This window comes from Dermacentor variabilis, chromosome 5, assembly GCF_050947875.1.
Source record: "Dermacentor variabilis isolate Ectoservices chromosome 5, ASM5094787v1, whole genome shotgun sequence".
Taxonomy (NCBI): domain Eukaryota; kingdom Metazoa; phylum Arthropoda; class Arachnida; order Ixodida; family Ixodidae; genus Dermacentor; species Dermacentor variabilis.
The window spans coordinates 14,925,380-15,168,323 of record NC_134572.1 but is presented as its reverse complement, the minus strand read 5'-3'; the positions used below and the strand labels follow the sequence as shown (position 1 = coordinate 15,168,323).

The following is a 242,944-nucleotide window of genomic DNA, read 5'->3' as shown; positions in this document are numbered from 1 at the left end:
AGCGGTGGCGAGCGACTTCGCTCGGCCTTCGTGAGTGGGCGAACACGCGCGCTTTTATCACATCTCCGACATACAAAGCGGGCCATTGCACAGCTCTTATAACAATACGGTTTCGCAGTACCATGTCAATAATCCAAAACGCTGCGCAATGCCGAACAAAGTTCTACAAGGTACCTCAGATTAGCACGTGACTGCGGTGAGGTAAAGCATAATGGCGACAATGTATAAACGTAACAACGGTGCTAATTACTGATGAATCAATGTATACAGAGCCTCGCCTTATGTAATTCGTCAGACGCCAACTTATTTAGCGCGTAAGGTAAACGCGTAAGTTCCCTACCGCTAAACCACACACGATAAGACAAGCTGCTGTTTTCCTTTCACAGTCCTCGCTAGTGGCGTAGCCAGAAATTTCGTAGGGGGGGAGGAGGGGCTCGCCCTTCAGCTCCGCTTCCTCTTTATAGAATTTGTCGAGGGCTCCAATACATGAATAATAACTGCATTGCCATTGCCAAAGAAGCTGCAAACGAATTCTTGAACGCTACGCACTGTCAAGACAAGTAAAATACCTATTTTTTTCATAAAAGAATATACTCGTATGTGTCAAAAATTGTGCCCAATATAACTGATATCAATGCTTCCATGTTTTCTCTATATTTAATAAGAAAATATCACGCGAACTTTAGAACAATATCAGTTTGAAACCAGCAAAGCAGTGCATGCCGCTGATACAAAAAATGTGAAGGTCATGCAATGAACAAGCTGAGGACAAATATTTTAATGGAACTTTTTAATTCAAGAACTTTGTTTCCATATTTATAGATATGCAACGGCCAGGTAAAATCTCAATGAAGCTGTCCCTTGTTACAATGTATTGCGCAGGAGCAGCTGTCACCGGTCGTGTATTGTGAGTAATTGCACAGAAATTATACTCGCAGCAGAGAGCACATATAGAAAGCATGAGTTCTGCAAAATATGCGAGGGAGAGTTAAATGAAAGTTAGCCGATGCGAATATACGACAAACGGGGTGCTTTATTTAAATGTAGTCTCCGTGAGCATTTAGGCATTTGTACCACTGACTAATGAGTCGCATGATTCCCGTTTCGTGAAACTTGGGTTGCTGCTTCAAAACTTCTGTAACTGACTTGAACGTCATCGTCCGACACGAATCTGGTTCCATTGAGTTGTTCTTTCAATCACCCGAAAATGTGGAAGTCTCAAGGCGACAGGTCTGGGCTGTATGGCAGATGTTGTAGCGTTTCCCACTTGAACTTTGCCAGTGTTGTATTAAACAGATCAGCGACGTGGGGACTCGCATTGTCATGGAGCAAGATTACCTCATTCCTGAATATTGTACGTTGTTTTCTATTGCGACACGCAGCCTATCCGGCGTTTCACAATAATGAAAACAATTGATAGTCTCTCAAGATTTAATAAATTCTATCAGTAATGGTCTCTGGCGATAAAAAAAATGTCGGCAACACCTTCCCGGCAGAAATGATGGCGTTTGCTTTCTTTGGGGGTCGTGAATTCGAATGTTTTCACCGTAAGCTTTGCGGTCATGTTTCAGGCTCACAGTAGTGGCAACATGATTTGTCCCCGGTCACAACTGTAGACAAGATGTCGTCACCCTCATTGTGATACCGGATGAGTCAAGGCAGCGCCGAACCTCTCAGTCTTCTGGTGGCGGTTCAAAATGTTGGGCATCAATTGCACACACAAGAGCCGATAACCGAGATGTTCATGAATGATGGTGTGACATGAACCGTTACGTGAAGTTCACAAACCATCCCAATTCATCGACGCTTATCCTCCAATCTCGTCTGATCAGCCCATCAACCTTTGCTGTTGTGTTGGGAGTGATTGCACGGTGGCTTTGGCCAGGTCTTAGATCGTCTTTGCAACATTCACGTTCTTCTTTGAACCGTTTGCTCCAACGCTTCACAGTGGCCAATGAAATGCAATGTTCAACGTACACGGCAGCCATACGGCGAATAATTTCTTTTTGGGAAACACCTTCAGCTGTCAAATACCTCACTACACCATGCTGTTACACTGTAGGAGTGTCCATTATGTCACACAAGCATGTTCAACCCAATGTATGCGAGCATTAAAGAACCTTGATCCTCGCACCTGCGTGTCACTTTTGTAAATAAGAGATGCCTCTGTGCCACGTGCATGCCTCGCAGATAATGAACCGAACCATTATTGCGCATCGTGGGTTGGCTCATTTTCATTTGATTTCCCTTCGTACAATACAAATGCGAAGCTACAATGGAATATGCAAATGCGAAGATACAGCTTGATAAAGGGCAAGAAAGTGTCACTGGAAACAAAGTTCACTGCACATATACACAAAACCTCGCAACAAGATATATAAATGTGCGTATAAGTCTCCAATAAATCTACGTATCCAAAAAAAGTCGCTGTATGTAATGCGTCAAACAAGGCAAATAAACATTTTGCGCAACCACAGATTCACAGATCACAGCACCCCTCCCTCCACTCGCCCTGATGTATCGCGCGCGACGGGAGGAGGCGCGCTTCGTCCCCGCTTTTCTCCCTTACGCACACAAGACCGAGCCACCATCGTCGGCTCACCCATGCCACCCCCCCCCCCCGCTTTCACTCGCACATACAGCATGCGGCGCGCGGTCACGGTGTTATCGCCCTTGCACTTTATATGGAGCATGAGGGCGACGGCGATGGCAGGAATGCGACTGGAATGTCCATATAATTGCTATCGCAATAAAATAACAAGAGTATCCGGCAACTGAAGCGTCTCGTGGCCAATTACTTCTCGCAAAAGTAGAAGTAACAAAATCGAATTTTGCCATGCGATAATTTGCGGCACCCCAACGATGCGTTTTTTTTCTTTTGTTGGGGGGAGGGGGGGCACGGAAACAAAACGCAAAGCAAAACATATTGGCAATAATCGAATGCATACTTTGGGCACCTAATATGGCTACCGAAGGAATATCGAAGAAAACGTGAGACGCTTGGTCCACAGAGAACCGTACGCATACTGCTCGGTATCCTACACCGACGAGAGAAAATTTTCCGGAGAGGTTGCTTTCAATCGAACGCGGTGCAACGCGTCGAGTGATGGCGGCGAGCAACCATTGTTTCTTTTTCTGGTCTGCTAGCCAGAAAGCGTCCAGGGGCCCTATAACGTAAAACTATTCCAATATATTTTTATTCCATTCTGCTGATGTCAAATTTGCGTAACCGCCGACGCAAGCATCGGGCGGTCACCGGCAGGGTTGTCTGAACAGACCAATCAAACGCTCTCCTCGTTCATAGGAGGTCACTTTTGTTTGCTTGAAAAACGAATAACATTGCCTACCCTGAGCGGCTTGTCTTATCCAATTGGCTGACAAGTGGCGAGGAGCACGCTCAAGTGCACAGGGATTCAATGGGGCTGAGCCACTGCACTGAAAGTCGATAACCGGATGAAGGTGGTGGTGGCTGGTCGAAAATCACGGCGGCATGCAACGGAAGCTTACGAATGACGCTAAAACGGATTCTCAGCAAAGAAGAGTTGGCAAAACGAGGTCGTAAACGTGCCGAAAGTGCTCGAAAACGTTACACGGCCTCGCAAGAAGATATATTATACGCAAATAAACCCATGGTCTCCGGCAGGTGCGAGCAGCCAGTGCCTGAGCGATCGCCGGCAGCCATCTTTTATTCCTTTCGGAACGAGGCAGCCTGCGGCTATTCAGAAGAAAATTCAGTTTTGTTCGGCATATCTTATAATCCATCTTTAACGCGTACACGTCACTTTGACGCGGGGAGTTCTTGCGGTTTTGTGACGTCACGTGACAAGCAAGTGAAGTGGGTGCAGCCCTAACTTTTGACGAATAGCCGAGGTCTAACGGCGAAAAGGCGTCGAATCCTCAAGCTATTTTTCTTTCGTTCGGTCCAATCATGCATAATCAGTTTGTACACGTCATATCAGATGGGGAACTATCGCGGTTTTGGTGACGTCGCGTGGCAGACAGGCGAAGTGGGGGTGTTTCAAAAAGGTTTTTTTGATAAATTGTGGAGGTCTGATTGCAGAATTGGAATAGAAAAGCTTGGAAAAGTTTTACATTATAGCGCCCCAAAACTCTTCCAGGCGAAAATCCACTCGGCCAGAGAAAAGCGAACGCACATAGAATTGCGCCGCGCGTTGGTCGAAGCAACACGAGAAAAGCGCATGCACTCTGGCTGGCTGCGACAGCCTGAGGTTAACGAGAACAAAAAAAAAAGGGAGGGGGGGGGGGGGGGGACTGAAGAGGCTCAATGTGTCCTCGCGAGGATATAAGTCAAAGTAGAAAAATGAATAAGAACGTAGTTACCTTTGCTGGCTTTAGTGTCTTGACATGGATGCTTTGGCGCAGGTGAAAAAAAAAAAATGTTGATATTCTTTTCTGTGACACGACGGCAAAAATGAACCACCACAACGTTTCGTCACATCGGGTCTCGCTGTGTGCTTTGTCAACTTGTCCGATAGTGTGTTGGTTCGGCTGTCTAGTTGTATGCTCCTATCTATGACTTTAAACCGTCAATGCACCTTTGGCGTCAAATGTTTATAACAACGTTAGGCCCACAAAATTCTGGAATTGAAAATATAAAGCACGACTTTGCAAATGTCAATGTACCTTTCGCATAAAAAGTTAAAGAGAACTTTATACCCATGAAGTTTCGGAATTGAATTTCACGCACCCCGTAGATTCCGCCGCCTCCGCGAGTTGCCTCGAAGAGCCCACTTGCCATCAAAACGCCCTTGAAACTTTTTGCTCGGATGGGGCTGCTTGCATTATGCGACTCCCGGCGTTGCAGCGACATTCAGCCTGATTTCGCAATGTTCGCGCTGAAATGTCTTTTCGAGCGTGAAAAAGACATTCTACACAAAATATAGCGGGATTTCCGGCGCCGGGGGTTGTTTTGGTCGGCGGTGCATGACAGCACGAACAATTTTCGAGGTGGGGGGGGGGAGGGGCTAAGGCACCATAAGCCACCTCCCCCCCCCCCCCCATGGGTACGCCCCTGGTCCTCGCGCATGACCAATCCTTGAATATAATAAAAATCAAGTTCGGAATGAAACGGCAGCCAACAAGTACTGTATTCTCTGTGTGAAACACCGCACACTTATTTAGCCTATGCCTACGCTCAACGAAGTAAAGTAAAACGGTGTCGCTCACCTCGTTCTACTCTTTCGCAGTGTCCCACTTGGTTGCAGCTAATACAGCAATCGATGGAAACGCATCTCGGTAGCCATGACCTCATTCGTCTCGCAGTGTTACAAGCAAAAGTAAAGAAAACGCGGCTCCTAGAATCGACCATCTTGCATGCGTTGAACGACACAGATTGGCTGCGGAGCCACCGCATATGTATCTGCGGCTTAAAAAATTGGAGTATTTGCGTTTATTTCGAAATGCATTCGAACCACTATTGCATAGAAAGGTTACAAAACGTTTCTGTCAAAAATAAGGTTGCTGTGTGGCCAAGCTAAGAAACTAAGGTCCTGCAGAAACCATTGATGATTATTATCTGGGTACCCTAATAGATTTCTTATCGCACTGATTTGTCCGTGGATGTCCGTGGACCACTGAAATGCAAGAGGTGTACCAGAAAGACTGAAGAAATCTTGCTTCAGTCTTTGATGAGACATGCACGAATTTGCTGCGCAGTGTTTTTGAGGAGTAAAGACAAAGATTTTGGTGGAGCAACAAAAGATGTCAGTTTATTTATTTCTGCGTTATTGACGGTAATTTTCCGACAGTAACCATTGCCGATCCCACACGTCAATGAGGAAGTATGTGTGCTTCACGAGGTACTTTTTAGTAGTAGCAGTCGAAAAATGATTTCTGGCGCTTCGCGCCGCTGAGCACTGAACATCTGGTCCTGTCGTTGCTGCTGTTGTGCACTCCTCTTGGCCGCACAACGTTGTCGAGCCCTTTCGTCGCGTAGACGACGTCGCACTGCCAACTCTCTTTCGCCGAGGACCCTTTTTTGGCAGCATATTTCAGCGCCCTGTTGCACACTGCTGCGATTGACGAGGAGCCACCGCCGGTTGAACAAAGGAAAGAGGGTCATTTGGAGACGCCGATGCAACCATGCACCCGCCGGTGACATACTTTCATTCCGCTCTCCCGCCTCGCTGGAATCCTTTCCACCTCTGCGCGTGCCTGGCCTCTCGTCTCTCGGTTAGATAACAAAAACCTGTCATGGTGGGCAGTGCCATTTGCTTTAAAAACAAACAAAATGGGCCATTTTTAAACGAGGGGAGTGTTTGCTTGGGCTGTTCAAAAACGTTGAGGGTACCCGCAAACGCTCCCGTCGACGATCACATAAATTTGACATTTGAAGAATGGAATAATCTCGCAATGGAACAGTTTCACGTCATCGCAACCATGCTGAGTTCAATGAAGCTTGAGATGTTAGCCTGGCTGATCGCCTGGCATGCTGCTCCCGGTGATTTGTGATAAATATGATACACACAGTGACAACACTAAGTCAAGTGAAAATAAGTACCTAGAATTGTTCCTTCTTTGCTCTTGTGTTCGGTCATCTGTGCTAACATGCTACTGCTGCCGCTGATGCCATCATACTCAGCAAGCTTCAAGTTGTTTGCCAACGTTAACCATGGCCTTGGTTCTGCGCATTTTCCTACCGGTGAAATATGCAACTCTGTCTTTCAGATTTTCTTTGAAAGATTACCATCCTATTCGACAGGAGAGCAGAGAATATGCCTATGAAATTTTCTGAACAATAAGGCCCGTGCCTAAATGATCTTATTTCACAGTTCAATTTCTGTTCATAAGCATATAAAATCTGGAAATGCCTTGCTTGGGCAACCGTTAAGCCGATTTCTTTAAACACAAACCAAGTATGCACTGGCTCGCTTGAGACACCATTAATGGCCTCGAAGCATGGTAAACATCGTCCGATAGCCTGTCCTTACCAGCGCGCTATTTTAACGAGTAATATGCAGATGCCAGAAGAAAACACATAGGCAGAAATAAAGGGGCATCGGTATGGAGGGCTGTACAGATGATCCATTACACTGACGTCGCTCTCATCTAATGTCTCTTTCGTTGCTCCTAGAAGAGCACGCCACCTAGAGGGCGCACTTAGTCGGCAGGGCTGCAGTGACTAGGGCATTGCGGACTAGCGGCGTCCCCCGTTGCTTGGACAGCGAGAAGAGGCAACTCGCGCTCGCTCCCGCCAGGCGTGAAAGAACCGCGCGTGCTCACAGTTTCTCCAGATTTGGCGGAATAATGCTCGCCAAGAGTGCGTGCGGCCATGTTTTTCTTGCGAGTCTGAACCTGAGTAGAAAGAACCCGAGTATGCGAATGGCAGCCTCCATCGCAACGAGAATGAGCCAGAACTCGTGGATTGTCCTGTCTCCCGTCCCGGTGATCTGGAGCAGCTCGGCGGGGTCGTCGTATACGCATATGAAGTCGTCGCACGGAAGCTTGGCACGACCATAGCCGTAGGCCGAGACCAGGAGACCGTTGTACGCGTGGTTGACAAATGACACCTCTGTGAGCCAGCTCACGTATGGCTTCAGCATCTGGCGAGGCGCGAAAGCGCCACAGAACATAAACGCCGGAGACACGATGGGAAACGCCACTGCTGCCGCTGACTGTGGGTGAAAATACAGAAAAACAACGTAAGTACGCCTTATTTCCAAATACTGTGTGTGCATTTGGTAGCGTGACGTAAACTTTATCCAATAGTCGAGACCAATTCTGAGGCCTTACGAAATTTCTCTTAGAATTGTGAGTTTCTAAATAACAACTGGGCATTCTGATGGCTTTTGAGAGCGTTCAGTCAACCTTACCACGTTGGGCCAATTAATTATGCTTCTGAAGTTGACATTCGTTTTTGTCGCATACACAATTGTGGGTGTAAACGTTTTTTTTTTTTTTTTGTAAACATAATGTCGTCAGAAATGTGAAAGAAATTCATTCTTGTGCGATGATAAAGCCCTCTTGCACCTCCAATAATATATTGATGGCGAGACTACAGTTCCTTATTCGTACGAATACCGTAATGTTTCGGACGCAAATAAAAAGACGCGCATCGCTCAAAGGTACAAGCATTCTCACAAAATTTTGTATATGTACTTTTGTTTGTAGTTTAGGCTGCGAAAAAGCAATGGTCATGCCCTTATTCTTATCATAATACAAGCCCATTGTCGTCAAACTATGTTCAGTCACGCCATCTTTTTTTTTTTTTTTACGTTTCTACACACACCCTTGCGGTTATGTGGAGAGTATACAGCTTCAGTGATTAGCGCCTGGCACAACAAGTTTTTCTTGTAACATTTTTTATTTATATGACTTATAAAAATTCAGAATGGGGGTTAAATTATGTAGTAGAAAGGGCCGAACTGGTGCATTCTCGTGAATATAAATTCCTGGCCTTTCTTCTTTATTATTGCGTTTTACTTGTTCTGCCCATAATACTAGTTGTTTGAGCGAAGCCACAGTGCACTAGTACTAAAATGATTCAAATTCTTTCGCGCTTATCCCGTTGCCTACATTCATGACGAGCATTTTTTTTTTTTTTTTGCAACAGCGCTTCTTGCATGCTTTGTCCTACTTCCTTTGCAAGAATTACGATGTTGTGTCAGGGCGCTCTAAGCATGACGATTTGCAGCACCTATTTATTTATTTATTTATTCAACGTAAGGATAAGCGTTGTTTATTAACTTTGTGTGCGAAGTTCGACTACTGATGAGCCCACTGTCCCAAAATCATTGCTAACACACACATATTAAAAAATACGCGAGGGAACAATATAAACAGAAAAAAAATATATAGTCAGAAGCCTTCACAATCACACAGAGTAAAACTTCTACCCTCACTTTTTAAATATGCAAAGGTTTTGATATAAACTGTAAATCTATGCATGCATTATACAGAGTCAGCGTGTGACCTGTGACAAGCACAATAACTCAGCTCATAATTAAATGCATCAGTTAAAATGAAAGCGTAAAAGAAGTCTGTGGCACGACAAAAGCACACCAAAGCACACAAAATGTCAACTCGTATGACAAGGCTAGTCATTATGGCATTTCGAGGCATAATTCGTGTCACTTAATTGCACTATTCCCAAATAATAATCAGATTACTCTTCACAAGAAAATCACGTAAGGCATTTACAGCTTCTCTTTATTTATAAGGACATGCAGAACCAAGCACCGAGCAATTTATTTTTTTCAGAAGATGGCGGTCTATCTAAGGCGTCCAGAATATCCCGAAGTGTCTCCCGATGTTGGTCGAATTGTGGACATTCGTTGAGGGAATGTTCTACTCCAAAGGCTTCCGGATGTCGAAGCGTACACAGTCTGGAGAGGGTCCTTTCCGTATGCGACATAAAAAACGGGACGTGTACGCCACATCGAGACGTAAACAGTGCAAGAGTGCATCTAAAGCTCGTTCCATCATGATATTTAATGAAAGGCTTAACAAAGGGTCAATAGTGTGCTACAAAGACGATTTCGTTCGCTCATCGAACCACGTGGTCTTTGATAATTTGCGTCTCAGTTCCTGAAGTGCTGTTTGGGCGACAGATAGAGTGAACGGTACAGGAGCGCTATAACGTAAAACTATTCCAAACTTTTCTATTCCAATTATGCAATGAGCCCTCCACTGTTGGTCAAAAGCATTTTTGGACCATCCCCACTTAAACTGTCTGTCACGCGACGTCACGAAAACCGTGATAGCTCCCCATCTGATATGACGTGTACACACCGATTATGCATAATTTGATCGAACAAAAGAAAAATAGTTATTTCTGATTCGACCCCTTTTCACCATTAGCCCTCGGCTAATGTGAAAAGGGGTCGTTTTCGGGCTGCGCCCAATTCACCTGCCTGTCACGCGACATCACAAAACCGCAAAAACACACGTGTCAAAGTAACGTGTACGCGATAAAAATGCATTAATATGCTGAACAAAACTGAATTTTTTTCTGAATAGCCGCAGGCTGCCCTGTTCCGATAGGAATAAAAGATGACTGCCGCCGATCGCTCAGGCACTGGCGAATCGCACCTGCCGGAGAGCAAGGGTTTAATTGCGTATAATAAAACTTTTTTGCGTAGCAGTGTAACGTACTCGAGCACTTTCGGCACGTTTACGACCTCGTTCTGCCACATCTTCTTTGCTGAGGATCCGTTTCAGCGTCATTCTTTAGCTTCCATTGCATGCCACCGCGATTTTCGACGAGCCACCGCAAGCTAAGTAAGGGAAAACGGACCAACCGCAGACGCCGGTACCACCCTCTTCATCCGGTTATCGATTTTCAGTGCAGTGGCTCAGCCCCATTGAATCCCTGTGCACTTGAGCGTGCTCCTCGCCTCTTGTCAGCCAATTGGATAAGACAAGCCGCTCAGGGTAGGCAATTTTATTCGTTTTTCAAGCAAACAAAAGTGACCTATTATGAACGAGATGAAAGTTTGATTGGTCCGTTCAAACAACTCTGCTGGTGACCGCCCGATCCTTGCGTCTTAGGTTACAAAAATTTGACGTGAGGAGATTGGAATAAAAACATATTCGCATAGTTTTACGTTATAGGGCCCCAGGTGTGAGTTCATTCACATTATGCGCCGCAGCAGCCATTTTGTCCCCGACTTCATTTCCTGTTATTGCAATGTGGCTTGGGATTTATTCTAAACGGATCTGATAGCTAGAATAAGATGGGAGCGTCAATACTCTCTTAATTTCGTAGCAAACCGAGGGGTTGTAACTACGAAAATAGCGTTGCAATAGTGTCTCTAGGGCGGCTTTGGAGACCGGGTAGATTACCTCATTTTGACTGCGTGTACGTTTGGACACAAATGCTGCAGCTTGTAAAATGCCAAATAGTTCTGTTGATTTGGATGATGTTTTGTGAGCGAGACGGTAACTTTTTTTTACTTCACACGCTGGGACGTAAAACGCAGCAGTTGGACTGGCGTCTCTCCTCGATGCATCTGTGAAGACAAACGTGTTGTTTTCCTGCTTTCGACTTATATGTAGTAGAGACAGAAATTTTGTCTCCATTGGATGATTCGAAAATTTCTTTTCTACACTAGTTCCTGGTTCAGCAACACTGAAGGCGTCGTCAGCCTTCAGCCATCTAGGATTAATGCCCGGCCGTTTGGTATGGTATTCCTGGGGAAGTTAACTCTACAGTGCTCGCACCGTATCACAGATAAGGCCACTGTTCTGCATAAGTTTGCTTCCTGACGGATTATTTTCGTGCCGCGGTGACAGACGGAGAAAGTGGCGACACGTCTCTTAGACGCGAAGAACTTGGATAGGTGGTTCCCTCGTTTCTGCTATGACAAGATTGTCCAACGTCGAGCGAGGCACACCCAGGCACTTCTGGCTATTATGTTTGTTAGTCGGCGTTCATTACACTGAGACAGATTATGCATGACAGGCAAGGGATAGGCAAGGAGGAGAAGTGGGTCTACTGAGAGATGTAACATTTACCTGCACGGTGCAGAGTGCTGACACGGAGAGCGCAATGGCTTGTGAAACGCCACACAGCTGAATGGAGAACAGTAGCATGGCGGCGAAGCGCCACAATTCCTGTGGTTGCGCTGTCGGGTAATAGATTGCGCCCATGTACAACGATACGGGAACAACCTGCAGGCAGTGAACAGCATATATATATATATATATATATATATATATATATATATATATATATATATATATATATATATATATATATATATATATATATATATATATATATATACGAAAATAACAAGTCATCCTAGGACAATAACAAAGAAAGAAACAGTCTTCCAGCGCGCGGCTGCGAAAACAGGGCGTGGCCAAAAGTGGGCGATTTGGCGTAGTTTTACAGCTGATATTTTGGTATCGCGACTATTCGAGGACAAAGAAAGAAGGGCAACACATGCAGTGGAGTCCTGTCGTTCCGTCTTTTTTGTCCTAGTGTCATTTATCAAAGAGAGAGAGAGAGAGCAAAGCATATATGAAAGGCAGGGAGGTTAACTAGGACTGAGCCCGGTTGGCTACCCTACACTGGGGAAAGGGAAAAGGGGACGGAGAGGTTAGAAGAACAAGTGAAAGTCCACTGGGGATATAATTTGGTAACTCAGTCTGGATCACAGACGGTGACTCAATCCGGTAGCTTTCAAATATCGCAGCAGCGCTTCTGTGGTCTTTTGTAGCTGCGATATGCGAGGCCATGGTCCCAAAATCTTCTTCAAGTCAACGGTTTATACATAACTAATTAAGAGCTGTGCAGAGGTCATGTCCTTCATTTACAAAAGATTGACAGTAGCACAGTACATGCTCTATAATACCAACTGTAACTAACACAGGATTATTAATGGGCTAACAACTATTTTGTGACCATCGCAGTTATTCGCGCTGAAGTGAATTGTTACGCCCCTTGAATGACTGCGCACTTTAACATTGCGCAATTCTATTTTGTTTGAGTTCGCAGTGTCCCCCACAGTCAGAAGCGGTGAGAGCGACAGGTTGCTCAACTCTGGACTTTGATGTCGATGCTGGTTCCTCCACACATGGACACTCTGTTCCTGTTAAACTTCCTCTTCATTAGTGTACACAGCAAGTGGTAACGCTCTAGAAGCCTTGACACAGGGCCCAGAGGTTGATGACCACCAAAGGTACCAGAACAGATTAGTTTGCAGAATCATCAACCGGCAAGCCATACGAGCCATGAGCTGTCGCCACCATTAAAACTACGGCACCACGTTAGTGCAAGTGGAACGAAACTGAAACCTTCTCTGAAATGCTCCAGTCACATACACCTTAAGTTGTCGAATATCTTCCCCATGCTGTGCACTCCCAGATGGTGGCAATATCGGTTATTGCGTGGACGCAGCGTTGCGGAGAAAATTTGAGTGCAGTTTTTACAAAACATGGCCTGCAACAGAACATATGAAGCGGGCTAAACTTATTACAGAGCAGTAAAAGCGAAGAAGCAGAGAGATTATGCGCCAAAATATACGATACATGTCGTGGCTTTACATAAAAAAGTAACTGCAATAAAACAAACTGCGTATCGGAGTAGATATTGCTAATAGAATGGATCAGCTTTTGTAATTTTGTGAAAAAAGGCCCAGTGGTGGTGTGCGATTGAAGAGAGTCCCATTTTAGAATCGTGCGCTGTGTAAATGGCTTTGCGAGATGCGAGAGGTCTGAAAAGGTGATCGCAGCGTGAAAACGTTGCTGTGGGTTTCTGCAACAAGACGTCCTGAATAAATGGGAGGTGTAACAATTTGTAGAATAGCAAAATACGCTTCTGAGTTGCAACGTTAGTGTAATGCGGGTGCTCCGCTCAAATGCAACGTATGTTGCTTGCCGCACGTTAACAGCACCAGCAATGCAAGTGTCGTCTAATCCTAGATGGAAGAGACATACTCAAATTCCCGGAAAACTAACGCAACGGATGCGAGATTGTGTATGTGGACACGAACGTTTCGGAGGCTATACAAAATGGAGTAGTCCCGTGAACCGGTAGGCCGAAACAAAAGTGAGATTGATGCGACGGTTAAACAAAATGTGGGATTGTAACGGTAGCCCGAGTATACCGTCCACGTCTTCGAAAGTATGGCTGCTTGACTTTTCATAGAATGGGCAGTGAAATGTCGCTGACTGCTTCGTAGAGGAATACTAGAAAAAAAAAAAGAAAATGGAGTGCGTTTGTGCAGAGCACTTCTGACTCACGAGAAACGGCAGTTCTGCGAAGTAGTATGCCAGGTAGTATATCTTGAGACCGTACCAACAATTTCGCTGCTCCCTGACTAAAACGGACACCTCCACCGGAACTGTAAAGAAAATAAGAAGAAAATACACGATGCATCAATAGGTAGATCTATATTAATCAACGTTTAACAGCAAAGTTAAAGTACACCTTCTTCAGATATTTAGACACAAGAATGACATTTTGACGACAGTGTAATGCATTTGTTCACAAAAGTAGCAAGCCCTCAGTGTGAGCCTTGTTAATTTTGCGTATATACCATAAGAAAGAAAGAAAAGAAGGAAGAAAAAAAGCGAAGGAAGGCACGGAGGGCACGTGAATGTTCTGAGAGAATACAATGGCCATTGTTGTCTTCTTTAGCAAGGAATACCTTAAGTGAGCCAACAAATAGAAGAAAACCGATCTCGCACTTCGGCGGTTTTTTTTTTTGTTTATGTTGATAAAGGAATACAACATACCAAGCGCTTGTAACAAATGTATCATTGGCATGTGAGCAGCCACTGCGTTGACCGACAAACGAATTGTGAGGGGTATTGACGATAACGCTAAGCCAGTGAAATAGAACTGCCCGCCGAAGAGCATCTGCTTGGCAAGTAAACGGATTGCTGTAGCGACCTATACATGATTCAAAATTTGAACTGGATATTCACGTATATTCACACGCCGCTGGGGAGTTTTTTTTTCCAGCTATCTTTCTCGGCAGAGCGTCATAGACGGTGTATTCGCCAACAAGAGCCACTTTTTCCGTGCCTTTCTTTCATATTGCATCTCCTGCGCACTTAGCGCACGTGGACCCAGCTACCACCTGAAGAGCTTTCACTCGCAAGGAGGACAACACTCAACTATCAAGTCGTTGAAATTCCACGCGGGTTATCTTGTTCACATACAGCGCTCGCACATACAGGCGAGGGCGCGCAACAGCAATTTTATCGCCCTTGAACTTTATAAAGAACCTCACGGCGACAGCGACGGCCGATATGCGCCTCGAGCGTCCAAATAATCGATATCGCCATAAGAGAAAATGAGGGGACGCGCGCAAGCACGTACGCAATCCAGCGGCACACAGTAAGCAACTTTCTCAGACTATTACATAGGCCGTCAGACCTTAGGAACCCTGAGATCAGGCATTAGGCAACACGCTAGTTGAATTACGCTCCGGCAAGGAGTGAAAGTGATCGATCGAGAGTTCAGCCGCATGATGGGCGTCTCTCTGCTGATGTACGCACACACAACTGTCGAAGGGAATACAGTCTGGACGACGCAGATGCAGACCACGACGAAGTAGAGCTTCACGCTGTGCACCACCGTGGTGGCGCGGCTGCCGATGTCGTAGAAAAGGACGATGGACATCACCGCAAACGCCGCGTACGCCAGCACACGCAACATGGTCGCCACCTGCGCCAATACAGTTGGGACATTCATCAACAGAGCAATATTCTTACAGACCTGCTCCAGGTCATGATGCAATAGATTGCTTATCGCGAACCTGCTAGTTCTTGCGTGCACGCGTGATTGTCCTGGAAAGTTCGGAAGGGCTCGAAATGAAGGTCTTAAAATGTGATCTTGCCCCTGACTTCAGCCTGCACTCGCTTCGCCAGGTTTCGATAGCCAAATCATGCGTTAATATAGCGGACCTAGCCTCAGTTCGTGTACATATATACTACTGCTTAAATTGATGCTAGTTAGAGAATTCAGCGCAAGTCATAAAAAATCGTTAAAATGTAAAAAAAATTTTTGCTCTCCGCCCCTGCGTTATTTTATTTTTCCTTGTGTCAGATTGAGGAGCACTGTTTTTTGTTTGTACCACACAACCTACAAAATATACCTTGCCTGTAATATTCAGTTATGTTTATGAACGTTATTATGTGCCACACCCATGTACGATGAGCATAATCCACACTGAAATGCTATAGCACATGTAGACAGAAAAACGCGACCTGAAGTGTGGCGTAGATATGCACGCGGCCGCTGGATCCAGATCGTGAAGCTTACAAATACGCACCTTATTTCGTATAATCGATAACCAGCACCTCCTGAGCAACGTCCGGAACTGCTGGAACTGGTTGACTTTGAACGAGTACATCCGGTACTGCTCTGCTCTTTCCTGGGTTAAAAGCGCAGTAAAAATAGCTTAAAACTTATAAGGAACTGCATATCGCATGTAAACATACTTTCACAATGCACCATTGTTTCGTCCGCATAACACCACTCAATTACAAATATTTAATACTTTTGCGTTACGCACACGTTTCCCTCGACTGAAACGCAAAACGGAAACGCGCTCTTCAGCCTTCTAATACGCGATACTTAATATATTTATATATGCAAGTAACTGTAACCCCTTCAGTGAGGATATATCAGAGATGAATACAAGATTGCCGGGGATACAATATGCTACAATAACATTAGAAATAAAGATGAAAAATCCAGTTATTACAGGTTATGCATAGCAAAATATTTGAGACCAGCAAACACAGCAAATTATCACAGCTGGCACATTAAAGAACATCAGTCTAACACACTATAACAAAGATAAAGCATCTTACACCGACTTCCAGAGCAAACACAAAGATTAAATTATTGATAATAAAAAAATTATTTCGAGATCGATGTAATGATTCTAGCTCAAATAAACAACAAATAAAACGTGCACTTGATGGTTTTGAAGCTGCTATAAATTTTACAATTCAATGAAGGAAAAACACATCACCAACACGGCTAAATGCAAAGACATGCTAAGAGGCAGGGAATACACGGGAACCAGGCAGACTAACGGAGCTTCTTGTTTCTGCTTCTGATTTCACTCAAATACCGCCTAATTTTTAGCAGGCTCGAAGTCAAACATAGCATACTAAGAGTGTTTTGTCTTACATGCCTCTAATGCCGTTATAACTTTTTTTAATTACAAAGGAGATACAAGGAATACAAGTTCCATTACCATTACCAATTACAAAGGAGATACAAAGAATACAAGTTCCAATACCATCACGTAAATGAACGAACGTTCACAACATTCAGGGGTTCTTTCTCCGAGTTCCTGCTTTCATTTGCGCCCTCATAATGCTTCCCGCATTTTGACAGCAGTAGCAAAGGTGTTAAAATATTACACGGAGTCAGGCTCGTAGCTTTATGTGCATTATAAATTGCAGCAAACATGCGCTTTTAGCTAAAGAAGTTTGGTGTCGCGTACCCAAAAACACACGTGAACTTAGTTCATCAGTGATGGCGAGCACTTGCCCAACGCCGGCGCAATGAGGAGCAGGGCGCGTGCGTGCTTGAATTGACCCAAAACGAAAGTTCTGTGCTGCCCATGGAGGCAGGAAAAAATTGAGGAGAGACCCTACCCCTCCGCGCGCTAGGAGAGAAGTGTGGAGGGAATGAGGTGGTGGCTTTTTCTCTTTGTTTTTTTTTTCTTTATTTTGCAGTATCGGCCATGTTCTCGGGCCGCAATGGCGGCTTTGTTATGGCTGTGCGCGCTCACACATGTTGCTCCGTAGGTTTCGTACCGTGGCAAAGGCGTCGTGTGTGCAGGCTTGCGTTAGTCTCTGTGTTTTGTTGCGCTGTGATATATGGACCGTGTTCTCCCGGATGTTGCTGTGGCCATGCAGGAACTAAACCTCGTGAAATGAACGCGCATGCAACGCTGTACGCAATGTACCGCGTCAGGGCAATGGCAGCGGATGAATGAATATCCGCGGGTAATTCTGCCCTCCAGCGGAATCATGCTAATGTGCCATCGCAGGCCGAAGCCAATGCGTTTCAGAACCTGTACAATGAACGCCTTGCAGGTCACTGATTCCTGCTTTTGACAGCGCGTGGTGCAAACGCGGCACGTAGAACGTACGTTATTCAACAATGCATAATCCTGGTTTTAGAACTTTTTGTTCAGTAATAACTTGCTTTTGTACATATTAAAAAACATGTTGCTCAACTGTCTTGTTTCTCGCAATACTCGCGACAGTGCAAACTATTTTAAGAAGAGCGCGTTCGAAGATCATACACACCTTCACAGGTGTACAACACGCATGCTAATAGAGCTTTACGCACAATATGTCCATTTTGCTGCGGCACCTTGCGCCGGCCAGTAGACGCTTCGTCCGGGTAGATGGGAAAGAAGCAGCTGCTTTGACGTATTAAAGGGCCCCTCATCAGGCCTTACAGAAAATTTTGGTTATAAGCTGGAAGTTGTTACGGGTCCTCTAAGGAGCGTTCTGCCACAAGAATTTTTCAAATCGGCTCATTAATAGGCGAGATAGAAATATTTCAGTGCGGCGAACCCATGATTTCAGCAGGCGGGCTCCACTGCCAAGCAAGACGCTCTCTCCACTCGTCCCGTCTAAAGCCCCTCCATCCAGGCGCCACCGCCGCCTGGCTTTAGCCCCGTCTACCCTTCGCAAGCGAAATTCCTTCCCTGCGTTCTCCCATGCCAGACCTCGAAGATCGCGTCACGCATACGTCACAGGCCGCGCCTTCATTTCTTTTTTCCTACGCTTTGCTTTTCCGCTGACCGCGCCGCGCGAGCTGGTGTCTCGTTCGCGCAGGGCGCTGTGCACAAGGAAACATGACTAGCGGTATAATTCAGTGCTACACGAATACTGAGGTAGAACAAGGGGATCGCAGAGTGTGATCACGCGCTGGAACACGGTAGAAAATTGCATAGTTTCGGTACCTGCGGACGTGACCGCACGACCGTGGGAACAAGCAGACGAAGCGGAAGTACATCTCTGTTGCTTCGGTGCGAAGTAAAACAAAAAACACGCAGACATTCCGTTTGTGTGTCTTATTATTTTTCTAAACTTCAATTCGTCGATTCAAGCAACAGATCGCACAGATAATAGATGTCTTGAATAATTCTCGAAGTCACGCGTCACCACGGACGACGACACACTGCGGACAGGATTACGTAGGCGCAGGAGCCCGACTACGTCACCGTCCCCTTCCGGGAGGATTCGCCGCGAGTGAAGAAGGAAACGGCGATCGGATTGAAATTTCAGGCTTTTCCGCGGCGCGTAGAAATGTAACTCTTTGGAAACACAATTGTTGGCGCGCATTGTATGCTCTGCGCTTGTCAGCTCAACATGGCCAGACCTGGTGAGGGGCCCTTTAAGGAACGAATCTTCCCTGCCGCAGGTATATCTAGATTATATGTGCGAGCGAGAAGGGCAGGGAAGTGAAGGTTAGCGGATGCACTGCAAGAGTGAGCAAGGCTCCACCGAACGTACGCCTGCGAACACATCAAACGGCTGTTCCATGGTCGCACGTGGGCCGCGTCTACGCGCGTCGTGCTCTGCACCGTGCGCCGGCCATCACGAAACTTCGGTTCCGTGAAGCTTCACTTTCCGTGGGAAGAAGGCAACTCAGGCCGCAGTCAATGCATCTAAACGCGGAGTCAAAAATGACGTTGTGCTTCCCCGCCGGCGCGCTGTGGTAGGGATGCGTGGCCACCCAAAATTTGTTCAATAAAGCAGAACAGTTCCTCAGTCCAGAGCGAGAATATGTGTTTGTGCGCATAAACTCCAGATGGATCGCAAATGGGTCGGTGTGCCGTACCTGTGTCCAGTGCACTCTTGCAGTGCTGTGAGAATGCGTACATTTCTTTCTTGCCGCCGGACGTGTAGCTCGCAAGTCCGTCTCAGAGCCCCAGGAAGTCGAATCAAAGAAAAGCAAGTAGAAGGTGATCTTTGAAAAAACACACGCAAAAACTGAGCAGCGGCGGGTACCTGCGGTTGATGAGAACAGTTCAGTTGGCTGGGCTGATAACGCATGTTCATCTTCATAAAAGCCGGTAAAGGCAGCGGATTCGACCTCACGGCGCAATTTGCGAAGTTCATTATGAACTTTTTTTCAACAAGACTTCGGCAACCGTAATGTGATCAGACAACATTTTAGAATTGCCGCGGATCGCGCGCGTCCGCGAAGCCCGGTTGCGCGCAGGGCGGCGTGGTTTCGCGAGAAACGTAAACAAGAGAGGAGAACTGGCCCGACATGACGCGGGAGCAACGCCAACTTCCGGCTTCACTTAGCTTCACAAAGAGTGACGTCAGGGCCCGTCCTCAGTGTCTCTTCCTTCTTACATGGTGCTGACGCTTTCTTTTTTTTTTTTTGTTACCATTTCGCTTCGTCGTGCCTCCGTGTACTCAGCAGATCACGTGACCTGCAACCGCGCCTGCAACCTAGCGCTCCCGAAACGCACGCGTTGCCGCACAAGGAAGAGCACGGCGGTGGTGGCGCCCGCGACGTCGCGAATGATCCTCGAGTATCCGTGTGCAACGAAGTGACGCTTTAAATTTACGCCGTTCAAATTGACCCGCGCTCTTGGCATTCACAATAATTCGCGGCATGCAATCACAACTCGGTTTACATGTTTGAGTAGCGATTATTCTCTATATCAACCCCACCATCGCCAAGAAGCCGTCAATTTCCGGCAACATGACCTCGATCACAACTCCAGCCGCACGTGAATAAAGTAAAAGCTACCAGAAATTATTTGGATGCTAGCAACATTTTGCACTCAGTATTAAAAATAGCCGCGTTGCTTCCAGCCACTACGAATGATTACCAAGCCGCAGCGAAGTGAGGTGTTAAATGAGATTAAGTTCTACGTTCCTTGAAATTTGCATTGCATGTGTGGCGCTAACAGCACTCGGTGAAAGTGTCGGACGTATAGCAATTATTATCCATATTAGTAAATGGCTCACCTGTTCCGTCATGACTTTTCCGCCGTAAATAGTCGTGCTGCTGTAATCGACGCCTTGTTCGGCGCTACTAAGTGGAATCCGAAACTCGGCGCTTAGTCTTTCGCAGTGGTCGCTGTGCTCTTCCGAAGCTATCTCACAAACTGCGAAAAGAAAAAAAGAAGAAACCTTGCATTTGTTTGCTGCATTTACGCAAAACATATGACGGAGATGGTCAAATAAAATGGCCACGGGGTCAGAGACCAAGCCCCGCTTTCTGACAACGTGGGAGGAGCGGAAACCGAACACTGAACCACGATCTCAGTCATCGCACACAACGTCATCGGCCGTCTTATGCATTGTGACGGCAATACTAGGAGGCCCCAGGCGAACGTGTAATCTTTACTTAACGTTTTGAAACAACCGTGATGGGTAATGAAGCTACTGCTTATATCAGTGGCCGGAAAGAATAGGCACTCCAGGGCTGACGAAAATGAGTAGGAAAGCCCTTATCAATATCTACGGTCTAGGGAAACTCAAAGTTTCACAAGTGGGCCAGCAGGCGGCCAGGCTGCGGTACCGCACGGGCAGCAGCTTCGAGATTTTATACGAAGTCTGTGCGCGAACAACCGATGACAGGTGGATAAAGAACGTAAGCCATCATTCCGTAGTTTACTCTATCGAACTGAGCCACGATGCTGTGTGCCACCCTTGCAAAGAACATGCAGACGTTGACCAAAGCTTGCCGTATGTTCGCTGAGATCTCGAATATTGCGATTTTTATTTTTGGCTGCTTTCATTACGAAGCTTCACAGTTCATGGCACCATGACCACGGCCTTTGAGTTTGCCTTGTTTGCAACTCACTGTAATCGGCGGGATTGTGATACTCGGGGCAGTGCAAGCCACGTTGTGCTAGGAACGGAATGAGCTGGTCGACCTTGCCGTTGTAGATGCAGCGGCCGCTGGACACCATGTAGAGCTGCACAGAAAGGCACGCGGAGTAATTTGTGGCAACTTTGGAGAGAGAATGAGAAAGTTCAGTTATGCTTGGAGAGGTCGCCTAGCGACATTCCGTGCACGCAAAATCGGGTTAAATGGTCAGGGGCGAAAGAAAGGAAGTGAGATAATAACAATATAAAAAAACGTAGACATTATTACATACACATGCCCAAAATGCATTAACACGAAAGTTACTTACAGAATCTCACTAAGGAATCTCACTTACACAACCTTTGAGGTTGGTAAAGCGAGCACAATTACAAATTGCGTTAACAATGTCAACACCACACGAGGGACACAACGGCGCGCTTTCTTTAAATAAATATTGTCCTGTGCATGCGGCCTTCAGGCGAATGGTTTGAAGGAACGTTCGACTACGCCTTCCGCGTGGCGCAGGAAAGACACGCACCTGGGGCGATATCGCAGCCCGCACGCGGCGATATCGCAGCCCGCCAGCGGCTATCCTTCCTGTAAAGTGGTTAGCGAGGGATATCCCTCTCTGTGTATGAGCGATTTGAGCAATACACAAGAAAATTGAAAGAGAGAGAAAGAGAGAGAGAGAGGAATACGAAGAAAGGAATTAGGGAGGTTTACCAGGATTTAGCGCCACGGAACATATCTGTTTGCTCGAGATTTTCATTTTGCTTTCTCCGGACGCAACTCTGCAGTGGCTTATCTGGCGCGCCATAGTGGAGGGCTCTGGTTCAATACCGACCACCCGCGACTCTTTGCCGCGCCCCCAAAGAGAATAGAAAGATTAGAAAAGAGAGCCAATGTTGGCAGAGAATGCGAGTGCAAATAGCCCTTGCATGTGAAATGCTATAGAGCAACTAGAAAAGCGCAGTTACAGTGAGCATTCATAAAGGTTGCGGGCTTTTTGGCCAGCAATTTACATGAACAGGTTGCGGGATAGGTTGCGCAGAGGTCGACTTCGCCGTCCAGCCCTCAGTCACGAAGAGAGATAAGAGCAAAAAGAGACATAAAGGCGCCAGGACCTCTTGCCAATATCCAAAACACCTCAGCGGTAAAAAAAAAAAAAAGCGTATTCGGGGTAGCGGTGCGTGCAAGGTATCGCGACCGTGTCGTCAACGCCGCCGTGCGAGAGTTTTCAACTTGCACCCTGCTTCAAACACGCCCGCCGTCCTTGTTTTCCGGCAGGTGTCGCAATTACCAATTTACGGCATCTTTGTTAGTGGCGGTGTAAACAGCGCCCTGAGGACTGCTGGCTCGGTAGGGATAGTACGCGACGCCGAGCTCACCGCTGCATTGTGGATTTGTTGATTGTCAAAATGGCTTCTTGCTGCCTCAATTATGTATTTCTTCTGTATTGTTCTTCTATTTAAAAAATTGAGCTGACCATTCCGATATTTCTACCAGCGGCAATCATTAGAGCTCCTCGAGAGGATGTGCAAACCAGACAGGAAAAACACACACTTGGCACAATACCACGTAAACAGAGGGCGGGAAAATTGCGCAACAACATTATTACACCGTACAATGGAGGTAAAGAATAGCAGCCTGCTATCTAAGCACGCCAATGACTGAATTCTTTATACACGTACAAACTTTGGTGAAACACTCGCTTTTATGCTCATAACGAGACACAAGACGCACATAATTGGCGGTATAATTTTGGAGTTACGGGCAAACTTGTGCTTATTTTTTATTGCTGCATTCATTGCCAACCTTTGGGCGAAACAAACCGGTTCTCTGGCTTCTCCGTTTTCACCACGCAGCCACCCAACGCCAGAGCGACGTGCGAGTTTGGCGAACGGTGAAACGCCGCAACTGCGGCGTGTGGCAGCTCACAGGTTGCAGCCACGTGCATTGAACTTTTCTGCCAGCGTGCAGTGTTATCACCCTGCTGGTCCGGTTTAAGATCTTTGTAGGCGAATGTACGTTCGATGCAGCAATATAGCAGCGGGCAGTTGGAGGAGGAAGTCGTGGCGATGGCTTACCCGCCGCTTTGGCGGCGTTCTCCCCTGAGGGCTGAATGCGAAGGTGCTTGTCTGCTTGTATCTATAGCCACGGGTCAGACAGACCCAGGTGATCAAAATTCACTCTAATCTCTCCGCAAAGTCGCCTCTCATTGTCTATGCCTTGCCTAGGGAAGTGAAATAGACCAATTATTAACCAATCAGCCAGCAAGATATAGAATCGCCATGACCACTACCTGTCTATTTTTTTACATGCGATAGCACCACGTGAATAAGGTGGCGTTAGCAGCAGCACAAGTTAGAACGAAAACAGACCCTCCCCTTCATCTGGATTGAGATTAAGTGTTTCAGAGTACTCTTACCCTGTCAAAGTAGGAGAATATCTTGGCGCTAGGAGCGTGTATAGAACAGATGACAGTGTGCCCAGCGAAGGCCATCTTCTTAAGGGCTTGGACACACATGAGGCTTGACACGTTGTCCAACCCACTGCAAAGTTAAATCAGTCACACACGGAGATACCCTTATCCGCCGCAGGCCACAACAAAGTGCTGGAAATTAAAACCTTTGCTTAACGGAATTGCCACTGTCTAATAGCTTCATTTGGACTGTTTCACTGTTTCATTTGGACAATGGGTGAAACTACGGTATGCATTTGCAATTTCATTTCATTTAACACACCCTTAATACATTGCAGCAATGCAGAAAGGAGCAGGTGCATATCATCAATAATATTAAATAAGTAAGATCTGTGCTAACAGAGTCCTCAAACAAATATAAAACAAACTTTTTATGTCCTTCGTCGTGTGTTTACGAGTACGGTACGGTGGCAAGGAGTAAAGACGCTCGAACTTTCCGCAGCAGTTGACACCTTCGTGTACAGCCACTTCATGTACACACGCACACACGCCCGTACAAGACACGTACAGCTAATGAAAAGAACGAAAGCAAAGCGCCCGTTCGCAATTTCACTCTTGCTGCTTCGGAAATTCCTCTACATGCCACCCATGCTGGAACAGAAAGCACCTCAGGGGAAAACATTATGCACAATAACGTCCACCATACGGAGCACCTAACTCCCCTACCGCCTCTCCTCCATCCCTCGAATTGTGTCCTACGGAGGAGGTCAGTCGCGCTCCATAAAACATGGATGCAAGGAAGTACGTCCCCGAAGACGGGGCCCCTCAGGCAAGGTCAACTTTATCGCGTTAGACTGCATAAATTCGTACCCAACTGATAAGAGTCATCACAGCACTCTTCCGTCGCCTTCCAAGGTCGATACGATGTCACTAACCACAGCAAGAATACAAAACAATGATGGAGCCATCACCCTCACCATCTCCACACTGTTCCTAATCCCAATTACGGTCCAGTGACACATAGAACATTCGAATCACAAAGGCTATCGGTACACACCAAAACTCCCCTTCAGAATGGAGTGTCAGCCTGGCTTTCGCGACGTTGCCAGGCGGATTCGCTGCCATCGGCTTTTTCCGCAGAACGAGCGTGCTCACGCTCTTGACCGGGAAGGTGACCTTCAAGGCCCTTTGAAACGGTTCAACCGAGAATCGGGTGTATATTAGTTGCAAAGAGAATCCTGGTGCACCACTCTTTTCGCGCCCGTTTTTGTCAGGAGAGCAGTCACCAGAATCTTACGCCTGGTGCGCACATTTAATGGAGTACGGCCAATTTCAGGCAATCTTTTTGCAACAGATAAAGAAAGTAAAAAAAAAAGAACAAACGTGCCGGCAGAGAGAGCAACCGAAGGGCGGTGTCTTACGCGCAAGCTTACACCAGCTATGCCGCAGAAGTACTAACACCGACACGGACTTGGCATACGCTCACCTGGTGGGCTCATCGAGGAACAACACAGGAGGGTTGTTGACCAACTCTTGGGCAATAGCCAACCGCTTCCGTTGGCCGCCCGATAGATTTTCTGTTCGAGTGTCGCGGCACTCACCTAATCCCCACTCCGCGATTGACAGTTCCACCTGTACGTGCAGCAACAAGAAAGCGCAGCAACAAGGAACACAATGAAGCAACACATTTATCAATAAATCTCTAGATGTGTCACAAACATTTTCTTAGGATGCAACTGTGCCTCAATAATGACCGCAGGCAATTCCTGCGATGTAGAGTTGATTGAGTAGTGCCAGTTAACTCAAGTGCTTTTTGATTAAGTGGAGAAAGCGCTTGAATACAAAATTGTCGCCGAGAAAACACTGAGGAACATTATTGAGGCACAGCGGTTACTCAAGCTGATGGCTGGCTCTGTCGACCTCACGGTTGCGCCAAAAAGAATCGTCGAATAAAGGTGCGTTTTCAGATGACTCCGAAAGAACTCATACAGAGTGCTGAGAGTCATTACTTTTTTTTTTCACTTACGGAGGCACTTTTAAGAGCCACCTGTGGCAGATTACTTGTAAGCCGAGCGGCAATGTCCGAGCAACAACCAACAATACGCACAAATTGCAACAGCATAATTAGTTCGCACCCTTCGAGTGCACACTTGAAGCCGGCCAGTATTAAAGTGGCGTCCATTTACTATCTAACCTGTTTCCAGATATCCAACCCTAAATGCGCAACACAATGCGTTCGCATACGAAGTTGTTCTGTCGAAAAGTGTGTCACAAATTCTTTACGGAAAAGCAAAACCCGAAGCAACATAGCGTATTGCCGTACATATTACGCAAGGACATCTAAAGAAATGGTATTTTTTCTCGGAACCTGTGACAAGTGTACTTGGCTTTAGCACACTCTAATTGTACATGTAAGTGATTTAACTTCGGTAATCAAGAAGTTAATTTAACGATTGTGTTTGTCATGTAATCATTCACTTCTGTTAGTTCTGTAAATAGTTTCCAGCTCTGTAGCTCATCAAGCTCAAGGGGCAGATTAGTGTTATCTGACACAGGTGAGATTGAAGACCGCATGTGCAGTTAAAAGAAAAATGATGGAAGAGTTGGTTAGAATGTTTGCTTGTGCTGTCTACAGGTATGCGACGTCTAGCCTAGCTGCACTCATAATAAACTTTGCATTTCGGACGGTGTCTTACCACCTTTCCAGAGCTGCTCTGCATGAAAGGCAGAACGAAAAAAGGAAAGGTGTGTTGTAAGCGTTATTATTGTTAACAAAGAAACATTGTTAGCAAGATAATTACCACGGCCAGAAACTCAAGAGGCATCAGCGCACTCAATGACACAAACTTCGCCGAACATAAGGGGCCGTAATCAGCAACATGTCGGTGACCTAGCAGCGCAGTTTTTTTATGAACACTAGGTGACCAGTAGTTACCATCTCCTCTTTGGCAGTTTTCGACAACGTAGGCATGCGCAGTTCGACACTCATAGAGATGGCCTCATAAACAGTCAGAGCAGGTAGAAGGCGATCCTCCTGCATCACATAGCAGCTCTGCTTGTTGAACAGTGCCTGGTCGCGCACGTTGCCGTTGATTTGGACTTCACCTTTGTAGTTCTTATCACTGCATATAAAGAAACGACTTACTTCACTTGAGAAACACAGCATAGTTTAGGGTGCCACTGGTATAGGACATTATGCTTACAGAGACAGTAGCAAATAGCAGGACAATGAGATAAAGAAATTCTATTTTTTTTTCGTAAATTGTACAGATCCCATTTGCACTTACTAACAGAATGGGATATTAGAAATATCAGCTACCTTGGTCTCACAAAATATCTGTATTTACTGAAGCAACAAACGCCGTGCAGTTACAACGTATTGAGCAAGGTATTCCTTCCTACACTTGTTAACTTTCCAACCCGATTTTTGCGGCCACGTTCCGTATTTCTATTATGAGGCCATCACTCAACGAACAAAATTAAAGACACTATGAATCACCTAATAGCCACAGGAATACAGAGACAGCACTTCAGTTCATATGCAGCATGCAGACAATGATGACCGGAAAATCTTAGTTTTTTTTTCATTCCTATTGCTATAACACGTCATCAATGACGCCCACCCCACTCCAACGCTAAATCGTTTCTCTAGCAGAATTGTGCTTATTGGACATCAGCATACCTGAAAGGCCTATAACTTACTATATTTAAACCGGCCACTATTTCTTCGCCAAACAGGCTACGTGCTTCCTTTGCGCCTTATTTATAGCACGTAAGTCCGTACAGCAATAGTACAGAGCCGGCAAATATAATTCACTGTCCGTCGACTGATACAACCGCTATCGTTGAGTCCGTGATCACGCGTTCTCGGCGATGTATAGGCAACAAAATTAGCGCTATGTCGGCAGGTGCGGATACGGTACCCCTTAACTGCTCTGGGATTTTGAAAGCCGGCAGCAATCTCCGGTATCTCGATGCCCAACACCTCGCAAGGTTACTGCTGAATGGTTTAGCAACACTTGTCTTATCCTGCATTCAGCAGCGAAAGGCGATTTTAACATGTGTTTGGCTTGCGCAGTCGCAAAGATCGCGTTACTCTACGGTAATGTTACGACAAGGTTTTCGTTCAAAGGTAATGCTGGCCGCCGTGATTGATTCAACTTCCTGAGACCTATATTGAAAACAGTACTCGTAAATATGTCGAAATATCGTGTCGCAATGCATACTCAACCACTATGCTTACGTGTTCACAACATTGTACGCTACACGCATGCTGTTTTAATATAATTAACTTTTGCTTATGAAAAACGCAGGTCTATAAGGACACTAAGTGTACCCGCGCGAATTCGTATAGCTTAGGCGAAAATAAATACTGCTTCTATGAAAGGAACGTATCGTGTTACGTGAATTAAAGGGGATGCGAAGTTAATCGGCGAAGTTCTTCAAGGAACAAAATGTATTTAGGCTGATTATTGCGTGCAAGTTTCCACAGTGCTCGAAGATATAGATGAAAAGCAACCTATAATGTTACTTTATATACTATTGGAAAGCCTCCAAGTGCGTTATTAATTTGTAATCCATGATGTCGGCTGCTGCGTCTAAAAAAAATAGACTGCCTTGGGCAAAATTGCTGTGTTACACATCTAAAGGAGTTTTAATAATTGCACTCTGGAGATTAAGGTTCAGAAGAGCCGATCAATACTTACTAAAACCCAGTGAGAAGGTTTAGCAGCGTTGTCTTGCCAGCACCGGAAGGACCCATGATGGCCGTAAGCGTCCCCGGAAGGGCCTCGCCACTTAAGTCGTCCACCAGCGGTTTTAACTCTGGAAAGACCGACGCCGCGTATAAAATAAGAAAACAGATCTCCTTTACCTGTGAGGTTGACAACTTAGCGTCTCTAACCAAAGTCGATACAATATCACTTCAGAGAACACTTCTGAGACAGTGACAAAGCAGCTTCAGTTGCTTCAGTTCACGTTGTTGACCACCACGACACCATCCAGTATCAGAGTTCTAATTCTGCGCCATCCTACGTTCTCGACATCAATTATTCTTGACATCGGGATAATAGCTTGAGAGCTTACTGCACATCGCCGCTGTTTATTATTACTCATTCCCGATTAAGAAACTTGTAGATGGTACATTGCCTTCTCTCGTCGCCTAACAATATAATAATGTCGTGCACTGGCTGACTTTCGTCACCAAATGTTGAACATTATTAGGAGAAAGGCAACGAAGGTCAAAGGAATTTGAAGGAATTAAGGAAGATGTTCTCCCTTGCTTATAAATGCGCATGTTCATTCACTACATTGCGAATCAGCGCATACGCACCTGGTACTCATTCCCATTTTGTTGCGCTAACACTTTTGCACTTGTTCTCATTGCACGCTGAAATGCACGCGCTTAGAACACGACAGCCAAAGGTCTGCGCTGTAACAAATATTAAGCGCATAGATGCAGCCGTGACAACCGGGGCAAGGAAAATTAGTTCAACTCAATTTTGTTGCAATAAAATCTGTTTTTCAAGTATCCTGAAACACCCTTCGTCCACTTTCCTGAATTCGTAATTTTTTTTTTTTTTGCTGTTCCGGGCACCAAGGTGTATTCAGCAGTGTCACAGGAAGAAACTTCATCATTGAGATTTATGAAAATGTCCGTACGAGGTAAGGCGACACCTGTGCGTGGCAGGCGAATGGTTACGTATTGCTGGTCGATCACAGTCTATGTACGATCAAAGGCTCTTTGCGAAAGTGACAGACAATTAAATTCGGTTATCTCTTTCAGAGTCTCTTGGATGCACTGAGCATCAACATTAAACTTTTATCCAGTCCGCTGCCAAAATGAGTCCGCATGTTGATACGTCCACAGTTACACTCGTGTAGATACCCGTGGACCGAGAGTCCTCTTGTTGAGAGAATCGCAAGTCATAGCAAAACGCGAGCGCTTCCAGCAGCCGACGCTCGTCTCGGGAATGGGAGAACAGGCTAATGCGACTGCTAAGCATGGCGCGTCGCTTAAGAGCAAGCTTTAGCTTGGGCCCAACTACAAAGTGGCCTATTCAAATACATGTAAAACGCAAAAACGTTTTCCGAGATAACCTCGGGACTAATTTTAATGAAATTTGTTGCATTTGAGAGAGAAAGGTAAGTTCTAGTGACTGTTGGAAGCGGAATTTCGATTCAGATCCTGATTTTTGTTAAAAAGGTATTCAAATATTCGACCGTTTGAAAAAAATAGAAGCACGAAGTTTACAAGTTCATAGCTCTGCATCAAGAGGAGATATCGCGGTTCTGTAAAATTAAATTATTGTGTTTTACGTGCCAAAACCACTTTCTGATTATGAGGCACGCCGTAGTGGAGGACTCCGGAAATTTCGACCACCTGGGGATCTTTAACGTGCACCTAAATCTAAGTACACGGGTGTTTTCGCATTTCGCCCCCATCGAAATGCGGCCGCCGTGGCCGGGATTCGATCCCGCGACCTCGTGCTCAGCAGCCAAACACCATAGCCACTGAGCAACCACGGCGGGTATCGCGGTTCTGTAAACGGCATCCATTAGATCATTCAAAGCGGACAAATTCGTTGTGTCATTTTACATCTTACGTGAATTTTTTGCATTGGTTACAAGGGTTCTGCAAAAGCTGTATTTCCCTATTACTAAATTTCTTTATATTCATCTGTGACATATCAATTTTGTCCGCTTTAGATGTGCTATTAGATGCAATTCACAGAATTGTGACATCATCTCTCGTTGTTGAGTTACAGAGTCGTAAACGTGATAGTTTCGTTTTCTGAAAATTTTTGGTTTTCGCCAATTTTTAATAAACAATTGACGTCCTAACTCGAAAATTCGAAACGAACATTCACTAGATTTTAAGTTGTTCTTTTAAATGCAGCAAATCTCGTCAAATTTGGTGCACTGGTTGCCGATAAAAACGAATTCTCCTTTTCCATGTATTTGGATAGGAGCACCTGAGCTAAAACTTCCTTTTAAGGTAGGCTGCACGTTGCGGTCTCGCCGCTACTTCACCGCTGACGGAAGCTCTTCACCACATCGCTCGACGGTTGTTCGACATGTTTACTGGAGAGGAAGCGAACGGGCTTCGATGCGCTTTCGTCTCGTTCGGGCGTCACGACAATATGTTGTCGTGTCAGTATGTCATGACAATATGTCACGACAGCCTGTCAGAATTTCTAGCCGGTGATGATGTTTCATTGAGTTTTGCTTCTTTTCCTTGAACATGCTATCGCGGACAAAAAAAAAGAAAACTCGAACAAGTCAGGGATGACTACCGTGCATTATTTCATTTTCACTTTCAGCATTTCGTGTGATTTCGGCGCGATTTCGGCTTGCACGTTTGGCTTGGTGCCTTGACTAACTTTCGCGACCAAGTGCGTTTCTGTGCAAAAACGCAGTTCCGAGTAGTTGTTCGAAAAGGTATTAAGCGTTATTGTATCCCGTTAACGTTTTACTTCTGCACTGTAGTAATTTGAAAATGGATACCTCAGCGTCTTCGATTTTCGTTCAGTTATATCAAGCGGCGCGGCACTTTTCGTCTTCCTCGCCAATTTGCACTTGAACATAAGCTGTACCCTATCCAAAGGAAATCAGCCAATGATGCCATTCACCTCAAGTGACCTAGTTGTGGAGTGACCGTTGTGGAGTTGACGTAGTTTTGAAGTGACCGTTGTGGAGCAGATAAGTCGATTAGCGATCGCAAAGTGCCTAAACGCAGCAATCAGTAAGCAGGGGTGCGACGTATCATATTACGTAGAATACTGAGAGTTTTTAATGCCGAGGAGTTTTCGAACCAAATTTGTAAGGTATTGAGTAGGATGTTATGCTTTTGTCCATGTTGACCTTGTCTGTGTTTTCTTAACTTGCATTGTTCAGGGAGTTCCAATGAAAAAAAAATACGTACATTTGGACGCCAGTATTTTTAATAATGTTATCGCGAAGCAAGGTTTCCAAGTATGCTTTTCGCGTCAGAGGCAGACTAAGCCAAGACTCAATTTTACATTTGCAACATTAGGTTACAGTGCGGTGCGCATTCTGTGCTCTGCTATCGTATTTCCTAAGCTTTTCGATACCAATTTCATATATTCACTCGTGTGTAAGCCCGTAATTATGACGACACGTGGAAAGCCTGGCAGTTACTCGATAAAGTTAGGTTGTAAAAAATTAGTGGACGAAATTAAAGACACACCTGCTTTTTACTTGCCGCCAGTGTACAAGTACGACCAAAATGCATCAACACGAAGAGAAAGGCTAAACTTACGCTTTCCAGAATTCACCGTATAGCTGAGGTTTTTCCAGTTTATGCGGATGCTTTCGAAATTGCGCAGTCCATTCTCTCGATCGCTGCATGTTTGCGCTACTGCTCCGCAGCTGTTTGTTGAACCTGTAGACCAAAAGAAATAATAAAAGAAGGTTAGGTGCTGGTAGTATACATGATCTTCTCCTGCATTAAATAAGGCTGCTTTGTTTACATCAACAACAACAAAAGCGGGGGAGGGGGGTGAGGACTGCCAAGGTTACTGTTATTGCTTATCTTCAAATACTGTAAGCCTTCTACAGGTTTATGGAGCATACGTTTACCATCGAACGCCTTTATAACGAAGTGCTCGGGACGTCCGAAACTCTTCGTTATACAGGTCGCTTCGTTGTAAAGGTTGCGCACCATAACACTCATAATAGAGCTGACTAATCACGTTAGACAAAAGAGAACCTTTGTTTAACATGAATTCAAGAGAAACTTTGTGAAGTAAGTCGCTAATGTTTTGCATGCGCACTTTGTCTCGAAGAATGTGTGTTGCACCGAGGTTCACAGCATGCCAGGTCCTCAAGCCTTTGTCGCCTCCTTTTCCGTCAAAACTCTTGGTTCGTTTACAGGATCTTCATCACAGTTGCCTTCGTTGACTTTTGCGTCTCTTCCGCCGTAAATGTCTTTCAAGACGCCACCGGTCGTCACTTACTATTACATCACCACGTCGTTATCAGCTGCGGCGTATTCATCGCCGTCACGCCCGCTGATGCTTTCCAAGAAGCAACGTACTACGATTTGTTTCCGAAGCAAGGCAACATGACTTCTGATATAGGCACGCTGGTCAAGTGCATCGCTAATACCGCCGTTAGCGCTCGCGCAGAGCTCATTTTGGTGGCGCCTGCGGAGGGCAGTGGTGGCACCGTTTCGTGCATTTCGTTGTAAAGCAACAAATCAGCCATTGGGGACGCCTAATTACTTCACTGTAGAGGCGAATTTGTTGCAGTGACCTTCGTTATAGAAACGTTCACAATACATATAAAAGATAGGAATTCAGCCTGGACATAATCAATCATGCGTTATATCATTTCGCTGTAGAGGCGTTCGACTGTTCCACACATAAGTCCGCATTTCTAGCTACAATATTACACCGTAAAAAAAGAAAACTAGGAAGCAGGAGAGAAAAGAAAAGAACAGGAAGCAAGATGCAAAATGAAAGGACCGCAGATGAGTTTTGTGTCTTTTCTTTTTTTTCGCCTCAGTGCTCCCTTCAGGTGATAGTCGACGTTCGTGTTGCCCACTTCTCTTCTCTTGTGTCCTGTCTGCACGCCTCACCTTTTTTGCATAATGAAAGGAGCGACTTCGCTGCCGCTGCAGGGGCGTTTGTCACTACCATTATTTGGGCCACTAAAGGCAGCACCGAACCATCTGAATGTTCTCTTAAGCTTGAAATGCTTTAAGTTTTCTCAGCAGATGCGCTTCTTCGGTGAACGGTCTCAAATAAATTTATAAACGTTTTTCCATAAGAACCAGCCGGCAAGCAGAGGAAACTGTAGAAAAGGAATTTGCCTGCAAACTTTTTATTCAATCCGCTCGCTTTCAGCACACATACAGGCCATGATGCTGCATCCCGTTTGGTAGACGACTTCTCGATTCGCGAGTGAAAGAAGCCCACCGGAAATCCGGGGCCGCATTCACGATCATTTTCGTTAATTCGTAAGTGGCGTTTACCATTGTCTGGCCACCGGCACTATGCCCGACCTCACGGTTGGCTCACATCTGCCCTTACGAACTATTTTAATGCTGAGTAAACGTGTGGCCGAAAGCGTGCGTCAATGAGCAGGTGATGGCGCCGCCCGATGAATAGGAGGTGGCGTCTTGTGATGAGTGTATAAAAGGATCGTATAAGATAAAAAAGTTACCAACCATTCCCCTACCGGAAAATGGGGGTAAGCGAAGCTTGTCCTTCGTGCACCTGACCTTCGTCATGGTTAGGTAACTCACAGGTAACGGCACCGGTTTGTTTCAGCCTCCTGCTCCCTCATTTCCGTCGTATCGCCTGGGCTCGGGTGGCTCTAATGGCTGGATCGAGGCACCGAAGGCGAGCCCTTTCACGGGCGAGTTCTCGCCGCCTCTCGTCGAACGCTGCCAGTTCCTCGGGGGACCGCACAACGCGTGGCCGTCCCATCTGTTTTCCGAAACTGAATTGAACGGAAACGAAGCAGGCGCAGCACGCGCGACACCCTTTCCTGCCCTTTCCCTCCCCGGCGGTAGCGAAACGGCTCTGATTGGCTGCACACATGGCTTGAGCGCGCGCCTGTGAAGCTCGAATCCTTGCTAATGGCTCACGCTCCAGCGCTGGCGCAGCTGTCAACTCATGAAACCGCCCTTTCCCTCAGCTGCTCTGCTCTGGAAGCAACTGCATTTTTGCGGGACCAGACCACCACCGAAAGTTGTGGACCAATACAAGCTTCGCTTGAAAAGCTGTCCAATTGAATGCCGTGGAGCGCTCCTTCGTGTTATGAATTCCTCGCGGTCAAGCAACCGCGTTGAGATGCTTGGCGCGTTTTCATTTCGCCTTACCAAGACGCACTTAATACGCAGCGGAGAGCTTGCGTGAACAAGGAACGCGCAAGAAAAAAAAAGTTTCACCAAAGCCATTATAATGCTTTCGCATTCCCACGCGTAAGCAGTGTTAATTATCTCTGCCGAATTTTCAGCTTAAGATCATTTTGTGAAGACGGATTGCGGTTGCTTTATCATGAATTTTACCAGTAAATGAACACTCGCCAAGCGTTCTGTTCTATTCTAAAGCGGTGGCTACGTAGGGAGATATTGAGGTACTGGCAGCGAGGACTTACGGAGTCGCCATCTGTAGGAGGCGCCCCGCTTGCGTATTATGAGGGATTTCGCGGCGCGCTCCTCATAGATTTGGCTTACGGCGCTCAATATGAACACCGAGCGGCACCTTTCCTAGACATCCCTGTCAGTACTCTCGAAACGACAGGGTTTTTTTTATTGCCAAAATAGTAATCTTTTGCAAACAGAAAGCACAGAATGGTTTACAGGCGCTATATCATTACCGAATGCGTACAGTTTACCGAAAACGTACAGAATACGTTTCGACCAACACCCAGCTCAGTGAATTCACTCATGATATCATCCAGGCCCTCGATGAAGGAGATCAAATTGACGCATTATTTATTGATTTTTTAAAAGCTTTTGACACTGTGTCACACTCCAGATTGTTGAAAAAGCTCATTGTTATTTTTAACAACCAAGCATTAGTTTTCTTCCTTTTTTTATCCAATAGGTCTCAGTACGTACTCTTTATGTATTCCCAATCCTTCACTTGCAGTGTAAATTCTGGCACGCTTCATGATTCAATATTAAGTCCGCGTCTGCTTTTTATTTTAATAAGTCATCTACCAAGTAATACTCCTGTTAAAATCCGTATGCACGCAGATTGTCTTCTGTATCATACGAATAAAACCCCTCATGATCTCGTTGTCCTTAATGATTCATTTGTATCGCTTCAATAATGGTGTGAAACTTGCCAGATGCAAATCAACTTCCGAAAAACTGCATCTATGTCATTTACCAAACGTTCTTTCCCTTATCCGTTCACCTGTTCGTATAATTGCTGCACTCTAGGAGATGTTTCACAGTATCAATATCTTGGTCTTCTATTCACTCAGGATTTTTCTTGGTCGCATCACATCGAACTCTACTTGCAATGCACATTACGTTCAGCCCCACTTAGAACACGACTCCTCACATATAAAACACTGGTTCATCCAATACTAAAGTATGACTCTGTGGTATGGAACGCACACAAAATATCTGACAACAAAATTGAACCTGTCCAGAAGAAAGCTATACGCTTCATTTATCGTCGCTTTGTCAGGTATTTTCGACCCCGTTCCCATCTTCTTAGTCTTCAAATTACCAGTCTCTCTTCTCGTCGTCACATTGAATCTCTGAAGTTTCTTTACACTCAAATTAACCTCCCACGATGTTCCCTACTCAGCGAATACATCGCACCCGCTAGAAGCACAACCATAAATCACCATGAGTTGAATATGTCAGTTTTTCACCATCACACTGATCCGTTTAAATACAGTTGTTTTTGTCCGTCCTATAGAAGTGTGGAATGATCTGGCTGGTTACGCAAGAACTTTACCACTCCATGGATATTTATTGTATATTACTAATCATTGATGTTTAGTGTTCTTTTTATGATTTTCCGTGCATTGTATTTCCCCCCTTCTGCAATAGCCCTTCAGGGCTGCAGTATATTGAAACAAATAAATAAGTACAAGACAAACGAATGTAGGTTATGTGGCTCAAGAGCCACTCGAGCATATGCTCTGGGAATGCAATAGGCTGACGAGTATAGCAACGGGGAGGCAGCGTCTAGCGAAGGCCGGTTTGATGTGCTGTGTTGCTCAGCTCAGCCCCTGAAGATCAACTGTGGGCGGTCCAGCGGGCCAACGACGCCGCCGGAGCCCAAGGGATCGTGACAACCGCCTAGACAGGATGTAGCCTATACTATTAACTTGCGGGACAAAAATAAAGTTTTTTAGCACCACCATCAACACAAACATGAGCATATGCCATGCCGTTTCTTAATGTGCTTCTTACCGTTCTCTCTCTATTTCTGCAAACTTGCCAGTACCAGCAGCCGTGCCAGCACCTAGCATCAACAAGTTCCTAGATCAGAGCATCATGAGATTAGCAGGGCAGCGCGCGTGGGCGGGCGTCTCACTGCGCGCTTTCTGCTACTCTCTGAACATCACAGACCCGACGCTGCAGCATAAATCTTCCTCGCGAAAGTGCTTGCTGCAAGCCCGAATTGTAGCCGATGGCCGCTCGCCGGTTCTAAGTTTCGCCCTCCAAGCTGCACGCAGCTTCTTTTCCTGTGGGTACATGTGAGGGATGACACCGAACTCCGTTCCGTACGTCCGGCACTGCCACCCCGAGCCGTATATAGCCTACCACGGTGGACGCCTTCAATGGTAGCCACTATCTATCAGTCCTTTGAGGACGTGGCCGCTGTGTCCACGTGATCCCTCATACCATGTCACGCCGAAGGCGGCGCCAGCTTTTCCAGTGGTGGAGCTCGCCCCCAATAGACTAAATAAATAAATAAATAATGATTACAAAATTACTTATAATAAATATAACTATGTACCGTGGACGTTCATGACACCGAATAGTCATTTACTTCAACACTAAAATACGCCCCACATCGTGCGCTCTGGAGTAGATGCTGGTGATGTCATCATCATCATCATCATCATCATCATCATCATCATCATCATCATCATCATCAGCCTGGTTACGCTAACTGCAGCGCAAAGGCCTCTCCCATACTTCTCCAACTACCCGGTCATGTACTAATTGTGGCCATGTTACTCCTGCAAACTTCCTAATATCATCCGCCCACCTAACTTTCTGCCGCCCTCTGCTACGCTTCCCTTCCCTTGCAATCCATTCCGTAACTCTTTGTTCCCTCACCCAATCTGCTCTTTTCTTATCCCTAAACGTTACACCTATCATTCTTATTTCCATAGCTTGTTGCGACGTCCTCAATTTAAGTAGAACCCTTTTCTGGTGATGTATCTGAAGGCTATTGTGCAATAAGCGCAAGGGCAGGCGAAACCATGTCCGGCAAGGCCTGCGTACGTGACACCGATATCGTGGGCCGCACGCCAAGCTTCCGCCTTACGTGTCAGTCGCCGCTCTTCAGCACTTCATACTCTTGCGAGATGCGCTCTAAACAAGCAGTGTGCCCTTTTTTTTTTCACGGAGCGCACAATTCGAAAGCGGCAGGTGCGATGGCATGTTGCATGCCCTGGTTGGTGCGCGCAGCACGGTAGTACTTCTGTCTGGTGCAACTGCGCGGTTGGTTCGAGCGCATTCATAGGCGTTTTCTGCGAGCTAGGCGGTGCTTGACGAACGTAATAAAAACATACGTAATAAAATAAAAGCACTCCTTACGTGGCCGCTATTGTTAAAGAAGCTGCTTTCTTGGATTCGCCAGTGTGCAGCCGATGATGCAGGTTGTGACTTTTGACAGTGAAAAGGAGGAGGGGCAGTGCCCCCTTAACCCCTCCCCCCTGGTAAGTACGCCTATGCCAAGTTGACTATGTCCCCTAACCATCGAAAAGTAATTGCATAACTCATAGAATATAAAAGTGATTGTATATTACACCGTACTTGGTTACGTAGCCTTGATGTAAAACGAATTTCTTTTTCTCTTGAAATGGTGAAAATATGAATGAACTTTTTTAAAGTTTGTGAGAACCTTTCCTATTTTTCCTTTCTTTTTCCTCGTCTCTTTCACTACCTCAGTGTATGCATTTCTGGAGTCTTTCAAATTGTGACATGTTGACGGGCACGCTATCGTATTTACGAAGTTGCGTAACAGCAAACACTCCAAAACGCTTAGGTAACGTGCGAATAAAGATACGGCGAGTGTCTATACTATGTCTATACTATGTCAAGTGGCCACAGCTGCTATTGACCAGTGGATGCAGGAACTTCACACGTAGGCTAGAGGAAAAAGGCAGTCAGTAAGGATTCAAGACGGCAAGGCCACGTGAAACAAAAAAAACGTTAAAATGACGTTTCATTTCGTGAACGTGGGTGACGCGAAAGCGTATGTGTACTACAGCGCACACGACGCTATCGGCTATCGGTGCGCCTAAGCCCCTGCGCTGTCCGCATCGCAAGTCGTATTCAAGGCAGGGCTCGCGCCAAGCAGCCGCCGGAGTGGAACACCCCCTTGTAAACATTCGTTGGAAGCGGACAATCGCTGTGGAAACGCTGGCGTGAGGAATCGCTGCAGCAGCACCGTGCGAAGTGACGCTTCAACGCAAACTGCATTGTCTGTTTTGGTTTCATTCTTCGCATTCAATTCGCTTTGTTTATCTCTCCTTCTTTCTGTGTACTCCTGGTTGTCTATTAACGCTTTCAAATTATCCTGTTCTTAGTTGCCAACTTTTTGACCTCTTCCTCCATTCTGTGTCCGCGCTTTTCCGGCACAGATACTTTGCACTTTAGCCGCCCAGTTATTTTGATCCATGTTCCTCAGACTTTTTTAAAGAAAGAAAACATTTGCTCTTCGCCTCTCTGGCTTCAAAAGAAGCACAATCCATAACCGTGTCGAGGCCAGGATGCCTCGACACTGCGCCGCTGTAGAGGGCGGCCACGTGCTGCACTGTAGCGTGCACCAAAAGAGAATCATCGCTGTGCACTTAAGGAGGGCGAACCATCGGACTAGTCTTGCATTACTGTTGCAGGGTTTAGCGCTCAAAACAGACGCAGTCAAAGCAGGATTCCACAAAGAAAGGCGCTTGTGTTCATCCACTCTTCCTCACTGCGCTTTCTTTTTCTTTTTTGCTAAACTTTTCAAAGTTTATCTGAGACTTCTGTTAAACCAGTAAAGAAACTGCTTAATTGCGTCAAGTCTAATTAACTTCAAGATTAGCCATCTCATGAAAGTAAATTATGTAAGAAGCGATTTAGTCCTCCACATTTTTGGGGAAGTTTTGCGCGATGTGGGAAGTGATGAAGTCATGAACAATGAACTGGAGAATCGCGGCAGTGGCACGTGCCTGCCATTGTAGCTGCGTGGAAAACACTATCACGTGATCATATCCCTAACTTGTCAGAAGCAGTAGAGCATCTGCGTCTTCCTGCCTGCGTGAACCGAAATAGTCAAATGAAATTCAAAATTCAAATTAAAATTAAAATTAAAATTCAAAGTGACCACAGACAGCAAGAAATAATAATAATAATAATAATAATAATAATAATAATAATAATAATAATAATAATAATAATAATAATAATAATAATAATAGATAAACAAACAAACAAACGAAACAGGTTGACTGATTTCGCGACTGCTTCGAGCTAAGCTTTCAGTGTAACAAAAACAGAAAAAGTGCCAAGGGATTCGGCGTCGAAGACCGCAGTGAAACCTGTTTGGTGATAAACAGCGAAAATAAATTAATGTCTGAAAAAGAAGAGCAGAATTTCACTTCGACGAAGCATGTATATATACAGAAACACTCAACGATCCTAGGCAGTATATAATAGTCACCCTGTATCAAACAAGTGTCTAGACTCTGAGCTTCAACTTTATTTGGTGCGTGAGAGAATATTCCAAGGTGATAAAATACGTGAAGGAACGTCAACTCATTAGAATGCGAACCACCCTTCGGACGACACCCGACTGTCCTGCACGGCCACATGACCAAGCTAAGCAAAGCTTTCCTGAAGTGGGGTCACCTTCAGGAGGAATGACTATTGGGCTCGCTGGTCGTCGTAGCCGACTTTGTTCTTTGTGTACGCTGTTAATTTGGGATAATCTATACCATAGTTATAGGATCACCTATTTTTCACAACGCATGGCATATTGGAGAAAGCGAAAAGAGCGAACGAAAACTAGAGAGAGAAAAATATAGTACTTCCGAAAAACTCTGCCGTCATGAAAAAAAAAAAAAAAGCATGCACGCATCTCCTTGATGCGATAGTCATTTAAGTAGCACACTTTTCTCATTCTTTATTAATAACTTGTAACGGTCAGGGAAGCGTTGCTCTTCAAAAAGGAGTACGTCTAAAAGCTAATGCAGCTTGGCTTATCTTCTTTTTCCTGGCATTCATTTTCAAGCTGCAGTTCTATTAGCAATCTCGGCTGCCCGTGCTCGGAGAAAATTAAATAAATTACATTATGGGGTTTTACTTGCCAAAACCACGATCTAATTATGAGGCACGGCGTAGTGGGGGACTCTGGATCAATTTTGACCACCTTGTTCTTTAACTGGCACCTACATCTAAGTGCACTGGTGTCTTTTTTTTCTGCATTTCGCCCTCATCTAAATGCGGCCGCCGTGGCCAGGATTCGATCCCGCGACCTCGTGTTTAGCAGCGTAGCGCCGAAGCCACTAAACAACCATGGCGGGTCAGAGAAAATGGCACTCTTGCTTGTAGTTTCGCACACATTTGCAAATCCCCGCGAAAAAATTACAAATGCTCCATTACAAATGCGCGCATGCACACGCGATCACTTCAGAAAAAAGGAAAGATGCGAATATGGTAGCACGGCTACTCAGCCAACAGCGCGATCGAGAAAGTCTCAGTTATCTCGAACAAAACCTCTGCAGGAAAACAGAACCCATTTGAGGTATACTGACAAAGTCGACAAAGTTATATTTAGCTAGGGAATCGGATGCAGATGTTGGAAGCACGTGCTTTTGTTTCTCCATTTCACTTGTGCACTGAGGTGCTATGAGTGATGACAATTACTGGAAAAAATAATGCATATCAACGTGGCAAAAGTGAAAAATAACTAAATTTTGAATTACGTGCATGATGTCATACATATGAGCGAGATTGAAAAAGAAAGTAAGAAAAAGTTGGTACTTTTCAGTCAACGGAGGACCAAACGGGCGCAGGCACCTCTTCGTCGAGGTGCAGAATGAAAGCAAGTTGCGTGAGCGTTTGCCCAGAATTGGTAACATCTCACTAAACACAAGTTTCGAAATAGACAAGGCAGCTGTATACGAACCATTTGTGTAGCTGGTTCTTTCAATGCCACGGAAAATGCCACACAAGGAACCGTCGGTCGTGCAGGAGTCGGAGAGTCGGTAGGACGCAGTCGCAGCAAGCAAATCACCGGACACCATCGCGATCACGCACGAGGAGGAGCGGCAAAGGTGGCTGATCCCGTCATATAAGCGGAGCCGCGCGCCCGGTCCCGCGTGCCGCAGTCTTCACGGCGGACGGCGAAGTTCGACGGCGCTTCGTAGAACGGCTGCTCGCCGCCCGCTCGACGACCCGGACCGCCGTTCGCGATGTGGCCACGCGACAACCACAAGCGAAAGCGAAAACAATCGAACAAAAATAATGAAAACTAGCGTGCACGCGACTTCGAGGGAAAGGGGTGGCGGAATCGTTTCAACACTTTTTTGGCTTCATCCCAGCGCCGATAATACGTGCGCCTGAAACGAAACGAGTATAGACAAAAGACGTACATACAACCGGCGCCAATGAGAAAGTACGCAATGTATTCGAGGCAAAGCCGGGAGGCTTGGCCTTCGTGCTGACGTCACGCGTTCGGCACGAAGGTGAGCGGAGCGCTGGTCTCCGCCGCTGGGCAGGAGAGGAGTACCTTTGGGCGACGGCGGGAACTTACATGCACGCACGGTTGACGTACCGGTGGAAAGTGTGGTTGGGGTCAGCGGGCTGGACGTTTATTCCCCGCACTGACCGCCGAGGTGTGGCTCGCCCGAAACGTCGGCAGCTAGCTCCTCCTCTCTTGTTTGTCTTTGAGTTTCATTAGGCGCATTCTCGCACACCACGCTAAACGCGAGCTCTGCACGCGGCGTACTTGAACTCGTGTGGAAGCCCGCGGGTTTGTCGAGTTATCCTCGACTGTTTTACCGCTTCGGCGGCAGGGCAAACATGGACGAGTAGCCGACACAGCTGGCCTTGGGGCATCTGTACTTCCCGTGACCTGAACCACGCCGCAGTGCGGAATTTACAGGTTAGGTCGGTCAATCAGGTTTCGTATTTTCAAATATGCTCGACCTTTGCAAATGTTCAAAGTCGTACGGCGCACGGGCACCGGCCAATCGCCATACGATCGATGGGTCAACAGCCAATCGTTTGCCGCCATTGCGCGTGGAAAGGTTGGTGATTTTGGCCTTCAATTAGTGTCCGCCGTATAGCTTCCACGACGCTGCACGCTTCTAGTGAAACTGAAGCGTACGGTGTAAGCTATAATATATTGTGCCCCTAGATCAAGGTTTCTCGGTCACACGAAGCAGGCGTCCAGTGAATAAGTAGTGACGGCTTTATTTTTATGCGCCTCGCACGAAATTGCATATCGCGCAAGCTGTGTTTCAAGGACCCTCGCCAGCGCTGCGCGTAAGTTACTAACGCTTTGCCTCGCATAATTGCGCCAGCTACAGTGGAGCCTTGCACTTTTGCAGACAGGTACACGAGGTCGCCGGCAGTAGCAGCGGTATCGATAATGTGCGGAAATATCTAGACATTTTATATACGCAGCACATAGGCTACAGAAACAGCGCGTCAATGTTTGTCTTTATTATTATTTGTATGAGCACTCAAAGAGATATTGACACCGAAATATGATACCAGCTACTACTTTTCGCTTGGGTGACATGCATCACATATCACAAATGTCACATAATATTAAATAAACAAAGGTATTGAAAAATGTACATTGCAAAATGACACGTTATAAACTGACTCATGTTGAGCATCAGGAACACCACGGACACAGTACAAGTACACAGATGACATTAGAGATAAATTGAACAGTAATAGTATCCTCTATAAATGTTACAAACGCTACAACTGCAGTACCGGTAGTCAAAATGTGACATCAGTGAAAAATGCATACAATATACATAAGTACAATACGCGTACGTGCAGTGAGTGTTTTCACCCGGTGAAACTCAGTATTTCTGCGCAGTATCAGTGACCTCTAAAAACTCTTTAAGAGCTGTGAGCGCATGATTTGATGCCTATTTCTTGGCTACCGTCCAAGCAGCTTCTTTCGGATCATTGGCCTTCGGTCTAGTCTTACAAGTTTTGTCGCCAATGGGCTTATCTGGTCATAGTATTTGTTGCATTTTAAAAGCAGACGTCGTACATATTCATCTGACCTTCCAGATTCGCAGTGAGGGCTTTCAGCTTGGCCCACACGATGTAAAAAGCTTTTTATGTACGGGGTACTCAGTCTCGGGAGGTGAGTAACTGTTCAGAGATGCCTGTCGAGCTCTATCGGTATATGAAATGCAACAAGGGGATCAATATTATCAATATCTTTAAATGTTATCAGTTTAATGGAACCATGCTCTTTTGATAGTTCCTGTAGATACGTATTTTAAAATACAACATATTTCAGCGTTAGTTACGGGGATTGGGGGGCTGTCGTGTTTTCTTGATGTGCCTGTCACGCTGCTGCTGCACTATATCCGGGTGTGTTACAAGGTCCAGGTATCCACTGAAAGACAACTGTGTCGTGCACATCATTAGCTTTAGTGAGTTCTTTTAAGGTTTGATCCTTTGGCGGTGCGTTCACAGGTGGTGCGTTTAAGTTGCTAATAGACGCTATAGTGCTGTCTGCGAGTCACTGCAAATAACCCATTTTTGTGGCTCTTGTGTACGTGTTATGAACTCAACTGCAGACAGGATAGCAAGCAATTCAGCTCTAGTCGAAGACGTTGTTCGGGATATTTGTATACCTAAGTGAGGGCCAGTGGCGTAGCCAGAAATTTCGTTCGGGGTGGCGGGGGCTCACGTTACAGCTCGGCCTCCTCCTTATATAATTTGTCTAGGGATCAAATACATGAATAATAACCGCATTGCCATTGCCAAAGATTCTGCAAACAAATTCTTGAACACTGCGCACTGTCAAGACAAGTAAAATATGTATTTTTGATTAAAAAATACACTCGTATGTCCCAAAAATTTTGCCCAAGATAACTGATATCAATGCTTCCATGTTTTTTGTCGATTTAATAAGTAAAGAAAATATCACACGAACTTTAGAACTATATCTGTTCGAAACCAGCAAAGCAGTGCATGTCACTTATATGAAAAATGTAAAGGCCGTGAAATGAACAAGTTGAGGACAAATATTTGAATAAACTTTGTCCTTCAAGAACATTGTTTACATTTTTGTACATACGCAAGGGCCAGGGAAGAATCTCAATAACGCTGTCCTTCGTTCCAATGTGATGTGCAGGAGCAGCTGCCACGGGTCGTGTATCGTCAGTAATTCCACCGAAATTATAGTCGTAACAAAGCGCACATAAAGAAAGCAGGAGTTCTGCAAAATAACCACTAGAAATTTGAAGATACAATGGAATATACAATTGCGAAGATACAGCCTGATAAAGGGCAAAAAAGCGTCACTAGAAACAAAGTTCACTGCACGTGTACGCAAAACCTCGCAACAAGATATTGAAATACACGTATGAGTCTGCAATAAATCTACGTATCTAAAAGTCAGTGTATATGATGCGTCAAACAAGGCAAATAAACAGATTGCGCAGTCACAGATTCCCACATCATGGAATCCCAAGACCCCGCCCCACTCCCTCCCTCAATTCCCGCTCGATGCATTGCGCGTGACGGAAGGAGACCTGCATCCTCCCCGCTTTTCTCCCTTGCGCGCACAAGACTGACCCACCGCCGTCGGCTCACCCACGCCACCCCCGGCCCCCCCCCCTACGCTTTCCCATTTCTACGCCCCGATAGCCCCCCACGCAGATGCAGATGAATCAGGCAAAGTGGAGCCATCTGTGTGTACATGAGCGCATCCAGGGTCCCACGTACATGTCTAAAATAGCACTATTTCTTGAGCAGTGACCATGAACATCTCTTCTTTTTTTAATGATTCCTTCAACAAATAATTTGATAAATGGAACGGTTGGAAAACGGATACGTGGTATCCATCTTCCAATATTCATGAGTCAGCAATATATTAATATATTATTGCACGATTTCGTAAATAGTATATTCGTCCCTCTTCAATAATTTTGATGCAGCAGGATGTTTGTCATGTTGAGTAGTTAGGCGTAACACATACCTGCACTACCCAGCAGTTCGCATAACGGGGAAGGAAGGCCGCGGTGTCTCTAAAATGACAATAACACTGGAGGTTACTCAAACCCATTCGAAGACTCCTTGCTGGCAGCCTCTAGAGTCGTTCCTCTGAGACACGGGAAAGGCCATGTGAAATGGGGCCGGAATAGGATATATTTTGTCTTACGAAAGCTTTATGAACTTGCAGCATTGATGACGCTGACACACCCCATGTAGTACCGGCAAGTCTGCGTAGTATATTATTAATAAGTCATCTTTCCTAATCAGAATGACCGCGACTAAGCGAAACCTATATCTTATCAATTCAAGCCATAGCGCTTGATTGATAGGGACAAGAAAGACGTGCGCTCGGCCTGTCGTCTTTCTTGTCCGCGTCAATCCAGCGCTATGACTTCATTGATGCGACGAAACAACTAGCCCAAAAATCTGAACTCCTATATGTCGTACGGATAGCATTACGTTCTCACGATATTTGCTCGACCACTAAGGTTTTACGCCCCGTTTTCGGTGCTTGAGGAAGGTAATGGAATCATCGATGGTCCCGTTATGTGCGGTATGTGAACGCCCTCATTGGGGTACACGCGACGGCAATGCATCGCCATAAAACACCTCCATCATCAAGTGCCGGGTGTACGATTACCGACCCTCTCCGGTTATTTCGCAGCACGTCGGGAACACCCACTTACTCGAAAATACTGTAATACATTGGTGGAGCTGTGTCACTTGGCAATAGAAACGAAAGTTGTCGCCCACTGAACACGACATGTCGCCCACTGAACACGACATGTGTGCAACGCTCTGCTTAGGACACGAATGTGAAAAGTGAACGTGAAAAGTACGCAGACAAGAGCATCCTTCGGGGACGCGAAGCAATCGGGCAAAGTCAGGTAACAGGCCCTTATCCAGGCGCTCGCCTCCTTTCACATAAGGAGACAGGCCACCAACAGGGAATGGTGGGCACAGCGACGGGACACTGCTGTCAACCGTTATTGAAAGAGAGACAGAAAGAACCTCTTTATGCAATTGGCAGGGATATCAGCCGGTGCACGCTCTGCCGCTGACATGCTGCACGTCATAGGCAGGGGTAAGGAGATCAAATTATTCCGAAGCGGGGTGGGAAAATATGCAAAACAGCAAGACTTTAGAAGTTCAGGAGCAAAGCTGATTGTATGGCAAATGCTGCGTACATTGGGGTCGTTTTTTTTCCTTTAGTGAATGTCTAAACACGGTGACGCTCAGAGCACGCATGCTATTTTTAGTTCAGGTGTGCGCTTTCTATTACATACTTTTTTTTAAAGAGAAGTGGTGTCCTTTGAAGTGTCCTTTGAATCTCTAAATGACTGCGTGGGCTTTGGGCCAAAAAAAAGAGCATATCAGTGATTAAGGGGGATTGCTGGCAATACGCACAACAGGGGCACCTCCGCAGTGTTCAGTTACTGGATTTCTCTTGTTCATAATATACGCTAACAATTTTCCTTCGTATGCAGGAGCTCTGAATGTATGCAGACAACTCAATATTAGTATTTGTTGGCGACAACATTACAGAGCTAAAACCCTTTGTCAATGACAAATCGAAGAGCGTACTTTCATGGTTTAGAAAGAATAAGATAACAAATATGTTAATCGACATGTGTTGTTTTTTACTCTTAAAAAGAAAACTATGGCAATTTGTGTTCCAATCTACTGCATAAACAACTGCATCGTGTAGCATCGATTAAATATGTTAGGATCATATTCTACTCGCACATGCACTGATAACCACACGCCAGTAGGATATCCTCCAAATCGGTGCATGGATGTCACATTTTACTGAAGGTGCGTGGATGTTTTGGTACAGCTGTTTTACGCACTCTAGTTCGACAAAGAGAGAGAGGAAGCTCGTTAATGGAATGATAATTTTACCGGTATGTATGTAATGTTGAATTCCAATGGTGGAGTTGGAGCAGCCGACGGACTCCACGAGCGAGCACTCGACTCTGGCGCAGAGCAACACCTCCAGATCCCCTAGTGGAACACAACCTGCGCCGCCGAAGCAAGGCGGAAGCGGAAGTTCTACCACCGAGTTACCCAGGATACCTTGCGTGTTGTCATTTCCTTCCGCTGTTTGCTCCCAGCACCGCCGCACCGGTCACTTGCCTCTTCAGCGCCGTTCACCTGTTGTTTTTTTAAAAGTGCGGAATGGATATCTCGCCAAGCGTGCAGCAGCTTTTGCTTCCTCGCGAGTCGTGACTGGTGGCGCCTCCCAGCAGACAAACGTGGTAAAGGAAATACGTCACGCAGAGTTCCGGTCCACTCCGCCGATTTTGGCGGAGCATCTTTTTCTGCTCCACGGAGTGACTCCCGCTCTGGATCCCCTCCGACTCTCTCATTGGAACACCGTACTCCCGCCCTCACTCTGCCATTGGAACAAACTTGCCCCGAAACGAGCAGAAAAACTTGCTCCGACTCCGCCATCGGAATTCAACATAAGTGCCTACACGCTACTCTGCATAGGGAAGGGGATCGGCGACAAAAATGCCCTAGGAGGAGGAGGGCGGGAATAAAGAAGAAAAAAAGGGGGGGGGGGCAAGGAAATATGGGATCATGGTACGTACAGGTGAGACAAAGGTCGAGTTTATACAGTGTCATTCGAATTAAGCACTGAGCAAAATCTTTGTGCAACGCACATATAAGCTATCTCCTTCAGTCACTGCGTACACATTCGTGTACGCGACTTATTTTTGCCATTTCTGTGAGACGATGACACGAAAAAAGAAACCACTAAAAAAAAACATCTGAGCGGGTGTAATCCTCCAGTTGTGCCCCTAGTGTGCAGGTAATTAGTACAACATCTTTCCTGAGACGTTATCTACAGGGAAAACCGTGTGAGCGTGAACAAACAGAAAAGTGATCATTTATTTCACTAAAGAAATAAGTTTCCTGACACATTCAAATGTGCAGCAATACCAAACTGTGCTCATACTTTTTCTTTCGGTGCTTTCTCGGCTTTAGGCCGATCGCATAATATCGCCTTGCTGCTTGATGAGGCCATTTAGACCTTCTTTGTCAACTACAGACACGTGACAAACTTAGAATATGCATCTGCAATCCATGAAGTCCAGTAAGTTGGAATTAACACTTGGCAATTGTCTAGGTTTTCAGGACCCGAAGGCGAACCGTAGCGTTAAAAACAGTATCACATGCTAGAGTGTATAAGCGCGACTGGACGAGGACGAAGAAAGAAACAGATACACAGACACAGCGCTGTGTCTGTGTATCTGTTTCTTTCTTCTGTCCTCGTCCAGTCGCGCTTATACACTCTACCATGGATTCTAACCAACTAGCCCGCCAGCGTGTTTTAACCAAGTATCACATGCACTCAGCCAGCGATATCGGAAAGACGGCTTCGGGCAAATCGAACATTCTACTCACAGAAAGTGTTTCCATTTTAGTTCTGAGTGTAATGCATCGCCACAGAGGACCGCTTTGGAAGAGGGAGCTGCCATTCTGCATCATCTTTGCCGTAGGGCGGCTTGGTAGCAAGTGTGATTTTTTTTTTCAGTTTTAGTAACGCTTGCATCCAATAATTGACTTGTGCGTGATTTTCGTGCGGCTGATTCAATTCTATTTCGGAATAAACGTTGCATGACTGAGTTTACAATAATTAAATATTTAATTACTCTTTTAATTTTTTTTGGCCGCAGCGGTAGCGACCCTGGCACATTGGCTTACATTCCCCTGTTCTACGCAGATTCTTCGACGGACCTTGTGTCTCCGGCGGTAGTCTTTGTGGCGCTACCTACCCTTTTCGTCTTTGGTGCTGCATCGTTCCCGTGTTACCTACACGTGCGGATTCCTCAGCCTGGCTGCTATCTACAGCTGATAGCGTCGACGATTTCTGCCACCGGGTGCCACTGCCGTCCCGATTCCTTGCTATAAAAGCCGCCGACGTGGAAGACAACGACACTTTGGCAGCAGCGGTAGCGACCCTGGCACATTGGCTTACATTCCCCTGTTCTACGCAGGTTAGTCCACGCCTTGTAACATTCGCTCTTTAGTTCATTTCATGTTGTCTACTCTACCGCTGCTGCCACTCGAGTCTGCTTCCCTGTCTTTCCGTATCCTGTTCCCATGGCAACTGTAGGCACCTGTTGCTCATGCAATGAAGCTGTTAGCTCAGATGAAATGTCTGTGTCATGTGGCGAATGTAAGGGGCTCTTCCACATTGGGACATGTGCTGGCTTATCGGATAAACAATATAAGAAAAAAATCTGAATCGGCTAAACAAAAGTGGACTTGCTCTGCATGCAGAGTCGCAGGAAAGGATAGTGAAGGCTCAAGCGGGAAGTTGTCAGCTGATGAACTAACTGATAGAAGGTCGCTTTTAGCGAACATAAGTCAAAAGTTGGATGAGTTGTTGCCGCTCAAAGGGACTGTGCCAGGCATTGAGCGATCGGTACAACTAATGTCTGATAAGTATGACAAGATGTTGGCACGATTGGCCGCGCAAGAAAAGGACACGAAAGAAATCCGGAAACGGCTTGAACACCTTGAACAAAGCTCTCACGCTAGTGGCGATGCGACAAAAAAAGTTAGAGGCGGATCTTATTGAGCTGGAATGGAGAAACTGCAGGTTCAACCTAGAAATTCATGGTGTTAGTACAGCTCACAATGAAAATTTGCTTGAGAAAGTGAATTCTCTTGCCACATTGATTGAGGTCCCTGTACTTAGTGAAACCGATGTCGCTGCCATTCACCGCCTTCCATGCAAAGCCGGCCGCATTCCTGGTATAATTGTGAGGTATCTCAGGCAATCTGTTCGAGACCAGTGGCTGGACAGCCGCTCGAAGCTGAGGGAAAAGAAATCCAAGGTGTTCTTTCAGGAAAACATGACCAGTTACAACCGGCAACTGCTTCGAGAGGCTAAAGACTAGGCGAAATTGAATGGTTACAAATTCGCGTGGCACAGGAATGGAAAGATCTTGCTGCGAAAGACCGAGGGCGACTCTGTGATCGTAGTGCGTCACAGATCAGACTTTCCTTCCTGAGCCTGCTCTCTTGTGAGCATATTGAAGTTGATCATTCCCGCTTAAAGATGGCTACTGATAGTCCCTTCTTTCCGCATGAGGTAGATAATCTTGTCTCAAATCAACATGCTGGTTCATTGAAGTGTCTTCACCTTAATGTTCGTTCGCTCTATAACAAAGAAACAGATATCGATGACTTTATCAATGGTTTTAATTTTTTGTTTGATGCTGTAATGCTCAGTGAAACTTGGTGCAGAGATGGTCGCGACGTGCCTAAGTTTAGACATTATCAATCATTTTGTGTGAACCGAACGAACCGCCGTGGCGGCGGTGTTTTGCTGTTGTTGAAAGAACGTGTAAGTTGTGAATTGCTTCCCGACTTTTGTGTTTGTTGCGAAGATTTTGAAATGGTAACAGTTCGTGCGAATGGGTACATACTTTCGGTTTGTTACAGGCCTCCAAATGGAAATGTTCTTCAGTTCCTGTCTTTTTATGAACAGCTGCTGTCTTTTACTGAAGAAAATAGAAATTACTTGGTGTCCGCTGGTGATTTCAATATCCACATGCTGACCTCTTCTGTACCACAAAAAACTATGTTAAATATTTTAGCTTCAAATGGTTATGAAAATTTAATCCGTACGCCAACAAGGATTACATCCGAAAGTGAAACATTGTTGGACTTGCTCATTACAAATGCTGACACTGAAAATGCTACTGCCGGGGTGATGTCACACGATCTTAGTGATCACCTTCCAGTATTTCTTTTTCTAAGAAAACACAACTTTAAGAAGAACAGAAAGCATGAGTATACCCTATGTCAAACTATTACTCAAACATGTCTAGATAGCTTCAGAGACGAACTTCTACGGTGCGACCTTAAACAAATTTTAGAAATAGATAACGTCGAAATCGCGTATGGCAAGCTTATTGATGAAGTCTCTCGAATATATAAGAACCATTTTCCAGAAAAAAAGCTCAGGCTCGGTAAAAAATTACGGAAGCCGTGGATAAGCCCCGAATTGCTAAAACGTATTAATTATAAAAACGCGCTCTACCACAAGTTCGTCAAGACTAAGGATCCAAGTATATTAAAGGAATACAAGTCGTACAGAAACAAGCTAAATAAGGAACTGAAATCCCATAGGAAGTCCTATTTTCATGCAGAATTCGAGGGTTGTTTGAACAAACCTGATACCTTATGGAAAAAGTTAAATGATGTCTTAAATCGTCGAAAATCAGCTCCGCGAATACAAATCCTAATACTTGGTGGAAACGAGGTATCGGGAAGTGCTCTTGCAAATGTTTTTAATGATTACCTTGTAAACTTTTCTGGTGGTAGTGCGTCGTCTGATATTAGTGAATTTATACCGAACAGAAATTCATCTTCACTCTTTCTTCATCCCTTTACTGAGCATGAGGTGACATCAGTTTTCCTTTCACTAAAAATAGCTCAAGTTGCGATGCAGAAGGCATGCAGGTTCGCCTTATCAAGTATGTGCTTAATATCATTTCCCCGTACATTACCTATATTTTTAATTTGGCTTTGTCAAGCGCTATCTTTCCTAAACCGATGCAAATAGCCAGAGTGTCTGTATTGTTCAGGAAAGGTGACGTTAATGATACTAAAAATTATAGACCCATTTATATATTACCTGTTTTCTCGAAGGGTCTAGAAAAACTAATACTAATGCAGGTTTCGAAGTTTTTTGACAGGCACAGCCTAATTTCTCCAGCCCAGTTTGGATTTAGAAAACGACGGACTACAGAATTAGCACTACTCCATCAAAAAGAATTTATTTTATCGCAATTTCAAATTCAAAACATTGTCCTTGGTATTTATATTGATTTTACTAAAGCATTTGATTGCATCCTTCACTCGGTTCTACTTGATAAGCTTGAAACCTACGTTATTCGAGGGCAATGTGGAAGCCTTATAAAATCTTATCTTGATAATCGCTATCAATATGTTGAAATAAACAACAGCCGCTCAAATTTGAAGCATGTCACCAGAGGCGTTCCTCAGGGTAGTATTCTTGGCCCGTTCCTGTTTATCATATATATAAATGACTTAGCAAATATCTATAAAGATGCGAAATACGTAATGTACGCAGACGATGCCAGTATATTTTTTTCGTCACCTGACTCTAGTAGCCTTGAGAATAAAGCTAACACTGCTCTGAAAACTCTTCATGTATGGTCAAAACAAAACTGTCTACAAATCAATATAAACAAAACAAAAGCAATAATATTTAGGCCCAAATCTAAGCAAATAATCAGTTCCATCAACCTTGCTTATGACGATGTAAACCTAGAAATTGTAGATAGTTTTAAAATACTTGGCGTTATTTTCACAAAAAATATGCTTTGGGACATGCACATAGAATCGGTATTGGGCAAATTATCTCGTGTAGTTGGCATGATGGTGCGGCTGAGACCTCTTTTACCTTACAGAATCAAGGTTCTTATTTATAACACGCTATTTTTTTCTACACTTTATTATTGTCTGCTCGTGTGGGGTACCACATCACATACGAATCTAGAAAAGATACATATACTTCAGAAAAATTTTTTTCGAGTACTATTTAACCTGCCTTACAATGCCCACACATCAGACTTATTTCAGATAGCAGATGTAATGCCCGTTTTTAACCTTTCTAATTACAAGCTAAGTCAAGCTTTCAAACGGGAGGTAAAAGAGAACTTAAAGTTTCTTCATGAGTTATCTAATCTCACCAGGAACAAACATTCTTACATCACAAGGTGTACGGAACACTGGAAGGTGGTCACTCCGCGTGCCAATTATTCTACACAAAAGATATCATACACACTACCAGCACATTTAAATTTGTTTCTGAAATCAGGTCTTCATATTTATGTAACTGGTGTACGAGCTTTACGTGAACATTTTGTCACTCAATATTTCTTAAATAATTGAAGAGCTTTTTTCAGATAAGTTGTGTTTTTGCGTTTATATTTGTGCATATTTCACATATAGTCAATTGCTATGTATATATATATGTCTCCTGTTCAATCGCTGTTTGCCTTGTAAAGGAGGCTGCGGGCTCTAGTCAAGTCGCTTGCCCAAAGCGACTTTTACCCGCAGTCTCCTCCATCACTGACGGAACTAAAGAAGTTATTATTATTATTAATTACGATGCCTTATAATATAGAACGCAGAAAGAGCCATTCTACCCTCTTGACTAGCTTTCGATGGAGTCTCCAGAACTTTGGCATAATATCATGTAAATTGCACACATTTATCGACCGTCGAACATAATTCATGACTGAAGGAGACATTTGTCAACAATATCTTGTTTACAGAAGAAAGCGCTGAGAATTCTCACTTAGAAAAGCGCGCTAATAGCAGCTAACCTATATTTGTGTATATTTGTGTGCTTCCGTTGGACCTAAACACTATTTTGAATACAGTTGAACTGATGCATTAAATAACAATGTACCAGTTGAGCGAATAATGAGCTCAGAATGACTCTGACTAAATTGCCGTACTGATTATTGGAATCTGCCATGTAAGATATCGAAGTCAAATGCTTTGTGACTGAAGAGCACATAATTCAATTCAGTCGCAACTTCTTTGTGAATATTGGCTGAAGCAGAGAACGTTGAATATGCTGAGACGTCACGCTTGAAGCCCTTATATAAATGTATAATTCGGCCGGAGTCCGGCCGAAACGTCGATAAAGTTCTGTTATTTTTCCTACGTGCTTCTATTCTTCAAACTATTTCTGCGCCGGATCCTATGAATCTAGGCTATATATATATGTGTGACATGTCAGATGAAGAGTGTAAATGAGAAAATCATAGAGCAAACATGAGAAACTCCCGATAATGTTTTCTGTTGCTACATACGGGCTACGTAAAAGTGTTTTCCGAGCGTGAAAGAAGCTCCGAATACACGGCTAAATTGCCGTGTGACTGGCCCGTCGAGGCACTTTGCGTGCATTCGCGGGCTTCTCTCACGCTCGCAGAAACACTTTTACGTAGCATGCATTGAGCAACAGAAAGTTGTATCGGCAGTTTCTCATGTTTCTCTACAATTTTCTCATTTACACTTTTCATCTAATTACAATATTTGAGAAGCTGCGATTCATTAATTAACACTGATTATGTAATTAGACGGTATGCAAAAATAATCGGAGTATCTCCGTTCAACGGCAAACAACCTTACCTCGGTTCTGTCTGCCTACGTGGCATTTGCATATTTTTTAAAATCTTGATGCATGATAGTTGGGATACACTGTAAACACTCAGGTACGTAAAAAACAAATTCGTTTGCGTGTACGTTTTTATTTATAGTAAACTGTAAATACTTATTTGTGCAGTTTTTGTGTTGCTGCTGACCCAAGTAATTTCTTGCAGAAGTTCCCGATATAAATAAATTGCGATATTAATTACCTAATTCATTATTTATATTCACGAATCCATTTATTATGCAGCACTAAAGATATCACAGTTTTGTGGATTGCGCTTGACATGCCTTGAAGGGGACAAAGTGCTGTACTTCGTTCGCTTTTATGCCACGTTAGGCCACGTTAGTATTTTGTGAATTAATGGACAGAGAGAGAAAATAAAACACAAGGCAGATAGGTTAGCCGGGTTAACTCTCCGGTTGTCTATTCTGTCTATTCTGACAATTATGCAGAGGGAAAGGGCAAAAATATTTGTAAAGGAAAGATACAAGGAGAATCTCTCCGAACAAGCACGAAGGTTACTGCGATGACAATGGTTTTTCATTCAGTGCCGATGCTTTTAAAAACGCCCTAGCAGACAAACACGACATCATCGCCTTAACAGATGCAGCATACACTGCAATATCTGCTTGTCTTTTGGAGTTACGGAGTTGTGAACTTATTGTCTTACTCTTCTTTCTTCTTTTTCTCAACTGTCACAAGATTCTTTTTTACTCGCAATACTTTTCTCCCGTGAGTACCTCTAACTTCGGTTCTTCCTTTAACGCAGCAAATGGGAATTTGTTTAGTGATTGCCTAAGGAAATAATGTCCGCCTTTTCTTTTTCAAAAGACGTGGGAAAACCTGATCAAGGTCCAGCTTAAGCTTGATCGGTGCGAACGATCATATATATATATATATATATATATATATATATATATATATATATATATATATATATATATATACCATGAATTCGGAGGTACGAGATAAAATAGAAGACAGCGCTGGTCATTCGTACCGATCAAGCTTAAGCTGGACCTTGATCAGGTTTTCCCACGTCTTTTGAAAAAGAAAAGGCGGACATTGTTTCCTTAGGCAATCACTGAAGAAATGATATATATATATATATATATATATATATATATATATATATATATATATATATATATATATATATATATTCGCCTACGAAAGCGCCGTCCATCGAGCGGCGCTGAACTCGCTCATTGGTCGTGGTAAAATCACTTATCAATAGGTGGCGCTACTGCACAGCCACTACTAAGGTGCCCCACGGAGGAAGTTCCTCCGTGAGGTGCCCCGACGCGTTCCTCTTCCTCGATGCGTTCCCTCTCCCCGGTGAAGGGAGAATGCATCGAGGCATCCAAGTACCTACAGGCGCGCCTATGCGTGGGAGCCTTCAAATTGTGATGAAGATGAAGAAAACTCCGTGGTTGATGCCGTTAGGTTTTCTCGCGTTTGTGGTTGCTTGTACCTCTTGCTCGGTGGACTTGCAATGCACTTCCCAGCTTTTCGCAAGGGTGATAAATAAGAGCGAAGCCATCAAATTTCACATTAATAAAGCATTTGCTTAACTAAGCAGAAAAGCAACAAGCTCGCCACAGCGCCAACAATTTTCACCTTCCTTGTTTCGTTTTTTCTGTGGTGTGCTTTCTCTGCGTTTTGCAGCAGAAAACACTACCGTACGAATACAACGGCAATTATCTAGAAGATCAAAACGGGTTGAAACATATTGTTTCGGGGATGTTGGGAGTGTAGAAGATTATATTTACAATATATGTACAAAATGAGTCTGAGTAGTTAAAATGGCTCACCAACAACAATCCGCAGCAGCCAGCGTATCGCGATCTTCTCCTTCCTCTCTGCGCTCATCCTTCCGTAACAGGACCCCCCGGGTGGTGAAGCGCCGTCTCGGCGCAAGAACTGCGAGCAAAGTATGGCTTCAGCCGCGAAACGTGGACGACGTCAACAGGCGGCGGACTTGAAGATGGATCAAACTGTAACGGCCCGATCTCGTAATTGACGTCGTTAACTTAACGTAGGACTTTATAAGGCCCTGTGCAGCTAGAGAGAAGCTCATGGGAGAGGCCGACCCGACGACATGGTGACCAAAGCAACACCCAAGCACCTGGGGCGAACTGAACATCGTGATGGCACCAGTCGTAACGCTCTTTTTGCAGATGCTGCGAGGCTAATAAGCGAGACCGGGCGACTTGACTCACCATGTGAGCGCGATCGATGACTTCGCGAGCGTACTTAGTAGCAACGCGGTGCACAGAAGGGACGATGGTGTCAAACGGCAGTGTGGGGTCGCGACCATACAAAAGATAAAAGGGTGAATATCCTGCGGTGTCATGCTGAGACGAGTTATACCCGAATCTCACGTAGGCCAGCGTGGCGTCCCAGTCACGGTGATCGTTGTAAACGTACAACGACAGCATCTCTGTGAGTGTTCGGTTGAGACGTTCCGTAAGACCGTTCGTTTGTGGGCCGTAGGCGGTGGACAGCTTGTGCTCAGTGGCACAAGAAAGGAGAAGGTCATCCATAATTCGAGACAAAAACGAGCGGCCGCGGTCTGTAACTAACTGTCGGGGTACACCGTGCTGGAGAATGACGTCGGACTAGTCGGCAATGCCTTTGCGCGTAAACAGTAGGGACGGCGATCCACTTACTCGCTCTAGTCGTCGTCGGAAAAGGGCCAAGCAGGTCAAGGCCTACACGAAATAATGGTTCAGAGGGAACTTCAATTGGATGGAGTCGGCTGACAGGTGCCAGGAGAGGTTTCTTCCGAAAGTTGCGACATAACGATGCACAGAGCGGTATAGACCCGGCCAGAAGAACCGGCGTCGTACGCGGTCGTATGTACGTAAAACTCCAAGGTGTCCCGCCGTCGGTGTATCGTGAAGTTGTTCGAGAACGAAGAATCGCAGATGACGAGGAAGGACAAGGAGCAACTCGGGGCCGTCAGGGTTGATATTGCGGCGGTAGAGGATGCCGTCGTGCAGCACGAACATGCGGCGCGTGCCGCCGGTGCTGCCAGGTTGCACTCCGGCGATGATGAACTGTAAGGATGCGTCGCGTTGTTGTTCAGCGCGCATGTCGATCATGTCAGTCGTCACCATCACGCAGGTCACCGGATCATGTGCAATAGGATCAGGGGGATCCATGGGGTGACGCGAGAGGCTGTCAGCGTCCTTGTGAAAACGTCCAAACTTATAATTAACAACAAATAAAAATTACTGGAGTCGCAATGCTCAGCGATCAAGCCGTCCTGTGGGGTCCCGGAGGGAAGATAGCCAGCAGAGGGCGTGGCAGTCTGTAATAACCGAAAACATGCGGCCGTACAAATATGGCCGGTACTTGGCGACAGCCCAAACTAAAGCCAAGCACTCCAGCTCGGTTATGGAGTAATTTCTCTCGGCAGGTGACAGCAGGCGGCTGGCGTAAGCTATAACGCACTCGGTACCATTCTGCTGTTGGGCGAGAACAGCGCCGATGCCGTGGCCGCTTGCGTCAGTGTGGACTTCGGTCGGTGCAGAAGGATCAAAGTGGGAAAGTATGGGAGGGGTGGTCGGAAAACCGATGAGAGCGGCGAACGCGTGGGCCTGTTCCGGGCCCCATGAGAATGGTGTGTTCTTCTTTAGAAGATCTGTGAAAGGCCGAGCAACGTCGGCGAAGTTTTTGACGAAACGAGGAAAGTAAGAACACTGGCCGACGAAGCAGCGTACGTCTGAAGCAGAACGTGGCACAGGGAAACTGCGTACGGCGCGAACTTCCGGATCTGGTTGGACACCGGATGCGCCAACGAGGTGTGCCAAGACGGTAATCTGACGGCGCCCTAATTGACACTTCGCGGAGTTCAGTTGAAGGCCGGCTTTTCGGAAGACCGCAAGAATTGCAGCGAGTCGGGTAAGGTGGCTGCCGAACGTGGGAGAAAAAACAATAACGTCCTCCAGGTAACAAAAACAGGTGGTCCATTTGTAGCCTCGCAGAAGAGAGTCCATCATACGTTCAAACGTCGCAGGAAGATTGCATAGGCCAAAGGGCACGACTTTGAACTGATATAAGCCATCCGGCGTGATTAAAGCTGTCTTCTAGCGGCCCATTTCATCAACTGAAATCTGCCAGTAGCCGGATCGAAGATCGATGCACGAGTATTTAGCTCCGTGCAAGCAGTCCAAGGCGTCATCGATGCGTGGTAGTGGGTAGATGTCTTTTCGCGTGATCTTGTTTTAGTGGCGATAAAGGACACATAAACGCCAGGTACCATCTTTATTTTTCACGAGAACGAGAGGTGAAGCCCAAGGGCTGGCTGATGGCTCGATGATCCCTTTGCGGAGCATTTTGTCCACTTCTGATTGGATCACTCGACGTTCAGCATGCGATACCCGATAGGGACGCCAACGAATAGGATTCGTGTCTCCAGTGTTTATACGGTGGTGAACGAAAGATGTTTAGCCTAAGGCTTGGCGCTGAAATCAGATGTCACTGTACGACTCCAGCAGGTGACGCATGTCCGTGGCCTGTGCAGAGGTGAGGTCAGGTGCAATCATTTTCGCGAAGTCATCCGTTAAGGAACCAGAGCTGTGAGCTGCGATTGGCGCTAATAAGCCACTCTCGGCATTCAGACTCTCAATGTCGGATTCCGAACCACTAGAAACGCTGGCCAAGAACATGCCGGCCGGAATCACTTGAGGGCACAGGCTGAAATTCAGAAGCGGTAGAACGACGTCGTTGTTAGTAACCATGGCCAACGTAAGCGGAACAGCAACGTTCCGGTTCAAAAGCACGTCGATGATGGGGCGAAGCACATATTCACCGTCCGGAACCTGTGGCTAGGCGGTCAAAGTGACGTAAGTAACTGCCTCGGGTGACAGACGCACATCGTGAAGCGAGCACAAGTGCGGTGAAGCGGTGCTCGGAGCATCGGCGAGTTGATGCAGTTCCAACTGAAGAACGCCGGTCGCGCAGTCGATGAGAGCAGAATCAGTTGATAAAAAGTCCAATCCAAGGATAACGTCGTGAGGGCAGTTGTCGATCACATCAAAGAGAACAGAAGTAGGGCGGCCGGCTATAATTAGGCGCAGTACACATTCCAATAACAACCAGCATGCCGCCGTCGGCCACACGAAGCACTCGGGCAGCTGCTGGAGTGAGGACCTTTTTTAAACGTCTACGTAGGCGAGCACTCATCACAGATACGTGGGCTTCAGTGTCGACGATTGCTTGATCAGGTACACCGTCTATTTTAACGTCTATTACACTTCTCCTTGTGGGCACAGACCGAGGATTTGCTGCGGTAGTAGGCAATGCAGCAGCACCTCCGAGGGCTGCATTTCTTAGTTTTCCAGAAGGGTGCGGCCAAAATCCACAGGGGACGAAAGGTGACGTGGCTGCGGTGAACGGGAAGATGGGCGACGTGTTTGCGGTGAACGAGACTGGTGTCCGCTTGGCGATGGTGAGCGGCTGTGCCACGTGTTCATAGCAGAGTTGTCGGCGTTGTTAGACTCGACGGTGGGCGAAACATTGCGGCCATTTCCATCAAATGGCTCTGGTTGGTGGGCGTCGAGGTGCTGAGGGCCACGAGTTTCGGCAGTATCGGGCGACATGACCAATACCGCGACAGGTGAAACATATCGGCTGGTCGGGCGCAGTTCTCCACTCAGTAGGGTTGCGATAACGCGGAGAGGAGCGTCGGGGTGGAGTGAAAATAGGAGAAGGGCGTTCGTTAGCTCTGGGATAGGTGACAGCACGCACAGAATGTAAACCAATGTTTTCAAGTTCCTGGCGAACGATGGCTCGTACGAGAGCAACTGAAAATGTGGTAGCATCAGGGCTACGCGAACAGAAAGCTGCGGGTGCCATAGCATCAGTTCACGTCTAACGATTCATACCACGTCCTCTGATGGCGACGCATGCTGCTGGGCGGGTTGATCTTCACACGTCGACGTTGCGACAGTATTGGGAAGTCTGGCGAATGGTTGCAAGACGCGTCGGCTTTTGGCCTGCTCGAATTGTCGGCACTCTTTAATGATTGCATCAACTATAGAGCAGCTTTTGCACATGAGCAGATTAAACGCGTCGTCAGCGATGCCCTTAAGCACGTGCCCGACCCTCTTAGCTTCTGTCATGTCGTGATCGGCCTTACGACAAAGTGCAGCCCGTCCTGGATGTACGAGACATAGGACTCCATGGGGGATTGGCCACGAGAAGCCAGTTCCTGCTTTGCGGCAAATTTACGGCCGGCTGGTTTACCAAACAACTCTGTCAATTTCTCTTTGCATTGGTCCCAGCTGGTAAAGTCCTCTTCGTGATTTTCGTACCACACCTTTGCCGTGCCTCTTAGGTAGAACAACAGGTTAGCTGGCATAAGCGTAGGGCCCCATCTTTTGATTTCACTCACGCGTTCGTACATGGCCACCATCTTCAACGTCGGCGCCATCGGTCCCGTATAGAAAGCTCCAGAATCCTTGGTTGCACAACCACAACCGAAGGTGACAGAGACGTAGCATGCGATGGTGACGTAGGAGGCGGCAACGACGTTGATCCCGAGTGCTCACCGTCATTCATGGTGCGGACGGTGATGCGACGTCCACTGCGGAGCTCCGTTTCCACCCGTGGCACCCCGCACCTCTCACCAATATATTAAGAGGATGTTGGGAGTGTAGAAGATTATATTTATTATACATATACAAAATGAGTCTGAGTAGTTAAAATGGCTTACCAACAACAACCCGCAGCAGCCAGTGCTTCGCCATCTTCTTCCTCTCTTCGTTCATCCTTCCATAACAATATATAAAAGAGATCCGACCGTTTCCTAATGCTTGTTGGCGTCAGACTTCAGCTACAAACGATAGTTGGTCATACAAATGATGATTAAAATGTTTTTATTGAGGGATGGCTCGAAGGCCTAATTATTTAAGTAAAATGGCAACGAGAGAAGTCGGCCTGTAACAGCCAGTTGTGCTCTGCTACGCAGTAGCCAAGAAGCCGAAGGGATTATGGGAGTGTGCTGGCTCCCCAGGGGCCAAGGAAAACATTGACAGTAGAGAAGCCTGGGAGGCGTTGCTCCAGAGCGAGGCTGAAGACAACCAGCGTCGAGCAATCCGCTTGGTTGTTGACGCCGTGAAGACTCACCGTCCTCAACGCGCGGGGACTGCTTCGTCCTCCCCCCCCTTACCTACGTGTAGGATAAGAGGTGGGCACCCCAGCTCGGTGGAACAATAATGTTTTCAATCAATCAATCAATCAATCAATCAATCAATAAAATAGAAAAATGGTATGCGGACGAATGGAAAGATGACAACAATTGCCATCTGTATGCTCCCGCGCGAGATCCCGTGACATCATGGATTTTTGACGGTGTATGCTCGGATCTAGCTGATTTGTTATCAGCAAAGCTACACCACATTGTATTCTAAAATAGTCAGCGACTCAACTTTAGAAGTGTCAAGAACATTTAGTCAGTTACAATGGCACAAATACGAAAAAAATATAATTTGAATTGATGACGTAACATTGACATATACCGGCGCTGGCATTCCGGCGCCAGACTTGGGTAGCAAAACTTTGACCGCCATTTTCCTTGCCAATAATCAACATATTACCGCAAAATTAGCGGAGCTTTTGTGACAGAAATTTGACAGAATACTTTACCTTACTAGACTAAGTGTTTGTCTTTTGGAGTGCCTATAACGGAAGCGCTGCGAAGCCACAGCGAAGCACGGACACTGTCTCCTCGTCAAAGAAAGTTCTATACATTAATCTCTTGCCGGAAGACTGTCAGGAACTCTGTGATTGGATGTCGGCCCGAGCCCGCTTTGCACCAGCCGTTCTTCAAGCTTTGAAAACACGGCACACCATCAAGGCTCTAGCTCTAGGCGCGACTTGTTTCGAACCGGAAATTGAAACTGCAGAGCACTTTCCTCTCAGCTCTGCCACGTGTATCGCCTCCGATGTTGTCCGTGCGAGGCTAGAAAGGCATTTTGATCATGCGCGCAGCGTCTTAGCTTTCCGTTTCATTCTATTGGCGCCAATTACACCACCACGAGTCAGCTTTCCTAAAAGTGTCGATGAGAAGGCATTGGTTAAAGAAGCGCTGCTCAAAGCTCTGGTGGCGCGTTTCGACGACAACAGCCTTTCCAACTGCAGCAACGTAAAGGGTCTTGCTAGGTTAGTAAATCTTGATTCTGACGTGGCTAAATGTCCCTGCTATAATTGCACGCACAGCGCGAGAGTAGAAGACGGACGAGAAAGTACGCACACGCTGATCGTAGTTAGAACAAATTTATTAGACAAAAGGAAAGCACAAAAATTACGGGATCAATGAAAGCAAGCGAATTTTGTGGAGCCTTTGATTGATTGGGGAGGGGGGTATAAGATTGAAAGCAAAGCCAAGCTATGGGTTTTGTAAGAAACAGCTACTGGCGGAATTATTTATTGTTTATCACGCTTGATTTTACACCACCGGGGTAAAAACTACATTTAGGGCTGCGCGAATGCTTGCATGTCTGGACTTTTAAGTACAGCGAGATCACTGAAGAATCCTGCCCATATCTGCCCAACTTTCAGCTCGCGCGCACTTCTGCACGCGGTGATACAAGGGCTAATTCTGTTCAGCGTATCAACCCAACTATCTACGTAGACTATATAGGGTGATCCAACTCTCATGCACCAAGATTTAAAAATATGCAAATACCATGTAGCTGGACACAGCCAAGGCAATGTCGTTTGCGGTCGCTTGGAGATAGATTATTTTTTTTTGCATTCCGCCTAATTACGTAATTAGTCTTAATTATTCAACTTCACAAATATTATAACTATAGATGAAAAGTGTAAATGAGAAAATTGTAGAGCAACACGAAAAACTCCCGGTACAGCTTTCTGCTGCTCAATACGTGCCGCATAAAGGTGTTTTTCCGAGCGTGAAAGAAGCCCGCGAACACATGCAAAAATGCCTCGCGGGTGGCCGCTCGAGGCAATTTGCGTGTATTCGCGGGTTTCTGTCTACACTTGGACAGGCTCCTAAAGCTTCAAACTCCCCATCTCAAGTTGAGTTAGTCCTCAAAATGAACTACTTCTAAATATGTGACAGACCAAAACAATTTGTTTTTCTTTCTTTACTTTCTTTCCCACGCACGAATCATGCGAAGGATGCGAGTTTATGCCGATTACGCATCCACGCTTTTCCTGCTGTGACAATCCCCGCCCAACACGTTCTGTTTATGCACGAATCTCTCATAAGTATGCCTGCTCTATTAAGTCATAATTATTCTCCGTAACTAATTCAACGGCGAGGTAGTAATGCGCGACTCTCAATTTGTTACTGCGCAAGGTCTTCGCCCTTCTGTGAACACACCACGTGCCTCGGTCATCGCTTCCAATGCTGACCTCGGCTGACAAAACTCGTGAGCGTCCTTGGCGCCATAACGATTTTCAAATAGCCGCAACAGCTCTTAATGGCAAGCACAGCCCCGTATCGTGTCCGAGGATTCTTCGTGACACCTACGTACCGCCAATGTTGCCGGCGGATGCCGCGCTATCCACGCCTTCATGAACAATACGCTGCATTATATACGGCTTCTGAAGCAGCGGCAAAGTGGGCTTACTGCACAACGAACGACCAGCCCAGAGGGGACATTCTTCCGTCGATTAGCAGAGGTGGGGTGACAACAGAAGGGAGAGCAGGGCTTAGGCAGTGAGTGTGACTTAGAGAGAGCCTCCCTGCCTGATTACAGTGTGGAAGAGAGAGACAGTGAGGGGAAATGAAAAAAGTAACAGCTCGTTTCCTTGGATTTAAGCAGGTACAGACTTTCAAACATTTTGCCACGTTGGACACAAGCGGCGCTGTTACAAAGCTGATCTGAACGCTCACGCATTAGCCATGCAAATTCTTGTGGCTGCCTCAACCGATCGACTTCGTACCTTGCAAACCTTGAGATCCACCATTGTTTGGACGGCAGCGGATTGAATGTCTTACAATGAGTGTTAGCCTAGGCATGAAACTGCAAGCAATGACATATTTTAAGAGAATGGATGTCGTTTATTCATGGGTTCTTCCCTGCGCTCGGGACGTTCGAACGCGATCGACAACAAAAGTGCTCGTCGTGTTTCTTTTTATTATTATTATTGTCACTTGGATCTCCACGTTACAGAAAACTTCGCAAAACTTGTTTGGTCCCACAGCCTGGCTGGCTAGTAATGGGAGCAATTGTTCGACATACCTATACGTAAAGAAGTTCGTGAATTATGCCTCTGAGACCATAGTCATGAAGCTTAGTTCACAATATGCTGTGGTTAACAGAATCAAAAGCTTTTCTTATGCCTAGAAAACTACGACGGCAATCCTATTGTTGTTCAGGGTTTTGTTAACTTGTTGGGTTATTGCCAGAATTGCAGTAGATATGAATCTGTGCGACCGGAAACCATGCCGGTTTGGGCAAATTATACTATGTTTGGATGTAAATGACGTAACTTGTGCTGAGAGCACGTTTTCGAATGTAGTGTTAATCACACTTAACACGGATATTGGTCTGTGACTTGAGGCACTTGAACGCTCTCCGTCTTTGTATAAAGGGACGACCTTGCTCTACTTAAGTTCCTTTGGGTGCATACCACACTCCTGCCAGTGATGGAACGTGTGCAACAGGTGTACTACCAGAATATCGATATTATTTTTTATTACGTTACTGGAATAGTATCAAGCACGGCCGCTTCACTAACGTCTAGATTTTTTTACTATTGATATGATATGTGTCATTTCTATTTCAAACATGGCGAGTGAGTGAGTGAGTGAGTGAGTGAGTAAAGACTTTATTTGAAAACAAGGTATTGACGGATGACCTTGTTTTTAGGCAGCCACGAGCCCCTGGGCCCGGGCGGTTTCTTCAGCTCTCTCTATGACCTTGGCCTGCAGGTCAGGGTCGGAGCTGAGCAACACGGCCTCCCACTGCTCAGTATTATTTATTTCGTGATTTGTGTGATTTTAGGCTGGGCACGACCACATAATATGGAATAGATCTGCTTTTTGCTTACAATGCTTACATGTATTAGGGCGAAAAATCCTCCAGAATCTCGGCATCAACTACGAGTCGATGCAAAGCATTAAAGTATATAGACATTCCTCACGATCAGAGGCGCCATCTCAAAATTAATCCACTCCCTAAAAACATGCACCCCGAATTTCACAAGGAAAGGAGGGCCGAGCGGTCCAAAGCCTTACATCAGAAATTCCACGCCTTCAAAGACGTAGTCTATGTCGACGCAGCAGAATACATAGAACTCAACTGTATGTCCCTTGCAGTGGTGGACTTCTCAGGTTAAATACGCGCTGGTCGTTCAATTCGCACCAGAAGCTCTGAAACAGCGGAAGAGGCGGCTATCGCTCTGGCAATGGCCTCCACACATTGCCATCACATTATTAGCGATTCCAGAGCAGCTGTACGCAATTTTGCGAAAGGTCGGGTCTCGGCTCCCGTAAAACACATAGTAGACACGAACCAACACCCACGACCAATACAGATCATTTGGGAACAAGCACACTCCTCCCTACCTGGCAACGATGCCGCCCACACCGCCGCTCGAGGACTCGCCAACCGAGCCCCCGGACGGCTCAGGCTAGGATCAGAGAGGGATCGCATGGCCAGCTACCAGGAAATAACTCAGCACTACAGGTTAGCCAGGGCAGTGTACCCACCAGCACAAATCGCTTAACAAACGAGTAGTAGTTTGGAGACGACTTCAGACGAACTCAAACATGGCAAACATATCATAGTCGACGTTGCAAAGAGCATGATCAATAAAAGTACTTAACGTGTTGTAGATACGTGTAGGCTCAGGTATTGCGTTATGCAAGTTCAACGATTTCAATAGAAGCGTGTATTCATTTCAGGTATCGCAGGACAAGTCAATATTGAAGTCCCCGACAACTTCAATATCATTACAGTGCACGCAGGAAACTCTCATAAGCACAGACTCAAATTCCTTCAGAAACGTTTTGATCGAACTAGGCGGGCGGTAGACAGCACCAATGGCTGACCCTCTTTCAATCTTGATAAATAGTGACTCTATAGGTTCATTAATAACAGGTGCATCAAACATGAAATTGTACACAATATTCTCTCGTACAAACAAGGCAACTCCATCACTTCGCGCACACGAGTTTTGTGGTTGCGATAACAGCCTGAAACTCTGCATACTGACTGTTTCATCAGCCTTCAACCATGATTTACTGACAGAAATAATTTCGAAAACAGCATTTTGTCGCGCTATATAGGTGACCAGGGTGTTTAAGTTTCTACGCAGACTTCGCACATTGCAATGAAAAACGGAAAAGGCTTTACATTTCTGTTTTTCAAGATCTGAAAGAGTAAGCATATCGATAAATAGAGCTGAGCTCAACACGAACAACTACACAATTTCAGCAAGGTCACCTTCAGACCTAATATGTAGAACCGCCGAGATTTCAGCTTTCCGCGTCAGAATCCGGCCCTGAAATACCCATGCAAACTTCAATTTTTTCTCTGTTTTCGCCTCGCGAGCATTCCTCAACAATCTTATTTTCTAAGCAGAGGTGTTCATTAATGTAGATTGAATCAGTATGCTCCAAAAACAGGTGACTCGTGTTTATTAGTCTTGTTTTGTTTGTACAGACAAAAATTTGTCGCGGGATGCCCTGTTTGCGAATCTTACCACAACATTTGGTTTATCCTTATCCCTAGGTGGGACACGATGGGCCACATTAATGTCTCCATCAGACAACTCAATTCCCAGGCAAGTGACCATTGTACCCACTGTCGCCTTTAGATTCTCGTCTGCAGTACGTAAAAGCCCAGGAATTTCCACGTTCATGTTCCTTCCGTGCTGCTTAAGTTCAATTATCTCCCTTTTTGCGTCAGCCAATTGTGTGGTCATCTCTTGGTTTTGTTTCGCAATATCTTTGTTTTTAGTCTTCACTTCTGTTAGCTCCCGTCGAAAGCTCTCGACATCTTTCTTAAACTCTTCAAATCTCACATTCATGAATTCGACAGACTCACGCATTTTACCAACCTCGACTTTAGTTTCCGAGTTGGAAACCGCAACCTTGCCAACCTGAACTTTAATGTCAGCTGCAAAGGCGTCAAGCTTAGTGGCTAATTCATTTATGACCTTGACAACTTTTTTCATACTAGTAGGAGCCTTCTCAGCAAACACCTTCACTACTTCATTAATACGACCGATATTGCGTTCAATATCTTTATATCGAATCAAGCATGTACGGTATTTGTTAAATTTCTGCCTTTTGCTAGAGCATACAAGAATTCATTTGCGGAATTCATGAAAAAAATCCTGACCAGTCATTGACCTTCGCTAAGAAATGAGGAGGAAAGGAAGAGGAATGTTGAGGAGGGTGTCCCTAAGTATTTTCCACCCTCACCGTGTTGTGTCCGCGACAGCTTCTACAAACTTCCCTCTGTTGTATAGAGGGAGCACTATTTGGGAGAAAATGCATGAAGCCTTTCGGAACAGCTGTGCACCACGTGTGCAAGGCGCTGAGCCGTGCTCCCAAAAAGGTTGCAGAAAAATACAATATTCCTCTCCACAATCTCTCTCTCTCGCTTTCTCTCTCCGCAGAAGGAGCCCGCGGGGCGCTTCACATTCGAGACAGAGCCACAGGCAACCCTGAGGCGATCACTGATTGGAGCAAGCTCCGTGTTACGTCGTGAATAACGAAGCACCGGACAGTAGCCGTTCTTCCTGGTGGTCGCTGGCTGTGCGCGTGTAAGACGTGCCACGACAGCCGCGTTGCTTCCTCAAGGAGACCTCGCTTCGCCCCTGTGGTTTACTTGCGTCCGTACCCAGTAACAAGCTGCTGGTTGCGTCAGACGTCTCCGTGTCCTCAGTGTGGAATGTGGTTCACTCAAACGCACCGTGTTGCGTGGTCATAAACCACGTCCGTTGCACTCGCTCTTCCGTGCAAGCTGGAACACTTCAGTTAAGTGTATCTTGAGAGTAAATGAAGAAACGAGACTCCAGTGTAAATCCAATAAAACTGAAACATTGTCTTTCCTGGTAACAGAAAGGTGCACATATTTCATGCACTTCGGGCTGTTTCACATGTTATAGGACCCAGGTTAAGACCGTAATCAAGAGACAGACACGGGTGCACGAAAAAGACATAAAAAGTCCTATTAACGAAACGGACAACACCGTAGACAGCGGTGCAAGACGGAAACCGACCATCTGGAGATGAAATAACATTTGTAAAAAGAATAACGAAAAAAGAGGAACTAATTAATGGTTTATATGGACTTAATATGAAAGAAATATTTCCAAGCATGTTGTCACCGGCATTTCTCCATTCACGCCCCCTGCACTATGGCGATTTCGTCGCCTTTGATGTTTGTCATTGCGAACGTCATACGGATCTGAGAACCAGAGTTATACTTGGCAGCTGCAGCAGCTTATCTGACGCATATCGAGTATATACTGACGAATACTGGCGTATATTCCCCACCACACGCGAGCGCCAGCGATTGCGCTGTAATGTACAACGATTGAAGCCGGATTAACGGAAGTCCTCATCCGTAGATCAGATTCCAATGACGGACGACTTTGCGTGCAGCTATCGTTGTGCTTTGAGCGCTACTTCTTACAACGCACGAGCTCACCTAATAATGAGTCAAATTCGTCCTCGAACTTTTGGGAGAGCCTTGTTCTTCGCCATCACTATGACGCGGCAGTATAGGCGTGCTAAAGTTTCATTGAGGGAATAATGGGGAAATTTACAAGGACATTTGTTGCCTGTGCGTTACTCCTTTAACGAAATAATTTATTATTCACAACTGACCTAATGTCTAAGAGGCTGTGAAGGAAATGAACGCAGACAATAAGAGAAAATATTAAATAATTACTTTTCAACTGATGGCGGGGAAGGGGAATTCTACAAAAATATACTTAGCAAATTTAAAAGCCAAGCTGCCTCAAAACGATTCATCTGAGTTCAGCCTTTGCCCTTCCCGTGCCGTGCCACTGAGATGCTTCGTATATAATGTAGCAGTCTCTATTGTAAAGGCAGAAGTGCACGGTTGGGCAAATGCGCTTAAGTTCATGAACATGATTTGCGTCAAGAAAATTTCCAAGCGATCGCACCTGCTTTATGAGAATCCACGGCGGTATTCTTAACTGCAACAAGCTTTTAAAAGTTTTTTGCAGCGAGTGTCCTGTGCCTAATTAACAAAGCTAGGTCAACTGACGTTATAGTAACTGATATTAGGTGGCTAAATCAAATGAACACACGGGGACGGCCGGAGATGGAAATTCAAGACGCTGAGCAAGACGAGTTTTGCGAAACGAGCTTACACTTTGTTCTCGTTTTTCAGCATATGAGTTGTTTAGAGCCCGCTCTAAATTATCTAGCTGTGCGAAAATTTTTATTGAACAAGTTCATATAAAAGCTACACGAGCAAATGTTCCGTATTTTAACGCTATCTGAAAGCGTATAACTGATGAGGAAAAAGGTCATCTGTAATGTCAATCTCACCGCGCTCACCCTTTTGTGATATTGCCATTCTCATCAATGGCATCGCTGAGAAGGTTTCCTGTGGCCAGCCCGCTTTCATTTTTTATTCAATTGTTTTTTCGAAGGCAAGCACTTTAATGTTTGATATCGATACATCAGCAAACGTGTGCCGCCGAAAGCTTGCTGGGCCGCAGAAGCGATACGATGCAATGATGGTGTAGATTTAGCGTGTCACAGGCATCAAGACGTTGCGTTGCCACCGAAGGAAAACAACGAAGGTGAACCGCAAGACAGCTCCTCGCGGGGCTGTGCCAATGGTGATGTTGCCATCCTGATAAAATGCAGGGCGACGAAAACTGTGTATGGGTCTAACTGTATATCCCATTTGTATACGAGGGTAGGTTAAGCAAGAAAATGCTCTCTCTCTCTCTCTCTCTCTCTCTCTCTCTCTCTCTCTCTCTCACACACACACATACACAATACGTATTCTCAAACATGAGCACACACGTTAGCACACATATGCATTCACACGTGCCCATGCATGCACGCACACATAGGCAAGCACATATACACACAGGCACAAGGATACGCATACACAAATGCATGCATACAAGCACTCGCACGCAAGCAAAGTACGAGGACACACACACGCGCACACAAGCACACACACGCATGTACGCTCAAGACGTACACACACATAAAGACTCTCTCCCTCAGTGCTGCTCCTCAAAAAAAAAAAATCACCGAACGTTACGATACACCCTGATGCAAAATTTAAGCGCAGCTCTATACGTGTTTTCATTTCGCGATATATTGGCTTGAGCGGATAATGTGTCTCGTGCGGCACATTGCAAACGGAGCGGAGTGTGGCGCGACTGCTTCGCTAATTGGGAGATCGCGAGAGGCAGCACGTAGGTGACCCGTGGGCGCGGTTCACAGCAGCGGCCGCAGACAAACCTCCGCTCACACAGTGCTTTTGTTTCTGTATATGGTATCGGTGAACGCGCTCGCCACATGCCATCGGTGAACAGAAGACAATGCGCTACTCTGGCGCCATCTCGAGAGGTCGCCACCGCAGAGCCCGTCTTGCGCTGCACTACGCTTCTCACGCTTTCGCCATACCCTCCTCCTTCTCTTCGCGCCTCATGGTTGCACTGCACCATCCTCCTCCGCATTCCTCCTCGCGTTTTCTTAGCTATCGCTGTATTTCATCCCCCGCTGCGCTCCGCGTTCGCTCTTTCATTCTCCGCTGTGCTTGTCTGCTTGGCAACATGTAGCACGGGACACTCGTCTCGCTACGAGCACACGTAAGCGTACGCGTCTGCGAGTGCGTACGCGGGTGATGAAGGGAAGGGCGGCCAGCCACACGATACGCGCATACGCTTCACTGCGCGTAGCATAGGGCTGACAGACCTGCGACGGCGGAAACGTTTGTCTTTGGGTTCGAAAAAAATTTATCCTTAACTTCATTATGGCTAGCTTTTCCTATGTAATTTACCGATGTTAGAGCTAGTACATTGTTTTTAAGTTGAGAGACGCACGCCGTTTGTATCTGCACATCCTTATGACAAGCAAAGCTACATCAGAGATCAACAACATGCGCGACAGCGTCTGCTTGCCGCGACTGCAGTTGACAGCTGCGCGCGACCACGCACGACGTCGCTGTCGAGCTTTTGCTTATCGGCTTGCTTCGCCGGCGTCAGCGTTCTCTGCCCGCAATGTTTCACATGAAAATGAAGCTTTGGTTTCTTGCACAGAAGCTTTTGCTGCTACTGCTCTTGAAAAGGCGGAGGGAGCGCAGAAAGCCTTTGCAGCGACGTTGGTGGGTTCGGCCCGTCTTTCAATGGCGTAAAGAAGAAGGACTTTACTATACGGCTGTGAGTAACCTCTTTCGATTATGTACAGTGGTAGAACAAGGAGCCAATGTTTGGACATGGGGACTTATCTTCGTCAGGACAGCAATTGCTTTCCTTATCGACATCTTTAAGTGCGCGTTTATAGGAGACATGAGTGAAAGGGTTAAAATAGTAATGCAGGGATCGTACTCACAGCGCGCGAACGCCACAATTCGCAGAACGGCACCGCATTGTCGGTACAAGGTTCGTCGAGGTTTACAGCACCGATCCGAACGATAACGTGACGTACGCGAACAGAGGGAACGACAAGTGTAGGGCGTATCTCGGAAAGCGCGAAAGCATGCATGGGCGAAGATTGGCCTGATTACACGCCTGAGGCACGCAGGCACACAACCAGAATAAAATTTTTTGCAAGCATTGAAGTGTCGCCTTTGTATTATTCTTATTCTTCTCGTTTATGATGCATTAATCACTTTTTATGAGCTCTGCGTGCCTAACGTCTAGTGACACCTAGTAGTCGAAACAGCGCATGATATCTGGAATGTTTCAGTTTCGAAATAATTATTAGCATCAAGCATTCCACTACCTTAATCAGTGCAACCACTTATTAAATTTCACGTTGAAAGACCTACGCTTGTACTTTCTAAACAGAGTAATAGTATTGCTATGTCTTGTTTTAACATAAGGCTTTTTCTTGTTTTTACAGTTCTTTTAGTTCAAATGTTCTTAACATGTAACCTTGTTTTCCTTTCATTTGTTTTTAATCTTCATGTCATACTAAACTATTTTTCTTATTTGAATGTATGTCTAAACACAGTGCGAAACTGTGTACGTAGCAGTCAGTGAAATTGTTGTTTCTATTTAGGAAGTTATGTATAGTCATGTTTGTCATACTGCCATCTGCCTTTTGAAGGGTGTTTTGGGCCAATGAAGCTCATTTTAGTGAGCGAACCCATTCAGAAGGTTTCTTAAAGTGAAGCTTTCTTTGCCTCTTCTTTGGACCTTGCCACCGCTGCTGTTGCTGCCTTGCCAAATAGCTCTTACTGAACGTCTCATACTGATAATAATGTAGTCGTTGAACCGCTGTCATCCTCGCTGACTGCTGGCTACAGTCTTGCACGAGTGACCAGTACCGGACATTGTGCAAATACCAGATATAATAATGTAATCAGACCTTGTTTTTGGCACGTAAAATTACAGTAACCATACTTTTTCCCACAGTGAAAATGCGTCAAACTGGATTGTGTAGTCTTTACCTGAAAATTTTTGCTAAGCGGGAACAGATTTCTTCACAAACATCGTGAAAGCTTCACTTAAACCGATAACCACAGTGTTTGGGATCCACAGAATAACCGCAGACTGATAATTAGGTAAGGACACTGCTGAGCAGACACAAATGCCAGCATTATCAATGACACAGCTGACAATGCCGTCAATACTATAGTGCATTTAGTCCTACAGCATAAGGGCACTGAATGAATTCATGAGCGAACTAGGTAAAATTTGAGGGTTTCTGATGTAGCACTGATTTGCACAGTGCCGGCAAGCAACAAAACGCAAAATTAAAGCTGTTCATTGCAGTGCCCAAGAAAGACGTCAGTACAGCAACATTCAATACTTGGCTAAATAGTGCCGATTGACTTGGACCCTGCCTTCTAGGATCAGTGCACACAATCAAAGAAAACCACTTGCATCTAATATTACACATGCGTCTTGCGGTATGTGACGACTATTGCCAAGGTTTTCTTTTTGTTAATGCGTCAGACAAGTCATTTTCTTTTTGTTCGTCCTGATATCGATATGTGATATTGTCTGCACATCTGGCTTGTGCTTTATAATGTTAGGTTTTTATGTGCTGCTTTAGTTATATTGTGCCTGAATTTCTGCTTTCTCTGCTCCCCATTGCAAAGCCCAACTGGATTTGTGGGTACCTAAATAACTTAATAAATATACAAATGTTATCCTTGTACTGCATATATGTTCCCTGACCAGATCACATTTAACGAAATGTGCGATAATCGGAGCAGCGATGCCGCACAAATCTTTTATCGCCAATTAGACAAAACTGAATATAATGCATACTGCGCGTCGATTGACTCATTAAGCGAGATTTTGAGTCCCAACATATGCGGCGCATTGCCAGCTACAATATAAACATACGACATCGCCGTATGCACGCCGGGCGACGTGGTAAAGGGAAAGCACTTCGATTCCGTGTTTCATTTTTAACACGCCGGCTAAGATGGAAACTTCCAAATTACTTACGATACTCCGTTAATTGAGTATGTTCCTGTGCGAGACAATTGTGTCGCGAAGGAACATCATCATGTCGAAAAAAAAACTGACAGATGACGTCTTCCTGAATGTCGTCTGCAACAGCACAGCTCTTCTTTTCTTCCTCAAGAGTTTTCAAAAGGCGCCGAAATTTATCCCGCAAGGACTTCCATCACTTCTGCAGCGCTGTGATAATGTGATCTGCACAGATAAAATGCGCTTTCGACATCGGATAGTCGGCTGATAAGAGGGGCAGCCTATATCGGTGCCGCACAGGCTTTCGATCGCGATAGGCTCTACGCAAATTGCGCAGTACAGGCGATCGTGATACAATATTCGATGCCGATCGGGCTCAATCGCGACTGAAACTGCTCCGGTATGACGCCCGTGTAAAATTCCGAGCACTCACTTGTTACGGCAGCGTCGGGCATGACGACCCACAAGCACATGTGCTTGTTCTTGTGGCACTTTTGTTTCGCCAGCCAATGTGCAGGTGGAGCCTCAACACAAGCAATCAGCGCTTCGTTGTTGATCGCCTCCATAGCCTCTGTGCTCTAGCGACACGAAACCTGCAGTGACTCCCGGCTTCTCCGTACGATTCTGAAAGTTCAACAACCTGTTTCCGAACCGCCGGTAGGTTACATGCGGGCCACGTGACGTCGGTGCACAAGCTGTCATTTCGGTCGCGTACGCTCAAAATGACGCTCAAGATCAAGAACACCTTGACGCACGCGCTGAGTGCGCGTCTCCCCTCTCTGGACACGTAGGACAGGCGCGCCCGGCCCCGCAGACGCGTGACGCGTAGCCAGGCGAATACGATTAGCTGCGTGTCGTTGGTCCTTAAGAGCTGCACTCTAAAACCTGCGTGTGCAAACAGACTAAATTACATTGCTTGTCCATTACCGTTCCAACGCCAGCTGTAATAATACGCTTTAGGGTTTAAATTTGGCGCCTCTTTTTCAAGTCGATGTGCCCTCTGTCGGAAGGCTGCAAAGAAATTTTCTCCCGTCATGTAACTTCACCGCTCACTCCTGACCAAAACACTGCTTTAACGCAGCACGAATGTTACGACTAAGTGCCGTAAATGCGTATGTTCTTAGAAGGGAGTACTTACTCTGTCGACGCTTTCAGTTGAACCTTTAAACCTTTGTGATACTCGGCCGACCATTTCGAAACATAATTTCCGAAAAATTACACCCATTCAGTTACGCTGGTGCATTGCCGCGAAGTTACATAGAATGCCGAAAGGGCGATGCCCAAAATTTCTGTACATGTTGTATGATGCGTTCCGGTACCTATTGTTCGCTCAATTTTCCAGCTGAGGCACCTGACCCCATTCGTCTCGTGTAGGCACTTCGCATAGCTTTTCAATTCTTTTAACGCGATAGCGTTAAGGAGCTCGTGTCGCAGAAAAGCCGGTGTCGACGGCGTCGGTGTCGGCGTCCGCGGCGTTGGCCGTGAGCGATAAATCACGGCAGGCACTTCATAAATAAAAAGCAACTTCCAAGATGGGCTGGGTGGGAATCGAACCAGGGTCTCCGGAGTGTGAGACGGAGACATTACCACTGAGCCACGAGTTTTTTTTTTTCTTTATTTACCGCTTTGAAGCATCGAACTCGTGGCTCAGTTTATTAAATAAATAAACTGAGCCACGAGTTCGATGCTTCAAAGCGGTACAAAAGCGCCTCTAGTGAACGCTGTGTTGCCTTAGAAACGAGCTGTTTCTAAGGCTCAGGCGTGCGTCGCTTGCTCAGGCGCACATTTCGTTGTCGCGCCGAACGCTGCGTTGCTCGACGCTCACCGCGTCCGATGCGGGGCGCGTAGTCGCTGCGCCGTAGCCCATTGTCTTCCACCCCTTGGCGGGTCGACGGGAACGCTGTCGCGTTCCACTCTTGAAGGCGAAGCTTAAGCGTCCTCCAATTTTTTCAATATTCTGTCATGTGCAACGTCGCTACATGCAATCGGGCCGAGACAGAGCGTGGTAGATTTGGCGGTGGCATAGTACCGCACGGTACCATATATAGTGGCTGGTACATTTCTTGAATATTAGGACAAAGCATAACCAAACTACGAAAAGATGGAACAATCCAAAACGGGACATAGAACACAGCACCGATAAACGAAATATTGCTTTTTCGGAGATCCCTCATAAAGCAAGGAAATAATAATAACAGTCATTTAAAAAACAAGCGTCTTCCTTATAACGTTTTAGGTGATCAAGTACAACATATAATTCCGGGTTGGTTTCTGCTAATGGGGTTGGTTCCAGCAAAATAACATGATTTAGAGTTGGCATAAAAAGTTAGTTGTCGGAAATGCCACTTAACTGCTTACGCGGCCTTTAGTAAGGCCGCTGTGTTATGTATTAACGCATCCCTTCTTTCGCACTTCATCACTGTCCATTCATTTAGCACCTTTAACCTCCCTCAGTGCAGAGCGGTAGAACAATATTAGCACACCTGCTTGGGGCCGACTTCTCTGCCCTTATATTTTAAATGCATACTCTCTTTCAATTTTCAGGCTCGTCTTCCCATTGTAAACGTAGGCATACCTAACGAATGCATTGAATCTTATGGACTTGCCCATTGGAACGTCTTTTTTATCACAACGCAGACAGTTCTGATTACAAAACACGAACATTTCCGATTACTTATTGTATTTTACTGCTAAAAATGAAAACCTGGGGTCGGCCGAATTCACAAAACTGCTCGGCCCGAATTCACATAGCTCTTGGTTCTTGCAAAACATCCCTCCCTTTGTGATGTTTGGCATTGGTTGGCCGCGCCTGTCCTAATAATATTTTCGCGGCGAAACAACCTTGCTGTGCCGCTTGTCGCTGGGAGTGGCATTCACGAACGCATACTCCTATCGGTTGGGCATGGCGGAGAGCCTGATGTGCGACTCCTGTGCGTGCGAGGAAATCATCGAGCACCAGTGGCGTAGCCAGAAATTTCGTTCGGGGTGGGGGCTCACGGTCCGGCTGCACCTCCTCCTCATGCAATTTGTCGAGGGATCAAATACATTAATAATAACTGCATTGCCATTGCGAAAGATGCGGCAAACGAATAGTTGAACGCTACGGACTGTTCAGATAGAGGAGTAAAATATGTATTTTTTCAGAAAATAGTATACTCGTATGTCTCAAAAATTGTTCCCGAAATAACTGATATCAATGCTTCCATGCTTTCTGTCTAGTTATTACATAAAGAAAATATCACACAATCTTTAGAACTATATTAGTTTGAAACCAGCAAAGCAGTGCATGCCGCTGATATGAAACATGTAAAGGCCATGAAATGAACAAGTTGCGGACGAATATTTTAATGACACTTTGTTGACCTCCGTGCTTTTCTCTCATTTGCATCTCTCTCTCTCTTTCGTTCAAGAACTTTGTTTATATTTTCGTACATATGCAGAGACCAGGGAAAAACCTCAATGACACTGTCCATTGTTAGAATGCATTGCGCAGGAGCAGCTGTCATCGGTCGTGTATTGTGAGTAATTTCACAGAAATTATACTCGCAACAGAGAGTGCATGCCTTACAAAAAGCGGAACTTCAAAGGCTACGAAGAAGTATGGAAAGGCTGAAATTCTTTTATTTAGTTTTTCATGACAAAATTGGAATTGATAAGGCATCGTATATAAAACCATCGCCAAATGTACAATGCGCCTTTGTCCCTCTAAGAAAGTTGCAGATTTTATAAATTCCACTGATACGTTCAAAAATTTATTTTTCGGAGAACAATTCAGAGAATTTCGGAGGATCAACTATGGGCCGTCCAGCGGGCCGAGGATGCCGCCAGGACCCATGAACTCCTGGCCGTCACCTAGCCGGGGCCTCTGGCCCTCCCGACCAACTCGCAGGACACGAAATAAAGTTATTTCCTCGTCCTCGGAGAACAACCCGTGAATGGAATTGTCTACCAGCTGATATTGTAAAACGTGAAACAGTTGAAGTATATATAAATGGGCTCCGGCACCAAACCTGATTTTTTTTATTGTGTTGGTTGTATAATGATGCAATTCATTATAGATAACGCCATGTTTATTTCAGCTTTCTTTCTTTGTTCAGTTATTTTCTATTTTTTTAACCACGTCTTTGCGATGTTATATGTTGCAACTATTTGGCCAAAAAATTATGTATGCTCACTCCTGCTTAAGGCCTGGCACCCAGGCTATCAGTATGGAATAAATGAAATAAATATAAAAATAAGGAGTTCTGCCAAATGTACGAGGGCGAGTCAAATGAAAGTCAGCCAATGCGAATATAAGACTAACGGCGTGCTTTGTTTAATAGTAGTCTCGATAAGCATTTAGACATTTGACCCACTGACTAACCAGTCGCGTGATTCCCGTCTCATAAGATTCCTTGGATTGCTGCTTCAAAAAGTCTGTAACTTACTCCTTCACGTCATCGTCCGACACAATTCTGGTTCCTTCGAGCTGTTTTTTTTTTTAAATGCTCCAAAATGTGGAAGTCACAAGGCGACAGGTCTAGGCTGTATGGCAAATATTGCAGCGTTTCCCACCTCAACTTTGCCAGTTTTATGTTAACGACATCAGCGACGTGGAGACGGGAATTGTGGAGCAAGATGACCCTATTCCCCAATTTCCACGTCATTTGTTTTTGATTGCGACACGCAGCCTACCCGACGCTTTACAATATCCGAAACGATTGAGTGTCTCTAGGTTTAGCAAATTCGATCAGTTATGGCCCCTGACTACCGAAAAAAAGTGAAGACCTTTTCGGCAGAAATGGCGGCCTTCGCTTTTCTTGGGAGTTATGAATTTAAATGTTTCCTCTGTAAGCTTTGCCGTCATCTTTCAGGCTCGTAGTAGTGGCACCATGATTCGTTCCCGGTCACAACTGCCAACAAATGTCGTCACCCTCATTGTGATAAAGGATTATATGAGTCAAGGCAGCGCCGAACCTCTCTGTCTTCTGGCCGTGGTTCAAAATCTTGGGCACCCATTGCGCACACAAGAGCCGATAACCGAGATGTTCATGAATTATGCTGTGACCCGAACCATGACGGATGTTCACACGCCCTGCCAATTCACCGATGCTTATCCTCCGTTCTTTTCTAATTAGCTTTTGCAATTGTGTTGGGCTGATTGCACGGTGGCTTTGGCACGGTCTTGGATCGTCTTCGCAACTTTCACGTCCTCCTTGGAACCGTTTGCTCTGACGCTTCACAGTGGCCAATGAAATGCAATGTTCAACGTACACGGCAGCCACACGGCGACTAATTTCTTTTTCCGAAACATCTTCAGCTGTCAAAAACCTCACGACAACATGCTGTGAAACTTTTTGGAGTGTCTATTATACCACGAAACCAAGTTCAACCCAAAGTATAAGAGCATTAAAGAACTTTTATCCTCACATCTGTGTGTCACTATGGTAAACGAGAGATGCCTCTGTGCTATGTGCATGCCTCGCAGATAATGAACCGAACCATTATTGCGCGGGATGGGTTGGCTCGTTTTCATTTTACTCGCCCTCGTGCATTAGAAATGCGAAGATACAATGGAATATGCAAATGCGAAGATACAGCTTGATAGGAGGCAATAAAGTGTCACTGGAAACAAAGTTCACTGCACGTATACACAAAACCTCGCAACAAGATATTTCAATATACCTATAAGTCTCCAATAAATCCATGTATCTAAGAAAAAGTAACTATATAAAATGCGTCAAACAAGGCAAATAAACATGCTGCGCAACCACACTCACAGATCACAGACACCCCCCCCCCCCCCTCCGTCGACTCCCTCTGATGCATCGCGCGCGACAGGAGGCGGCTAACTTCATCCCCGCTTTTCTCCCTTGCGCACCCAAGATTGAGCCACCATCGTCGGCAAACCCATGCCATCCCCCCCCCCCCCCAACGCTTTCACTCGCACGTGCAGCATGCGGCGCGCGGTCACGATGTTATCGCCCTTGGACTTTATACGGAACATGAGGGCGACGGCGACGGCAGGAATGCGCCTGGAGGGTCCACATAATTGCTAGCGCAATAATATAATGAGTATCCGCCAACTGAAGCGTCCCGTGGCCCGTTACTTTGCACAAAAGAAGAAGTAACAAAATCAAACTTTCACCATGCGAGAATTTGTTGCGCCGCAGGAATGTATATTTTCTTTTGTAGGGCGAGGGCATGGAATTGAAAAAAATGCAAGGAAGGCATGTTGACCATAATCGAATGCCTACTTTGGGCGCCTAATGCCGCTACCGAAGGAATATCGAAGAAAACGTGAGACGATTGGTCCACAGTTAACCACAGGCATGCTGCGCGGTATCGTATCCTATGTTCCGGAGAAATTCCGCTCTAGCGAACGCGTTGCCATCCGTCGAGTCCGCGCAGTGATAGCGGCGAGCGGCCACGCATTTGTTTCTTTTTCTCATCTGCTAGCCAGAAAGCGTCCAAAACTATGCCAGACGAAAATCCACTCGGTCAGAGAAAAACGAACGCGCATCGAAGTGCGCTGCGCGGGTATCGGGGCAACACGAGAAAAACGCCTGCGCTGTGGCTGGTTCCAGCAGCCCGCGGATAGTAAGAACCAAAAAAAAGAAAAAAAAAGAAGAAAAGATGAAGAGGCTCAATGTAAGCATATTTAGCGCGAGCAAACAAGGACGGAAGGGAGACGACACCACAATGCCACATCACAATCCACTCGTGCCTGAGTGCGCACCGCGACACAACTGTTCGCTACGTTGCACGAGCCCTGTGGACCTGATCGAAAACTATTTACAGAAAACGTGCTGTCAACGTAACAGTCATATTCGCATGTTTGGACATTGTACCGAGAATAGTCACTTGTATATGCTATATTCCTACCATATACTATTGGTGGGAAAGTCCAGGTCTGCAGGGACGCTGTATATTGCGAAAAATGCATGAAATTCAGTATTTCGCGCGCGTACGCTCTTATAATAGTGCTTCATTTGCACTGCAAATTTATATTGACACCTTTTTGCTACGTAGACAAAAAAGAAAGAAAAAGAAAGGAAGAAAACATAAAAGGAGAAGCCATGCGGCTGTTTTCAACGCCAGTGCGCGTTGCAGCAAGCTTTGCATTTCCCACTTTTAAGAAATGATTACAGGAATCAGTTTTATCCACCGCAAAGAAATTCAAAGTTGAGGAGATATATACACTGCATGATTGCACCTTTGTGACTGCTAAACACGATTGCGAAAACAGGAGAATCGGGCGCAGTAAATCTGTTTCCAGAGTGCTATAGGGTTGGCAGGGACTGTGTGTGTCTGAATACGTGAGCTTGTCCAGCCGCCCATCAGCAACAGAAAGTTGACTAAACACGATGCGTATACACGCCGTTGCCATCGATCAACGTCACCGCGACTCGGCGTGGTTGCTCTCTCGGGGCACTGCAGTTTAAAAGTGAGCACAGCATAAACTTGGTAACTCCGGAAACCATGCTTTGATGAACGAGGGTCTGTATTCTATTCAATGCGGGGGGGAAACATGGCTGTGTAGAACGTCACAGCGCGCGAAAGCTAAAGTCTGAAACTGCTATATTACAGCATAGCACATGTGGGGTCTAATTAGAATGGTTACAGCTTCCTTTTTTAACCTAACACATAGACATCTGACTCTGAACAACCTAAACGCATTGCATGGCAGTCTTAATTTCCAGACATCGCGCTTTGAGAACGCTTTGCGGTTGACTAAGAGAAGCACGAGTGTAACAATACCGCTCGCGCTAGGCCTCGCACATATGCCTCGATGGCGCTACCCGGAATCAAACGAGGCCTCACGGAAGTGTTTCTTTCCACCGGTTAAAGATGTTCTGACTGGCTTACACGGGTGGATGTCAATTAGACAAACACACGCTCACACACACAGGCACACACACACACAAAAAAAAAAGAAAAGTGAGAAAAGAACCTAGCTCCTTAAATATTCCTTAAAAATTGTCACGTTGTACTGACGGTGAAGAACGACGTAGTGTTAGAACTGTGAGTTACAACTTTAACTCTTTATTGCTTGTAAATACACGTGTCAATATAAGTAAGAGTCAAAAATATGCTGCTTTCTCATAACATGCAGCATATCAACATGAAAGAATTAATGAAAAAACGACACTTCCAGATGTTGCACAATTAACTTTTCAAAGAATAGTGTGACAGCCGTGGAGAACAAAAGAACAATGGCCGTGTTTTACATTAAACAAATCATGAAGTTGTACACCGCAAAAGAGAGAAAGAATAATTACGATTATATATTTTAAAAATTGTTAATTATGCGGTTTTACGCGCCGAAACCCCGATCCGAACATGAGGCCCGTCGTACTGGGATGGTCCGGATTAATTTTTCCAACTGTGGTTCTTTAACGCGCACCTAAACCTAAGTACACGGGTGTTTTCGTACCCAACGAAATGCGGCCTACGTATCCAGGATATTATTCGGCGACCTCGTGCTTTGCATCGAGAAGCCAAAGCCACTAAGTAACCACGGCGAGTATGGGGATATCTCTATCATTGGTAATATAGGGTGTCTTTTTTTAGCGGCACCAGTTTTTTTTTTAATTTCCTTTAACAGACAGCACAATTCTAACCATTGACTAAATTACTCGATGAGGCGTGGTCATTACTTCTACGGGAAACCAAAATGCCTAATTGAATAATTAACATAATCACGATAATTAACATTCTAAATAATTACTTTACGGCACATATCTCAATCTACAAATTGTAGCTAGCGAGTTTGCAAAGTAGGTCGTCTTGGAACGAATTCTGAGGATGGCACCAGTTTCGATATATGCGCCGTCAAACTTGTGGCAAAATGCACTGTTGTTCCACTAACCTTTCTTTCTTCTTTCTTTCTTTTTTAAAAGATGCTGTTTTATACATTGAAGCATACCCGTCGTGGTAGCTCAGTGGCTGTGGTGTTGGGATGCTGAGCACGAGGTCGCCGAATCAAATCCCGGCCACGGCGGCCGCATTTCGATGGGGGCGAAATGCGAAAATACCCGTGTACTTTAATTTCGGTGCACGTTAAAGAATACCAGGTAGTCCAAATTTCCGCAGTCCCCCACTAGGGCGTGTCTCATAATCAGATCTTGGTTTTGGCAGGTACAACCCCATGATTTTTTTTCATTGAAACACAAAAGTAACTGGAACACCAATCCTCTTCGATGGACCCTCTGAAAATTATCTCGAAACTGGTATAGCTGTGAGAAGTTAAGCACATGAATTCATATTATTTTTATGGCACCTTGGCATGAATTACATATGAAATAGCCAGTGTTCTGTCCTCTGAAATACGATAATAGGCGGATGATTGTCTTCTGTATTAAAATGTGCGCGATGAATCAGACTGTACGCGAATGGGTGTGGACTTGAAAGGAATATAGCAGAATGCTGTATCACCAGTCAATTCTCTTTAAACACAAAAATGCCTGCGCACGTGTCATATACAAAGAAAATAACTAAATAAAGAGTAAGACCTTTTCGACAGCCGGGAACTAAGGAATATGCAAAATGTTAAATACTAAGGGGTCTGGTTCTTCCAAGGAGGCTAGTGGTCAGAAAACATTAATACTTTGGTTCGAAGGGCCGGGTGCTCCCTCTGTTTGTTGAAACGCATTCTAAAATATCGGCGTAAAGAGGTAAAGGAAGTCGCGTATAAAACGCAGTGTGTTGCCTGCCTTGGAACTCGCGTATCCAGTTCGGGATCCTTTTCACAGTGTGCAACGTAAACAATCTGTCGCTGCAAGGTTTGTCCTCGGGAAATACGACCGGTATTCAAGCATTACGATAATGAAGGACGATCTCGGCTGGATTTCTCAAGCGCATGCAGCGGCGTAAGAATCAGCGCCTTAAGCTTCTTTTTTTATTCAATATGCCACGTTAATTTCAGAATTTCTCCAAGAACGTATGGCTTTAGTGCCCGCATTATGTGTCATCCCGCGAAAGTTATGCATGTAAGGTTAGGCCGTATTACTCTAGGACAGACCTGTTTAAGTATGCATATTTTCGTTGGGTCATCGAAGAGTGAAGTAATTAGTCATCGGAGTTGGTGGACTGCAAGAATGTTGACTCGTTGAACGCAAACAGTTGCTCTCGGCAATTATGCCTTGGCGGCGCTACGGGACTCTCTGAATAAAAGAATATCAGCGGATGTCGAGCGCCGCCTGTGTTCGCACAGCTTGCGTTGCAATGGAACCTTTCTCCTCTCATTGTTATTTTTTAAATAATATCTTGCACATACATTGCGGTGCTCCCGCTTTCGGAGTCCCCCCCTTTTTTTTACATTCGCGGCGCAACTACGCGGCGTGCCCGTCTTGTGGCCACTGTAACGCTGTACAGCGAGAGCACGGCGAGAAGCAGTCCCTGAGGAGCTCTTCTCTGTGTACACACGGAGTCCTCGGCCCTATATGTATGGCCAATAACCCTTCTTTTGCCTGTGGCACATAGCACAATTCTAACCATTGAGCTTGATTACTCTGTGAGCCGGCCACTACCTGTACGGGAAATCAAAATGCTTAATTGAATAATTAACATAACTACGCTAATTAACGTTTTATTTAGTTAATTTACCGCCCATATTTGAACCTAAGAATTATACCTTACAAAAATGACTTTAGACTGTCTGTGGAAAGTTTATAGAGTTTTTATAGACGACCTTGCCTTTCTATAGATTTGGACTTTTGTTTATACAAAGTCTATAGACTGTCTATAGACGAAAGCTGATAAAGTTTTCATTCCTTTTTGTCTATTTGCAGTCTATAGACGGTCAATAGAAAGAAGTCGATAAGGTATTTGTTTCTTTTTTGTCTACTTCCACTCTATATACTACATATAGACAAAAGTCGATACAGTCTCTATTTATTGTTGTTCATTCTTGGTCTTTAGTCTGTCTATAGATGAGAATTGATAAAGTGTATATTTCTTCTTGTCTATTCCCAGTCTACGTAGTTCTTCACAAACACGCACATGCAAACATTCACGTACACCCACCCATATATATATATATATATATATATATATATATATATATATATATATACATATATATATATATATATATATACATATATATATATATATATATATATATACATATATATATATATATATATATATATATATATATATATATATATATATATATATATAGCTGCGCGACCGGCCTCTCGAGGTACATTGCGTGTAATCGCGGGCTTCTTCACGCTAGCAAAAACACTTCTATGGAGCCCGTGTTGAGCAACAGAAAGCTATATCGGGAATTTCTCATGTTGCTGTAGAATTTTATCATTCAGAATTTTCATTTAAGTATAATAATAGAGAAATTAATTAACACTAATTATATAATCACGGGGAATGTAGAAGACTCATCTGAGTATCTCCAAGCGACGGCAAGCAGCATTACCTTGGTTCTCTCCAGCTACGTAGCGTTTGCATATTTTAATGTCTGGCTCAAATTAAGTGGAACAGCTCGTATACTTCTTTGCGATTGGAATTATTTTCTACGGTTTCCTATATCACCGCCAGTGAAGGCCATAAGGTGGGACGTCACCAAAGGTCATGTTAACATCTGCGAACGGCCCGTATACCGATTGTGGTAACGTGTGAGATGAAGTAGAAAACAGCAGATACTGTAAAATTCTCATTTCTTCAGGTTTACATGCCGTCTATAGATTGACAATAGACAAAAGCCGTTAATCTCGGCCCAACCCATGTACGCTGTAACCAAGCGCGGGTACCGGTGGATAATACGGAGCTGCGTTGGATATAAGCCACTGAAGTTGTATACTGTAAGATTGCTGTAGAGTCTATTTGTAGACTTTAGTATACGCATAGTGCATACCTCCGCATTTGTTGACCCCATGATGTGATCTACGTAGTCGCTCTCGGCAATCCCAAAACAGCATTCACAGTTGTCATAGCATGACTTTTGCGGCACTAGAATAAAGAAAGCAAAACGCCGATCCAATTGTGATAGTGTGTGTTACGAACGCCAACTTTAGCTACAAGTGTATTCCAAACAGGCATCAAGCTAGCAGCACAGAGAGACTCGTATGTTTGTCGCTGACAACGCGGACTTTCTGAGTGTGCGATGAACCGATTATGCGCGTTGTGTGTCGTCCGATTATCAGATAGCTTTCATATTGTCTTCATATCTAGGCTGCATCACTAACATCGGGGGGTTTTTCGTTGGCTGATATACTGCACTGTAAACTCATCAAAGTTTCTCATTCACTTAAAGTATGTTCCAAATTCTCTGAGCCCACCCAGTATTTCGCAGAAGGTATACCCGCGCGGCCACGCATATGAGTACCTCATTGTTATACTGATTGCTTTGACCCATCATCGGAACGGGAAATTTGCACTAACATACGTGCCGGTATCATATTTGGCGGTACGCTGGAAGATATGCTACAAATGCACTGTATTACTCATCGTCGCTGGCGATAATGCAAGCGCCTGAAGGGCCCTGTAACGGCTTTTACAAACAGCGCATTCATCCATATGTGCGTTCGAGTTTCATACGATAGCCCACAGCGTTTGTAATACAAATTACCACCGCATTTCCTTCATCCATGAAAAAAAAAAGAAAAATGGAAAAGAAAAGCAACCCGTTCCGCACTCATGGCGCGCAGAGAGAGAGAAATAGACAAAAAAATATGAAGAAGGAAAAGGCGCTCAAAAAATCGCGCACGCCCACGGCGCTCACAGCTCCTGCGCGTGCCCAATGGCGGTGAGCCATCTGTCCGCGTGAATTTGAATTTTCAACAAGTGCGCCAGGCACGTAAGCGCTTGTAGCGGTGTGCGGTGGCTGCCTGAACCTTGGTGTCTGTGTATGCGTATCTTCTTTGTGGCATGACACGTCAACTACGCTGAACGGTAAGCTTTAACAAAGGTGTTTTGCGTCAATAGCTCACGATTAGGTAAGCGCATTTCGTAGCGCGAACCGGCTGCATGTAGGGCAGGCGACTCGGGCATGGTATCGGTTTGTCGCTTCACTTCGTTCCTCCCATTATCATCCCCCATTGTGACCCTTTTTCTTCCCCTCTTCCCCTTCCCTTACGTAGAGTAGCAGGCCAGATGCTCCAATATCCGGCCGACCTCTCTACATTTTCCAATCATTAAAATACTCCCTCCTCCTTGATAACGCGCTCTTGTTCTCGCTTCTACTATATGGAATGTTTTATGGCAAGCGATCGCTCACTCTTGTCGATTTTAGCGCCATATAGCTGATGTGCGTAAAAAAGAAAGTGCACCATGTTTTACCTTGATACTGAGCTGCCACTAAACGGATTGTGTTTGTTGAGCAGCCAGTGTGGTGGATCTCATTTTGTGGCGCTCGATCCGGCCGCAATAAATGCTGCGCCGCATGTGTAATGAAATTCTCGTGACAAGCTTTACGTATATATCTCAAAATTGTTTCAGAATTAAGAATTTTCAAGTAGAGATGTATAGTTGAATAAATGCTTGCCTACTCGGATGAAAGGCCATGTTTCCGGGCATGCATCAGCAGTGTGTGCGCTGCCGTTTTCATATAGTTTAAAAGTAGCAGTATTTTTAAGGTTCCTGGCAACCAACCTAATAATTTTGGGAAGTTTACCGCAAGCAAAACACGAGACTTAAAGAAATACCTAGATTCACCCAATGTAGATATATGCAACCACAAAAGTTTTTGGAGCATGAAACCAGCAATAAGCTCAGTCACTCGCAGCTTCGCAACTTAGCCGAAAAAATTAGAGAACAATAAATAAGACGCTCGGGGAAGCACCTTTACACGCTTCAAACTGAAGGCCTTGCGTTTGACGATAGTTGGAATATTTCTTTTTTTTCTTATGCTCTCTTTTATAAACAGTTTAGCTGCAGAAGTTATCTATCGCGCTATTTGAAAAGCGTTATGCGCCTTTCAATGCTTAGGCGTTATGCAGTTTACGTGCTGTTAATCACTAGGCAGCGGCTGGCGCAGATGCGCCCTGTGCCAGTCGTGCATGGTATGAAGCCCTTGTCGTGCGTAATAAGTGTTTCGGTTTTCATTACTGTTGCATTTAGTGCCGTCGCCTTAGACAAACTGTATATACATGCGCTGTACAAAAGAAAAAAAAAGCCAAATTATCCATTTGGTGGTATTTTCCTGGCAGATAAAGCATAGATTACTCAAATAATTTAGGGGACATTGCACTTGTTCTACCCTTATCCACACACCTAAGAGATCGTAATATGTTTTAGCTCATAACTAACCTTATCAATATGCACCCATTCATGTGCATTCTACTGAAAGTGTGGCAAATGTATACATCTCGAAGTATCAGAAAAGCGACATTGCAGACTGTTCTAAGCGGAAATAAATTGCCATTCTTAACGTGATTTTTCAAAGCTGCAGTCAATATGCTGAGCATGTTCGTTCGGCACGGGCATATTGCATTAACACCCGAAAAATGTGCACAGTCCAACCGGGTGTCTTTGTTTCAGCAATTATTATTATAGGAATCATTTGGGATTCTCGCATTTCTTTTATTTTTATAAGTACACTGTTTGTCACATGAACCTGTCTTGAAACGAAACCTACCGTTGCTGGCACCGGCGACCATTGCGGTTGTCTAACTGCTCATCATACTGTAACATAACGAAACATCATATTTGTACTGATTCATATTGCCATGCAGTCTTTAGTCAGAGATGAACCAAGTTAACTAGAGACGTAAGCGATGAGAGCAAATTATATATAAAACTACTATTGAACCGTAAAAATAACTCATTGAATAGTTTTCCCTCACATTGTTGCATTTGCTTTACGTGTGTGTCTCTGTGTCCTTGTCTTCCGTGCTGTGCTCGTGTGGCCATCAATTACGAACTTGCCCAAGCCCCTGTCAGCTTTATTAAACAAGGGATTCAATTCAGTTGAATCTAATACTGCATGTCAAGTGACTGACGTGTTATTCGTTTTATCTAAATATTATGGAATGGCAGTAATTGGCAAGCATTAAACCACAATATTTTTTTATTGCACTTAAGCTGCGGGCGTCATAGATTGCAAGGAAATTTTCATGAAAACAGCCAGGGATGACTTGGAAAAAGATCGAATAATTTTAAAATGGCCACATAGGTATGCTGTCTTGTTATATGTCATACAAGGTTTGCAGAGAATCTCTCTGTTAAATATATTTTTAAACGTTTCACCTCATAAATAGTTGAGGCAAATTGGTCTCATTTATGAAAAAAATATGAAAGTCAAGCATACTGACAGGGCATTTTTTACTCAATCTGTCCTTTTTTTGCGTTAGAAGTCCTGAACCTGGAAACCCAAGAAAAATTTTCATCTTTGAGACCACCTTAAATAATTTAGTGTGATAGCATTCATTCGAACTATAGTTTCAGTTTGGTTTCCTAGGAGGTGCATATCTGTCGTGCCATGACACAAAGTGCTCGCGTGGTATTTTGGTATGTGGTATACCCAACTTGCAAGCGTGTTAGCATACCCAAGAGGCCTCAATACCTGTAAGAAACTAAGTGACCATATCAATACAATCAATCCATCTGCCTTCTGTTGAAGCTATGGCCAATGACCCATTCTTTTAAGAGCATGAGAAATACATTAATGTGTATTAAGCAAAATAAATTACAATCTTTGGCATGATACTGTGAATACTCCAGTCACTCTTCTGAGCATATCCCTCTGCGCAGGCATATTTAATTACCAGCCAAAAATGCACAGACAGTCCAACTCGGTAACCTTGTTTCAGCGATTGATATAGAGATCGTTCAGGATAATTTACAATCTTTGGCATGATACTGTGAATACTCCAGTTACTCTTCTGAGCATATCATTCTGCGCGGGCATATTTAATTACCAGCCAAAAATGCACAGACAGTCCAACTCGGCAACCTTGTTCCAGCGATTTTATAGAGATCATTTAGGATAATTACAATGATGTGTCATATATGAACTTGTCTTACAAGTAACATACTGTTGCTGTAGCACCAGCAGCAGTTGGGACTGTTTAATTATTCATCATGCCATAAAATGAAACATTGCATAACAGTACTGATTTTTATTCACAAGCAGCCATTAGTCATACTTAAACCGCACTGAGTATTGAGCTAATGGTTTGAGCAAATATATGAAGCTGCTTAAGGAACATACAAAGAATACATAATTGTTATTTTTGCCTCACATTGTTGCATCTACTTATTTGCAGCATACACTTGCAGCATCTTTGGAACATATGACACGGAAGTCAAGGCCGACCTGGCGGCCTTGCCTGCCAAGGGGAAGTAGTCTGTAAATCTGTAAACAGTCTCTTTCGATCATAGCGTAAGACCTGCATTTTAAGAAAATTAACATATCGCGCAATAAAATGAGTTAATTCAATGCCGGTGCACTTATTTTCTTTTTTTCATTGCATGATTCAGCCCTAGAGGAACTGCTTCAATTTTTTTTGTTTATGCAACATATGAGGGTGCAGCTGGTTCTGGAGCATTATTAAGCTATCGACATTAATGAATGAGTGCAGATGAGAAGCAACACGTGAACATACAGAAGATACATTCAAATAATTTTTGCCGCCGTATGTAAACTAACTTGTATATAGCAGATAGCTAACAGATTTCGTTCAACCGGATGCATTGCATGCAAGTGTAATATTTCTTAAATGTGCTCGTGCACAAATACTCATGCAGTCTTGCATAAAGATTCACGGATACAAGGATTTCAGATTTTTTTACTGCTTCCATCCGCATGCATGATTTTCTATGTACAGTTTCCCGGGTATGTTCCCATATGCATGCTGGATGCAGTACACATTTACAGACATTTCCAATAGACTGCTCATTAACAACCCCAGCAGCGGGTGCTTATATATAATCGAAACGTATTTGGCAAAATGTATGGTCTATATAGCTAGTATAAAGGGTGTCGATCCCGGCTATTTTAGCCAATCTGGGCAATGAAAATACAAGATTTAAAAGGAACACGGTGCAAGATATACTATTACAAAAAGACCTGCAGGTCAGATCTCTGACGGCTGAACCCCAAAAGTCTTAAATTGGGATCTTACTGCACTGTCTTTTTTTTACATTATTCTTCGTTGAACAGCTTCACTGAATTAATGTTAGCTCGGATGCCCTGTACTGACAATAATGGACAAATAGTGTATGGCTAAAGTGTATGAATTAGCTATAGACTGATCTGCAGAAATTGTCTACAGACAGTAGATGGACTTATTACCTTACACTTTTTGTAGACTAGCCTAAAAAATGTGTGAGTCTATAGACACTCTGTAAACTGTCTATGAATTAATGAAAATTCATGTTTGTAGACAAAAGTCTGCAGAATGTCTGTAGAGAAAAATATATAAGAATATATAGGTCTGCCTTTCTAGACTGAAGTCTATAGAATGTCTATAGATAGTCTTTAGACATTTGCTTAAAGAAATTTTTTTGACTTCAGTCTGCCAAAGTAAAACATTATATAGCTCTATTTTTGTAGACTGAAGTCTATGAGATTATCTGTAGACATTTGCTTATGGACATATTATAGGTTTCAGTCTAAAAAGTAGAACTGCTGTGTAGAGTTCTATTTTTGTAGACTGAAGTCTATAACATGTCTATAAGCAAATTTCTTTAGACTATCTATAGACATTTGTCCATAGACATTCCACAGACTTCAGTCTACAAAAGTAGAACTGTATGAAGCTATACAGTTTTGTCTATAGACATTCTGCAGACATTTGTCTACAAACTTAAATTTTCATTAGTCTATAGACAATCTATAGCGTATCTGTAGACTCAGAGATTTTACAGACAAGCCTATAAAAGGTATATGGCCAGAAGTCTATAGACTGTCTGCAGACTAGTCTAAAGAAATGTCTATAGACAGTATATAGACAGTTCTCCATAGACAGTCTATAGATATTTATCTATAGAGATTCTATAGACTTCAGTCTACAAAAGTAGAACTGTATACGCCTATACACTTTTGTCTATAGACATTCTGCAGACATTTATCTGCAAACATGTTTTCATTAATCTATAGAATGTCTATAGAGAGTCTATAGACCAGGACTTTTTATATACTAGTCTATAAAAAGTGTATGACCGTAAGTCTATATACTGTCTATAGACTTTCCATAAAAATGTTTGTAAGGGATAGCCGGTGAGTTCGCAAGGCGTATCCACTTGGAACAAATTCTCAAGACTGCACCAGTTTCGAGATATTAAATTTCTAAGTGTCCGACGAAATGCATTGGCGTTAAAATTCATTTTCAAAAAGAACGCTGTTTTATGCATTTAAGCACAACAGTAATTATATAACGAAGTACCTTCGTTATTTCCTATAGGGCAACGTTTCTTCGGTTCCATATTACCTGTTTCCTGCTTGGATAAGCCCTTTATGAGATATACAGTGTATGTACCACATTTCATTGTTGTGTCAATGTTCTACCGCAATTCCAGATAGAGACGTAACATATTAAGTTGCAGGCCCTTATCTGTGAGTCTATGTTGCTATAAATGTCAAAACAAATAATAAGAACAATATTTACTTCTTGAAACCATTATGCCTTAAATATACGGACTCTCCCAAGAAAATCGCAAAGTGCACACACGTATGTATGCGTTCCCAGATGTGGCTCTTATTATAAACAGATTGCATAGCTGTATTATTTAGCCGATGTTAAAAGGTTTCTTCATAGCATATTTTGCTCCAAATATACCTTTTCGCCTGCGGCGGGAGTTCATGCTCTGCATCAACGACAAATTTATGAAGATTTTCATTCGTGAGTGCTCTTTTTACCTGGCTGGCTGCTTTCGCCAGCGATATTGTCAGCATTAGGACTGACTGAAATTCGCTCTTACGAACAATTCTAGCCTATATAAGAGCTTTCTGTGAATACGGGCTCAAAGCCGTTCGCCTAACGGCTGTCGTGAAAAACTGGGGCTTTATTAACTGCTAGAGTGACAGTTTTTTTCTAGCCTGGAGAGTTTCGTATGGGAATAAAGCGTTTTTAAAACATCAATTTGCAAAATATATGCCGTGAAACCTTTCTCTCACATAATAATACCTCGCACGAATGTATAGAATGAGAGTAATAAAATGTTTTGTCATGCACCGTTGGTACGGTCATGTTTATGTACAATGAAACGCGAAGCAAATCAGTAAGATCTTTCTCCACGAGAACAAAGTTCTAGTGGGGTTCGCAGATACTAGAATACTTTTGTTGCGGATACTATAATGCTCTTCATTAGATTTTCGTGCTTTGACATTATAAAGGTGCCACTGTGAGCTGCAAGTTAAATGTTCAAGCTGACAAGACAGGCCATTGTAAAGCTTGTTGACTGCAGGAAAAACAAATTGAATCATAGTGTTCTTCCTTCATACTCATAAACCCTTCGGTCAGTCCTATTCACGAACCTAAAAAATGTCCTAGAAAGGCTTCCGCGACTCTCTGCGTTTCCATTTGCCCCTGTCTCGTACCATATTGAGTACCATTTGATTTCCTGATTTCGTCCCTGCATCTGCCACCAAGCAAACCACATGCCCCGGCCTTCTTTCGTCTTGTTTTCCGCTGTGTAGTTTTGACAAACTTGCTTGTTCTATGCGTGACGTGACTCGCCGCTACACCTATAATACCACTTATTTCAGCCAAAATACTATTAATTCGCACTTGTTCTTTAACCCACGTTGTTCTTCGTGTCATCGAGCATCATTCAACATTAATAAATTTTTCTAAGGCCGTACGTGCATTTATGCGATGGCAAGATGCGCACTTCTTGTGCCTTTTCCGACTCGGCCACTCATTCGCTCACTCGTCGTATACGACTGATATGATTTGACTGTGCTGAGTTAGAAGGACGTTTGCTACAAGAAATGCTCGCGGTAAAGCGCTTCCCTTCAGTCATCTGCCACGCCCGATTTAGACGCAGCTCGTCGCATATTACGCACCAGTGGAGACGTCCTGCGACATTCCTGGCTACGAGCCACCTTTGCTCCGACATAAGGACCGCCCCTGTTTAGAGATGGAAAAGGTTTCCGTAGGACAAAATCGCAAAGAAGAAAAAAGCGTGGCATCCGAAGAGGCGAAATCGCATAAGAGCGTGTGAACCACTCTGCATGCGGCAGCGATGCAGTTTGTCTCGCCCCCCCCCCCCCCCCAGCGTGCCCTGCACCTCGATAAAATGCGTCGTGCATTCAAGAGCTTGCACTTCCGGTCGTCTGCAGGTAAGCTACGCACATTGAATGCACGCGACGCTAAGCGGCGTGTTCAACTCTGGGTAACTTGCGCCTCTTTCCGCAATGCGCATATGCGCGCTGCGCGCGTCCTTATATACGCACAGACGAGTGCGTTGTCTGTCCGTCTTTTTTTCTCTCTCTCGCTCTACGTGCGTGCGTGCGTTGTTCTACCAGTGCGTCTGGTTATACGTGAAAATTCGTCAACCAGCCTATTTCACTTCGTATGGAACGAAACAAGCACGCTACCTGGCCATAGTGGATGACGCGCTTCCCAAGTCAAGCTCTTTTCTATCCGAAAACTAGCCAATGGTTACCTAGCTGTATCAGTGATGCTGCGGCACGCTGAATCGCGTGAAAGAAAGCTGACACTGCATGCAGTGGACTAGGACAGCGCTCGTGTAGTGGGCAGCTCTCACTGTGTGAGCTCAGTGCACGCTCCCCCCTTATCTCCCTCTTTTCCTCTTTCTAGTTGCCCTTTCCCTTGGCCCCATTGCAGGGTAGCAAACCGAACGTTCATTTCATTGATCTCCCGGCCTTTTCTCTCCTTGCATCCTCTCTCTCTCTCTCTCTCTCTCTCTCTCTCTCTCTCTCTTAGAAAGTCGATCACCCAAAGCGTGAGAATGAACCAGGGCCTCAGTAATGTAACGATTCTATTCCAATTCCTTTTCGCACTTCGTCAGTGTCTCAGGCCGTGCTCCAGCTACGCTGTCGGCCGGCCCGTGGGCGGCTGTTCATAAGTACGAGATCAAGCAAAGGAATTCTTGCATTATACTGGCACAGATCGGAGACTGGAACTGTGATTGTCGTGACAGTTATTATCCGCAATGCGCATCCGTCTAGGAGCGGCAAAGTTGATCTCGGGAATTTCGAATACAGTGAACGCAAAACGAGCATGATCGCAATAACTAGGTGCTCTGAGGAGCTGAATACCGACGACAGGCAAGGCGATACCGAGTATTAATGAAGGCGTTAGTCACTATATGCGCCCCACATACAGCCATTCTATTAGTTAGAGAAGAAAGCATGTTTCCGTTCGTGTAGTGAGACAATTGAAGACAATCAATAAAGTGTGGATAAGTGGAAGTAACTGACACGATGTCATATAGAAAGAACACGTCAAAGTAATAAGAAATACAACAATTGTGCCTGGAGCAGCTGGACGACAGAATGAAGTTGAAGCTGATGAGCTTCTGAGGCAGTTAAGTTTGTTTCCTCATTGCTGCATGCGGAATGCGACGCCATAGTAACCTAAGCTTAGCACGAGGAATTCCCCCCTTTTTTTTTCGTAGAAGGTCACTGCGTACTCGTAAGATTAAATGGGGAATATCTCACGACCACAATAGGACAAAAGGAGCATCCCAAGATACTACTTGCCCAGCTCGCCGCACGAGGCTTTCACAAGATCCACTGGTCGAGCTTCTGCACTTACGACAACCAGCAAAATCTACAAATGCTCGATGGCTGCTTTCGGGCAGAGCTCCGACGTAGCTGTTGGCTCTTCCTTCCAGTCGGCTTCTTTTTGCTCGCATGTATCGCTGATTTATCATGTCGACAAATAAAATATTACCAGCAAACTTTCGGTGCCCTATGTGTGTGTATACCGCAGAGTTATCAACGGTACTCTCCTTGGTTGTCTCAATATTATACTTTCTATATTTAACACAAAGCTATAAAGACATGTGAATTGAACACACGCGGAATGATGCCCCAGTGCTCTTGTTCTTGGATTGGAAGGAGGACCGGCTTACGTCTCCGCCTCCACCTCGTGCGGACTCGTTGTGAGCCGGCGGGAACGTTCTCGACTCCGGCTTGGCGAGGCTGCCTGTTACCAGCACAAACATTCAATAATGCGGCTAGTCATTCAGCCTTTAAAGGCCGCGCAGACCGCAGACACCGGTGTGAAAAAGGGCGTCTGTGCGCGAGCTATTTACGGAGCCGCCCGGACATTCGGCGGCCGTATACTGGCCGACCGAGCGGTCCATACTTTCCTAAACATTCCTCCTCGAGCCTGACTCATAGGCGGGTCTAAATAGGAGCCCGGGCACTACGCAGACGGTGGTCTGTGCGCCGCACGCACATTATATGCGCCTGTATCTTGAGCTGTTAAAGGAACTATTTCAAGTTTCTGAACAGTGACATTAGATTAACAGGATCATAAAACATGGAACGAGCCTGAACAACCATTCGCATGCATACTATTCGGCTGTACTGCTTTGAATTTAATTTCTACAGACAGAAAATGGCAGTGTTGACAGCCCAAGGTGGCAGCTAGCGCTCAAGTAGTAGGCGGGTCAACTCCTATGTATACGGGGCATAAGAATTTAATACTTTGATATAATCGCGTAACTGCGACAGTCGTTACGTTACAGTTTCTGAGTGGGTCTTGCCTTCACATAGACCAATGCGAACGCATTGTCCATCAGGACGCAGCCCATTACATAACAAAGAATGACTATACGGGTTTGAGAATCTGAGATCTGCAGCCGAATGCAATATAAATACTCCAAAAAATATGGAGTCGCAATATTCACATGGACAGCATGTACTTTTCTTCTGTTGCAAAAATATAAAACAAAGGAGGGAAATTCAGGACGGAGGAAATCAAGGAAAGAATATGATGTTCTTAAATGTGCGAATTGAAGTTTGTAAGGCCAGGCAACCGGGCAGCCTATGAATCAGCTCAGCCATGCGCTGCCTCAGTTGACAATTACGGTAATCAAACAAACCACCTTGACGCAGCTGGATGCAAACAGAACGATTACGTGTCTGAAGGCTATTAATGAGTTTAATGGTCACCGCTTGCATCATCCATAAAATCAACTAGAAATTACTGCAACTCGCTAGTAGCAAGGATACGTCGAGTACCATAAAGAGTGCGAAGCTTCGCGCATATTAAAACAATAAACATGCAAGCAGTCCAAGGTTGAAGGAGAGTTGTGTAGATTACTCCGTTTTGTTATACAGGAAATTACGCTATTCATGTCTTTCGGCGCCCGACTCCTCTGCGAGACTGCGACCGACGCTATCCGCAGGAGATTGAGGACATGAAGGAAATGCCGCGTTACAAAAACAGTGAGGCGCATCTATAACGAGCTCGAATTTCATCTCGCACCACCCCACTGAATCCCTATGAAAGTTATCTCTACGATCACATTGCTTGCGTCGGAATCGGCCATCGTATATATCAAAAACGTGCTTAATATTTTTTTATAAACTGTCCCTTAATATAGCGCTGTTTTTATTACATGTGTCACCGCAGGGAAAGCTAATGCAGTCCACATCATTCCTCGCGAGTTAATGTATTGGGCGAGACTTTTCTAACGATGGGAGTGAATGTGACCCGCTTCCGCCTGTGCGCAGCAATCTTGCTCTGAAGTAGTCGCTTTGTCTTCATGACACATGCCTTAGCGCTTGGCAATGTAGGAAGCAACCACAGACGAGTGCGTGGGGGACGCTGCTTCATTATTATTTTTTTCACGCTGCTTTTCGGTTTACTGGCTGGCTTAAGCAGTGTCGGCTCTGTGTGTACTACCGATTCTGACCCACCGCCAACACCTTTGTCGTTTGTTTTGCGGGGTAGAACACCAGAGCGGAGCACCTCCCCGTGCCCTCTCGAGACTGAAAATAATCACTCCGCCAGACCACGCGCACTAACAGACAGTCTGCCAAGTTCCGTTTTCGTTAAGCAAGTCTGCACGCCCTGCTCAACAATTTTTTTGTTTGTATTCTTAATCATTCTACAACTCGTCTCAACGAGTCCGTGCAGTGGAGCCGAAGCTACTGGTTATGCTGTCTAATCCAGCCAGGAAAGTGAGCCTGCATGGACAAACTTTCCGGCAACGCTGAGGCTATTTCCGTATAGAGAGACAACGTTCTAAGTGACGAAAGATTAGTGACTCTTCATCGCTCATACGCACACGACGAATCAGTATGAAACACCTGATCTTCATTCCTAACGGCCACATGACCATTTCTCTGACTGAAGCACTGAAACAACAACAACAAAGCAACACGTGTGACTACCATGAACACGAGAGCTATTTAGCATAAATTTAGAATGTTCCAACTAGTACTTCTGTAGCGCTATGTGTCTGAACATCAGTTAGGCGTTCCCTTTCAAGGATGCGCCCCGTCGCGTTCACCATTCCACCCCAGCTAAAAGCTAAAAGGCCGCGATAAAACGCGGCGCTGCTCGCACTCCTGCGATGGAGAGCGTCCATGCCTAATCAGCAGGCCCGATGCAACTGTGCCTTTCGGCCGGAAGCTGGACACTCCAGGCAAGTTTCGCAAGTTTCCAGGCAGAGTCGAACCCATGGCCTTAGGTTTTAATTAAGGCAAAGCTAATAAGGCACTCGAACGCACGACCATTGGTGTGAATTAAGGCACTCGAACCCACAAGCTTTGGTGGCAGAAAACAAGTAATAGGAAGTAACAATGCATTCCAATGATAACGTCAAGTAATTTAATGAGTGTCTCGAGAGCGCGAAGGCTTTCGCCTTCATCCTCTCTAGCGTATGCTAAAGTGACTGTCAGTTTTTGCGCTGTGGTTGGTTCAAAAAACTTCAGCGAGGTTCGCCGAGCACTGAGTAGAAGTCGTCGTGGCCCTAGCACAGCTCACGAGAAGTTCAGCGGATTCGCGGGAGTTCGCACAGACGCTTGAACAGAGCAACACAACCTTAGAATAGCGGTCACTTGTGCGTGTTGGTAAACGTTCACGACCTAAAAAGCGCTACTAAAACGGAGACTTAGCAAGAACACAGGTTCTTGCTAAGTCTCCGTTTCAATAGCGCTTTCTTCCTGATCAACGCAACCATAAACGCTCCTGCCGTGACGATGGGCTGAATAATTGCTGGGGCTGAATAATTCTTCATTTCTTTTTTTTCTTTTTTAGTAGGTTGTTTAAGAAGTGTTTTAATGGCTTATTATGAGAGCCGGAGGTCTGGAATGGACTCAATACGTGTCTTACTAAGAAAACACTGCAAGAAGACGGTATACAGAGGGAAGAACCCAGAGAACTAATATAAGCCCTTCGTTGTGTGATTCTTTCACTCTGTGTCCCATCCTTGCACTACTTGCTATTTTTCATTAAGTCATGCGAGTCTGCCGTAAAAGGAGACAGACAACAAGGCTCGTCACCACGGCACACCACGGGCTGTACTGCGGAGATCCCATCACCTGTGCTGCTCGTGAGCTATCGAGAATGAAAAACAGCTTCTCGCACTCGGGCGTTTCGCGCGACAAGCAGCTTCACAATAACGCCTCATATTCGTACACCTCTTATGACACATGCTGCCGAAACCGCACCGTAGTGATAAAGGCTGCGCATGCAACCGTGCGGAACGATCGACAACGCGCCTGCAAAATACGCGAAGTGAAAACTCGAAATGCCGTCCTTTCGTTGTGTATGCGAGCGGCGCAGCGCGCCCCATAACTTGTACATGCTGCTCAGGCTTGATCGAACAGTTTTCATGTCACAGTGCCGCAAGCCCGGTTCGCTCTCTGCATGCGCTGCGGCGCAGTGCTTCCTGCCCGCCTTTCTACGTGCACTATATACAGCAGCCCTTCTCTCTTGCAGTTTCTTCCTTCCTTTCTTTCTTTCAAACCTATCTTTCTCTGTCTCATTTATTTATTTATTTATTTATTTATTTATTTACTTATTTATTTTTATTCCTGCTTGCTAAAGCACCGTCTCGTCACTACATTTCAAGGACGGCGGGACCGCAGCCGTCGTGTGCGGTGTTGGAAGAAATCCAGTTCGCGGCCCGCGTACGCGTATATACCGGAAGACGCTGTTTTTGCATGACGCATGCAGGGCGCGTCTCTCAGCAGGTGAGTTACAGGGCGTTAATGTGTTATTTAGAAATCCGTAACGCAACAAAATATGACCATTAGGCAAAGTAAGAATGCTCGCGCCGCACCATGCACTACAATAAGAAGAATAAAAGTGAGTGAGTTTTGCAGCTATATAAGAGATAAATTAACGTAGCCTTTTCTTCTTTTTTTTTGTCTGTGTGTATTCATAGCAGGATTAGTATTTCTGCTTGACGCATACAACTTGAGCTAACAAAACATTTAAGAAAGAACATAAAACTAGATAAGATAATGTTAAGCTTCCAATGGTGCAATCCTAATTATTCAAAAATAAGTGAGCAGCGTAATTAATGCATCGACGTTATCATAATATCGTGCCCGAATAACTAGCCATTACTCCAAGCTCTTCATATGAATCATGAAAATTTTTCTTTCTCTCCTTGAGCCACTTTGCAAATTCAATATGTCCTGGATAATACATCTTACGGCTGTACGGAGATATTACACACAAAGTCTCACGTGTTTTTGACGGCGCCGGAGGTCTTGCAACAGGCATTTCAGGCTTACAGTGGCTGTCGCCGAAGCATCTCTTACAAAAAGAGTGCATGAAAACTAGTTGCAAAATATGAAATGCCTAATTTATATTGTCCGGTGCGTTAGGAAAGGAATAAATACACGGGAGCCAGTTATCCTACCAAGCACGGCACTTGGGTGGTCAAAGGAATAATAAAGACACGCTAACCACTAGTTCGCGTTCCAGCTACTGAAGCCAGCTTGCGTTATTCTCTTCGTACCGGAAACGAGGCCGGTAGTTGGCACTTGGCTCCCGCATTACGCGTCTTGTCGGCCTCGCCGCGCGACACAATTTTCGCATCTGCAGAGTGGCTTGCCAGGCCGCACGAGCGCGCGCGCACCCACGCATGTGTATCGCCATAATGCGCCATTTGCAAGTTGTGCCGCGCAGCTCGCATGCGCTGCGGACAAGCGGCCGGTTTTGGAGCCAGCGATGACAAGCGCATTCAAGCTGCATTCAGCTAAAGCAGCTTATCAAACTGGATAACACTCGCGAGGCCGGCAGCACCGGAAAACGTTGCAATGCGCTGCGCGGTGCTTTATTCTTAGCGTCGTCTCCCTCAGTCAAGCAGAGGAGAGCCAAGGCGAGTCTTATCGTATATCTAGCGTGCCTTCGGGAGCAGCACGAACGGGTTTATGGAATGCCCAGAGTCGGTGGCAAGTGCCGCGAAGAAGAGCGTCAAAAGCGGCGAAGTACTCTTTCTAATTGTTCCGGGGCGCAGTACTCGGCGTGCGGTGAGTGCCGTGCCAAAATTGTTGCGGCCAAACAGGAAGTGATGGATGGCTTGAGAGATGGTGCAGCTCACTGTTTTGGTGTACAGTGAAAGGAAATAGAAATGTCAGCGGGCATAAATCATTAAAATTGAAATAAATAAATAAATAAATAAATAAATAAATAAATAAATAAATAAATAAATGAGTGTCTTTAAAGTTTTCCTACGTTGAATATCAACCAATAAAAACAGCAATGCGTCATTTGTGGGACCTACTTACAAATCACATATATAATGCAAAAGTAGACACACGAAGTTGTAAACTACTTAGTGGGTTACCAGCATGAAGAAAAATTGTGACAACCTTAACGAACCGGCAACTATATTTGACTCTTTTTTCTTTTTTGCATTTCACAATGCATAACTGCGCAGTAAAATTATTGTGTTACAGCTGCTTTGCATTTGTCATTTCTGATTTCATTTCCTTACACCACAACCCAGAAAATTCAAGAAATGTAGCCCGCTCCTTCTGGCAAATATAACGTAAGCGTATCTTTTTTTTCGGCGCCTTGCTTCTCCGGCGCTGGGGGTTAATTCAATTTCTTTTGGAAGAGTGCTCGTTATCTTATTTTATTTTCCGTAAAACACCACCCTGTCCTAAGAAGCTCGCGTAATCGTATTAGTCATGGAATGATGGATAACGGAGCTAGAGAGCTTTCGCGTGTTTTGTATCAACGGCCTCCCACGGGGCGCTCCCGACCTCGCGAGTCAGAAGACACTCCAAGGTGGCAAGGAGTGGCGTAAAAGCGCGGGGTTAGCGTTAACGTTTTGCATTTTACACACCACGACAGGAGAAGTTGAGTTTACACCGCGTTTGCGGCAGCAAAAGAAACTTTTGCTCGAACTTTTCACTCGATAATAATGGTCTCTCCACTGCTGTAAGCCGACACGTGTCAGGGCTACTATTTTAATGCTGTCAACAACTTTCAGATTGTAATATCATCAACATATGAATATTTACTATCATCAATCATTTTTTTTATAATAGCTGGAGGTTATGGTGCATGCAATGGCCAAATGCTGGACTGTCTTCATGTCAGAACCGTTGCTGTTGTTCCTCGGCTCAAATTTCGCTAATTCCAAACGGGTGTGAACAACTGGGTCATTTGCCTTCATAGCTATTTCTGATCGTCATCGCTTGCGAAACACGTGACAACGACCGTGTTTCGCGTAACCTCATGAGGTACCGTAATTATTAATCACGTTTGCCCAGTAAGGTTCATGTGCTCTCGAGGCTCACTCTTCTTTTGAATCTCTACTTGGTGTTCTAACATAATGCAGAAAAGGATATAAAAGACAGCGCAGAAATTCGACTGTTTATCTTGTAGCCCGTAAACTACACAATGATACCCAAACTTCGTTTTAGCTGACGCAACCATTCGCTCGCGCCAATACATAGAAAAGTCAAATCACCAGGAGTGCGGCACGAGAAACTAATCTAGCTTGAGCCAACGCGCGAGAGAGCACGCAGGACGACAGTGGAGACGAAGACACGGTGCTGTGTCATCGTCTCTTTCCTCGTCCTGTGTGCCCTTTCGCGCTTTAATTGCCTCGAGTTATGCAATACCAACTAACCCACCATTACGTTCTTTTAAACCAATCTAGTTTACCGAACCTTTTTTATTGAGCTTTGCTAGTTGCCTTTCCTACTTCCTTTACAGGTCACCCATTTCGACGCTCGTTAGCGTGTGTAAGCAATAAGCGATGGGACATTAAGCAAGTAGGTAGTCCCACAAATGAAGTAAATATGCGTATAAGTCTGAATTTCGCGCGGCATGTAAAGTGGATACCGCTCAGAATGCTTAGCATATACCCTTAACAACTATTCCTCCCCGCCCGCTCCTTTTCTCCGCCCGTCTCACTATAGCAGAAAGAATTAAAAGAAACTAAATCACTAAAAATGCGGTTCCCGCAAATTTCATTGTCCCCACATTTTTCCGTAATTTTCTTTTTTATTGTTCAACTGAACGGCGCTGAAGAGTTCTGAATGGTTCCGCGGGGTCTAAGCGCCTTCTTGCAAGTTTACGCAAACTCCATTGTGTAGTCTTACAGTGTCACACTTGAGACATTTCAGAAATCAAAACAATTCATCATCATCATCATCAGCCTGGTTAAGCCCACTGCAGGGCAAAGGCCTCTCCCATACTTCTCCAACAACCCCGGTCATGTAACACAACAATGAACACAACAATCAACAATGTAACACTCCTATGAACACAACAATCAAAACAATTCAGCGACCTTGTAAAACAAAGCACGAAGCATAACTTTCTAAAACCTTTCATTCGTAGCTATTTCATTATTTTCTTTCAGCTAAGAACGAAAACTCCAGAACCAGTGTACTCGTAAAAAACTGCCTTACAATGGCACTCTCGTACAAACGTTCTATTTACCACCGGACACAATCAATACAGGCAGATCCAACATCATAACTTGACTCATGTCGTTGCAGGACGTGCACATGCTGCGTAGAGAACCCACTTACCAGACGTGTGCTACACGCAGGAGTCACCGTTTACATAGGAATACAATAAATTTCAATGTGTGCATTAATCCTATGGGCGTCAGCATGCCTATGAAGGCAGCAATACTTGCAGCTACACGAGCTATATATATATATATATATATATATATATATATATATATATATATATATATATATATATATATATATATATATATATATATGGAGAGCATTGGGGAAGCACCTGTTCTGCCCACGCATAGCACGTACTTAGGCCGTTGTCTTAACGAAGCGATGTTAATGCCGTGCAAAATTAGCCGTAATGTATACTTGTATGTATTAGCTAATGTATTTGTGTTTTTGTCTATTTATGACGGCTTCTTCATTTGTTCATGTGCTACCGTAATACTTTTTTACTTGAAATGGAAAATTGAGTAACAAGGTAAAGTGTAATGCTTTGCACCCTTCACCTAGTACCAAAAACTACTTACCTAGGGCACAGTCGGCTTTATGTGCATAAGATGAAATGTGACAATGTAAAAAAGAAAAAGAATTTGCGCACAGAGAAAGTGACAGAGACATGTTGACTTTAGTGGGAAGCTGGTCGGGTTAGCAATCATTGCTCACGGCCTGTCGTGCTACTCCAGGCGTTGGGCGAAAGACATGATGCAGAGAGTGATCACGGAAAGACATTGACGGCACAAAGACACAAGCTGCACAGGTATTTCTGCGCTATATATATATATATATATATATATATATATATATATATATATGACGTGACCACCGGCGGTTGTGCTCCGCACTTTGAAGAGGCAGGGCACGTGTGCCGAATGAGCTCCTGAACAACACGTTTGCAATGTGGTGAATGCGGTTTAAATGACTAATCCGGGACCTCAAGAAGGTGCGAAGTAATGCTAACGCATCCTCTCGCATTTACAGTTAAATCGCCACTGCACTTTTATTTTTCACTACACGCGAGCGCACACGTTTTCCAAACTCTGGCAACGCGCGGGAAGGCTCGCTGTAGTTGCAGAGGCCAGGAGCGAAGGCTTTCAACCTTCTCGTACCCCCTCTCACTTGGTATTCCTCGTCGCGCAGCGACTGCCGCATGCATCACCTCACCGCGCATCCTCTCCTCCTCCCCCCTCTCTCTCTCTCTCTCCTCTTCCAGGCCGCTCCTAAGCGCCGCTCAGCAGCGCTTTTATCGGCTCGTCGGCTCGGCAGGCAAACAGTCTCTCCTCGAGCAGACGACGCGGTCGCGGCACCGTCTATCACGAGCAAGAAAAAAATATTTTCTTTGTCTGCACGCTCCTTTCATTCTCGGAATTATTATTATTTTAATTATGTCCACGTCTCGTCATTGCGCTTCTAACCTGCGCAAGTGTCTCGATGTGCCTGAATTGTGTCTATCCTGCGTCGGCTTCGACGACTCGCCACTCTCTGTCCTTCTTTAGTGCGAACAAGTATAGCTTGTACAACGTGCTCCTGTTCCACTCCTTCGTCGTATTTGCCTGGGATATTGCAGCTAAGGAAGCACGTCGGTTCTTCGGCATCTGTCGCCGACGTGCCCGACTTTTGCGTGGTTGCCAATTCCTCTCGCCTAGCAAAACGTTTTCCGTCTTCTCTGCACTACTTCACTGTCATGTAAGTGAAACAACTCATTGTTACTTTTCGCTGCACATACGACTTAATTTCAGCGGCCAGTTGCTTTATAACACGAAAGTACGAGCGGATTTATTTGATTAACTTCTACGCAGTGCCGGTAGTGCGTGTTAGAAGGGAAAATTGTCTGAATTTTGAACATTGAGTGTCACAAAGTGCATGCTTTTTAATGCGTAAGCATTCGAGGGCTACTTCCCTCGGAAGCCTGTTCGTTCGTTCGTCTGTCTGTAACGAGTGACACGATGTGCTCCATATATATACATGCGGTCCTATGGGGGCATATATAAGAATGCCTTATGACTACCAATGACTACTGACATTTCTGATTATGACTATATATGTTAATATAAAAGTAAGTTTTATTGTTTGTTTGTACGCGTTACTAAATAAACATCGCTTAGATCATCAATAACCACCACAGTGCAGGTTTTAAGGAGAGACCATAAATTTCTTGCATGTGTTGAAGACGCCTAACAGGAACTAGCTTATACCCACATAGTGCAAAGTGAAACGTACTAGTAAGTAAAAATTAACAAGTCTTTCATTCTATGCAGGTGATATTTGTGGTATTCATACACGGACGCAGATTATGTTTCCGCCTGTTTTCTGACCATTTTCGTCGCATCACCTTCTTTCTATTTCCGGTTTCTGGCAAAAAAAACTTTTAAAATAGCAAGTAGAAGCAAAAATACGTACTAAGTAGTGAGAAAATACGTGTTCTACAACTAATGTTGCGAGAGCGGATTCAGATAGTATCAGAAATTAGGTGTAGAATGAAGATATAGAGAGAAGCAAGAAGTGGCAGTGAGGTCAACCAGACGCATGTATGGTTTGCTACCCTGCACTGGAAAAAGGGGATAAAAAGGCTCAAATATAGAAAGATGTGAAAACAGATAGAGTGACATAGAAAGCAATAGTTGCGCTTAAACGCGCGCAGCGAGTTTATATAAACGGTCGTAGAGACCTGTAGACTTGAGGTGTTGTAGCAATGCACTCACTGCTAACTGCGCCAGCGACGCGCGACCACAGTTCAAGCACCTTCGCTTCTGCATATGTTCAAGCATACGTCGCCTTGAAGAAGAGAAGTTAACTTGTCGAAACGTTGGCTCCTGCTTTCACCTTGTTCTCGTTTTGCTCATCGTCGTGAATTTCCATCTCCTGCCTTCGCCCTGTTTTCCCTCGTTTCTTAAAGTTAGCTTGAGTCTAGCCGGTTTAATGTTGCCCAGAGAAGGGAGCCCGAGACATTTTAGCGGGAACACAGGCAGAGGAAGTGTTCGATATTTTCTTCGGTCCACAAGTGGCACACATATGGGTGTCACCCGTACCATTTCGGTACAGAGTAAGCTTTTGTAGATGCCATCCCAATCCAGACGTGGAATGTCGCATCGCAGCGACAAATTCTTGATGGCAGTTGCAGCTTTAAATATGCATCGATGACGCTTGGAAAGACTAGGAGACGACTAATAAATGTACTTGATAGTTTGAGCCAGGAGGAAAAGCTTCATTCCAGCATCTGTTAGGGCTTTTATTTTGTGAGAATAACCTATAAACAGTTGTTCGCTGTAACCTGCCTGCATCAATTTTCAAATATGTATGGTTACCCAAACAAACCAGGCAGAAAATTAGCATCTCATTAATCCCTGGTAACACAAGCAACTGGTGCAAATTTTAACAACTGCTGGAGTTATCCGCGCCGAAGTCCCGATCTGATTATGAGGCACGCCGCAGTGGGGACTCCTGAATAATTTTCGCCAGCTGGGATTCTTTAACTGATACCTAAATTTAAGTATACAAGCACAGCAAACTCGGAACTACTTATCTGCTGACGTGAAACTTTGTTGATGTTTTTCGCGATAGAAAATACGGCACTTATCTCTTTTAATTCACACAATGAGAAACCGCAGCCGTTATCTAAAGCTTGTGAATCAGCCGCTCTCACGACTATAAGCACTATCACCAAACCGCTTTTGTAGACCCCTGTGGCATCCTTTCTGCAATGCATATGATTGGTTATCGAAGTGCTTAATTAGCGCTGTTGCGCTTAAAGAAGAACAGACTGACATACGCTTTTATTTTGTTGATCTTTGATAAACCGACAATCCCTCTTCTACTTTTCTTTGCAAACAGTCTCCTTCAAAAAAAGTGCGTTGCAGCAAAAAAAGATCGCACATAATTTTTAAGCAACGTGAAAACAACCCGTCAAAGTAAACCTAAAAATGAAATTAATAAACTGCAAATCATGCTAAACTTAGGAAAAGGGCGAACGAAAGAAAGGAAAGCGAGTAGCCCACGGCGGCATTAAAGAAAAGCAAAAAGGCAGCCACCTCGAACGATTTCTAAAGCAAAAAGACAAAAGAAAGAAATCGTGAGGTGGAATTAGAATTGCAAACTAACACGGAAATTTGGGGGACCATTGACGAAACAAATAAAAATAAAAACCGAGAGAACAGTACGCAAGGTGCACACGCTATCTCTGAGTATAGCCTGAATCTTGCGCAAAATGTTAGGTTGAGAAAGAGCAGCACAGCAGAGAGCGCTGCCTTCTGCGTTCGCCCTTTGAGCACCAGTACAAAGTAACGAGTATAGTTGTGAAGTTGACTTCAGACATCCACTGTTACTACCGCTGCTCTTTACGGCGGGTGTTCTCCAGCATGTGTGCTTACATTTGCAAAGACTGTTTCGTTCGGGCTGTTCCCGTTGCTCGTCCTTAACGCTCGCACGCAGACTGTGGTTAGGCGCGCTAGAATACAGCAAGCGTGGTGCTCTGGTCTTTTTCCGCGCTCACTCGATGTATCTGGACGTAACTATTCTCTGGAACAAAGTCAGTTCCAATGGCCCCGTTCTTCTCGGCGGATGCAGCCACGCCTGAGTCGGCGTCGCCACTGCAGCTGCACCGCCTCGCGGCCATGGCAAACATCGTTCGTTTGTGTTCGGCTTCTCGACAGCTTTTGTGCCCCGATTCGTTTCAGTCGCCTGCATACGGCACGTTGTGGTACGTCGTGCTTAGTTTTTTTGGGCACGAAGCTTGTATGCCGCCCTTGCTGTCTTTATAATCTTGCACTCTTGAACAGTGTAAACGCAAACGCGAGATCACGAAACAAATCCCCGATTTATACATACATACATACATACATACATACATACATACATACATACATACATACATACATACATACATACATACATACATACATACATACATACATACATACATACATACATACATACATACATACATACATACATACATACATACATACATACATACATACATACATACATACATACATACATACATACATACATACATACATACATACATACATACATACATGTACTATTATGAGTAATATGAAAGGGAACACAGGAACGCGTAGAAAACACCCTCAGACTCAGCTATATGGGTGATACGCAGAGGCCGTCGTCGGAAACAAAGGGGAAAGGGGGACGCTGTTCTAACAACTGTTCGCACTGCCGCCGTGCGTCTGCAAAGTGCGGAACTTCGCATCGCCAGCAGACGGTGATGACACGCTCGATATTGCGTCACTGGTAACTTTTTCGCGCCAAATCGTTGCAAAAGGTTGCACTGTTCCTGACTTCGATATTGATTTATGGCAAATCTTGTAAATCGGGAAAAAATGGTCTTTAAGGGTGAGTTCAAAATAAGTTTATTGACGCTTGCCGAATATTAAAAAGATTTTGAAGCAAATGAAATAAGGCAATAGCGTCATCGCAGCTTATGCTCGCGACGTCCTTTGGTTTGTTCGTTGGTGGCTTAATAACGCGTCATGCCACCGTCGACTTGAACGACGGCCTCCATTCTTTGGGGCAGAGACGCACAGAGAGCATCGATGAATACGGTATCACGCTGAAGGCGCTTCCACTCATGTTCTATCGCTTCCCATAGTTGGTCGGAGTTCGCCAATTTTAGCGACCTCTTCGAAATGTTGACTTTCATACGGCCCCAAACGTGTTCTATAATGTTCATGTCAGCACCCTTCGCGCACCACTTAAGTTGCATTACCCCTCGCTCTTCCAAAAGGAGCGCCACGTCCTTCGATGTGTGAACGGGAGACAAGTCCTGCTGGAAAAAACACCCATCCGGGTACGACCCGTTCAACACCTAGGGGATCATCTGGTGCTCGAGCAGAGTGCAATGCGCAGCACTGGTGAACCTCCCATCAATTCTCACCAGTGGGCCTAGGTCTTCGTGGGAAATCGACCCCCAGACACGCGTCCGCTGGCGGCCTCCTACTGGGTATTCTGCGGACTACAGCGTGTGTTTGCGGTCCGCCACACTCTCTTTCGTTGGTCCCAGCGGCTCGAGAACGTGAACTCATCAGAGAAAACTACATACTTGCACTCGCTTTCGCCCCAGCTGCGGTGTTCAGTAGCGAACCTCAGGCGAGCTGCTTTGTTGGCTGTGGTAAGCAGAGGTTTCTGTGCGGCGATGAGACTTCGCAGTCCTGCTTCTCTAAGCCTTCGTCGTACCGTGCTGTCGCTCAAGTTGTCCAAGCCAAGAGCATCTCGAACGTCCTTTGCACTTTGAAATGGTTTGTCGCTGACGGCAGCCACGGTGCAAAGGTCTTGGTCGTTCATTGTTGATCGGGGTCGTCTGCGGTGCGGCGCATCGTTTATGCGTCCGTCGTCTCTGTAAGCCTGGATAATCCCGTTGACCGTTTTCAATAGGCGGCCTGTCACGAGAGCAATATTGCGCTGCGTATAACCTCTTTTTGAAATTTCTAATAATAATAATATTTGGGGTTTTACGTGCCAAAACCACTTTCTGATTATGAGGCACGCCGTAGTGGAGGACTCCGGAAATTTTGACCACCTGGGGTTCTTTAACGTGCACCTAAATCTAAGCACACGGGTGTTTTCGCATTTCGCCCCCATCGAAATGCGGCCGCCGTGGCCGGGATTCGATCCCGCGACCTCGTGCTCAGCAGCCCAACACCATAGCCACTGAGCAACCACGGCGGGTTTTGAAATTTCTATTATATCTTCCCGCTGTTTAAGAGGTACTCGAGGCATCTCGAGGCTACAAAATCAGAGTTGACTGCTCTGCGGTGGCCACTGCAGTGTGCTACGTGAATTTTTCTGAACGAACTTCGTGCAACAAAGTCGCACGAGAGACAGTTTATCAACGTTCTTTTTAATTTTTCTTTATTCTATTCCTCTGTCGTCATTGGTTCGAGCGCCGCCGCTGTTCGAGGTGCCACTGACAACCGGGTGTGTCGACTCAAAAAATCGGTTTGAAATACAGGGCAAACTTAGTCTAAGAGTGCTATCAAGTGGTCGCGCGAAGAAAAAAAAGAACGAAAGAAAGAAAAGAAAATGAATCGGTGTAAGTCATTGGCGACGACTACCGTCTTCTCGGCTGTCAGACGATCCATGACGTAAGCTGCTCCTTTGTAGAAATGCCAGCGTGGTGGGAGTGCCAACAGTTAGTGGAAGAGCGCCCTCCTTTCCCCCCTTTGTTTTTCACATCGCCATCCGCGTATCGCTCCGAGTCTGTTTCGAGGCTGTTTGCTACGCGTTCCCGTTTCCATTCATATTGCTCATGATAGTACATGCGTGCATACATGCACACACACTTACGCGCAGAGAAAGACGACTACTTTCGTCATTTCCGAGCTTCTCGACTGCGACAGTTTTTCTTCTTGTTTCTTTCCGGTACTGTCTTACTTTTTCCCCCTGCGACTTTTGATTTTGAGATAAGATTGTCAACCATGCAACTCCGAGTTAAAAGCACAAATTATCAAATACAATGGCTAATGAGGTGCACCTTTATTTGATTAGCCTATCTGTCGTACACCTACTTTCATTATTATCTTTAACGCCACCTTCGCAACATTGCCTTCGTGCAGTTGACCCGTTTCATTCGCGATTCCACTGAGTGGGCTAACAAGACGTCCTCATCGTTGTCAAACATCCGGTCCTCAGCGTAATTCTTCAAACTGGCTGAGGGGATATAAGCTGCGAAGCTCGCTCATAAAGAGTCTAATAACAAAGCAATAAGCTAAGATAAATTCACATTCGTAGCAGTGCGATCTGGCTTTAAATATTTGAGATTACATCGCCGTATAGTCAAGTGTTCGACGAAAACTCGTCTGGCGACGAAACATACTGGTGTCAAAAGAAACGTGCGCTCGCCTAGAATAATAGAAAAATAGAGAACATGACGTTTCGAGCCCCTGTAATGAAGATATAAGCATGGGCGCGCGGCCATTTATGCGTAAGGCGGCGCAGAGTACGGGTGTATATCTCGGGAAGATTACCCCACGTCCTGTTTATCGTGCGTCCAGTTGGTTGAATGTAGTATGATTCTGAAAGCAAACGGGCAGATAAGTGTTTCGCTTTTGCGTGATGGCTGCCGAGTCCCAGATAATGCTGTGTCTGGTTAGTTCGTGATGTTCCGCCAGGGCGTTCGCGGCTGTGTGGTCCTTGGCGACGTCATTCATGTGTTGTTTCAAACGCCGTTTAAAATTTCCGCTCTCACCGATGTACGACACGTCACACTCATTGCATGGTCTCCTGTAGATCACTCCCGAGTAGTCCGTGAGCTTCAAAGCGCGAACCAGCTGTTCGCCAAGGTTTCGGGAAGGCCCGTGTACTTATCCTTAGGTGCACGTTTAAGAACCCCAGGTGGTCCAAATTATTCTATAGCACCCTCCCTCCTCCCTACAACGTGCCTCATAATCAAATCGGGGTTTTGGCACGTACAACCCCATAATTGTCTTACTTTTTAATAACATATCGCCCTGAGCGTCTCCACATGGCAGATAAATCATCCGGCTGAGCACCACCACAAGAACACGCACACATTCGGTTTGTATGTTTCTCTAAACATTATTTCGTTTGCTGAGGCAACAGATTAAACAAATAACTGATGTTTCCTCGAATAATCATCGAATTCACGTGTCGCTATGAGCGACGTCACAGCACTTCGAGGTACGTAGGCACACTTGCGCGATAGACGTCGACTCTGCGGCTGGGAGTGCGGCGCCCGCGAGGAGAAGGGCAAAGTACGTTTGGTTTGAAATTTGAGCTCTTTCCTCGGCGCTTAGGGATGTAAAACTTAGCGGACACGATCTTTAGCACGCATTTTACGCACTGCTCTTGTCAGCTTCAAATAGCCAGACATGGCGATGGGCCCTTTAAGGCAGCTAAAACAACCCTATGAACCCGTTGTGCAATGCCTTATCGGGCTCTCGGGCTACTTCTACAAGAAGAACGTTAGCTCAAGCACAGTGCATGCATGATCAATCCGGACGCACGATTCGAAGCTTCGTCGTTCATCTTCGAGTTGAAGAAAACGGTTTACAGCTTTGGTATATCTGACTTTCACTTTTCATTTTTTGTTTTCCTTCGCTGCAGGCCTTCTGCACTTACCCTCCTAGTAGCGGCCTGGCTACTAGCGATAAGCCATGTGGGTTCGGATGACCCGGTGCCTGACCTCTGCAACCTCATTGACCAGCCCATGTACTGTCGTTGCGACGCCAGCGATGCGGACGAAGTGACCGACGTCACGTGTTACGTAGGACGAAAGCTGCCGGATGACCACGTTGTTTTTCGATCGTTCGAACGGCAACCGAGCGTCACTTCTGTAGCATTCACTGCCTTCGGCAGCGACTATCAGCTCGACTTTGTCCCGAAGTTGGCATTGCTCCACACGCCGCACGTGGAGCGGCTGAAGGTCTCCCAAGCCGAGCTCGGGGACGTCAAGCCTCACTCGTTCCACAACCTCTCGCGTCTCGCCGTGCTCTCACTGGACTCGAACGAGATTACGAGCTTGGACGCCGAGGCCATCGCGGACCTTCCCCGCCTCAAGAAGCTCGAGCTCGGAGACAACAAGCTGAGGAGGCTGCGCGCCGGCTCCCTGAAGAACCTGCCCTCCCTGACCCACCTCTTCCTCGAGCGCAACCAGCTGGAGGTCGTCGACGATGGCGCCTTCGAGGATCTGGGGGCCCTGCGTGAGCTGGAGCTGAGCGATAACGCCATCGAGAAGCTGAGCGAGGAGAGCTTCCGCGGCCTGGGGCGCGTCGCGAGGCTCGACCTGTTCCGCAACAAGCTGACGCGCCTCGAGGCCCGCGTGTTCGGCGGCATGCCCCAGCTGGCCGAGCTGGACCTCAAGTACAACGCGCTGTCCGAGGTCGACCCGCTGGCCTTCGAAGGGCTGCCGCAGCTGACGGTTCTATACATGTCGTACAACCGACTGCGCGTGCTGCCCGCACACATGTTCCGCGGGGCTCCCAACCTGGTGTCCTTGGACCTGTCGCAGAACCAGCTGCTCACGCTTACCTGGAGGACGGTCCAGGACCTGGCGAAAATCGATGCCGAGTCCTTCGACATGAGCCTCACTGGTGAGAGGGGGCACTCTCTTCCAGTTTGTGGAATTTTCTTTCTTCGATGCATTGATTCGCTAAGTGGTTATTCTGACACCATAATGTTAATAATGAGCGCATACATACGGATGTAAGTATAAGCAAATGAATTCCTGAAAATGCCCACATAGGGAAAGTTTTAAGAAAGAGAAAACTGGCAGCCACTCGAAAATAGCACTAAGCTACAAAGGAAACACACACGGGTCTCCCAGAAAGTTTCGCAGTTGAATAAAAATTTGTTCTGGTTTGGGGGATCGAAGCCGAGCCTAACGCCTTTTTGGAGGCTAGCAAATGATAGCTCCATTTCAACTAGCCCAGACCTTCCGGCAGCTTGAACCCGAATTTAACTAGAACCCTTTTACACGCACGCACGCACGCACGCACGCACGCACGCACGCACGCACGCACGCACGCACGCACGCACGCACGCGCGCGCGTATGTTAATATTCGTAGTTAAAACAAGATACCATGGACACGACTCCATAGCTTCCAAAGTACTAAAGCGAGCCTTACTTTCCAATAACTTTACTGGTGGTTCGTGCGCAAGAGCTTTCTGACTCTTTAATCGTTCCAAATAGCGTGTTTGTTCCGGGCAGCACGTATGCCAACGAGAACGCGAGCCGCAACGCGCAGCGGTAGTGCACGAGAAAATTTCGCCCTCGTGCTCTTGACCTTGAGAGCACACGGAGACCCGGCATGCGTGAGACCCGACTCACAGAACAGCGGCCACGGGGAGGTGTATACAAACTCCGTCCGCTACGGCAACCCCATCCCCACGGTGAGCCGGCACGCTTGTGGGCTTGGGCGAGCCTGTACACAATGCACCCGTGCCGACAGATTGGTTCCTGTCGCCGTGCTTTCCAAAGGCAAGCGCTAGCACATGAGATAGGCTAGCCTCCTTTCCGTGGTGGACGGGCTCTCTATAACCGGCGCAATCCTTCCAGGCGCAACAACCAATATAGAAACCCCAGGCGGTGTTCCGTGCCCTTTCTTATTATTCGCGGCGTGTACAGCGAGTTAGCCCGATCAAGTAAGACCAGAATCTGCACGCTGCGAACGCGAGAAGCACGCGAAAGCAGCAAAACGTTTTCTGAGACGCATTGTGCTTCTATTTTCTGCCCCTGCGCCCGGCTGTATATTTTCTATTATATATATATCTATTATCTATTTATCTTCTATTTTCTGCCCCTGCGCCCGGCTGCGCCGCCTCTCCTTTACTGCCACGTCCTGCATATACAGGGTGTGTGGCAGAGCTGCGTGGGGCCTGCCGATATAACACACAGTCGGCTACGCGCGCTGGCGCGTTCGAACACGGGTAGTCGTCATTTTGGTCCAGCCTCCGAGCTATTACGTGTGTTATTGGCCACGACGCAACGAGAGACCGTGACTTCACCCCGCCGAATATGTTTACGCCGCGTGGGTCTAGCAGCGAAGCTCGCCGTATCGTTTTCTCAGGCAGTCTAAACAAAAGAATAATCGGTGCTTCATGACTCAGCTGCTCCTAGCGTCGGCTGTCGCCTCCGATCTCTCTTTAGCTCATCCTTGGTTCGTTTTCTCTTGCTTGCGAGATCCTTTGGTTAAATATTATTCTTTGTTCTTGACGCAGTTATCTTCTTCAAGTTGTTCTATCTGTCTCTTGAATGTCTTGTGCGATCAACTAATAGAATGATAATTGCAGCTTCTTGCGCCTCGCCGGTCAGAAGGCTAGCACAAACAGGGCCCACACTGTTGGCTTCTCCTGCGTGCCTTATTTCTTGACTAAAGAAAATATTTCTCCGAGTCCGCGCTATAACATCTGAGGCGTTTTCTTTTTGTTTTTTGTACTGACAAGCTTCCGCGTGCATCTTGATTTACTTTGCTTGATACTCCTGCCACCTTCTCGACGTCTATCGTGTCCCATGCATGTCTCTGTCGAGGAGAAAACTAGACCTCCAGACTGACAAGTGTGTACACACAATGCGTCCGCTGGCGTTGTTCGTTTCTCGACTTGTTTGCTTGCACGCTGCCTGCACCACGTTGTAATCTGATTATACTGCCTGAAACATACTTTCGCCCCGCTTTGAACAGTTTCAGGTGAAGAATTAACCAATTCAGAGAAAGACGTTTACGAATAGAAAGAATATACAAAAAAAACCCTCAAAGGAAGGTCTGCGAAATACAACAACAGTCCTTACGTACAGCAAAGAAAAAAATTGCAGCTTCGCCCATAATGCAAAGCAGTGACGCTAAAGCAGGTGCAATATTGTGCACGGTAAGTTTCGCCCTGTTTTGTGCGACACTGGCGTGCTGGGCATAGAGTGCGCTTAAGTTAAGTTGCATCGGAGGATATGGCATCGGTGCGCGCACACACATATATCGGAGATTATAAATTGTGCGCTTACATATACCTAGCTGGCGTTGTTCAATAATTGTGAAACCAAAATTACTTGTGTCCGTGAATTATTAATGAGGAGTTCGGGATGATTCTTGAAATTAAAGGAAGAAAAAAAGAAAGACACGCGATAGCCATGAGAGTTGACTTTGCAGTTGGTGACGGACAAGGAAAAGAACAAACTACGGGAATACGAAACTCGCTGGCAAGGTATCTGATGCGCCACCGTCATTATAATTATACGATTAAAACCACGTTCGTGTAGTCATGTCAGTCGCCGAGGTTGCCCCGTGTCATGACATGCAAGACGCGTCATGTTGCAACCTTCAGTGTTTGCCGCGTAACAGTGCTTTAAAGTGCACAGATACTGAAGTCATACCTTTAGTCTACTACGCTTGCATGGATTGTACATGTGCACTTCATATTCTTACTCTTTTTCATTGTAATCTTTTTTTTTTATGTCGTGTGGAAGCATTACTTTAGCTTCGGTAGCTTCGTGACATGAAAGAATAACACTGATTTGCTGGTTAGTTCTGACGTACAATCGGCGGTAACGCTTATGGGGCACACAATTATAGGGCACAGGGGACAATAAGCCAAATTTCCGTGAATTCTGGCCCGTAGGAATCGAATTAATCCAATTTCTAGCAGTCTTTGTGACCAAGCTACTCGGTTATCCATTTAACTAGTCGCGTGACGCATAGACAGCGGAAACTTACGCTTGTCGTGGGACCCGCGTCTCGCATAAACTTTTTTAGCCGCCTGTATACCACAGCTGCAGGAACGCAACGAAGGACGCCGTAATCGAGGGCTTCCAGTTAATTCGGTCACTTATGGCTCCTCGGCGTGTCACAAAATGCCAGTACAGACGCACCTTTGCAATATGTCCTCAATGCAACGCGGCCGCCGATCTCGCGTTCTGCAGTCGCAGGCCACAGCGCCTGATCTACCACTGCCGCTGTCTGACGATATCGTGGGCTACCCTTTCTCTGAGTGTTTTTCTTGTCATTTGGTCTTTTCTGCCTTCTGGCTTTCTTTCCCGTGGTGCAGTTTTCCTATTCTTTTTAACCGTTGAAAATTATTGATACATCAGAACGTCATCTAACTGATACCGATTTCCTCGCCAAGAGCGCGGGTGCACTCAGCATCTGTATAGTAGCAAATGCGGAAGACACTTTCAGAGATGAGAGCCTTGCAAGATGTCGCTCTCGTCTTGCACTTTTCCGAGCGTGAAAAAAGACAAACAATCCGCGCAGCGTCCAGTTTCCAGAGGAAGCTCCGGTGATTTCGATAAGATGGATGAAATGGGCAAACGCAATCCGTCAAAATCGCGCGGGGCCAAGCAGAGCACTCACAATGCGTTTCCCATATACGTTCGTGCAAATGTTTTGTTTGTTTAATCTGCGCCATCTTAGAGAGCCCCGTTTACCCTCAGTTTTTCGCAATTCTTTGATTTCTCTTCCGATTCTAGCTTTCTTCTGCCCAACTTTTGCGCGGTGCCATCGCTTCACTATCGCGTTCCCTGCTCCAACAACGTTCCCAAGTCCCAACTTCTGTGACTGCCGCTATAGCGTTAGGTTTTCAGAGAGCCCAAACGGTGCATCGCTGGGACCCTTATAATTTCGTTCGAGCGAGCATTTGAGATAATACACACCGTATCCACTTGAGTAATGTACAGATCCACGGCTCAGGCAATCACAGGCGGCGTTTGTTCTGAGGGTAACAGAACATGACGGGACACAGACGTCCTTGGTTAACCTCCCTGTCTTTCACTCTTCGTTTCTCTCTCTCTCTCTCTATCTCTCTCTCTCTCTCTCTATCTATCTATCTATCTATCTATCTATCTATCTCTCTCTCTCTCTCTCTCTCTTAATAGCGCTGTATGGCGAAGCAAGCATTGCTCACCCGCCAGCCCTCTCATCTCCCAGCTACTTCTTTCCCTAATAAAATAATTCACAGTCGAAATGCACAACACTGAAGGCCTAAGGCTTTGCGCACAGACACAGTTTGACCGGTACTGGTGAAATTATGATTAGAGTTTAGTTATATTTTACCAAGGAAGAAACAGTAAAAGAACCTGACGATGATTCGGCGCCCCAGCTCAGAGCCAGTACAGTCATAACTAGCAGCAATGTACGAACGTGCAAGAAAAAAAATGCTGTCTGAAGTATGTTGTCCTCTCATTACAATTACACTTCAGGACAACGCAACGGGACGTAATTACCAAACGGTGTCAAAAACGAACCGTGTGCTCTTGAAGAACACGCATAATACACCACTACTTTTTTATACGAAAACATCAAATAGCCCAGTGAGTCAAAAGGCCAGCATCTGTAGCAGCGAAACGGCCCCTAAATTCCCATTGGCTGCGACGCCACGCCACGCGCGCGCCTCGACGTATCAGAGCGGGCGAAAGGGAAACAGCCGCGCCCGGCTGTGGCGTGAGGGCGTCGCCGCGAAGCCACGTACGCCACCCTCGCCCTCGAAAGCCTGCGTTATCCACGCGTTCCTTGTCCGCGCAAGCTCTCGCCTGTGTTCTAACTTCGCCTCCGGTAATCGCTATAAAAAATTAATGTATAAAAAAAACAGGATAAATTCAAAAGGAATAACATTGGCGGTAGTGAGTGTCGAAGCTACGACTCCACGCTCAGAAGCCGAGTGTCCACTGGGCTAAAACGAAGGCGAGTTCACTCTGCTTGATGACATAGTGCTACTTCGACCGAAATTTTCATTGCCAAGCCCGGCGTGAGGAAAGCGTTGACATCCATCACCGCGGCTTGCTCGGGAGCGTCCTCGTTAAATTATAAGGCAGTCGGGCAAGGTAGCATGACGTCACGGACCGAAGTGCACCGGCCTTGCGCTATTTAGGAGGCGTTGGCCGAGCGCCTTAACTCACTCGCTTGCCCGCGAGGAGTTCATAACTGGAAGGACCGCTCACTAACGTTCAAGTGGGCATTAAGGCCTTCGCATTCGCAGTTTATAAGAAGTGCTCACGTGTCATCAGATTTTTGTCCACCAGGTATTAGACATAAAATTTCGAAGTGACATCAAACAGCTTTACCGAGATTAATGAAAACCTAGTTATAACCCCACTTCAATTAGCCGCAATAATTTTATATCCGCCCACGATTCATCACCATTGGCAATAGCAATTTAATTGTGCGCAGCTTGCCTAACACAGTAGAAGCGGACGCAACAAAGTGAAGACGCATTTCCCATCAGCGTTAAACTCGCAACGCGAAGTTATCACATGCATTGGCAGGGTTGGCAGCCGAAAAGACGTGACGTCAACGAACGTCCGCCATTATAGCGAGGCGTCATGCTGAACGTTACGGCCCGCAAAAGCCAAAGCGCCGAGATCGATAGAGATTACTTTCTCAGCAAAGCGTCGAAACTGAACCCGCGTCAGCGTCTCAGCAGGCGGCTTTCTCTTTTCACCTTTGGCCAGCTACTGCGCTCATCGACGTTCGCAGAAGAGTGTCAGCGACACTACGGGATAGTAACTTGTTTCTGTCAGCAGTGAAAAAAAAAACTCGGATTTAAGAAAGGAACGGAGAAAGCGAACACATGAAAGCGACGGGCGCTGATTTTATCTGAATTCATTTTTGACCATACTGCAACCGCAAGTTGCCTGATGTCGTTGGAGCTACAGAACAGGAAAAAACTGCGACCTCCAGAAGTGCGTAAACAAATGTGCATATAACAGAGTACACCTCAATACTCTATCACAAAAATTCTGCAGTACCCATAGCATAATTACGCGCCCGTTGGTACTGTCAAAGGTCGCTGTCAGAGAACGCCCGCCTGACGGGCAACGGCTGCGTCATTTGGCCTCGTAAATGTTGCATTGTGAAGCGCACACTGCCCGTGGAATGACAGTATAACGCTGATCAGAAGCAAACGTTTGTTTCGGTTGGCTTCGTGGTTACGGAAGCAACTTAACATAAACCAAGAAAGCCAATGACGCACCCCACAATTTGTGCTTGTTTGCTTCCGAAAACCGTGCGGCCCCATTCCGTCGTTCAATTTGTATTTATTTAGATCTGGTGTGGCTCTGTCCGCTTGGTTGCCATTTCTTCAACGAGTCCATTGATCCGTAATTACTATTCTGCCGCCAATATGAAGAGGAAAAGAAAAATTTTCAGAAGTTCCGTTTCGCCATCTTCAGTTTCTTTTAAATTAACTGGTCATTCTCTGCTTTGGGATACCCGCCGAGGTTACTAAGTGGCTATGGTGTTGGGCTGCTAAGCACGAGGTCACGTGATCGAATCCCGGCCACGGCGGCCGCATTTCGATGGGCGCGAAATGCCAAAACACTCGTGTACTTAGATTTAGGAGCACGTTAAAGAACCCCAGGTGGTCCAAATTTCCGCAGTCCTCCACTACGGCGTGCCTCATAATCAGAAAGTGGTTTTGGCACGTGAAACCCCATATGGGATATGTTTTCCTGAAGCAATGCGAGTACCATGCTAAATTTTCGAAAACGTCCCCAGCTTTTTTCTTTTTCAGTGCCTGTAACATTTTTTTCTTAAGGTTGTCACTGAAAAACGTTCTTACCCATATTTGATATCGTAAGTTTCTCTTTAATTTATGAAATATTAAATAATTTAAACTCATTTTAGAACAGCCTGCTTCCTGACCAGTTCCGCGCATGGAAACGAGAGCAAGAACCAAGCGGGACGCGGTCCCGCCGTGATGCCTTGTCAAGTTGACGAAGAGCGATGAAGAACTGCCGATGTTTAAGGGTGCTCTACTTACTTGGCGCAAAAGGTTCTTTCTTTGTTCTTGAAACATTTATTATTTATCCTATCATTGCACGTCGGCGACGTAGTGCCACCCACTGGAGTATTCAGAGTGACAGGGAGTACAAGTTATAATCTACTGCCACTGTGCCGGAACTACGAGGAACAGAGCGACATTTAGCCCGATACCGCACACTGAAGTTTCAGTAAGCGTGGTGGGCCCGCAAATTCTGAAAACCACCAAATTAAGAAGAAAATCTCTCTCTCTCTCTCCCGACGAGTACCTCGACTCGTTGGGGCTCTCGGCGAGACTATAGGAAATTTCTACAAAAACGGATGGCCTAACGGTTATCCCACCACCTCGGGCTTCCTGATTCGCCCCTACTTCGCTTCTACTGGGCTTCCTCCTATACGGTCTTACTTCAGCCTACTCCTCCGGTCGAACCCACTGGGCCCTCCCTGCCGGGCTGCTCTGATGCTGCTGGGACGACCTTTTACCTTGCTCCCTCCTCTCTCTCTCTTTTAATCCCATCCCCCCCCCCCCTGCTGGCGCTGAGCCGTGCTCCCGCATGGGTTGCAGAAAATAGTGCTAGCCTTTCCTCCTTCCCCACAAGAACCACTTCTCTCTTTTTCTATTTTCTTTTTCTTTACACATACACTCAATCCCAATGGTGATTATAACAGGAGGGCGAACAGTCATGGAAATAGAAAATATATACAAAGTCAATGACGGCATTGCAAAGAAGTGCAGTTATTAGGTCGGCATGAATAGGACGGTTTCTATTAATGTAGAGAGTAATACAATAGTCAAAGCTGTAACATAACCAAAGACTATAATTGAGCCGGGAAAACATTACAAGACCAAGGGCCTCGAAGAAAGAATATGGCATTTAAGATATTCAGCGAGGCACAAAATTTCTCACGATAACCCCACTGACCCTGAGAGGGCGTGAATGGAGAATTATTTCTTTATTAAACGAAAATTTATGGAAATGAGTTACTACACGTTTCTCAGCAGTAAAGTGCTGATTTCTTAAACATAACATTATATGAAACGAGAAACCGGCATAAGGGGAACGTGGCCATGAATTGAACAATGGAGACATGCCTTTACATCCATCATTCGCGATGGCAGTACAAAATCTACGTTAAACATATGCTGTAGAAGCATATAATGTCTGCATAGAATAATCAATGAGAAATGAAAACTTTCGATGCAATGATAAGCTTTGTTATCAAAATCAATGCGCTAATGGGAAATGGCTTCTGACTACCCCTGCGTTGATAAATATATGCAATAATCAAGTCAGGGTCCGACTTTTTGCGTCCACCAATTGCCTAAGTTACAAATGCGCAATTGGAGCTTCGGTTGCTTTGAACTTTGAAAACTTAGGAAAGCTAACAACAGCTGCTGCAACGGAAGACGCATACGCTTTCGTATAATGTGCCATTAACAGTTTTGATGCAGTGTTAATTCTCTCAGGTTCGGTTCATTAACAAAAGCACTGAAATTGCGCCATATGACACTGCTACTCTTCGTAGTTTCTGCTCATTCGTGCGCACGTGTATCGTTTCTTTTTTTCACCTTAACTTTAATAAAGATTACTGTCATACGACAAAAAGTAGCAAAACAATAATGTTTACGTAATTAAGCTGTTTTCTTTAAAATCAGAACGAAACAAAATGATTTCTGTCCAGCATATCCCACCACGTGTGAGGAAGCGCCAAGAAAGTTTGTTCATTTTATATTTCGTTTATTTTGCTTTTATATTATTTTTATTTTTGCCTTACGCTACGTTTATCTCTCGGCTGCTCAGCGTGGTTTCAGAATGATTCAGCGAACATTTTGGCACACAAAAACCAAAACTACGTAGTTTGCAAATTTAATTTTCGAATATTTGCCCCGTCTTATATTTAATTTTGCAAGTTGATTTCCCTCCTGCCAAATCTAGGTTTCCTTAACAATATTAAGTTACACAGTACGACATTTCACGAAAGTGTACAAGAGTGTAACAATATTAAGTTACACTGTACGAAGCACATGCAACAATACTAAAAGGTTCACTAAAGATGAAACACTGCTCAGCAGCTCACTAGTGGAAGAAGAAAAAATGTTCGCGTGCTTTTTACCGAGTCATGCATGAGCAAAGGAAAGAACCTTTCAAGAAACACCAACAAACATCCGAAATGATTTTGCACCAGCGAAGTGCGTTTTTAAAGGATTGTTTTATTATCCATTCGGCGGGAAAATGTCGACATCATTATGAGAGAAAAAGCAGCCAGAACTCAGTGTGACGTCGCAGATTTAAATGTGCTTTCTCGTATTAGAACCGTCCGTTTAGCCACACGATAAGTTCTCGAAAAGTTCCTAGATTAAGCATTCAGTTCTCTCAGAATCTTCTTTGCCGATATTCGATAAACTATACCTGTGTCGACGTTATCAGAATCTATGACGTCACGCCAAACTGCTGCGGGAACTTCGGCACAGCATCGCCCACTCATCTTTCGTTTCTTTATTTTTAATAAAATTTTTGCGTTGTTTTATGTGGCAAAACAACGATATCATTATGAGGCACGCCGTAGTGGGGGACTCCGTATTAATTTTGTCCCTCTGGGGTCCTTTAACGTGCACCCAATGTACGGTGCACTGGCGTTCTTCGTATTTCGACCTTATCGAAATGCAGCCACAGTGGCCGGAACCCGCGGCTGGGATTCAATCCCGCGCACTAAGGCTTAGCAGTGCAACACCAAAGCCACTATACGCCACCACGGCGTGCTTCCCTCCCCCCTCCTTTTTTTTGCGTTTTGTGCCTCACTAAAGCCTCCTCTCGAGGATAAGTTGGCTTTTTTTGCTATATATAATGAAGATTATCAAAGCTCAACCCACTGTTCTTCCTTAGCGTCCCTTTAGAAAGCCCGAGCAGCGCTTGTCATCACCTATGCTGTTGGGCTGGCTGGGGAAAAAAAATTGAACTGAGCTGGTGCTCGTTCCTCATAAATGTGTAGTAACGGTTGCGTAAATTGATATATAAGATGAGTGCGGTCTCGTGCCAGCCTTGTCGTTACTATCATTCCGCTAACTAATCTCGTTGCAGGTAAACATCCTCCCCCCCCCCCCCCTTTAATACTGTACTATCAAATGTCTTTTCGGTTGCTTGGGAAGAAAATACCGACGTCCACTTCCTGGTGCGGCCGCTGCCAGCTTCTCGAGATTCGTCACACGACGCAATCCCTCTCGCAAGCAAGGCGTGCTCGCGCAGGTCGCTCAACCCCCGCTCGGCATTTCTCCTCGCAGCGAGGTGTTTCCACAGGTGTTCAGCAGGACATAAATAAAGAAGGACAGACTGATCGCGTTGCTTTTTGCTTGACGCAAACTCAAACAGGCGTGTTGCGTCTACCTACACGGCGTCCCATTGTCCATCTAGGTATTCTACGTCCTAGCCTTCTCTCGCTGTACCTCTTGATATTCAACCGCACGATGTGCCTGCCAACGCATTTTCGCCTCCCTTCCTGCGGAAGCTAGGGCACTTTGCTCTCGAGCACGCAGAGCACGTGGCTGAAGGCTGTGCGCGGAGACACGTGGACGTGGACGTCGGGGGAAAACGCAATTTTCCCTCCGGAAAGCATTGTCGCGCGCAGCTCTACTCTGGGATACCGGCTAATGCCCCCGTAATCGCTGGGTTCCCTTTCTTTTTTTTTTCTTTTTAAAATTTTCATGACCTCACGGGTGCTTTGTAATATGCACAGTCGATTCGCGGGTATAGATGATGAAAACGTTCGTGTTTTACTTTACAAACTAAAATGAAATTCTGGGGTTTCACCTGCCAAAAATTACGACGCAGTTACGAGGCACACCGCAGTTACAGATCCCGGTTTAATTTCGACCCCCTGCGATTCTTTAGCGAGCGCCCAGTGCATGGGCATCTTTGCATTTCGCCTCCATCGAAATGCGGCCGCCGCGTCGGGGATCTGCTCCCGCGTCCTCGTGCTTGGCATAGCAACATCAAAGCCGCTACGCCACCACAGCGGGTCGTGTTCTACCCACGATTAAGGGGAACCTTCCCCTCGGGGACAACTCCAATTTTCATATTTCAATTTTCACAAAAGACACGTGGAACGCAGAAGGTGATCTTATAAGACAACCACTGAAGCGACTTGCATAAATAATGAATGTATTTGAGAGAGAAAGTTCAATTCTACCGACTTGTGTGAGCAACCTACTCTTTAGTTAAGGCCTATATTTGTTTATTCATTCATTCATTCATTCATTCATTCATTCATTCATTCATTCATTCATTCATTCATTACATACCTGCGTCGCCCATGCGGGCATTACAGCAGGGGGGAGAACATTTTAAAGGAAGAAACAAGTGACCACATACATAAAGCGCGATAACACGCATCATTGGTTTCGATATTAACAATGTCAGGCGAAAGAGCATTCCATTCTCTTATAGATTGAACAAAAACAGAATACCTAAAGACGTCAAAGAAAGCTCTTGGACTTTCAGCGCATGGTCGCGCCTCAACGACGCATAAGTAGGCGACTTAATATATCTTTCTCTCTCAATCCCTGTTTTTGAATAATAAACAGCGTGAAAAATTTTCAACCTCAGATTTTTTTGCCTGTGTTTTAATGCTTGCCACGATAATTTAATTTTACTTTCTGTCATACTTAATTTTCTACTATAGTTATTAAGAACAAACCTAGCTGCTCTATTCTGCACTCTTTCAAGCAGTTCCGTGAAATCAGCCGTGTACGGATCCCAACAAATACAACCGTAATCAAGTAAACTACGAACATAAGTTAAATACGATTGCTCTTTTAATTTATTCGGTAACTGACTGAAGTTACGGCGGAGGAATCCCAATGAACGTATTGCCTTATTCTTAATATGCGTAATGTGCCTGTTCCATGTTAAGTCAGACGTCATTAATATTCCTAAATATTTGTTTTCGTCAAGCTTCTTTAATACCATATTATTCAAGGTATAAGTGCATAACTGAAATGCGCGCTTCCTTGAAAAGGTGACGTGAACACATTTTTGAACATTTAGTGACATTTCCCACGTATTGCACGATGTTCCTATAAGGTCTAAGTCAGTCTGTAATGATGAAATGTCACTTCTGTGTCATTATAGAGTCATCTCTGACTCTATAAATGACACAGTCATCCGCAAACATTCTAAATGAGGCCGTAAAGTTACATTCAATATCATTAATAAAGAGTAGAAATAAAAAGGAGAATAAAGCAATGGTAAGTTTAAAAAGAATCTAAGCGCAGTGACTCTGACCGTAAACAGAGGCCGCACATTTTAAGCCGCATTTGTTCGATCATCTAAGAGAGGCAAATATAATGTATTAGTTTAAATCTAAGGTGAACTTAGCATATAGTTTACGACAGTTTCGCAGACGTCTCACAGGTGGTAAATCTTTCAGAGCAGTATACATTACATAAATTTCGTCCTGTTTGTACAGCCCCGATAGATACAATGTTATCGTTCTTATTAGCAAGCTACCAAATTGTAAAATCAACGCTTAATTTCACTGGAGTTTTCCAATTTCCGGCTGTTTTTGTGAATAAATGATGGCACAACCATAACGTTTACTGCTAATTTAGGTAGATTTCCTACCGTACTAAATTTTAAAAAGAAAGAACGTCAATAAAGTGTAGACTCCGTCGATATTGAGCAAAGCAATTTCTCCGTTTCCAGATATCCAGATAGAGATATCGAGACAAAAATCTGTCATACTTACAATACACACAATAAGGTGTGACGCACGGCCTCATTGTCTATTCTTGATCTAAGGAGTCTTTGTACTCGTTACCATCACGATGGTTTTATTTGTCGCAATTCCATGCATAGGCACGGTAAAAGCAAATACCCTGCGAGCGTCAAGATATCCCATGACCCCCCCCCCCCCCAAAAAAAAAGAACAACTAAGATTTGACACATCTCTAGCGGTTAAGGGCAAACAGAAGATAGTAAGAGAAGAAAATGCAAAACTCAGTATGTTCTCTATCTTTTTTGCTTAATTAAGCGCTGAAAACGGATCAGACATCAAAATTTCAACTAGACCAGCTTTCTGCCATCCGAACGACACTTCTGTGCATAACATCGCTTAAAGAAAAATACTGCACGAACTCCCTAGTGGGACGTGTCAGATAATGAGTAAGCGTTATTTCCATTCGCTCATCTTGCACTCAAAAAATGAATGATTGAGTGGCCAAGTTCGGCACACCATGTCAAGGATGACGCAATGCCCTGCAAGTATTGCAATGACATGTTGCAACTACCTAATTGGCGAAACTAATTAGTTGGTATTAATATTACTGGGCAAATTAAATCGTGAATAATCTGAATTAGGGTTAGAGAATGTAATATTAATTAATCTTCCCTAACATTATTAATCTTAATTTGGCTTATATAATCGTAATTAATCTCAATCAGGATTAAGCCATTATAATTACCTTTAATTATTCTTTACTAATCAGGATCAAGCCAATGTTAATTAGTCGAAATTAACCGTAATTGCTCTTGAGTAGGGTCAACAATATAACCTAAAAATTTTTTATTAACCTTGTTGTTAATTATTAGTCATTCTTAGTAATTCGTAATTGATTGACCTCTATTCGGTTTTTTTACCCTTAAATAATCTTAAAGAGTCTTGTTTAGGCTTAATTACATTTTTCGTAATTAATCATCTTTTATTAACCCTAATAACTCTTAATACCTCTTCAGGACTCACTGTAGACATGTATAGTACTTATCATAAATCTCAGTAATCATGCATAGCCATAAGGCATTCCCATATACAAGGTGTGTTTTCTTTAGTTGCACCAAATATATAAAATGAGAAAAATATAAATCATGGTAACGTTATGTTTACCATTCGAGTGTACGGAGTGGCAGCCTCTAGATACAGAGCAATTTCCACAATTACGTGCGTTTACAGCAAATGAGTACTTTGAGTAATTGCAGCAAATGAGTACTTTGGAGGCCGTCCTCGACACCACCTTGTCCAACGATCAAATTTTGAACACCGGAGTTCACGTGGGAATTGCGCGAACAATTAGTTCCCCTTGGCAGGCTCCTTGAAACCGAAACTGGCTGGAAAAAGTGCCCTGTCACTTCGCCCCCCCGCCTTGCCCCCCGCCTTTCGTCACGTCTCCGAGGTCACCGCCAGTCCGGCCCCGCGAGCAGCTCGCATTATCTACTTGCTGTCTGCGGCTTTGGCCTAGCGCTTCAATACCGGCGGGCCGCCAAATTTACTTCGTCATTCCGTCCGGCGCCACGTTGCCGCTGTAGCGCCGACTCCGCTCTTTGGACGTTTATATATCAGTCTGTAGCGTCAACCATCTGGTATTCGTTTTTTCTTTCCCTTCACTCGGTGAGTTATGTTCCTATCTGGTTTAGTTTACGCGTTTTTATTTACACAACTCGCACGCGCGCGTTTGGGACAGCTGAAGTGAATTTCGACTAAACGTCGTTCTCATCAAAAAGCCTGAAACGGCATTTCGACGGTGGAAGTGGACACGTGGCGCCCAACAGAATGACGAAGTAAATTTAACAGCCCGCCGACATTGAAGCGCTAGGCCAACGCCGCAGACAGCAAGGAGATAACGCAAGCTGTTCGCAGCGCCGGACCGGCGCTGACCTCTGAGACGTGACGAAAGGCAAGGGGGGAGTGACATCGACGACACGGACACTTTTTCCAGCCAGTTTCGATTTCAAGGAGCCTGCCAAGAGGCACTAATTGTTCGCGGAATTCCCACGTGAACTCCGCTATTCCAAATTTGATTGTTGGGATAGGAAGTGTCGAGGACGGGCCCCAAAGTACTCTTTCGCTGTAATCAGCTATTGTAGATAATTAGAAAGTTAATTACCGTAAATTCGCAAACTACGCACGTAATTGCGGAAATTGCTCTATATCTAGAGGTTGCGAGTCCGTACACTCGGATGGTAAACATAAGGTTACCGTGATGTATACTTTGCTAATTTTAAAATTTTGGTGCTGCTAGAAAAAAACACCCCGCATGTACACCCATAGGACCCCATACATGCCTATGCAACGCACCGTGCCACGCGTCACAGACGGACGGACAGACGGACGAACGGATCCGCAGAATTTCGAAGGCAGCAGCCCTAGAATGCTTACGCATTAGAACCGGTACGTATTCCATTGGTTCCGCTAACTTCAATTCGCGAGTGGTCTTTGAAGTGTCAAACATCTACCGCGCACTTTCCAGAGGTTGCAAATGGCTCAACGAGTTGTCACCCAAAATTTCTGAGCTCGACGCACACCGAAGCTGACTGCTTATGAAAGCACCATTGTACCTGCGCCAGGCCAAACCTAGTCAATTCTTCAGTAACTCGTCACGCAGTTCATTGTCAATACGCAAGAAAATAGTTACGTTACGCAGTGCCTCCGCAATAGGCACTGTTCGTTTACAGTATACTGTCGCGTTGCAGTGTCGCTGAAGAACCAGTAGTGCCAGGACTGTGAGTTAGGAATCTAACTCCTTATTCGGCGAGCTTGTGCCCATAAAGACAAACAACCCTGAAATCGCAATGATAGCGGCGAGCACAGTCACCAAATCTGAAATGACAGTCCAAGTCCACGCGCTATTTATGCATGTATCACGCTACATGGGCTACAAAATCGCTCGTCCTGGTTCACATTCGAGAGTGTACCACAACATTCGCGTCGCGCGCAGATGCGATCTGATTAGACACGACTCCCTTGCTACAGAATCCGCGACAACATTAAAGAATTTTCGTTATATAGGCGCGTCCTAATTGCGCCACGATAGCTCCAAAGCAGGGATAATTTTGTGAAAACTGTCACTGACAAAAATCAAAATAACATGCGCGTGACAAGACGAGCTTGCGTATTTGTACTTTGTACTGTGGCAGTAAAGAACACTTACCTTTTACCGACGACGCATCGCAGGCAACAAGTTCAGCTGCGACTGCCGGCTGGCCTGGATTCTACACCTGGAGCGAGCCACGCGGCACGCCAAGTTCCGGAGAGAACTGCGCCACGTCAAGTGCGATTTCGAAGACGCCACTACTGCCCGGGCCAACGCGACCGGCGGCAGCAAAGTGGTCCGGCTGAGCCTCAAACAGCTGGGATGCGCCGAGGACTACGAGCATCCTGAATTAGGCGATCGACCTCTCACGACTGACACTCCCGAGTCCGTGGTGCCTTCAGCGCACCCTTACGATAACGATTACGAAGACGTCAGCGATGACGAGGCAGACGGCGACGAAAGCGACGAGAACTCGCGCGATTTTTCGCTGTACGACAGGCAGCAATCGCGAAAAGAGATGCCTTCTGTAACAAACGAAGTCGACGTCATCCTGAGTCAGCAGAAAGCTCTTGAGAAAGACACGACCGTGCCGTCGAATGTCCATAAGGGTGCTCACGGCACAGCTTCAGAAACTGTGCCGTGCGAGGCCACGACAGTGCTAATTTTCGTTTTATTGTTCTCTGTGTGTGCGCAAGACAGTTGCAGATGATAAGGTTTAAACTGGTGGTGTCTGTCTCTACAAATTGTTTTTCCGAAAAGATAAAATAGATTGCTTGGTGGAGACAGGGTCAGTATAGTGTCGCGATTCCTTTCCCTCGATTGTGTGCCACATTTATCATCCACCGTTCGATACCAACTAATCCCGTTGATAATGCGAACGGAGCGCCGCTCTGACCACGGATGAAGCGCAGCAAGGAATGGCATTGGAATATAATTGTCACATTATCTCGGCCCAGATTCCACAAGCACCTATATTTCCTTACAATTTCATGAACTTGAGTTACTCATTAATCGTGATCACAGAGCTTTCATGGTACTTTCGAAAACATTGATCAACAGCGTCACAGGCTTCGCGCTCCTCTTTAGGATGGGCATCATAAACGATTCAAGAAGCCTTGTTCGGTCTCGTAGATCTGCTGACTAGCTGTTGTGAACTGCCCACTGCTACATTTCCTGGGGCATGCATTGTTTTTCCGCTTGGGTTGCCACTCGGTATAACGTCAGTATGAAATTAAACATAAGCATGCGGGCCCGTTTCATAGAGATACTGCAATAGTGACTTATAAAATATTTTGTCCGTAATCCAACTTTTGTAGTCTTCAGCTAGATCACTGTTCACTTTAACGCCTTCTAAGTACACTTTCGCACATTGCCTTTGTCCCCCGGCACGTCCATAGTAGATGGTGGGCATCCGCTACAGAGGTAGGAGTGCAGCACTTCAGATTCGTCTTCGTGTGGTTGACCCCAATCACAAGTGATGGCTAGTATAAGAGCCGCCCCGGCCCGAAGTCACCGGAGAGTGTTCCTCCACCTGAGAAAGATTGTGGGGAAGGGAGCAGACACGCGGGGGGATGAGGGCTCGCGGGTCATGCCGGAGGATGGATTTTCCGGCAGTGAAAACGGAGTGGAGGTCAGAGGGCGGGAACAGAGGAGTTACGGTTGTCGAGAAAGAGTGAGCAATGCGGTCCACAAGGTCACCTGTTGTGGCCATGACCATGCGCCTGCACCCAGTGGTCAGTAATGTTCATACGTGTAGAATTGGGAAGTTTGTGTACCTGCTCACAAATACGTAGCGTTTTCGTTACTTCTTTGAGATGCTTAATTGCGCCGAAGCTGTCAGTAAAGACGTGGACTTCGTTGATTTTAGGAAAGTTAACAAAGATTTCTATCGCATCGTGTATAGCCTGCAGCTCAAATAATAAAGGGTCTGAAAAGTTCGTTGCATAGTTGCGAGTGGCTTGGATCTCAGGATGTGTAGGACTTGAGAAGGCTATTAGTCTTCCTTTTCAGTTAACCGCCGCGTCCGTGTAGGTACCGTACAGTGTCCCGTAGGTACAGTCATTTCAATTGTTGCAATTGGTTGATCCCGTTGGCGGAGCTTTGTTGTCTTGTTATTGGTTAGTGATGTATACTGCCATGGTGGAAGATTGTCCAAGTTCGTAGACATGGCACAATCTTCATAGAAATAGGAATGGAGCACCGCGACTGTTGGTATGTGCCATCTTTTAAGCTTTCATGCTGTCACTGCTCAACAAGCTCATAAATTGTGTTGAGCTGTGCGTGCGCTTGTAGCCTTGGTACAGGTCTTAGACGAAGGGAGGGCTGTAATTGCTCTCATGGTACTTCTGTTGATAACCTCAATTTTGTCCCACTATTGAGCAAGTCAGTCGTAGGAACGGCGCTTGATATATAAGGTGAGGCTGCAGGAAGGAGTGCATGAGACAACGAGTCACGTCAGTGCGAGGGGGTCAAGTGAACTGTTTCTGCTGATGTTTTGCATATCTTCTAGATCCACTTCACGCTAAACCTCGACTGGTGAACTTCCAGGCCAAGAACCCAAAGCTCTTCAGTCTCAGGAATGAGCAATGAGCCAATCTTGAGATGCAAGTCGCTATCGCAAACTGACTTGCTGACCGGTTTGTTGGCAACCTGTATGTAGCGAGATTTTTGTGACGATATCTAGTGTCCAGCGGAATGCACGTATTCGTGCAACACATCAGGACCTTTCTGCAGTTGTTTACATTGCATTTCAAGGTCTCTGTGAGTGGACCGCAGTTTGACGTCGTCTGCATAAATGATAAATCTTGTATACATATATATTATCGACGTCCTGTAGTTTATACGCTAGAGGCACGAATGCAATATTAAATAATAACGGCGCCAGAACGGAGCCTTGCGGTACCCCAGGGTTTGATGTAAAAGAACCGAATACCTACCCGTCTACGTGTATATAAAATGTTCAGCGGGTTAAGTATGAGTGCACTAATTTCTTCACCAGAAGCGGCAAGCCAACCTTGTCCATGTTTCGTAGAATGGTCTCGTGATTTACATGATTGTAAGCTTTGGCTATGTCAGTATAACCGCCAGAGTGCGTACCAAATGACTGTAAGTTGAGACGTTCAGGACTTCATCTGCCAGTGTAGCTAGGTCATCTTCCGTACCTAAGCACGGCCTGAATCCGATCTGAGTTGGATGGTATTTATGGTTGTGTTCGCCACGATGAAAGCCGAGTAGCTAGCATTCACTCAAACAATTTGCAGATCGTTGGTGTCAGAAATATTGGCCGGAGAGCTTCAAAACTTGTTGTCGGCCTTTCTGGCTTAAGTATGAGCACCATTACGGGCTGTTCCCATTCAGGTGAGAGAGATCCCTCGATCCATACACTATTCATAATCTGGAGTAAAGCGTCGATGGCCTCACCTTCCAAGTTCTTTAAAAGCTCATACGGGAGACGGTCACGACCAGGCGTTGAATGCTGCTTTGTGCTTTCAATTTCATCGAAATCTCGGCTTTTGTGAAATACATCGTAATGCCCAAAGTATCAACCGCATCAATTGAAGGAGGAGTTAGTTGCTGGTTGTTGCTGGTGTTTAGGAATGTTACGTCTCTACAGCCGTAGTTGGCTGCCGCTTATTTATTAAGTCAATTAAACAAGTACATGGCAGTTCAGGCGTAAGAACAAGCACTGGCTAGGCGTTCGTTCCTCGAGGCGCGCTCGTGCCACAACCGCCAGTGCCTTCGCACGCGCGCTTCATCGATGTCGTCTTCTGGCGACACAGCAAGGAAAAAAGGCTCAATGAAAGCTGCGGGGGGGGGGGGGGGGGGGGTATTCTGAAAGTGACCTCCTAGTGGACATGTCCATTTCGTCTGCTGCTGGAGTTCTGATTGGCTGAGCTGGGGCACGCACCATAAGGAGAGAGGCGCCCCCAGCCAATCAGCACTTTAGCAGCAGACCAAATATACATGTCCACTAGGTGGACACCTACATAATAGCCCCCGTGCATGCTTAGCAAAACCTTCCGGCGTATGGTTCAGAGCCACTCAGATTCCTGATGATGGGTCTGCATGATAACCACCGTGCTCCATGGCCTAAAAAGTGCGTCATAATTTCTTGTTTCTTGAAGCCTAGGTGCTCGCACCAATCACGCCAGCGGTTTCATGACAGTTGCTTTTCGTAGCGCCGAGCACGTGCAGTGATGCGGTTAACCAAAGCGCGGGCTTTAAGTTGCAAAGGGTCGCGGTTAGCCAGATGTTCCGCCTGGTGGTGCTGTGCCCGTAGGCTGAGAAGGTTTAGGTCAGGGGTCAGTTGGTCCTCATTCACTGTGGTAGAAATCGTTTAGTCGTGTGAAATTGCAAACTGGAGAATGCCATTCGTGGCATCAAATTCCTTTGCTCTGTCATCGCCACGGACCTTGCCGGACCTTGCCAGAACGGATTTAATCAGTTGTATTAGTAAATGTTTTCGTAGGTCATACCAGTTTAGTAAAACTTGCGTTCGCCGAGCCACTGCAGCACTCGTGGCTCACGCATGAAAGCTCTGTAGTCTGTAATTCCTCAATCCATAATGAAGCTTACTTCTTGAGCCTAACCGCATAGGACGTACGCGAGCTAATTATTGATGCACTCTCATATTTATAAACAATATTTTTCGGCGTAATTGCCAATGCATTCACCTATATACATCTGCGTTTGGTATGCGAGCCTAATGACGCCGGTTGTCTGGCTGGTAGGAGCCCGCACTTCAAGCGGCTCTATAACAGACATCAATGAACATAAGCACTCATCCAGTGACGTTCTTTTTAGGCCCAGAATTTATAGCAGTATGCTGCGGCGCATTGTTCTGCTCTCCGCTATGAGGCCTCTCAAAGCGCTGACGTTGAATTAAATTGAATGAATTTATTTTCTGGCTCACTGAAGTGAGATGAGGTGCAGACTAAACTCATAAATCCTGTCCCAAACCCCACGACTAAATTCGTTTGGTATGTAAAGCACCATAATCCACCAGCCCATCTCCTAAGAACGAATAAAATAGGAATATACGTCACTCCCCTCAACTGTACACTTACTCGCGTAAGTTATAAAAACATCCGTAAACAATAAACGTTCTGTCGATCCTTCCGGAATCGAGTCTTACTGCGGCAGTTGCACACTCGTATCTCACTGCTGAGTGTATATTTTGATTGCATACATTGACTGGGTTGTAGAAATTCATTTCCTTGACCACTCCAGTGTTTCTAAATTTTCCTCGCTACATTGTATACCGTTCAGCCGCTTGTCGTGCTCTTCCGGCACAATGCAAGACGCGTAATGAGCAGGAACGTGTTTTATGAGTTACCGCTCCTGTCCTCCCTTAAAGCTGAGAAAATGTGTCAGATAGTATAAGAATGTGCATTTCGTGTTTTGCTCAATCGCAGGACCATAACTGACGAAGACGAATTCGTCTTTTGCGCAATAAATGTGTACTCGAAAGGTGTGATCATGGTAACAACAAATGACGTGGTAATTGAGATCATCTAGGCTTCCAATTTAGCACAAGTTGCAAGCTAGCACTTTAAATAATACTAGTGGGAAAAAGAAAATTGCCGGACTCTGCGCTGAAGGAGGAGTTGGTGGTAAGCGAAGCTTTTTTATCTTTACTGAAATGTGTTGACTTCATGGAGGAGGAAATAACTTTATTGCGTGTCCTGCGAGTTGGTGGGGAGGGCCAAAGGTCCTGCCTAGGTGACGGCCAGGAGTTCGTGGGTCCTGGCGGCATCCTCGGCCCACTGGATGGCCCATAGTTGATCCTCGACGGCGGGGCTGAGCAGCGCGGCTTCCCAGCGCGTGCGAAGGCTGTTGCTGCTAGCGGCCGCGTTCTCGTTATCTTTATGTGTCCCTCGGCATTCCCATAATATATGCTCCAGAGTGGCTCTGGATTCACATGTGTTGCATTTGTCCGCTTGACATATATCTGGATATATGATGTGCAAGGGCGCAGGATTCGGATACGTCCTAGTTTGTAACTGCCGCCATGCGACAGACAGCTTTTTTGTCAATTTTGGGTGAGGTTGTGGGAATATGCCCCTCTGTAACCTATAGTGTTTCGTAATGTCATTATATGTTGTCATTCTGTCCTCCCTCTCCCACTCATTTACTGCACCGTCACATCCGGAGGGTGTCGGGGCGTCACTTGCGACTGCGGCTCGGTCCGTAAGCCCTCGAGCCGCGTCGTGTGCCGCCTCGTTGTTGCCGTCCTCCGCGAGGTTGTGAGCAGGTGTCCATGTGATGTACACCTTTCTTTTGCAATTTTGACCTCCTGCAAGAAGAATGCATATAGTGCCTCCGGGGAGATTCGGCCGTTGGAAAGGTTCTTATTGCCGTCTGAGAGTCGCTGACTATCATGGTTGCGTTAGTCTGAGCTACTGCGAGCGCTATGGCTACTTCTTCCGCTGTCTCGTTACTTGTTGTGCGTATCATCGCGCACGTCTTACACTGTTTCTCGCTATCGATTACGGCCGCCGTGAACCCTCGTCGGCGACTGTATCGAGCCGCGTCTACGAAGACTGCGTCCTTGTCGCTGCCGCATTTCTTTTGTATCTGCTTCGCTCTGTTCTCTCGTCTGTCCTTATTGTGTTTAGGGTGCATGTTCTTTGGTATTGGGGGTATTACCATTGTTTGCTTCGTCTCTCTCGGTATGTCCACCTTGACACTGTGCTGTGTGTGGTTGACTTCATTTCGTCTTTACTTTTTTTGTAGATCAACACTCCTCGCTCACTGTATGCTCTGGTCCCACTTTGTTCCCTTTCTCTCCACGCTCGGTTGCTTTTTCCTCGCCTCTTCTTATGCTTGGTAATTTGGGCACCTGCCAAGTGGCATGTACCATTCCGGGGAATTGGCAAAGAATGTTCACCCGCCCAGTTGTACATACCCACTCCGAAAGTTGCTGTATATTCGGCAAGACCGCAGCACCCTGTTGCCAATGTCCCCAAAGTGGGAAATAAAAGGCAAGGAAAGCTTCGTTTTAATACATTAAGGCTTCATACCCCTGGTGTCAAATCACTATCATCATCAGTGTCTTTTATGACCACTACTGTACGAAGGCCTCTCCCTGCGGTCGCCAATTACCGCGATCTGGCGCTAGCTGATTCCAACTTGCGCCTGCAAATTTCCTCATTTCATCACCCCATCTAGTTTTCTGCCGTCCTCGACTGCGCGTCCCTTCCCTGGCACATATTTTGTAACTCTAATGGCCAAATGGTTATCTCCTCTACGCATTACATGGCCTGCCCAGCTCCATTGTTTAAGGCGAAATCCTTAAGTGAGTGTTTGCAATGTCTCATAGCCAAAACACGTGGCGTCTAATCGAGTGAAGCAGAAAATATCTTTGTCAGCAATGGCTCATACCCGCGTAAGCAAGCAAATATGCAATGGCTCATAGCCCCGTAAGCAATAGCTCATACCCCGTTAAGGCAGAGGCTACAAATCCTCGGCAGAGTGAAGCGAACATTCATTGAGATCACTTGAATTCATTGAATTCGACCACGAGTGCTGCTTCCTCCTGCTGAGAGGGTGCGACGTAAAATCGAAGAGAGACGCCGTTGGTGCGAGTCTGACCCCGCTATACGAGCGCACGAAGCCGCAGCTAAGCGTGGAAAACGAGCCGACGAAGCCGAACTGCGAAAGCAGCAACGCGACGATGCAATATGGCAACGTAGAGAGGTGGCCGAAGCTCACAGACAACAGTTCGCCACACGTGTAATTCGCACTGCGGCTTATTATGTCTTGCAAGAAGTCCATCCGATCGTTTAAGTGAATTCACTACCAAGTGTGCAGCAAGCTTTCGCCTTCACGTGGTACAGGAGTATAACATGCTGCCGAACTTTTGCTCTTGATGTCAACTAGAATATCGGCTATCCCCAGTTACTCTATTATCCACACCGCTCTCTCCCTCTCTTTCAACGTGACGCATAACTTTTTTTTCATTCCATCGAGACGTCTATTTTGGGGCATGGGTTGAGAATGGGCACGTACCCAGTTGACCCAAGCTGTCAGCTATGGCCGGACAGCAGCTAAGAGCAAGTTGTCTGTTAGGGCACGTGCCCAGTATAACCCAAGTTGCCTACTCGGCAAGACAGCAGCCAGTACGTACTCAGTGGCCCAAGTTGTCTATAAATATCCACAACTATATCAGGCGAGGAAGCTACGTTGAACTCAGACCATTACGGAAGAGTCAAGCTAAGTTTTTCTTGAAAACATACGTTCCGTACCGTTGAGACAAGATTGCAAATTTTACCAGTAAGGTACTACATCCGCATATGGTGTGCAGCGGCAAATTCCTGAAGGAGCCCGTGTTATTGAAACACAAAGCACTGGTTGTCAAACAGTGTGTTCATTTCGATGTTTCTTCCACTGCAATTGTATTTGGCTTTTTATTGAAGATCATTGCAATTTGTATGTCACGAAGGCAAGCGAAACCAAATACAGCTCTTGACTAACTAATTCAATATGTCTCAGAAACAAGACCATGATACGCTGCAAGCCTGAGTAAAACACACTGCTGACAAACTATTCTCAAGCTTTACCTAACTTTTGTTGAAAGCGGCCTGTGCGAAAGGAACAAAAACTCGTGATGATAAATATAAGTGCATAACAAAGACAGGTGAGATTTCCGCTGTATAACGACTCACTGAAAATGCCGTATAAACTACAGAGGCTCGCGAGTTTACCCGTTTTTGGAACCGAAAATGAAAATGGAAAACCGTAATCATTTCCAAAAGCACAAATGTGTTCTGTGCTCTTACAGCGTTCTAAACGGCGAGTTAATTGACTAGGTTCCTGAAGCCTAGCACTGACCGCACAACTATTGCCGTCGGAATAACGATGTCCTATTGGATAACTTTGTGGGCACCACGTGCAAGGACTGCATGCTTGCGCCTAGCTGGTCCCGTCCGCAGCTTCCCTTCATTGTATATTAAATGTGCTAAGTACAGACCATGTTTCTGTTATGCTAAACAATAAAGAATGCTTCCAAGTCGCCTCGTATTAGTGAAATAGGACAGAAATCGTAAATTAGATCGTAATATGAAAACAGCGTTAACATTTCCGAAAACGTGCGCAGACGCAGCATATAAAGTATAAAGTCTTGTTTTTCTGTTATAGAAGGATCCAGGACTTTACAATACGATTAGTATTTTGTGGAAACACCTGAAGAATTTATTCAGATGTCAGCAATAAAGTATCTAGTTAGTGATGTGGTCATAGCTGAGACATACGTGTCAAACAGCATGCCCTTTGTCATACTGCTGAAGGCTCATGTTTTACTCTAGGGTAACATGCTTAAGAAGCCTGCAGAGGATACATTTGATAGCCCTCGTCCTGGAAAGCTTGCAATAAAACACAATCAGTTTGCATTTATTCTTCAAACCGCAGTTTCAAAATGCAGGAAGTTAACTTTCATCGCACCTATTTGAACATAACGGAGTCTAATCGCTTTTTATGGGAATAAAACGAAGCAATAGGCACGTTTCCCTCAGCGGACGCGATAAACATCCTGTCTGATTTGCCGTACATTTGCGACGGAAGGGCAATGCGCATTGTTCACCCTGCTATCTCAGTCAGAAAGTCGTGGCATTCATTGTTGTTCGGTTAAACTAGTGCAAGTGAAACAATTACCGTCGCGTTGACAAAAAGCAGAATTAATTGCAAGAACGCGTAACAGCCATTACTTTAATAGGGGTTTGGTGGCCGATAGGTAGTTTATGTTTTCCTCGCCACGGGGCTTTACTCTCGAAGAGCTGGCTGCAGTTTGGTGAGGACATTTACTTTATTTTTCCGTTAAAAATTTGGAACACCGTATTTGTTCCAGTGTCTAGTTAGCGTATTAAAAATGATCACAATGTACAGTACTACATATGGCAGATAAAAAAAATGTTTCTTGTTTTCTCACACATCAGGGGTTTGACGGCGTTCGCCCGAGAAATGGCGTGGCAGAAGGAAGCCCTCGTACTTGCGTCGATTCTCGTAGCGTACACCTTGTCATCGCCGGACGTCGTCGTTACCACCTCTCAGGGGAAATTGCGAGGCCGGTCTAATGTCGTATTTGGGAATCCTGTTGAGACGTTTCTCGGCGTCCCCTATGCGCTTCCGCCGGTAGGACACCGAAGGTTTCGCAAGCCAGTGCCTTTGACCACTTGGGAGGGCGTCTACGATGCGACTGTGCCGAAGCAGTCCTGCATGCAGCCACTTCCGTCGGGCAGCTTTGCAGCCAACGTGCCCTTTTCTGAGGACTGCCTGTATCTTAACGTTTGGACACCGAGGACGTCCGACTCGCTGCGCAGACCGGTGTTAATGTGGTTCTACGGCGGCCTGTACTTGGTAGGCTCGGCGTACGTGGACATATACAACGCCACGGTGTTGGCCGCCTTCAACGACCTCGTGGTGGTGTCATGTGACTTCCGCTCTTCCATGTACGGCTTCTTCGACTCGGGAGATGTCGAAGAGGGGCCCGGCAATATGGGGCTTTGGGACCAGCGTCTCGTGCTTATGTGGATCCGTGACAATATCGCGGTGTTTGGCGGAGACCCCGACCGAGTGACCCTCTTCGGAGCCAGTTCCGGGTCCATGCTGGTCCATGCTCACGTGCTCTCACCGCAGAGCAGGGGACTGTTCAGGCGCGTGTACCTGATGAGCGGCACGTTAAACATCAACGTTCATGCTGACTCCACATCAGAGAGCATCCATAAAGGCAACAAAGTTGCGGCAATTCTAGGATGCGCGACCCCGTTTCAAGACCTCACTACGCATACGCGGCGTGTTCTGGACTGTCTTCGAAACGTAACAGCCGATCGCATCGACAAAGCGATGGTTATCGCCATGCTACCGGGGCTAGTGTTCTTCATGCCCACGTTCAGGAGTGAATTCATGCCTATGCTCCCTTCGGCCGCCAGCGACGCCGGTCAATTTTCTCCCGTGGACGCAGTCGTAAGCGTCACGTCGAATGAGGGCAGCTTTGCATTCGTGAACCAATTCGACAAAAGGTTGCTCGATCCCTCTCTAAGCGATATTGACATGGAAACGTTGCAAGCTGAAGTAGAAGAGCTGCTCCGCATGTGGATAAAAGAAAAAGTGTTACCGCTTGCCCAAAGTTATGTCGCCACTGCCGTTCCAGGCAACAAACTAGCGCTGAGAGATAAGGCTGTTGACTTCCTAGGCATGCACAACGCATACTGCCCGAGCAGATTTTTTGCCGAAAAGCACTCCAAGCTTGCAACCAACGTGTACGCGCAAGTTTTCGCACATAGGTCGAAGAAGTCGACGCTGCCGGAGTGGGTCGCAGCGTCTCACATGGATGACGTTCCGTTCACATTCGGAATTCCTTTCTTGGAGCTGGACAAGTACACTGACGAGGACAGGAACTTCAGCGCAGTGCTCATGAAGAGCCTGGCAGCGTTCGCCGAAAACGGGTGAGTACGGGCACGCTGTTGCGCCATGTTCCAGAATTTCGCCATAATGTCGAGGAACCTTTGACTCGTAGCACGTTTAATGAACGTTCTTAACATTTTTGTTTTATTTCATTCAATGAGAGGCAAGTTGAAACCAGCCACCTGCAGAGACATCATATAGTATTATCTTTAAAACAACCAAGCCTTTTCTTAAAGATCACTTCTGAGAAAAATCAATGTTGCGAGTATACCATCTCATAATCTGGCAAATGAGGCAACGCAGTATTAGTTCATTGAATGTCAGTAACTTTTATTCAAGAACACGCGGAGACGAAAATTTACAGAAACAAAATAAGATAGAAGCTCAGGATAAAATTGATTATAATGAACGAAAGGAACGTACCAATACCAGGAGTCTGGTTCACGCATCGCGTGGCACCCTTCCTCGACCATTAACTGCACGTTACCAGGTAACTAAATGACCAATGGGCGTCAAAATATTAACTCCATACAAAAATAATGCAATTGAATTTCACTCATGCTTTTGCTGTTCTTGCTCTTTCCCCATTCCCTGTGGCTAATATTACTTCCCCGCTGTAGATGACAATAGTCCAGCAGCCGGCGACGATCGTTATAGAACGCCGCGATTATTCTGGGGTTTCCAGCAAAGGAGGGAGGATTTGCGAGAAGCGTTCAATGCAGTGCACGTCTGCGAATAGCTGAAATGACTGGGCGGCTAGATGTCGGGAGAACAGAACGACGATCACGAAGCCTTTTTTACATAGCGGAAATTGCTGTGGGCTCATTCCGCAGGTCGCTTTGACGTCCTCTGGTGTCCGCTGCCATCCGTCATTGAAATTCCAAAATCTTTTGCAAGAAAATTGCGGAGAAACAAAATAAAGGAAAATTATGATTGTGTCGCGAGGAGTTACGATCAACAGGATGGAAGACTGGAACTTTGCCTCTCAGCAATTCTGCCGATGCTCTATGCATTGGCGAGTGATCCTGATCCTGGAGAGTGTGATCACGCCAGCAGCTGCCGTGACTGGCTGACGTCCACTCAACATCTGTGTGCTGAACAGAGCTGGCGTTCGTGCCTTCTTCGTCTTGCACGTCGCCTTTCCAGTCGCGGATGGGTTCCTAAATTATGTTTTCTTTTTCTACATGTAATGACAATTTGGTTGAGCGCTTCTCCTTCATCTTAATCGGTCTTCTTCACCTGGCACTTGGCTTCTTCTCATGTTTACTGAATGGCGCTGACGTCATATTGTTTTCTTCGGGGATAGTGCGAGGCCTATTATTATGCCGTCCCAAACAAAAATTTGAGAAAAGGCGCACGAATCCAGCAGTAAGAAGTGAAAGACTTGTTTTGGTAGAGACCAGTGGATAAAGCCGGAAAGGGATGAGCAGTGGTCGAACGAGGAATGTCGCTAAAGCCAACGTTCAGACGAGGGTCTTGTCTTCGTCAGGGCAGCAACTGCTTTCCTTATCAGCGATTTTATGTACGCGTAGCTCAATGTCCTTCAATGGGGGAGGATGAGGAGAATGAGCCAGTACGTGGCGCGTTGTATTATTTCATCTCAAAGTGCTTACGAAAAAAAAAAGGGGGGGGGGGCATGACAAACACTACCAGAAATTAGAGGAGGAGAGACAAAGTAAGGTTTGGAGAAATGGTGACAAGTGGGGGAAGTGGCGTTGGGTTATTTCGGGAAGTGGAGATTTAAAAGAACCGTAACAGAAAAGAACGTACGCGTATAAGCAAGCGCTGTCAATGCAGTGTGCCTTGGCTTTTAAGAAAGCAGGAACTATGGATATAATCCTTCCAGAATTTGAAAAAAGGAAGCAATTGCGGCCGTAACTCCCTTGAGGGGAAGTATCGCGGTGCTTAGCATAATATAGTGGCTCCTTATTTAAATGACCGAACATCATATGGAAGGGTCAAAGGGGCGTCACACACATAACCTTCTTCTTTGGTCGAGTCATGTGTGCAGTCCGAAAGCAGCAGCAGCTCTTGTAAACGGCACCCGTCTAGATGGAGCGCTCTTGCTGCCCTGGCCAATGTTTGCACGAATGAGCGCGTGCTTCCGCGGCAGCAGGGGCGCTCCAGCAGCGCGGTAGCGGAACGTCGAGCGCCTAAAGGCAGCGGGGCTTCGGACTTCGTCGCGGTCGGTGTGGCCTTCGTGCCCAGAGGACCCAGGTCCCCGAAACGATCACATGGCCACGTGACTCACCTTAATTGAACCCTTACTACAAAGATAATACAGATTCGCTATTTTCAAACTCCCAAGTTAGTTTATCACTTCATACTACTAATAAAACTAACATTCCGTCTCGTAAACGACATTTATTTTAAATTTAATGAATTAACTACTCCCTATATGGTTACAACCTTGGATAATATAGAGATTATTAGGTCTAGTTTAAGACTGCATCATTATGTTGCGGGATTTGTAACCGATAAAAATAATCTTTTTAAGGTAGACCGACAAATTAAAAATGGCCTTGCATAACCTTGCTGAGAGCTTACTATACGTAATGCTTCGCACTAGATAAGAAGCAGGAGGGGGGGGGGCATAAGTTAAGTGAGTCAGAGGAGCTGAGTTCTATAAATCTGCGTTCGGCTATAGGAGAATAAATGGAAAGGGAAACAGGTAAGAGGAGGAAGAGAAAAGCCGAGTCTTTCCACCGATAGGCGCAGCTTCCACAGACGTATACGGCCGACACTTTTATTACTTCTGGAAAGAAGATTAAAACTGCGAATGTTCTTCAAAACAAACCCCGCACGAAGCTGTCTGAGTCTTATAGGGCGTTATGTTTCGCCAACTCTCGCGTCACTCTCTGGGATTCCATTCTTCTTCTCGCTAGTTCTCATTGGAAGTATCTTATGGCGTGATCGCACATCTCGGAGGCACCCGCGACATACAAGGGGCTTCAGAACCTAGCGAAAATATGAAGCATAACTTGCTGTTGCAAGTGAGTCCTGACTCTGCAGTCTGGTTTCTGTTCTTTTTTACGCTATACGGAATTTTTATTATTTCTTGCGGCAAACAGCACAATTCCAGTCCTTGAGTTGTATTATTAGAGGTGGACATTACCTGGCATGAGTGATTGAAACGCACACCCGAATAAATAACAAATTTTATTTATAATGTTTCTAAGTAAATATACTTTACGGCAGATATCGCAATTTACGAATTATGGCGTTTGGGTCGGCAAGGCATATTCACTTGGAATAAATTCTCAGGATGAAAGTAGTGTCGAAATACTTTTTCCCCAATGTTTGCGATGTTTTCTTTCTTATATTGCATAAGGCGGCCTTTCGTTAAAAGAACTAAGTACAACGCATACATTTTTACCACAAGCATGACGGCGCGTATATGGAAACCGGCGCCATCCTCAGAAGTTGTTCCAAGTGGATATATGCCTTGCAAATTTACGGGCTTCAATTCGCAAATAACAATATGTGCCACAAAGTAATTAGTTAAAGACCTACTTATGGAAGTTGTGTTCATTATTTAGCTATGCACCTTAATTTATTGTGCAGATAGCATCGACTCTTATTATGAATCCAGTACAAGAAGTGAAATTGGACCATCTTTTAAAGGTAGTTTATTTTTATTCTGTATAGCTTTAGAAAAACAACATGTATGAGCTAGATACGACGGTATTTAAAAGAGGTCTCCGAAATATTATAAGCAGTGCCCATTGAAAAGAACTCGCTACTGTTTGCTTCTCTTCCGGTGCCAGGGTGCCAAACATTCCTGGGCTGCGAGATTGGTCACCATTCTCTGCCACTTCTCCAAACTTTGTGTGGCTTCAGCCTGGAAACTACAGCCTGCTGAAAGATTTTCTCGGCACAACCTGCGACCTGTGGAGAAAATTTCTGTAGGCACAGCAGCGCATATTGAAAGTTGCTCACTGCGACAACGCAAGTCGCTCGTGATCAGCAACACTTCAGCCCAACTTTTCAAGTGAATGAGTGATTACATGCGTTCACACGAGGCTGTTCTTGGCGAAAACTTTAGCGCTGCAATGTTAAGCGAGCTCCAACCAGTATATTCGCATAGATGAGGTGCTGTCGCATTTTGTTTTATTCTATTTCGTTCCGGCTTTATCCTGACATAATAAAGAGAATATTTAAAAAGAAGCATCTTATTGCAGCCCCACATTGATATTTTTTTTTTAATTTTTATGCGCCATGCTTCGGAAGACGAAGTCAGAAAACGAAGGATGGTCACTCCCCGTGTCACCATTTCTGTCTATTCTTCTTTGTATGTTCTTTTTTTCGCCTGTCGGCTTGCTGTTGAAAATCAGAAACATTTACCAGAAACTTGCGGTTGCGCAAGAAGTTAAATTCGGCATCCAGTAATGTGAATGCGAATTTAACTTCTTGCGCAACCGCCTTTGATGTGCATGTACCGGCTCCTCTTCTGCTTGGTAGGCGCATGCGTGACAAGAGGATATATATATATATATATATATATATATATATATATATATATATATATATATATATATATATATAATGCACTATCCTTCCTTCCATTAAACAGTTGTGAGTAGCGCTTGTCCTTGTCTGTCTTCCTTGTGTCCGTGGTTTTATTTGCGCTAAACTACTACTTCAAGTAAGCGCAGTCTCCACCCTGCTGAAGTGGGCGGCCTCGTTATTTCAGGTAACCGCGGGCCATCTCCCGTGCCCGTCCGATCAGGCTGCGCTGTCTATTCGGGTCCAGATCTGATAGCTTGGTCTCCCACTGCTCTTCGGTTAGTGCTTGGGTGTCTACGGTGCAATCTTTTTCGACACATCCCCATACTATATGGCATAGGACGTCTGGGACGTCGCAGTAAATGCAGATGTATAAATGCTAAGTAGGTGAGATTCGGTGCAATATGATACCGTGGACGTAGCTCTTGGTTTCCAATGTCCTGAGGGTTACTGCCTCTTCCTTAGTTGAGGGTTACTGCCTCTTCCCTAGTTAGGCTAGGGTGAAGTGGTGGGCAAGTTCTTCTGTCTAGCCTGTAGTGTTTCACAATATCGTTGTACTTTTTCGAAACCTTATCCGTGCTCCTTTGCGTGTCCTGTGAGAAAGCCCGGTGAACCTGAGCTCGGGTGGAGGCGTCGGCTGCCTCATTTCCTAGAAGGAACTTGTGCCCCGGAGTCCAAAATGTGTATATATCCGGTAGGTGCTTGTTTGCCGTTATGGCTGTGGTGCCATCTGCTAGCTTAAAATCAAACCTCTTTTACACCTGGGCATCGTCTGTATAGGCCTATCACCGTCAAAACAAAGAGATGATCTCAATAACAACGACAAATCATACCTGATGTTCTGCCCTCAGCATGAAATGATGCTGAGCGATGGCTTGTTTCCTCTTTTAGTTCTTGCCATCGGAGTGGAGAGCAAGTAACAAGCGTGAACTTGGAACGAAGAGGGCGTGCGAGGGTGCATGTGAGGCACCATGGCCAGTGCTGTAAAATATAGAACATGTTTAAGGTTGCTAGTTGGGCAGCACGCGCTTTACGTTTCTTCTTATACTGTACCTTATACTTTGAACTAAACAATCGCTTATTCTATATAAGATTTAGTTATGTCAAAACATACGCGGACATGATAGCGTGGGCGGAGAGACTACTTTTATTTAATTAGGGTGGAAGAATAATATGTTATTCCATCCTGCTCTCAATATTCTTTCCTCCATAGCTGTGGGTACGTACCAACATAAAATTTCTCATTATAACACCTAGAGGGAAATCTGGCGCCACCGTCCATGGGAGTTTCCTAAGGGGCGCTGTGCCGTCATGGGAATGACGGCATATGTGTCTGCTAGGCTTGTGTTAGCTGGTGGTGTAAGAGGCTTAGTCTAAAACGTGGATATGGCTACACAAATAACGGGTTCTTAAAGTAAAATCTTCATGAAATGCTTCTATTCATGGATATTACATCTTTACTCACCTACAATGCATTATCAACCGAAGAAAAGAAGAACAGACGACAAACCGTTTCAAAGCGAGTGCGAATCTTGTCGTCTGTGCTCCAACTTTAGCGGCCCGCTGGTACTTTTTACGTATCACGTAATTGTACATGCCATAACAAGTTCTCATAGTTAAACAATACATGTTTTTGCGTAATAATAAAGTTAAACAGCTTTTTGCGCGCTGTTCTAGTAGAAAATGAATCATTGTGACAGATGGAATGGTGCTTGCCAGGCGCGTCTTCAAGGTGTCCTGGCTATTCGAGAACGATGCAAATCCGAAGTCACAATATACCGACATACCCATGCATACCACAGCACACCAGCGCCAGATTTCCCTCTATGCGTATTAAGGAGGTTAAAGAAGACTGCTGGAGTGGAAGTCGCCTATACGTGCCTATAGGCTCGAGTGAAGCCGGCGGCGGCCATCTTACGGAGGGCAAGAAGAGGCTTGCCAAGAACTTCGCAGCGCTGTCGCCGACATTCTCAGCGTTTTTTAAATGCTTAAGCGGTTTCAATATTCTAATGCAACGCAGTGGGCGATGAGGCGAGCCATATTGGAGGTCTCCGCATCGCAGATATCCGAGTACGGTAGCATTTTTTAATCTTATCGGCATGTGTATGCAGCTGCCGCAAAGTGCAAAAAAAAAAAAAGAAAATCGCGGCATAATTAGCGTTTATTCGCCTTCGTTAATGCAGTGTATAAATTGATCAGTCATGAAAGCCGCCAGAAGAAAAAGCAATGAAAAACTGAAAACGTAGCATGAGAAATAGGAGTACATGCAGCAAGCATCAGTATTTATTATTATCTTCATTATCATCAGCTGCTGCCGGTGCTTTATTATCCTCATTGAATAGAGGGTCTCGGAACTTCGGTGGCGGCCGTTTCCTTTCAGCCTGAGATACAAAATTTTCCTTTATCTTAGAGCAAGGCAGTGCTAATCTGCAACCTTATTTAAATGAGAAAGATAACACTAACATGTGAACTGCTTGTACGTCAACTTTCCTAGAAACGCGCGAGATCGCTAGCACATTTTCGGATCCGCAGAGCAGTGCGCACGGCAAGATAAGACGATCCGAAGCACACAAGCTGCGGCGACTGGCGTGCCTTTGCCCCCTCCCCCCCCCCCTCCCGCAACATGGCGACGCGGCGGCTTCACTTGACGGGCGCTCCCTGCACTCCAGCAGTTTTTCTTTAACCTCTTTGGAACGTGCCGTTCTTGAATTGATCATCATTATTAAGGAGGCTTGTGCTGGCTCGAGCCCGCGCCGTCTCGTGCGCGCATTCGGCGTTCGATCGTGCCTTCGAAATAAAAGTCGCGAGACGGGCGTGGAGCTCAGCACAGAGCCATCGAAGCCACCGGCCCGGGCGCCTGTCCATATATCCGCAACCGAGATGGAAGACCTGACTGGAGACGGCGGTGTCATGAAAAAGGTGGGTTCAGTGCGATAAATTAGCTGACTTCTGTTATATCGTGCATATTACTCAGTACGATATCAATGGAGACATTATACTCAGTCCCTCTCCGTTTACTCAAATTCAAATTAGCGGCCGTTCGTCGTGAAGCTATAGCAGAATGAAATTCGGTACCTCTGCTGCCGTGAACTGGTCACTGGCATCCGATCATTCAGCTATGGCGGCTGTAAATCATCCGTCGCAACCTGACACATCAAGCGCAGATAATGCACCCCTGTACCCTGAACCACCTGCTGCAGGGCGCACGCAACAAGCTTCATTCAATTTGCCAGGATGCGAAGCGCGTGTGAGAAGCGCCCGCAGCAAGAAGACACCGAAGCTGCAGGACTACGTTAGGAAGTAATGGACAACCGTTCTTTTTTTTTTTTTTCAGGAGGGGATATGTTATATAAGGCATCGCTGCCTACCGCAACGTCATTAGAAGGCGCGTGCTAGGATCCGCCTAAAAAGAAGAAAAAGAGGATGGAATAAACGGAGAGGGGCTGAGTAATGTATCTATTTATATCGTACTGAGTGATATGCACGACCTAACAACTTCGTTCGTTGATGGCTGTAGCAGGTAGCCGCAGCCACCGTGGTGGTAGCACTGGGGCGCTATAACGTAAAACTATTCCAAACTTTTCTATTCCAATTCTGCTATCAGCCATCCACGATTGGTCAAAAACTTTTTTCGACCACCCCCACTTCACCTGTCTGTCACGCGACGTCACGAAAACCGTGATACCTTCCCATCTGATGTTATGTGTACAGACTGATTATGCATGATTTGACAGAAAAAAGAAAAACAGATGTTTCTGATTCGACCCTTTTCGCCATTAGCCCTCGGCTATTGGTAAAAAGTTTTCGTGCTGCACCCACTTCACCTGCCTGTCACGCGACGTCACAAAACCGCAAAAACTCACCGCGTCAAAGGGACGTGTACGCGATAAAGATGCATTAATATGCCGAACAAAACTGAATTTGCTTCGGAATAGCCGCATGCTGCCCCGTTCCGAAAGGAATAGAAGATGGCTGCCGCCAATCACTCAGACGCTGGCTACTCGCACCTGCCGGAGAGCATGGGTGTATTTGCGTATAATAACGCTTCTTGTGTGGCCGTGTAACGTTTTCGAGCCCTTTCGGCACGTTTACCCCCTCATTCTGCCAACTCTTCTTTGCTGAGGGTCCGTTTTAGCGTCATTCTTGAGCTTCCGTTGCATGCCGCCGCGATTTTCGACCAGCCACCGCAAGCTAAGTAAGGGAAAGCCGACCAATCGTAGCCGCCCGCCCCACCCTCTTCATCCGGTTATCAACTTTGAGTGCAGTGGCTCGGCCCCATCGAATCCCTCTCCACTTGAGCCTTCTGCTCGCCTCTTGTCAGCCAATTAGATACGACAAGCCGCTCAGTGCAGGCAACGTTATTCGTTTTTCAAGCAAACAAAAGTGACCTCCTATGAACGAGGAGAGCGTTTGATTGGTCTGTTTAGACAACCCTGCGGGTGACCGCCGGGTGCTTGCGTTGGTGGTTACGCAAATTTGACGTCAGGAGATTGGAATAGAAACATATTGGAATAGTTTTACGTTATAGGGCCCCTGCTCAGGCCCCGCGTTCTTTCAAATGCGTGCTGCTCATGCGCGCGGGTACAATTAAGGCCGACACACGATTGTGCAGAACCAGGAAAGCTGATCGGCTGGCTTTCAGTCGTAGAAACGGTCGTATTGGGCCGTTGTACCATTGGTGTCATTAGAAAGTTGAGCGCCATGCGCACAGCGTCTGCATGCACAAAACGCCTTTGGTGGCGTTTTGGCGCGGCGCTGTCATTGCGGCTTGAAACGCTTAAACGCGTAAGCGCCTACGCACCATCCAATGCCACTTTTGCTCCATCTCTCAGTCTGGTTGCAGCGCGGTTGAAGCTATAATAATTCTTAGCCAATAGCAAGGCCGAATGCCCCTCGAGATGTGCTCATCCGCGCCGTGCCCTCTGCTCAGCGTCTGCTTGCCATGTGCTGTTACATGTTCCAAGCGCCCGTGGTGTTGTCTTTCTTGTGTGTTGTTTTTTGGCGCAAAATCTTTTCAGTATGCAAGATCACCAACTATCCCAGCTGTTAACCCTTAAATGTATGTTACATGTTCCATGGTTAGTGGATCGGCGCAAAAAAATGTTTTGACACCGTAACGATAAGCTGCGTTTATATGCATGCGACAGCAGGGCTTCGGCTTTACCTGTACGCTTTCCCTGCGGTTACCTTGCAGCCTCCTTAGCAAGCAGCACGCACGAATGCCCTTACAAATGTTCATCCGCACCACAGCGTCTGTTCGCCGTCTATACTTGGCGTTTGCTCGCTACCGTCATCACGTACCATGCTAGAGCGGGGTAGTAATGATGAAAAAGATATGATTATGAGGCACGCCGTATACGGTGAGACTCCGGAAAGTTCGACCACCTAGGGTTCCTTAACGTGCTCCTAAATCTAAGTACACGGGTGTTTTCGCATTTCGCCCCCATCGAAATGTGGCCGCCGTGGCCGGAATTCGATCCCGAGACCTCGCGCTTAGCAGTCTAACACCATAACAACTAAGCAACCATGTCAGGTAATTAATGATGCAGTAAATCATTGAGCTTTTATAGCGTTCCGCATCGTCAATGCATCACCAATGCTAAAGCTGTGGTGCCATCTGATAACTAGAAATCAGACAAGTTTTACGGCTCGGTGCCACGTCTGTAGTCCTAGCAGCGTGAAAAGAAGAGGCCCATCTGAATAATTACGACAAAACATACCGAGTGATTTGACGTCAGCTTGAAATGAGACTTATACTAATGACGAATTTTGGCGCTTGTTTCTCGCTGACAGGGCGGATAGCCAGTAACAAGCGCGAATTGGGATCGAAGCGGGTGGTCGGCGCTGCATGGGCGATGTCGCCACGGTTACAGGGTGGCTGTTACGATTACAGGCGTGACTGCCGAAGTAAATCCGGTATGCGACGTGCACGCGCAAATGACCCGACATGTCACGTACCGCTGTACCATATTATGTAGCGAGTAAAAATGACTCTCTAGTGTAGCCAATAATCAGCCAGCTATCCCCGGAACTATGAGCAGTTTTTTTTTAGCTGCACCAAAATTATTAGATTGCCTATGGTAGATAGCACAAGTCTAAACCTTGATCTAAATTACTCGATGAGGCGGCCATTACTCCTACGAGAAATCAAAATATTCAATTGAATAATTAACGTAATTACGTTAGTTAACCTTTTAAGTAGTCACTTTACGCCACACATTTCAATCTACGAATTACAGCCGCTGAGTTCGCACGGCTGGGCAGCACCAATTCCGAGATATTAAGTTTCCGACGAAGTGCACCAGTGTTCCGGTTAGTTTCTTTAAGAAACGACGGTTTAATGCGTTCAAGCAAAAAAATAACTGGAACCGCATGCATTTCGACAGACACTTTGAAAATAAATATCTCGGAAGTGGTGCGGTCCACAAAATTGTTTCCAAGTAAATACGCCGTGCGAACTCAGCGGCTATAATTCGTAGATTAAGATATGTGGCGTAGAGTAACGAATTAATGTGATAATTAGCGTAATTATATACGATAATTATTCAACTGAAGATTTTTATTTCTCGTAGAGGTAATGGCCGCCTCAGCGAGTAATGATGATCAAGGGTTAGAATTGCGCTATCTGGCATAGACAATCTTTTAAAAAAATTGGTGAAGCTAAACAAAAAAACACACCTTGAATACCGCTGCGCAAGGATACTACCTGTGCACGCCTCGTACCTTCGGCAGTGCTGCAGCCAACTTGTGATGTGGAGCATAGGCGCACCTTTCTGAAGAGCCAGACGTCGCAGCCTGCTGAAATTTGGAGACAATGCGAATGTGTTAGTAGCCTATAGTCTAAAATGTGGATATATCCAATCGTTTTCGAATACTTCCCTTCGTCGACCGTGCATCATCAAACATGAAATTGAAGTAAACACGCGATAACTTTCATTCCATCCACAGTTGACATAATGTACTAGAGCATGCTACATCGCTCTGGAAGCCAGTCTTTTGCGGCTGAACTACGACGACTCGCAATAGAATTTTGTTTAGATCTAATTCTGTAGTGAGTACTGTGCGGTACAACGCATAGATACAGCACCTAGTATGTGCTCTTATCAGATTAAATACGAAGACGTTTCACTGCAACATAGTTAATGCAATGTTGAAATTAGCAGTACGTTGAAAGATGTTCGATAATAACAGTAAGGAAGCTGTGTATTATTCGCCAACTATTCAAAAGGTATTCGATATTCATTTCAACTGCCTTGTGGCATTCGACTCGTATTCCGTTAGATATAAGAAACTGAGGGCCCTATAATGTAAAACTATTCCAATATGTTTTTACTCTAATCTCCTGACGTCAACTTTGCATAACCGCCGACGCTAGCATCGGGCGGTCACTCGCAGGGTTGTCTGAAGAGACCAATCAAACGCTGCCCTCGTTCATAACAGGTCACTCTTGTTGGCTTGGAAAACGAATAACATCACCTACACTGAGCGGCTTGTCTTATCTAATTCGCTGGCAAGAGCCGAGAAGCACGCTCAACTGGAGAGGAATTCGACAGGGCCGAGCCACCGCACTGAAAGTCGATAACTGGATGAAGAAGGTGGTGCCGGCGTCTGCGATTTGTGCGCTTTCGCCCATATAGCTTGCGGTGGCTGGTCGAAAATCACGGCGGCGTGCCAGAGAAGCTGAATAATGACGCTAAAACGGATCCTCAGCAACGAAAGGTTGGCAGAATGAGGTCGTAAACGCGCCGAAAGTGCTCCAAAACGTTACACGGCCACGCAAGCTTTAGTATACTCAGATAAACCCTTGCTCTCCGGCAGGTTCGAGTCTATAGCCAGTGCCTGAGCGATCGGCGATAGCCATTTTTTATTCCTTTCGGAACGGGGCAGCCTGCGGCTATTCATAAGAAAATTCAGTTTGGTTCGGCATATTAATGCATCTTTAACACGTACACGTCACTTTGACGCGGTGCGTTTTCGCGATATTGTGACGTCGTGTGACAGGCAGGTGAAGTGTCTGCAGCCCTAAAACTTTTGACCAATAGCCTAGGGCTAATGGCGAAAAGGCGTCGAATCAGAAATAACTATTTTTCTTTTGTTCGGTCAAATTATGCATAATCAGCGTGTACACGTCATATCAGATGGAGAGCTATTGCAGTTTTCATGACGTCGCGTGACAGACAGGCGAAGGGGGAGGGGGGAGGAGGGGTCGGTAAAAAAGTTTTTGACCGATCGCGGAGTGCTGATTTCAGAATTGGAATAGAGAAGTTTGGCATAGTTTTACGTTATAGCGCCCCGGTATTCGCACGCCCCTAGAAATATTCGTCACGCAGGAAACACAGCTCGTAGCATTGGCAACAAGCATGCAGAGCGTGTGCATGACCTGAAATGCACGCAAAGTTATACTCGCCACACCCGAAGACAATGTGAAAATGCACTTCATTTGCTACTCAGTATGCTAACGAACGCATGGAAATGAGCAAATCAGATCTTAATTTTCTTTTCTTTTCCCCCCTATCGGCATGTCGCGGTGCTGATGTACGTGCGTACCGGATTCTGCAATCCAAGGCTCCACAAGAAGTTGAAGTATTCTGGACTTGTTGAACAACAGACATTTCCCACCATAAACAAACAAACGAAGCAGTTATCCGTCCAATTTCGACAGTTCTCCGCAGCTGTTTTCTCCCCTTCGTGGTGTTGGCGTCCCGAGATCGCACCAATCGCTGCGATCGATGCGACGTTCGACCAACCAACTTAGAGGTAACGCGTTGCAGACCATCTGCGACGAGTGCGATTTCGATTTCCCTCGCACGTGACGGAAACTGCACTTCCGGTGCGACGAAAAGTGCGGCATTTGAAACGGCCTTTGCTACTACATTCCTCAGGCATATCCCCCCGTGGTAGCTGTGCGCGATCTTTCTTCTTCACCATTCGTATAACTCGATGTAAGGGAGCAGCAGACACAAAGGAAACCTTGCAGCAACAGAGCCTGCCAGTAGATGGTAGCACACCATGCAGTCTCAATTCTCAGCCAGTCGATTTTCTCATCAAGAATGTGGCCCTCATCTTGTACATAACTGTGTCGATTGGCGTGCGTTTTACCGCAGATCACGAGGCCAGGATCAGGGCCCGTTGTCACCCGACACGCTATCGTGACGTTCCACTACAACGCCTATGTCAAATGTAGCTGGACCGAGCGGATAGATTCAACGTGGATGCGAAACACTCCCCACCGCTGCAAGTGAGTGTCCCAGACCAGACGGTAACAATGCCTTCCAGTGGGCGCGCAAGAGATCGGCCATGTTCTGTAGAAGTGAACTGGCGCTTGTCTCCACTGCACCATGGAAACTAGCGTCATCCCTCGTGGGGCCACACTGCAGGCCGTTATGGCTGTTCCTATTCGCCCATTGCGAAGACGCACAAGAGAGAATGTTGCCAATGGATCTTACTCCCGGCCACCATGCGCATGCTGTTTCATCGCCAGAGAATGGCAGCCGTTGAACCAGCATATAGTTATCTGGTGCAAAATACACAAATTGCGCATCCCTCAATCCTTGGATTGGTTAAAAATATAATTTGCTTTTACATTTATTTTTATAGAGTAACTGTTGTTGTTCACTTGCATCGGTTTCTCTTGACGATACTAATATTGTGCAGTATGCAGGTGCAATTCCGACTGCTACAAATTTTCTTTCAACGCACAAATTGAGCATTTAGTGTATTCGCCGTGAAATATTTGGTACTTTGTACTGCAACACAATACAGCACTTTCGCTACGCGTAAAGGCACTTATCAAATGATAAAAACAAAATCAAGTAAAATGCTTCAACATACTACCTAAAGAGGAGTGTTTCCTCCGCAACGCAGCCTAGAAGAGTTAGGAGTACGAGGGCTGCAGATCGCCGTACAGAGCATGCGACGGGGCGAAGAATGTCACGTCAAGATCGCGGCGGGGTATGGATTCGGAGCCCAGGGGTGCCTCCCTCGCATCCCGCCGAACGCAACACTCGTTTATGAGATCGCTTTGGTAGACTTCACCGAGACGGAGGACGACGGCGGCGCGGACATCGACTCCCGACTAATGCCTACCGACGCTCTCTTTGGGGTGAGTCGACAGCTTGCTGTCGCGTTGTATGGCGCCGGTTGCTTGGTAGTGCCGTCTTCATGGAGTGTGGAAATGGTGTTGACTAAATCGTGCACGGAACTACGACTAATTTCTGAGTATGAAAGGGACGTACGAATGAATTCGGCATTTCAAATTAATGCTTGGAGTAGCGTCTTAACGTCTCCGCGTTAATTCACGGAGTAGCGAGAAAGTGCGAGCAGTACTGCTAGAGATGTCGACGCGTCAGTTCGAAAAAGCCCTCGTCATGCATCCCTCACAAAAAAGGCCAGTTTGTGATTTCATTGTGCTCCGTCAAATGTGAGCCGTAGTGCGGCGTAGGCCCTCTTCACAATAGTCTGTCTGCAGAGCCACCGCATGTCAGAAACGCGATGCACGCCACAGTCACGTATCCGTGCCTTGGATCGGGTTTCATGTCGAGGTATACGCCCTTAACCTAAGGCGCTAATACGCCTATGGAGTTCCTTCGCTATGCTCGCTGGGGAGCATGTGGCATGCAAAAATAGATTTAGTGCTGCCAGACAACGGCCTCAGAAGAGCACCTGAGATTGTAAAGCGGGTGGTGCAGGACAATCAAGGCAGCACGCAAAGTGCAACGGGGGAATCGAAAATCTGGAACGAGCGTGGCCAAAGGCCAGAGAGGCCAAAGCGTACCGGGGCTTTGTTCGCATGCCGAACAGCTGAACGGTCCAGGTTTCTGCTTTGGTGGCCCCTCGCTTTTTCTTGGTGTCTTGGAGGCGCTACCAGAGTGTCCTAAATAGTGGCGCGTCGCTTACGCATCGTACTTACGCAAATGCGAATGAGCGCGCTTTATGGCGCGTACATGACGTCTTTAGACGAAGACTCTTCCCTAAGGCGCCGGTACGCGGCTGCAGTGGGCTTTCCATCCCTCCCGTGCGGCGGCACTACAGTCGCCGCCTCTACTCAAAACAGGTTGACAATTACGCGCAATCCCGTCCGTACAACGCCACGTAGAATATCTGTATATATGCAATCCCAGCCTAAGATCACTAGTGGGAGCCATTGCTCAAGCGCTACTTGCACAGCCCCAGCATGGCGTCGCCTCCTTCTTTTTTTTTTTTTTAACACCGTGCGCATTGTACTTGAAAATGTGGTGACATAGTCGCATTAGCCCGCATTTCCGATAGGTGCTGCGTCCTTTTGACGGCCTTCAGCGACGGCTGCTTCTGCTCTCCTTCCGACGCAGATCTGTTGTCGGAAACAACGCAACGGCAACCGTATCTATGCGGCCGGCAACGTCCCCGCTGCGGAAAGTTGCTACGCGGCGGCCGCAAAGTTTCTGGAGTCGGCGCCGGTTCCGACCGATGATAAGAACAACAACAAAAGGCGCAGGCTGCTCGTTAAGCTTTATTCAAATCGAGCACAGTGCGCCTTGCGCACGCACAATCCCAAGCTGGTACGTACGGGTTTACATGTGCTTGCCAAGCGGGCCGCGTGATTCATCCAAACGGGCTGATACAGTTAGTGGCAGAGCTGGCACTTTATCTGGGGCGCCCCTCCCGCGACAGCGCGGCGCCTTGGTGTTAAGAGAGCGTCCGCTAACTGGTGGTTGATGCGTCGTGAAAAAAGTACGCGCTCACAAACTCCTGCGGAGCGTGTTTGAGGGCGCTGCTTTTTGATGCGCGCGGACGGTTAGTCGCGGGATATTTTCTTTTTTTCATTTTTCTCTGGCTGCTATCAGTCGGAAAAAATGAACGGACAAAAAGTAAACGGCTGAAGACATAAACAGTTTTAAGTTTCTTTCAATTTTCTACAAATTATTCATTGATATAAATGCAATTTATTGATGAATTGAATTGAATTGAAGGCTACTCAAGAATAGACCATATTCACACTATCAATCAGATGATAGAGAAATGTGCGGAATATAACCAACCCTTACATATAGCTTTCATTGATTACGAGAAAGCGTTTGATTCTGTCAAAACCTCAGCAGTCATGGAGGCATTCCGGAATTCGGGTGTAGACGAGCCGTATGTAAAAATACTGCAAGATATATATAGAGGCTCCCCATGCAGCCACCATAGTCCGCCATAAAGAAAGCAACAAAATCCCAATAAAGAAAGGCGTCAGGCAGGGAGATACGATCTCTCCAATGCTATTCGCAGCGTTTTTACAGGAGGTATTCAGAGACCTGAATTAGGAAGAATTGGGGATAAAAGTTAATGGAGAATACCTTATTAACTTGCGATTCACTGATGATATTGCCTTGCTTAGTAACTCAGGGGACCAATTGCAATGCATGCTCACTGACCTGGAGAGGCAAAGCAGAAGAGTGGGTCTAAAAATTAACCTTCAGAAAACTAAAGTAATGTTTAACAGTCTCGGAAGAGAAGAGCAATTTACAATAGGTAGCGAGGCACTGGAAAGGGAACACATCTACTTAGGGCAGGTAGTGGCGGTTGATCCGGATCCTGAGACGGAAATAATCAGAAGAATAAGAATGGGCTGCGTTCAAGTCATGAACAGCAGGTTGCCATTATCCCTCAAGAGAAAAGTGTATAACAGCTGTGTCTTACCAGTGCTCACCTACGGGGCAGAAACCTGGAAGCTTACGAAAAGGGTTCCACTTAAATTGAGGGCGACGCAACGAGCTATTCAAAGAAGAATGATGGGTGTAACGTTAAGGGACAAGAAAAGAGCAGATTGGGTGAGGGAACAAACGCGAGTTAATGACATCTTAGTTGAAATCAAGAAAAAGAAATGGGGGGGGGGGGGGGGGGCATGGGCAGGACATGTAATGAGGAGGGAAGATAACCGATGGTCATTAAGGGTTACGGACTGGATTCCAAGGGAAGGGAAGCGTAGCAGGGGGCGGCAGAAAGTTAGGTGGGCGGATGAGATTAAGAAGTTTGCAAGGACGGCATGGCCACAATTAGTACATGATCGGGGTTGTTGGAGAAGTATGGGAGAGGCCTTTGCCCTGCAGTGGGCGTAACCAGGCTGATGATGATGATGATGAATGAATTGAATGGCATCGAAAAAAATTTCTTTGCGGCTGCTCTACTCGAATGTGAACAATATGAACTTGGTCAAAAACGCGATGCATAATAGCTTTGACGTCCTGCATACATATGAGAATTTCGTGCTTATCGCGCTGACGCAACTCGGCTCGAGGCGACGCCTTATTGACGAGGCCCGAGCCGGCGTTGCCTATGTTTGCGGGCTGCAAATGCTGCTCAGGTGCATCGGTTCCCGCGTTGGATAAAGAAGGAACGCAGCTTGCGGATCATGCACTGTGCCAACGCGTGGTGATCGGGTTACGCCGTGCTAGTTCGAGGGGAGAAATTTATTTGATCTATACCGTGTGAATCCAGCTCGATGACCCTTTGAATACCTCTAAGGTCCTCCCCAACCTCGTTCAGGCCGTCATGACCTCCCGGCGTGCCCTGCTGCTGGACCCAACAAACGTCAAGGCGCTTTACCGATACGCTGTGGGACTGCGCATGCTTGGCGAGTACAAGGAGGCCCATCATGTGCAGCGCCGTTTGCTCGCTCTGAGGCCGCAGTCGGTGCACGTCAAGAAAGAGCTCCTGTTGCTGGAGGGCGGCCTTGTCGAACTGGAGCGAGACTACGAAGACCCGTACGAGTGCGTATGCACTCTATTTAAGCGCTAATGCGTGCGCGCGCACTCTGTGTGCTACTCTCGGAACTGTGAGTGAGCGAGTGAGTGAGTGAGTGAGTGAGTGAGTGAGTGAGTGAGTGAGTGAGTGAGTGAGTGAGTGAGTGAGTGAGTGAGTGAGTGAGTGAGTGAGTGAGTGAGTGAGTGAGTGAGTGAGTGAGTGAGTGAGTGAGTGAGTGCGGTGGACGGGCGAGATTATATTACCCTGTTTCCCTCCATATATATGATTTGTCGATATTAAAGAAACAAATTATGAACTATATTAAGAAAGAACGTTAAACAAAAAATTTATTTCGACGTTTTGGTCGGGGACCGCGCTATATATAATATCAATTGCGAAATACTATATTGCATTGAGAAAGAGAGGCATCATCGACAGTTGTTTTTCTATTCAACTGACGTATACCTAATTCACTGACGGTGACCATTCGGGACAGGTAAGATATTTTAATTCGTTTCCTGAAATCGCACAATATCTACATAGGATGCAGGTATAAAAGGCAACGAATACCTGACAGAGGTCCCTGATCCCGCATAGCAGTAGCAGCAGTACAATGAATAAAAATATACACAATTTCCACAAACATTCTTAATTAAACAAAGAAGTCGCAGTTTCACCTTGAAAGGCGGAGCATTGATTGAGACAGCAAATTATTAGACAGCTATAGGCTGTAATCTGAGTTGTTCTATCAGCTATATAAACTGCTGTAAATATGCGCTTACTAACTAAATTAACAAGGACAGTGTCACGCGCGCACAGGCAGACACGAACACACGTCACTGGATGACCGCGGACGCTCGCTCTCAGAACGCTGGTGTGATGATCGGCAGCAGCATAGAGTGAATTCCCTTTCGGGCTGCCTCTCGCTTCAAAGCGCAATAGGCGCGCGAGAATACAGCGCAAATGAAGCCACCATCTCGGTTCAGCTGGCCTTCGAACCCACCTCAGATTACCTGCAACAGCCGCGGCCGGTGTAGAAGCGGAGACGCATGCTACCCTGGCTCCCCCACCCCCCAACTCCCCTTCCAGCGCGCGCAGATGTCCCCGGTTCCTCTCCTTGCGCACGCAAAAAGCCGCCGAGCACCCTCCCCGCCTTCCTGACTTGCGCGCGCGAGAATACGTGGTCGCGCCAAGCCACCATCCTTATTGGCTCAACCTCGCATGCTTTCCCTCGTACCAACAAGAAACGGCGCGCCGCCGCGATCTTATCGCACTTCATACGGAACCTCACAGCGACGACAATTCTCCTGGAGTGTCCGTATAATTGCTATCGCAATAAAATAATTGGCGTTTTAGCTATTCAGCACAAATTTTATAGCGATGCCTTTTTTCTGTCCTATTCCTTTTTTTTTTTTTCGCCAGTGGTCAGAGCGACGCTCCGTTCGCTTTAGATCAGTGATCAGCTATCCATGAACTGTGGACAAACGTTACTAATTAAGCGTGAGCCGGAAATAACTAGCATGCAATTAAGTTGCTCAAGCATCGTAGTTAGAAGTTCGTTATGATATTTTCTAACTTCTCAATCGATACCTTGACAATGTGACACTAGTGATCCCGTTAGGTTATTATAATTTATATTTGGTTATGCTATGTTAGGGTGAATTGTCAACAAAAAGTTACTAGCGGCAACTTCAGTCAACAGTAAAAGATATCTACTTAGTTTCCTTCGCCTAATGATCCACCTCTTGTACTTTTTTTTATGTTAATGCATGGCAGCTAGGACATTCCGTGTATATTGGCCCACTGTCATGACGATGAAGAATGAGACACTGTCAAAGACGTGACATCAGTATCGCCCAAAAGGCGAAGCATCGATTGCGATAGCAAATTAGTAGACATACGACGACAATACGAAGTAAGGATAGTAATTTTATGGGCCGTATAGACTCGTGAATTTTCGCTTACCAAATTAACAACAATGCCGTCGCGCACGCGCAGACAAACAGAAACACCTCATTCGGTAAGCGCCGATATTCGCTGTCAAAACGCTGGTGTGAGGAAGAGCAGCAGCGAGCGAGTTGTCCTTTGCGCTGCCTCTCGCGTCAACGCGAACTGTGCGGCGAGAACACAGCGCAGGCGAAGCCATTAGCCCTCGGCGCACCTATAGACTCTGCACTCATGGCAGATCGCTTTCAAGATAGAGCCCACGTGGCCACGCTCAGCCGCGTCATACGCAGCCGCCGCCGGAGTAGAGCTCTCCCCCCCCCCCCCCCTCTCCTGGTGCCTTGCGCGCGATGGGAAACTGCGCGCTCCCCGCCTTCCTTCCTTGCTCGCGCGAGATCAAGCCACCACCCTCGGCCCACCCTCGCACTCTATCTCTACATCTACAGCATAGGCGAGCGGCAACGATGTTATTGCACTTGGACTTTCTGCGGGACATCACGGCGATGGCGACGGCAAGAATGCGCCTGGACTGTCCATATAATTGCTATCGCAATAAAAGCGAACGCTTTATTGGGTGCCCCTGATTGCTCACAAAAACAAGCAACACTCGGAGCAAAACGAAACGGCGAGCACGTAATTGTGGGAATCTGATCTACGGCTCAGACGCGTCGGCCATTTATGCGTGATTCATCATACATTCCAGCGTAATCGCTGGTGCACGCGTACGTTCTAGAATGTACACCGCTATTCGAGTAGTTCATGAAATGTGATAGACAAGGCTCCCGCGCTACAGAATTCGAGATAGTTCCGATACATGAAGACACCTCCTGCGTTGAGCGATGAGGTTGTCACAGTTGTAAACGGGTGAAAAACTGCCGCCGGAAAACGAGTAACACGCGTGTCATTCTGCATTTATTACCATGCTTTGTAGGGGCCAACAAAATGCAGCATGCACGCGAGGCATTCTTTTAACGGAGTCTACTTCAGTGGCACAAAATGTTTTCTGCATTCTTTTGCTTTATACATTCAGTATATAGTGTTTTCTGCCTTCACTGAAGCTAAAGCAGCCTATAGTACAGCCCACGCCACGCAGCGCCACGGTTGTTAAGGTGAACTAACAGGTACAGGCAGTGGCTCGATATGATAGGAAGCTGATGAAAGTTGTGCAGATTGCTCCGAACTCTATTTTTCTGCCACGTTTACTTTACGTTTTGCTCCATAGTGCGAGCGTTCGTCGTATATTGACCTTGTTCTCTTGGTCCTGTCCATGTGCCTCACATGTCTCAACAACAGGACTTCGGACGAGCTGGATTTGAAAGAGGCGTTTCAGCGCTTGTCCATCGAACAGGCCGTGGAACCGGTCACCAGGAGCCTGATTCGACAGGCCTTGGAAGCGCTCACTACGGCAGAGCCGGGCACCGAACTGTCTTTCGTAAATATCTTCAGCCGAGAAGACCTCGCTTACATCAACATGGTGTGTTGGGACCTAAGGCTGCCGTGCTACGACGTCCAGGGAGGCCTCAAAGCGCGCCGCCCTTTGTTGTGAGCTCGCTCCCCCCTTTGCTCAGCCGGATTTGTGTACCACAGGCACCGGCCCCACCAGCAGTACATGGCAGCCGTGGTGCGTCTAAATAAAACCGGCCGCCAAAAAGTGTCGTTTGTGTCACCACGCGTATACTGAACGCTTATGTCATGGAGAAATAGTGAAGCATTTCAGTATGTAACTCCAACTTAACCAGAGGGATAACAAACCAATTGACGATCACGTTCGAGGATGCACGCCACCCTGCTTGGTTAAATTAGCAAGGGGTTACATTCGATGTTTCGAATACGAAGGGAATTTGGTGCACCAACTATTCGTAATGGAAAATTAGCTATTCTGTATTTTCTAATATAGAAGCCAAATATTTCGCAACAATGGACTGCTAGAAGTCGGGTTACAGAGCTCCGCCCGCTAAGCCATCGCCACCTCTATTTTTCTGGCTAAGCAAAGTGTCACGAATGACCAAAATTGAAGCGAAGGGGGAGTTGTCGAATCAATGCCGAAAAGAATTGAGTAATGCAAGTTTTGTTTTTGGTTTCGCGTTGTACGTCTATAGACTACCGGCGAGTTTTGTTTGTTGCCGGCAATGTACTGTTTCTTACAGTGTATAGTCATGTAGTTTTATTTTCTTTCTTCCGCTATACAACCAGTGCCGTTTTCTTTGAAACGTGTCATTTTACGTGTCTACGGCACAGAAGTCCTTCGGCAGTTTTTCTTTTCTTTTACAAATACTTATATTTCTTCAACCACCATTTATTTAGCGTTCTCGAGAAGCGTTCATTTTGACCGGCTATTCATGGAGTCCTGTTACTGACGATTAGTGAGCTTCTGATTAAGGTTTTTTTCTAAATGAACGTGATAGTTGGCTGTTCTTTTTTGACTAGTCTGTACAAGCATGGTACACAACTATACTGAAACAAGCATTTCTGCTCCAAATATATGCGGCTGCGTTCGCCTCGATTCGGTGTTCTATACTTACTATTCGTATTATACGACATCTTTACATTCGCCCATGTCTAGTTATAATAGAATGAAGCAAGAATCCGCCAGCAGGTTACGTCAGTGTAGCTCGCTCTGGCTAGAGCGACTTGTCCGCCCTCGCCGCTTTCCGGCTGACCCTGTAGGTGCACCTCTCCGTGTGAGCGGAGGAGGTGCATTCGCAGAGACGGCGGTGCATGCCTTCTGTGTAGAAAAGTCACACACGGGCATATCGCTCTCTGCAAGTCCATTTGCTGAAACATAGCAGAAGGGCCCGGGACCAAAGAACCTAAATTAACCTACACCAACACAATTCGACGCTTTGTCAAGGGTATTAGTAAAATATACCTCGAAGCAAGTCAGCTACAGCGGTTTGACATAGTGGAGATCAATCCGCTTCGACGATTTTCATCATCATCGGCAGCAGCCTATTTTACTAACAATTATTCAAATCCAAACTGGGTGTACTGATGAGCTGATTGGTCGGTTTGCCTCTGTATGGTTTATGCCCACTATGGAGGCTCCGACTATTCTTTTAGGGGATGAAAATAAAAAAAGGAAAATAACAAATACGTTAGAATTTAGCAAGAAAATCGTACTGAATTTTCTCAAAATTTTCTCAAAGGCTGCGCAGTCATCCATGAGGCAATGTTTGTCTCTGACAGTGCCCGCGACAATTCTGTCTTGGGAGTCTCTGATAGAGGAGGACAATATCAGATTCGCAATTCGAAAGTTTCGAATGTTCGCACACCCCTAGTTGTGTGTATACCGCCAAGTACTCGATGTTCTTGATAATGCTGCCTGCTGTACGATGCGTCGTGGTAAGCGAGTTCAGAGGATATGGCGAATCACTGGTCTGCTGTTTCGCTCATTGGTTTTATTTTTCGGCTATTACTGCATGATGGGCACGTTGTAGTACATTTTCCATCACGAAATTGCATTTTCTCAGGCTTGAACGTTAAAATAAAAAAATTGCCACGGTTACAAGATTTCATCACATAAGTCCAAGCACACACACTTATACAAAAGGAATCTCAGCACCTCAAGTTGTGTTTATAAGCCCACGTGAAACATTACATTAGAAAGATAAATAAGAAATAGGTCGATTAAAAAGAGATTCTGAAGCTTAAGCGTCCCAATCCTTTACTTCGCAATCAAGTTCATACACGCTACACACGATACCACGTCTATTAAGAATGCTCCACACACATGTTACATACTATGTAATCCGTATCACAACAATCAATATGTGAGCTGGTCCAAAATATTGTTACGTTAATGAAACACTGTTCACATAGTTCAGTGCACAGTCTATTTTCTGCGATGTGAACGCGCACACCTCATAATCGCTGCTGCTGGTCAAGAAGCCGAGTCTGGTACCCTTTCTCTTCCGCGTCTATATCACTATTAACTAGAGCGCCCAAGACGTTGGTGCTGGCGTCGCACATGATTGATGTCCCACGCGATCCTCTGGCGTTGCATGTCGTTTTGACGTGCGTGGTCATTCAAGACGGACGCCTCCTGTCCGTGTGACCGGAACCAGGACGGTTAGACAATCTAATATTGCATTATTACAACATTAACGTGTGGCTAGCGCAACAAGCGAGTACACATAATACATTCAAAACGGTACTCCGAAATAAAGACAAAATAAGCAGAAAGTGTCACTCGTCGGGCAGCGAAATGTAGTCAAACAGTTCAAACAGCACTGCGATACAGTTGAATACGCAAGTAAGAAATAATGAGCAAAACACGGCAAAAAAAAAAACGACTTCGGAAGTGACAAAATAAGAAATAGCGCTCTTAGAAAAAGCGGAAGCGTGCCTATGGTGAAGGCACTGCTCCCAACACCAAGCAGGCTAAACGTCGACTGGCCGCCATGTTAGCGCCGAGGTTTCGAGGCGTCTCCTAGTAGAGGATGTGGGGTCGTATCTGGCGGCACTGCTCGGCACGTGTTGACGCTGCCAGCGAGAAGCCGTCGAGCGTGATCTCGACCGTGTCGTTGCCCAGGCCGTGGAACTCGGGCCACTCGGCGCCTTCGCGCAACTGAGGCAGCGTCCTGCAAGGTTCCCGGAACAAGTAGCACGCATTGCGTTTCATGGGCCAAAGTCCGGTTGTATGCGATGAGACATACTAGAAACGCCGAGTTCGCGTTACACGATACCATTATACATACGTACAGTCTGACTAAGCTGAGTGCTACTTCGTTTACATCGAGATGAAGCGCAGGGCCATGCCACGCAGCCATGCTAACACAGCCATGCCACCACTTGTTCATCGTGGCGCTTGTTTGTTATCGTCTGCAGCGGTCTTCCCGACACGCCAAGGAGTCCGGAATACTTCTGACCGCCTAATCTTCGCCGAATCTTTGTACGAGGGCGTTTCCACGTTGTATCCATAACCGAACGCGGCCACCAGAGCCGAAAGTATCGAGCCCGTGGCCTCGTGTTCAGCGCAATGCTGCTGTAGATATGACTTGTGCGCGAAAGCACGAGCACCTCAGTGCTATGGACGCACCCCTCCTTTGCGAACGTGGCCACAAGCTTTATGAGCCGGCGGCTGAGGTCCTGTTCCTGCGGCGTTCCCAGTCCTCGGCGGAGTGGCACTCCGAACACGAAGTCCAGGTCCTCGTACTGCGCCGGAAACGAATCGTTCCAGCCGCTGAAGCTCGGCTTGTGGACGAACACGTAGCTGTACACGCGGTTATTGCCCGAAGACAGGTGCTCTGCCAGGTACTGTACCGGGCACGAGGACAGCACGTCGCCTGCACACGCCGATAAGGGGCTGCGTCAAGGGCGGTTCAGAAAGTTTCGATGCTCTATATATATATATATATATATATATATATATATATATATATATATATATAGCTAGAGAAAATGCGTGTAAATTAATGGTCGCTATCGGTCGCCCGCTGTGGTTACCCAGGCAACGAACTTGGATCTGATGCGCGTGATAAAGCTTGCTACGCCGTTAACGCGAGTCGTTTCAGATGTTTTACTTTGCGAGACTCGCTTACCAAGCAGCTGCTTGAAGTGCGACAGCGCCCAGGTGCGGTTGTCCCGCTGGTCGGCGTTGGTGTAAAGCGCGATGAGCCGCGCCACGTCCACCACGCCGTACGCGGCCAGCAATTCGCCAAGGTTGATGGGCTTCCGGAGGCTCGTGTAGACCTCGGCCAGCACAACGCCCTCGCCGGAGACGGTGCCCAGCAGCACCTCCTTCGAGTGGATCGCGTCCGACAGCAACTGGCTCGGATACGCTGCAGCGGTGACCGTACACGTATACGTGCAAAAGAGATGAGACCACTTGAAAACTTTTCTTCCTCACCTATAGTTTAGAGGCACTGTCTCAGCTCCTATTTTCCTATTTTTTTTCTTGAAGCTTCCCACAAGGAACCTGGATCACTGGGCGAAATGGCCCTGTTGCAAGCTCTTGAGCGAAAAGACGACTGGCACGAGTGGAAAACACGACGAAAGCGCTTTTGCTGTGCCGATCCATCCTGCATATTTCGGATTTTTGCACTAGTAATCCTGCTTTCGAATCCTCATAACAGAAGTTTTGAAGTAATCACGGTGAATTTTGGATGTCTGAAGACTTCGATTGGCTCGACATCGCCTGCAGTCTTGAGAGCGGTGGGCATAGAAAGTGTATTCTGTAGATAGTGCCGTTGAACGGGTACGTGTGGTATCTTCTAGTAACCATATTTTGCACCAAAGAGCTGCTTTTGACAAACTTGAAGCTGATCCTCGGCTATTAAGATACGCATAAGTGATTTTTTGATGCTGCTTGTAAACTGAGGCTGAGATTTCACATCTTTAATTTGGCGGGTGCTATCACGCATGTTCCGGTGGAACGAGTGAATGAATTGCGGAAAAGTAATAAAAACGTAGTTTCATGTTGAGTGAATTTCGGATGTGATCCATAATTTAGCATGACGTGTTTCGTCTACGGCTATGCAACTGGGTATATCCAGGATCGAGTGAACGGGTCGCCATGCGGTATTGCACTGTGTCAGGAGGTCATGTTGCCGCGTCGCCGCCTACGTTTGAAATTTTTCGATGGAATGTCTTTCGAGAACGGAGGGATTGCACTTTAACGCAACATCGTCATTTTCTGGTATTGTAGCTCCGTATTTAAGCGTAAAGGCAATAAATTATTTAAAGGATTGCTTCCCGGAAGATCCCGCATGCAGTAGAATGTTTACAGTGGGAGGCGTCAAGACTCTTCGACAGATAAATCATTCCGCAGCAATCGCCAATTTATACAATACTTTGTCCCTCTCAAGTATCCATGCGCCGGCAGAGTCGAAGGCATCCGTTAACGTCTTCCACGCTCTTACATGTCTCGCTGTGCTTTCCAAGGCTGGGATTAATGAGCACACAACGTGTGTTCGATCGCAGTAGTCCCTTGAATACCACATTCAACTTACCCCGCTAACTCGTTCAGATACTTTCTGTAAATACTACAAAAAGCGATAACTTTCCATAAGCGTTCGAGAGTCTGTTACGTGCCTTAAGTTAAGCAACTGGTCGAGCGCCCATTGCATGATGACAGATTGAACCGGCATCCTCAGTCATAACGCCGCCTATGCCGTTGTATGCCAAGGTGCTCCTCAAATGGCCAAGCGTTACTTTCGAGACCCGTCCTATGGTGTGACCAGAGCTGCCGCGGTACAGCATACCAGTGCTCCAAATCTTGGCAGGGCTAGGATTCACACTTCTCAGGCTATTTTGGCTCGGACAGTGGCTTCAAAGCCTTTGGCAAGGATTCTCGGTAGCTGCGCCGCTTACCAGGCAGGAACTCGGTGTCGAAGCTGGGCCCGAACACGAAGTCGATGTCCTTGTGCGCCTTGCGCTGCACGAACATCTCGGGCTCAACCTTTCGCAGGCAGTCGAGCGCCAGCTGTGGCTCCTCTTCCTTGGTGTTGCACTTGAGATTCACTTGGAGCGAGCGCACGTTGCCGGTGCTCGCGTCGCCCGTGTTGTTCTTGAAGAGGCGCAGTGCAGAGCCGCTCTGCAGGATCAACCTGAATAGACAAATAACAAACGTGTTCTGCCTAAACAAACTGCAACTGAAACCTGCGTTTGCGCCGTATAGGCACAGGAATGGAGCTGAGGACATCGCAAGAGACGCAAAATGAAGCTTTGTCCTTTCTCGTTACTTTCAGCGATAGAAAACGGAACGAGAAAGAGATCTAAATTTCTAATGATTCAGCCATACGTTTGCTACCCTGTCGTATTTTTAACCTCTTATTACATGAATTTGTGTTTTCTAGTGAAAAAAAAATTTGACAAGTGTTTATTTTCGCCAGAAATGCTGGACCAAGCCTCAGTTTTCAAAAGAAACGCAATGTCGTGATTTTCTGAGCGGAAATAATTTCGTATCATGTCCTACACCATGTAGTTACGGGCATATTTTACAAGCATGCAGAAAGGCAACCATTGAAAAAAACTTGAAACTCAGCCGTAATATATAGTGTATTTTTCTCGAAGCTCGGTAAATTACAAGTTTATTTAAACTTTGATGACATCATTCTTGGTTGACTAAATTAGCTGCAATATACTTAAGCCGGATACCGCAGTGCGCTTCCATATATGTAATTTTTTTTCTCCCTTTGTGCGGACTAGGAGCTTGACGCAAGCCGCATGAATACCTTCTTTCTCCGAGAGTTCTTTGTTGCTCTTCTTGCCTTTAGCTCTTGTAACACGGCTGGCGCCACGCTATGTCGATTATAAAAAACTTGAAATGTTCATCTTATCACATATAAATCACAATAATGGTGCCATCCAACAGATGATCTGTAAAAAGTGCTACATTTTCTCAGCAAATCTGTTTTCTCACAACAAAACAATTTCTGCTCTCGTCCACAAAGCAACCCATAGCTGCATGCTGTATGATACATGATACGGCCAGCAATGCTTGTCTCGAAGAACCATCGGAATATCTTCCTGGTTTCAAGCATAACAGTGGACTCAAACAATAAACTGAACCCCCGCTTTTGTTACTGCGGCGCTGCTTTCTAGGCCAGGGATTGCGAAAATAACCAGTTTGTTTACGATCTTTTCGTGCATTGTGTGACGCGCTGCCGGCATACATATTTTGAGAGAAAAATAACGCACAAATTATTTCCAGAGTTACGGTCGCTTTTAATTTCAATTTCTTTGGTAGAGATGACACAGATTCCGGGTAAATAATATATGTGCTGATTTCCTTTGTGTTGATTCTACCTAGTCAGAGGACGTTGTTATGTATCACATATGACACGCAATGCGGTAAGTATTGTAATGCGCTAATTACGTGCTTTAATAATGACCGATCATTACATTATCATTTTCTTCTGAAACTTTCAGCTCATATTTGTCGCTCTTTTGTCACTGTGGGGTTCACAAAGTCCGCCGTGTGCTTCACGATTAAACTTAAATGTGAAAGGGGCTCACCCATTCACTAGCCCACAAAGAAAAAAAACAGCACGAGTACAGGACGCAAAGTGAACGAAAGACACAACCAGGCGCATTGTGAGGCTATAAAGCGGCGGTAGCGAAATCGCCTCTGGTCGCCGCCGTTGCGAACCTCGTACGCAAAGAGCGTTGGCTGTGCGTAGCTTTCATGCTTGGGTAATCAGGCTAAGACTCGCAAGATACCCGAGTGTAGCCACAATGAGTATCGTAGAAACTTTGCTCGGTGAATTAGAAATAATTATCCAGAAACATACCTTCTTCACGGGAAATGAAGCTTATGGCGGTAATAACACACATTCACAAAATAGCACTTCGCCTATAAAAGATCACTACGAAACGAGCAGTGCGGTTGGCTCTCACCGCCCCACACGTATTGCAGATTCACTGCATAAAAGTATACAGTGACGGGCACAATGATGTAAAATGCGAGAAGGAGCACGCAAATAGCGGCCTCCCGTTGTGATGCAGACGCCGATACCCTATGGGACCAATGGGTAGCTATATGCGTAAATGAGCGCCTGCGTGATCAATTCTATTCGTTCATGGCAGTGCACGCTGAACACTTATAGTTAAGAACTAACATCTGTGAAGGTTGCTCTTGAGTTGCCGTTTCATTAAAAAAAGAACCTGGAGGCATGGGAAGCATATATATATATATATATATATATATATATATATATATATATATATATATATATATATATATATATATATATATATTGAAAAGGGGCTATGCATGATTAAGTGAGCGCGCCACCGCTGAAGCTGCAGCACAACAGAGTTTCGCCGTGCAGTCGTCGAAGGCGACATGGCTGTAAACGCGTACGCTTCGCTGCTTCCTTTCCCATATCGGGTGGGCGCTCTGGTGTGAAGGGTAAAAGAAGCGGGCAAGCGGGCACAGTGGTCAGCTCGCTTTCCCTCCCGTCTTCATGCTGCCTTTCCCATCTGCCAAACAGCCTACGTAAACAAAATCCTGCTTTCGTGAGCCATCCACCGGAAAAATGCGCGCGGCGGTTTCAGGTAATCCTGTAAGTTTCTGGAAGATAGCTATTTATTTGTCCTTAAAGGCCCCTCAACAGGTCTGGCCATTATGAGCTGACAAGCGTAGAGCATACAATGCGCGTTAACGATCGTGTTTGCAAAGAATGACATCGCTACGCACCGCGGGAAGGTCTGAAATTTCAATCCGAACGCCTTTTCCCTTTCCCTCCCGGCAACAGCTCTCCAAGCTGGACGGTGACGTGCTCGTGTCCCTGCGCCTACGTACTCGTGGCCACAGTGTGACGTCGCTCGTGGGGACACATGAGTTCGAGAATTATTCAAGGCAACATCTCTTATTTGTGTGATCTGTTGCTTGAATTGACGAATTGAAGTTTAGGGAAATAATAAAACACACGAACGCAATGCCTCCGTGTTTTTTTGTTTTGCATCGCACCGAAGCTAGAGAGGTGTGCTTCCGCTTCGTCTACTTGTTCCTAAGTGCGTGCAGTCGCGTGCGCAGGCACCGAAACTATGCCACTTTCTACCGTGATCCAGCGCCGGGATCATGCTCTGCGATCCGCTTGTTCTGCCTCAATATTCGTGTAGCACTGAATTACAACGCGTCATATGCCCTTGCGCACACTGGGGTAAATCGTGCGCTGCGCGAAACGAGCCAGTCACAACAACTCGCGCGCAACGCCGTCAACGGAAGTGCGCACGCCGCAACGTAAAGCCAGGAGAAAAAAAAAACGAGGCGGGGCCCGTGACGTATGCGCCACGCGATCCTCGAGGTCCGGTATGGGAGAATGCAAGGAAGGAATTTCGCTTGCGGAGGCTAGACGGGACAAGTGGAGAGCGTGGCTCGCTGTGCAGTGGAGCTCCTGAAATCATGTGTTCGCGGCACTGAAATATTTCTATCTCGGTTATTAATGGGAGCCGATATGAAAAAATTTTGAGGCAGAACGCTCCCTAGAAGACACGTAAGAACTTCAAGCGTATAACCAACATTTGCTATAGGGCCTGGTGAGTGGCCCCTTAAAAGTAATTTTCGCCACGCGTCTGCAGGAGAAATCCTGTGACGCGGTGTCCAAAACGACGTCCGACGAGTCTGAAATATGGCTGCTAAAGACTGCTGGGAGCCTGATGGAACGTTTTGGAAACTTGCTGGGCGGGGTTTTTGGTACCATGGGCCAGACGCTGGATCACACGTGGAATCTTGTACTGTGTAGCTTACACGTTAAAGTGTGGCCAAACTAGCGGGAGAACGCATGCAGCGCGCCTCCTGCGCGCCAGAACTAACGGCATTTTTTTCCTGTCGCCGAGAGAATGGATCTTGCTACCGCTCTCAGTGGTTCGGCCTTCGGGCGAAAAGTTTCCCGCTACATAGCATCGATCGAGTTGCGGCTATTGCGCCTGATGTGCGTTGTACCTGGGCACCCCCTTGACCCAGTGGGGTTCGGGAGAGAGCAGCTGGTAGCCGACGGACACGGCGCCGGCCTCGTAGCCGTGCAGCACCAGACGCTCCGGGTCGCCGCCAAAGAATCGCACGTTATCGCGCGTCCACTCGAGGGCCAGGCGCTGGTCGTATAGCGCCAGGTTGCCCGGAGAGGACTCGCTGTTTGCATTCGCCCTAAGGAAGCCAAGTGGGCCGAGCCTGAAGTTGGGAACCACGACCACGAGATTACCCAGCGCAGAGAGCAGCTCGCCGCGCAACAACTCCTGGCTGTTGCCGCCATAGTAGAACTGGAAGCCGTGCAGGAACACCAGCACAGGGAGGCCCTGCAGAGACGCAGACGGGACACAATCGGGCCGAGCTTCCGTGCTCGGCGTTTGTTGATTGATCAAGAGAGTTGCTGTTGAGCAGAACGGGAGAACGGCAGAACGGGAAGACTAAGATCTGCTCAAGGCTGTTTTGTCTTCCTCGTTTCCACAAACCTCGTTCTAGCCAGTCAGCCGTAGCAGTGCCGACCCAGTTCTAATTGAGCACTGTGACCACGCACCGTAATTTAAGGTCCCAATTACAAAGAAACGCAGCTGTAAAGAGAGACGCCGTAGTTTATGGCTTCGGATTAGTTTTGAGCACGCAGGGTTCGTTAGCGCGCACACAAAGCACAGTACAATGCGGTAACATGTCGAGGGTGACCTTTGCGTTGATGCTGGGCGTCCACAGGTTGAGCCGCAGGCAGTCCTCCGAGCCGCTGTTGGCCGCGTCGTACACGGAGAAGTTGCCGATGCGCAGGGGCGGCTGCAGGCAGGGGGCGCTGCCCCCCGTGTTCTGCTGCGCCCACTGGCCGGGGCGCACGGGCCGCCGGAACCGGAGCTCGCCGCCCGTCGCGTTGCCGAACGGGATGCCGAGAAAGCTGTCGCACTCGAGCCCACCTTCGACACGCTCGTGTGAGCCGCGGTACGTGCCTGCATGCGGACATTCAACGACCGCGGGAGGGTGACTCACTGACAACGAACTGAATAGATGATTTCCGGTTTCTTAACAGTTTCTGTAATATACCACAGCGCATGATGACGCTGAACTTGCCTGACATTCCACACTTACTTGACTCAAGTATCTCAGACAGAAGTTCGCCAACCATTGAAATGCTGGTCGAAATGCATCGCTTCATCATTTCGTGTCCCGGCACTATTGGTTAGAGACCGCGTGCCTGACGCGTCTGTTTTACACTCTTCGGCAAAGCTGTCTGCGACCTTTTTGCTCACCGGACTTCAATTGTCGATAACAAGGCCAACAGAAATATTGGCCTAGTCCTTCATCCCATACTTCCAAAAAATAATAATAAAAGAACACTTCACAATGACTCTATTCTGAAAATGGGACGTGATTGGTGACGTGCTGACGTCCAGCTCATCAGCCGCCGAGTCGTCAGCCGCGCCCGGTGGCTGACGACTCGACGCGGCCTAGGCCAATCGCGTGAGGCGAAACTGAACTCAAACTGAACGTAAATTGAACGCGCGTTTCGAACAACGATCTCCGATCGCGCCCCTGCTCACGAAACGGCTGTACTAACAGAACTTCACAATTACTGTCACGATCCACCCGGGTTCGTGAACAAGGTAGGGCTGGAGGCACCCTCCGTTAGACGGACGCTCCGCAGCGTGGTGGTGCTGAACGATGACTGACCGCCGAGCGGCTGTGCTCGTCGGTGTTTATTGCAGTGCGGTGACCAATGCTGCCTGCCGAGCTTGGCAGGCCACCGAGCCTGGCGGCGAACGAACATTATGCCTGAGAGTGCGTCACAAGCTTGCTCACGGCAAGCGCCTGAGCGCTTGCCGCCGGTACATTAGTCCTTCCTGTGCTGAGCATATGCGTGCGCCGCTAAAGGCTCACTCACATTAGGCCGACCCGACACCGATTTCGGTCTGCCGAATATCGGCGACAGCATTCTTTCCCTCGTGTCGGCGCCTCTCTCACACTGTACCGACGTCGACAATCTGCCTACGGTCGCCGCAGAGCTCGGCGTCGGTACAGTGTGACAGAGGCACCGACATGAAAGTAAAGAACGCGGTAGCCGATAGTCGGCAGACCAAAATTGGTGTATGGTCGGCCCAGTGTGAGTGAGCCATAACGACGATGCATCCCAGCGCTTTGAGCTGTCGTTTTGCGCAGTCGTGTCCTGTTCTGCGATAAAGGTCTAAGTTTTGAATTGTCAAGTCTCCTGAACCGACCTTTTGCTATCGGTTTTATTCCAGACGACCCGCCGGGATTAGGCGGGAACAGTGAGCTGTGTCATTCCTGCCAATGGAGCGCCACTTAATGTTCGTTGTCGCCAAAGGGCGAGAGCAGTTTGGAAATCGTGCGACTCTGGGGTGACGCAACTTGTCATCCAGTTCAGAAAGAATTCTTCAAATGTGAAGTTTGCTTATCGAAGACATGACAAATTTTCTTAGCTTGAGCTAGTTCTCTTAAAAGAGGACGCCTTGATTCTGTAACTGGCTATGAATTTCTGTAAAACACGGGGCTTTCGCAGAGATGCGACAGCCCTTTGGGCATGCTGGACTCGCTTTCGGAGGTCGCGGAAGGGCTGAGCCCCGGTATAAAAGGAAACATCTAATTGCACTGTTACATTTCGTCGCGCAGAGCTAGCTGGACTCCGGGGTCAATATTAGTATTGATGTACCATTCCCTTTCTTCTCTTGGCCTCGGTAAGTCATCGGGCCATCTTGAATGATTAAAGAAGTATCCATCCAACCGTCTTTACCCCGAGGCTATGGTGTTGGGCTGCTGAGCACGAGGTCGCGGGATCGAATCCCGGCCACGGCGGCCGCATTTCGATGGGGGCGAAATGCGAAAACACCCGTGTGCTTAGATTTAGGTGCACGTTAAAGAACCCCAGGTGGTCAAGATTTCCGGAGTCCTCCACTACGGCGTGCCTCATAATCAGAAAGTGGTTTTGGCACGTAAAACCCCAAATATTATTATTATTATTATCTTTACCCCGAGGTATACACAGAAAGATGCCCATTCGCGACACGCGCTGTGACTGTGGCAGAAAGAGTACCCCACGCGGCGTCCACTTGTACAGTTATCTGCGTCTTGGCCAGCACGGCGAACAGCACCAGCGCCACCATGGGCAGCGCGATGACGAGCACCACGGCGCACAGCAGGGGCTTGCCGCGGCGCTGGCCGGTGTCGGCGCTTGTCGGGTTCACCACGTGGCGTTCGAGCACCTTGTCCAGCATAGTCTCTTCCTCTTCTCCCCGGTGTAGTCCGCCAACCGGAGCCATTGACGCCTGAACGAGGGCAACGACATCGTCCATCGCTCGTGCCCTGATAACTCGTCGCAAGAATATCAGATACCTCGGGCGTACCACCGTTACCGCTGATCCTTACCCTGGAGAGCCGCCGAGACTGGCTAATTCTGGTCGGATTGTTCGGTGAAATTTGCGTCTCCGAGGGTGCCGAGACCGGGGACACTGGAGGAAACGGGCTACTCTGTAACCCAGTGCAGAAGAGTCAAGTGGTAGAGCCGGAAGCGGAAGCGAGTCAACACGGAAATACTCGTAAAAATAAGCGGCTTTTTTGGCTAAGCTAACAAACGCAGTAAAACAACTTTGCAACTGTCCCCAAACAATAATCGTCACCTGTTCCTGCTTGCGCTTTTTCTGTAGAAAACTCTGCGCTCGCTATTTTCCTCTCACGAATGCTATGTCATGCTGATAACGCGCATGCTGTTGGTGACCTTGATGTACCGGGCGAACAGCGGTAAAAAAAAAATGAAAATACGCGCAAGGCAGATGACAATTCTTGTTTGGGGACAAGATAAGCGTCAAAGTGTTGCAAACTTGTGTACTCCTGTTTTGGAAAAATGCGCCGAAAATGACACGAATTAGACCTCGAATCATGCGCTTTTTTGTTTCTCAAAACAAGTACATCTCGTTCAAGTAAGGCCTTATTAGTATATATACTAGACTTCATTCGGTTCACGTATGACTCTTTTCGTTGCGGCAATCTTTTAAGACTCCTTGGACTGTCACGTTATGCCCTATTGTTTCTTGCACCTCTGGATCGAAGACACACGAGCAAGTGTTACGTACGAAGACCGCCTTGCGCGAGTTGAAATAGGGCGAGTTCTCGCTGAAGCTCCCTGGGGACGGCGGTGACGGCTGATGCGACGTCATCGCCCCGTTCACCTGTCGCCACAGTAGAGAACGAGGAAAGAATGAAAAGGTGTTGCGGCACTTCGTGAGAGTGCACTATAGAAATAGGCGACTATAGCTTCATCAAAGGCCAACTTGGCGCCACCTATGTTATCGTGGCGTCGTGACACAGAGCACATTTACTGCAGGTATGGAGGTGGTGCTCATAACAATAATAGAGTGTTGCGCGTGTTTGTTCAAACTGACTCATCTGTGGCAGCTGAAACGATCACAAAAACGGAGCGCGCGATTGTATCGTGAGGTCCTCACGCATTGACCCCATTCACCTCCTGAGAAAAAAAAACGAAGAAAAGAAACGAAACTAGTTCGTCGCGACAGGTATACGTACCAGGGTGAATTATTTAAGGTGCTTTTTGACTCTTGCCAGTATTCTTTTTTCAATAATTTTGAGAACTTAGACCTTCATGTAACGCAGTAATATGACATGGTGAAAATTTCATGTCACGCCTGCTTTAATATCTTTGTTTCTAATACTGATATTGTTGTTTTGTTTTTCTGTCATGGTGAAACAACGCCAGTCCGAACGTCCTTTAGCTTACAATTTTTCTGCATAGAAAATGCTTTATGTCATTGGCGGTTCTGAGCCTCAAACGAGCTAAAAATCCAACATCAAGCTCTGCAGAAAACGGTACCGCCGGTTGAACAGCAACACTGTAGCTTGCTTGGTCACACCGTGGCCTATAAATCAACTTGCGTAAGCAGTTGCGCACAGTCGTGTCGCCGAAACTCTCGAGATATCTAAACAGCACTTCAGCACACGATGCTCGTTAAAGGCCCGTGGCCCGTCACTTCGTGAACCTCCCTAAGTCATCCATAGAGGATGCCTGGAGGGGTCGCGGACTCCTTAGTCTTGCGGAACACTCGAGGCCTTCAGAAGTGCTTGAGGAGACCTAAGACCGACTAGAGAAGACAATGCATGATGTCTTAGGTCTATGACATTGTACTGCCCAATGCATAAAGTTAGGGGGGGTGCAGACTGCGCCACCCCACCCCGATATTTAAGCAGGGGCTCGTGCGAGCTCGCCTTGCGCAGACACGCGTTCGTGCCCCTGCTCGCACGTTCGCGATCTTCCTCCACAGCTGGCTCCGATGCCGCTCATCATGCCAAAAAAGGGCAAAGTTAATTAAGATAGACATAATAGTTCTGCGGAAACCCGCAAGGTGGAGAGAAATAATTATTAAAGGGAGAATCAGACATCCACCCGTTCGTAGCAATTGCTACAAAGGAAACCCATACGGGTTCCTCGAAAGAAAACCTTCACAGTTGAATAAAAATTTTTCCTGGTCCTCTCCACCTTGCCGGTTTCCGCAGAGTTATTACGTCAAACTCTTGCCTTTACTTCCTGTTGTCGACAAATTCGACTTCGCCCTGCCATCTGCTGGCCCCCTGGTTAGCTCAGATGGTAGAGCGGCTGCCCCGGAAAGGCGGCAGTCCCGGGTTCGGTTTCCGGACCAGGACGAATTTTTCTTCCACTGTGAGGCTTTTCTTTCGAGGAACCCGTGTAGGTATCCTTTGTAGCAATTGCTACGAACGGATGGATGTCTGATTTTCCCTTTATTAATTAGTTAAGATAGTGTTCATCGAGGCACTCGAACCCACGGCCGGTCCTCGTTGGGAGTCGAACCCTCGAGCTTATGTGGAAGTCGAACCACGACCTTTGGCGTTAAGGCGAAGTTAATCAAGACAAAGTTAATTAAGGCAGCGTCAATTATGGCACACGAACACCCGACCTCCTGTAGGAGAAAAAGAAATGATAAGTAACAACGCATTGAATGAGAATGTCAAGTAATCTAATGAACGTCTTTTGAGCGCGCAGGTTTTCGCCTTCACCCTCCTTGGCGTATGCTAAAGGGGCTGTCCACTTTTATTACCGGTAATACCGTGTGCGGGGTAATCTTAATTCTCAAAATTTTCGATTAAGGATTTAGTCGAGATTAATCGGTTCATGTGGAATGAGTAAAAACAGGAATGCAAGTGCTGCCGCAATGCTGCATGAATTTCCCCGAGGCGCTGCACATGACGGTCACCACCCTTTTTCGACTAAGATTCTTGGCACAGCATGCTGTTTCGTGGGCCGCACGAGCGTGAGGCTACTTCCCCGTGAATCAGTCAAGGTTCTCCTTGGTTTCTCTTAGGTGACCTATTAATTTTCACTGATTTAGTTGGGTATTATGAGTGCTGTGTTATACCACATGTATTTTGTTCCCTTTTTAGGTAATTAGGTGCTAAACCGTAAAATATATGGTTGTGGTGCCTGAGGATGCCAATGAAGCAAGGCAAGTAATAATCCGTGTTGCAGCCAGATTTATTTGCTTTCAGTTGACATGTTTTTAACCCTTAAATCACTTCCCGAGTTATTTTTGGAAAGTGTTTTCAAAATGACATTTCTTTTCAAGTGCTTTATTGAATCGGCACATTAAATAAATGCCCGAAATACACTCAGAATAATAGTTATTTTTAGAATAACGATAAAAAATTGTTTAATTCTAGAGAACGTTTCAGCGCGGCCGCGCGCCCTATCTTGGAATTAATTTTCCGTGTGGTGCAGCATCTCTTGTGGCTTCTTGCGCGCTCTGTCCTAGTGCACCTAGTACAGAATGTCGTGTGATCTCAAGCTTAGGAGACCCGTCAAAGCGAGAGGCAGCATGGAGCGTTCGTTCGCCACTGCTGCCTCTGTTCATCGCGTCATTGTTGCGACAGCGAGTTTCCGCGGTCATCGAGTAAAATACATTCATGCTTACCTGTGTGCGCTAATTTATTCAGTAAGCGAATGTTTATCGGAATTCATACAGCCGATAAAAAGGCTAACGTTACTTCTTACAGCTGTTTAGTAATTTGCTATAGGAATCAATGCTTCGCCTTTATGGCGAAACTAGCATTCCTTCCCTACGTGCTTTTTGCATTTTTCGCCATCTCTACTGCCGCGATCCTGTGCTTCGCTTTAAATACATAAATTGATGTAGCCGTTGCCGTAGCACAATTGGTAGTACAACCATACTTGCAAACTCTCCCGATTTATCCGACAGACTCGCGAATTACGACCAATCCTCCAAATTTTACGGACACGGCCAGAAATTTTCTGAAAATCTGTCCCAACCCAAAGAAAAAAATGAATGCAAGTAAAAAGAACACACGTATTCCAGCGCAGCCGCATTACAATTGTCAATATGCGCTAGGTAGCTAGCCAAAGTCAGGTATAAATCCAAGCCTTTTGTGCGTAGTCAGCGTAGGTCTAACTCAGTGCACTGGCAGACTGAGATATGCGTTAAGAGTGAACGTGAGTGAAAAGTCCGATATGCGCTTCATAATGGCAGGTTTTGTTAAGTCAGCTTCAGCGCTACACATTCTTGTTATGCGGAGAAGCATATAAAAAGTAAGAAGAGGCGATTGTGAAGTGACAGGAACGTGTTCCTGAATAATACACGTGGGCATGGGCCGCCTTCGATCAGAGCACGAGCGCTGAGACGTCTAATAAGTGTGCTGGCAGCCATTCTCATTTTTTTGTAATGTTGCTGTGGCCCCCAAAAAAGGGCGATTTTTTTTCTTTCTTTTATCGTCCCGCCCTCGGCGAGCTTCCCGAACTTCGAGGTCCCCAGTCTGACAGATATGTGCAGCACCTCGCGTAATGCGGATGTTGTAGGTTCAGATCCCACCGGCAGAAAGTTATATTTTCATGCACATTCATTTCCTTTTCTTCGCTCCTTTCTCAATTTCCATTTGAACTACAGCAGCTGATTTCGTCTACGCTTTCCCCGGTTTCATTGTCTATTGGCTTTTTATTGTTGTAATTATGAGGATTGGAGCCCCTCGGTCTCCCTTCTTTTCTTGCATATATACACATAAGGCAAATGTATATACTGTATATATACTTGAGTTCACTCCGGCGAAGGCCTGTTTTCTGGCGGAAACGTCAGTAAACATATATGCCATAACGTTCGTCCTCTTTTTCGTTCTTTTTTTAATGTTATACTTTTGTGCGTGTGTGTGCGTGCGTGAGAGAGCGCGTGTGCGCGTACGCGAGCTATATTGGTCGCCGCCCTATGAGGGCCCCCCTCCACTGAAGGAAGACTTCAAGCCCGGGTACCGGCAGGGCACGGACTTTACTCAAGTTTAAAAGGACTTCTTGCCGGGAAGCGGCTTACTTTAAATACTACTTTCGACGGCGGGAAAGTAGACATCACTCAGAGAACATGGCGCTCCTGTGTGTATAGTGTTCTGTCTGCGATGTCTGTTATCGCGCAATTACGAGATATTATATATGCTCAAGTGTTGTCAGTTTGGTTGGCATAGGCTAATAGTGGAAGGCAGCTGTTATGTCGCAAAGTCTTGTGCGTCGTCGTCTTTTGTGCCATCTCTTGCGCCGTGACACGAACACTTAACGGAGCAGGGTCTTATTTAGCGTGTTCTTGTATTCTCTATAGCGCCCTGTCTATAGTCGCGTTACCCGACGTTCGCTGGGCGCGACAGGCGGCGGTGCGGTCAGCGGTGCCCCGATCTGGTCATCCGGTGAGGCGGTGCTCCGTTGTCTCTTACGGACGCGGCGATCGGCTAGGCTCGACTTGGACGGCGAAACCGGAGCTCGTCGCGAGTGCCGCCGCCGACCCGCACCGGTCGATGGGCTGCGCACGCGCGCACCGGCACCGTCGCTCTTGGGCCTGCGCAGGGAAAGCTGCGCTCTTAGGGAAAAAGAATGTCGTCATATTCACTAACTATTATAAATATTAGCACGCTACTTGTCCCAAAAAGCACTACCTTCGAGGTAAGTGCAGGTAGTAAAACTACAGTACTTTTCACTTAGTACTAACTAAATACTACCTCTGTAAGTGCAGCTACTAACGCAACTGAAATATATTTACCAACAATATACAGTTGGGCCTATTCGATTTGTAAAGGCCGCTTGCATTGTCATATGAAGTCGATAGTATTATAAGAACATCATCATCATCATCATCATCATCATCATCATCATCATCATCATCATCATCCTGGTTAAGCCCGCTGCACACCCGCCGTGGTTGCTCAGTGGCTATGGTGTTGGGCTGCTGAGCACGAGGTCGCGGGATCGAATCCCGGCCACGGCGGCCGCATTTCGATGGGGGCGAAATGCGAAAACACCCGTGTGCTTAGATTTAGGTGCACGTTAAAGAACCCCAGGTGGTCGAAATTTCCGGAGTCCTCCACTACGGCGTGCCTCATAATCAGAAAGTGGTTTTGGCACGTAAAACCCCAAATATTATTATTATTATTAAGCCCGCTGCAGGGCAAAGGCCTCTCCCATACTACTCCAACTAGCCCGGTCATGTACTAAATGTGGCCATGTCGTCCCTGCAAACTTCTTAATCTCATCCGCTTTCTGCCGCCCGTTGCTACGCTTCCCTTCCCTTGGAATCCAGTCCGTAACCCTTAATGACCATCGGTTATCTTCCCTCCTCATTACATGTCCTGCCCATGCATGCCCCCCCCCCCATTTTTTTTTTCTTGATTTCAACTAAGATGGCATTAACTCGCGTTTGTTCCCTCACCCAATCTGCTCTTTTCTTATCCCTTAACGTTACACCCATCATTCTTCTTTCCATAGCTCATTGCGTCGTCCTCGATTTAAGTAAAACCCTTTTCGTAAGCCTCCAGGTTTCTGCCCCGTACGTGAGTACTGGTAAGACACAGCTGTTATACACTTTTCTCTTGAGGGATAATGAGAAAAGTGTATAACCAGCTGTGTGTCTTACCAGTACTCACGTACGGGGAAGTAAGAGCATAAGAAAGTAAAATAAAAATATATACATAAAAAGATAGAGAACCGCGTCCTTTGGCTATATATTAGGGCATATACACACATTGTTTACCAGGGACATTACGGGGCACTGACTCCGGGTAAGAATATACTACATATCTCCAACAAGCAATGATAAGCAAGAACACACTTAGAGAATGACAAAGAGTTACTATGCGACACTTACTCAAAGGGCATCCTGAAGAATATTTATAGCCGTAGCATGAAGGAGCACATGTTGCACCGGTGAGCATCAAGGCACTTGGTTAAATAATCAAACATTTGTACGCAAATTTCTACAGCCTACTGTCTGCATATATGTATGCTACGACGTCGCACCCAACATAATGGACAACACCACAATTAAACTCAATTTTGCATAACACTGCCACAATCTCAGCATAATAGGCCACTTCCAGGCGAGTTAGTAGTGGCTTAGTAGCTACTTAACAAAGCTACTAAGTAGTTTTCCGGGCTTGTAAAAGCAGCACTTACTAGTTTTATTATAGCCGCTGGCTAGTACAGAGCTACTAAGAAGGTAGTAAAATACACTGTGATCTAGTAAACACCTGCATTTGCTAGCTATTTACTAACTTTATTTTTAAGAGTGTACCCTGCGCCTACATATATAGGACGTGGCTAACGTAGCACAGTAGAGACGGTTAAAGTTGAGCTATGCCGAACACTTGTGTGCTTAAATGTATCACCCGTTATGCCGCAGACGTGCGAACACGTATACATATACGGCCGCTTTCTGACTCATTTATTGGAAGTGGAAATCTGCGCTATGTCGTATTGCGTGTTCAACAGGTTTTGGATGTTGGCCAGCTAGTTTGAACGTCTGGGAATTACCCGCCGCGGTTGCTTAGTGGCAGTGGTTTTGGGTTGCTAAGCACAAAGTCGCGGGATCGAATCCCGGCCACGGCAGCCGCATTTCGATAGGGGAGAAATGCGAAAACGCCACTGTACTTAGATTTAGGTGCACGTTAAGGAAACCCAGGTGGTCCAAATTTCCGCAGTCCCCCACTACGGCGTGCCTCATAATCAGATCGTGGTTTTGGCACGTTTAAGACCCCATAATTTAACTTCTGGGAATTTATGCTCCTTATGTCTTCTTTTATTTAGGCACTGCAGAGGTACACCGTTCAATTTTATTTATTTATTTCGCGCTAGCGTCGACCGCATGGCATGTCAGCGCCTTATAACGGCGAGAAGCGGCGAGATCGGTGAGAGTGTATACGAGCAAGCGCGCAGTGCAATTTCATGGCGGGCACCCGCCGTGGTTGCTCAGTGGCTATGGTGTTGGGCTGCTGAGCACGAGGTCGCGGGATCGAATCCCGGCCACGGCGGCCGCATTTCGATGGGGGCGAAATGCGAAAACACCCGTGTGCTTAGATTTAGGTGCACGTTAAAGAACCCCAGGTGGTCAAAATTTCCGGAGTCCTCCACTACGGCGTGCCTCATAATCAGAAAGTGGTTTTGGCACGTAAAACCCCAAATATTATTATTATTTCATGGCGGGAGAGGGAAAAAGCGACATGAGAAGGCCAGTAAACGCGGCTACTATACACAAAAGGGTTGCGGACAAACTCGAGAAAATTAAGTTCAAGGTACTGTACGGTACGTTTCTCCTACTTCGGAAAAATAAAAACCATGGAAATTTGTCAAGCGGACAACTGACGGATGGCGTGCAGACTCAAAGCCGCATAAAAGTACCGTATACGTCTGGGCGAGGTGTCGCACGTCATTTCAACACTTCTGTCCCTACCACGGTTGCGGGTTCGATCCCGACCGTGGCTGCCACATTTCTACGGGAGGGAAATACAAAAACACTCGTGCACTTATAGATTTAGATCATCGCTAAAGAAATTGGGGGGGGGGGGGGGTGAGTCGAAATTAAGCCGTAGTTTGCCACTACGGCGCGCCTCATAATCAGATTGTGGTTTTGGCACGTACAGCCCCATAATTCAAGTTTAACACTTCTGCCATGATGCGATGTCTTGTTTGAGGGAATGACAATACTAACCTTCTCAGTGGTTATGAACAATGGCGCACAACAACACCTCAAGCAAACATGTCTCGCTGTGTGTTCTGTATACTACGCAGGCAAACAGCACTGGTGCACGCAAAGTATCATTAACCAGCAACCCGCCACTCTCATATTGCAGTAGACGCTGAAGAAATTACGCATTCGCCGCTAATTATCGTGAATCAAAGCAAACAGCACAGAAAGATTTGCTTACGTCGATTGTTACACTACGTGTGATCCGCATTTTTTTTTTAAATTAAAGGGCGTCAAACGGATCATTGAGCGAACAGCCGGCGTCTGTAGCAGCGATACGGCACCTTAACTCCAATTGGCTGCGACGCCGCAGCACAAGCGCACCTCGACGGAGCAGATCGAGCGAAAACCTGCTGCTGCACTATCCCACCAGGTGTTGCGTGAGTGGACTCAGGGGAGACGGCATCGCCGCGTCTTTGGCATTCGGCATTAGCACCGCGGGTTTTTCTTGATGACAATACCTCAGACGTGCTGGCGCATGCGCAGTTTCGAGCAGTAGTAAGAAATGTGTACAATCAATGCATTCTACCTGTGCTGACATAAGGGGCAGAAACTTGGAAACTGACAAAGAAGCTCGAAAACAAGTTAAGGACCGCGGCAAGAGCGATGGAACGAAGAATGTTAGGCGTAACGTTAAGAAACGAGAAGAGACCGGTGTGGATCAGAGAGGAAACAGGCATAGCCGGTTTTCTAATTGACCTTAATATAAAGAAATTGAGCTGGGTAGGTCATGTAATGCGTAGGTTGGATAACCGGTGTACCATTAAGGTTGCAGAATGGGTGCCAAGAAAGGGAAGCGTAGTCGAGGACGGCAGAAGACTGTGTGGGGTGATGAAATTAAGAAATTCGCAGGTGCTAGCTGGAATCAGTTGGCGCAGGATATGGGTAATTGGAGATCGCAGGCAGAGCCCTTCGTCCTGCAGTGGACATAATAGGATGATGATGAGGATGATATGATTATGCGTATTTTTAAGCACATCTTTTCAGCTAGCTTAGAACTGTAAATAGGAGTACCGAGACAAAAAGTATGTCGAAGCGCGCAGTAGACGCCATATACTCGGCAGCGTCGAAAATCGCTCTTGCAAAGCCTACACACATCAACTACGCGAAAAAAAAAAACGCTTTTGGACACGAGCAAGCCGGGATGCAAAGACGACACTCACGGTTGGGGCATAGATCGTCGTGCCTCCTGGTTGCTCTATTCCGACCTTTGGAGAAGACGCTGACGGCAAGCGCGAAGCCGACTCCACGGTCTTGGTCTTCTTCTTATCCTCGCGAGCAGCACGCGGCTGCTAATGATGATGATTCCGCACATTGGCACATACCCGGCCGCAACGAAGATACTGGCCAGAAGCGGGTGGTAGGACAATAAGAAAAAGGGTGACGCTAATAATAAAAGCTAGAAACTGTTAATACCATTTCATGTGAGTATTTACATCGGAATAGGGGTACAAGATGAAAAATATTCTGTTTGGTATCAGTCAACTACATGTAGAAAGAACATCAGAAATTCGACATTAAACAAAGAAGAGGTTGAAAAAGAAAGACGGGGGAGAAACCAGGATTACTTGAAGAATGGCTGAAGTAAAACTCGAAATTTGCGTCAGAATTTTAAATAAAGCATGGCCACGGATAACGCGGGGATCTCCTCCTATTCACCTATACTAAAGGTGTGCCAGATATCTACAGGGGAGGGCGTACACCACCAGAGCTACCATTTTAGCGATTTCGCCACTAAACTTGGCGACTTTCTTATCTGTTTAGCGGCAGTCTTTAGAGCGCACCTCTTATCGGCGCCCGTTCCTGTGTCGAGCGTCGGCGCACCTGGGCGCAACCGCGCGAACGCGCTCGTGCTCGCGCATTGTTCGTCGTCTTCCGCAGCTGGCTCCGACGCTGCTCGTCATCCGAGCTTGGCCACACTTCTGCGAAGGAGCTGACGGCACTGGCCAGTCGGTGCGGTAATTTCTGCCTCAGATCGTTTGCCTCAATATATCTCGAAATGAAAAAAAAATACGTATATAGCTGCGCTCAAGTTTCGCATTATGGATTATCATAATCGTAGGGCACTTTTTTCGATTTAGTGACCGGCGGATTTCTAGCGACGTGATAGAGCAAACGGCGACATTTTAGACACTTCGAAGGTAGGAAAGTTGCTTCGTAAGCAGCCTTCTAGAACGCGCACGTTATTATTCAAAAGCTACATGTGACTGGCCGAAATTTATTGTATTACGTGTAGGTTAATCTAATGTTCATTTTCATTTTTCATTTATTATACCCTCGAGGTACAGTTATACATTGCAGAGGGGAGAGACAAACGTAAGAAGTGAATACAGAGGCGATGTCAGATACGTCCGACCTAGAAGATATCTGAGTAACGTTAAAAAGTAAATTGTTTGAGTTTGATAAGCAACATGTTCCCTGATGGCTGATATCAGTTACAGACGAAGCAAAAGTAAGCCCTGATTTACAGCTGATGCGCAACGATCAGTTCGCAAGAGGCAGAATGCAAACAATAAATTCAAAAAAATACTGGAGGGAGAGTCAAACGAAATCTTGTAAATACTTCCAACTAAAATGAATGACGACATAAAGAATGCGCTGGTCAATTACTTTAAAACCCTAGATTTGAGAATAATAGATCGGCCGAAAGAAGTGCGGCAGATCTTAAAAAAAAAAAAAAAACAAGACGGGAAGGATGATCTAACGATACCAACTATCGTTGACGGTGACACCTTTGTGTAGCATAACAGTGAGCAGAAAGCTGATTGCTTTGTCTCGTCTTTTAAATCTGTATTTTCTACTCGTGCACACACGCTTGCGAATTTTCCGAGAATATTTTGTGATGTTACTATGGAAAAGGTTGTGTTTAGTCTACACGGAATTGAAGCTATTTTAAGTAATTAAATCCTACAAAAGCCAGTGGTCCAGACTAAATACCGAATGCTTTGTTATTATCATGTGCATGCTCAGTTTCAAAATAGTTCTATCTTCTGTTTACAATATTGAACGAGGAGGGCAGCCCGCCCTCTGATTGTGAAATAACAAATATAGTACCGGTGCTCTAATCTGGACAACGAAGTTAGGGGTTCAACTACCATTCCGTGTCAATAATTAGTACAGTCTGCAAAGTGCTGAATCCTGTTCGTTTCTCTAACATAATTAAACATTTAAATTAGAATTTCCTGCTAAACAATTGCCAGCATGGCTTCCGCAGTAGATTTTCCTGTGTCACACAACTCAGAGAATTAACTCATGATGTGGTTGCTCAGTGGCTATGGTGTTGGGCTGCTGAGCACGAGGTCGCGGGATCGAATCCCGGCCACGGCGGCCGCATTTCGATGGGGGCGAAATGCGAAAACACCCGTGTGGTCAGATTTAGGTGCACGTTAAAGAACCCCAGGTGGTCGAAATTTCTGGAGTCCTCCACTACGGCGTGCCTCATAATCAGAAAGTGGTTTTGGCACGTAAAACCCCATAATTTAATTTTTCTTTACCTTAGAAGAGCTTATAAAAGCTCAGAAAATAGCACAATATGAAAGACTGGCGCAGTGTAAAACAGACAGAAATATACTACATTAAATGAGAATAAACTACACAAATCAATTTGGCTCCAAAAAGGATATCCCTTATGACATGCGGAAATGTATGATAATCCCACTAATACCAAAAAACATGCATCCTGAACATCATCAGGAAAGGAGGGCAGGAAGATCCAAAAATATACATAAGAACTTTAAGGATTCCCGAGAAACCACCTATGCAGACGCGGCCAAGTATAAAGGAAATGACAAAAGGACTATAGCAGTAGTGGACTACAGAGGGAATCATCAGGTCAGCGGTTCGGTCAGAACGAGCTTCGCAGAACAGGCGGAGGAAGTAGCCACTGCCCTGGCAATAGCATGCATCCACCTCAACTACACTAATCATAAGCGACTCGCGGACGGCTCTGAGAAACTTTGCACAAGGGAGCATATCACAAATAGCAATAAGAGTATTGGCTGAATACAAAGACCAGCGAGAGAGAGAGAGAGAGAGAGTAAGACATCTTTATTAATAATATTTGAATGGCGAGAGCAGTGTGGGAGGAACCCTCAGTCCAGGGTTCCTAAGATGATTCCGGCGATGTTTCGAGCCCGTTGTATCACAGCTCGGAGGACCTCGGGAGGTCCGTCGCGGAGGGCATCGTCCCACAGCTCTTTGTTGCGTAGGGGGTAAAGGAGAGTTGGCAAGGGAGGAAAGAGGTTTGCTGTGCACTCAATCGTGACGTGGAAGATTGCGGGCGAGCTGCCACAACCAGGGCAACGATGTGCATAACAGTGTGGGTAGAATTTATTGAGAGAGACAAGATTTGGAAAAGTTGTCGTTTGTAACTGGCGTAATGCCACTGCTTCCTCCCGCGAGAAGGACGGCGGTGGTGCGGCGTGGGTGCGACAAATGCGTGTATAATGACGTAGTATGTCTTTGTAACGGAGCTAGGGATCCCCCCACTCTGAACTAGTCGCCTCACCACGCCGAGTCGCCCGGAGGGAAATTTCTCGGGCAACCGCATGTGCGCGTTCGTTACCCGGCAGCGAGGTATGACCAGGGGTCCAGAGTAAGTGGATGCGGGGAGGTGTGGTTGGTGTATTTTGCGGGATCTGTTTGAGAATTTGGTGCGCCGCTCTCGGGATGCCATGTCCTGATAGGGACGCCCGGCATGCCTGTTGCGAGTCCGTCAACAGATACACTTCCTCAGGAACACGGATGGCGTATCGAATTGCACGAGCAACACCATGAATTTCTCCGTAAGTGACATTTGTTCCGCGCATTGCAGCAGAGTCTCTCAGGGATTCGGTGCCATCCAAAACTACCGAGGTATAGCCCTCTTGAGTGCGTGATATGTCCTTGTATAAAGTATGTGTTTCCGGGATGTTTCCAAGCATGCGGCCAATGTATCGTACAGGGGCTTTGCGCCGCCTTTTGTCATGCTCGGGGTGCATATTACGTGGCAATGGATGAATACTTAGTGCTTGTCCTATCACTGACGACAAGATCGTTGGACGGGTTTCAGACTCAAGGGGTGGGACAGAGTATCTTAGCCGTGTGAGAAGATGGCGGCCAGTAGGAGTGAGTATACGAGGCGCTGGCGATGGCTGACCCAATGTGCCTCTAGCAGCTCGCCTAGTGTGTTATGTGTCCCTAAGTTAAGGAGACGGTGTGTGGAAGTGTAGTTCGGCAGGCCATGGGCCAGCTTCATGGCTTTGCGAATCATTGCGTCTATGCGAAGTTGTTGCGCTTGGGTCAACCGCTGAAATGGGAGATGGTATGTAAGGCGGCGGATCACGCGTGCCTTCACCAAGCGCAGCAGGTCCTCTTCTCGAAGGCCCGAGCGCCTGTTGGAGACCCTCCGGATCATGGCCAGAATTTGCTCAATCTGGTCTGGATAGAAGGGAAACAGTGTAGTTTGACCTGCCATCCGCTTGGACGTGTAGGCCGAGGATACGAGCACGATTAACCTGTGGTATCGGTGTGCCATCCACATGCACAGTGATAGGGGGAGTAGCGGAACGGCTCCGGGGGCGAATGATTATGAGCTCCGACTTTCCCGGAGCACATCTTAAGCCGCCTTTTCTCGCGTACTCGGGAACTGTATCGACTGCTTGCTGCAGTCGGTCCTGGATGGCTCCGTCGGAACCCCGTGTCGACCAGATAGTAATGTCGTCCGCATAAATAGCGTGGGCGACATCAGGGATCTGGTCGAGTAGCCGGGGGAGCCCTGCGAGCACGATATTGAATAGAGTAGGGGAAAGAACTGAGCCCTGGGATGTCCCACGTCCTACAAGGCGAATCGTACCGGATCGATGTGGTCCCATTCCTACGGTGGCTGTGCGATCTCGAAGAAATGCGCGGATATAGTTGTACATACGAATTCCACAGTGTGAATGTGCAACATTGCGAAGGATGAGGTCATGTTCAACATTATCGAATGCCCCTTTTAGGTCTAAGGCGATGAGTGTTCTCGTTTGGGCGGACAACGGAGGTCCTATGACTTCCTCCCGCAATTGTAAAAGCACATCTTTGGCAGACAGATGAGCCCGATATCCGAATTGAGAGTTAGAAAAGAATGATTTTTTCTTCGAGGAAGGGCTGCAGACGCCGCAAGAGTGCATGCTCCATGAGCTTACCCATGCGGGATGTTAGGGAGATGGGTCGTAAGTTTTCAACCTTAACAGGCTTGCCCGGGTTGGGGATCAGTGTGATGTCGGCGTGTCGCCATGCTTGGGGAAGCATGCCCTTGCGCCAGCAATCATTGAAGATATGGGTGAGGTGGTTAATATACGCGTCACTGAGGTTACGAAGGGTGGCGAATCGGATGTGGTCGGCTCCCGGTGCCGTGTTGCGGCGTAGGTCTTGTAGGACCACCCACACCTCGTCAGATGTGATGTCTGCATCGAGCAATTCGTTCGCCTCGCCTACATAAGGATAGTCAGGGTACTGCGGCGGCGGGCCTGTGGGTATGAAATGCTTCTCTAGCTCTCTGAGGAGTGTCGAGACATAGTCCCTGTACTCTTGCATTAGGATGTGCAACTGTTGAAATGTTTTCCCTTTGTTGTGGTGGGATCTGTGAGTGAGCGAAGAATCGACCACGTTTTTGCTGTGCTCAGTGTGCCTGAGAGGCGATCGCAAAATCCTCGCCAGTTATTCCTCGTAAGGATCTCTGCATACTCCTGAGATTCCCGTGCAATTTGATCTATACGTTTCCTAAGTTTGCGGTTGAGGCGTTGTCGTTTCCATCGTCGTGTCAACCCTCTGCGGGCGTTCCAAAGATGAAGTAAATGCGGGTCTATGCCTGGTGTCTCGGTTGTGGTGCGCAGTGGGCTCGTGGTGGCCTCTAGATCTCGTGCGAGAGAGTCAAGCCAGTGTTCCTACCCTTGGCGCTCAGGTGGGTCCTGGCGATGTTCCCTGAATTTCGCCCAATCCGTTATGCGCATATATCGCTCGGGCCTGCGCGCACCCCGTAATGACAAGGTGGTCGCTAATATGTAGTGGTCACTACCAAGGTGCTCCTCTAAAGGCCCGTGCGCAACGACTGGGCCAGTATTGCGCACGAAGGTAAGGTCAGGGCAGGTGTCACGAGATACGCTGTTGCCCATCCGAGTGGGGTGCTCTGTGTCGGTAAGCAGTGTGTATCTCATGTTACAGATGGCAATCCATAAGCGGGTCCCTTTAGCCTGCGATTTAACGTAACCCCATGCAGTATGCGGAGTGTTAAAGTCGCCGGCCACCACACAAACCCGTCCAAACCTACCAAATTCTGTTAGTAGGTGCTGAAAACAGTGCGTTCGCGAACGGGGGGAACTGTATGCATTGAGTATAAACAGACTCTCGCTGCGTTTACCTTGCGTAATTATTTCCAATATTTGGTGAGGAATCTCAATGTTAGTGGTATGCATGCGACATGTAACATGTTTCGAAACTAAGGCTCCCACAAGAGGAGAGACACCTGAGGGCGTGCTGTAGCCGGATAAAGAAGGGGTGCAATTGATTTCCTGTAAGAGGATGACATCGGGAGGGTTCGTGGATGTGGCGATATATTTCTGTAGGGAACCTCGTTTCCCCTACAATTCCACTGCCACACCACTAGATGCTCCGCGTTACGCGGCGCCATCATCATCGCGAGAGGAAGCAGGCGGTCGTGCATAGGGATGCGGGCGCCGGGATCTCACATTAGAAGGTTGCGGCCGAGAGCCTTGGTTGGAAAGCGCGCTTTCATTGTTACCGCTAAGCTCAGGAACTTGCACGCGTGCGAAAGTGCACTCTATACATGATTTCACTTGCTCCGTTATCCCTATTTGAAGGGCCTCCATTTGGCGTTCTATCCTGTCCAGAGCCGCCTGCATACTAGTGCCCATGTCTGCCACCAGCGCGTCCATTTGTTTTTGCAGGCGCTCACAGCGCGCCTCCATGTCTCGACGTAGGCCGGCTATTTCTATTAAAGGATCGGGATTTAGTAACGAATTGGTAATAGGGGAAGAGGTAGGGAGAGATTTACGGGGCGGAGCGAGCTGTGGGGGACCCTCCGCCCGACCTACCTCCCGAGGCGCCTCCATTGCTGTTTTCTTCTCCGGGGTCCGCTGCACCCCTGAAGGAACCAGGGTCACCTTGGCTGGGGCGTTGGCCTGCAGGGCCTTCTTGTAGGGTTGTTGGGAAGATGGGGAAGGAGGGCGCTTCTCTGGGAGGCGCACCGATGCCTCGCGGGATCGGAACCGAGACTTGGAGCGGGTCCGGAACTTGCGACGGTATCTCGAACGGGACTCCGACCGGACTTTTCTGGTCTTTCCGTTGGGGCGCGCGACGTTCGGGTCTCCGCCGTATCTGTGGTAGTGGTCGGGTCGCTGGAGGGGTGGAGTTCACGCTGCTCTTTCTCGAGAGCTTTCCGCACCCAAGCTTTGTTCAGTGTCTGCCTAGCAAGCCGCGGGCAGTTTGGATCCGCTGTAGGGTGGGTCCCGTCACAGGATCTGCAGTGTGGGGTGCACGGATGTGACGGGGTGCGGTTGTCAGTCCCGCACGTCGCGCAAATGACCACGTGCGGCGTAGGACAGTAATCAGCCCAACGGCCGAGCTTGTGACATATCTTGCAAACCAGTTGGCGGGGTCGATGGGGGTAGCAGCGAAGTTCTGCACCATAGAAACGCACGTAGCGAGGCACTTTAAGTCCTTCAAATGTTACCAACGCAACGTTCGTATGACCCATCTTTCGTGCTTGAAGTATTTGAGTTCCAGGAGCCACAAGCTCATCCACTAGCTTGGAGGACGGTGTACCGGGCAAAAGGCCAGGAACAATTCTCTTGCATGAGTTGTCTGGGGCCGCAAAATATGTCGTGATGGGATAGACCCGCTGACCAAGGTTCAGCTCCCTCACCTTGTACAATGCGTCGGCTACGTGTGACTGGGGTGTGCTGATGATTGCCAAGTTCTGCTGAGGTCGCAGTCGGAATATGATGTCCTGACGATCGTCGGTGGTCAAGCCGGCTGCACTCCATAGAGCACTGGCGAGTTCTGGGCGCGTCCACTTATCGAGACAAAGTCCTCCGTGAGGCCGCAGAATTATCTTTTCATCGTGCAAATGAAGTTGAGGCAGGTTCTCATTCCGAATGCGCTTGCGTACGGTAGGCTGGGAGGCATCCGGAATGCCCAAGATGTTCTCGGAGGGTTGCGTCTTAGCGCGCGTTTGACGGATGCGTCGCTTATGTATGACTGTCTTCCAACAGCCACCTGTGTCGTCGTCAGTTTTGTCGTCGTAAATGTTCGGGGCAGCATCTTCCTCCATCCTTTCCCCGGCCGGAGTGTACACCTCTCGCTGTTGGGAGGGAAAATTGGCGACGATGGGATCGGCGGCCACTCCCGCGCTATCCACCTCGGGCGTCTTTGTTGTTGTTGAGGAACGCGCGGCGGCGTTCTCCGTCACCGATTGCATCTTCTGCTCGTTGGAAAATGACGTTGCGGTAGATAAGTGCTCCATCGAAACAGAGCGGTGAATTGGCCGAAGGCCCTTTGCACGCCCGTTTAGAACATGGGCCTCGGAAGAGCTGGTCGCTTGGCGCTCTTGGTTCATGGTGTAGAAAACACGCCAAGGCAGCTATGGCCCCGGCAGGGGCAGCCGCGTTGGAACTGCTTCAGAGCTGTAGAGGCGCGGGGAGCCGCAACAAAGTCCCGGGAAGAAAAGGCGGTCGGTGGGAAACGGCGACAAAGCCGCTTCCCTGACTCCCGGCGAAAGCGGCCCGGGCAAGGGCGGTCTAGGGCGGTCGGTGAAGGTCGCGTAGTCTCGGTGGTTGTGGAGCGCGCCGACGACACGTTCGTTCACTTCGGCCGACCGATTGGAACTCGCCAAGACCAGCGAAGTATACGTATAATCTGAGCATCTGCTCACTCCTCTTTACCCGGCAATGAGGCTGCACACGAGGCGGCTCGAGGTTTCACAGACCGAGCCTCTGGATCGACCTCGTCGAGGTCGATCCAGAGATCAAGAGATCGATCCAAGATTAAAGCTGGAAGCAAGGCGGCCCGTAGCTTGGGGCCGCGGAGACCGAAGCGTGCCAGTGGGTGTTCGCATAAAAAATTGGCTGTCCGCAATAGCGGACAGCCTATCTTATACACATCTGGCACGTGCAGGCCTCGGCGAGCCCCAACCCACAAAGCAGCCCGGTTTCTAGCTTTGGCATCCCCGTTGCCACTTTGGTGCCCGGAAGGTGCCGCCAGACATGTTGTTACAATTTACTAGTAGAAACAAAACTGAATATAATTACGTTCAGCCGCCAACTTGCGACGCTAATTCCAGCGCTACCACGCCCCGCGACATCTGCAACACCAGTCAGAACTTTGCCTCTGAAGGTATATCGGACAGACTTTCTCCCGCCTGCGGCGCTGGTGCTGAGTTAGTCATCGTCACCGGCAGCCTTTCAGCCACCTGCGTTCAACCGTTCAACCGTGTAGAAGGCATTCTGCCTTCTACATTTTCAATATACGCAGCCCGGGCTCTACTATACGGTTGCTACTGCTCCTACAGAAATATCTGTGATGTTATTTACATCGCCGTCAGGCGCGAGAAAGCTGTAATTCGCCACGACTGACTTAGCACGAGTGCCGCAGGTGCGAGACAGTCTAAAATTCAAACAGCGCTAAACGACAGGACCAGAATGAGGAGGAGACAAACACGGCGCTGATTCATTCTGGTCCTGTCGTTTAGCGCTGTTTGAATTTTATTGTTACCATGCAACACCAACTCGCCCAATCCGCTGCCCTTCTGCGAGACAGTCTCTCCGGCACAGCGTTCGCCAAATCGGGCATCAGTGCCCGCTGCTTCACCCATTTTACCGCGCCGGCAGCAACCGTCCGAGCGTGAACTCGACCCCGCCTCTTTCATGGCGCGACGGCGCATGCGCCCTGCCCTAGCGGATTAGTCGCGAAACGTTTTGGAAGGGTCGCGCGCGTGGCCGCGCACCGGACAGGTCCCCGAAAAAAGAAAAAAAAAAGCGCTCGGATGCGCAGTGCTGCAAACACTCGTGCCGTGTAGCGCGTTGAAACTCTACTGGTAGCTCGACGTCGATGCAGTGCCGAAAACGTGCGTAGCCTAAGACCGCAACTTCACTTTAAAAGGGAAAGCGGCCAGGGCATCGTCCGAGTTGTCCGGACTGCACCGTGAGTCAGGTAGTTGCCGCCTTTCATGAATGGCTCGCTAATTTAACGAAAAACCCGTGCGTTACACTTGGGCTACCCTTAAGTACATCACGTTGCTGACGAAGTCTTTTTGCAGCGTCGGTCCTCACTTGCTGGTGGTGGCAGCGCGTTCCTGACTGCACGTACTCGTAAGGCACGGCAACACTGGGTCGATACGAAACCGACAAGACGCTCACTCCAATGATTGACCGACTATTGTGCGTAACTGAAACCTTTTCATCATACCAGGTCGACAACGACGCAACCGACGAGCGTGAGTTGTACTGCGACAGGCTTTCTTGTCAAAGGCACCTGCAAAATCAGCGTGCCAACCATCGTTCAACCGAACCCCGCGCGATCGGCCACCGAACCGACAACACAATAGCGACAGCGTCTTCGCTTGTATATATAATTAATCATGCTAAAAATGAGTCAAGTACGCCTACCAAGTCAAAATGCACAAGCTTTAAACCTCTCAGGCCATGCCCACGAAGTTTGAGCCAATGTCGATCCTGTTCAGCGAAGGTAAACCTGGCGCCGTCGAGTTCGTGCACTCGCTACCGGCGGACCTGAACTGAAATGTAAGCAGTTAGGTCGAACGAAACTGCTTTTATAGCTCAATTCTGGCCTTAGCGACTTGAAATGCAGCTACACTTCACTTCGCACGGCGCGTACACAATAAGCGGTAAGCGGCTACACAGCGCTGTGCCAGCATCTGTACTTCACCGTACCTGTAGGCTGTCGGCCGCATTCGCTACACATATGGGTGGTCCTGTACGTGTTGCTTTGCCGACACATTTCTCATTTTCAGAGATGCACTGTTGCCTCTGCGTCAAGCGGCAAACAAGAGCCTGTGTATTCGGTATACAGCAGCATAAACAACCACCTCGCTAATCTATACCGACACCGTGTGAGCGATGGCATCCGCGCGTTTTCGTGAGCGAACAACATGGCCTACAAAAGAGCGCTTATGTGAGCACAGTTTTCCCTAATAATGCTCTTTGGCACGCTAATACTATAAGTATGATGGAGTTAAAGAAAAGCGAGAATGAGTTAACAGCCCGTAATATATATGTATCTGGATCACAGTTGCCGTTGTGTAAGTGGTTCGGCCGCTCCTACTGATTCGTCTCAGGGTGTAACAACATGGCACATATGCGCAGATAAGCATGCTTTGCTACATTTTGACACTATTTCATATCAGCGACGGAACTTTTACACAATATTTGACGATAACAAAGACCTGCGGCTGTAGATGTCGATGTAAACAAGTGCACCGCTTTAATAAATCCGACGCAGAAGGCGCTGCGCTCGAAGACTTTTTGAGTATGCGAACCGTCTAAATAATGCGTCAAAAGAATATAGAAAGTGATGTCCAAGTGCGGAAATGAGTGACAAATTCCGAGGCAGCCGTGCCGCCAAACGGAACTCAGTGTGCCATTATCGGCCGCACTGTTTGCAGAACAGCACACTCAGGCCTGCTCACCCAGTAGTCATTGAGTGCTATATGGCTTCAGGAAAGACATGCTGTCCCGAAGAAGCCGTTAATAATGATTCTCGATCCCCGAAACGCACAACGGACGCCCACTCAACGTGAGCGCAGGTACACAAATCAACCGGCGAAAGCCCCGGGACCCTTCCAAAACATTTTCAGCGGCGTGCGGCAGAGGGCAGCACAGGAAAATGAAAGAGGCGGAATCCGCCTCTTTCATTTTCCTGTGCTGCCCGAGGGTCAAACACCCACAAGAAACCTCCTCCGTAGCGCCTAGGTAGAGTCCGGCCGTGGTAGAGTCATCATATCCAAGGAGCAAAAGCCCCCAGATTTTCTCTCTCGCCTTAGCTCTCACTAGCGCCTGCGCACAAACGGCTGGCGTAACCTAATATGAACGTCTCGTCGTCCTCCACTCCCCTGCAAGAGGCAGGAGGGACCCTTCTGCGAAACTGAATAAAGTTTGTTACTCCTCCTCCTCCTCAGCAGAGCACACTTCCGGAGGTTCGTAGGAATGCTAGTTCAAAGCTCGCGCCTCTCTGCTGCAGTAAACTGATTGGAGGCTTAAAGGGAGATGGCCCACCAACAAAGCTGCACTCCCGGCTTCGAAAACATGACGTCAGGGCTTCTATTTTGTTTCCATTTGTTTCTTTCCTCATGCCATACTCATGCTTTCCTTGTTTTTAGTCACAGCGGATGGCACTACCGGAGGCGCTGGACGTTTGTGCGCATGCGTGAGTAAGAGCGGGTGCGAGAGACAAAATTGGAAGGGGGGGCTTTTGCTCCTTGCCTATGCACTACGCAGGAGAAGCTTCTTATCGTGTGTTGAAGCGCTTCTATTGCAGCTCCCGTAGACACTAGCGCCAGACTTCACTCTAATAATTATTGTATGAAACTCACCGCAGCCCCGAAGCTACAGTGTCTACCGAAGCTTCCGAAGACACACTTTCTCCACCTGAGAAATGTTGCTGGGAAAAAATGTAGAGACATAGTATAAGTGGATGTGTGTCCCGTCGTCGGAGAATGTACTTCTGGGGTAGGAAAAGAAGTCCGAGTGCGTTCTGAAGCATTTGAAGAACTTGAGTCAGATGCTTTGTTCGATTTCGGTTCCAGTTTCTCGAGTTGCGCTTGCTGGAACCTTCAGTGTTCTCTACATTTTTTTTTTACTGATACTGGTGGTATTTCTATTTGTTCAACCATTGTGAATATTCTTGTGTTTTAAAAACCTATTTCTAATTTTTTTTTTTTTTTGCTTTTTGATTGGGCGATTTGCATCAGGCCCACGTGATCAGGCCATCATGACACTCTATGGATCATGGCTCTCACTCCGGCAGCTAAATAATTTATTAGGTTGAAAGCGCATTCACGCACGCCAAATTGTTTAGCCTGATTAACGTTACTGTTTTTGTAGAATTTGGTTTTCACGGTAGACTTTAGGTGATGTTATTCATTTTGCCATCGATGTAATGTTGATAGCGGCCTCGTGTGGCAGTGCAATCGCTGCAACTTTATTGTGCGCATGATGCAGCGTTTGTGTACAAGGTTCGCTGTTGCTTTCGGATACTTTCAATTTTACTTTATTGTGCTGTCGCTGTCACATTAGCAACGTTCTTGTCTCTTGAAGATCCTGATGCTGAATAATGTCTGAAGCAAAATCTTCCAGCGATGTCACAAGCTCTTTTTTTGACGAGAGCGGAGAAGATACAAGCTTCCTCGATATAGGTAAGGCGCCTTTTACGTAATTTTATGACGTGTAAATTTATGGCAGTGTGGTGTTAAGTTTCATCGTTATTGCATTTACGCTGTCAGAAAATTTTGCTGAGAGATGTATGGTGAAGGATTTCTTCCGTTGTCTACACTAAAGTAGGTTGCTCCGCAAAGCCCTACTTTTACGAACTAGCCGCATAACTTTCGACACTGTTGCTTCAAGTCCGTAATAAGCTTTTGTTTAGAACGTTTTCACTAAAAATGACAGTGATGACACCCAGGCCAGCTTGTACGACCGTAACAGGGTGTGGGCATTTTCTGTAGTGCAAGATCTCTTTGCTTACGTGTTTTCCTTTTCTTCAAGGCTAAATGTGCCATTTTCTTCAAAATGGTTTTGTTTCCACATGTTGATCGTTCGTGAAGGGTACTTACCATTGCACCTTCCCCGTGAGGCCTGCCAGCTAACGTAGTATGTCGTGGTTTCTGTTGTGATGCAAGAATGATGGCTTAATCCGTTGGCTAAACCATTTAGCTGATATGAAGCACTTGGTGTATCCATATTTGGACAAGAATTTACCAGCTTACTGACAAGCCAGTACTCAAATTTCTTCAGAAATAGTGATGATCGCTCGGTCAAAAGGTTCATGCAGGTAAAGCTTTTATGAAGTAACAAAACGATGGACACCGACCAACAGAAGTGCTAAAAAATGAATAAATCTAAAGGATGTTTCGGCTTCGCTACGAAAATCTAAAAGACGTTTCGGCTTCGCTAAGGAAGCCTTGTTCTTGAGCAAGGCTTCCGTAGCGAAGCCGAAACGTTTTTGAGATTTATTCATTTTTTAGCACTTCTGTTGGTCGGTGTCCATCGTTTTATTACTTCATGCTTCATCCCGACCAGACGGGCTTCCGTCGAACCCTCGATTTAAAGCTTTTATGTAAAGAAATAAAGTAACTGCGTAGTTGGCGTTCTTGGCAGGTTCTACCGACCTATATTTCGGTTTGTATATTTCGGGCACACCGCGTAGGATGAACGAGGAGTATAAAACACCCATCACGTGCGCAGCCAGTCCATAAAGAAGCTTTTTCGCAACATGCTTTTTTTTTTTCCTGAGGGCCAGTAGTATAAGCAGTCATTAATGATTGCGAATAGTTAGGAAACTATTTCATCCATAATTTGTCTAATTATGATCACGCGTCTGTTTAAGAGGCAACTTGAGTAACAATCGCCCCATTACCGGAATTTATCGTTGTTAATATTAATCTAACTTCCATTACTATAAACATTAAATTTAATTGTTTTTAAATACAAACATTGAAAGAACTCAACTTCAGGTGTACTAAATTTTAATATTGTTAGAACCAGAACCAATTATGGGATGTAATTAACCAACTGGCAACTCCGTATGATATTTGCAATGCATTTATTTCTTAGCAGAACTTTCTGAAATGTTAACTTCATATCGAAAAGAGTATTGCACTGAAGAAAATCACTTTTTTATGGTTAACTATTCGTTAATGTTATGCTGTGATGCTATTTGTGTTCAGGTGGCTCAAGATGCCTGAGGCCTGGCCTAGTCAGGTTTGTTTTGCGTATGCTATCCGGGCCTACGCAACATGACAACCATATATTTATCTATTGACTTATGAACCCTAGAATAAAAGATTACTGTATGTGCTGAGAAGTTCTACAAAACTGTTTTGTAAGGAGGTAGCTTGATGGCACCTTGTAAAAGCAGCAGTCTGTATTTGTAAAAAGGGCTAGCTTTCATTGAATTCTAACAGGATGGGTCGAGGCATTTTGTCACTTTCTTTCTTTTTTGTGCATTAAATGAGTCAGTATTCATATTGCTAAAAAAATCGAAGCAAATGAAAAGGTAACAAAATACTGGGAAACACGAGAACACCCTAAATAATTTACTCTAGTACTTGTTTCTATGAACCAGTTTCAGTGCCTTGGAAGTTGATGCACCTTGACGTCGGGATACATCAGCTTGCTGCATTCCTGTCATCGCTGCAGTTGTCACATGATTGCATAGTCATAAAAAATAAGTTCAGCACTCTCATTAATTGTTTAATGAGCAAGATTATTGTACTTAACCTTATTGCTCCATGATGTCAGCAAATATTATTTATGTCATGACATCACAGTAGCCTCAGTGACACCAGGGCTGGTGCAATGTAATGATTCCTCCCGCTCTATTCAATTCTCTGCCATTCTTATCCACGGCTGGCTGATTTCTTTGATAACGCAGGTGCTGTGCCATCTGACCACTGATGAAGCACAAAATAATGACATTAGAATGTAATTGTTACAATTATCTTGGCCTAGATCCCACATTTCAAGACCAACTTTAGCATTGAATTAAGATACTAGTGTTTTTCAGACATTTATGCTTGCTTTGTGTTGTCCCTCAGCATGTGAGAATTGTCTGGTAGAGCTTTCGTACCTTTAAAAGTATGTGACGGCCAAAGCAGGACAAATCATCATCATCAGCCTACTTTATGACCACTACAGGACAAAGGCCTCTCCCTGCAACCTGCAATTACCTCTGTCCTGCACCATCCGATACCAACTAGCGCCTGCAAATTTTCTAATTTCATCACCCCACCTATTCTTCTGCCGTCCTCGACTGCACTTCCCTTCTCTCGACACCCATTCTGTACCCGTAACGATCCACCGGTTATGTGCCCTATACATTACATGGCCTGCCCAGCTCCATTTTTTTCTCTTAATGTCAATTAGAACATCGGTTATCCCTGTTTGCTCTCTGATTCACACCGCTCTCTTCATGTCTCTTAATGTTACACATAACATTCTTCATTCCATCACTTTTTGCATGGTCCTTAACATGATCAAAAATAACGTACCGCGGGAAGGACAAGGACTGCGAAGACGACATACACAGCGCTGACTTCCAACAATATTTAATTGTGTTGCCACATCGTGTGTGGCAACGCAATACGAGAAAGGGCATGCGAAGAAAATGAAAGGCAGTCACATGGGGTGTTCTAATGGCAAGTCACTGGGCATGCCCTTTCTGTGCATGCCCTTTCTTGTATTGTGTTGCCACACACGATGTGGCAACGCAATTAAATATTGTTGGAAGTCAGCGCTGTGTATGTCGTCTTCACAGTCCTTGTCCTTCACGCTGTACGTTATTTTTTATCATGAATTACCAACTAGCTCAAGCAACCACCCTAGTCCTTAACATGTTCTTGAGCTTCTTTGTCAGTCTCCAAGTTTCTGCCCCTTATGTTAGCACCAGTAGATGGCATTGATTGTACACCTTTCTTTTCATATGACAAATAGTGGCATTGGAATACAATTGTCATAATTATCTTCGCCCCGATCCTGCATTTCGAGACCAACTTTAGTATCGAATTAACATACAAGTGTTTTCAAACCTTGATACTTGCTTAGTGTTGTCCCTTCATATGCGAGAACTGTGTAGTAGAGCTTTTGAACCTTTGGAAGTATGTGTGAGAACTCCTTTAGTGCTCACTTGTCACTTGGTAAGGACAATCTGACCTGTGGTATATAAATTTAAAAGAAATAGATATGAATATTGGTTGAGTCATAAAGCATGACACTGAACTTGAATTGGAGCTGTTGTCAGGTTAATGACAGATGAAATGGACCAAGGTCCATTTCATCTGTCTTTCATTTGTGAACTGATTTGTACCGGTTCTATTGCACGCAACTTGTCATGTGTCTTCTGCACAAAGCCTACACTACTGTTTCGAAAAGTGTGGGAAACTGTGTTGATTTGTTCTGCAAGAAACTTACACTGTGTAAAAGCAAATGGTGACATATATCAGGTGGGCAAAGTACATGAGAACATAGCTATGGATTGCAATAGACATTCACTTTCTCATTTATCTGTTTGGGCATTTCATGTTGGTCAACACGCTCTGTCCTGTCTAGCACACTTATTCATGTGTAGCATACTTATTCCATGCTAGCAGTGATCAATCTGATAAAAAAGATGAAAGCATATGCTTTCCTAGTTGACTTGGGACTGTATTACACTCATATAGGGTGCAGGCTCCCTCTGAGAAGGCTGGCACTAGCACTGACATTAGTAAGCTGGCAGTGACCTTAACCCCCCCCCCCCCTTTCTTTGTATACTTAAATGAGACCCCCCCCGTGGAGGCTGCCCTGGATCTGACCTGCACTACATTTGGCAAATCCTATGAAAATCTGCAAAGTGGAGGAAGTTTCATAAAAGTGGCTTAATACTATTGTTGGGTGGATGACAGTTCACTTTTGGGCACTGCATTTATTGAGATTAGTAATCAAGCAGAATGAATAAAGATTCATGGAATTGAAAATTTTGCTGTAATTTGTTGTAGCATCTTTTATTGATTGGGACTGAGAAGTGTCCATGTTGAGACATGTTTATCTTGAGGTCTGCACGTCACTTGTAGGAACCATAGGCAAACAACAAAACCAACCACAAGACATGTGCTGACATTGTGTGCACCATATAAAACAAGATTTGGTAAAACAGCTGCTTAAATTAGAGAAACATGTGTCAACTCCTTTTTGGTCACGGTGTTGCTAACGGTGTACTTGAGCCCATTGCCATTAAATTTTCACCTGCAAACATAGCACAAACCCTTATTCCCTTAATGATTCACCCTTTTTACTTCCAGTCCTCAGCTTCATTTCAACAAATGGATGGTTCATCACATTTGGACTCATCGGCTTGTACATGCTGTACAGGAAACTTGGCTCATATCTACCAACAATGAGGAGCAGAGTCTCACCACCTACACCACAGAACTACGGTATAGTGCAGCACTTGTCACTCTCATTTGTGGATTGTCAACAAAAGGTGTTGATCGGGAAGGCATGGCATGCGGCCCAGCCTATGTGTAGCATTTTGTGCAGGGCATGCCTTTTGCTACTTTTTCATTAGCACTGCAGATCACAAGTCATGATATTGCAGGTGCATTTTGTGGCAATTCTCACTTTCTTGCCTTTGTCATTGGCTCGCACACAGCTTGTGCCCTTGCCGTCACTAGAATGTCCCACCAAGCAGGACGGGTGATGTGAAAAAAATAGTAATGCACAAAACTAACATTAACAAATTATAACCTCATGTCTCTCTTGCAATGATCCAAGTAACTATTTCATTGATAGAAACACACATGAAAGGCTTGATGATTGGATACCTGATGCCATTTTTGTATTTGTCTCCATACCCATACTCTGGCATTGTAGAATTTTCATTTCAGCATTCTCTTTTTACTTTTTCTTGTTATTATGTGTTGTGTTTTGCAGTTGCTTTCAAGTTACATTTGCTCTAATCCTCCTTTTTAGCCTTTACTTCATTCATATTGTGTTTATTCCAACAACCACAGATCACGTATCTTTGTTCAAATAGCCAAAGTTTGATTTTCTTAAGCTGTATAAATATGAACATACTATGGTGGCTCAGGGGCTTTGACACCCTGCTGCTGAACATGAAGCTGGGGGTGTGTTTTCCAGCGGTGACAAGCACATTCTGAAAAATCACCGGACTATAGAGAACATGATTACCTTAACTCAGCGACTTCAAACTTTTGAGCGAGCGAATGACACAGTAGCCGACTCTCCTGGCAGGCAAGTGCCCAACAAGGTTTATTCAGTCCTTATGTAGTTGTGGATGCTGTGCTGCCATCCAGTGGTACTGATGTACACTACATCCTCCCTTCAGTAAAACAAAACAGAAGAACTCTTACTCCGAAAGAAAACGTTCACAGGTCAAGCGTTCTCGGCCTGCAGATCTTTCTGCCGAACCTTGAGATGCATGGCATAGAAGTAGAACCGCGGGGTGCCACTTCCGTAGAGCTGCTTTCCCTAGGTGATGCGGTTCTCTGGTCTTGGGCTGCTCGAGCAGCTCCAGGCGTTGTTGTGGACATGGTGGTCTGTACCACCGCGGGAGTTCCAGGTAGGCTGACAGTGCATTCCGCAGGACATCTCATCATTAGAACCAGGTGCATCTGGTTGCGCTGGAGTACACCCGTTGGAATGTGCACCATGTAGGAGCGGGGCATTGAGCTGGCCCCATGACGATCGCGGGGGAGTTGACGTTCCTTACCCAAACCCACTCGCTGGCCTGAAGAGGCTGTCGTGTACGAATCGCGTGTTTTCAGTTGAAGTTGGGTGCTTGGCACCTCCGGTTGTCCTGGTCACGCCGAGTGAATGGGACCAACGGGGGCCAGGCTGGCTCCAGCTGACACAACGTCTTCAGTACCCCAATCTGTAGGCGCCTGCCCATGAGCAGCTGAGCAGGGCTCACTCCGTTTATCCCAGGGGTGTCCCAGTATGCCAGAAGCACCAGGTAGGAATCATCCGCCTTCCACAGCAGGTTCTTGACCGTCCTCCTCATCCGTTCCACTTCCCTGTTCGACTGTGGAAAACGGGGTCTGCTTGTGACGGGGCAGAAGCCATAGGACTCGACGAAGGTGGAGAACTCTCTTGCAGCAAACTGAGAACTGTTATCACTGCGCACCAGTCTCTGGATTCCCTGACGCACAAAGATGCTCTTGACAGCGTTGATGACAGCAGGTGCTGTCGTCGAGCGCAGGCTGATGACTTCAGGGAAGCGTGACCGGTAATCCATCAGAAAGACGGTAGTCCTGGCCGTTCAGATGAAAAAGATCGAGACCCACCTCTTCCCAGGGCCGAGTTGGAGTGACGGCAGCGCAGGCTTCGAGCGCTGCACCCTGGTTTCAGCGCACGTGGGGCAGTTAGCCACCAGTGTGTCTACCTAGTTGTTGATGCCCGGCCACCAGACTCATTCCTGAGCCAGAGCTTTGCACCGGCTGATGCCTTGATGCCCGTCATGAAGAAACTCGAGCATGCGGTGCTGTGAAGGGCAGATGGCACGACGATGCAGGACCCCTTCAGAAGCAATCCTTCGTAGATGCTGAGGTACCCTTGGTACTGCCAGTACCTTTTCACATGGAGAGGCAAATGGGACTTCAGGGGCCAGCTGTGGGCGCAATACTGAAGCAGTAGACTGCACTCGCCATCATTGGCTTGGGCCCGGTGCAGGTGCTCGAGCTGTGACAAGACGATGTCTGGGAAGGAGTGGACGACTTCTTGTGACTTGATTCACATGGTTGGATAGAGGGTAATTTAGTGGCGCGGCTGAAAGCACATTTGCAGTTGCCAACAGCCTCCCCGGTACATAAAGTACTTGATACTGGAAACGCATCAGCTTCAAGGGAAACTGATGGATCCATGGTGGCTGTAGGTCAACGTACATGGACTTCAAGAGCACCATCAGAGGTTGATGGTCCATCTCGAGGAAGAACTGAAGTCCACGGACACATTCCTTGAACCTTTGCATCGCCCAGCTGGCCGGCAAAGCTTCGTTCTCCGTTTGGCTATACCGGCATTTCGTGGGTGTAAGGGGCCACGATGTGAAAGCAACGGCCCGACGCTCACTGGATGGCTGCTTCTGAAGAAGTGCTGCCCCGAGGCCATACAAGCTGGTGTTGGCTAAGACTGTGGTCCTGTATGCGGTGTTGTAGCGAGCCACGCGGAGGTCAGAGCGCAACAGCTTCTTCAGTTGGGAGAGGGCAGACTGCTGGGCATGGTCCCAAGTCCAGGTAGAGTTCTTGAGCAGCAAGGCTCAGATCGGTGCTGTCACCTCCGAAACGTGGGGTAAGAAGTTCCCGATATGATTCATGAGGCCCAGCAGACGACGGACCCCTGCGACATCTTTGGGTGCATGCATGGCTCGGATCACTGCAGCCTTGTCTGGGTTTGGAGAGATGCCTTGAGCGCTGACCATGACGCCAAGGAACTTGACTCTGGAAGTGGGGAACGAGCACTTCTCCCAGTTGAGTGTGACTTCTGCCTTCGCTAGCTGATCCATGACTTAGAGAGGGCGGTCGTGCTCGGAGTGTGTCTTCCCAAAGACGAGAATTTCATCAATCATGTTCACCTACTTGGCCTTCGAAGATCCAGGACATCTGCCGCTGAAAGTACTCTGGTGCAGACGTGATCCCAAATGGCAGCCGGAGGAAGCAGTAGCGGCCAAACGGGGTTATGAATGTGGTGTATTCTTGGGACTTGGGGGACAGCTTGACCGGGTGAAAGCTTGATGGGGCGTCTAACTTGGAGATAACTGTGGCTTCTCCGAGCAACCCAAGGCATTGTTCCACAGTAGGAAGCACGTGACATTCTTGGAGAATTGCCTTGTTGAGGCTAGTCAGGTCCACGCAGAGCCGATAGCTGCCCGCGACCTAGGGGACCACAACCACTCCAGCACCACCAGTCAGTGGATGTGCCCACCTGACGAATTGTGACCTCTGCTTCTAGCTTGTCTAGCTCAGTCTTGAAGCCATTGCGGAGAGGGAGTGGAAGGCAGTGCGCTCAAGGAAAAAGGGGTGGCATTGGGTTGCAGCCTGATAGTGTAGGCTTCAGGGAGCGCCCCAAGTCCTCGGCAGGGGCTGGAATCGAGACAAAAATCGCCTGTGGGCTGTGGAGTCCCTGAGACTTGGTCCCCGTGACTTGGTACCAGAGAAGTCCAGCAGCGGGACCGACTTGGTTTCCAGGACCTAGAGCAGCTGCTTGATGGACTTGCCATGCCACAACAGGGTAGCGATGTAAGTGCCTATGACCGGCAGGATGTTATCAGGGCCTTTCAACTCGCTCTTGGGGTCTTGAAGCTTCGAGGGGACATCAGGAAACGTACTGGTTATGACAGTAACTTGGGCGCCGGAGTCCACCTTGAAGGAAAGTAGGCACCCATTGACGAGTACCTTGACGATCGGGCACTCTCCCTCAACTGCATGTAGCTCGATGGAGCTGGCAGAAGGCTTCTCTGTATGCTTGCCGTTGATGTGCTTGTTCTTGAGGCACATGTTCTCGAAGTGGCCACTCTTGCGGCAAAAGTTGCAGGAGGCTCTGCAAGTCGGACAGTCAGCGTGAGGGTGTGATGCGCGCCCGCAGAATGTGCACAGCTGCTGGGTTGTCTTATAAGCTGGCGCTGACTTTCCACTTGCGAAGGCGAGTGGCAATAAATTAGCCAAGTCACAAGCCTTGCGCTCGTGTTGGCAAACGTGTGTGAGCGCTTCATGCAACATCATTCTCAGGTTCCGACAAAGCTGGTCCGAGAGCTTGTGGTCAAGCAAGCCTATGAGAAAACTGCCTCGGACGAGCCACTCTTCAACGTCAGGCGAGGAGTAGTTGCAGTGCTTGACTATCGTCCAGAGCGCAGTGAGAAACACATAGGCTGTCTCACCCAGTTGCTGCTTACGGCGGTGAAAGCGTGCTGACTCTTACAGCTCATTCAGCATGTGGACAAAGTGATGAGTGAATGCCTTCTTCACGGCATCAACATCCTTCAGGTCCACCTCTCACAGTGTAGTGAACGCGAGGACAACTTTGGCTTCTGGGCCCATGCAGTAGAGCATGGAGTGCACTTGGACCCCCGTCGGAACGACGTAGAGTCTGGTGGCGAACAAGTAGTCCTTGTACTACAGCAGCCATGAGAGCCAGGAATTGGGGTTGTCAGTCAAACGCTGATGGTGGACGCAGCTGGGCCACGCCTTGTAGAAACGGAGCTGCCGACGAAGCAGCGGACGTATAGCAGAGCCTTCCCCGGTGGTCATGATGGAGGGAAGGTGACTTCTTCAACGAAGAGCGGCGGCAGCGAGGCCAGGCCGTGTGCTGAAGCCGCAAGTGCGGGATCACCACAGACGGATCCCGCCCACTTTTGACACCATGTCGAACAAGCAATTGAGGGACACAGCAGCCGACTCTCCAGGCGGGCGAGTGCCAAACAAGGTTTATTCCGTCCTTACAAAGTCATGGATGCTGTGTTGCCATTCAGTTGTACTGCCGTACACTACACAAGCAACTAAGTTTTTCCTTTTTTCACAGTGACTGCATCGAGCTTGTGTTCTGGCTTGTAAACTTGGAGATTGTGTTTTGCAACTTGTGAACCATCTGTGGGAGAGTGACCTTCAATGCTTTTTGTATCCTTATGCCTTTGTTCTTCACAAGGGGTTTCATTCTTTCTCACATGTCGCACAGAGAAGTAGCTGGCGCTTCTATGAGGTACCATCTCCTTACATGCATCTAAAATTTTTAAAAAAATTAAGAAAAATAGAAAAGCCTGTCTTGAGCTGTCAACTATTCAATATGTTTCCCTTGTGACCTGAAATATAACTTCCCCAGTATTGCTGGAAAACTTTCAGAGAACTCTGGTACTCTGGAGAACCTTTTGGACTCTATCTGACCCTTATCAACCGTTATCAGTAGGTATCAAACTTAATACAATCAATCCGATCCTTATCTACCCTTGCTTGTCCTTAGCAACTTTATCGGGCATGACCCAACCCTTGTTAACTCTTATCAGTCCTTATGAACCTTATTAGACTTGATTGGACCCTTAACCGTTATAAGTGCTTGTAATATTATCAGACTTGATCTGCCTATTATAAGCCCCAGTCGCTCTTTAGCACCTTATTAATCTGCGTCGAACCACCTTAAATCCCGATGAGAGCCATATAACCCCTCATTGCTCTTTATCATGTTTATCAAGTCATTGACTGCTTTTCTCCCTATGTTGTGTGAAGTGCATGAGCCCTCATAGATTGGTGACATTTTGGTCGGTGAAAGTACACCATAACACAAGGTGCATCCCACGATCACCAAAATGCAACAGGGATGTGGCATGTTAGGCATTAAATTTTTGAAAAATCGGAATTTCCCTGATGTCTACAATGCACCAAATCAACTCTAAATGTGTTTCTAGATATAACTTTTGTTGCACCATTACCAATTATTTCAACAAAGCCTTCATAGAAACAATGTTTTATGGATTCTTTTTTTTATAGTGATTCGTCTTATGCGACAGACGGGTTTCCTTGTTGAGCCTGCATAGAAATGCTTACGCATTTAATAATGGAACAAATGATTTTGACGCACCTGGAATAGTACCTGGAAAATTACAACGTGTACCCAGATGCTATGTATGGCTTCTGGCGTGGGCGCTCATCCATAGATAACGTCATCGATTTGGTTACGTTTGTTCAGCATCAAAAACATCGGAAACGACTCACTGCTGCATTATTCCTAGACATAAAAGGTACCTATGATAACATAGCACATTATGCCATTATAAATGCTCTGATTGAAGCCAGAATCAGTGGCGGCACTTTTCAGTGGCTGTGCAGTTATTTGACCGACAGGCATTTCTTCATGATAGCCGAGGATGGTGCCACGACTCAACACCAAGCGTGCCGTGGAGTACCGCAAGGCGGAGTGTTGGGGGGAGCCCGACACTATTCAACGTAGTGCTCGTTGGCCTAGTCCGATGCTTGCCGAACACAGTTCAGGTATCAATATATGCCGACTATATCTGCATTTGGGCGTCTGCTGTAACATGACTGCAGCTACGAGCACGGCTACAAAAGGCAGCTACGCTAACATCTCTGTACTTGCGAAAACAGAACTTAGAGCTGTCTTCAGAGAAATGTTGCTTTGTTACATTCACTCGGAAGGAAATGAAACGTTACACTGTAAAGGTCAATGGGCAAGCAGTAGCAAATGCATGGAAGCACCGCTTTTTAGGGGTAATTATTGACCGCACCTATCATGGAGCCCGCATGTTTCATACCTGAAGAAGAGATTATTGACAATAATACATCTCCTCCATTTACTCGGCGGAAAGTCATGGGGCACTTCGGTACGGTCAATGCTGCAGCTTTATAACGCATTGTTCCTCGGTTTCGTAAGATACAGCCTCCCTGTGCTTGGGAACACCTGCAAAACAAACCTGCGTGTACTCCAGGGACTACAAGCTCAAGCCCTGAGGACATGTCTCGGTCTTCCGAGGTGTGCGTCTACAGCGGCAACAATTGTCATAGCTCGAGATGATCCAATATCAACGTACTTGGCAACCGACGCTCTCAGGGCGCATATTCGGCACGTTGCCCGATTACCTTCTCACCATCTTGCCGCTCTACCCGCAGAAAGGCCACACACAACTTTCAGTCGTTTAATTGATGCCAATCGTACCTTATTGCCGTCGAACTGCATGCCTGCAGCAAGACCATCCTCACCTTTATGGTGCCTGCACAGACCTGACATACGCCTCACCATCCCAGGAATCGTGAAGAAAGCCAACATGCCGTCGTTTGCCCTTAAGCAGGCCACATTAGAACTTTTACATGAGGTGCACAGTGGCCGCATACACGTTTACATCGATGGTTCAGTCACATCTGCAAGCACAGCTGCCGCTGTGGTGATACCAAGAAGATCCGTCAAGATACAGCTGAAGACGTCGCATGTATCATCAATGACAGCTACTGAACTGGTAGCCCTGCGTGCGGCTCTTCATTTCATTAAGGAGGAACCATCCCACGCATGGTCAGTCTTCTGTGATTCCAAGGCAGCCCTACAGAGTGTACTCTCAGCACTGAGCCATGGATCACATGAGCAGCTCGTCGCAGAGATCAGAGAAGTCCACCATCGACTAGTTGACGAAGGACACGATATAATATATCAGTGATTGCCTAGTCACTGTGGCATACATGGCAATGATCGAGCAGACGCAGCTGCCCGATCTGCCCATGACGGCGTCAACTGCGTTGCCATTCCTCTTTCGAGAGCCGACGCAGCGAAAAAACTTTCCGCACTTGCGCGTGACCTGACATTAGCCCAATGGAATTCATCCGATTTCACAAGTGCATGCCTCCATACCTTAGACCCTAATTTACAGCTCCATATTCCACCCGAGCTTTGACGACGTGTCTGCACCCTTCTTGTCCATCTGTGGCTTGGAGTAGCATTTTCAAATGCCTACTCTTTCCTTATCGGAATGGCCAACAGCCCACTGTGTGACTTCTGTGGGTGCAACGAAACGATCGAGCATCTTCTTTGTCAGTGCTCTCGTTTTAACCCACAAAGAACTGTCCTCTCAGCCACCTTAGACAAACTGGACAAGCGCCCAATGACAGAAAACAAGATCCTTGGAACCTGGCCTACGCGAACATCAGCGCAATCCGCTATGAACGCGCTGCTATACTTGAAAGACACAGGACTTTCTGACAAATTGTGACAGTACACTGTGTGACGTAGGACTGTACGGTGACACTGCGCAAGGTTAGGAACGCCTTTGCGGGCTGCGTGACAGTGCCCACAGAAATAGTTTGTGTGTATGTGCATGTGTGTGCTTAGGTTTTTTATTTATTTATTTTTTTTCATTCTTTTTTTATCTTTCTCACCTATTGCATCCCCTTTCCCCTCCCCCAGTACATTGTAGCCAACCGGAGATAATCTCTGGTTAACCTCCCTGTCTTTCCTTTGCCTCTCTCTCTCTCTCTCTCTCTCTCTCTCTCTCTCTCTCTCTCTCTCTCTCTAACCCTTTGCCTACCGAGTTTTTTGGTGAAAAACAATACAAAAGTAGATTTTTTTATTTGCCTAAATAATTATACGCATTTTCAAACAACCGAAAAATATCCTTAAAAGCACTTTATTTGTAAGATGCATGCAAAATATTTTTTTGAAAGTGTGGAGAGGATTGGCTTCACTGCACTGCACAGTGGAGAGTCTCTGACTTTCTGTAGTCCTCATTGCAAAATATGTCTCTTTGGAAACTGAAAACCGATACTGTGACAAGCGGGGCCCATGCTTGTAGCAAGGGATGTCAGATCCCTAAATTGTAGGCTCAGTGTGATACATTTCAAAGCACGGAATAGTAGGAATAGTACAGAGTGCTACTCCACATTCCTTGCACCAGGTACATGTAGTGGTTGGTTTCACAGAAAATGAAATCTGTTAGTTCATTCGTTAAAAACAATTCAAAACATGGTGCACAGTTCCCATCCTCTGTCACAGGCACATTTATGCCAGGCGTGTTCGTGAACCTTGTCCACTGCCGACATGTTGAGACGCTGTCGTCGCTGCCACTCTCGGAGGAAAATCGAGCTTCTTCACTGTCCGAGTCCAACAAATCTTTTGCGCACAAAGCATTTTTTTCCTTTTTCCTGAGCGGAGCCGTTGCTACCGTTGCCGACATGCGCACTCGCATGCTCAGAGGAGGACGCCATTTTTAAATCCTAGTTGCCAGCATCAAAACATTACTTAGCAAAAGTGCAAGCTTTGAATGCATTTATTTTTTGCTACGCCATCTGTTGAAGGCAAAAAGAACTAAACAAAATTCATCAGAGTAGCTTGACTGCTGCAGTGCGCATGCGCTTGTTCCAACGTAGGCGAACCCAGCTCGTCTTCGGTGGGAGCAGCGCACACCGTGTGGATGAGCTCAGCTCGTACACGGTAGGGAAAGGGTTAAAAGCTTTAATGTCCAATTGAACGTCACTGAGCAGTCCTTCACATTATGAACTCCTCACTGACAAGCGAGTGCATTCAGATGCTTGGTGCGTTTGATTCGGCCTTAATGAGGCACAGTTAGAAAGCAGGTGAGAGCTTGCACTGATAGGGAACGTGTGGAAAGAAACATTTCGCCAAAGGGACTATAATGCTTTCGCGTTCCCACCTGTAAGCAAGTCTTAAGTGCCTCTGCAGACTTTCTTCTTCTTTTATGTTTTGACTCATCTTTCGTGGTTGTCGGTTGCGAGCTGATAGTGTGCATATTGTGAAACCTTCGGCAAGCTTGTTACAATTGTTTCATTGCCTTCAACGGGCCACGGAAAAAGAAGAAAGGGGGCAATCGAAGGTGCTGTGTACCCTGTAAAATGCAGTGTGTTGGAGCGAATTGTTTTGCCATCTGGTTTTAGCTTCGTTCCACTGAAAAAGGTTTTGTTCCAATTCTGCTCCTTAACGAAAAAGAAACTTTTCCGTAATGGTTCATAACGGTTTTGGTTCACATACAGAAATTTTCTAACCAAAGTAACGACAAAAACACAGTATTTATTTTTCTCAATAAATGAATTATGAATTTCTGAGATCATGCCCAGTGGCTTGAGTCAAGGCACTGAGCATGATCTTGGAAGCAGCACGTCATCGAGTGTACTCGCCAAAATGCGAGGCCGCTGTTCCAATAAAATGAACTTAGACAAACTAAACGAATTCTAAAACTACTGGTAACAAAGCGTTATACCCATAGAAAACGAAACTATAATCTCGTCAGCATGCAAGCTCTGGGTTTTGCTGCGATGCTGCTCTGCTAGTGCACTTAATGGCAGGCTTAGACTAGTAGAGCGCTCGACCGGCTATTGCTTGCTCTATCCTTGCCTGAAGTATGCGCTTATGCGAACCCCTGAGATGTGCCCTAATGATGACATTGCCTGACGGCAGTTGTTTCGAATTGCGGACTTTCCCCTTGATCCAAAAACCAATAAAAAATATTTTCGTTTCACTTCGAAACAAAATAATAAATGATGTTGTGGTTATGTTCTCATTCCAGCCAAAAGTGTAGTCTTTTTCACTTTTCGTTATTGTTTTCCTTTCATTCTGACACTTGCGAAATGTTCGATACACAACAACAACAACAAGAGCTTAACAAAGGAGGCGTCGCAGTAAGGGCCTTATATAGCTTCGCCGCATTACTGTTGGGCAATGTAGTGAAATGTACACAGTGTATTGTAGAGAAAACTGAGAATTGAGACAGCCGGTCTTGTACACGAACACTCCACGGCACACTCTAGCAACCCATATCTGGGGACTGCACCTGAGATCTTTTGCCATCCGCTTTATAATATCAGGTCCTGCGGCCTGAAACTGTTGGCTAGTAATACTTTTATTTTTATGTGATAAATGTTCTCGCAATAATACATATCTTTTTGCGGTGAAGCTTAGATCAGCCGTTATGGAATACATACAGTCATAGAAAAAGCACTTTGTGCTTCCTGCAGCTTCGTTCTTGCTAAAATTTTGCAGAAAGATCACATTTTATAGCCTGGACCATTAATTGTAACACATGGCATTGTTACTTGCCTTGTCAAGAAAAAGCTGCAGATTTGTCTTCATCTGCACTCTCAGATGCGCCCCCGAGCAATTATTCGAAGCTAATCACAAAGAACATGCTCTGCCGAAGTGTAGACAACAGAAGGCACTTAGACGACAAGTTGTAGACATTATTTAAATTTAGGAAATTTCTGCAATTGCTTGCCAGGTATGTAAAAAAAAAAAAGCTATGCGAATTTGTGTTCATCTGTGCTCCTCAGAGTTGGTAATGTCTGAAACATGCCTGTAATGTCACTTTTGCCGTCTGCAGTATGGCAGAGAATATGTTTCAAAATTGGATTCCTGTAATTGCTCGGTGGTGCAGACGAACACAAATTTGCGCTTCCTTAACAATCTAGGCGAGTAGCAATGCGAAGTGTTACTTTGAACGGCCCAGGCAAGAAAAATGGAATCCTTCTGCAAAATTCGAGTAAGGATGGATATGTGGTAAATGCAAAATATTTTTTATAGAATGTTATGTGAAAAGCGTACATATCTGTATAAGACTCTTGCCAACGGTGCTCCCAGTAACAAAGTGAAAAGTGCTGACTTGCATGATTTTTCGAGCTTTAAGGCACAAGAGGGATATGTTGTACATATGAGAAAAATTCAGGAAGTTTGCACAACACTTGCTGGACTAAAACAGCAAGAAAATGTGTTATGTTGCTTGCCCATCATAGCATCCATGTGAGTGCATAGCAGTAACCGACAATAGCAAACCCGGTGCAGTTTCATCCGGTTTCCTCAGCGGGCTGTCACTATCTGTGTCTGAAGGGCAACAAGGAAGCGTAGAAAAGATGGGAGATGCACTAATAACTGCCGCTTTCCCCTCTACTGGTTGTTGAGAGGGGTGTGCATGCCTGTGCAAGCTTTTGCACTGAATTAACTTGTAACAATGACCCAGTGGCAGACATATGTGAGCTATTGCAGTGGTCTATGATGTCACATGCGGGACATAACAGAGTGGGTCTTGAAACCTGCAGAAGAGAGAGCTATTTTTTCTGCAGCATTGTGGGCGTCCTGCTTCATCCAACAGAATAATATTTGACTCCAATGCTCATGATAGTATTGTCTTCAGATCGCAAGTACTTTCTTGTTCAGAAAGTGTTGCAATGCCCCCTTAAACATATAGATATAATATTAAAAATACTGTTTTGCTTTCATTTCCTTCATGCAGGACCTTCAGACGCAGATGAATTTGTGCGGCGGCAAGAAGCTCTGGAGCGGGCACGTCGAAAGATGCAAGAAGTCCAGGATGCACTAGCTGAAAAGCAGAAAGAAAAAATGGCACAGGTAAAGATGTAGATAAATGCTGTCTTGATTAAAACAGCAGATTTTGTGGCACAACTTGGTTCATTTAAAGGGGTCCTGATTTTTTTTTTTTTTTTTTTTTTTTTGTGAGAAAACTCTTCGCTTGGGGGGGGGGGGGTGGAAAAACACAGTCTGTGGATAGCATACGTTGCTGTGAAGATCTCAGCCAAATTTTGCAGTCGTGCCTAGCACGTGGAGCTCGCAAGCAGAGTGTGACGTTACCTTTTTCCCGAACACACCTTTCAACAGAAGCTTGCTCCTAACTCTTTTCTGAAGGCTTTATTTCGTAATATAGCAGATTCCCCTGCACGGCTGCTATTGGCTGATAGCTGGCATCAATCAAGAAGGGTGTTTGGAGCAGTGCGCTTCTTCCTACTGTGACTGTGCATATTTATTGACGCAGATTAATAAACAGGATGAAGCATGGGTGCCGACTATGGGTGGGCTCTGAGGCGTGAGCTCACTCCGAAGTTTTCCGAAAAGGGAAGGGGGCGGTGAGAGTCCCCCTTAAAGTGTCATTACCAGAGTTCTACTACCCACTTCATTTGAGGTTTCTTTTCAGTTGCCTCTACCTTCTGAGTTAAAATTTTAATGTGACTAAAAGCTTACTGCATCATTGCTGGTGCGGACAGGCACTGCTTGTGATTGATCATCATCATCAGCCTATTTTATGTCCACTGCAGGATGAAGGCCTCCCCCGCGATCTCCAATTACCCGTCCTGCGCCAACCGATTCCAACTAGTACCCGCAAATTTCCTAATTTTGTCACACCACCTAGTCTTCCGTCGTCCTCTACTGCGCTTCCCTTCTCATGGTACCCATTCTGTCACCCTAATGGTCCAACGGTTATCTACTCTACGCATTACATGACCCGCACAGCGCCATTTTTTTTCTCTTCATGTCAATTTGAATGTCATCGATACCCATTTGCTCTCTAATCCAAACCGCTCTCTTTTTGTCTCTTAAAGTTATGCCTAGCATTCTTTGTTCCAGTGCTCTTTGCACACTCCTTAACTTGTTGCACTGATTGTATACCTTCCTTTTCAATGATAACAGTAAGCTTTCAGTCAGGAGCTCACGATGTCTGCTGTGTGCAATCCAACCCATTTTTATTCTGTGAATTTCCTTCTTATGGTCAGGGTTCCTTGTAATTAGTCGACCTAGGTAAACGTACACCTTGACAGACTCTAGAGGCTGACTGGCGATCCTGAATTCTTGTTCCCTTGCCCGGTTATTCATCATTATCATTGCCTTTTGCATATTAATCTTCAGCCCCACTGTTAAGGTCCTCAACAATTTGTTGTAACTCGTCTGCAGTGTTACTGAATAGAACAATGTCATCGGCAAACCGAAGGTTGCTGAAATGTTCACTGTCAATCCTTACTCTTAAACCTTCCCAGTTTAATAGCTTGAATATTTCTTCCAATTACACAGTGAATAACATTGGAGAGATTGTGTCTCCTTGTCTGACTCCTTTCTTTATAGGTATCTTCCTATTTGTGTAGAATTAAGATGGCTGTGGAATCTGTAGATATTTTCCAAGATATTTACATAAGCCGCCTGTACTCCTAGATTACGCAGTGCCTCTATGACTGCTGGTATCTCTACTAAATCAAATGCCTTTTCGTAATCTACGAAAACCATATAGAAAGGCTTATTGTACTCTACGGGTTTCTCGATAACCTAATTATTAACATGGATGTGATCCATTGTAGAGAATCCCTTCCTGAAGCCTGCCTGTTCCTTTGGTTGACTGAAGTCCAGTGTTGCCCTTATCCTAGTCGAGATTATTTTGGTAAATATTTTATATAATACTGGGAGTAAGCTAATAGGCCTATAATTTTTCAGTTCTTTAATGTCTCCCTTTTTGTGGATTAGTATAATGTTTGCATTCTTCCAGTTTTCTGGGACCCTTGCATTTGATAGACATATTGTATAGAAAGCCACCAATTTTTCAAGCATTTGTCTCCTCCGTCTTTGATTAAATCGACTGTGATTCCATCTCCTGCCGCTTTTCCCTGTTTCATGTCTTGCAAGGCCCTTCTGACCTCATCTCTAGTTATAGGAGGAGTTTTTGTATCCTGTTCATTATCGTTTCGAGTGGAGTTCTACTGAGTCCTCTGGTCAGGTCAGTATAGAATTCTTCCACTGCATTTGTTATACCTTCGAGATTGGTGAAGATATTACCCTGTTTATCTTTCAGTGCATACATCTTGGTTTGGCCTATGCCAAGTTTTCTGCTCACTGATTTCAGGCTGTGTCCATTTTTTATGGTTTCCTCAGTCTTTCTCGTGTTATAATTTCGAATATCACTTATTTTTGCCTTGTTGATCAGTTTTGACAGTTCCGCGAATTCCATCTTATCTCTTGAGTTGGACACTTTCAGTCTTTGGCGTTTCTTTATTAGGTTCTTTGTTATTTGGGGAAGCTTGCCTACTGGTTGCCTTGGGGCCTTGCCTCCCACTTCAGTTGCTGCCTCTGAAGCCAGCCTCATTACGGTTTCATTCATTACCTCTATGTCATCATCATTATCTCTCTGTTCTAAGACTGCAAATTTGTTTGCAAGTACCAGCCTAAATTTGTCTGCTTTTACCCTTACTGCCTCTAAGTTGACCTGTTTCTTCTTGACCAATTTTACTCTCTCTGTCTTCAAATTGAGGTGAATCCTGGCCCTCACTAACCTATGATGACTTCACTTTACCCTACTTATAAGTTCTACATCCTGCACTATGCTGGGATCGGCAGAAAGTATGAAAATAATTTCTTTTCTTGTTTCACCATTAGGACTTTTCCAGGTCCATTTTCTGTTGCTACGTTTCCTGAAAAAGGTGTTCATTATTCTCAGCTTATTCCTTTCTGTGAATGCTACCAGCATCTCTTCTCTAGCATTTCTAGAATCGACACCATAGTTACCAATTTCCTGTACACCCACCTGCTTTTTCCCCACTTTTGCATTGAAGTCACTCACTACAACTGTATACCGAGTTAGCACTTTTCTCATTACGAATTCAACATCTTCATAAAACTGATCTACTTCCTCATCGTCATGACTGGATGTAGGAGCGTAGGCTTGTAGTACCTTTAATCTATACCTCTTATTAAGTTTGATTACAACTACTGCTACCTTCTCATTAATGCTGTAGAATTCGTCAATGTTGCCCACTATGCCCTTATTGATTAAGAATCCTGCTCCATATTGCTTCTTATCAGGGAGACCTCTATAGCAGATGACATGGCTTGTAATTCATACTTTCGCTTTATTTCTGCAAATCATGACAATAAGAAGACAAGCACATTAGAAGCACCAGAGGTGGCCCATCCGTATTTTTTCACATCTTTTTAAAAATTTCCACTGCGAACAACACCATGTACAGACACAATATATTTAAATATATATACACAGGACAAAGTTTGTTGTATTATTTTTTAAGAGAAGGAGGTAGCCAACTAACAATCATTGCTAATGGTGTGAATAGCCTATGCCTAGAGAATTAATATGTTACTGTATGTTCACCTCGCTTCAAATTACTTTGCGTGCTTTTCTGATCCTGGAAAAAACCTGCAGACTTCAGTGACCCCTTCTGCAGAGTGTTGTATCAATGGTGTGTGATATGCATGTGAATGATATGTGCCTCAGTATTGCTTGTCTTTCCAGTAGGAAAGGCTAATAACTCATGAAAAAAAAAAACGTCTTCTGATAACTTACATTTATTTAGGAATGGAAACATCGCCACTTGCATGCAGAGGTAATAATATATATAATTCACTCAGTAACCAAAATGAGGCCAAGCCGGATTCACTAGAAATCAGAAAAAATAGCAGTCATGCGTAGCAGTGCTTATACTCGAACTGCAGTTTCGCCAGAAAGGCGAAGCAGTATTAGTGATAGTGAAGTTAAAGACAATTCTTTCAAATACACGATTCTTTGAGGTTACATAAAGTTTCTTCAAGTGCAACTATTAGTGAAAGTAATATATATACACGCAGACTCATACACACACACATAAAAAAACACAGCAAAACCTTGTTAAACCGTACCCGCTTACAGTACAGTCGCCAACCATTTATTCGGACCTCATGGGGACTGCGGAAGTGTCAGAATAAACAGGTGTCCGGAAAAGCAGATTAAGGAAAAAAAATGAAATCCTTTATTTCCATGCACTTATTCGGGCTCAGCAGTAGGCTCGAAGAAATTGTGAATGTGCCGTTGCACGCTGTTCCGTTTACGCGCACTCAGATAAGCCTGAATCTCGGAGAGGTACGGTCACTATAGGCGGCTTAAAGCACGGTCACTGCTAGTACACGCTCTGCATGCTACGGCAGCGTAGCACATGGTGCGTCATCTTGCGACTCGGTCATCTGGCAGTGCAGCAGAAACCTGACGGATGATCTCGCCGTCATCGAGTTCTGCGCATGTCAGTACAGCAGTGTCAGCACCTGTGAAACTGTCAAATGAGCCGGTGTCCGGAATCGCAGTGCAACCACTGTGCAGGTCTCGGCAGAACATTTTCCACGTCAGTAGGGAGCACATCGGAAGGCGACAAATCTTAGGCCTCCCGGCACCCGCTTGCCAGCATTCCCCAGCGCAGTCTGCGCAGGCACTGTCGGCGCCATTAGACACGTGACGCGATGTTTCCGTGTGCCGTATTGGATCACCGGAACCTCGACACAGCACACAAAGCAAACACCACCATGCTGACACCAGTCGCACAAACGAAAAACGTGGCCTACTTGCAGCGTCGTGCACGAAGAAACAAATCGGCTGCTGGATTGTCTTGACATGGCTTACTAAGCTGAAACCGGAACTGCTGTAGAGCCACTCTATTGAACCAGGCAGAAACGATGATGATGAGTGGGGATTTGCAGTAGCGCCACTTCATGGGGCAGCAAGGAGGCTCCATTCAAAACAAAAATGGCGTTCAGCAAGTTCAGCCATGCACCGGCCAGAATCGGTCCATGGTGCTCTCAATCGAGTTGGCTCAAAGAGTGTCCGAAAAATCACATGAGAGGTTGCAAGGTGTCCGAACTTTCGGCAGTTGTTATACATTATGGTCTATGGAGAGAATGGTGGTGCCGCGAAGCAGGCCAAATAATCGAGCATGTCCGAATTTTTGGAGTCCGGAAAATCAGTCGGCGACTGTAGTTTCGTTTTAAAAGTACAGTAAAACCACGTTAAACCGTACCTGCTTAAACAGTAGTTTCATTTTAAAAGTAGTAAAGTCAAATCCCCGACTCAGCGGCCATTGAACATAATGTGTCTTGTATCCGCATAAACCATACCAGCTTATTGCGTACGCATCGGTTAAAACATAGCGTTTCAACTTTTCGTCGCGCAAACACGGCGGTGTGTCGTCTTCATCGGGCGGCCTGGCAGAACAACAAGCCTTGGAGATCGGAACAACGGCCTCCAAGCGCCCTGTGCGTTTGCGCGTGAAGCCACATCAACATCAGCATCATTTCGACGCTGTGCCAGAGCGCGCTATGGCGTCATGCAAGCAAGGACTCGCGTCATTCCCAAGCTCGGATAAAAAAGACGCCGGGTGCTCAGCATAGAAGAAAAATTAGACTTCGTCCGTGCTATCGAACGTGACACGAAGAAGTCGGCGCTGGCACCCGACAAGGATCTGCTGTTGACTACGGTGTATGGCATTTGGAATTCGAAGAAGTTGCTCGGCAGCGCTGCCGCGACCGCGAAGACATGTCGGCTACAAGGTTCGACTTTTCGTCATCGTTGCCTCTGTTGTTGCCGAAGTGTCGCCTAGCGACAGTGATTAGGACAACACAGAAAGTGACAGCATGGGCGATTCAGGCCCGACAGTGGCAGAAGCTACGCGTTATGTCAGCCTAATGAATGCAATCGTCGCGACGAGAACAGGGGTGCGATAACGTAAATCTATTCCAAACGAAAAGTATTCCAAACTCTGGCACCCAGCAATGAAAATGCACCCCCGGGACTTCTGCAGCACTACTGTGCGCATTCACGGAGAATACATAATGCCAACGAGGAATCTGCCATGCGAGTGTTTGTCGAGAAGAGGGGGCTGGCTGAAAAGCTGGCACGCAGCTTCAGTAAGTTTGAGGCCGCTGTCGTCATGCTAGGCCGCCGCGGCATCAAACGAAAATAACACTTTTGTCGCGTGAAGTGAATAAATACTGCATGTTTTTTCCCTTTTCATCGCACTCTAAGTTCCGCTTTCGACAGGTAAGTGGCGATCTCATGCTATTTCGGTTAAACAGTACTACCGTTTAGTATGTAGTTTTCCCAAGCACCGGCCAACTACGGTTTAACGAGGTTTCACTGTAGTAAAGTCAAATCCCTGACTCAGCGGCCATTAAACGTAATGCGTTTTGTATATGCATTAACCGTCCAGCTTATTGCAAACGTATTGGTTAACACATAGTGTTTCCGCTTTTGGTCGCGCAATCACGACAGTTCGTCGTCCCTATCGGGTGGCCTGTCAGAACAACAAGCCTCAGAGATGGAACAACGGCCTCCAAGTGCCCTGTACATTTTCATGTGTAGCCACATCAACATAACATAATTTTGGCATCGTGTAAGCAAGAACTCGCGTCATGCCAAAGCTCGGATAAAAAACTCCGGGTGCTCATGCTTGCTTGTGCTATCAAACGTGGCACAAAGTTGGCACTGGCACGCTACAGCGATCTACCGTTGACTACAGTGTATGGCATTTGGAATGCGAAGGAGTTACTCGACAGCACTGCTGCAACTGCGAAAAGATGTCGGCTATGAGGTTCGACTTTTCGCCATCGTTGCCTGTGTTGCTGAAGTGTTGCCTAAAGACAGTGATGAGGATGAAACAGAAAGCGACAGCACGGGCGATTGAGGCCCGACAGTGGCAGAAGCTGCGTGTTACACCAGCCTGATGAATCCAATCATCATGACGAGAACCGCACCCTACAATGAAAAAGGTACTCCAAGACTTCTGCAGCGCTACCACTGCACCCATCAATGGGCAACACCAATGGTCAATGTGCAACACCAATGACGAATCTGCCATGCGAGTGTTTACCGAGAAGAAGGGGCTGGCTGAAAAGCTGACTCGCAGCTTCTGTAAGTTTGAGGCCGCTGTTGTCACTGCTAGACCGCCGTGGCATCAAACGAAAATAAATCTTTTGTCGCGCAAAGTGAATAAATAGTGCATGTTTTTGCCCTCTCATTGCGCTCTCTCGGAGTTCCGTTTTTGACAGGTAAGTGGCCGATCTCACGCTATTTCGGTTAAGCAGTACAACCGTTTAATACATGCTTTTTCCTAGCTCTGGCCAATTACGGTTTAACGAAGTTTCACTGTATAATGTGTGTATATACCGTAAAAACCGGAATATAGGTCGAACTTTTTTTCAAAAAACCATCGCGAAAAGTCGACCCTCGTCTTATGTACCGGACCTTGGCGGAAAAACTACAGAAGTCTTGCAACAATGGGCGGATGAAGTAAACAGCAGCCATCGCCATCAGCAGCAGCACGGCGTGGCGACATTGTGGCACCGGTATTTTGCGTTTCCATTGTCGCCAAGTTATATTGGTTAAAGGCTGCATTTTTACATTTTGTTTCAAAATTAGTGGAAGCCAACGTCAATTCACCGTCGCCTTCAAGAAAACGGCGATTGAGTACGCGGAAGCCCACGGCAACCTGGTGGCACAGCGCGAACTTGGAGTATCCGAAAAGAGCATTCGGTAGTGGCGGAGGCAAAAGCAACGTATTACAACTTGCAGCAACCAAAAGAAAATGTCATTTCGTGGGCGGATCGCAGCAGACCGCAGAACTAGAAGGCAAGGTTGCGGAGTTCATCCGGGAGCTGCGTGTAAGATCGCTGCCTGTGACTGCCGAAGGCATTCGTTTGAAAGCAGTAGAGATTGCGCGCGCCTGTGGACTGGGCAGAGAGAAGCACTCGTCGTCCGACTCTAGTTCGGACTACTCTGATCAAAGACGTTGCTCTGATTCAGAGTAGCGCGTGCGCACTTCGTGCCCTTCTGTGTACTGTACACCCGGCCAATTTTCAACAGTATCGCACGACCATCGACCCGCGTGCTTGTCAGCACCTTATCATCACGGCACGGAGCAGCGAAATAGTGAAAGTAAGGGCATGTTTACACATGCACGTATCTCGTTTGTTTCGCCGATCAGCGCCGTTAATAAGGTGCTGACAAGCGCGTGGGTCAATGGTCGTGCGATACCGTTAAAAACTTTGCCAGGTGCACATGCGAGCAGTGTTTAAATAAATACTGTCACCATTGTGCAACCCGCTGAGTCGCATTTGTTTCAAGGTAAGGGTGTCATGTCTTTCGGTACTTTTGCCATTGAAAAGTAGTTTTTTTATTTTTATAATTCGTTAGCTGGGGAAGCGACCTATATTCCGGTCTGACCTATAGTCCGGTTCTTACAGTATATATATATATTGTTACACACGAGGTGTTTAACACAGAACCAGATGAATCTGGTCGATAGGCGCGGTTGTTGAAGAGCGGTCTCGCGGCAGCTTGGCCAACGTCGTTCTCTTCTTTCTTCTCGTTGTCTCCGCGGCAGGCGTGGTTCATGACAGCTTGTGACATTTCCCCGCTGGCAGACGAAGCCCGCCGGGCGAGTCAGTCATCTCGTGCGTTGTAACGCCTCAGACGCGCGACGTGCGTCACTTCAGCCTTGGCCGAGCGTCGTCCACTGCTCGTGAGACGTGCAATGCGGTAGTTCACCTCGCTGAGGCGCTCCAGAATAACGTAAGGGCCGACGTAGTGGGCGAGAAACTTCTGGCACAAGCCACGCTTCCGCAACGGCGTCCAGAGCCACACAAGGTCCCCAGGATCGAAGGAAACGTGGCGGTGACGCCCGTCATAGCGGATCTTGGACCGGTCCTGCGATGCTAGGGTGCGTAGCCTAGCGAGGCGTCGCGCTTCTTCTGCTCGACATAGGATCTCATCAATTGATTCGTTGTCATGAGCGAAGTAGGGAAATATGGTGTCGAGGGTGTAGCGCGGCGGACGAGCATACAGAAGGAAAAATGGTGAGTAACCAGTGGTCTCGTGTCTCGCGGTATTGAAGGCATAGGTAATGAAAGGCAAGATACTGTCCCAATTCTTGTGTGCTGAATCGACGTACATGGATAGCATGTTGGCAAGCGTTCTGTTTGTGCGCTCGACCAGACCATTAGTTTGTGGATGGTAGGGCGTAGAATGGCGGAAGCTACATGAACACAGACGAAGGGTTTCTTCAACCACGTCCGCGGTAAACTGTCGCCCACGATCGCTGATTACTATGCGAGGAGGTCCATGTCGGAGTATAACGTTAGCCAGCAAGAAGATAGAAACTTCTGTAGCTGTGGCCGATGGCAATGCGGCGGTCTCACAATAGCGGGTAAGGTGATCTACGCAAACGATAACCCAACGATTACCCTTGGAGGATCGCGGGAAAGGGCCCAGAAGATCTATACCAACTTGCTCAAAGGGGACGCTAGAAGGGGGAACTGGTTGAAGCAGGCCATGTGGCGCTTGTGGCGGACGCTTGTAGCGCTGGCATTGAGAGCAGCTGGCGACGTACCGTTCGATGTCTTTCCGCATCTTAGGCCAGTAAAAACGTTCTTGAGCCCGGTAGAGTGTACGTGTGGAACCAAGATGACCGGAAGTTGGGTCATCGTGCATGGCGTGTAATACTTGGTGGCGAAGGTTCTTGGGGACAACTAAAAGGTAGCGTGCACCGGTGGTCGAGTAGCTCTTCTTATACAGCGCGCCGCCATCACGTAGGCGAAAGCGACTGCCTGCAGGTGACTCCTGTGCTGCCGCGAAGAGCGGTTGTAAGCTCTCGTCCTTGTGCTGCTCGGATATGACGGTACCCATATCCGGAAATTCCGGGGACACAAAAGCGATGTATTCATCAAAATTGTCCGCATCACATTCAGTTGTTTGAAGTGGCATCCGAGAGAGACAATCAGCGTCAGCATGTCGCCGGCCACTTTTGTAGCAAATAACGAAATCGTATTCCTGTAGACGGAGGGCCCAGCGCGCTAGTCGTCCTGAGGGATCCCGCAGATTCACAAGCCAGCATAGCGAATGATGATCTGTTATCACAGTGAAGGGGTGCCCATAGAGATACGAACGAAACCGTTGCACGGCGAAGATGACCGCCAGACACTCTTGTTCGGTGACTGTGTAGTTGCGCTCGGAGCGGCTCAAGGACCGGCTAGCGTAAGAGATCACGTGCTCACTGTCGTCAACACGCTGAACTAGCACAGCGCCGATGCCTACGCCGCTGGCATCGGTGTGAATTTCAGTTGGTGATGAAGGATCAAAGTGCCGAAGAATTGGTTGGGATGTCAACAGGAACTTGAGCTGGCGAAACGATGAGTCGCAATCTGCAGTCCACTCAAAGGGAACGCCTTTTTGGAGAAGGCGTGTAAGGGGATGAGCCATGTCAGCAAACCGGGGAATGAATCGGCGAAAATAGGAGCACAAGCCCAAGAAACTTCTTAACTGCTTGACAGAGTTGGGTACTCTAAATGCTTCTACGGCCGCAGTCTTTTGTGGATCTGGTCGGATGCCTTCTTTAGCGACGAGATGGCCTAGCACAAGAGTTTGTCGTTCCCCAAAACGGCATTTTTTTGAATTGAGCACAAGGCCCGCTTTCTCCAAGCAGTTCAAGACCAAATCCAAACGTTTGTTGTGCTCACTAAACGTTCGCCCGAAGATCACAACGTCGTCTAAGTAGCACATGCAAACTTCCCATTTTAAGCCGCGTCATATCGTGTCCATGAACCTTTCGAACGTTGCAGGTGCGTTACACAACCCGAAAGGCATCACGTTAAACTCGAATAGTCCGTCGGGTGTTACAAATGCTGTCTTTTCTCTGTCGTCCTTGTGTATAGGAATTTGCCAGTAACCTGACCGTAAATCGATTGAGGAAAAGTAAGATGCCGCAAAGAGACAGTCGATGGCGTCGTCAATCCGTGGGAGCGGATATACATCTTTCTTAGTGACGGCGTTTAGGCGACGGTAATCAACACAGAACCGCCACGTACCGTCTTTCTTCTTCACCAATATCACGGGTGCTGCCCAAGGACTAGATGATTCTCGAATGACGCCTTTGCATAGCATTTCTTGGACCTGATCGCTGATTAGCTTGCGTTCTGACGGAGATACACGATAGGGTTTTTGTCGGATTGGCTGGGCGGCTCCTGTGTTGATGCGGTGACGAGTTCTGGACGCAGGAATTGATGGCGGGCCATCGCGCTGCGCAAAGTCGAATACCGAGGTATGTTTCGTAAGCAGGGCCATCAAAAGTCGACGCTCGTGATCGCTGAGTGACTTGTCAATCATGGAAAGTATCTTCGAGCTCCCGGGGCTAGAGACACTGGTTGCTCCTCCATCGGGGAGCTCTGTAAGTACTGCCACCGATACGGGCGAGTCTTCCTGAAACGTGGCAATCTTTAGGCCTTGAGGTAGCACTGCCGCTTCAGTGGAACAGTTTAGCGCCCACAGCCCCGCACATCCATTGGTCACTGAGACTACGCAGTGCGGAACTAACACGTTTTTCTTGAGGCAGTTCCGATGTACAGGTTCCACTGCAGCGTCGAACGAGATAGGAGCCGGAGATGAACAGGCGACGGCAACACGCATCGCGGATAAGGCGGGCACAACTGTATCCTCAGACACGCACAGCATACTCTCCGGGCAAGCTTCACCTTCAAAAAGCACAGGTGAAACACTGGTGTCGACACTGAGTTCTCCCGTCCGGCAGTCAACATTCGCACCACACAATTGCAAAAAGTCAATCCCCAGAATCACGTCATGCGAGGAGCGAGGAAGAACAGTAAACTCTGCATTAAAAACTTTCCCACCCAATGACACATCCACGTTACACACACCAACCGGGTATAATGATTCACCACTGACTCCACGGAAACTTGTGCACTGGTCCCAACGAAACATAACCTTGCGTCCCAGAAGGCCTTTAAACCCCACACTCATGACCGAGACAGTTGCTCCCGTGTCGACTAAAGCCATTGTAGAGACCCCATCAATCAGTACATGAACCTTATTCTTTAGCATGAAAATAGTTGGAGGCAGTTGAGTCGGCAGCACACATTTTCCAGCGACCTCACCTCCATCGGCCGCGCTGGCTAGTTTCCCGGCGGGGGCGACACGAAACGGCGCCGAGGCGATGCTGACGTGAAGCGCGGCCGAGGGGATGGTGATCGGGAGGCTCGGAAGGCTGGTGGTGGCGTCAGAGTACGGTCGGAGGCAGGGGAGCGGTAGCGGTTCCGGGTTCTTTCTTCTCCAAGGTAGGTCTCCTGGGCGCTGCATCGGTCCTCTCGAAAGTGGCTTCCTGAAGTGGAGTCTCCTGGCCACTGAGTGCGCAGTGTACGACCGCTAGACCGCATAGTCGGCGCTGACGATCCGTAGTTCGATGCTCGGCGTCGGCTACAGTACCTAGCTATATGGCCAGGCATGCCGCAGCAGTAACACACTGGCGAAGGGCGAACTTCAGAATGCGGGTTGAAGTATTCTGCCGAAGACATCGGTTGAGGGTAACGAGGCTCTTCCCCTTGAAAGTCGTAGGTAGCGGCGAGTCTTCGTGGACGAAAGTTGCGTGGGCGTGGATCAAAACGTTGAGGGGGCGAATCATTGCGTGGTGGTTCGGTCGTAATGTAATGCGGTTCGTCTCTGGAGCCGTAAAGATCCGCGACGTTCACCGAGTGGTTCCAAGTAGCCGAAGGGGGTTCCCAAAGAGTGTCTCGGGAAACGGAGGAGCTGTAACGTGGCGCCGCACAACGTGCCTGTTCGTCATGTCGCTGTAGCTCCTCGCGGACTATCTGGCGGATGGCGGACGATAGGTCTGGGAGCGGAGGACTCGTGTCAACACTTGCTACAGTCGTTACATTGGCCAGCCGTCCAAACTTTGGTGTAATTCGGCGAGTCTTCAGCGCCTCGAACGTACGGCAGTGCCGTATCAGTTCTGATACAGTGTGCAAGTTCTCTTTACCAATGAGGAAGTTGTACACGTCTTCCGCTATTCCTTTTACCACGTGTCCCACTTTATCTTCCTCTGTCATTTGAGGGTTCACGGTTCGGCACAGCTTCAAAATTTCTTCGATATAGGTAGTGCAAGTCTCGCCGGGTACCTGAGCTCTCTGGGCTAATGTGAGTTCCGCACGTTTCCTCTTTGCGTCCGAGTCACCGAAACACTTTTTGATCTCCTCAACGAAGCGTGTCCATGTAGTTAGCATGTCCGCGTGGTTGTCATACCATACCAGCGCCGTGCCGGCCAAGAAGAAAACAACGTTCCTAAGCTGACTGGCAGCATTCCAGTTATTGTATTGGCTTACCCGTTCGTAATGGGTTAGCCACTCATCCACATCTTCCTCTGCCTTCGCCGAGAACATGCGTGGCTCTCGGTAGTGCTGGATAGGGACTGGGCTTGCCGAGGCACTGCTGGTGAGGGTATTTTGCTCTGTAGCCATGATTGAGCGCGACGGCGAAAGTCCGGCGAGGCGACGGCTTCGGCGTAGCTCTAGTGCTGGTGGTTCCGTTGTAGGTCGTGGGAGTTACCCCGCACAGCTCCACCAAATGTTACACACGAGGTGTTTAACACAGAACCAGATGAATCTGGTCGATAGGCGCGGTTGTTGAAGAGCGGTCTCGCGGCAGCTTGGCCAACGTCGTTCTCTTCTTTCTTCTCGTTGTCTCCGCGGCAGGCGTGGTTCATGACAGCTTGTGACAATATATATGGCTTTGGAAATCTGGTCCCCCCCCCCCTCCATATAAAGAAAGCCTTTCCACCTATGAGCTGAAGTAAGTGAAAATCTGCTTTCAAATTTTGATAATAATTACGTACTTCCAGAAGAAGCCAACAATCCATGATTTCAGATAATCTTCCCAGGCGGAAACATTGCGGGATGCAGCGGCATTGCACAAATGGATGTTGTACGCTGCCACAAACCGGTGAACACCCAACGATCGCAACACGGTTACACATGTTTTGCCGCTCTCCCACAGAGAATGCTGGGACGTCGGTTGCTTGTGTCACATGGTACATTTCTCCTCGCACGTCCCCCTCCAACTTGCTCTCCAGATGTACGCCGCATTCCAGTGGCGGCTCGAGTGTTCCGGCTCTCGCTGCACTACCACCTGACTGCACTGCGCCGCACTCTGCCCCTATTCTCTAAATGGAATTTGCCATAAGACACCAACCAGTTTGCTCCTACATACTGTTGACCACAGAGCGGGGGATGCTATGCACTACATTCTTACTGCAGTCGACAAAGGGGTTCTGATGTTTGACGTTGGAAACTCGTTTCTCTTTTTATTGGACAAGTTATCCCGTCAAACTCGGGACAACTTATTTGGAGCAGAAAAGACAACATCCACTCGCTGGCTTATCTTTCTTAACGCATCTTTCCTAACACCATGTATCAGTTTCCTGTTTTTTAAAGCAGGCTCATCATATTTGCTCCTTGATGCAAGAGGGAAAGCGGAAATGGCTGAGTTTCCCCAGGTAGACTATTCTTTGCTGTTGTCCATTTCATTGCTCACGAAGCAGTGGCACATCACATGTATGCACTCGCTTCTGGTTGGTACATGAGGGCGCAATCCAATCTAATTTTGAGCGACAAACCTGCTCTTCATTCCAAGCCTCCAGTGAAGCCTTTTTCAGGCCCCACCTGGGTAAACACTTCTCAAAAATCTTTGGCAACGTGACAAGGGGTGGAGAGCTCACAGTCACGTATATTTTTGGGCACAGTGGTCTCAACCAATGAGTGAGAATGATAGAATTAAATTTGTTCAGCATGATGTGGGCATTGTGACAGTGAGACATTGGTACATAGATGCATTGTTACATAGATGCCAACTTTACGCTTTTATAGTAAAATGCCCAGGTTTTAAAGCATGTTTACGATTGTGGTAAAGACTGTTTTAACATTCTTTGTTTGGGTCCACCGTGGGGTAGAATCCGTTTCAAAAGGTACAAATACAGTCATTGACCAATTTTGAGAGCCAGCCCGCTCGATTGTTTGGACAGATACACACAGCAGTGCCAACTACTTCACTGAACCCGTGTATAACGGCAACCATATTTTCAGCCACTCTTGCGTGTCTATTTCATCAATAAACTTAAAAAATAATTCCGTTTTTGTCGCAGATCATTCTAGGTATGAATGCACAGGAGTGGGCCTGTTTACAGCATTACGGCAGAACAGACGCTGTGAATTCTTTCATTAACAGTCCACATCTTTTGTGTTAGAGCAGTCAAAATTTAATATTTTTTGGCTTTGACTATAGTATTTCTCAAACATTATAAGACCTGTGTTGATACTGTGATGTTCTCATTCTTAATGCCCTGATCTTCGGGTTCGTTTTTCTGTTTTGTAGCCACCTCACATTTTTCCTCAATGCTTTCTGCCCACAGCTTTTTCCTAAACATCTAGTCCTTTATTCTTTTCACCTGTTCCTCATGTTTAATATCTTGTCCGTAGGTGCCAATTTTTTTTTAATCATTATGGGATGTTGCCGAGCTCAAATTCAGTTATTAGGCTTGTAAACGACCATGTTGGCATCTTACAGCTTTCTTTCACATGGGCTCTTTCTTTTTACCTCTCTTTCTGTTCGCTGGGGTCTTGTGTTGCCTGCAGAATGTTGAACCAACTTAAGTCTTGCATTGGGTGCTTCTTGGTCTTTGGTGTGTCAGTGTCTCACAAGTGGCTTGTGTACGTAAGCTAACTTTGGGAGTAATTATCATTATGGTGCCCAACTGTAGTGGTAGGCTGATTTCGACAGCTGGTTTCCTTTTTGTTCGCTTAATCTTCTATTTTGAAACTTCTGCTTTATGCATATTGCCTTTTGTTTCTCTGCTGCAGCTTGAAGAGCAGAAACGACAAGAGAAAATCAACAACTGGGAGCAGTTCCAGAAGGGACGTGGCCTGGGCTCGAAGCTGCGAACCACATCTACAAACGAGAGCTCTGCTGAGTGTAGTGGGCTCTCGCGGAGGCCGAAGAGTAGTCAGGACAGCAGTGACCGCCTTCGTGGCTCTGATTACAACCCACTCATGGGTACCTCAGGAGGCTCCTCATATAGGCCAGAGAGGAGATGCGTGAGCCAGGGTGGCGGATGAGGTTAAAGCATGGGGTTCAGCTTTTCATTGATGCAGCTGTGTTGTTGCTTTTCTTGTTCATAATGTGTGGCAGGCCACTGCACAGTTAAGAATACAGTGCATTTTTATATAATCGTTGAGCAGTTCTCCTAGCCATAGCAAAACTGCTATGTCAACCACCAATTGTTCTTTAGAAGAGGAGAGCAGGGAAAAAAATGAAATTGTCTTGCATTCAAAATTTAGGTTCTCAAGAACTTTTAGATGCGCTCTGAATGTTTGTGCACATAGTAGAAGCTTGAAGAAATTTTAATGGTTCTCATGTTGCAGCGACTTCTAAAGTGAAAAATGCAAGCTTGTTGGTTTTACACTTTGAATAGCTAAATTGGGCTAACGTGTCCGTTTTCTGCAAATTCAACCTGATATTTCAGGATTACTTCAGCTGTAATGGCACACCTGATTGAGTGAGGGTGCTCCTTTCACCTGGCTGCTGGCACAACTACAAGAAAGTGTATGCCATATCTTTAAGGGATTGCAGTTTTATGAGTGGACATTATAAGGTTTGTTGGGTTGCAGCAAATTCTTGAAGCACGTGTAAGTTGCCATGAAGGTGCCGATTCTCAAAGGCTTTTGACCGCGAAAAAATGTTTTACAGGCTCACAGCATCGAAGCACTACCCAACAACCTGTTAAACCCTCCATCATTTTTACTATTTACAAGTGTGCTGTCCCTCTTGCTCCGTGCTGTCAGTTGTGGTGTACCTACTAGTGAGCTTGAGTGCTTTTTCCTGGAATGGGCGCATGTGCAATAGCCTTGTCATTTCATCTGAGAAATGCTTCACCACTGCTGCAGAAGTATGAACTCCCCTGCTTTCTGCCACTTGAGTTTACCTCACTGCGTGCTTGTTGTATTAGTTCTTTGATACCGAAGGTAGCATGGGACAGACACAAGCACACAGACTCATGAAGTCGTTACTGGAACTGGTTCACAGCCAACGGTATTGACGGAAGGAGGCATCTCAATCTGGTACCTGCTTTTCGGAGACACAATGTTAATAAACCTACATCTCCATGTTCATAGTTCAGAATCTCTTTATACATCCTTTTGGACATTGAAATTACGTTGTTAATAAACCAAATTGTCTGTTTCAGGCATTGGTCTTAGAAATAACCTTGCCACCATCAGTGCTACAGCTACTCACTTCGATGGTGGCATTTGTTTAAAGAGAAATCATAAATATATAATGTAGTGCTTGCAACATCATTCTCAGCTTGCTTGCCCAAAGTGATTTACACATTAATGTTACAGTAAAACCCCTTTCATAGGTTTCAGGGGCCACTGAAAAGGAATGCATGATCCTGGAAAACGTTATGTCTGATAATGCTTGCAACAGCACTAATTATGAGGCAAAAAGCTACTGTCTACAAAAACTTATCTGATGTTGAATAGAAAGCCTACAAATTAGAGAAGTCGCATGTTATTGCTGCCTGGCAATTATACTGCCTTGGCAACTCCCAAAATCTTCATTGGAAAATTGCAAAAAGTTTTTTAAAATTTCCTTTTACTTCCCTGAGTGCTTGCATATAACGTGCTCATTGAAAAAATATTAAACATATGCTCTATTTCTTGTACTCGGTGAATTCATTGAATAACAAACCATGTCTTGAGAAAGACAGTTGTTTTCCTGCACGTAAGAGTTGTGAATAATATTCGCTTACTCTCAACAGTAAAACGTAAAATGTAAAATAATATGCATGAGCTCCAAACTCTGCAGTAGGATGAGCAGGCCTGTGAGGCTTGTTCCAAGGTGATTAACCCTCTATTGCATGGCGTCCCATATTTGGCACATACCAGCTATCATTCTTTTTTTTTGGTGTGTGTGAGATGCTTAATTGAAAATGTGCTTCCATTAGAGTAATTCTAATAGTTATGCGCACTTATTATGGGCAAGTGCTGCCATCTCTTGAGCAATACGCAAAACGGAAAGTAAATCTTGGGAAGCGACGTGAAACTCGGAGGGGGCAAAGGCGAGCAATTGGTTTTTTTTTTTTCTCTGAACAATTTCACCGCACAAACACAGAAAAATTATTTTGGCATATTTTATGGTGTCATCAATTCAAGCCCGTTATTAGTTATCTCAATTTTGTCCGCAACTACAGCAGAGAACCCGAAATTGGTGTGTGCCATATTTGACACAGTATGAACTTGAAAGGCAAAAAATGGTAACATGCTGCCATCTGTTCAGTGGCACACAGTGAGCATTGTTTCACAGTTCCATTTGAGTAAAATCTCTCCGTGGACGAACTAATTTGTGCTTTTAAAGACAAAAGTAGCCTGAAGCAGTATAACCCAAAGAAGCGATATCAGTGGGGCTACAAAATTTTTTTGTCGGGCATCAGCGGATTTTCATATAATGTTGAGCTACACAGCGGGCAAGAAAATGTCTTCAGAGATGGCACACCTGATTGTAGTGCAATTGTTAATGTTGTAAGGCTCTGCGACCCTGTTTCCCACAATGTGAGACACAAGGTCTACTTTGACAATTACTTCAATAGCCCGAAGCTGCAGGTCACTCTATCACAAGATGGAATTTTGTCGCTCGGTACAGTGAGGGCGAATCGTCTACTAAACTTTCAACCAAAAAAGCGAAAAGGAACTGAAACGTAAAGGACATGGTGCTTCAGAGGAACTCGCAAGCATGATAGATGACGTGGAGTTATCGTGTGAGCTTTGGTATGATAACCGCGCCCTGACACATCTGTGGAGCTTTGTTGGGAGAGATCCAGTCCAAAAGACTAAGCGCTGGTTTACCTCCGCCAAGGAGTTTCACAAAATTGATTGCCCTAGCATAGTAAAGGTCTACAACAGACACATGGGCTGGGTCGACCGGCTGGACTCACTGCTTGGACTTTACCGCATACATATCAGGTTGAAGAAATGGCATTTTCGAATTTTTACGTATATGCTAGACTTATCAGTAGTAGCAGTATGGCTATTGTACAGGAGGGTGCAGGAGCAGCTTGGGAAGAAACAAGTACTACCGCTGGCTCAATTCAAAACAGAAATTGCAGAATGCCTTACCTCACATAACAAATGCCTACCAAACAATGAACCAGAAAGGCCTTCTAGTCAAGACATCGAATTCCAGGTTCAAGCCAAAAAAGCAAGGGGACCAGCTGCTGCAATGCCACCCAAAGACGTACGATCTGACCAAGTCGTCCACTGGCCTGAATTTGATGAGAAGAGAGAAAGGTGTAAGTGGCCATCTTGCACAAAGAAGTCGTCGGTAAGATGCAGGAAGTGCAACATTCATCTGTGCCTGAACGCAGTAAACAACTGTTCAGTTTCATTCCACACATGTTACTAAAAAGACCACCGTCCGTGAAGCTTTGTTTTGCGCCCATGGCAGCAAGACTGCTCGGCCATGTTCCTGGTGTGCAATATTTGACACAAAGCTGTGTCTTTATTGATACAGTCATTATAACTCTGAAACTTTTTATATATGTGTTTGCTCATTCAATCAACAATAAAAGCTGAAAAAAAATTTTAAAATGACTTTTTCATAATTCATGCAATAGAGGGTTAAAGCATTAGAACTGCAACATGGATGAGTAGGGCTCATCCTTGGTGCTATTGGTACAAATTGGTAGGATGAGCACTGCTCAGGCTTGAGATTTAAGGGGTTAAGCAATATTGGGAGCGATTGTTGCTGTGAATCGCACTAAATGACACTTGGTTTCCATGTGGTGTTTGGGTTAAATCTTGGACAATAGCAGCCTCTTATGTAGCACTCGAAGCTATTTATCGGCTTTTGTGCTACCTTTTACATTAGATTTGCAACACACGGTATTGAAAGTCAAGCCTACGAATGTGTGTGTAGGGGGACCACTTTTGACTTCGTCAGCCATGTTGAAATTGGTGGTGATTCTGCCCCACATGACAGCCAGCTTAGGCAACGCTGACAAATAGGGCCGCATTGGTGATCTGCCATTGCACTTTTTGGACATAACAGCCAAGAAGAGAAATGCAACAAATGGGAAACAATTGCACATGTCCCTTTGGAAACTAAACTGGACTGGTGCATCAGAGTGAAAGAGCCAGGAAAATTTATTTACATATTGATGAGGCTTTTTTTTAAATTAAATTTTGATCAAGTGCCTAGTCCTGTTACTGTGTAGATTGCTGTTTGTGTGTGTGTGTGTATAATTTCCAGAATCTTGCCTTCTCCTTGGGAGAAAAGGTGATTATATACAAGAATTCTGTAGATTTCTTATTGGAGTTCAGTCTGACTTGGAGAGGATGGAAAGTTGGTTGGTTAGTTGGGGTTTAATGGCGCAAAAGCGGCTAAGGCTATGCTGCGCCAAACATGAGGTGTTTTAAAATCCAGTTTGTGAAGGAAAGGGCTGTGTTAATAATCTATATTTTATGTAAAAAGCCAGTGTCATCTAGAAATTTACAGATGTCACATAATGGGACTAGCGGATAATCACCTAAAATTGGAGCAGGGTGTAAAGGTATGTGTAGTTCATATAATTTGTGCAAAAGTGCTTGTCTGTGTGTTTCAATATGCGTACATGTCAGTAATGTGTGCATAACTGTTAGTGGCTCTTGACATTTCTCGCATGTTAGTGTGTCTCCTTTTGTAAGTAAATAGTGTGTGAGTTGTGTGTGCCCAATGCGTAGTCAGCATAAAACTACATTGATGAACCGCTCCTGATGACAACATGACTTCCACTCGCCAACTATGGGTTTAGTGAGATGTTTGTTGTCGGCACAACGGTCCCATTCGCGTTGCCATTTTGCCGTTAAGGCTTTTCTAATCGCATGGATGCTATCTTTATATGGAAGCGTTGTGTTTGTTATCTCTTTGTACACTGCCATCGATTCAAATCTATCAGCTGCTTCGTTACCCACTATACCAACATGGTGTGGAAGCCAGCAGAAGCAAACTGACCTCCCGTATTTGTTAAGTGCCACCATTTGGAGCCTTCAGTGGGCTTAAAGAATCAGTGTAAATGACTGCATTTTAGTGTTTGTCAGTGATAATCTTTTTAACAACGACCCATATAGCGTAAACTTTGGCTGTGAAAACAAGAGGTGTGTTGTGGCAATCGTATACTTGTTACCCAAATTTTCGTTATGGCCCCCACACCCACGTGTTCTTTTGTTTTAAAGCCATCAGTGTAATATTTCATGTTATTTTGATATTTGTCCTGAAGAGCACAGAATTCTTGTATAATTTGTTTGTGTGGGGTGTTTCTTTTCTTTAGATGTGTTAACGTCCAGTCACGTAATTGTGTGAAATCCTATCACGGGGGCAACCGTTGTGGTTTTTTGGCAATCTGGAGGACTTCATGAGGATTGTCATTATCCCGACAGTATTGCTCATACCACAGGACAAGTGGCCTAATCATGTTCGGTTTATTTTTATAGTGTAAGCATGAGTTGCATTGTCTGAGGATGTTGTAGCATAAGTGTTGCGGTGATGACTGAATTCTGAGTATATAAGAAATAGTGAGTAATGCTCCGCGCTTCTGTAAGGAGGGTTCATTACACTCAACGTATTAAACTTTGAATAGCTGAAGTTCTGTAGGCAGCACTTCCCAGTCGCAGTCCAAGGTTATGTACTGGATCAAGTCGTTTGATGTAGGACTGTCTGGCTGTGCCGTAAACCACGGAGCCATAGTCTAAAAGGCTACGCACAGGAGACAGGTAAATATGTAAAAGACACGTTCGGTCAGAACCCCAGTGCTTATGAGACAAAACCTTAAGGATATTTAAAGCTTTATTTGCTTTAATCTTTAGTGCTTTTATGTGAGTTAGGAAGTTTGGTGTCAAAGGTTACTCCTAAAAACTTCATCATAATCTTGGTTTATGGCTATCCGGTGACGTGACTGCATGAATTTTGTCTCATTACAAGAAAACTAGTGGATAAAATGTTGCTTTTATGTTGTATCGTAATTAAGTGGCAAAATTTTATTGCGAACTTCCTTTAAGTACCTGGTTAGGCAAGGTTATAAGTTTTTGGACATGTGATTGTGATCACGAACGATATGCTACCGCACCATGTGCCTTTTTTTTTTTTGCCACAGGTTATGGAGAACACTAGGGTGGGATTCCTACGCCAAAGAAACGCTAATACTTGCATACCAAACTGCGACAAACACAGAAAATTGATGGAAATTGCGCCATGCTGCACCAGAAAGGATTCGGCATGTGTGCTTGGGCAGCGGCCGCGAAAAGCGAGCGGATTCGTTTTCCGAAAAAGAGTACACCCGTTCCCATACCGCGCCTTCCGCACTATGTCTCGCAATTTTCGTTCTTGTAACGCTGGACTTTTCGGCGCTTCCGGCAAATGGCTGGCGCGCGCGTGCTTCCTTGCACTCCCGCTTGTCGTCTCTGCTAGCGTAACGGCGAGGGCAGCTATTTAGAGTATTAGAATATGGTTGAGTGGGAGCCTAGCGGCACGGCACTTTTTATAGACAACAAAAAGTAGACTGAGGACACTGCGAGCGAACTAGCTTTGTTTGTTTATTTTACATACTTTCAAGGCCCATAGGCGTTACTGAAAGGAGTGGTACGTACAAAGAAAAAGAATGCAGAACAATGAATAAATGATTTGTTAGATGGCAACCTCGATGCATCTAATAGCGGCGACCGATGCGCGAAGGTGGTTCCAGTCGTTGCACATAGGAGGAAAAAAACGAATAATACGCGTTTGTACAAGATGGCACGAAAGCTGTATGAAGGTGATCGCTGCGGGATGAAAAGCACGAAGGAGGTGTTAAAAGTTCTTTTAATACCGGGTTGTGGCAAATCTTGAAATCTTGTGGAAAAGGCAGAGGCGACTGTATGCGCGACGTACTCCGGTATGTTAAGGGTTTGCTTCATGAGTGTTACGCTAGCATGACGAAAGGGATTAGTTAAAGTGGGACGCTCGATTCTGAATGGCTTCGAGGGAGAGAGTTGGTAATGCTTGACGGGGATTCCAGATGGCCGAGGCACATTCCAGTTTTGAGCGAATGAGTTTTGTAGAGCATAAGCATTAAAGATGCTGGAACGGCATAAAAGTTTCTGCACAGATAGCCTAGTGCGCGACTAGCGTTAGAGGTTATATATTCAACATGCTTGCGCCATGATAGATTGCGAGTGCTATGAAGGCCGAGATACTTGTAGAAATTAACTTGACAGAGAGGGGCGCTATTCAGAAAAGATATGCCTGTGTCAGTATTGTTAGCGCGGCTTGAAATGCGCATGTATTTACATTTATTCAGGTTTAATTTCTTGTTCCATGCCTTGCACTATATGGATAAATAGTCTTCTTGCAGTTTAGCGGAATCGAAGGGGTAACTAATCTTACGATCTATTACGCAGTCATCTCAAATAAGTTGACAATTTCATGCTGTCAGGGAGGTCGTTAATTGAAGAGCAAAGGCTCAAGGATGGATCCCTGCGGGATATTGGTGGAAGCCCGCGCTGGCAGCGCAATCAGTGGGCGGGAGTCTCTGTCCCCACGGCCGGTATAACGTAAAACTATTCCAATCTGCTTTTATGCCCATGTGAGCGAGGCCTGAGACTTTTTGACCTAATGGCAGATTTGAAACTAAACGTTGCAGTTTTGCCCGAAAGACGAAGCATCGATTGCGATAGAAAATTAGTAGGCAACTATACGAAGCAAGGATAGTATCTTTATCGGCTATATAAGCTCGCAAACATTCGCTTACTGAATTAACAAGCATGAACACATCTCGCTCAATGACCGCGGAAACTTGCTGTGAAAACGCAGGGGTGAAGAAGCGCGGCAGCAGCAGCGAACGAATTGACCTTCGTGCTGCCTCTCGCTTCAACGCGAACAAAGCGGCGAAAACACAGCGCACACGAAACTAAGCATTCGCTCTTTCTCCCCATCCCAGATCGCTTTCAAGATGGAGCCCGCGCGCCTGCGCCATACCCAGTAGCCACCGGAGTAGAACGCCGCCTCCTCCCCCCCCCCCCCCCGCTGCCCTGCGTGCTTCTTCCCAGCTTTCCTCCCTTGCGCGCGCGAGATGGAGCCGCCAGTGTCGGCTCATCCTCGCAAGTTTTCACTCGCACATACAGCGGGTACGGCGCGCGGCGACGATTTTATCGCCCCTGGACTTTATACGGAACTTCACGGCGACGCCATAAATGCGCAATAAAACAAATTTGAATAGTTTTACGTAATACGAGCCCAGGGTTGATCACAGCACTCTGGGTCTGCGGTGATATATATGGTGACCCAGAAATGCTACCGCGTCGATTGGACCGCCTAATTGAGAACGTTTTCTGCTATAATGAACGTCAGCTCAGGTATATATACAGGGTGTCTGCCAATCGGAAAAACCGGGAATTCACGGGGATCTTAGTCTGGAAATACTCCGGGAATTTGTGCTTCTATCAGGGAAAATTAGCTGTAGTTTTATTGAAAGGGAACGAAAGTCGCGGTAATGCTGACTCTCGTAACAGAGATTGTGATGAGTCGTCGTTAGACGCCGTGTCGGCTGGAGGAGTTGCCAGTGTACAGTCAACGACCGACTTTCCGGACACCCGATAATTCGGACGGTTTCGCGGCACCACCACGTACCCTGTAGAGTTAATGTTTAAGAACGTCTGAAATTTCTGACGCAAGAGCCCTTCGTCGTCCGATTTTCCGGACTTCTTGCCGTGACCGCACGTCCGAAATGTTAATCAAAGCCACTACTCCCGCCGTTCTTATTACCTCGCCGCCTTGAGCCAGGGCTGCACACGGATCCGCTGGCAGCCGTAGCAATGGCACAGACTCCGCGTTTGTGGTCTTCGCTATTGGCTTCGAAGCTCGGAAAGCACAGGGCGTTGCATAATGCCGGTTCCCGAAAATGAGCTTCGCCTCAATTACAGAAACGTTACGCGGTGAAGCATATGCAAAAGTAATGCGGTGAAGCATAACACGCTTGTGAAGGGGCAATTGTCACGGGACACAGTAGCTATTCCTAAATTATAGACGCGTCCACCCGCCATCTCCTGTCACAGTACGAGCACCGATACGCCTAATAAATGCACTGGTAGGCCTTTTCGGATGTGGCTGTGGTGATTTGAGCCCTTAACGGCAGTGAAAACGTGCATTCATTTTTTTCTTTTTGAACTGCCCGATTTTTTGGACGTTTTCGCGGCCCCTAAGGAGTCCGAAAAATCGGACGTTGACTGCACAACTGGCGAGCAGGATGTTTAAAATGGTCCGTGGGCCGAACGCGCGGTGGAAGGAGGACGAGAACAGAAATGACTTATCCATTGAGGATTAAACGGGAAAGGAAGCTTCTTTCAAGGAGCTTGAGCTCAAAAAACAATGTGTTGGCTGGCTGACGCCGAGATGCAGATGTCCCTCATCCAAACCAAATAAACTCCTTAAAGCTGTGAAGCGCAAGGCGTTGTGCGCAGGCTGAGGGTATGTTGGGACAGTTGAGGTTGACACACCAGCTGTTGAGAGAGAATCTCACTTGTGACAAAGTTCGGGCCTCGTATACCAATGAGTTTGCTATCAATTGGTAAAAATAGCTCATATTCGAAAACATTTGTTTCTGTATGCATCTCCTTTTTATTCATATTTGAGAATGTTCGACTTGATTTCCAATGTGTTCTACCATGTTTTTTGAATATTTTATTCGCTGTACATTTTACTAACACGTTCCTTCTAATTAAAATGAATGCTACCCCTTACTGTTCAAGCTAGATTAAGCCGGTTTTTTTTTTTTTTTCTTCAGCATGCTTACTAGAGAGTGACAGCATCGGGCGACATGGTATCAGCCTGTCTCGGCGTAAAACAACGTTTTGTGTCACTCGGGGAATTTTGCAAAGGCACTCGGGGAAAACCTGGAAAGGTCGGGGAATTTGGAAGTTCGAACTTGGCAGGCACCCTGATATAGTTGGATCGT

At 46.3% G+C, this 242,944-nt stretch overlaps 6 protein-coding genes and 1 long non-coding RNA gene across 13 annotated transcripts; 5 read left to right on the top strand and 2 right to left on the bottom strand.

Annotated features, from left to right (window-relative positions):
- Positions 1 to 5,683: 5,683 nt before the first annotated feature.
- Positions 5,684 to 130,496, bottom strand: LOC142582284 (ATP-binding cassette subfamily G member 4-like). 6 transcript variants are annotated; one of them, XM_075691790.1, is made up of 14 exons: positions 130,411 to 130,496; positions 89,031 to 89,077; positions 31,996 to 32,118; positions 28,421 to 28,538; positions 26,650 to 26,836; positions 25,201 to 25,346; positions 23,721 to 23,844; positions 21,287 to 21,401; positions 20,446 to 20,585; positions 15,750 to 15,851; positions 14,974 to 15,142; positions 13,711 to 13,811; positions 11,476 to 11,631; positions 5,684 to 7,634 (listed from the first exon to the last, which is right to left on the bottom strand). In XM_075691790.1, exons 2-14 carry the CDS (start codon positions 89,050 to 89,052, stop codon positions 7,239 to 7,241), a joined length of 1,899 nt encoding a protein of 632 aa, XP_075547905.1. In that variant the 5' UTR covers positions 89,053 to 89,077; positions 130,411 to 130,496; the 3' UTR covers positions 5,684 to 7,238. The 6 variants fall into 6 exon arrangements, with proteins under 6 accessions (XP_075547905.1, XP_075547906.1, XP_075547904.1 ...); XM_075691791.1 differs by lacking the exon at positions 89,031 to 89,077 and having other exon boundaries at positions 130,411 to 130,494; XM_075691789.1 differs by lacking the exons at positions 89,031 to 89,077; positions 130,411 to 130,496 and adding an exon at positions 101,022 to 101,150.
- Positions 42,350 to 68,952, top strand: LOC142582283 (uncharacterized). Its single transcript, XR_012828408.1, has 3 exons — positions 42,350 to 42,538; positions 49,364 to 49,637; positions 68,459 to 68,952. It is a non-coding gene; the product is annotated as an uncharacterized LOC142582283 (long non-coding RNA).
- Positions 105,514 to 132,239, top strand: LOC142582288 (uncharacterized). Its single transcript, XM_075691797.1, has 3 exons — positions 105,514 to 105,959; positions 113,358 to 114,343; positions 130,434 to 132,239. Coding segments are annotated over exons 1-3 (1,557 nt in total). The 5' UTR covers positions 105,514 to 105,957; the 3' UTR covers positions 131,003 to 132,239.
- A 1,867-nt stretch (positions 132,240 to 134,106) lies between these two features.
- LOC142582287 (acetylcholinesterase-like) lies at positions 134,107 to 146,168 on the top strand. Its single transcript, XM_075691796.1, has 2 exons — positions 134,107 to 141,734; positions 145,461 to 146,168. The coding sequence occupies exons 1-2, from the start codon at positions 140,200 to 140,202 to the stop codon at positions 145,600 to 145,602; spliced, it is 1,677 nt and encodes a 558-aa protein (XP_075547911.1). The 5' UTR covers positions 134,107 to 140,199; the 3' UTR covers positions 145,603 to 146,168.
- A 2,820-nt stretch (positions 146,169 to 148,988) lies between these two features.
- LOC142581802 (uncharacterized) lies at positions 148,989 to 163,483 on the top strand. The gene is made up of 5 exons (XM_075691254.1): positions 148,989 to 149,118; positions 155,304 to 155,437; positions 156,064 to 156,301; positions 159,706 to 159,929; positions 163,141 to 163,483. Exons 1-5 carry the CDS (start codon positions 149,080 to 149,082, stop codon positions 163,391 to 163,393), a joined length of 888 nt encoding a protein of 295 aa, XP_075547369.1. The 5' UTR covers positions 148,989 to 149,079; the 3' UTR covers positions 163,394 to 163,483.
- Positions 163,484 to 165,240: 1,757 nt separating this feature from the next.
- Positions 165,241 to 186,566, bottom strand: LOC142582282 (acetylcholinesterase-1-like). 2 transcript variants are annotated; one of them, XM_075691785.1, is made up of 11 exons: positions 186,474 to 186,566; positions 181,923 to 182,133; positions 177,355 to 177,450; positions 176,651 to 176,752; positions 176,319 to 176,550; positions 173,951 to 174,219; positions 173,237 to 173,586; positions 169,159 to 169,394; positions 167,388 to 167,627; positions 166,886 to 167,132; positions 165,241 to 166,427 (listed from the first exon to the last, which is right to left on the bottom strand). In XM_075691785.1, exons 1-11 carry the CDS (start codon positions 186,482 to 186,484, stop codon positions 166,277 to 166,279), a joined length of 2,145 nt encoding a protein of 714 aa, XP_075547900.1. In that variant the 5' UTR covers positions 186,485 to 186,566; the 3' UTR covers positions 165,241 to 166,276. The 2 variants fall into 2 exon arrangements, with proteins under 2 accessions (XP_075547900.1, XP_075547899.1); XM_075691784.1 differs by having other exon boundaries at positions 166,306 to 167,132.
- Positions 186,567 to 199,313: 12,747 nt separating this feature from the next.
- LOC142582281 (selenoprotein S-like) lies at positions 199,314 to 234,168 on the top strand. The gene is made up of 4 exons (XM_075691783.1): positions 199,314 to 199,717; positions 204,359 to 204,493; positions 216,796 to 216,911; positions 232,788 to 234,168. Exons 1-4 carry the CDS (start codon positions 199,636 to 199,638, stop codon positions 233,040 to 233,042), a joined length of 588 nt encoding a protein of 195 aa, XP_075547898.1. The 5' UTR covers positions 199,314 to 199,635; the 3' UTR covers positions 233,043 to 234,168.
- The last annotated feature ends 8,776 nt before the right edge of the window (positions 234,169 to 242,944 follow it).

What these genes read in the sequence shown, in the direction of transcription:
- LOC142582284 (XM_075691787.1), bottom strand. Translation starts at nt 75,018, where the DNA reads ATGGAGGCGATCAACAACGAAGCGCTGATTGCTTGTGTTGAGGCTCCA. An exon ending in TATTCTCCTACTTTGACAGG is followed by an intron (nt 21,402 to 23,720) that starts GTAAGAGTACTC and finishes CTTTCTGTGCAG; the next exon opens with CTCTACATGGTGTCCAGCGG. An exon ending in TCACAATCCCGCCGATTACA is followed by an intron (nt 20,586 to 21,286) that starts GTGAGTTGCAAA and finishes TTCTTTTCGCAG; the next exon opens with TTTGTGAGATAGCTTCGGAA.
- LOC142582288 (XM_075691797.1), top strand. An exon ending in CTTCGACATGAGCCTCACTG is followed by an intron (nt 114,344 to 130,433) that starts GTGAGAGGGGGC and finishes GACGCATCGCAG; the next exon opens with GCAACAAGTTCAGCTGCGAC.
- LOC142582287 (XM_075691796.1), top strand. Translation starts at nt 140,200, where the DNA reads ATGTTTCTTGTTTTCTCACACATCAGGGGTTTGACGGCGTTCGCCCGA. An exon ending in GCAGCGTTCGCCGAAAACGG is followed by an intron (nt 141,735 to 145,460) that starts GTGAGTACGGGC and finishes TTCCGGTGCCAG; the next exon opens with GGTGCCAAACATTCCTGGGC.
- LOC142581802 (XM_075691254.1), top strand. Translation starts at nt 149,080, where the DNA reads ATGGAAGACCTGACTGGAGACGGCGGTGTCATGAAAAAG. An exon ending in ACGGCGGTGTCATGAAAAAG is followed by an intron (nt 149,119 to 155,303) that starts GTGGGTTCAGTG and finishes GTTTTACCGCAG; the next exon opens with ATCACGAGGCCAGGATCAGG. An exon ending in AACACTCCCCACCGCTGCAA is followed by an intron (nt 155,438 to 156,063) that starts GTGAGTGTCCCA and finishes TCCGCAACGCAG; the next exon opens with CCTAGAAGAGTTAGGAGTAC.
- LOC142582282 (XM_075691784.1), bottom strand. An exon ending in ACTCGCGCAAGGCGGTCTTC is followed by an intron (nt 176,753 to 177,354) that starts GTACGTAACACT and finishes ACTGGGTTACAG; the next exon opens with AGTAGCCCGTTTCCTCCAGT. An exon ending in CGCCCAGCATCAACGCAAAG is followed by an intron (nt 173,587 to 173,950) that starts GTCACCCTCGAC and finishes GCGTCTCTGCAG; the next exon opens with GGCCTCCCTGTGCTGGTGTT.
- LOC142582281 (XM_075691783.1), top strand. Translation starts at nt 199,636, where the DNA reads ATGTCTGAAGCAAAATCTTCCAGCGATGTCACAAGCTCTTTTTTTGAC. An exon ending in TACAAGCTTCCTCGATATAG is followed by an intron (nt 199,718 to 204,358) that starts GTAAGGCGCCTT and finishes TTTTACTTCCAG; the next exon opens with TCCTCAGCTTCATTTCAACA. An exon ending in ACCTACACCACAGAACTACG is followed by an intron (nt 204,494 to 216,795) that starts GTATAGTGCAGC and finishes TCCTTCATGCAG; the next exon opens with GACCTTCAGACGCAGATGAA.